The sequence below is a fragment of the Podarcis filfolensis genome, assembly GCF_964270895.1.
Source record: "Podarcis filfolensis genome assembly, chromosome: 9".
Lineage (NCBI taxonomy): Eukaryota > Metazoa > Chordata > Lepidosauria > Squamata > Lacertidae > Podarcis > Podarcis filfolensis.
The window spans coordinates 72725892-73014249 of record NC_139610.1 but is presented as its reverse complement, the minus strand read 5'-3'; the positions used below and the strand labels follow the sequence as shown (position 1 = coordinate 73014249).

At 46.2% G+C, this 288358-nt stretch overlaps 2 protein-coding genes across 6 annotated transcripts in view; one reads left to right on the top strand and one right to left on the bottom strand.

Moving 5' to 3' along the window:
* The window catches only part of GFRA4 (GDNF family receptor alpha 4), a 138474-nt gene extending 34204 nt beyond the window's left edge, over positions 1-104270 (top strand). The window contains exons 2-8 of one of the 2 annotated variants that reach the window (XM_083571564.1): positions 50820-51095; positions 72065-72145; positions 73252-73597; positions 75235-75344; positions 77313-77447; positions 82491-82648; positions 100470-104270. In XM_083571564.1, coding sequence (XP_083427690.1) covers positions 50820-51095; positions 72065-72145; positions 73252-73597; positions 75235-75344; positions 77313-77447; positions 82491-82648; positions 100470-100613 — 1250 coding nt within the window. In that variant the 3' untranslated portion in view covers positions 100614-104270. Of the gene's footprint in view, positions 1-50816; positions 51096-72064; positions 72146-73251; positions 73598-75234; positions 75345-77312; positions 77448-82490; positions 82649-100469 lie in introns of both variants that reach the window. The other variant, XM_083571563.1, reaches the window with a different exon arrangement.
* Positions 104271-118206: 13936 nt separating this feature from the next.
* Positions 118207-286153, bottom strand: ATRN (attractin). Of its 4 annotated transcripts, none has more exons than XM_083631612.1 (29): positions 285502-286153; positions 237886-237969; positions 235819-235932; positions 231739-231867; positions 229117-229322; positions 228234-228402; positions 225710-225800; positions 222220-222463; positions 220961-221144; positions 217975-218129; positions 213933-214017; positions 209870-210090; positions 208849-208970; positions 205461-205599; positions 204840-205021; positions 203847-204063; positions 202097-202282; positions 200847-201086; positions 199118-199255; positions 198012-198105; positions 193658-193710; positions 190801-190895; positions 188888-188966; positions 187819-187976; positions 168532-168593; positions 162722-162800; positions 138087-138194; positions 126895-127009; positions 118207-125111 (listed from the first exon to the last, which is right to left on the bottom strand). In XM_083631612.1, the coding sequence occupies exons 1-29, from the start codon at positions 285753-285755 to the stop codon at positions 124987-124989; spliced, it is 4128 nt and encodes a 1375-aa protein (XP_083487738.1). In that variant the 5' UTR covers positions 285756-286153; the 3' UTR covers positions 118207-124986. The 4 variants fall into 4 exon arrangements, with proteins under 4 accessions (XP_083487738.1, XP_083487739.1, XP_083487740.1 ...); XM_083631613.1 differs by lacking the exon at positions 285502-286153 and adding an exon at positions 281685-281832; XM_083631614.1 differs by lacking the exons at positions 118207-125111; positions 126895-127009; positions 138087-138194 and adding an exon at positions 153522-154722 and having other exon boundaries at positions 285502-286149.
* Positions 286154-288358: the final 2205 nt, after the last annotated feature.

The following is a 288358-nucleotide window of genomic DNA, read 5'->3' as shown; positions in this document are numbered from 1 at the left end:
TATATTTATAAATTTTCCTTTATCCTTCCCTCGGCTATTCTTCACAGCACACATTTATATCAATCCTGCTGTTTTAATTTGTTTACAATGTGTCCTCAAGTAATCCATAAATTTCCCCCATTCTATTTTAAAAAGTCTCTCTTCTTGAATTCTTATTCTTCCGGTGGGTTTCGCCATTTCTGCGTATTCCTTCCATGGAAGTTTTTAAGCCACCTGCCATGGGTGGTTTAGTTGAGGTTCCTGCATTGCAGGGGCTTGGATTAGAGGACCCCTGGGTAATTATGAAATAACAGGACAGCGACAGGAGAGATATGGACTTGAGCCACCATCGTGTAGACACCCCTTCCCAAATTAGTGATGGGAACTTTCTGGGGGTGCGCACACAGCTGCCTTCTCCAAGAAACAGTGTTCAGTTGTGGAAGGAGGCGTCAGTAAGAGCCAAAGGACAAAATACTTAAATGGAGGGAGTGCACCACAGAACCAGTACAGTGGTACCTCTGGTTAAGAACTCAATTCGTTCCGGAGGTCCGTTCTGAACCTGAAACTGTTCTTAACCTGAAGCACCACTTTAGCTAATGGGGCCTCCTGCAGCTGCCACGCCGCTGGAGCACGATTTCTGTTCTCATCCTGAAGCAAAGTTCTTAACCCGAGGTACTATTTCTGGGTTAGCGGAGTCTGTAACCTGAAGCGTATGTAACCTGAAGCATCTGTAACCTGAGGTACCACTGTATTATTATTATTATTATTATTATTATTATTATTATTATTATTATTCTATACCCATACCCCGCACATTTGGCTGGGTTTCCCCAGCCACTCTGGGCAGCTCCCAACAAATTATTATTATTATTATTATTATTATTATTATTATTATTAATGTGATAAAACATCAAACATTAAAAACTTCCCTAAACAGGGCTGCCTTCAGATGTCTTCTAAAAGTCTGGTAGTTGTTGTTCTCTTTGACATCTGGTGGGAGGGCGTTCCACAGGGAGGGTGCCACCACATAGAAGGCCCTCTGTCTGGTTCCCTGTAACTTGGCTTCTTGCAGGGAGGGAACCACCAGAAGGCCCTCGAAGCTGGATCTCAGTGTCCAGGAAGAATGATGGGGGTGGAGACGCTCCTTCAGGTATACTGGACGGAAGCCAAGAAGAACATTAGCACCCAAAAGCGGAATGCAATCTGCCCTTTTCACCTTCAGGTCGCTAAGTCCTTCTCCAGACCTGAGCGAACCCAGATCATCTTCTCTTTTTTTTTAAATAAATGTTTATTAGAGTTTTACAAAACATAAAAATCAAACACTACATATACCAACACAAAATAAAACAAAAAACAAAAAATTCACACATAATACAGAAAAAGAAAAAAGAAAAATATCCACTTTTAACTTTCAAGATTTCGTATTCCTCTTTCCTGACCTCCTCACATCTCCCTTTTTTGTGTTCCTCTTTATTCCATCAGATTCAGCAAATTCTAACCCTCTTTCAAGTTTCATTTATAATTATAGGCTCCCACTTATTAAGTCTCTAGTTTCCCCTCTTTTTTGGATCCTTTTTTTCCTACCTCCTTTAACCATATCCCAAATGCCATGTTACCTTTACATCCCACATCATTTTAACATTCAAACAGTTTACAATGTTTCTGTAGATAGTCTTTGAACTTTTTCCAGTCCTCTTCCATCATTTCTTCTCCCAGGTGTCGGATTCTGCCGGTCATTTCTGCCATCTCCATATAGTCTATCACTTGCGTCTGCCATTCTTCCACGGTGGGCAAATCTTGTGTCTTCCAATATTTGGCGAGAAGTATTCTTGCTGCTGTTGTTGCGTACATAAAAAATGTTCTGTCTTTCTTTGGCACCAATTGGCCGACTATGCCCAAAAGGAAGGCCTCTGGTTTCTTGGGAAAGGTAAATTTAAATACTTTCTTCAGTTCATTGTAGATCATTTCCCAGTAAGCCTTAACCTTTGGGCACGTCCACCAAAGATGAAAGAATGTTCCCTCAGCTTCTTTGCATTTCCAACACTTATTATCAGGCAGGTGATAAATTTTTGCAAGCTTAACTGGCCATTGATGGTCAGCCGGCCAAAGGCTCTCACAGGGCAGCTGGACGTTGGCTGAAGCCATGTTGCTCTTTGACCCCTGGCATCAAAGGTCGGGTTCTGCCACCTTGGGATAAATCCCAGCGGCAGCCCATTTGCATACTGGGCGGGGGGCGGCGGGGATAAACTCTATTGAAGCAGCTCAGCTTAAAATAATTACTTCGTCCTTCTCTCGGGGCTGCATTCATCTTGCAAAACGGTGGGGCCCCCCAAAGCTACGCCACCTGTTCAGTAGATTAAGAGAATTGCTCATTCTTCTGACTTATGAGCTTAGCACTTTTTACCACCGTGAAATTAATTTAAGATGGGAATGGGGGGTGGGAGGGAGGGAGGAGAAAGCGTGCATATATATATATATATATATATATATATATATATGGCCTTTTCATTAACTATACCGTTCATGCATATCATTCACGGGCCCCACATTCCTTCTGTCTGAAAGAATGTTCCTCAAGAATCCGTGGAATATATTTTATTTTATTCTATTTTTTAGAAAGGTATTGTTGAGGAGAAAGAAAATGCCTCAGCAGAAGAGGAAATAATTCTAAGGCGACGGAAGACACTTTCAGAGTATTGGAGAGGGAATTGTGTCCTGGGAATTACACATTGGTTAATTCTGAAATCAATGGGGCGGGGGGGGGAGAGATAAGTTTTTAGTCTGCACTTATGCCTTGCCGCCCCCAGACAATGATTTGCATGACATTTACATATGTAAATCTGTCCATTTTGGGTTTTCTCACTTTCTCATTTTAAGTTCGGTTCCGCATCAGCGAATGCCCTCATGAAAATTCATTGGCGTGTTATTTGGTGTTTCCCCTAATATACACATTTTTGTATGCGATTTTCTCTAATATGCGTATTCCGCAAGCACTTTCCCTAATGAAAAGGACGTGGGTGCGTTGTGTTTCACCAACAGTTGCGTTTTCAGGCCGGCTTTTGACTAGCAGGTGGATTTCGGTGCACATTTTCAGGTTGGCAAAAGCATTCCAAATGCATGTAAATGTCAAAGGTTGATCGGTTTCCATCCTGTCCTTTCAGCCCGAAGGAGACCAGTTCAGCTAACAACGAACTAGTAAAAGAAATGCAATTAAAATGAAATGAAAACATATCAAAACATGTAGTGTAATGAGTATTGAAGTAGGACCTGGGAGAGCCGAGTTCAAATCCCCACTCAGACACAAAGCTCACTGGGTGACTTGGGCCAGTCACTGCCTCTTAGCATGACCTACCTCACAGGGTCGTTGTGAGGGTAAAATGAGGGGAGAACCATGTACATACATACATACATACATACATACATACATACATATATACATAAAAAGGTAAAGGGACCCCTGACCATTAGGTTCAGTCGAAAACAACTCTGGGGTTGCGGCGCTCATCTCGCTTTATTGGCCGAGGGAGCCGGCGTACAGCTTCAGGGTCATGTGGTCAGCATGACTAAGCCGCTTCTGGAGAACCAGACCAGCGCACAGAAACGCCGTTTACCTTCCCACTGGATTGATACCTATTTATCTACTTGCACTTTGATGTGCTTTCGAACTGCTACGTTGGCAGGAGCAGGGACCGAGCAACAGGAGCTCACCCTGTCATGGGGATTCGAACTGCCGACCTTCTAATCGGCAAGTCCTAGGATCTGTGGTTTAACCCACAGCACCACCCGCATCCCTACATACTTAAATACTTACATACATATTTTTATTTTTATGCTACCTTTCTACAGCTCAAACCATGCTCAACGTAGCTTACAACATGATAAAAACACATAACTGTAACATAGCAAAAAATTAAACCATTTAAAAATGCACAACCAAACTGAACAATTTCCAGAAGATCTAAAATAAAGATACAAAAAAATAAAATAAATCCCAACAGAAACAACAGGAAAAAAACCCTCCACAACGAAACCCTGCAAAAATAGGGTTGCCATCTTTGAAATAGTAAAAATCGGGACAGAAAAGTTGTTGAGCTATTTTTATAGGAAATTGGCAAAAATGACACTTTTTAGAGTTGCCGTTTTCCAAGACATTCTGGCCATTTCCGCCTGGACACTACTGCCGACCGCACTATTCTGGATATGTCCAGGAAATTCCGGACGTATGGCAACCCTATGCAAAAACCTCAGCCGCTTGAGCCCCTTAAAGGGGGCATATAAATGTAATAAATGAAGGATTTCACCATAATTAAGAACATTTAAAAACAATTAAGAACATCTAAAAGCATTTAATAGCACAGCCGCATCCTCTATCAGCTAATCATTTCAATGTTGCTGCGAGCTGTACCTTTCCGCCATGAAAAGCCTGAGTAAACAGGGACGTGCAGGGCTTTTTCAATTATTCCTCCTGGATGTTAATAACGAGGGTGACAGATGCAGCTTCCACAAATGGGGAACTGCCACAGAGAAGGCCCCGTCACAGCTCACAGCCCAACAGGGGGAACCACCTGCCCAGCCATCGCAAACCCTCCAAGTGTCCCTATTTTCCAGGGACAGCCCCGGATTTACAGAAGCTGTTTCTGATTTGATCCCGAAATGCCCCACTTTTCCGTAAGGTAAAGGTAAAGGGATCCCTGACCATTAGGTCCATTCATGGCCGACTCTGAGGCTGCGGCGCACATCTCGCTTTACTGGCTGAGGGAGCCAGTACCTACCGTATTTTTTGCTCTATAAGACACATTTTCCCCCTCCTAAAAAGTAAGGGGAAATGTGTGTGCCTCTTATGGAGTGAATGCAGGCTGTGCAGCTATCGCTGAAGCCAGGAGAGGGAGAGGGATCAGTGCGCACCAATCCCTCTTGCTCTCCTGACTTCAGGGATAGCCGCGCGAAACCTCTTCAGGGCAACAGTAGGAACACACACCCCCTGCCCTTAAGAGGCCTGGCACGGCTATCCCAGAAGCCAGAAGAGCAAGAGGGATCGCTGCTTTCGCTGCGCAGCGATCCCTCTTGCTGTTCTGACTTCACTTCACTGAAGGGGCGCTGCGCAGAGAGGGAGAGCTGCGCAGCGCCCATTCAGCGAAGTGGGAGGAGAAACGGAGTCCCTTCCGTTTCTTCTCCTGCTTTGCTAGAGAGGCGCTGCACAGAGGGGGAGAGGATTTTTTTTTTCTTGTTCTCCTCCTCTAAAACTAGGTGCATCTTATGGTCAGGTGTGTCTTATAGAGTGAAGAATACGGTATTTATCTACTTGCACTTTGACGTGCTTTTGAACTGCTAGGTTGGCAGGAGCAGGGACCGAGCAACGGGAGCTCACCCCGTCGCAGGGATTCGAACCGCCGACCTTCTGATCGGCAAGTCCTAGGCTCTGTGGTTTAACCCACAGCGCCACCCACGTCCCAGTCAGTGCTTTTTTTCTTTAAAAAAATGTTTAGGGGCACTCTCATTTTCCTACTCATATTGAGGCCAAACTTAGATTCACAAAATGTTTAGGGGTCTGCGTACCCCTGCGTCCCCCCAGAAAAAGGGCACTGCTCCTAGTTAAATGGCTTTTAAATCCATACCTGTTCTTCTCTCTCTCCAGCACTCTATAATCATGGTGTGGGTGGGTGGATGAGAGAGAAGAACTATTCTTGAATATGGAGGTTCTATTCCTGGCTAGCGTGGCTCAGAAGGGAAGGTGACCCTCTGACTGTACAAGGTCCCCGACCCTTGATCTAAAGAAATATAATAATAATAATAATAATAATAATAATAATAATAATAATAATAATTGCAAGAGAGATAACCCATTCAGGATGAGGACCCCATTCAGGACCAGGGAGTCCTCCACACCAGCCCGCCCCCTGTCCCTCAAGAACAGTACTTCTGTCTTGTTAAGGCTGTGTTCATGGAAGACAATCGTACTCATCTACAAGTGATCGCCAAAGAAGAAGAAGACGATAGGCACCAGTTCCTGGGAGCTGAGGCACTTTGGAAGCCCTCCCCCCCCCCCCCGTTGTTGTTTTTTGAGGTGGCCGGACACTCTCGATGTTCAGTGGGTGTTCGGCTTGGCCCCCTGGATCCTTGTGACATTGCACGTGCGGCTTTAGGAAGCTCCATTGGGCCCTCTCAGTTATCCTGAGAAGCTGGTGCCTCTGGTCACTACTTTTAAAGTCATTTATTATTAAGATTTCTTTCTGCCACTTAATATGCATGATCCCTAAGAGGTTTGCTTAAGAGAGACGGATGTATTAGAAAAGCAAACTGTAAAGCACTTAATACGCATATCGAAAAGAAAACCAAACAGAACGGTGCGGTAAAGGCTTATAATTCAGGGGAAAGCCTGAATAAAAAGGTGTTTAAAAGTAACCACTAGTTACACCTCCCAAACGATGCACAGGAAGGTGTGGAGGCCATGTGCGAATCGCTTTGGGGATTGCTTAGTGCAACTGGCTGTTCTTTATCATCACCACAGAGGAGAGGGCTGTGGATGGCTCCTAGCCTTAAAGGCTTTGTGCTCTGCCTCCGCAGAAGACACTTATTCACACAGTGCTGAGTTAAACTCTGGAACTCCCTGCCACATGAGGCAATAATGGCCACCAAGCTGGATGACTTTAAAAGAGGATGGGACTGATTTATGGAGGAGGAGAGGGGTGTCGATGGCTACTAGCCATGGTTGCTATGCTCTGCCTCCACAGCTGGTACCACAGGAGGGGAGAGGGCTCTTGTGTGCGAATCCTGCTTTCTGGTTTCCCACAGCCATCTGGTTGGCCACTGTGAGAGCAGGAGGCTGGACTAGGTTGTCCATTGACCTCATCCAGCAGATCTCTTCTTAGACTCTTGTTGTCATCCATTTCCTGGTGTGGTTTAGCAGGCAGGAGGAAGGCTGGGATCTGGACGACTTGGAATATTTGTTGCCATTTCTTTAACGTGATAAATAAATAAACAACAGCTATTATTTCAAGGAGCCTGAGAACTTCTTTCGGGGGTCTCCATAGGGATCTCTCCAGTGTGGCCTGAGGCCAGGATGCACTTCTTTGCCAAGTTGATTTATGCATATTTCCTTTTGCGACAGAGAGGGAAATTCAGCCAAACTCTTGATCAAAGTGTCTGCAAGCCTTTTGACCCCGCTGCCTACAAAGGCCCTTTCTTAAGCCTGATTCCCCTACTCGGCAGCCCCTCAAATCTCATAGACACAATAGCATCTCTGCAAAACTGGGGTCACTCTGTTTGCTGGATTCCATGGGAGAAACATTTAGCTGCTGACACTAGTGTGTGTGAGAGAGAAAGACAGGGGGATGGACGGACGGACAACTATACGATATTTGAGGCAATGGTACAGTTAGGTAACTTTAGACTCTCCTGCAGTCCTTGGTCCTAAATGGGGTCACTGTGCCCCTGAAGGACCAGGTGCGCAGCCTGGGAGTCATTCTGGACTCACTGTCCATGGAGGTGCAGATCAATTCTGTGTCCAGGGCAGCTGTCTACCAGCTCCATCTGGTACACAGGATGAGACCCTCCCTGCCCACAGACTGTCCCACCAGAGTGGTGCATGCTCTAGTTATCTCTCGCTTGGACTACTGCAATGCGCTCTACGTGGGGCTACCTTTGAAGGTGACTTGGAAACTACAACTAATCCAGAATGCAGGAGCTAGACTGGTGACTGGGAGCGGCCGCCAAGACCACATAACACCATATAACACTGTGCTGGAACCACAGGAGGGGAGAGCTGCTCTTGTGTTTGAATCCTAATTGCTTCCAAGGGCACTCTCTACCAAATGAATCCACATGGCAGATATTTAACTCTGGCACTTGTAGTCATTTCTAGGGCTCCAAGTACCCATATACACCAGACTCACATGTTCCCAGGCCTGCACTCGATGGAGCAGTTGCAGCAACAGGGGGCCACTCGCCCTTCCCAGTTTACGTACCACCCCCTGATGGGCTGCTTGAATGCAGCCGGAGACAACGCCTGTGTTGAAGCTGGCTCTGCTCATCCCACTTCAGCCCCCTCACGGTTCTGGGAGTAAAGGTAAAGGTAAAGGGACCCCTCACCATTAGGTCCAGTCGTGGCTGACTCTGGGGTTGCGGCGCTCATCTCGCTTTAGTGGCCGAGGGAGCCGGTGTACAGCTTCTGGGTCATGTGGCCAGCATGACTAAGCCTCTTCTGGCAAACCAGAGCATCGCACGGAAACGCCGTTTACCTTCTCGCCGGAGTGGTACCTATTTATCTACTTACGCTTTGACGTGCTTTCGAACTGCTAGGTTGGCAGGAGCAGGGACCGAGGAACGGGAGCTCACCCCGTCGCGGGAGACAGAGGTGCAATAGAGGGTGGGGAAGCACCCAACCCTTCACTTGCTTGATCTGATTCTTCCTCCCCTTCCTGTGCTCCACCCCGTAGGAAGGGAAGGTTCCCCCCTCCTTTCAGTATACAAGTGCCCATACACAAACAATTTTCTGTTTGAAGAGACTGAAGCCTCTCTTGAACAACAAACATTAGCACAGCCCTCAGTTCCACTTTTTCTCAATATTTGTCATGTCAGGTTGACCAGACCCAACATGGCTTCTGTAAACAGAATTTTGAAGCAAGCTTGCTTTTAAAGCTCTGTGCATGTAAGATAAGAGCCATGTTACAGTGGTACCTCTGGTTAAGAACTTAATTCGTTCCAGAGGTCCGTTCTTAACCTGAAACTGTTCTTAACCTGAGGTACCACTTTAGCTAATGGGGCCTCCCGCTGCTGCCGCGCCACCGGAGCACGATTTCTGTTCTCATCCAGAAGCAAAGTTCTTAACCCGAGGTACTACTTCCAGGTTAGCAGAGTCTGTATCCTGAAGCGTTTGTAACCCGCAGTGTTTGTAACCTGAGGTACCACTGTATTTTTAAAGCCAGTTTAGAGTCAAAGTTAGGCAATTGCGTGGCGAGTTCCCGCCCCACCCCCAGTGGGAATAATGACACATGACACAATTATTAAGGTTAATGGACTAAATAAGGCCACAACTTTATTGGTTACAGGTGATGAACGGTATTGGCTTAGGCATTGGTCCTAACCGACTGCGTATATCCGACTTCAGCCAGTCCGCTTGAAGTCCAGGAAGGGTTAACCACCATTGGGTGAGTCCTGCTGATGCACATCAACTAGGAACTCCCCCGGGATAACCGATAGGGGGCGTGCCTTAGGCCCTCACCTCCCCAGGCTTCGGACAGGACCACACACCCCAGAATCCTTTATCGGACTACCCTTCAATATGCAGGGCAGGTGATGGCACTACCTCCCCTCTTCCATCTACAGAACCATACAAATGCCTAACTGCCAATACAGGGATGTGGGTGGCGCTGTGGGTTAAACCACAGAGCCTAGGACTTGCCGATCAGAAGGTCGACAGTTTGAATCCCTGAGACGGGGTGAGCCTCCTGTTGCTCGGTCCCTGCTCCTGCCAACCTAGCAGTTTGAAAGCACGAAGTGCAAGTAGATGAATAGGTACTGCTCCGGCGGGAAGGTAAAAGGCGTTTCAGTGCGCTGCTCTGGTTCGCCAGAAGCGGCTTAGTCACGCTGGCCACATGACAGCTATATGCTGGCTCCCTCGGCCAATAAAGCGAGATGAGCGCCGCAACCCCAGAGTCGGCCACAACTGGACCTAATGGTCAGGGGTCCCTTTACCTTTAACTGCCAATACCCAGAAAGTTGTGACGATTTGCTATGAGGTAGGCAAAAACCAAGTGGCTGGTGCCAATTTGCCAAGTGGAAAAATTCCTACCAGGCCCCTTGACGGCGACCAACCGAGGTCCATAGCAAGGTCAAGGAACAAAAACCTTATAGGGCGGGAGGGTGGGAAAAGCAGGAACAACTGGCGGGCGGCAAAGAGGGAGATCCCCAGCCGCGCCTGCGTTAAATAGGGCAGGCCACGCCCCCAGAGCCAGCCGATTGGCCAGCCAGGGAGTGGTGCGGCTGGGAATCCCCCCCAATTGTGCGTGGTGGAGCCGTGAAGCCTGCAACTCCACCTCCTCCGAAGCGCGGAAGTGGCTTTGTGAGGCGCTCCAATAACTCCCTGTAAGCCCCTGTCTCTGACTCTTGCCTCCTAACTGGTACGCTTCCCCCCAAATCACTGGCCCCCGCTCCCGAGTCAGACTCCAGCTCCCTAGTGCACATTTGCCAGTGTCCCTGAAATCTGCTGGCATCTTGCAGGCATCTGGTAGGCCACTGTGAGAACAGGATACTGGACTAGACAGGCCATTGGCCTGATCCAGCCCGCTCTCCTTAGGCTCTTTTGAAGGAAAACCTCAGTCGGAACCACTGCGAGATGGATGGAGGGCTAAAGAAATTAGAGAAATCAGCCAAAAGCCTCATTAAAAGATATGCAGATCTATCAACGTCATGCCAAAGCTATGCTCCATCCCACTTCAAATATGATCTCATCGTGGAGCATGAGTCTTCTGATATCCAAGCCATTCTTCTTTCTATCTCTCCCAACATTTCAAAGCGTCCTCTTTGAAAACATCTCCAACTTGAGAGAAAGTTTCTCATCCACCCCCTTCTTCTTCTTACCTGACACCTGCTTCTTCCACCCCCTCCTCCTTTTCCCACTGGGATAAAAGACTCTCCTACATAATAATTTACTGAAAATGGATTTTGTGCACATTTCCCCCTTAGGGTGTGCATGGATGAGCATCTGCAAGCTCAGCTGGTGACTTTGATTTTATTAGCCATTCAGTCTTGGCGCTCAATGGAAAATGCAGGAGGGACAAGAAATCAAAAGGCCCCAGGGCAGAGCGGTTTGTGGGGGGGAGCAGAGAGAGAGAGAAAGGGAGAAAGCCCAATATCTCTGCCAGCAAAAGATCGGCTTTAATCAGGGCTCCATCCACCTGCTTTGGGTAAGAAAGAGGACCCATCTTATTAAGAGCAGATGAGGGAGAGATGGAACAGAAGTGGAGGCTGCCTGGCAATGGTCTGCAGAGATAAGATTGAAGCACTTAGAACGGGGAGTTGGGGAGGGGAGAGGGGTGTCATTAGAATAAAGGAAGAAGTGGCAAAGAGAAGAGGAAATTAAACTTTCGCAGGGCACTGACAACAAGTGGAGGTGAGGAAAAGCAACTGGCAATCCGCTCCGGGAAAGAAAGAGTGAGAGAGCATTTGAATAGCAAAAGAGACATAATTGGTTCTCTCAGGTCTTCCTTTCCTTGAAATTATCCTTTGCTATATGTTTACTTCTTTGGCACAGACCCAGATACTCCTGATTCCCCCATGTAAATGCTGTGATTTCCCAGGAGAGCACAGTAAAGCTACACAGAGCCATGGAATTCAGTGTCCTAGAAATCAAAGCTTCCCTCTTTTTTTTTAAAAAAGCAACTTTCTAGACCTTATTGGGGCAGAGGTGAACTCGGGCAATGCCTAGTGCAGAGAAAGCAAGCCTTGTTGTTGTTGTTGTTTGGTCATTTAGTCGTGTCTGACTCTTCGTGACCCCCTGGACCAGAGCACGCCAGGCACTCCTGTCTTCCACTGTCTCCCGCCGTTTGGTCAAACTCATGCTGGTAGCTTTGAGAACACTGTCCAACCATCTTGTCCTCTGTCGTCCCCTTCTCCTTGTGCCCTCCATCTTTCCCAACATCAGGGTCTTTTCCAGGGCGTCTTCTCTTCTCATGAGGTGGCCAAAGTATTGGAGCCTCAGCTTCACGAAAGCAAGCATGGTTCTCTCCAAATGCAGGCTTCCCGTGAGCAATTAGTTGGCCATTGTGGGAACAGGATCCAACAACCAGTTCTCCTTATGTTCATGTGTTCTGAAACATCTTGGACTCCACCTCCCATCATCCCGAGCCAGCATGGCCAAGGATGATTGGAGTTGGAGTCAACGACATCTGTTTGTCCAAGCCTTCCTCAAGATGGTGTCATCCAGATGATGTCAGACTACAACTCCCATCGTGCATGGCAGTTGCCCATGCCGGTTGAGGTTGATGGAAGTTGGAGCCCAACAACGTCTTGGGGAAGAGCTGCTCTAAGTCAACTCCTTTGGTGGTACCATCTACGGGTGTCAATCAGCCAGAGAAATCAAGGTCAGACATCATGGAAAGATAATCCCAGGAATCAATGCCCTATTTTGGTTGCGACTTCTCCATTCTGTTTTACAGCTCTTGCCTTAATTCCAATGGGTTTCAGGGGGGAACACACCTAACTTGACCTGTCTGTTGAAACAGGAGAATATAAAGTCATCACCAGAGCTCTGGAAGTGTAATCAAAACTGATGCTTAGGAGAGTTTCATGTGGAAGTGAGCCTTTGAAAATAGGTGAAAATTGTTTTAATATAAGCAGCAATTAATACTGCTTCACCTGAAGCTCTGTATGCAGGCACTAATTAATTTCCCCGTAATTGTCTCTAATTGCTACTAGTTTGTGTAGCCTGCATCTAAGAACTGATTTGGGGTTGGCTGCCAAAAACTGGTCCCTCACAGAAAGGTTTTGACCTTATAAATCCCTCTGCTATTTTTTATGTTTTTGAGATTCTGCTGTAACAAAGTCCAGATTTACTCCAAATCAAAATTCCCCGTTCTAATCCAAAAATGAGGCCTGCCCCATTTAAGATGTGCAATTCTTTTTTACAAATAATAATAATAATAATAATAATAATAATAATAATCACATACCCTTAGCAGTTTTGATGGCAGTAATAGGAATAGCAGAGGATACTTCTTGTGACCACTCTCTGCATCTGCAGTGGAGGTGACACTTGCAAGAGGGCTTCTGAGGGCCAGCTTAGGGTCCAGGTAGGCCCACAATGGGCGTTCCATGAAGTATTGAGACCCAGCCATGAAAGGCTTTATAGGTCAAAACCAGAATTTTGCCCAGGAGTGAAAGTTCTTTGCCCAGAAACCCCACCTAGCTGCTGCCAGTCAAAATAGATGCCATTGGGCAAGAAGGAGCAGTGGTCTGACTTGTTCTGTTCATGTGGCCCACTAAAATTCTGGAATGGTGGCATTGTGTGTATATAAATACATGCAGGGCGCAGGACTGGCCACATGTATTTTTTCACCGATTATTGAGCAGCAGTTGGCATAAATAATTGAAGGAGGCACAGAAAGCGTAATACTTTTTAGTCTTTGCTATACATAGCACAGGGACGCGGGTGGCGCTGTGGGTTAAACCACAGAGTCTAGGGCTTGACGATCAGAAGGTTAGCGGTTCGAATCCCCATGACGGGGTGAGTTCGCATTGCTCAGTCCCTGCTCCTGCCAACCTAGCAGTTCGAAAGCACGTCAAAGTGCAAGTAGATAAATAGGTACCGCACTGGCGGGAAGGTAAACGGCGCTTCTGTGCGCTGCTCTGGTTCGCCAGAAGCGTCTTAGTCATGCTGGCAGCATCACCTGGAAGCTGTACGCCAGCTCCCTCGGCCAGTAAAGCGAGATGAGCGCTGCAACCCCAGAGTTGGCCACGACTGGACCTAATGGTCGGGGGTCCCTTTACCTTTTTACAACTGCAAGAAGTACAACTGAGCCAGGATTGATGCAGCATGATACAATCTTTGCTTGCTATATTGTACACAGCTTAGAGCTTTCGGAATGTTTTTTAGATACATATGCATGTTTTTTAGACAAATATGTCCAAACCATCAAAATTCTGGCTGTGTAACTCTGCATCAGCTGCGGTTTCTGGACCAACTTCAAAGGCAGCCCCACAGGCAATGCATTGCAGTAATCTAATCTTGAGGTTACTAGAGCATAGACAACTTAAGATAAACTCTATCTCTAACCAAGTGTAGCTGGAATACCAGCTAGAGCTGGTAGAAGCTATTCTGCTCCACAGATTCCACTTGTGCCTCCAACGTTGGAGATGGACCCAGAAGTACCCTCAAGGTCCGAACCTGGACAGGACCTCTCCAAAATGAATCATCACCCACCAACAGCATCTCCATCTTGCATCAGTCAATTTTCACTTTATTGGCCCTCATCCAGTCCATTAAGGTGCTCAGGCGCCAGCTAAATGCATCCATGACCATTGTTGTTGTTGTTTAGTCGTGTCCGACTCTTTGTGACCCCCTGGACCAGAGCACGCCAGGCACTTCTGTCTTCCACTGTCTCCCGCAGTTTAGTCAAACTCATACTGGTAGCTTCGAGAACACTGTCCAACCATCTCGTCCTCTGTCGTCCCCTTCTCCTTGTGCCCTCCATCTTTCCCAGCATCAGGGTCTTTTCCAGGGAGTCTTCACTTCTCATGAGGTAGCCAAAGTATTGGAGTCTCAGCTTCAGGATCTGTCGTTCCAGTGAGCACTCAGGACTGATTTCCTTCAGAATGGAGAGGTTTGATCTTCCTGCAGTCCATGGGACTCTCAAGAGTCTCCTCCAGCACCATAATTCAAAAGCATCAATTCTTCGGCGATCAGCCTTCTTTATGGTCCAGCTCTCACTTCCATACATCACTACTGGGAAAACCATAGCTTTAACTATACGAACCTTTGTTGGCAAGGTGATGTCTCTGCTTTTTAAGATGCTGCCTAGGTTTGTCTTTGCCTTTCTCCCAAGAAGCAGGCGTCTTTTAATTTTGTGACTGCTGTCACCATCTGCAGTGATCATGGAGCCCAAGAAAGTAAAATCTCTCACTGCCTCCATTTCTCTCCCTCCTATTTGCCAGGAGGTGATGGGACCAGTGGCCATGATCTTCGTTTTTTTGATGTTGAGCTTCAAACCATATTTTGCGCTCTCCAAGACCATATCTACTCCCAATGAAAAGGAGAAACAGAGGCAACTGTCACCAGCATATTGGCAACAATGCCCTCCCAAAAACCCTGGTTGACCCCATGCAGTGATTTCATGTAGATGTTAGATTTTAAAGTGTTGGCTTTGGCTAGATAGTAATATCAGGATTGGCTTGAGGCATTTTGCAGCCTGAGGAGAAGGACAGGAAAGGAAAGGATCTGTCCATTTCGCTTGTGTCAGTTTCTCCTTTTTCCAAACTTCAATTCGGCTCTCTACGTTTCTGCAGCAATTTGCAGATTTCTTTCAAAAAGTCCTCATGAAGATTCTTCAGCATTTTAGTGTGGATTTCACATAGTAAACACATTTTGTATGCAGTTTTGACTAATGTAACCAATTTCCAACGCAAATTATCCTCTCAGAATGCATTTTGCATGTCATTTTCACTAATGTATTGATTTTTATACATGTGTTCCCCTAATGTGTTCTTGTAAACGTCGTTTGGTTGGAGAACCGCACTGCAAATTTGGGATCTGTTCAAATTTTGAAAGAGGGCTGTGTTTCAGTTCTTGCATTGCTTTGAAAATTGCACATGTGATAAATTCGGTTTTAAATGTGGACATGAGTCAAATTTGTTCTCCATCCCTGACTTTAGATTGCATTTTTGTCTGGGTGCATTAGGTTGATGCATTTTTTGCAGTTAGTCATACTGCACGATAAGTCAAGTCTGTCTTTCTGCTGCTTTTGTGGTGCGGTCATTACATACCCTCCAAGTATCCCTATTTTCCAGGTACCATCCCGGAATTAGGCCTAGGACCCATGTATCTACGGGACCGCCTCTCCTGGTATGCCCCGCAGAGGACCTTAAGGTCCACAAATGACAACACTTTAGAAGTCCCGAGCCCCAAGGAGGTTAGATTGGCCTCTACTAGGGCCAGGGCCTTTTCAGTACTGGCCCCGACTTGGTGGAACGCTCTGTCACAAGAGACTAGGGTCCTGCGGGACTTGACATCTTTCCACAGGGCCTGCAAGACGGAGCTGTTCCACCTGGCCTTTGGTTTGTACTCAGTCTGACCCTTATGTTTCCCTCCCCTTATGGTTTTGATCTATGGGCTACTTTTAAAATGAGGCTGCATTTTAAATTACATTTTAAATTGCAATTTAAATTTTAAATTGCGCCACCCATGTCCCACAAACTCACCTAAAAGCAGGTATTAAAGGAGCCAGGGATCTCTCTCTCGAGTTATGGTATGGTGGTGATGTGGTCTAAACCACTGAGCCTCTTGTGCTTGCCGATCAGAAGGTCGGCGGTTCGAATGCCCGTAACGGGGTAAGCTCCCATTGCTCTGTCCCAGCTCCTGCCAACCTAGCAGTTTGAAACCACACCAGTGCGAGTAGATAAATAGGAATCACTGTGGCAGGAAGGTAAATGGCATTTCCATGTGCTCTGGTTTCCATCACAGTATCCTATTGTGCCAGAAGTGGTTTAGTCATGCCGGCCACATGACCTGGAAAGCTGTCTATGGGCAAACACCGGCTCCCTTGGCCTGAAAGCAAGATGAGTGCCACGACACCATAATCACCTTTGACTGGACTTAACCGTCCAGGGGGCATTTACGTTTTTCACCTAATACAGTGGTACCTTGGGTTACAGACGCTTCAGGTTACAGACGGCGGCAGCAGTGGGAGGCCCCATTAGCTAAAGTGGTACTTCAGGTTAAGGACAGTTTCAGGTGAAGAATGGACCTCCAGAACGAATTAAGTTCTTACTTAATTTTTTTATGTACTTTTTTTTATAAATCTATGGCATGTCTGCATTTGGAATAACAATGGGTATCTCAAAGATGGAGCCAAAAACGGAGAAAGCAATCCAAAATATAAGAACCCCGTTTAATTTCCACTGGGGTAAATCATGTAAGTGTAACTTATCCTTATCTGTCCATTCCAAACTCCATTCCGAAGCTGAGCCAGCCCAAGCCTGGCAGAGGGAAAGCAAGCCTTTAAAACAGTTTGCTTTATGCCACTGGGTTGCTATGTCATGTGACCTTGCCCTGACCCACCTTTGCCGCTCTCCCCAAATGATGCTACTCATTACATTAGATGACTTTAAAAATGAAGAAGACCATGAAGGGAGAGGTAAAGTCCACCCTGGGCTAAAATCCATGCTAGCTAAACAAAATACAGTGGTACCTTAATTCGTTCCAGAGGTCCGTTCTTAACCTGAAACTGTTCTTAACCTGAAGCACCACTTTAGCTAATGGGGCCTCCCGCTGCTGCCACGCGATTTCTGTTCTCATCCTGAAGCAAAGTTCTTAACCCAAGGTACTATTTCTGGATTAGCAGAGTCTGTAACCTGAAGTGTCTGTAACCTGAAGCGTCTGTAACTCGAGGTACCACTGTATACGCATTCAGAAGCAGTCTATCTTGGGAAACTTGTTTTTGCAGAGGCAACAGCAGCAGGGGTGCCTCAAAAAGTATGTTTTAGAGTTGGAAAAGGTTCAGAAAAGGGCAATCAGGGGTTGGAGGGACTACCCTCTGAGGAAAGGATGCAGTATTTGGGGACTTCTCAGTTTACAGAATAAGCGAATAATATTATTCTGGCTGGCCACTTTGAGAGCAGGATGCTGGAATAGATAATGCATTGGCCTGATCCAGCAGGATCATCTTATGTTCTGAGGAATGCGGCTCTGTGTTGGTAAGCTTCTGGGAAGTACCGTATTTTTCCATGTACAAGTGAAACTCGAAAAATTAGAATATCATGGAAAAGTTCATTTATTTCAGTAATTCAACTTAAAAGGTGAAACTAATATATGAGACAGACTCATAACATGCCAAGCGAGATATGTCAAGCCTTGATTTGTTATCATTGCGATGATCATGGCGTACAGCTGATGAAAACCCCAAATTAACCATCTCAGAAAATTAGAATATTAAATGAAATCAGCAAAACAAGGATTGCAAATAGAGCAATATTGGACCTCTGAGAAGTAGAAGCATGCATATGTACTCAGTGCTTGGTTTGGGCCCTTTTGCATCAATTACTGCCTCAATGTGGCGTGGCATGGATGCCATCAGCCTGTGGCACTGCTGAGGTGTTATGGAAGACCAGGATGCTTCAATAGCAGCCTTCAGCTCTTCTGCATTGCTCAGTCTCATGTGTCTCATCTTTCTCTTGGCAATGTCCCATAGATGGGGTTCAGGTCATGAGTCTATCTCATATATTTCACCTTTTAAGTTGAATTACTGAAATAAATGAACTTTTCCACAATATTCTAATTTTTCGACGACCTTTTTTCTGAATTTTTTGTGATAAACTGAGGGTCGTCTTATACACAGGTTAATACACTAAGTAATTGAGGGCTGGTTCTGTGGCAGGAGCAGGGAAATGTTGGTGAGCAGGCTGCTTACCCGCTCTTCCCGGTTCAGGAACAGTATTTGGTGAATGCCAGTATACGATGTATTACAGCACCAGTTGCATCAGCCAGAGCGGGGGATCTTCGAAAAGCTGCTCAACAGCTTGGCGAACTAACAAAAGAAGCTCAACAACTGTTGAGGGCTCCCAAAAATAGGAGTCATCTTATATACGGGGTCATGTTATACACGGAAAAATGCAGTATCTGGACAGCCATCGTGGGAAACAGGATGGACCTACTACTGAACAGATGGACCTTTGGTCCGACCCAACAGGTCCCTCCTCTTATTCAACATCTTTATCAACGACTTGGATGATGGACTCAAGGGCATCCTGATCAAATTTGCAGATGACACCAAACTGGGAGGGGTGGCTAACACCCCAGAGGACAGGATCACACTTCAAAACGACCTCGACAGATTAGAGAACTGGGCCAAAACAAACAAGATGAATTTTAACAGGGAGAAATGTAGAGCATTGCACTTGGGCAAAAAAAATGAGAGGAACAATTACAAGATGGGTGACACCTGGCTTGAGAGCAGTACATGTGAAAAGGATCTAGGAGTCTTGGTTGACCACAAACTTGACATGAGCCAACAGTGTGACGCAGCAGCTAAAAAAGCCAATGCAATTCTGGGCTGCATCAATAGGAGTATAGCATCTAGATCAAGGGAAGTAATAGTGCCACTGTATTCTGCTCTGGTCAGACCTCACCTGGAGTACTGTGTCCAGTTCTGGGCACCACAGTTCAAGAAGCACACTGACAAACTGGAACGTGTCCAGAGGAGGGCAACCAAAATGGTCAAAGGCCTGGAAACAATACCTTATGAGGAACGGCTAAGGGAGCTGGGCATGTTTAGCCTGGAGAAGAGGAGGTTAAGGGGTGATATGATAGCCATGTTCAAATATATAAAAGGATGTCACATAGAGGAGGGAGAAAGGTTGTTTTCTGCTGCTCCGGAGAAGCGGACACGGAGCAATGGTTCCAAACTACAAGAAAGAAGATTCCACCTAAACATTAGGAAGAACTTCCTGACAGTAAGAGCTGTTCGACAGTGAAATTTGCTGCCAAGGAGTGTGGTGGAGTCTCCTTCTTTGGAGGTCTTTAAGCAGAGGCTTGACAACCATATGTCAGGAGTGCTCTGATGGTGTTTCCTGCTTGGCAGGGGGTTGGACTCGATGGCCCTTGTGGTCTCTTCCAACTCTATGATTCTATGATTCTATGATTCTATGATTCTATGATTCTATGATTCTATGATTCTATGATTCTATGATTCGTGTTCTCTTGTTCTTCACCAAAGCTTGGGCAGAACCGCCTTCATCTGTGCACAAGCCAAACCATCGTGAAGTCTTGGCGTTCTGATCACTCCTTATTCCAAACAGCTGTTTCCTACAGACAAGCTGCAAAAAGCGATTGCGCTCCTTTGGGCACGTGGCACTGGAGGAGCGTGTGGTATTAATAGAAATCAATGGAATTAATGGGTTAATTCCCTGCTAATAAAATGCTAAAGCATCGCAATAGAAGTTAGCCTAATGAAAACGTCTCTCTCCCATTTGCATCTGGTGATTCATCTACCGCTCCCCGCAAACAGACATTAATGAGATTGGAAGTGTAATTTTCGGTATTTACATGACGGAGGGGAGTCCAATAGAATGGGGCCAGAATTAGCTCCTGATAATCCTCAGGTTGCCAATTTCTCATGCCACTTCATTGAACCCCTCTTTCCCCCACGTTCTTCCCATCCTGGTGGAATATCTCAATAAGTGAAGAGAGAGAGAGAGAGAGACTCGCTGTGTCTCTCGGCTGTGTGACCCTTTGGTTCAGGGTTATGTGAAGGGGGGAAAAGCAGCGTGTTTTCATCATTATTATTTATTCTCCCAGGGAGAAAGGGGTTTGTCCACCTAAGGATGAGGGCTGGGAATCCAGAATTCTAGGAGCAATTAGATGATGTCGGTTGGGGGAAGTTTTCCGAGGGTAGAATGTCACTCTCTTCTGGTAGGTCATAAAAAGCCTTTAGGGATTCAGTCAATCACAAATTCTTGTTATCTGAAAAATGCTTTCTTCCTGGCATGAGGCCACATCAACCCAACCGGGGAGCTCTGGCGCCTATTAGAATGGCATTCATTTTTTAAAGCATGCCAGGCACATTGCAGAACAAAGAACAGGGCAAGAGGGGGTGTTGGAACAAGACGGCATTGATCTCAGATGCTTGGCCTGGAATCGAGACTGCAGCCCGGATACTTAGGCAAGGTCATCCCACCCGAAATGCGGGACTTCGGGTGATGTAAGAGGGGGACATCCCAGTGATGATGTGAAGGCAGAGAGAGAGAGAGAGAGAGAGAGAGAGAGAGAGAGAGAGAGAGAGGAGATGTCGTCATGCAACTGCACCAAAGATTGTTATGAGGAAGGAGGGTCACAGCATCAAGTCTGTCCCTGACCCCACCCATTCATAGGAATTTCTGTGGCTGGGAATCGCAAGTGTGGACAGTGCTGTTGCACTGAGGTCATGCTCTGGGGATTCCCACAGGCATCTGGTTGACCACTGGAAGAACAAGATGGTAGGCCAGATGAACCATTGGTCTTGTGTTCTTCTCAACTAGGTAGCCAGTCAGGCATTAGACACCAGAGGGCAAGCCTGGTCCTACAGAGATAGCTGCCTCGAGCAGCAGGTGTTGATGGATGTGAAGTACATGCCTAGTTACCGTATTTTTCACTCTATAAGACACACTTTTTCCCTCCTAAAAAGTATGGGGAAATGTGTGTGCGTCTTATGGAGCGAATGCAGGCTTCATGCGGCTATCCCAGAAGCCAGAACAGCAAGAGGGATCGCTGCACAGCGATCCCTCTTGCTGTTCTGGCTTCTGGGATTCAGAATATTTTTTTTCTTGTTTTCCTCCTCCCAAAACTAGGTGTGTCTTATGGTCTGGTGCTTCTTACAGAGCGAAAAATACGGTACATCCCATGTCAGGGACTGTGCTGAGGAGGGCTGCACTGAGGAAGAATGGTGGGAGCCACCCCCTCCTCCTGGTCCTGATCCTGATTCTGAATCTTCCCAGTAGCAGGAGGACAGTATAGATTTGGAACAGTGGTTTGCAGAGGGGCACAGTTCGGAAGGCAGAAGCTGGGAAATACTGGATGGGGAACAGCTAGCAGAAGAAACACTAGAAGAAAGGGAGAGTTAACAGATCCACAGTCTTTGGATAGTATCCACTCCCCTTCCCGAAAGTCTCAGAGAGCTCAGAAAGTGTCAGAACAGAAAGCACAGAGACTACAAACTCAGATTACAAGATGCAGGAGTGATGTGGCTTAATAGGGATGGAAGGGAAGGAGCGAGCCTAAATTGGGAGCACCGCCATTCTGGTTCGATGCTTTCTTTGTCCTTCGCTGTTTTTATTAAAGAAACTAACTGGTAAGAATTCCCTTTTGTTTGATCGACTCATTTATGGCCACGGGGGAGGAAACTGATTCCCCGAATCCTGACATCCTGTTTGGATTACTGCAACATGCTCCACGTGGGGCTGCCTTTGAAAGGTGCTCAGAGAAACCTCAACTGGCTCAGAGAGCTGCAGCCAGATGGCGGACTGGGGCTGGTTATAGGGAGCAGACATCCCCCTTGTTACAACAGCTTCACTGGCTAAAGTGGGGGACCCAAACCAATGGATTCAAACTGAAACTAAATTCCGGCTAAGCATTGGGAAGAACTTTCTGTCCAACAGTGGGATGGCCTCCCTTGCAAGGTAGTGGACTCTGTTTCATTAGAGGTTTTTCAGCAGAGGTCGGGTGACTATTTGTCATGGATTCTTTAGCTATGGTTCCTGCATTGCAGGGGGTTGGACTAGATGACCCTCTGGGTCCCTTCTACAATTCTATGATTCTGCCACTCCACTAAGCCCCACCGTGCAGAAGCCACAAGGTTCAGGTGGCTCCCTTTAGTCAGCTGGAAACAGCAATGACTTAATACAAGTAGCCCAATGTGTTTACCTTCGCATCATCAAATATATTAAATACGCGTAATAAAATTATATTAAATTCTTGAACACGAGAGTAGATTTACTTCCTGCTAAGCAATTGGTTAGAAATAAAGCCTCCGCTACTTTTCCCCCACTATAATATTTTATTCTATTTATTACTTACATCTATACCCCACTTCCTGGACAAAATAAAAAAGGTCCCTGAAGAGGTGTATACTAAACTAGAATGAAAAACATACAAAATAATAAAAGAGAGTAATAAAATAAGAACAAATAAAATGAAGAAAAAGGGGGAAGGGGAAGCAATAAGAAAAAAGTATTTCTGGTAAAACAAGGACATAAAAGCCTTTTTCTAAAAAAAATTTGAAGGTGTTGATCAGTCACCACAGAAGAGTTAGATCGGACTTTGCCAACCTCGTGCCCTCCAGATGTTTTCGACTCCAAGTCCCATCAGTTCTGGGCATTTGGTGGGCACCAGGTTGGCAAAGGCTGAGTTCAACCATCTCCACCTGTAATCTGAAGGCACGTAAGAAGTACTTTTGAAAATGTGTCCTGAATCTTCCAACCTTCAGCTTCTCTGGCTGTTTATGTGTTCAGCCCCCCCCCCCCCATTTTGCTAAAGCTACGGAGGTTTGTGTTCAAATGGGTGACTGCCAGGGAACCACGTGGACCACACCCTGAGCCCCACGATGGGGCAAAAGGGAGGATATAAATGAAAGAAGATACATGCAAATAAAGATATTGCTAAGAGCAAGTGCCACAGATGAGAAGGCCCTCAGACTGGTTGCTGCTAGTGTCGTCCCAAAAGTTTCCTCTCTCTTTTTCTAAATGAATTAATCAATAAGAATTGATACATGCATTCAAAAATTATTAAAGAGTTGAGAATTTTTTAATGAAATTCTTATGGGTGGGATGCAGGAATTTCACAGCACTTCCCTTTTTCTTGATCTGGGCTGTGTGTTTCACGACTATCATTTCTTTTATTCTTCAAGTCGTGTTTCTGATGTTCTGCATTCTGCAGCCTCCCCAGGTGCCCATAACTTCCAAAAAAAGCCCATGATATCCTCAGCTGCAAGCTGGAGGTGATGCCTACAACGCTCCTGTTTTGTTTAGTCGTGTCTGATTCTTCATGACCCCATGGACCAGAGCACGCCAGGCACTCCTGTCTTCCACTGCCTCCCGCAGTTTGGTCAAACTCATACTGGTAGCTTCGAGAACACTGTCCAACCATCTTGTCCTCTGTTGTCCCCTTCTCCTTGTGCCCTCCATCTTTCCCAATATGAGGGTCTTTTCCAGGGAGTCTTCTCTTCACATGAGGTGGCCAAAGTCTTGGAGCTTCAGCTACAGGATCTGTCGTTCCAGTGAGCAATCAGGGCTGATTTCCTTCAGAATGGAGAGGTTTGATCTCCTTGCAGTCCATGGGACTCTCAAGAGTCTCCTCCAGCACCAGAATTCAAAAGCATCAATTCTTTGGCGATCAATCTTCTTTATGGTCCAGCTCTCACTTCCGTACATCACTACTGGGAAAACCATAGCTTCTCCTGTTAGCGCTTCCTAATCGTTATTTCTGAGCATTATTTATTTGCTGTTAAGGAAATCAACACGGAAAGGCATGTTTGAAATGTCAGAAGGGAGCTCTTACCTTAAGAACAAACTCAGCAAGTGTGCTGACCTTTGGGGATTGAGTTTCCCTGGTTCCTTGCCCTTCAAGTCCAGTGATGGCCACTAATTCGGATGGCTTTAAAAGAGGATTATAAGGGACGCGGGGGGCACTGTGGGTTAAACCACAGAGCCTAGGACTTGCTGATCAGAAGGTCGCCAGTTCGAATCCCCGCGAGGGGGTGAGCTTCTGTTGCTCGGTCCCTGCTCCTGCCAACCTAGCAGTTCGAAAGCACGTCAAAGTGCAAGTAGATAAATAGGTACTGCTCCGGCGGGAAGGTAAACGGCGTTTCCGTGCGCTGCTCTGGTTCGCCAGAAGCGGCTTAGTCCTGCTGGCCACATGACCTGGAAGCTGTACGCCGGCTCCCTCGGCCAGTAAAGCGAGATGAGCACCACAACCCCAGAGTCGGCCACGACTGGACTTAATGGTCAGGGGTCCCCTTTACCTTTAAAAGAGGATTAGACAATTTCATGGAGGACAAGGCTACTAGACAACAAGGCTATGTTCTCCCTCAGCAGTGGGAAAGCCAGACAGATGGGCGGGGTATAAATAATCAATTATTATTATAAGTTATTATTCTGAATATCAGTTGCTGGAATCACAGGTGGGCTGTTGCTCTCGCATCTTGCTCGCGGGTTCCCCACGGGCATCTGTTTGGCCCCTGGGTGGGCCATTGGCCTCGTCTTATTGTCTTATTATTCAAAGTAAGGCATTGGGAGGCAAAACCACCATTTTTTCGTTTTGCCTCTCTAGCCGTGGGCCTGTAATAGCACCTGAATGCTGACGGAGAAGGAAAAGAAAGGGTTTTTAGTTTACAGATTTTATGACTTAAAATATTTATAAGCCCCCTTTTAGGGAAACTACTTTCACAAGGCACACCACACAGCAATAAAATGCAAACAAAGGAACAATTTAAGGGCAAGAGATATACCAGTCGCCCGGAGCAAACCCTGTTCAACATAATCACCCCTGCGATGTCTGCTAAATGGGACTCGCTTCTGTAGGATTCAGCAAATGGAGCAAAACACCTGGGGTGTGGGATCTAATGTAGTGCTAAGGCAAAGTTACGTAGCAATATACTTGTTTCAGTGGTGGCACGTTGCCATCCAGGGGTTGCCAAAGCAAGGATGTTACCAAAGATGGCTGTGTAACAGATTGCACAGGGGGAAAACATCAGCTGTCGACGAAGTCCAATTTGTGATTTCGGCTGTGGCAAACTTAACTAGATTGATCCCTCCTGGAGGTGGGAGCGGGGAAAGTTGGGATTTATTTATTTTTTGTATTCTCACCTCTCCTTATTTGTAATTCATATATATTGGATATTAATAAAACTGTATTAAAAAAGAAAAAAGAAAAAACAGCTGTTGCACAGCAAGACTCAGCTGTTTCGCAACAAGCATAAAATGTTATGCAGCAAGTTTCTGCCCGCACAACTATTGCAATGGATTTCTCTGTGGCACAACCATTAAACTCTGTCACTGCTAGTGCAAGAGCTATTGCGTGTGCAAGGGTTCGTGCACCAACAGACAGAGAATGTTGCATGTGACGCTTTACCCTGAAGTAAGGATGAAGTCTCTTCTGTTCTGACGGGAAATGTGTGCATCACTTTTAGTTATTACTGTTTTCAATATGTATTTTACTAGGTGAGTCACCTTGCGATAGGCAGGCAGTGCCGGATTTACGTATAAGCTAAACAAGCTATAGCTTAGGGCCCCACTCTCTTGGGCACCCCCCAAAAATGTAAAGGGAAAAAAACTGGATGTACATTTCCAAAATATAAGATAAAAAACAAATAAAATAAAACCTACATACAGCAACAGTGTTTTGTATTGTGTAGGCTCCTATTTGTTATGTGCAAATGGCTTTAGATACCTATTAGGTCCATAAATTACCATATAGCATATATTCAACACTGCAACAGTGTTTTGTTTTGTGTAGGCTCCTATGATGTAAGCAATGGGCCCCGTCTGCTAGCCTGCTCCCTAAAATATCACTGGTTTGCTCATTTCTATATATAGGGTGCCTACATTCTGCATATAGCGTGTATTCAACACAAAAAAATAGCGACAATTTGTTGTTGACAAAGGACAGCTGGACATATAAAGGGCCTCGTTACCTTCAGTAGCTTAGGGCCTCATCAAACCTAAATCTGGCCCTGACTGCGAGTATGGAGACACCTAAATAAAGTAGCAACAGTTCTGCTAAGCTGATGGATGCTTTGCTATTGGGGACAGGGAACTAGGTGTGAGTCTAAGGCAGGTAGAGGTGACTCAGGTAACGACACTTGCCTCCTCAATGGTCCCATTTTTGGACTTTCCACCCAAGAAGGGTCTTCTTATCCCTCTGCCAAATTTCACACACACACACACGTTTTTTCAGTTATTCCTCACCAATCAATGAGAAAGAAAACTGAAAATTACCAAAGGGAACAGAAAACCATTGTGGAAATCCTCATGGGTGGGCTATGTGGTTATTGTATTTTCAAGCCGAGAGGTTTGGGAGTGTCCTTTCTTTCATTTCGCAGGACTTCTCTCCAATGATCTTCCTACTGCAGCCTCCCCGGGTGTCCACACTTCCTGAAATCCCTGTGTCACCCCCCACCTGATTTTCCTGAGATTGTGGGGAAGCAGGAAGACTGCAAACTGGACACCTAGTCATTGTTTTGGGAGGGTTAGGTGGAACCTTTTTCATTTTAAATATAAAAGTATACATCCAGCATGGTGTAGGGGTTAGAGTGTCATGGTATGAGCTGGAAGACCAGGGTTCAAATCCCCACTCGAGCATGAAGCCTACTGGGTGGGACTTTGGGCCAGTCATTGCCTCTCCACCTAACTTACTTCACAAGGCTGTTATGGGGATAACATGATATCACCTTGAGCTCCTGGGAGAAACAGGTGAGATATAAATGCGACAAATAAACAATAAAAGGAAGGTGATCCCTTCAGAATAAAACCAGTGAGTATTCTAGTCTCAGCTGCTCAGTAGCCAGCCTCTTGAGCTTCCCAGACTTTGATTAAAGCCCAAGGGTAGGTGTCTTAACTCCTCCCATGGGGCTTTATCTGATTATGAGCTGTTGGCACCTGGGGAGGCTGCAGAGAAATATTTAATGGAAAGAAAAGCACAGCCTCCTCAGCCATTTTACAGCGATAAAAGGAGCTCAGCCCCACATCAATAGACATTTTAAAGAGCTCTAGCAAAACAGGCAGAAAAACTGGAGACCCTTTCACAGGACAAAAAAAATCTCGGAAATTGGAGAAGATTTTAAACACAGCAGTTGTTTTTCTGACACCAAACTGGCTTTCTTTTCTTTTTGTTTGCTGGGGCTTTTTGTGTGTGTGTGTGTGTTTTATTTGGTTTGAATTGGATTGTGTTTGTTTAATCACTGAATCTGCTCCACTTTTAATTGTCTTATTGACTTGTTTATTGTTTGTATTGATTTTATGAATGCCTCCCTGAGATCCTTGTTGGCAGAAGCATGAGGTCTGGCCTGTAAAAAGAAAAAAAGCAATGAAGTGTCATGGAGAAACAAGGTGTTTGAAAACACCAGTGGGAATACAATAAATATATATATATGGATGCGTCACAGGAGGGGCAGCATACATTTCCGAGAGGGCAGAGGAAGCTTTTCTTCATCTCTGATATTTCTGAAAGAGAAATCTCTCCCTCTAATTGCAAACACAGGTGATAAGTGCCAAAAGGATTGCATGGACGAATCAGTCTCTTTCCAGCCCACAAGTCCATCCCATCCAATTAAAGCATTTTCAAGACAAAAAAAAAACCACCCAAAAATATATTATAGCGTATCTTTTCTCACAAAATAAAATTTAAATATAAATTTGTCTCTCAAATTCATTCAGTATCCTACCCCACAAAAAGAATGCATTTTAAAAAAAAAAGCAAAGATCTGTATTGCAAAAACCAGAAGTACAAAACCCCAAATCCTGTGAATCAGACCAGTTTAAAAGAGGATTAGACAAATTCATGGCAGAAAGGGCTATTGATGGCTACTAGCCATAGTGGCTATGCTCTGCCTGCACGTTTGTTTGCAAGCAATCCTTCTGAATACCAGCAGCTGAAAACCGCAGGAGGGGAGAGGGCTCTTGTGTTCGAATCCTGCTTGCAGATGCTGAGATAGATGGGCCATTGGCTCTTTTTATGCTCTTACGCTCTTCGCTTGCTTAAAAACGCATCACGCTAGGATCCATCAGGACCAAAGGGCGATATAAAAATGTCCTACAGTAAACAACCATTTCACGCCTGTCCTATATGCATGCAATCACATGCATGCAAATCGCCATGACCCGGAAGTGGCTGGAAAAGTGGGGGAGGGACATAACAAAGCATAACGGGGCACAGTGATGTGAGCTCTGCAGGGTTCAGGAACATCGTCTCTCTGCAAGATGGCCGTCGCCTGTATTTAAGGTTGTTTCTTCCATCTTCAACTGGAGTTCAAGACAGGGCAAACATTCCATGTTCTGAGGGAACTCGGGGTTTTGTAGCAATACAGATCTATCTCTTTTTTTTAATAAAAAAAAGGAGTTGTTGTACAACAGCTTACAATACAATGATACTGAAATGCAAAAGCCTGTCAAGTACAGGCACTTTACTTTGAAAGCAAATGAAGTTTCATTGCAATTTTTTCTCTGGGAACATCCCTCATATTTGTGCTACACAGAGGCAGCGGTAAAATGGCAAATGTGCATCAATGGAAGGAAGTATAAAGTGATGCACACCAGGGCAAAATAAATAAATAAATAGGGGTAAAGGGGACCCCTGATCATTAGGTCCACTCGTGACCGACTCTGGGGTTGCGGCGCTCATCTCGCTTTACTGGCCGAGGGAGCCGGCATACAGCTCATGTGGCCAGGTCATGTGGCCAGCCTGACTAAACCGCTTCTGGCGAACCAGAGCAGCGCACGGAAATGCCGTTTACCTTCCCGCCGGAGCGGTACCTATTTATCTACTTGCACTTTTGACGTGCTTTCGAACTGCTAGGTTGGCAGGAGCAGGGACTGAGCAACGGGAGCTCACCCCGTCATGGGGATTCGAACCGCTGACCTTCTGATTGGCAATTCCTAGGCTCTGTGGTTTAACCCACAGTGCCACCTGTGTCCCTTAAATAAATAAATAAATAAATAAATAAAACCTAATTTCAAATGCCGCCTTCTTCTTCTTCTTCTTCTTTTTCTTCTTCTTCTTCTTCTTCTTCTTCTTCTTCTTCTTCTTCTTCTTCTTCTTCTTCTTCTTCTTCTTCTTCTTCTCTGGCAATCACTCGTAGCCAAGTAAGATTGTCTTCCATGAACACTGTTTTAGCAGTGAGTCCATAAGTGACTGTGGAGGCCAATTCTGGATCCACACGTCCTTCCACAATGGGGATATAGGTTTCCAGGCGGGAGTTGATCACACTGAGGGTTTGCCAAATGTGCCTTCCTCTTAGCGCATTTCTCCCTTTCGTCCTGAGTTTGAGCATCTTCAAAGCCCATGACACCTGTTCTCCAACTGGAGCGCTTCCAGTCCAGCGCTTCCCAGTTTGTCAGTGTTTATACTACATTATGTTAGATTTGCCTTGAGAGAGTCTTTAAACCTCTTTTGTTGCATCACACTTTCCATTCTTAAGTTCGGAATAGAATAGTTGCTTTGGAAGACGATACTCAGGCATCTGCACAACATGACCAGTCCAACAAACGATGTTGAAGAATCATTGCTTTAACACTGGTGATCTTTGTTTCTTCCAATACACTGGCATTAGTTCGCCTGTCTTCCCAAGTAATTTGTAAAAAAATCCAGAGACACCGTTGATGGAATCTTTCAAGGAGTTGGAGATGGTGATTATAAGTTGTTATGTACTGAGCTGAATAGGATTCAGAATGCAGCAGTGTGATTGGTCCTAGAACAATAGAATTCAGACTGCAGCAGTCTGATTGGTCCTAGAACAATAGGATTCAGACTGCAGCAGTCTGATTGGTCCTAGAACAATAGGATCCAGAATGCAGCCATCTGACTGGTACGCAGGAGCCACCCAATCCAAATCCAGGTGGAAGTGAATCCGCAACCTGATTGGCCTACAGGAGAATCCCGGAAGTAGCCAATCACGTGGGGCCCATTGTGTAAATAATGTATATAAAGCAGACGTTTCAGGCGAACTTCCATTCCTCACTACTATGAGCTGAATAAAGAGCATGAAATCCACACTCGACTCCGAGTATATTCCATAAGTGTACACTAATGGGGTCTGAACTGGAGGTGTCTGGCCACTGTGAGAACAGGACACCTTATAGAGAGCCAGATCCTTGGCTCAATCTAGGTCAATACTGTCTGCACTGTCTGGCTGTGGTTCTACATGATTTCGGGCAGGGTCCTCTCATAGTTCTACCTGGAGTTGTCAGGGGTTGAACCTGGGAGCTTCTACATGTGAAGGAGATGCTCTGCCACTGTGCAAAGGCTCTTCCTTTAAAAGTCCGTGCAACTCAGGACATGGCAAGGAATCACGACTCCCAAAAACATGAGAAGAGGCCTGCAACTGGGTCAGACTGCAAGCCCCTCTGGTCCAGTATTCTGCTGTCAGAATTGCCAGCCACATGCACCAATGGGTAACCACAAGCAGGTCAGGACATTCGCACAACCAGTTGACTTTGTTGCAAACAAAATGTGTTGTCTGAACATCTCTGTGCCAAATCTCCATCTTGGACACCCGTGTCACATCAGAGAACAAGTTATTTCCTTCCCTGCCCCCACCTAGAAGCCGGAAGGGTAGTGACAAATATTCCCATCTTAGGCCCAATAAGCTACTACGGAGGTCTACTGAGGCATCAAATTAAAACACATTATCTAAGACCCCCCTCATAAATCAGTCTGGTGGATTTTTTGAATTAATGAGGTAATTTGCTTCCATGACTATTCTTTAAAGCAAAAAAAAAAAAATCAAAAAATCCCCAACTTCCAAATTCCCATCGTCTGATGTTCAGGCAGCAGCATCTTCAGCCCCTGTTTCTCCATGGAGTCCATGAGGTCAGGAGAACCATCCTAGGCCACAGCAAAGAAGGATGAGCTCACAGTCCCCATTTCAAATTTCTTCTCAGCTAGGAAATCAAGAGACCACCATCTTTTTGTTCCTTTCTGCTCAGTCCCACCACCGTAATTATTTTTTTTTCAGTTTTGGGAACGGGCAGGTGTATCCTTCCCAGGATACTCCATTCCACTTCCCCCTCCCCTGAGTTTTCTGTTCTAACACCAACTGGCAATCATGATTTCATGGCCACTGGAAGTGGTTCTCCAGGTGGGGCAGAGCCACCATGCAGATGTTCTAGCAGGTGGAGTCATTATGGGTTACCAGGAGAAGGAGAGGGCAGAGAGGGCAGGGCAGGTGACCACTAAGTATGTTCAACTCTCATTGGGCGGGGTTTGCTGTGAAGGGAGGCTGAGCTGAGCTAGGAGTTAATATTTGGCGAGAAAGTGAAGGAGGCAGAGTTCAAGTTGAGTGTGAAAAGGCTGATCTCTAAGGAGCTGGGAAGAATGGATCTGCCCATTCCAGTTTTTTCGATTGCAAGTTCAGTTTTCTGCATCCCTGCAAAGTCTTTTAAAATCCTGTGAATATACATCAGCATTTTATAGCAAATTTCTCCCAATATGCACAATTTTATATGTTATTTTGCCTAATATCCACATTTTTGCAAGCGACCTTCCCTAACATAATGCAAATTTGCACATTAATTTCACTACTTTATATGCCTTCCTTCTGAAAGATGCCTCTTTGTACACCTTTTTAAAAATCTGAGTACTGGGTGACAAAATTCGGAGTTGATCAAATTCCAAAGCATCGCTATGTTTCAATTTACATATTGTTTCAGAAAGTACAATCAGGTGGTTTCCCGTTAAAATGTGAACAGAATTGAATTTTCTCCCTTTTTCCTACTTAAAAGCGAGCTTCCGGTTCTGATGCCTTTCCATAATATACATCAACCTTGTCTTTTTGGGTATACCTGGGATCCCTTTTGAATTCAATTTTTTAATTTAATATTGGACCGCTTTGATCCCTTGAGGGGGTCCCTGCTCAGGGGGTTCCCTGCTGACAAGCCAACTTTCAGTAGCAAAATGCAGAAAGAGCCAGCCGACCCCATTCCCACCACACCTGGGTTGCTGCGAGTCTGTTTGATTTACTCAGAATAATAATCACCGCCCGTCTCCTCAGAAGAGAAGTAGGCTAAAAGGAGAAGGGAAGGAATGGTTTCTTGGGGAAAACTTGCCTGCGACTGAACTTTAGAAGCCCTCGCATCTCCACCCACTAGGGTCTCACCCAAGTCCTTGCAGCACTTAGCGTCTGATTAAATGCTAAACTTTCAGGGAAATGGCCAATTGGTGTAACAAGAAAGTCAGGCGAGGGCCCCCGAGAGGCTCCATTAACCCCAATTGATTATGTGATAGAAAATGTAATTTTCCTTTAAGGCTCAGTCGATCGAAAGGGCCGAGAGAACACATTGATGTGCTATGGTGTGGGTAGTGTGGTTTTTTTGAATAGTACACATGTTCTCGGCAAAACTCCATAATCAATTTTCCTTCTCGTCTATTGTCTCTTGCAAAACATGTATCCACCCACCGTCTTTTCATTTTTTGCAAACGCATTTCTTGTCCCCAATCGCCGCCCCCGCCCCCCCCCCCGGCGACCTTTTGAGATATTCACCCAGTGAATTATCATCGAGTGTGGTTTATTAATAACTGTGCATGTTCCCAATCAAAGCTGAGGACTGTAATTAAATATCAGGATTCTCAAGCGCCACTCGGTGATTTGTTTGCATAGCAAGCTGCCTGTGATTGAATGACGGGTCTGTGAATGGATCAGATTAACCTACATTCTGTTTTTGTTTTACGAGGTTGTTCCCCGAGGGCGTAACTACATTGTGGGCTTAAAGCGGCTGAATAATCATTCCCTCTCTCTGCCCCCCCCCAGCCCCACCACCACCACCGGTGACCCTGGCAACTAGATGAGGATGGGTCTTGTAGTTTCTCAGAAAAGAATGCCCGGCAAACTACACTTCCCAAGATTCTCTGAGTCACAAAAGTATCACCCTTTTTCCCCAGTATAATTTTTCACAATAATCTTCATACCAAATAACTGTGTTGTTTCATAAATTGACTTCCCACTCCCAAACCTTTTCTACTGCGTTATATCTTTGATATTTTTGTTCAGTCGTTTAGTCGTGTCCGACTCTTCGTGACCCCATGGACCAGAGCATGCCAGGCACTCCTGTCTTCCACTGCCTCCCGCAGTTTGGTCAAACTCATGCTGGTAGCTTTGAGAACACTATCCAACCATCTCGTCCTCTGTCGTCCCCTACTCCTTGTGCCCTCCATCTTTCCCAGCATCAGGGTCTTTTCCAGGGAGTCTTCTCTTCTCATGGGCTGGCCAAAGTATTGAAGCCTCAGCTTCAGGATCTGTCCTTCCAGTGAGCACTCAGGGCTGATTTCCTTCAGAATGGATCGGTTTGATCTTCTTGCAGTCCATGGGACTCTCAAGAGTCTACTCCAGCACCATAGTTCAAAACCATCGATTCTTCGGCAATCAGCCTTCTTTGTGGTCCAGCTCTTCAAGAAAAGCAATGAAGTTAACTGAGCCTTCCTTTTCCCCCTTGTTGAAGATGGGGGCAACATTTGCTCTCCTCCAGTTTTCAGGGACTTCACCTGTTCTCCAAGAATTCTCAAAGATTATAGACAGAAGCTCTGAGGTTGCATCCACAAGCTTTCTTAGTACCCTTGGACGCAGCTCATCAGGCCCTGGAGATCTGAATTTGTTTGAAGTAGCTAGTAACTTTGAAGTAACTTTCCCCTTCTGAAAGTTTGGGAACCAGCCACAGAACTGGCTCAAGTGCCTCTACCACCCACCTCTCCCACCCACTTCCCAGTCCTGGAGGAGGAGGAGTTGGGGGTATCTGCTGAGATTTGTGGGAGTTGGTTTACAGCGAGCCTCACGCAAAACTCACAGGGAAAACAATTTGGTATGTTAATCACATCCTTTGCAATGCTTGATAGTGGAAAGAGGTCAAGACTGTCAAATTTGAGGATATATATATATATTCTAGATGGTGAGAACTGTTCCTCTGCTCTCTTCACAAGGAGCGGCTACTCAAGAGAACCAGCCTCCATCTCATCAAGTTGCACAAACTATAGGCAAAAGCTGCAGGGTACGTCACTATTGATTTAGCTCATGTATATTCCATTGGGAAGTACAGCATATAAGTGGGGGGGGGAGAGAAAGAGAAAGGGAGAGAGAGAGAACTTTTATAATGTGAGTCGCCTCAAGACTATTCTTAGTAGTAGGCATCTAGATAGAGTTGATAGATAGATGATAGATGATAGATGATAGATAGATAGATAGATAGATAGATAGATAGATAGATGATAGATAGATAGATAGATAGATAGATAGATATAGATAGATAGATGATAGATATAGATAGATAGATAGATGATAGATAGATAGATGATAGATAGATAGATAGATAGATAGATCGATGATTGATTGAGATAGATAGATATAGATTTGAAAGCATAAAAGAGAACTTCAGGCAAGTTTGTTCTGGATCCTGGTAGAATGCAGTTAATCACTAAAACCTGAAAAAGCAGCAGCATGGATAGAGAACATTGGATTAGGACATCACCTGCAGCTCCTGCAGTATAATTTGTATCATCAAATGCCAATAACCACAATGCCATATTGAGTATGTAGGTAAAAATGCAACTGACCAACACACACATTTTAGAAACCACAACTGGAATTTTGACACATACCCCAAAAAAGTGGGGCAAGCTGTTCCTAAATGGTTTGAGAACCACACCCTGCTGGACTTATTAGCAATCACACTATCAGGAAGCCAGTTTCTACACCTGATTATCTTATTCTGCATTTATTCATTATTGAATTTTATTTTATTTCATAAAATTTATACACAGCTTGATTGTAAAAAGAAGAAGAAGAAGAAGAAGAGTTTGGATTTGATATCCCGCCTTTCACTCCCTTTAAGGAGTCTCAAAGCGGCTAATATTCTCCTTTCCCTTCCTCCCCCACGACAAACACTCTGTGAGGTGAGTGGGGCTGAGAGACTTCAAAGAAGTGTGACTAGCCCAAGGTCACCCAGCAGCTGCATGTGGAGGAGCGGAGATGCGAACCCGGTTCCCCAGATTACGAGACTACCACTCTTAACCACTACACCACACTGGCTCTCAAAAGCAAAAAACCCCAAAGCAGTTTACCAAAAAAAAAAAATACAACTATAAAATTATCAATAAGAAAAATCAACTTTCGAAAGGTTAAAAACAACACTAGTCTAAAAACAGATTAAAACTCGCAGCAACTTTCTAACTGTCTAACTGGGAATGTTTTTAGCTGGTGCCGAAAAGAGTTCACTATATATCATTTGGCAGGCTGTTCCAAAGTGCAGGTCTATTGAATGGTTCTCCTTCAGAATGGCAACATATGGACTGCTCTATCTCCGATGGTATCTCCAACTGTCATGGCTACTTCTTGCCACTCATGTGAGAAACTTCCACTCTGAGATTGATGGGTGAGGGAAGAGAGTTCCCCCCCAAAAAACTATCTCTGTAACCCTGGGTGAAAATGGTAGAACATGGCAGAGGAGATCAAGATTTGACTGTCTCCTGGTGTTCCACTCGCTGAGAGTTCCACAGTGAGGAAGTTGCAGAGAATCATGTCATTTTTAAAAAAAAATCTGTTTTAAAAAATAATTTTATTTAACATAATTATTACAAAACATAAGCAAAATATTGCAAATACATACATTTGATGTTGAGTCGTTTAGTCGTGTCCGACTCTTCGTGACCCCATGGACCAGAGCACGCCAGCACTCCTGTCTTCCACTGCCTCCCACAGTTTGGTCAAACTCATGCTGGTAGTCTTGAGAACACTGTCCCACCATCTCGTCCTCTGTCGCCCCCTTCTCCTTGCGCCCTCCATCTTTCCCAACATCAGGGTCTTTCCCAGGGAGTCTTGTCTTCTCATGAGGTGGCCAAAGTCTTGGAGCCTCAGCTTCACGATCTGTCCTTAATACATACATACATACATACATACATACATACATACATGCATACATACATACATACATACATACATACATATCTATATTTAAGATAAGCATACATATATAAAAAAGAACAACAATGAAAAAAGAAAAAAGAAAAAATAAGGCGAAAAAAGAAGAAAAGTTGGAAGAATTTCTTCCAAATTTATTCTACAAATATCTCAATAATAAAATTTCAATTATTGACTTCCATCACTTACACTGCACTTCCTATATACATTTTAAGCAAGATTGTATCTGTTATTCCGTATTTTTCCCATACAATCTCATGCAAATATTCTAATCAATAAGTTTTCTAAATCTTTCATAAATCTATTTGAAACACAACCAATACCTTGCATTTAATCTTTATATACATAAATAATCATTTAAATCATTTAAACTATAAGAAAAAAATCACTGCCGCCTTTTCCACTGTCAAATAACAGAAGGTCACCCCTACAAAAAATAAATTTATCGGAGGCCTGATATGGCCAAGGGGTGAGCCACCTCTGACATAAGCCCATTAGCAGAACTGGGCGAACTGGGCCACTGGCCTGACTCAGTTGAAAGCCTCTCCTCCCTTGGTGACCTTCCTCTTCTTTCTGCGCTGATCGCGGACCAAAAACTGCCAGAGGGACAAGCCGTGAACTCAGCGAGCAGGAGCCGAAATGTTTAGGACCCTGCTGGAACGAGTCCCTGGGGACTGGCTGCCGGGAGCTCTTAATGAGGGACTTTCACACTAGAGTGGGAACAAGGAGATAGCATTGATGCCAAAAGCAAATGTACTCAGCGTGTCATCGCCTTAATGTTCTTCTCAGCTCCCCTTTTGGAGAAATGCTCTCGCTGAGAGTCAGGGACACTGGCTGGCTTGCAAGTTTTAAAAACCAACCAAACTTCCACAGGCTTTGGAAGGAGCTGGCAATCGCAACCCTGTATGTTACAAAAGGGGACGCGGGTGGCGCTGTGGGTTAAACCACAGAGCCTAGGACTTGCTCATCAGAAGGTTGGCGGTTCAAATACCCGCAACAGGGTGAGCTCCCATTGCTCAGTCCCTGCTCCTGCCAACCTAGCAGTTCGAAAGCACGTCAAAATGCAAGTAGATAAATAGGTACCGCTCCGGTGGGAAGGTAAACGGCGTTTCTGTGCGCTGCTCTGTTTCGCCAGAAGCGGCTTAGTCCTGCTGGCCACATGACCCGGAAGCTGTACGTCGGCTCCCTCAGCCAATAAAGCAAGATGAGCGCCGCAACCCCAGAGTCGGTCACGACTGGACCTAATGGTCAGGGGTCCCTTTACCTTTTATGTTACAAAAGAGACAGTGCTCTGAAAAATAATAATTGCCCAGCACAGACTTGGAGGAGAAAAGGTTTGGATGTAGGTGGGCATAGAATCGTAGAATCATAGAGTTGAAAGGGACACGAAGGGTCATTTAGTCCAACCCTTTGCAATGCAGGAATCTCAACTAAAGCATCCATGACAGGTGGCCGTCCAACCTCTGCTTAAAAACCTCCAAGGAAGGAGAGTCCATCTTCCGAGGGAGACCGTTCTACTTTCAAACAGCTCTTACTGTCAGAAAGATCTCCTTTCTTGTAACTTGAAGCCACTGGTTTGAGGGCTACCCTCTAGAGCCTTCTCTCCTTTAATGGCCCATCACCCAGGTGATCGCCTCATCAGGAAGTTAGCCTGGCCTATATTTTGACACTGGCTGGATTTGGGGTTAGAAGGGTCTCTGCACACAGCCTGCTTCCCCCCACCCCAAACTCATCACTATATATCATCCCCCCAAAACTCTTATCGTCCCAAGATATGCCAGCCAAGCAGACCTTGTTTAATTCTTGTTGAAAGTTGCTTTAAAGTGTTCTTAGTTTTAATGTTGTAATGTGCCCTGGGACCTTAGAGTAAAGGTCAGGTAATGAATAAAGACGTAATAAAAACAGCAGTAATAGAACTTTTACAACATGGCGGAGGGGCCCTTTTAGCTGGGTGGGAATGTTACCACATTCATGGGCTTAGCCAAAGGGGGGCTGGGGGGCAAAAAGTATTACAAAGCAAGAGAAACACTTAACAAAAATGAGATTCTCCCCCCCCAGCAAAAGCCTACCCCCAAGGTGTATTTTTCCCCCATATTAAAGGAAATTTCCAGGATCTTCCAAAAAGAAGCTTAACAACTTTTTGTTCGAACTCCCCCCAAATAAACTCAACAACTTTGAGTCATCCAATCTCTGCTTAAAAACTTACAAGGAGGGAGAGTCTGTCACCTTCCAAAGGGAGTCTGTTCCACTGCCAAACAGCTCTTACTGTCAGAAAGTTCATCCTGATGTTTAGTCAGAATCTCCTTCCTTGCAACTTGAAGCCACTGGTTCGTGTGCTACCCTCCAGAACAGGAGAAAAGAAGCTTGTTTCTTCTTCCATGCGACAGCCCTTGAGATATTTGAATATGGCTCTCATATCTCCTCTCAGACTTGGTTTCCAGACCCTTGATCATCTTGGTTGCCCTCCTCAGCACACGTTCCAGCTTGCAACATCCTTCTTAAATTGTGGTGCCCAGAACTGGACACAGTATTCCTGGTCAGGTCTGACCAAGGCAGAATAGAGTGGTACTATTATTTCCCCTGATCTGGACACTGTGCTTCTAGTGTTCTTCTCATAGCATAATATACTCCTTTATGCTTCTCCTAGCCTAAAGTTAGAAGTTCTTCCAAAGGCTCCTTTGTCAAATTTCTCCTCTGAACCTGGAGTTCTGAATTAACCTCTCATCTTTTTTTCTAAAATGGATCTGAGATATCAGTGATTCTCCATTGGTCCATGTTCAGGGCTTTGTAAAACAAAAAAAGGAGCTTGAGTCTGTTTTGTTTCACTTGTGCCTTTCCTCCCCATCTCCTTCCCCAGTGCACACAGGAACGTGGATAAAACCTTGCGAAGAAGCAATCTTCTTCTCCTCACAAAAACCCTGTGAGGCAGGTTATGCTGAGAGTGTGAGACCAGGCCAGGGTCATCCACTAAGCTCACCAGATGAGAGAGAAGCTGAACCCTGGCCTCCCCGGAGGACCTAGTCTAACACTCCAGTCACTGAATAAGACTGTCTCTCAGATTCTCCATACCACTATTGCAATCCTCTAGTAACCGAGCTCATTAGAAAGTAGGCTGCTCATTTCTCCATCGCAGGAAGCTGGGAAACCATTATCAAAGGCAGGAGCTTTCTAATTAAAAACGGAAGGGGAAAATGACGAGTCAGTGCAAAGGACAACATTCAAAGAAAGAAAGAAAGAAAGAAAGAAAGAAAGAAAGAAAGAAAGAAAGAAAGAAAGAGGGAGGGAGGGAGGGAGGGAGGGAGGGAGGGAGGGAGGAAGGAAGGAAGGAAGGAAGGAAGGAAGGAAGGAAGGAAGGAAGGAAGGAAGGAAGGAAGGAAGGCTGTTCTCCTCCACCATCCCAGTCCAGGGGTGCCAACTTGAATAAAATATGAGGGGTAGGTAACACTGATCTAGGTCTTTCGATGGAACCCCTCATATGGGATTTTGTATATAAATTTTCCTTCGGCTCTTTTTGCTGGCGCATGTAGGACCAGAATGGATAGTTGGCCCCGGTGAAAATTTGACGTTTTCTCCCCTTATGGCTTTGATCTATGGGCTACCAATAAAACGAGGCGGCATTTTAAGCTGCATTCTAACTTATATTTTAATCAACTGTTTGTTTGGTTTTGGTTGTTTTTTTCTTTTGTTTTTAATGTTTTTGAAAGTGGGATGAGTGCCGCAACCCCATAGTCGCCTTTGACTGGACTTAACTGTCCAGGGGTCCTTTGCCTTACCTATAGGCACAGTCCAAGTTTATTGTCAACAGCTCACAGGGTTCGTCAGAGAGGAGTCTTCCTTGGCCCTACCTAGAAGCTCCAGGAATTGAACCCGGGCAGCTGGACCATAAAGAAGGCTGATCGCCGAAGAATTGACGCTTTTGAATTATGGTGCTGGAGGAGACTCTTGAGAGTCCCATGGACTGCAAGAAGATCAAACCTCTCCATTCTGAAGGAAATCAGCCCTGAGTGCTCACTGGAAGGACAGATCCTGAAGCTGAGGCTCCAAGACTTTGGCCCCCTCATGAGAAGAGAAGACTTCCTGGAAAAGACCCTGATGTTGGGAAAGATGGAGGGCACAAGGAGAAGGGGACGACAGAGGATGAGATGGTGGGACAGTGTTCTCGAAGCTACCAGCATGAGTTTGACCAAACTGTGGGAGGCAGTGGAAGACAGGAGTGCCTGGCGTGCTCTGGTCCAGGGGGTCACAAAGAGTCGGACACGACTAAATGACTAAAAAACATCTTTCAGTCCTTCCTTTAAAATAAAGGCTTCCCCACTCAGAGGCGCCTTGATGGAGAAACTTCACCTGTTCTGTTTCTACCTGCCATACCACTTTGGTCTTCTAGGTGTGAACCTAGAGGCACAACCATACCAGGGATGGTTCCAACCAGTAAAAATCCTATCAATTGCTTTTATTTGAGGGGAGATATCCCCCCCCCATCCAAATAAAAGGAAGGGCATTTGGAACACTGCAGTTCGTGTTGCCTGAAGCATTTAATTCCAACATAAATATAAAACATCAGCATGCAGGGTGGTAAATATCAGCCCTGCTGCTCTCCCTGCCAAAGCAAAGCTCTTGGCTGGAGGGCACCATTAGTGGGTTTCATTTGTCAATACATCTCCAACCTCAGACTCTCAGCCTTTCATGCTTTCTTTATATCTGCAGCCCGGTGCCTACAAACATATCCACTGAGCTCCCTTTCCAAAGATCAGAGGCAGCATCTTAGTTAAGCCTGACCCCTGCCACACACAAGGGTGGTCTTTGAGCCTCAGCCCACCTGTAGGGCAAGTGGAGGGACCCCAGCAGAAATCTGAGATCGACTGCAGCCGTTTCCAAATGTTCTTCCTCTGGGCAACCCTTTCAGAGGCTGGATGCTCTGTCTGAGAAATGCTTCAGGATTGTGGAGGGTTCTCGAGCATGATCTGGGGTGCCTGGTTGGTTCACCTGGAGAACCTGGTTTGCAGGAACATAGGAATGCAATAAGAGCATGCTGGATCAAGCCAGTGGCCCATCAAGCCCAGCATACTGTTCTCACAGTGGCCTGTCATCTAGAATCATAGAGTTGCAAGGGACGCCAAGGGCCATCTAGTCCAACCCCCTGCAATGCAGGAATCTCGGCTAAAGCATCCATGACAGATGGCCATCCAACTTCTGCTTAAAAACCACCAAGGAAGGAAAGTCCACCACGTTTCATGGGAGATGGTTCCACTGTCAAACGGCTCTCATTATCAGAAAGTTCTTCCTGATGTTTAGTTGGAATCTCATTTCTTGCAACTTGAAGCCATTGGTTTGAGTCCTACCTTCCAGAGCAGGAGAAAGCAAGCTTGTTCCCTCTCCCTTGTGACAGCCTTTGAGATATTTGAAGATGGTTCTCATATCTCCTCTAAATATCCTCTTTTCCAGGCTAAACATACCCAACTTCCTCAACCCTTCCTCATTAAGCTTAGCTTCCAGACCCTTGATCTGTAGAGTTGGAAGGGACCCCAAGGATCATCAAGTCCAGCCCCCTGCAATGCAGGAATATCAGCTCAAGCATCCAGGACAGATGACCATTCAACCTCTGCTCAAAAACCTCCAAGGAAGGAGAGGCCACCACCTTCCGATGTTGAACAGTTCTTACCGTCAGAAAGTTATTCCTGGTGTTTAGCTGGAATCTCCTTTCTTGTAACTTGAATTGGTCCAGATCCGACCCTCCAGAGCAGGAGAAAATAAGTTTGCTCCATCTTCCATGCAACAGCCCTTGAGATATTTGAAGATGGCTCTCATATCTCCTCTCAGTGCCCTCTTTTCCACACTAAACATACCCAACTCCCTCAACCGTTCCTCATAAGGCTTTGTTTCCAGACCCTTGATCATCTCAGTCACCCTCCTCTGCACACATTCCAGCTTGTCAGCATCCTTCATAAATTGTGGTGCCCAGAATTGGACACAGTATTCCAAGTGTGGTCTAACCAAGGCAGAATAGAGTGGAACTATGACTTCCCTTGATCTGGACACTAGACTTCTGTTGATGCAGAATAGAATGGCATTTTTTGCTGCCACATCACCCTGTTGACTCATGTTGAGCTTGTGGTCCACTAAGACCCCTAGATCCTTTTCACACGTACTGCTGGCAAGGCGGGTGTCTCCTATCTGATGTTTGTGCATCTGGTTCTTCCTGCCTAAGTTCAAAACCTGACATTTGTCCCTACTGAAATTCATTTTGTTAGTTTGGGCCCAGCTCTCCAATCCATCTTGAATCCTGATTCTGTCTTCTGCAGCACACCTGTGAAAAGCCCCCAAGCAGGGTCTGTGCACAGGAGCTCTCTCCCCACCTGTAGTTTCCCAACTTCTGAGAGTCACATGCCAATGGTGGGTGGGGTCAGAGGCAAATGTGGGTGGAGCATGAAATGCAAATTGTAGTCCTATGCCCACTCATGCAACCCTCTCTGTCCTCCATCTGGAGAAGCAAGAGTTGTTCTCTGAGTTCACCACCACATTTCCAGCAGGGCAGAAACACTCAAGGAGGGTGTAAAGAAGGGTCTGTGGCCTGGGGAGAGTTTTGAGGGCCAACTAGAATGATTTGGAGGGCCACATTCAGTGGCTGAGCCTGGGATTCCTTACCCCTGGGGTATCTGAATGACTTTGGCAATTGTACATGTGTGTGTTTTTTTGTAATATTTATGCGATTCTGCAGATCCTATAATTATCCTGCACTTTGGCTTTGTATCTCGATGTGAGCTGCTTTTGTGTTCCTTATTTATTTTACTTAGGAACACTGTTTAAAAATATTTATCGTTGCCTAATAATTACGTCGCTTAAAATGTGGAATTATGATCATTAGACGTTGCAATGTGCAATTTGTATTGTATTTCGTATACCTACCTAGAGAGCTATTATTATTTTTTTGTTGGGATAGGTAAACTGCTTAGAGCAGGTGTGGGGAGCTGGTGGCACCCCAGATGTTGCTGCACTACAACTCCCATCATTCCTGACTATTCGTCATGCTGGTTGGGGCTGGTAGGAGTTGGAGTGCAATTTCCCCTGGAGGATCTAAGGCTCTCCTTCCGCTGGCTAAGAAGTTTCTGTTGAAATATGAAGCAGTATATAAATGACATTCATGGAAATCATAGGACTGTAGAGTTGGAAGGGACCCTGAGGGTCATCTAGCCCAACCCCCTACAATGCAGGAATCTCAACAAAAACATGCATGACAGATGGCCATCCAACCTCTTCTTAAAACCCTCCAAGGAAAGAGAGTCCACCAACTCTTGTGGGAGTTTGTTCCATTGTCAGACACCTCTTACAGTCACAAAGTTTTTCCTGATGTTTAGTCGGCATCTCCTTTCTTGAAACTTGAAGCCATGGGTTTGAGTCCTGCCCACCAGAGCAGGAGAAAACAAGCTTGCTCCATATTTGGTGAAATTGTTTTTTAAAAAGAAGTGTTGGGTCCTACCCTCTGGAACAGGAGAAACTTCATCTTCCATGTGACAGCCGTTAAGATATTTGAAGACAGCTACAGTAGCAGGCCTTGACGCTTCAAATTTCAGTTGAGGCCCATGTGATGCCAAAATTCAGTTCTTGTCCCTGCCTCTCACCTTCCATTCTACAGCATAGTTGCAGCACCCTCTGTGGAACCCCAGAGGCACTGTGTCATGCGACCCGCCCTGTGGAACGGCCTCCCACCAGATGTCAAAGAGAAAGACAACTACCAGACTTTTAGACGACGTCTGAAGGCAGCCCTGTTTAGGGAAGCTTTTAATGTTTGACAGACTACTGTGGAACCTCAGGTTGCAGACGCTTCAGGTTACAGACTCCGCTAACCCAGAAATAGTACCTGGGGTTAAGAACTTTGCCCCAGGATGAGAACAGAAATCGCGTGGCAGCGGTGTGGAGGCAGTGGGAAACCCCATTAGCTAAAGTGGTACTTCAGGTTAAGAACAGTTTCAGGTTAAGAACGGACCTCCAGGACGAATTAAGTTCTTAACCTGAGGTACCACTGTATTGTATTTTAATAGTTTGTTGGAAGCCGCCTGGAGTGGCTGGGGAAACCCAGCCAGATGGGTGGGGTATAAATAATAAATTATTATTATTATAACCAGTCACCAGCATCCGCCTCTAGAAGCTATCATATCTCTTCTCAGTCTACTCTTTTCCAGATTAAACATACCCAGCTCCTTCAATCTTTCCTCATAAGGCTTGGTTTCCAGACCCTTGTTCATCTCAGTCATTCTCCTCTGTTCACGCTCCAGCTTGTCAACACCTTCCTTAAATTGTGGTGCCCAGAACTTAACACAGTATTCCGGATGTGCTCTGACCATGGCAGAATAGAGTGGTATTATTACTTCCCTTGATCTGGACACTAGACATCTGTAGATGCAGCCTAGGTTTTCCCAGTAGTGATGTATGGAAGTGAGAGCTGGACCATAAAGAAGGCTGATCACTGATGCTTTTGAATTATGGTGCTGGAGGAGACTCTTGAGAGTCCCATGGACTGCAAGAAGATCACACCTCTCCATTTTTAAGGAAATGAGCCCTAAGTGCTCACTGGAAGGACAGATCCTGAAGCTGAGGCTTCAATACTTTGGCCACCTCACAAGAAGAGAATACTCCCTGGAAAAGATCCTGATGTTAGGAAAGATGGAGGGCACAAGGAGAAGGGAATGACAGAGAACAAGATCGTTGGTCAGTGTTCTCGAAGCTACGAACATGAGTTTGACCAAACTGCGGGAGGCAGTGGGAGACAGGAGTGCCTGGCATGCTCTGGTTCATGGGGTCACGAAGAGTCGGACACAACTAAACGACTAAACAACAACAGAATAGTATTGGGGAGGGGGTTGGGGTTTTTTTGCTACTGCATCAACGTGTTGACTCATGTTCAGCTTGTGGCCTACAAAGACCCCTAGATCCTTTCCGCGTGTACTGCTAGTAAGCCATATTGGTGCAGCTGGTTCTTCCCGCCTAAGTGCAGAACCTGACATTTGCCCTTCTTGAAATTCATTTTGTTAGCTTGTGCCCAGCTCTCCAATCTGCTAAGGTCTTATTGAATCCTGATTCTGTCTTCTGCGGCATTAGCTACCCCTCCCAGTTTGGTGTCATCTGCAAATTGGATGAGCATCCCCTCAAATCCTTCATCCAAGTCATTAATAAAGATGTTGGACAACAACGGGCCCAGGACAGAACCCTATGGCACTCCGCTTGTCAGTCTTTTTTCCAGGATGATGAGGAACCATTAATGGATACTCTTTGAGCATTCCCTCAATTTCTCAATCCAAGTCATAAAGCCAATATATCAATGAATCAAATAAATAAATAGCGCTTCTGTATCAAGCTGATTGTCTCAGACCATCTGGTCCATATAGCCTATCAGGCTGGCTTTGGCTGGCAGTGGTTCTGCCAAGCGGTGACTGTGGTGAGTTTGTTTCCTGAGCTCTTAAATCCAAGATCAGGGAAAGAAAGCTCTGTCCATTTCAAGTCTCTTAGGTTTTCATCCGTCCAATCTTAAATTCAGTTCTTTACCTTTCTACAGCGACCTGCAAATTATTCAGCATTCAAGCACAAATTTCTCCTAATGAACACATTTTTGCACGCAGCTTTTTGGCGACACGCACATTTTCCCTGGCAACTTCTCCTAATACGATGCATTTCCGTGTGTCATTTTCACAAACATCTATTCAGTTTTATGTGCACTTTTACCCAACGCATGCATTTTTGAAAACGTTGGTTGGCTTCAGAACTGCATTACAAAAACTGGATAAGTGTGAATTTCAAAGGAGGGCTGTGTTTCATTTCTGAAAGTGCAAATTTGATCTGTTTGGCTTCAAATGCCAGCTGAGTTGAATTTCTCTTCTTTCCCTTTCCAAGATCCTTTGCCCATTGCAGGAGAAGACTGGAAGCTGAAAGCAAGCCGTCTTGCAGTGCGGTTTGCTCACAGCACCTGATCACAACAGACCCAGCCTCGCAAGCTCCCCCAGGCCACAGTTTAAAAGCCACCGCTCTGCTACATTGCAAACAAATAAGACGCCACTCGGTTTAATTTAAAGTCAGTTATTTATTAAACATGAAACAGAAATGTGCACTCCTGGGAGGATATATGTCAACTGAATGGTCACTTCTTTCCCTCTGAACACAGCTGGAAGAAGTGGAGTTGCTCAGAACAATATTTAGTGCATAAATAAAGCAGATTTTATTTTATCATTCATGCTGCTTCCCCATCACCGCACCTGCAAAGGTGCTGTTTTTATTCCAGATTTTCAGGAAAATAATAATAATGTTTTGCATTTGTATGGTTTGGATGTATTGTTATTGTTATTATTAATGTGGTCTAAACCACTGAGCCTCTTGTGCTTGCTGATCAGAAGGTCAGCGGTTCAAATCCCCACAATGGGGTGAGCTCCCGTTGCTCTGTCCCAGCTCCTGCCAACCTAGCAGTTCGAAAGCACACCGGTACAAGTAGATAAATAGGTAACACTGTGGCAGGAAGGTAAATGGTGTTTCCGTGTGCTCTGGTTTCCGTCACAGTGTTCCGTTGTGCCAGAAGCAGTTAAGTCATGCTGGGCACATTACCTGGAAAGCTGTCTGTGGACAAATGGCGGTTCCCTCGGCCTGAAAGCGATAAGAGAGCTGGGACAGAGCAATGGGAGCTCACCCTGTCACAGGGATTCGAACTGCCAACTTTCTGATTGGTAAGCCCAAGAGGCTCAGTGGTTTAGACCACAGCGCCACCCGCGTCCCTAGGACCTCCATACACCCTGCCCAGGCTTGCACCCCAGGGAGGTCACTTTGGTGGTGGTAAGGCAGTGGTTTGACTTCACCCCCAGACGTGCATTCCATTGCGTCTTGAGACAGATGGATGCCCAGTTCCCAGCAGCTGTGGAGGAGTCAAGGAACTGCAGATTCCACAAACAAGCACACACAAACCCACACCAAAATTATGCTGCCATTTTTAGGGAACTAATCTGAGTCTAATCCCTGCAGCCCAAGGCAGGGAACCCAATACCTAAAACATGCAGCACACACAATCCCACTTTGTAGCCTCCACTGATGAGGGTATCATTACTTCCTTGGGGCAACCTGGTTTAGCATCCAGCTGTCCCAATATTTAAGAGGATTTCCCCCCCTAATCTTTGTAACCGTCATGTGCTGGTGGTGGAGAGGAACAGTTGATGTGCACTGCCTTTCTGAAAGCCTTCAGAGATTTTGAAATCTCTGGTGGAGAAGGTGCGACTGAGCAGTAGGACATCTTCTTTGCATGCAGAAGATCCCAGGTTCATTCCCTGCACCCAGGACACCCCTGTTCTGCCTTCTTCCAGGTCCAAAAGGACCTGCACGTTGGCAGAGGCACAGCTAGCTGCTCTGACACCTGGAGCGGCGCACATTCTGTGCACCCAGGGGTGGGGTTAGCCACCCACAGGCTAGCTGCATAGCTTCGTTCATCTCACAATGGACTCAACCATACCTCAAGGAGCGTCTCCACCCCCATCGTTCTGCCCGGACGCTGAGATCCAGCGCCAAGGGCCTTCAGGCAGTTCCCTCATTGCGAGAAGCAAAGCTACAGGGAACCAGGCAGAGGGCCTTCTCGGTGGTGACGCCCGCCCTGTGGAACGCCCTCCCACCAGATTTCAAAGAGATAAACAACTACCTGACATTCAGAAGACATCTGAAGGCAGCCCTGTTCAGGGAAGTTTTTAATGTGTGACATTTTAGTGTATTTTTGGTCTTTGTTGGAAGCCGCCCAGAGTGGCTGTGGAAACCCAGCCAGATGGGCGGGGTACAAATAAATTATTATTATTATTATTATTATTATTATTATTATTATTATTATTATTATTCAGAAAGGCCTCAGGAGGACCAATGGAGGAATCCTACACAACCACACACTCCTGCTTCTCTGCAAAGGTGGCAGAACCCCAGCAAAAGCACTGGGCAGTGGGAAGGTCATGGAATGGCTCAAGCAGACTGACCAGAGACATCCCTAAAGAGCAGGAAATAGAAGCAAGAGCAGCCCAAGAGCAGCCCTGCACAGAATGAGGGCCTTTGATTGCCTCCCTCTGCGCTCCTCCAAGCTGCAGAACCATTTCCCCAACTAGACCTTCTTTCCTTTCGGATCACACCCTCCCTCTCCCTGTGTGTGAAGCGTAAACTCTTCCCAGGCATTCCTCCCCTCTTCCTGAGCTTGGATATCTCCTCTCCTTCCACACAGCCCAAGCTCAGAACTTTGCAGATGCTAGATGATTTTAATAGGAGATTTTAATGGAGTTGCAGGGCGAGCGTCCCAGGGGGGTGGGGAGGCGATGTCACCCCCCCCCTCAGGGATGACATCTGGGGCAAGCTGCACCCACCACATCCCCTTCCTCCACCAGTGCACATTGGTGATCGCACATCAATTGGACGTGCCTAAAATGACACTTGCTTTTCGACCACGCTTCATTTTCCTTGAGAGCTGCATTGCAAAATCCATCGGTGTGCAACTTTCAAAGGACAAGTGTCTCCCAATTTGCGTCTTGTTTCAGCAAGGGTGAGCTAAGCAGGCCAGCATGGAAATGTGAGCCGAATGGGTGTCTCTTAGTGGGCAGCCGGTAGGTTCTACTTTGCAGAATGATGATTCGTATTCTGCTCGTACCTGCAGGACAGTTTGACAAGTGCACATTCTGCAATGATTGCCTTCTTGGATCAGATCAAGGTCCATCTAGGTCAGCGTTCTGTATTCAGCTTTGAAATATTTCCCGAATACACTATCACTTATCCCCGGCTTCTAACTGCTTGTCAATCTCAGGAACATCTTTTACCATCTTTGTTAGCTTCACCTGTGTTGCTGTGCCAGGCATTTATCGGCTGGGTCCTGAGCAAACCCTGGAGCTTCTTCACGTCCAAACGTCAACCATGCTCACAATTTTTAAATTAATTTGTGGGATTTACACATTAAGAATCCCCACTTGTTGCGGGAGGTTATTGGACAATTACCTTTAAAAAAATTGGTTTTTCAAATTAAAAGTTTACAGCAATATATCAAACATAAATCATAAAAACAAGATTCCAAGGAATCTCCTGGACTTCCATCCTCCCCTTTGTGGGTCCTATTATTAATCATTTCCTCCCGCATCTTTTATGATTAGCCAAATCTTTTACATCTCCATTGTGTCCAGAATTCACCCTTAAACTACAAGTGATATTCCAATCCTACTAACGATTTCAACTGTTTACAATGGTTATAAATTTCCCCCATTCCTTATTAAAATTTTGGTCTTCCTGATTTCTGTTTCTTCCGGTCATTTTAACCATTTCAGCATAGTCCATCAACTTCACCTGCCATTCTTCTCTGGTAGGAACAATTACCTTAATATACCTGAAGGAGCATCTCCACCCCCAGTATTCAGCTCAGAGGGCCTTTTGGCAGTTCCCTCATTGCGAGAGGTGAAGTTACAGGGAACCAGGGAGAGGGTTTTCTCAGCAGGCATGCCCGCCCTGTGGAACGCCTTCCCAGCAGATGTCAAGCAGCTATGTGATGTTTAAAAGAAATCTGAAGTCATCCCTGTTCAGGGAAGTTCTTAGTGTCTGAGGTTATATTGTGTTTTTACTATTTTGTGTTGGGAGTCCCTCAGAGTGCCTTGGGCAACCCAGTCAGTTGGGCAGCATACAGATAAGTTGTTGTTGATAATGTTGTTGTTGAAAGTTCTTCTTCATGAAACACATGAACTATGAAACTCCCTGCCACAGGAGGAAGTGATGACCACGAAACTAGATGGCTCTAAAGGAGGATTAGGCAAATTCATGGAGGAGAGAGTTATTGGTGACCACTAGCCCAGCTGACTACGCTCTGCCTCCACAGCTGGAAGCACCAATGCTTCTGAATAGAATAGAATAGAATAGAATAGAATAGAATAGAATAGAATAGAATAGAATTTATTATTTATACCCCGCCCATCTGGCTGGGTTTCTCCAGCCACTCTGGGCAGCTTCCAACAGAGTATTAAAATACAGTGGTCTGTTAAACATTAAAAACTACCCTAAAGAGGGCTGCCTTCAGATGTCTTCTAAAAGTCTGGTAGTTGTTTATCTCTTTGACATCTGGTGGGAGGGCGTTCCACAGGGCAGGTGCCACCACCGAGAAGGCCCTCTGCCTGGTTCCCTGTAACCTCACATCTCGCAGGGAGGGAACCGCCAGAAGGCCCTCGGCGCTGGACCTCAGTGTCCAGGCTGAACGATGGGGGTGGAGACGCTCCTTCAGGTATACTGGACCGAGGCCGTATAGGACTTTAAAGGTCAGCACCAACACTTTGAATTGTGCTCAGAAACGTACTGGGATAACACTTGTTGGAAACTGGGGGGTGGGGGTGGTGTTAGAATTCCTGCTCCATGATTGCAGTCATGGGATTGTTGTCTTTCACATGATGGTGTATGTTTTGACTCCACAGAGTGGGAAGTGACGAAGGCAGGATGTTTGTGTTACTGTGTTCCGTGAAGTGGGACTATTGTCCTTTGTTCCTTTTCTCTTTTGCTGTCTGATGCTAGAGAGAGAGGGAGCCATGTTGCAGTGCTCCGTGTGTGTTTATATGTAAATAAAGTAGATTAGCCAAAATGCTGAGTTGCTGAGGTCTGTCATGCAAGCTGCGAAGACTCTGCGGATCCCTAAGTGTGCCGATGTCTGTTGGCATCAGTCGCTGTGATGTTCGGGCTGAAGAAAGCTTTTGAAGCTCCCAAAGGATCTACCAGGATGGAGAGAACATGTGTCTCTACCCGGGTCCTACTCGAGTGTAGGACGAGCTTCTGACAGGGGGTTGCTCCTGGGGTCACATCCTGCTTGTGGGTTTCCCCACAGGCCTCTGGTTGGCCTCCGTGAGAACTGGATGCTGGGATCGATGGGCCATTGCAGGCCTGACCCTGCAATCTATTCTTATGTTCTTACCTCTCTAAGACAGGTCCAGTTTGGGAACGTTCTCATCCTGCTCTCTTGTTCTCCTCCAGAAGGGATGACCGATGTGGTCAGCTCGGCCCGGGACTGCCTGCAGGCTGGCGAATCCTGCACCAATGACCCCAGCTGCAGCTCCAAATTCCGGACCCTCCGGCAATGCATCGCTGGCAACGGCGCCAACAAGCTGGGTCCGGACGCTAAGAGCCAGTGTCAGAACACAGTGACAGCCCTTCTGTCCAGCCAGCTCTACGGCTGCAAGTGCAAACGGGGCATGAAGAAGGAGAAGCACTGTCTCAGCGTCTACTGGAGCATCCACCACACCTTGATGGAAGGTGAGTCGGCGGGGCTCCACAATGTAGCAGGGAGCTAGAGGAAGGAGCAGGCCGTTTGGGGGCAAAGGAGGGTGGGGAGAACTCCCATCTGGGGGGAAAACAGTAAAGACCTGATGACGAGAACACAGCAGAGGTTATCTTTTCTGAGAATCCTCTGGAAAAATAATCTCTCAAAGGACCTGTTGATGGCATTTTACCATTGTACTATTGAGAGTGTATTAACTTATGGACTGTGTGTGTGGTATGGGAACTGCACGGTCAGGGGAAAAACAATGCTGTCCAGGGTTGTAAAGACTGCGGAGAGAATAATTGGGTGCACTCTTCCCACCTTGGATCAAATCTATGCTTCCAGGTGCCATAAGAAAGCTGCAGAGATAGCGCAGGATAGTGCGCACCCCGGAAATGATCTCTTTCAGCTTCTGCCTTCTGGAAGAAGGTACAGGGTTATAAAGACTAGGACTAGCCGCCTGAGAAACAGTTTCTATCCAAATGCGATTTTGGTTTTAAACGGTGTAAAATAGTCTCTAGGGATGCAGGTGGCGCTTTGGGTTAAACCACAGAGCCTCGGACTTGCTGATCAGAAGGTCGGTGGTTCAAATCCCTGCCACAGGGTGAGCTCCCATTGCTCGGTCCCTGCTCCTGCCAACCTAGCAGTTCAAAAGCACATTGAAGTGCAAGTAGATAAATAGGTACCGCTCCAGCGGGAAGGTAAACGGCGTTTCCGTGCGCTGCTCTGGTTCGCCAGAAGTGGCTTAGTCATGCTGGCCACATGACCCAGAAGCTGTACGCCGGCTCCCTCGGACAATAAAGCGAGATGAGCGCCGCAACCCCAGAGTCGGCCACGACTGGACTTAATGGTCAGGGGTCCCTTTACCTTTAAAGTAGTCTCTATGGGAGTATACTGTATTTAATTATGGGGTATAAGAGTTTTTAGGGGGTCAACCAGGCTGGGCTAGCTGGGATAGCAGGCTTGTTGGTTTCTGAATGTCTGATGTAGATTTTTCAATTTCATTGTTCTGTATGGGACAATGACAATAAAGATTATCGTATCGTATCATAAGTGCTGGAGGCAAATGGCGGCCTTTCTTTCTGGCTTCCTCGGAGGAGCAGACATCAGCAAGGAAACCTCACCCAGAATTAATGGGGCTGAGGCAACCAAGACACCTTCCAGGCCAATGGTTTTCAACCAGTGCTGGGGCACCCTGGGGTGCCTTGAGAATGATGGTCAGTGGTGCCATGGCCAACATTGGCCTCTGTCCCTCTTTCCTTCCCTCCTTTCCTCTGATGCCCTCTCACCTCTCTGCCTCCCAAATGCTTGCAAAGCTATTTGTTGCAGTAGCCCTGGCTACAAGCTCCACAGGTGAATGGTGCCTGTGGGAGGCACCTCGGAGACCAGGGGCGGCAGCAGCTGCTGCCCGGAGGACTCCCAAGGAGAGGAGAGAGGAGAGGAGGCTGAGGTTACACTCCACAAGGGAGCATGTTTGAAAAAGCGTGCTGCCAGTTCCGCAGGCAAGGGGTGATCTAACCAGGCTCTTGCAGGGGTGCTGCAGAAAGAATGTAGTTGGTTGAGGGAGCAGTGGACTCAAAAAGGTTGAAAACCTCTATCCTAGGTACATAAGAGGGCATCAATTTCTGTACTGCCCTGTTTGCGTGCAGCTGCGGTTCATCTTCTGCCAAAAATGACATCATTCATATCACTGTCTGCCGTGGCAACATTACATGACTAAGAATAGTTATACAGTGGTACCTCTGGTTGCAAATGGGATCCGTTCCGGAGCCCCGTTCGCAACATGAGCAGAACGCAACCCGCGTCTCCGCATGTGCGGGTCACGATTCACCGCTTCTGCACATGCGCATGACATCATTTTGAGCGTCTGCGCATGCGCGAGCGGCGAAACCCGGAAGTAACCCTTTCCGGTACTTCCGGGTCGCCGGGGGACACAACCTGAAAAGATGTAACCTGAACCGAATGTAAAAAGAGGTATGACTGTATGCTTTAATTCTGCAAGAGTTTAATTGCTTTTCAATGATTGTTATATGTTTTCAGCTTTCTGTATTCTATCTGTGTTGCTTTAATTTGTGTACACTACCTTGAATCGGCCCAATCTGGGGAAAAGGCAGGGTGTAAATAAATACAATAGCAATTGTCATTATGCATCCATCCCAAGGAAGACAAATGGCCCGTAGCTTAATTCTTTATTGAGAAAGCACAAACTTATGGTAGTTCCTGATGCCCAATAAACATGCTTCGGGTGGGCAAGCAGTTGGCTCCACGCTCCGGGTTTGCGCTCAGAGCTGGACTATTGTAGCAATGCACACTCCTGCATGGGAGCTGATTCTGTGCTTGCCTTTTCAAATACCTCCTGGTCCTGGGAGACATTTGGGGCTGGGGCAGAGTGGATGCTGCCACCCCCTTCCCTTCGGGCACTGCCCCTCCCTGCAGCTCCTGGTCCTCCCCACATCCTGCACCTCCTCCTCCACCCCCAACTGCTCATACTGCTCCCCATCTTCCAGCTCTGACACCAGCCTCGTGGGAGGTGCAAAACTCCATAAATTGTAAAACCCCCCTTCCCCTGGATCACTCTCCAGCCCTGATAACTTCTCCAACCACTTGTCTGAGCCCTGCCAGTCCCGGGCATTACGTAATTTAAATACTGCACATTACGTACATGGCATAATTTCGTCACCGTTTTCCTTATTCCGCCCCGCTCACTTCAGCGCAAAGGAAACGCAGTGCAAATGGATGGGGGGCAATTTGATCAATTGCACAATGTTTGCAGACTGAAAGCAACAGCCAGCGGAGAATACCGATTGTGTTCCCTGGATTGATTTCCGTTGTGGACATGGGACAAGTAAGCAAACATTGGCCTTTTCCACTCTCGTTTCCATACAAACACTCTGACATCCTTAACCCCTCCATTGGCTTGAAGCAGACCAAACACCATTTTTGAAATCTGTTTATTAACTAGATTCTTATCCTGCTTTTCAGGCAGTTAAGCATTTTTCAGAAAGAGGGAGAGGAAAGGGTCATAGCTCAGTTGTAGAGCACCCACATTGCATCTGCGGAGTTCAAAATTAAATCCCCAATGGAATTTCCAGCTAGGGTTCAAAGTGAACTCAGCAAGAAACTCTGGAAAGGCACCAACAGTGATTGCAGGTTATATTCTGCTAGATGGGCCAAGCAACTAAAAAACAACCTATTTTAATAATAATAATAATAATAATAATAATAATAATAATAATAATAAATTATTTATACCCTAAAAATTTTACAACCGTAATTTAAAACACAGGAAGTTGAAACCACAGTAGAATAGCATGAAACAAATTAAAGCTCATGTAAACTTTCTAAATATCTGGGTAGGCTTGCCTGTATGCTGTCAGATTGCAGCCCCTGATAAAACCTACTTCCTCGTAGTTAGCTCCTCATTGCCTTGGCGACACAGGAAAGCACCAATTACATGCAGGGCCCAGATCATGTGGCCGTACCCCGTCACGGCAACAGCAGCCCCAGCGGAGGTGCTACTTTGGTGTGAGAAGTGGGCTGCGCAATTGATGTTCCATCCATTACCGAGGCGCTTTGGATCCTGACCAAAGGGAGCCGTTTCCCCCTGATCTCACTTCCGTCCCGACTCTGCTGCCCTCAACAGAGAGTTTGTCACCATTGATCTCCTCTGCGTTTGAAGTGTCAAATAACAAATTAAACAAGCACACAGGCTAATTAAACGCATGCTATTAAACAAGAGGCTGCTCTTGGCATTTATTCAGACATTTATTCCCCTTCTGGCTCCCTCCCAGCTCTCCATGATATCTCCCTTCCGTGTCACTTTGCCACTGAGCAAAGAGGCCCTCGCGGATGTCCTTCTCTACGAGTGGAGGGGTGGAAGGTCGCGATCCTGGCAGCAGGGCCCTGTCACCTACACGCCTCCCAGAGTCCAGAAGAGGAGATCTGCCCAGTGTGTGGACTCTAGGGACAGACGGATCTGCTCCTCTCTATTCCTTGTTTTTCCTATCTTCAGTTCAGTTTGCAAATTCCTTTTCAAGCTCCCCGTGAAAATCCATCAGCAATTTTTAATGCTATTTTGCCTAGTGTACTTGGAGTCCTTTTTGCGAGTAGTTTCCCCCCTATATAATAAGAACATAAGAAGAGCCTGCTGCATCAAGCCAATGGCCCACCAGGCCCAGTATCCTGTTCTCAGGTGCCTGTAGGAAACCCACAAGCAGGATTCGAACGCAAGATCGCTCTCCCCTCCTGTGGCTTCCAGCAACTGCTGTTCAGAAGCATTGCTGCCTTCAACTGTGGAGGCAGATCATAGACATCAAGGCTAGCAGCCGTCAATACCCCTCTCCTCCATGCATCTGTGTGTATTACTTTCACTAAAATATTTGTGTTTGTGCACACACACACCCCTAAGATATGCTTTTCTGCACATATTATGTGGCAGCGGAGAACTGCATTGCAAAATTCAGAGAAGTGAGGATTTCAAAGAACAGGGCATTTTGGTTTTCCATATTGTTTTAGAAAGTACGGATAAAAGGGGAGGGGGAGGGAAGGGAAGGGAAATAAAAGATCAGGCTGAATTCAAATTAAAGGCCAGGCAGAATAGCTCTGTATTATAGGTCCGACGGAAGGAGGTTAAATCCTGAAGGGCCCTAGTCTCCTGGGACAGAGCATTCCACCAGGTCAGAGCCATCACTGAGAAGGCCCTGGCCCTGGTGGAGGATAGTTTGACCTCCTTAGGGCCCAGGACCTCTAAACTATGGTTGTTCATGGACCTTAAGGTCCTCTGTGGGGCAGACCAGGAGAGGCGGTCCCCTAATACAAGGGCCCTAAGCCACAAAGGGTACATTTAGAAGGTACATTGAGCAGAGGGTGGAATAGATGACTTCACAAGTCCCTTCCAGCTCCAAAATCCTATGATTCTATGGCTGTGTCCAGGCCTGGCTGGATGCAGAGGTGTGTTAGGAGGTAGCAGCTTAGGAACCCCATTTATTGCCCAAACTATACCTCAGGGCAAATTTGTATCTATGCATATAAATTAGCATATGCAGTCGACAGTACTGTCCCAGCCCTGCCTGAAGATGACAAGGATTGAAACTGGGAACATTTCCATGCAAGGCTCTGTGGTCCTTCGCAGTCTGGAGTTTTCCAGAAAGCCCTCCTCAAAACTGGGCTCCCATCTCCCCTGATAGGATTTCAGCAGGTTGGATTCTTGAACTTTACAATTCTACGATTACAATGTCCTGGTTTTCGACAGAATGTTCATGCACAATTTTGCAAAAGCGTGCAGAAGCACGTCTGCGGCAAGCATCCTTTCCCATGCAAAATAGCAAAATAGCAAAATCATGCAAAATAGCATTTCCTTTTCCATTTTGGTTTCCTTGCTGGACAAGAGTCTATTGAAGCCCACTGCTGTATGCCTAACCCTCCTGCCATCTTTGGTTTATTATGTACCTTGGTGAAGAAGGAAAAAAACATTAGCAGAGCCAAGGATTTTAAATAAATCAACACACTGGCTGTGCGGTGCTTGCTGTCATAGCTGTGACGGAGATGAAAGCCTGTGTGTTGAAATAATCAGTCTTTTATTCTCATAAAGACTTTCTCCCCCGCAACTTTGGGGCAAATGGGAAACGTCAGCAGAGCACCCCACAAATATGCAGACAAACCGAAGGATTCCATAGAGGACGGTGGCCCCATCATTCATCACTCTGACACCCCCTTAGACCACAGCAGAGTTTTTCTCTTGAAAGGGGAGGTGGCGGAGAAACCATTGTTGCGAGTCTCCAAACGGAACGCATCCCTCCTGGCTTTTCAGATGTTGTCTGATGTTGTTCTCAGTGACCTTCGCCGGTAGTTCTGGGCCACACATCTTGTGGTGGCTGGTTGGCATGACAACACTTCAAAGCCCTTTTCGAGCTCAGTGTGGGCCTTTCAAAACCGGAGGAGGAGGCAGGAAATGGGGAGGGCAGGAGGAGGAAGGAGGAGGACGGGAAGGCAAAACCTCCTGCAGTTTCTGACTGGGCAAACCCGAGGGCACCGGCGGTGGTCAGGAGCCGTCAGATGAATGGAGGAAACTCAGAGTCCGTCCACCCACATTTAGGAACGGAGAAACTATTCTCATAGTGGCCGGCTGGATGCCTTTGGGGAAACCTGCAAGCAGGATCCGAGCATAAGAATCCTCTCTGCTCTTGTGGGCTTCCAGCAGCTGAAACTCAGAAGAAGAAGAAGAGTTTGGATTTGATATCCTGCTTTATCACTACCCGAAGGAGTCTCAAAGCGGCTCACAATCTCCTTTCCCTTCCTCCCCCACAACAAACACTCTGTGAGGTGAGTGGGGCTGAGAGACTTCAGAGAAGTGTGACTAGCCCAAGGTCACCCAGCAGCTGCATGTGGAGGAGCGGGGAAGCGAACCCAGTTCACCAGATTAGGAGTCTACCGCTCTTAGCCACTACACCACACTGGCATCGCTGCTTCTGACTGTGGAGGCAAAACAGAGACATTGTGGCTAGTATAAGGTTACCAGATGTCCCCATTTCCTGGGGACAGTCCCCAGATGTACAAATCAGTCCCCATACAAAATCCTGTCATTCCTACTGAAGTTGGAAAGTGTCCCCGGATTCATTGAAAAAAAATCTAGTAACCTTAGGCTAGTAGCCATCGATAGCCCTCTCCTCCATGAGATGGATTGACACACCATTTCCAGCGGTGACTGTGTATAATTTTGTATCTGTTCCCCTTCCTCTGCTTTATCTGATGGCCATGATTCCAGTTCACCTAGCGGATCCGGTGGACTTCCTTGGCAAATGATCAAGTCATTGAGATCTGATTGGAAGGACTTCTGCGTTCCTTTGGGATGTGTCTTGACTTTGGCTCATAGGTGAGCCCGTCTAATAGCTGGAAAGAGGGAGGAGAACTTCCTCGTTAATAATAATAATAAATTTTATTTATACCCCACCATCCCCAGCCAAGACCGGGCTCAGGGTGGCAGACACCAGGTATAAAAACAATTGATTAAAAACAAGATTAAAATACAACATTAAAATGCAGCCTCATTTCAGTAGAAACTCAAATCAAAAACTTTTTGGGGATGAAAACGTCCAATCTTCACCAAGGCCAACTCTCCAGACTGGTCCTACGTAGACCAGAAAAAAGCCAGGGAAGTCCCCAAATAGGAGTTCCATCACAGAAGGAGAAAGGAGGGTATATACCTTCTCTATGCAAGAGGCATCAGTTTGTTAATACAGTGGTACCTCGGGTTACATACGCTTCAGGTTACATATGCTTCAGGTTACAGACTCCGCTAACCCAGAAATAGTACCTCGGGTTAAGAACATTGCTGCAGGATGAGAACAGAAATTGTGCTCCTGCGGTGCAGCGGCAGCAGGAGGCCCCATTAGCTAAAGTGGTGCTTCAGGTTAAGAACAGTTTCAGGTTAAGAACGGACCTCCGGAACGAATTAAGTACTTAACCCGAGGTCCCACTGTATCTAGCATGCCCCCCCCCTAAAAAACTCACATTACACGCTGTTTGCGGGGGACACTAGTTTCTCAACAGGGGGTGTCCTACTAGGGACACAGAAACTGGTGAAGAAACTCCCCGGGGATTATGCAATGCTCAAGACCCCAGGATTGAGAATGCCACTGACCTGTATACCTAAAGTGAAACTTCACAGTGAATTTGGACATTCCTGGTGAACAGAAACACCCAGGAACGTTGAGATGAGCAGACACAATGTCAACAGAACTAGCAAGGTTTCTGAGAGTGGGTCATACAACCCTGGGTTGTGGGGACACATAAATTCGCAATCTCCCATGGCCCAAGTTTGACTGGTGGGTGGGATCATCCATCTGTCAATCGCCTGACATGGTCAGGTGACCAGTTTGTACCTGCATGGGCTATCAGCCGATAGTTGGGGCTTGCAAAGCACCATGCATGGATCTCGGCAAGGCTTGGTTTTCTGATCAGGAATACGAGGGCACAGAATCAGAGCACCCAAATATTCTGTTTCTACCCACATATTCAGTTTCCTCGTCCATCTAGCAGGACTCGCAGAAGATTGACTCTACCTTCCCAATGTTATGATTTCCGCTCCTGGTGTGACCAGCGAGGGCGCACCCATGTACAAAAATTGTTATAATGGGCTCTTAAGTGTGATAATTAGAGCATTACAGCCTTGGACTGTTTTTTATTCCTCCAAGCCACTAATTTTTGGCAAGTATTGAGTTTTTAAAGGGACCTCATAAAAGCGTTAACTCTGGGAGTCATAACTCTTGCCTTGTCAAGGCTCTGAGTGTTTTATGCTCCGTGGAAATTAAACCGGGAGTAAAACAAGGGCACCCAAGCGTAGGCTGGGAAATAGATGGATTAATAAAACACCACTGGGGGCTGGAAGAAAAGGTAGGGAGGCCGCGAAAGAAAAAAGTGGGGATGAATTACGATGTGAGGGAGGCGGAGAGAGAAAGAGAGAGAGAGAGGAAGATTGCTTAGGTGGTAGAAAGACCCGTCTTTGGCACCCAAACATCGCCCAACATGTGAAAAGAGTTGGATTGCCAGACTCTGAGCAGGTACTGCATCAAAAATGTGCTCTGTGGTGCGTTTCCCCCTCTAACTATTCTTCATCAATTAAGGAGAAAAGAAATTGCGTTTAAAAATCAGCAAAAGAGAGAGAAAATGTTAGTGGGACTCTCATAGATGGAGGGCGGCAGGTTGTGTTGACATTGTTGCGCTTTTGTGGGGGCTGATGGGTTTTGTGGCTGCCCTTCTAGAAATCAGTTCTCTGGTGGACTGAATCCTGCAGCTCATTCAGGTGCCCCATGATGTAAAAGGAAAAACTGCCCTCAAAAACAACAGTGAGCATGCCAGTCTCAGGTGCTTAGAGGTCAGCCTTCCCAACTTCTCTTGGTTCATAGAATCCTAGAATTGTGGCATTGGAAGGAATCCCAAGGTTCATCTAGTCCAACCCTCTGCAATGAAGGAATCTGCGCTGAAGAATCCCTGACAAATGGCCCTCCAACATCTGCTTAAAACCCTCCAACGAAGGAGAGTTCACCGTGTTTCAAGGGAGTCCGTTCCACTGTCGAACAGCCCTTACAGTCAGAAAGTTCATCCCAACGTTTAGACGGAATCTGCTTCCTTGTAACTTGAATCCATTGCTTTGTGTCCTAAGCTATGGAGCAGGAGGAAACAAGCTTGCTTCATCTTCCATGTGAAAGCCCTTCAGATATTTGAAGATGGCTATCACCTCTCTGTCTTCTCTTCTCCAGACTAAGCAGCCCCATTTCCCTCAACCGTTCCTCATAAGGCTTGGCTTCCAGACTCCCTCTTCTGCGCATGTTCCAACTTGTCAATATCATCCTTAAATCGTGGTGCCCATAACTGAACACAGGACTCCAGGTGGCGTCTGGACAGGGCAAACTAGAGGGTACTATTCAGCAGCGGAGCAAGCCAGTCGGGCGGCTCTGTGGGGCCTCCAAGGAGTCTGCCTTCCTCCTCCCACTCAGCCGCCCTACAGCTGAGGGGGAGGCAGTGGGCAGACCGTTTGGGGCAGTGCGGAGCCTGCGGGCGCCCAAGCCACTACGTCACTCCCAGGAGAGAGGCATGGCTCGGGGGCGCTGCAGGCCCTGCGGTGAGCGCCGGCCAGCATTTTGTCACCCCACTCAGTGGTGACACCGGGGGCAGACCACCCCCAACGCACCCTCCTTCCTCCGCCCTGGTACTATTACTTCCATACATGTTGTTGTTTGGTCGTTTAGTCGTGTCCAACTCTTCGTGACCCCCTGGACCAGAGCACACCAGGCACTCCTGTCTTCCACTGCCTCCCACAGTTTGGTCAAACTCATGCTGGTAGCTTCGAGAACACTGTCCAACCATCTCGTCCCCTGTCGTCCCCTTCTCCTTGTGCCCTCCATCTTTCCCAACATCAGGGTCTTTTACAGGGAGTCTTCTCTTCTCATGAGGTGGCCAAAGTATTGGAGTCTCAGCTTCAGGATCTGTCTTTCCAGTGAGCACTCAGGGCTGATTTCCTTCAGAATGGATAGGTTTGATCTTCTTGCAGTCCGTGGGACTCTCAAGAGTCTCCTCCAGCACTATAATTCAAAAATTATCGCCTTGCCATGGGGAAGGGGCTTGAATAACTCAGAGAAGCTATGAGCTATGTCATGCAGGGCCACCCAAGATGGACAGGTCATAGTGGAGTGTTTTGACCAAACGTGATCCACCTGGAGCAGGAACCGGCAAGCCACTCCAGTATCCCTGCCAAGAAAATTCCATGGACAAAGACAACAGGCATATTACTTCCATACATACACACACCAAACACACACACACACACACACACACAGCTGCCTGCATTTGGGGACTCTCCTTGGCTATTTATTGACATCTGTCTGTCTCAAGAGACAATGGAGTGCACCTCCGAGGGTGCAGTCAAACCGCTAGAGAATCACAGCACATGCTGTGGCTGCAGAGACCTTGCCTATGGGGGGCTGTCATAATGAGTTAGGAATACATAGGAAGCAGCCTTATACAGTCAGACCAACAGTCCATCTTCTCTAGCATTGCCTACTCTGGCTGGCAGCAGCTCTCCAAGGTTTCAGGCGGAGAGCTTTTCCCAGTCCTACCCGGAGGTCAGATGCAGGAGGTGACTTTGTGTACAGAGCGCTTGACCAACCACTGAGCTCCTTGCCCCCATCGTGTTCACTGCAACGGCACCAACACGACCCCATCGCAACGCCTTGAAGCTTGAAAGGCAATTGGTGGGCAGACACACGGCAGGACGCTGCAGCCAATCTGGTCTCCCTGGACTGGGAAAACAGCGGCACAGCTCAGCAAACGTGATTCATGGTGATCGAATGAAGCCGAGAGCAGTTCCAAGAGACTGATGCCAGATTCCTGCCCCCAACGTGGACCCGCAACCTGATGGCAACAAAAAATAATATCCGCCAAGATGCCCTTTCTTCTGGCATCCTAGCGCATCCCCCTTTTGACGGCTTCTCTTATTAAAAACGATTCTGCAGCTGGCTCCTCTTTGGCCTCCTGCGATTCCTCCCAATCTTTCTCCGGCATGAGAACTGGGTCTCCAGGAGTTGTTTCTCTTAGAAATTGCCCTCCGCCTTGTCCCCCAAACGTAGGATTGATGGATGAGTATCAGAGGAAGGGAGCCGAGACAATGCCGGCTTGTTTGCAAAGCCTCGTCTTTCACAGGCGCGAACCCTCCAGAGGCCGTAAAGGCTTCCAAGAAGCCATTTATACAATCAATTATCAAAGCCCTTGTCCTGGGAATTTGTGGAGCGTATTATTTACTCAACGCCGAATAAAAGCAAAGATTGCATTTCGGGAACCTGCACATTTGCAAGCGCCAGTGAAATTGTCTGAGGACAAAAAGTGGCCGCCGTCGTTACATAGGCAATTGTCCTCATCCAAGCAATAGGATGCATATTGGGGGGAGGGGTCTTCCCCTTTGGACTGAGGCTGTGCGCACCCTCCCACTCCCTTTGCATCCAGCATGATCCCAAAGCTCTTTTGGGAAGTGGTGGATAGACAACATTAGGCGTAAGCCACGTCCATCCTGCAGTTTCCTATGAAATGTTATGTTGCGGTGCTATTTCACCTTGCTTAAAAAAGGGTTGGTTTACATTTTTAAAACAACAACCCCCTCAGGGTCTCCCCATCCCTGCTTTGCTCAAACGTCTGCTGTTGTTTAAAACTGCTGTTTTCCTCTAATTATGCCTCCATCCCTGTTGTTGTTGTTGTTAAGGGTTGCCATACACCCTGAATCTCCCGCACATAGCAAGAATCAGGCATTGGAAGCAGGGCTCAGATGAAAATGGCTGAAATGTCCGGGGAAATCTGGGTGTAAGGCAACCCTTGTCAGAAGTCTATATTTTGGCAAATTCCCCCCCAAAAAATAGCTCAAAAACTGTGTGTGTGTGTGTGTGTGTGTGTGTGTGTGTGTGTGTGTGTGATTTTGCAAACTTCCATGTCCATATTTTCACGTTTTGAAATATGGCAACCCTATTACTATTACTAATTTAAATTTATTTATACCGCACCTTTTTCTCTGATGGCATTCAAGGTGGCTTACAGATAAAAACAAGAATCACTAAAAACATAGACAAAACATAGACATGGAGAGACCTGGTCTGAACAAAGACATTGGATTCTTATCTCATTATACATGACAAAGCCATTTTTCACCTTCTCACCCCTTGCTTTTTCCTGTAAGACCTATTGCAGTCGTTAAGAGTCGTCAACAGGCTCATCACAGCTATCTGCCAATCACCCATTCCCACCACCCACCTGAGTAATACCCCTCCCCACCTTCTCACTATATAGAAGGATCTGGCAACTTCTGTTTCAGGGTATCTGAAGAAGTGTGCATGCACATGAAAGCTCATACCAAGAACTAACTTGGTTGGTCTTTAAGGTGCTACTGGAAAGAAAAAAAAAATTGTATAGACAAAACAGTAATTTAAAAAGTAATCATTGATCATATGAAAACAGTATGTGTGTATATATGTGTGTGTGTGTGTGTGTGTGTGTGTGAATGCAAGTGATGCTGTGGTCTAAACCACAGAGCCTAGAGCTTGCCGATCAGAAGGTCGGCGGTTCGAATCCCCGCGACGGGGTGAGCTCGCATTGCTTTGTCCCTGCTCCTGCCCACCTAGCAGTTCGAAAGCATGTCAAAGTGCAAGTAGATAAATAGGTACCACTCCGGCGGGAAGGTAAACAGCGTTTCTGTGCGCTGCTCTGGTTTGCCAGAAGCGGCTTAGTCATGCTGGCCACATGACCCAGAAGCTGTCTGCGGACAAATGCCGGCTCCCTCGGCCTATAAAGCGAGATGAGTGCCGCAACCCGAGTCGTCTGTGACTGGACCTAACAGTCAGGAGTACCTTTACCTTTACTCTGTGTGTGTGTGCGCGCGCGCGCACGCGTGCGCGCGTTTAAAACATACAAATAATTACCACCCCTTCCATTAATAGCAGTCAGTTCCCAGAAGCCTGCTGGAACAAGAAGGCCTTCAGCTGCTGGTGGAAAGGCAACAAGGAGGGAGCCAGTCTGGCTTCTCTAAGGAGGAAGAACCAAACTTGTCTGGGAGCCACCACCAAGAAGGTCCTCTCCTGAGTCCCCACCGACCATGCCTGTGGGGGTGGTGGGACCAAAAGAAGGGCTTCCCCTGAAGATCTCAAAACCCAGGCAGGTTCATATGAGGGAATACAGCCTTTCAGATAGCCTGGGCCCTCACAAGCCAGAGGGACAGGGGGTCTTTGTTGAGGCTGCTCAACCTCCCCGCCTAACAGCTGGTGTGTGAGGTAGCTCAGCAGTCACTTCCCCGTGTATCAACTGGGCAGCCTCTACCAAGCCCCACTGCGCCTTCAGCTCATGAGGAGACCTTCCCCATACATCCTCTTGGGCTCTGGGGAGGGTCTCCTCATGAGTAACAAGGATTCTCCAGGGTGCTTCCCACTCCTGGGTTCCACTTACAGGTTCCCAGAGCTGTCTACATGTGCGTTTGCACGCAAGTGGGGAATTGCCAGTACTGTGCCCATTTTGGTTTCTGTCTCCAGCCGCCCCTGGCACATGGTTGCCAGGGACTTTGTCCAGGAGCGAATGCATCATGCGGGTATAGGGAAAGGGTTTCCTATCCCTGTTTCGAAAGGTGAACTGTCTGTGCGGATCTTGTTGCTAACAGCTGCAGATAAAGGTAAAAGGTAAAGGGACCCCTGACCATTAGGTCCAGTTGTGGCCGACTCTGGGGTTGCGGCACTCATCTCGTACTGGCTGAGGGAGCCGGTGTACAGCTTCCGGGTCATGTGGCCAGCATGACTAAGCCGCTTCTGGCAAACCAGAGCAGCACACGGAAACGCCGTTTACCTTCCTGCCAGAGCGGTACCTATTTATCTACTTGCACTTTGAAATGCTTTCGAACTGCTAGGTGGGCAGGAGCAGGGACCGAGCAACGGGAGCTCACCCCACTGCAGGGATTTGAACCGCAGACCTTCTGATCAGCAAGTCCTAGGCTCTGTGGTTTAACCCACAGCGCCACCCATGTCCCTAACAGCTGCAGACAAGACTTCACCAAAAGTCTGACGGCCACTTTTGGGAAGCCTTCGAATCCAGAAGCCATTGCTGAATCTTACAGCAGATAATTCAATCCGAGAATTACGGGTGTAAATAAAAGACTATCTTTTGTCAGGCCCCAGCCTGCCGCCAATCATTTTCAGCGAGTGGCCCTCCCCCACGGCTAGCAACAGAGGTAAATAATTATAGGAGGACAAATGCATGCAAATCTGCGGGGATTTTTTGGTTCCCTCCCTGCAGAGTAGACCCCTCCTGGCTCTCAGGATCGCCGCGGCTTATGTAAACTGCCTCTGCAGACCATATAAATGTCAAAACGCACACACCAGGCTATTTTGTTTTTCATATATTAAAAACTTGCTGAAAAAACTATTTACCTCCATAACACCCAGTGAGATGAGTGGCTACACTGGCACATTTTACGGTCCTTGGAGCAGATGAAAGGGGGAGCGACTGATTGAATATAATTAGCTTGATGTCTTCTGCGGGGAGTTATCTGCCAGGCTTGTGTGTCATTATCGCAGAGCTCCACTACAAAGGGCAGCCCACAAGGAGAAGATGTTGTGGTGTGTGTGCGTGGATTGCAAAGGCGCAAATGGATGTGAACACATATGCCGTCCAATGAAGTAAACGGAAGGAGATGGAAGGGGGTGAAGTCAGGGTGGAGAGACTTTAAGGCTGCGAGTTGAGCAACCAGCCGAGCGAGCGAACCCGCAGCAAGGTCAGCAAAGCAGTGAAGGACAGATCCATACTAGACGTTGAAAGCACATTCAACACACATTTAAAGCACGACTTATCCTTCCATCAATGTATCCTGGGAACTGTAGCTTCCCGCCCCCTCACAGAGCTACGGTTCCCAGGATTCTTTTGGGGAAACCACATGCTTCGCAAGGGGTTAGTCTAGAGGACCTTTGCAGGTCCCTTCCAAATCTACAGTTCTATGAAATGTGAGGTCATGGACTGGTTGGACACAGAGGAATTGTGGGATGGAACCAGCTAGGGAACCACCAAGGGGAAAGGCTCAGAGCCAAGGGTGGTGGTGGGACAATGATGAATGGTCAGAGGGAGAAGACTGAGAAGAGGAGGTGTCAGAAGCTGAAAGGGCAACAGGGCTTGGTGAGCTGGGAGAGTCTGTGGCAGAGAGCAGTCCCAAATCAGAGGCAGAGGCTGAAGCAGGAGAGGAGAGAGGAGAGAGGCAGAGATGAGTCTGACTGGTGCAGAGTCCCCCTCCTGCTGCGACAGGCTCCCCCCACTGGTCTCCCAGAACCAGAAGAGGCATGAAAAGCGCAGAGGAGAGGTTGGTTGGCTGCAGGCAAGCACAGTCTCCGATTGCTTGGGGAAAACCCTGGAGAGGAGCAAACTTAGATGGCTGTGGGGAGGCAGCGACTTTCCATCTCAGCAACTGATCCATAGGGCAAGACCTACTGGGCAAGACCTACTGTGCTCATTAGGCCTGACACTCAGCCAAGTCAGCGAAGTTCTTGCTAATAAAGAGTTAACTCCAGCTCTGAACAGTGTGATTTACTACCGGCTCACTTCTGACATGTGCGATGGATGTACTTTAAATATATGGTGTGGATCTGAGGGTAAAGGAAGGGAGCCATCTTCAGATCGGGAGCCACATTCCCTCCTGGGCAACCTTTTAGGGTCTGCATGCCCACAATGCACAGGGTGAGAGGTAAGAGTGGGTTACAGGTTACATTTCGTACCTTTGTACAGTAGGCTATGTTTGTCCAGAGGGTTCTATGTACCACCCTCTTCATCCAAGCAAGCTGAAATGGGGGCGGGGGGGAGGCCAAGAGGAAGAGCTGAACCTGGCTGGTGAAGAGTCACAGGTGTCTCCCCCTCCTGCTGCAACAAGCTCCCCTCCCCACTGGTCTCCCAGGACCAGAAGAGGCATGAAAAGAGCAGAGGAGAGCTTGGCTGCACACAGGCGCAGTCTCCGATTGCTTAGAAGAAGCAAGCTCAAGCTCAATCATTTGGTGAGGGTTTGGGGCAGGGCCAAAGAGGGGTGTGGCCTATGGAAGGGGTGTGGCTTCTGCAGGTATCCAAGGGCCAGTCAATGAAAGACCGGGGGAGGCCCACATTTGGTGTCTGGGGCAGAGGTTCCCCACCCCTTGCACTACAATTGCCACCATCCCTGACCATTAGCTCTGCTGGCCTGGGGTTGATGAGTGCCGGAAGTCCCACAACACCCAGTGAACCATATGCTCCCTGTCCCTGGACTACAAGAGGGACAGTGTTACCTAATGGTTAGAGTGCTGGACTAGGGGCTGGGACACCAGGGTTCAAATCCCCACTCAGCCATGAAGATTGCTGGGCGACCTTGGGCCAGTCACTCACTCTCAGCCCAACCTTCCTGAGGATAGAAAGGAGAGGGGACAGAACCGTCTGCACCATTTTGAGCTCCGTGGAGAAATGGTGGGAGGGAACTGAGTTTCGGAGGAAACTGAGCAGCGCTGAGGCTGTCCCAGTGGCAAGAGGCGAATGGGAGTACCAAGGAAGTGTATCAACAATCGGCTGCTGGGCAGGGAGAATTGATTGAAACCAACCCCAGCCATCATTATTTAGATCACCAAGCAGAAAGCCTTCATTTGCAATCATTGATTTTAATCCGTTTTTCCCCACGGGTGCCTCAGTTTCCCAACCACCCGGCTCCCACCCCCAAGGAAATGTGCATAGTGATTTGTTGATATAACCATTAAAAGCATGTTGATTTACAACCATGCTGAGTTTCTCCCTGCTTTCCGCATATCTTTTCTCCTCACTATGGCAGTAGCATACTCCAGCAATATGCATTTATTTGAGCAATTATAGATTCCCCCCCCCCTCCTTCTTTCCCCCAGTTTTTTTTATATATTTTTTAAGGAACTGCACAATTTTTACTGCTTCGGAAAACAGAGGATGGTAAATTGCTTATTGTTCAAAATAGCTCTGCCCCTGGTTTTGTGAGAGGGGAGAGATAAAATAGAAGGCTGAAGAAGCACTCTCATGGAAAATTATCAAAGAGAAAGCTGTGAAATCAATCCAACAATAAGGCTTTAAAAAAAAAAAAGACACATGCAGATTCCCCACTGAGAAGCCTCTCAGACCTCATTTCCCTGGCAAGCCTGGTGCGCAGGCTGTAACCCCTACTTGGTGGAGGTAACCTAGACCCATGTTCAGATGACCTTCAGGTTAGACTACTGCAATGTAGGTTACGTGGGGCTGCCTTTGAAGACTGTTCAGAAAGCTCCGTTCGTCTAACATCAGTTGGGTGCCTTAAGGATTGCCTGGACACTGGTGGCTGTTATGTATTCAGGGGTCTCTGTTTGCCTGAGCTTCAGTCTGGACTAAGGATTCTCAGCCTCTATGTCCCGATTCGATACATGATATCCAATCACAGAACATTTCAGGATTTGGGTCTCTGCCACTGGCCCTTAAACTCTTGAGTTATGATTCACAGCTTGGAAGTTTAGACAGCCAATCATGTTTGGAGTGGGAGTGGCCCAGGCCTTCAGAAATGTATATAAGCAGTTGCTTTGCCCCTGTTGTCTAGTTCTGCTAGTTCAATAAAGTTATTGCTGTGTCTTGCCTCGTGGGAACCCAACTGCACTTCCGTGGCCATCACTGCCTACTGTGGCAGGGAGTTCCACAGTTTAACTCAGTGCTGCGTGAAGAAGGACTTTCTCTTTTTTCTTTTTTTTTTAATTTTTATTTCAAAACCAAAAAAAGTTGCAAACATCAAATTCAAAACCCATATTCATTTTCTAACATAAGCCTATTACATAGATTACCTAAATTAAAATATATCTAATTGCTCTAGGCTTCCCTTTGCTATATGTAAATACAACACAATTAACAATATATATTATAAATGATATTATAGGTTCCCATATACCCCCCACTCCCCTTCACCCATGTGTGATCTCAATATTTTACTTCTTCCATCTTGTTGTGTTGTTATAATTTAATAATTATTCAATTGATTCTATTATTATTTTATTGCTTACCGCTGCACGTTTTACCCATTCTCTATTAATATTTCAATTCCAGAACCATATTTTTTTCATGTATTCCTTCACTCCATCCCACTCTGAAGGACTTTCGTTTTAGCTGCCTTAAATCTTCCAGGATTCAGGTTCATTGGAGGTCAACAAGTTCTAGCGTTAAGAGTTGCATTAATTTGTAGTAATACTGTTGTTGTTGTTGTTTAGTCGTTTAGTCGTGTCTAGTAGGAGATGGGTGATTGACTCAATGGGTATGGTAAACCTGTTGACAACTGTTAACGACTACAGAAAAAAGCAAGGGATAGTATGCAGATGACCAAAAATAGCTTTAGCATATGCAATAAGACAAGAATCCAATATCTCTATTCAGACCAGGTCTCTCCATAGTTTTCAGCCTAGTGTTGTTGTTGTTTAGTCGTGTCCAACGCTTCGTGACCCCACAGACCAGAGCATGCCAGGCACTCCTGTCTTCCACTTCCTCCCGCAGTTTGGTCAAACTTATGCTGGTAGCTTCGAGAACATTGTCCAACCATCTCTTCCTCTGTCGTTCCCTTCTCCTTGTGCCCTCCATCTTTCCCAACATCAGGGTCTTTTCCAGGGAGTCTTCTCTTCTCATGAGGTGGCCAAAGTCTTGGAGCCTCAGCTTCAGGATCTGTCCTTCCAGTGAGCACTCAGGGCTGATTTCCTTCAGAATGGATCGGTTGTATCTTCTTGCAGTCCATGGGACTCTCAAGAGTTTCCTCCAGCACCATAATTCAAAAGCATCAATTCTTCAGTGATCAGCCTTCTTTATGGTCCAGCTCTCACTTCCATACATCACTACTGGGAAAACCATAGCTTTAACTAAACGGACCTTTGTTGGCAAGGTGATGTCCTACATTGATCAATTCCACCCAAACCTGCACAGTGCTTCTATAAAGGAAAGTTCAGTGGGGAGACTGTCAAATAACTGAATAACTGAAGACATCGTCAAGGTTTCAATTTTCCCTGATATAAGGAAGCATCGGGGAGGCTGCAGATCTCATGTTAAAGATGCCTCTCATTCGCCTTGATCTCTCCGTGGCTTTCAGTACTATTGACCACAGTTTCCTTCTGGGGCATCTCAGTGAAGATCGCAGAATCTTAGAGTTGGAAGGGACCCAATGGTCATCTAGTCCAACCCCCTGCAATGCAGGAATCTCAGCTAAAGCGTCCATGGCTGATCCACCCTCTGCAAGGAAGGCGAACCCACCACCTCTTGTGAGAGTCTGTTCCACTGCTGAACAGCTCTTACTGTCAAAAAGTTTCCCCAGCTATTTAGTCAGAATCTCCTTTCTTGAAGCTAATGGTTCGAGTTCTACCCTCCAGAGCAGGAGAAAACAAGCATGCTCCTTCTTCTATGTGACAGCCCTTAAGATATGTCACATGGAAGGAGTGGGTTGGTGGCTCTCCACCTCGATGGTTCCACTCCTACTTCCAGGTCCATTTCCAGAAAGGAGTCATGGGAGGTGACTGTTCGGCACCATGGGAGATGTCCTGCAGTGTCTACAGGGTTCCACCTTGTCCCCCATGCTGTTTAGCATTTATGTGAAGCCTCTGAGATCTGCCATCAGATCTGGAGTGATGTGCCACCAATCTGCAGTTGACTCCCAATTCGGTCGCTCTGCTCCATCTGAATCAGGAGAGGAGGTTGAGTGCATGGATGCTCTGATGATTTCAGTGTGCGCCAATGAACTAAGCCCTATTCCTCCAAAGGCAGAGGTGTTATGCGTCCCAGGTTTTCACACCTGGGCGGTTGCATTCACATAGAAGGAGCAGGGGGTGCTGCTGGATTCAACACTGTCTCAGGGGGTTCAAGTGGCCTCAGTGATGAGGAGTTGCCTTTTTCTTTTCTTTTTTTTAAATAATTCTTATTGAATGATTTTATGTTACAAAAAACAATACAACCATACTACCACTAAATATAATTAAGAAATAAAAATTACATACATCAATATTTACTTTGTTATTTGTTATTTACCATCTGATTTCCTCCCAAACGTTCCATACAAAAACACACATATGTGCAGACACCCACACACCCACACACAAAATGATAATAATGAAAGTAAATATTTTCCCCTTTTATCTTCCAAAATCTTTTCTTCAACTTTGACTTCCTGTCAAGTCCCTTTGCATATATTTTATCTTACAATCAAATGTACACAAAACAATTAACCTTTCTATATAAATTTTCCAGTACATTCTGAAAACATAATAAATTCTTAATTGTTGTCCACCTCCTTTTAGTTCCTTTATCACTCGAATGCTAGCACGGAGTCAAAACTATTATTGTATTTTTGAACATATCTTCTATAACCATTCCATTTTTCTGCCGCCTTTTTCACTAGTTACGGCTCCTTTTGGACAGAGATGACTTGGGGGCTGTCCTTGAAGATGACTTCAACTGGTCCAAAAGGCAGCAGCCAGATTGCTGGTTGGGGTTCTATAGACATCTCATATAACCTGCTTTAAAACAGCTGCACTGTTCATTCCTAGGTCCTCACAAAGCCCTAAACAACTCAGGACCCAAATATCTGAAAGACCACCTCCTTCCCATCAGACCACCTTGGGTGCTGAGATTGGTAGGGGGCCCTCTTGGTAGCTCCTCCACCCTCAGAGGTTCAGGGTGGGGTGGGTTGGGACAGGGTCTTCCATGTGGTGGCTCCTAAACTGTGAAACTCCCTCCCCACAGAGGTGCATCTGGTGCCCTCACCATACAGCTTTCGGAGAACGCCAAAGACACGCCTCTTTCTCCCCTGGCTTTTGACACTTGAGGTGTATATTTTCAGATGTGCCTTGTTTTTGTGATTATAAATTGTTCTGAGCTGTTTCTTTCTGCAGTGGTATTTTCCTCCTGTGACATCGATTTCTGTCTTCCTTAGGCATGAACGTCATGGAGAGTTCCCCTTACGAACCCTTTGTGAGGGGCTTTGACTACGTCCGATTGGCTTCCATCACTGCAGGTATGTCTTCGCAGGGATGTTCCCCTTGTCGCAAGCACCAGGCAGTCTCTTAGAAGTGGCAGGGAAATGGACTTCAGCTCCCTTGTGATTCCAGGAAGTCTCTCTCCAAACTCCAAGCAAAGCCTTTTCACTTCCCTGAACTGTTTTGATTTCTGCCCATGCTGACATAAGCAGGAGAATCAAACATTTTCTGCTCCTTCCTTCTTTCTCAGAGTTCCTCCAGAGGCCACCTTGTTTTTCCACCAGTGGCCAGTTCTGTGGGAATGTTCAGGGAGACAGGAGAAGATATATTGTTTATTCATATCCTTCCTAACTTGCGCTGGCAAGTTCCTTAGCAGAGTTTCACATTCCCCTTTTAAACGCACAGCAGATAGCTGGTTGTAGGCTCATGTAAGCCTCTCACTATTATATACAATTCAGTATTGAATTGTATATTCCTGGTAAGTTCCCTTTTTCCCCTCTTAAAAAAATAAAAAAAATCTTGTGTAAAGTATATAAATATAAATATATGAACACCGGTGTCCCAGGTTCTAGTCTGACTCTCTAACCATGACACCATACTATTGGGATACTCAAGTTTGAATCTTGAAGGTGGTAAAGGTAAAGGGACCCCTGACCGTTAGGTCCAGTTGCAGACAACTCTGGGGTTGCGGCGCTCATCTCGCTTTACTGGCCGAGGGAGCCGGCGTACAGCTTCTGGGTCATGTGGCCAGCATGACTAAGCCGCTTCTGGTGAACCAGAGCAGCGCACGGAGATGCTGTTTACCTTCCCGCCGGTGCGGTACCTATTTACTTGCACTGGTGTGCTTTCGAACTGCTAGGTTGGCAGGAGCAGGGACCGAACAACAGGCGCTCACCCCATCACGGGGATTCGAACTACCGACCTTCTGATCAGCAAGACCTAGGCTTTGTGGTTTAGACCACAGCGCCACCTGCGTCCCTTATAGGGTGGTATATCAAATTATTATTATTATTATTATTATTATTATTATTATTATTAGTTAAGCCATAGAAGTATAGTATCATAGAGTTGAAAGGGTCTTCCAGCCCACCCCCACCCCAATGCAAGGATGGGCATTTCGGACTGGCGTCTCTCTGCCTCGCAGGCTCCGAGAACGAGGTCACCCAGGTGAATCGCTGCTTGGATGCCGCCAAGGCCTGCAACGTGGACGAGGTTTGCCAGCGCCTTCGGACCGAGTACGTCTCCTCCTGCATCCGCCGCACGGCCCGGGCGGACACTTGCAACCGCTCCAAGTGCCACAAGGCCTTGCGGAAGTTCTTTGACCGCGTCCCTCCCGAGTACACGCACGAGCTGCTCTTCTGCCCCTGCGACGACACGGCCTGCGCGGAGAGGCGCAGGCAGACCATCGTGCCCACCTGCTCCTACGAGGCCAAGGAGAGACCCAACTGCTTGGCGCCCCTCGACTCCTGCCGGGTGAACTACGTCTGTAGGTACGTTGCGTTTCGCGCCCGGTTGCCACTGCAAAGTGGAACTCTGTTTCTGTGGTTCGTTTTGCATACCGTACACCCCTGCATATCTTACATGAACTAAACCATCCAGTAATCCATTCTTACATCCATCAAATCTTATTCACACTGTTGAATTTATCTCAATGCTTCTGGCATTTTTGAATGAACACAATTTTCACCCATATATTCAGTAAACATTTTCCAGTCTTCTTTAAACGTGCATTCTTCTCGTTCTGTTAGTCTATATGTTAAATCTGCAAGCTGCACGTATTCCATCAGTTTAAGTTGCCATTCTTCTTTCTTGCTCGTTTTCCATTTTGGGGCTAATGAAACACAGGCCACAGTAGTAGCATACATAAATAGTCTTTTTTGATGTCTGGGAATTTCCCTCTGAATTATCCCCAACAAAAAGCGCTCTGGTTTTTTTGGAAAGATAAACATTTTTTTCAATTCATTTTATATCATTTCCCAATATTCTTTTACCCTTTTACACTTCCATCACATATGATAAAATGTACCCTCAACCTCTTCACATCTCCAGCACTTAACTGATTCGGACTTATATATTTGAGTAAGTTTACTCGGAGTTAAATACCATCTGTAAATCATTTTCAGGTAGTTTCATGGTATGCAAAATGAACCACGGAAAGAGAAGAGGGGAAGTTGTTGATTTAAGGTTGTTTAAATGAATATTTTGAAATGCAATTTAGAAAATTTAATAAAATTATATTTATATAGGAAAGTGGAACTCTGGAGCCTGAGGTTAAAAAAGAAAGCCCGTCTCTTTTCCCCTTATAGAGGTGATGGAAAAGAGGCCACAGCCTGGGGTTTCTTTTTCATGCACCCAGCCCCTTGGTGCAGAGCAAGCGTCCAGTTTGATGTGCTTAAGAACCATGGTGCTGGCAATCAGGTCCAGCTCACTGTTAGTCCCAGGCATCAGCAGAGAAAGTAAAAAATAAAAATGTTCTTTTGTCCTTTGTTTTGCACAGAGAGAGCGAGAGAAGCTCTTGATTGGGATGCCCTTGGTCCTGAGCAGGCTTGAGTTACCTGTACGTGGAAATAGACCAATGGGACCCCTTGTCTTTGCTGGAGCTGCAACGTGGTGTCAGAAAAGTACGACACCCTTGTGTTTGTGCGTGTGGAAACTCTGCTTGAGTTTGGGGCAAAAGCTGCACAGCATCTTTCTCCCTTGACATTGGTGCTTAGCAGTGCCACTGGAGCTCACAGGAAATAGAGAGATAGAGAGATAGATCAGTTACCTTCTGAACGCATGCATTAAAAAAAAATTGTGTCCATAGTGAAGAATGAGAAGCAGGAGCAGGAACCAGGACGTATCCAAGGTGACATGATTCTGAACGCCAGCAGCTGGGGATCACAAGTGGGGAATCATAGAACTGTTGGAAGGGATCCCAAGGATCATAGAACTGTTGGAAGGGATCCCAAGGATCTTCTCGTCCAACCCCCTGCAGGGCAAGAATCTTATAGCCCTTGCTGAAAGGCATGGCAGTGAAAAACATCTGGAGGGCATCAGGCTGGGAAAGGCTGCCATGTCGAGGGTCTGCTTTTGATATGAGCATGTCAGATTGCAAATAACTTCTCCCCTTTTGCCTCTCTCCCAGATCCCGTTATGCTGAGTTCCAGTTCAACTGCCAATCCTCAGCGCAGTCTGCGACAGGGTGCCAGAGGGAAAATTACGCTGCCTGTCTGCTGGCCTATACTGGGATCATAGGTACATAGCGGGGGTTTGCTTAAATTTTGCTTGTTTTCAGCCGCCCAGAAAAATCGCTGCCATGTTAATTCAAACACTGCTCCATTGGCGATTCCTCCATGCTGAAGATTACAGCCCTAACTGGCACAGAATGTGAACGGAAACCCGGGGTCCTTTGAAACATTGAAAAGCATCAGATCATGTGTAGCTTAATGCCAGTGTGGTGTAGTGGTTAAGAGCGGTGGACTCGTAATCTGGTGAACCGGGTTCGCTTCCCCGCTCCTCCACACGCAGCTGCTGGGTGACCTTGGGCTAGTCACACTTCTCTGAAGTCTCTCAGCCTCACTCACCTCACAGAGTGTTTTTTGTGGGGGAGGAAGGGAAAGGAGAATGTTAGCCGCTTTGAGACTCCTTCGGGTAGTGATAAAGCAGGATATCAAATCCAAACTCTTCTTGATGCTTAAAATAAAAGATAGCAGCAGCAGCATTTTACTTAAAACCCACAGTTGTAGAAGAAGAAGAAGAGTTTGGATTTGATATCCCGCTTTATCACTACCCGAAGGAGTCTCAAAGCTGCTAACATTCTCCTTTCCCTTCCTCCCCCACAACAAACACTCTGTGAGGTGAGTGGGGCTGAGAGACTTCAGAGAAGTGTGACTGGACCAAGGTCACCCAGCAGCTGCATGTGGAGGAGCAGGGAAGCGAATCTGGTTCCCCAGATTACGAGTCCACTGCTCTTAACCACTACACCACACTGGCTCTTTTTATTCTGTTGTTGACTGCAACAATATACCCATCTCAACCTTTTAAGAGGTTTATCCACACTTTTGCTTGACCCATATTTTGATCATATTATTTACCAATTAATTACCCCAAGTCCAAGAGTTTCCTCTTTGTTCTGTGATTGTGCCTTGTGAAAATCCTGTCTTACCCGCTGAACTGAACCTCATTTAAACAAAAGCTCTTGGATTTTCCACGCATCTGGTGCTTCTAAGAAAATGGCCAAATCCCTTTGGCCACATAGACACCCCAGGCATTGACAGCAGCATGATGGCATTTTAAAAATTCATGGTTTTCCTCAAAGAATTCTGGGAGCTGTAGTCTGTTGAGGGTGCTGGGGGTTGCTGAGATACCCCCCCCCCCCGTTCCCTGTCCAGAACTACAATTCCCAGAGCTCCCTGGGAAGTGGGATGGATTGTGAAACCACTCTGGGAATTGTAGCTCTGGAAGGGGAATGACAACTCCCAGCGCCCTTAAACTACAGCTCCCAGAATTCTTTGGACTGTTCCAAGTGGAATCACGGTGCTTTCAATGCGTGGTATGAATATGGGTGTTTTTATCTGGAGCAGCTATTCCTTTTTTTAAAAAAAAAAAAGATATTTATTGAAGTTTCACAAAAACATAAGTTTACAAAATGAAAAAAGGTCATATAATAAGAAAAAGATACAAAAAAAAGAAGATAGAGAAATACATGAAAAAGAAAAAAGATTAATAAAAAAAATTTAAAGAAATTAAAAACAAATCCGATTTTTGTTACTTTGAACTCATTAGCTTATTTCCTTGGCCTCCTCACACCTCCCCTTTTTATATTCCCATTTAAATAATCAAATCAGCAAATCCTTACCCTCTTTCATTTATCTTAACTCAGTATCTTAACATATTATAACTTTATATTTTCATCCATTATCAATTCATTTTTGCATATTCTTATTAACTTTGTTGCTAATGCCACTTATTTTCAATCCAACATCATTTTAACATTCATTAATTTTGCAGTATTTCTGAAGATAGTCTTTAAATTTCTTCCAGTCTTCTTCCACCAACTCTTCTCCCAGGTCTCGGATTCTGCCAGTCATTTCCGCCAATTGGAGCAGCTATTCCTGACCTGTTGCCAGAGTTTGACATAGGATTGGGTTTTGTCCTCCACTCATCTACAAATATTCTCTCTCTCTCTCCCTATTTCCCACTCCCCATTCCACCTCCTGGCAGGTAGTCCCATCACCCCAAACTACATTGACAACTCGACTTCAAACATTGCACCCTGGTGTACGTGCAACGCTAGCGGGAACAGGCAGGAAGAATGCGAGAACTTCCTACACCTCTTCACAAAGAATCTCTGCCTCCGTAAGTATAGGCTTGCCATACGTCAGGAAAATTCCTGACGTATACTGGTTTTTTGGGTGTAAAAATGGCATCAGGGTAGGGGGCATTTTGCTGAAGCGTCAAAATGTCAGGGGAAACCTGACATTTCAGGGAGTTCCCTCCCAAAAAAACTGAACAATTTTGTTTTTGGTTTTTTAAAATTGTTTCCATTTGATTTTTACAAATTCATTCACGCAGGTAATATTATAACAAATAATAAACATTGCACAAAATTATTCCAAAACTCCAGACTTCCCCCCTCCCCTCTGTGGGTTCGTTAAGTAGCTTTTTTAACTGCACATCTGTCTAATTCATGGGTAGGCAAGCTAAGGCCTGGGGGCCGGATCCGGCCCAATCGCCTTCTCAATCCAGCCCACGGACAGTCCGGGAATCAGTCCGGGAATTTTACATGAGTAGAATGTGTGCTTTTATTTAAAATGAAAATGCATCTCTGGATTATTTGTGGGGCATAGGAATTCATTCATACAGTATATATTTTTCAAAATATAGTCTGGCCCCCCACAAGGTCTGATGGACAGTGGACTGGCCCCCCGGCTGAAAAAGTTTGCTGACCCCTGGTCTAATTCACCACCCTGCATTGTATCCAAAATCTATGTATTATTGCAAGAGTTATTTAAACCATGCCCAAGAGTTCAAGTGTTTACAGTGGTCTTTTAAGTCCCATATATATTTGTCTCATTCCTTGTTTTGATCCTACTGATTTCTGACTTTCCCAGTTAATCTTGCCATCTCTGCATGGTCCAATAATTTCACCTGCTGGTCTGCCCTGGTGGGTATCTTGTCATCCTTTCAGCTCTGGGCAAGAAAAGCTAAACTATTGTGGTGGTTTCCTAAAATAAATAAATCGCTTTTTGAAATATGGGAACCCGACGGTTCACCCAAGCACCAGAGCTGGGGGACGGGGTGCCCCCTTCCTTCTCTCTCAAGCCCAAAACCAGGGTCACCTCTGAGTAAGGAGAATCCTTCTCCTCCAAAACGGATGTCTCAGTCCTTGAGAGTGGAGTGAGGAGGAGGAGGAGGAGGTGAAGCGGGCAGCCAAGCCTTTCAAATGTCAGAAGGAGGGAAGAAAAATCTCTGGCAGGTTGAGCACGTCAAGACTCATCAGCGTCCTGAAAAGTACGCGAGGCTGTCGAGACTCAAGGAGATCTGACAAGAGCGGACCTTGCAACAGATTGGATCTCGGCGGCTGCTAAGGACGGAGCGTCCCCTCTTTACGAGAACTCTCTGACAAGGGCAGGCCTCGTGGCCTCGAGGGTGCTAACTTCGCCAGCACAGCGGCCAGACATTCAGTGCCTGGCTTCTCTAAGCCTCTTTAGATGGTGGGAAGAGGGCAGCAATAGGTCAGGAAAAGCTTTGCCTTCCTTTAGCATCTCCTGCACACCTGAGTTAAACAACCGCATTGTTACAATGGGATTCCTTTATAGTGGTACCTCAGGTTACATACGCTTCAGGTTACAGACGCTTCAGGTTACAGACTCCGCTAACCCAGAAATAGTGCTTCAGGTTAAGAGGTTTGCTTCAGGATGAGAACAGAAATCGTGCTCTGGTGACGCGGCAGCAGCAGGAGGCCCCATTAGCTAAACTGGTGCTTCAGGTTAAGAACAGTTTCAGGTTAAGTACGGACCTCCGGAACGAATTAAGTACTTAACCCGAGGTACCACTGTATTATATATCTCAGCCACAGATGCTTACATTTTAACGTTTCAATGGGATGGTATTATTGCATTTCTTCATTGCAGCTTTTAACTATGCGTGTGTATATTTTACTCATTCTTATTTGTTGCTGTTATTTATTAAAGTTGTATACCCAACTTTATGGGACGCGGGTGGCACTGTGGGTTAAACCACAGATCCTAGGGCTTGCCGATCAGAAAGTTGGAGGTTCGAATCCCCGCGATGGGGTGAGCTCCTGTTGCTCGGTCCCTGCTCCTGCCAACCTAACAGTTCAAAAGCACGTCAAAGTGCAAGTAGATAAATAGGTACCGCTCCGGTGGGAAGGTAAATGGCGTTTCCATGCGCTGCTCTGGTTCGCCAGAAGCGGCTTAGTCACACATGACCTGGAAGCTGTACGCTGGCTCCCTCGGCCAATAAAGCGAGATGAGCGCCACAACATCAGAGTCGGTCACAACTGGACCTAATGGTCAGGGGTCCCTTTACCTTTACCTTTACCTTTACCCACATGCATGCCCATAGATCTCAGGAGATGAAGCTGAGGACACATAGTAGAAGAAGGAATTGCCCTCAGGGCCTGTCAGGGACTGGGCTGAGGAGGGCTGCACTGAGGAGAAATGGTGGGAACCACCCTCTCCCCCTGCTCCTGATCTGGACCCTGAATCTTCCCAGGAGCAGGAGGGCAGTATAGATTTGGAACAGTGGTTTGCAGAGGGACATAGTTCAGAAGGCAGAAGCTGGGAAATACTGGATGGGGAACAGCTAGAAGAAGAAACACTGGGAGAGAGGAGGTAACAGATTCACCCCACCCCACCCCCTTCTCCAAGGACATGGAGAGCTCAGAAAGTGTCAGAACAGGAAGCACAGAGACTACAAGCTCAGATTACAAGACATAGATTAATAGGGATGGAGGGAGTGACCCTTAATTGGGAGCACCGCCATTCCTAGTAGACGTGTTCTTTGTTCTCGCACTGTGACTATTAAAGATTCTAGGTGATAAGACATTCCTTTCATTTGATCTTTTGTTTACTGCCATGGGGGAGGAAGTCGATTCCCCGAAACCTGACAGGGCCATCCCCAGTTGTGCATACCTACACCAGAAGTAGTTTCACAAGAAGACTCTGTTTGTGCCAGGACCTCCCTTGCTCAGAGGCCAGATTCCCCTCCTTTGACGTAGGGGACTCAGGCTTACAAACCGTAGAGCAGGCATAGGCAAACTCGGCCCTCCAGATGTTTTGGGACTACAATCCCCATCATCCCTGACCACTGGTCCTGTTAGCTAGGGATGATGGGAATTGTAGTCTCCAAACATCTGGAGGGCCGAGTTTGCCTATGCCTGCCATAGAGGAACCACAGTCTGCCCTGCTCTGCCTGAGTCAATGACAGCTAAAGCAGGCTGGGCCCTATAAATTAAGAGGCCCCTCTTGCTGAAGTTGGGGCTACCAACCAAGGCTGAGTAGCAGCTCCTATTTAAGGCTCAGTCAGAGGCTGGCTGGTGCTGAAACAACATTTAAGTGCTGCTCTTGTGGAATCTATAGCCTGAGCTGTCCAGTGTCCTTGCCTTGCCTGCTGCTCAAAACTCTCCAAAGTCTCAACAAGTTAGACCCCCGGACTAAGGAGCGGCTGCATCATGTCTATGGTGCAAATGCATGCAAATTTATGTGCATGAACACTCAGGCACCATGCCGGGCACAGCCTGCCGTTTCACACTGCTGCGGTGTATTTCAAAACATCGATAAGTGATCCTGGGACAATTAGGCTGTTTTCTAGCATACCTTTCACCAAAAGAACACAAACACCCTTTTTGGCTTTTTAATCACAGGAAGACAGGCTGTTGCAGAGTAAATTGCAGTGTGAAATCAGGTGAAAATGGGGATGGGAAAATGAGTTCCTGACCACGAGAAGTCCTGTCTTACGAGCATATCCCACGACATCGCCTGTAAATGAGGAGAGGGTTTGCTGCAGAAGCATTTCTGAAACTGGAGCCTGGAAACCACACATATCAGATTAATATCTCTGGCCCTCAACACGCAGCAAGGGGGCAGAGGGAGTGGAGATCTTTAAATGAAAAAGGGACCGGGATACATAAATCATCTCCCTCCGTCTCCACAAGGCAGTTAAATTATTCACATTACACAGGAGTGCACTTGGAGAGTTTTAGGACTTTAGAGAAGAACGCATATTACAGGGAGACCACATCTAGTGGGTGAGGATATAAGAGAGAATCCCCAAATGTTCCCAGAGCCCAAACACAGAGTGGGCCTTGCTCAGCCAGCAAGGTGGCGACCTTAAAAGGTCTTTACTTCTGGGGTTGCCCCAATCAGACCTGTTTCCAAAGGAGATTTTAAGCTCTTCACTGTGCTTCGTTGGAGACCCACAGGTTTTAGAGTTTGGAGAGAGGAAGGAAAAACCTCATTCTCTCTCCACTTACCCTGTGCCATGCATAATTTTATAAACTCCTATAATAATAATTTATTATTTATGCCCCGCCCATCTGGCTGGGTTTCCCCAGCCACTCTGGGCTGCTCCCAACAGAATAATAAAAACATGATAAAACATCAAAGATTAAAAACATCCCTAAACAGGGCTGCCTTCAGATGTTTTCTAAAAGTCAGATAGTTGTTTATTTCCTTGACATCTGGTGGGAGGGCATTCTACAGGGCGGGTGCCACTACCGAGAAGGCCCTCTGCCTGGTTCCCTGTAACCTTGCTTCTCACAGTGAGGGAACCAGCAGAAGGCTCTCAGAAGAGGACCTCAGTGTCCAGGTTGAACAATGGGGGTGGAGATGCTCCTTCAGGTATACTGGGCTTTAAAGGTCAGCACCAACACTTTAAATTGTGCTCAGAAATGTACTGGGAGCCAATGTAGGTCTTTCAGGACCAGTGATACATGGTCTCGGCGGCCACTCCCAGTCACCAGTCTGGCTGCCGCATTCTGGATTAGTTGCAGTTTCCGCATCACCTTCAAATGCAGCCCCACCTAGAGCGCATGGCAGTACAGTGGTACCTCGGGTTAAGAACTTAATTCGTTCTGGATGTCCGTTCTTAACCTGAAACTGTTCTTAACCTGAAGACCACTTTAGCTAATGGGGCCTCCTGCTGCTGCCGCGCTGCCGCCATGCGATTTCTGTTCTCATCCTGAAGCAAAGTTCTTAACCCGAGGTACTATTTCTGGGTTAGCGGAGTCTGTAACCTGAAGCGTCTATAACCTGAACCATCTGTAACCTGAGGTACCAGTGTAGTCCAAGCAGGAGATAACCTATCATTACATTCAAAGTATAAGGCAGCTTCCTGTGTCGAAACGAGGGGAAAGATCCTGCTTTCCTCTTTCAGAGAATGCCATCCAGGCCTTTGGCAACGGGACGTACCTGAGCGCCGCCCTGGGCTCCTCCACCCCTCCCACGACGCAGATGCGCAAGCAGGAGAGGAACGCCAACAAGGCAGCAGCCACCCTCAGAGAGAACATCTTCGAACAGCTACAGCCCACCAAGGTAGGCAGAGGGTACAGCCCAGTGAACAAGCAGGGTAGCCATGAAAGACGTTTTCAACACCATCCTACCTTGTTTTTGTTGTTGTTGTTTAGTCGTTTAGTTGTGTCCGACTCTTTGTGACCCCCTGGACCAGAGCACGCCAGGCACTCCTGTCTTCCACTGCCTCCCTCAGTTTGGTCAAACTCATGCTGGTAGCTTCGAGAACACTGTCCAACTATCTTGTCCTCTGTCATCCCCTTCTCCTTGTGCCCTCCATCTTTCCCAACATCAGGGTCTTTTCCAGGGAGTCTTCTCTTCTCATGAGGTGGCCAAAGTCTTGGAGCCTCAACTTCACGATCTGTCCTTCCAGTGAGCACTCAGGGCTGATTTCCTACCTTACACAGAGGAAATCTGAGCAGACACAGACCAAGGGACACCCTCCTTGGACCATCAACCAGCATCGCTCCCACCCGCAGGCTCCTTGCAGCTTTTGTACTGCCTTTCCAGATGTTCCTATAAGTCTCTGAAAGTCTTTGTAGACTATGCAAGTCTCTGAAAGAAGCAATAGGTCAGATTCTTATCTGGTGAAAACAAGCCGTAATTATTCTTCAGCACATGTTATGCAACTCTATGACCACTGCTCCATAGCAATTGTTGTTACACAATTCCATTCACCATATAGATGGGTTTATGAAGCATTTCTTTATCCTTCTGCTGTGCTGAAGAAGAATTCCACGAAACAGTGGGTATATCGGGAATCACTGTTCACTACGTCTGTTTGCAGACCACTTCAGCAGCTTTGGACGTCATATAACAAAGCTTTACGGCTTGTTTTCACCAGATAAGAATCTGACCTATTGCTTCTTTCAGAGACTTGCATAGTCTACAAAGACTCTCAGAGGCTTATAAGACTTATGTTTATTTGGTTCTATGTTTTCAAGAGAATCCATCAAGAGTGCACATTTTGTGACTTTGAGAGATTTATAAGATTTGTTTGTTTGGTTTTGCGGAGAGTGCATATTTCATATATTTCATATTGTTCAATGTTCTGTATGGATTATATAAAGAGTTTATATTGATGTTGCATTGTTGTGCTTGGTCATCGTGTTGCCTTGGATATTACTGATAATTGGTTGCAACACAGGGGTTTAATTGGTTGGTTGCTTTCCAGAAGTTCTGACAACCAGTTGTTTCATTCAGAAAGAGACCTAGGTGGTATCTGATGCAGGAGAACCCCTAGCACAATGACTGCCAGCTCCTCAAAGGAACTTGCCCTCTCTCTCACCATGAATGGGTGAGGGCACTCCTCTAAATGCATTCTGGAGATTCCCTCAATCTTCCAGACCAGATTTGGGGAGGGCTCACCTGTTCTAGAAGCAAGCACACAAACATTGCAATATGTATAGAATCACAGAATTGTGGAGTTGGAAGAGACCACGAGAGTCACCTAGCTCAACTCCCTGCAATGAGTCTTTTGCTCAACGTGGGGCTTGAACCCCGAGATTAAGAGTCTCATGTTCTACCAACTGAGCTAATCCAGGACAAGCAAGGGGCATGAGGTTCCCTAACTTTCACCATTGATTCTTGATTCAGGTAGGTTGCCATGTTGGTCTGACGCAGTCGAAATAAATAAATAAAGATAAGAAAATTGTCCAGTAGCACCTTAGAGAACAACTAAGTTTTTTCTGGGTATAAGCTTTCATGTGCATTCACACTTCTTCAGATACACTGAAGGAGAAATCACCAGACCCTTATATATAGTGGGAGGGTGGGGTAGGGTTTTTCTCAGAAGGGTAGTAGGAGATGGGTGATTGACTCAATGGGTATGGTAAACCTGTTGACGACTGTTAATGACTGCACTTAGTCCTACAGGAAAAAGCAAGGGATAGTATGCAGATGACCAAAAATAGCTTGAGCATATGCAATGAGACAAGAATCCAATATCTCTATTCAGACCAGGTCTCTCCATAGTTTTCAGTCTAGTGTTGTTGTTGTTTAGTCATTTAGCCGTGTCCGACTCTTCGTGACCCCATGGACCAGAGCACGCCAGGCACTCCTGTCTTTCACTGCCTCCCACAGTTTGGTCAAACTCATGCTGGTACCTTCGACAACACTGTCCAACCATCTCGTCCTCCGTCGTCCCCTTCTCCTTGTGCCCTCCATCTTTCCCAACATCAGGGTCTTTTCCAGGGCGTCTTCTCTTCTCATGAGGTGGCCAAAGTCTTGGAGCCTCAGCTTCACGATCTGTCCTTCCAGTGAGCACTCAGGGCTGATTTCCTTCAGAATGGATAGGTTGGATCTTCTTGCAGTCCATGGGACTCTCAAGAGTCTCCTCCAGCACCATAATTCAAAAGCATCAATTCTTCGGCGATCAGCCTTCTTTATGGTCCAGCTCTCACTTCCATACATCACTACTGGGAAAACCATAGCTTTAACTATACAGACCTTTGTCGGCAAAGGTGATGTCTCTGCTTTTTAAGATGCTGTCTAGTAATAAGTTGTAATTCAGCAACTTCTCTTGCTTTTTCCTGTAGCACTACTTGCAGTCGTTTACCATACCCATTGAGTCAATCACCCATCTCCTACTACCCTTCTGAGAAAAACCCCACCCCACCCTCCCACAATATATAAGGGTCTGGTGACTTCTGTTTCAGTGTATCCAAAGAAGTGTGCATGCACATGAAAGCTTATACCCAGAACAAACTTAGTTGGTCTCTAAGGTGCTACTGGACAATTTTCTTAAATTATTTTCACCAGTGATATTTCATTGTGTACATGGACCATAAAAGGGTCACGCTTGATATTCTGAGATGCGTATTTGAGGAGGGGAGGAGCATTTGGGGAGCAGAAGTGGGGTGGGTGGGGTGGGTGTTCAACCCTACCTCATCCCCCAGTTGTCCTCAGTGACTCTCCTTACCTCAACCATTTCCCCCTTCTTCTGAAGTCAGGTTCCCAGTCAAGTGCTGTGAAACCCAGTGGAGGGAGAGGATTCAGCGGAAGGGCATAGGGAAGGGAGAGGGTTAAGCACACCGACACACACCTGCTGCTTCTATAGCAGAAATGCTGCCCCTACTTTGCACTCAAGAAGCAAGTGAGCTCAGAGTCTGTTGCCAAGAGACTGCTTCCAGCTTTGATTCATTTTTATTCCATGAAGTTGTAACCAGGAGTGAGGGAGGAATTCGAACCAGTTCTCATTTAAAGGCGAACCTCACTCATTTGCACTAAGAGCAGAAGCACAATTCCTTTGAAATCTGCATATCCCTGAATTTTGCCGGGCTGCTTCTCCAGCCAAGTAACATTGTCAAACCTGCATATATTGGAGGAAGTGCATTTAATGTATGCATTAGTGAAAATTGCTTGCATTGTAGTTGGGGGAAATCCCTTTGCAAAATTGTGCGTCCAAGGAAAAAATGCATATAGAAATGAGAGCATTAGCAGAAATTTGCAATGAAATGCCGATCAGTTTTGACAAGGACCTTCTATTTTTTCTTAAACAATCAGAAGCTGGTGTGGAAATGGGGAGAGCTGAACCTACAACTGGAAACGGGGAGGAACTGAAATTGATAGATCCACCTGCTTCTAAGAAGTTGTTTGTTTTCCCCCTTTGATTTGAAAGTCATGTGTGCACCAGCAACAGCAGCAGCACCAGATCCAATAAGATTGCCTTGCTGGCAATTCTTCCTTTGGCTGCTGCCGCTGTTTCTTCCATGCTCGGAGCTGAACTTCCTTTGCCATCTTTAACTCCTCCTGGCGCCCAGCAGCTGTGGGATAAGAGAAGAGCTAAGCCGATTAGACAGCAGGAGCAGGAGGTTTCAAAGAAACGGCATCTAACATCCCTACTCCCAGCTTACGGAGAAGGGCTTGTGAAGCTGCATCTCTGTCCGAGGAGCTGTCTCTCCTGAAACCGGGGAGGGAAGGAGGGAGATTTTCCCCATTGAATCAAACTCATTTCTGTGTGCCTCCCCAAATTCGTGCCACAAAGCAGTAAAATCAACAGATTTCCAGGAACAGGACTGTTTGCGTCCCAGTATTTGGCTCTGCCCAATGTGGAAGGCAACGGTTCTTCATGCCACCCAGAGAGACGAAATAATAATAATAATAATAATAATAATAATAATAATAATAATAATAATTTATTTATATTTTTATAATATGTTTATTAAGATTTTTTAAAGTTTTACAATAAAGTGAAAAGGAAGAAAAAAACAGATAAATAACAAAAATACAGAATAAAGAAAATTAAAAACACATAAATTTTCAGTTTCTTATTTTCCTTTAACTTGTTTCCCGGACCTCCTCATACCTCCCTTTTTTGTATTCCACCACAAATTGTTGATTCAGCAAATCCTTACCATTATATTATTACCTATTTATAATCCTTTTTTTTTTCATATTCTCTTAAAGCATTACAGCTGGTAACCACTTAATTTCAATCCAACATCATTCTAACATTCATTAATTTTACAATATTTCTGTAGATAGTCTTTAAATTTCTTCCAATCTTCTTCCACCGACTCTTCTCCCTGGTCTCGGGAGGGCGGGGTATAAATAAATCAAGTCAATAATAATTTATTTATACCCCGCCCTCCCCAGTCAAGATCGGGCTCAGGGCGGCTAACACCAAATATAAAAACAATTGATTAGAATACAGCTTAAAAAACAAAATTAAAATACAACATTAAAACATTAAAATGCAGCCTCATTTCAGTGGAACTCAATCAAAAACTTTGTTGGGGATAATAACGTCAAGTCTTCACCCAGGCCAACTATCCAGACTGGTCCTACATGGGCCAGAAAAAAAGCCAGGGAAGTCCCCAAATAGGAGTTCCAATACAGAAGGAGAAAGGAAAAAGGAAAGAGGGGGAGGGGATCAAGTTGATTCCAAGCCAAAGGCCAGGAGGAACAACTCTGTCTTACAGGCCCTGCAGAAAGAAATCAGATCCTGCAGGGCCCTGGTCTCATGAGACAGAGCGTTCCACCAGGCTGGAGCCAGTGTTGAAAAGGCCCTGCCTCTGGTTCAGGCTAATCTAACTTCCTTAGGGCCCGGGACCACTAGGGTGTTGCTATTTATGGACCTTAAGGTCCTCCGTGGGGAATATTGGGAGAGGCGGACCTGTAGGTATGAGGGTCCTAGGCCATGGAGGGCTCTAAAGGTCAAAATCAGCACCTTAAATCTGACCCTGTACTCCACCGGGAGCCAGTGCAGCTGGAAAAGCACTGGGTGAATGTGCTCCTATGGCAGAGAAGTAGGGACAGCCCCAGTGGCCGGGGAGTGGGGGGGGGCTACCTTAACTGTGTCACTGTCTTGGGGGGTGAGAGGTGTCAGGTGACGGCTTCAAAAAGGCTTACTGTCAGCACCAAACAGTGGGTTGGCACAGACACTGAACCTCACATGGTGTATTTGCAGGCGCGGTTTGGATCAAAGCCATGTTGGGATACTGCCAGGTTGATAATGTCCATCTGAGCCCCCAAGCTCGGTGCCAGACGATCCATCGACCTCCCGTAGTCACGCAGTATCAGCAATTTAGCGACACTAAGCCTCTGGCTTAGTGCACACTCTTAACAGCAGAATTCACACAGCAAAAGTTGCACAAGCACGAGAGCATATTTACAGTTTATTTTGCGTAGGTCAGAACAAAAGAAAACATGACCGTCTGCTCCGACTGCTCAGGCAAAACAGCAGAAAACGAAAGGAACAGACAAACATAAACATCCTGTGAACAGGAAATACGCAGGCTGTGACACAAACATCCTGCTCCCTTTTAAGGTGGAACGGAAATATCCTAACATCCTCCCCCTTTCCGTGTAACCTGTAGTACCTGTGGTTCAACCCAATTGCAACCTCTGTACGTAAACCTTAAGTTGTTCTCTGTTAACAACCTTAGACAACAGATCAGCAGGAATTTCATTTCCTGGCATGTAGGACACCTGAATGAGTCCTTTCTGAATACACTCTCTTGCACGATGTAGCTTAATCTGCAAGTACTTGGTCCTTTGCTTGCAACTCTCCGAGTTCTCCAGAAGATCAAAAGAGATTACGAGGTTCTGGGCAGGAAATTGAAGCAATTAAATGCACAAATTGTCATCTCATCTGTCCTCCCAGTTGAACGACGTGGCCCAGGGAGAGAGGGAAAAATAGTGGAAGTGAACAACTGGCTTCGCAAATGGTGTAAACAGGAACGGTTTGGATTCTTAGATCACGGAATGCAGTTTCTTGAAGATGGACTTCTGGCAAGCGATGGGCTGCACCTCACAACGGTTGGGAGGAATGTTTTTGCAAAAAATCTCAGAAACCTCATCAGGAGGGCTTTAAACTGACTAATGTGGGGGAGGGAGACAGTGGTCCTGAAGGTAGGAGTCTATCAATTGATGAAGATGATCATCCAAATGTCATAGACCGAATGGAGCAAACAGCACGCAGACCTAGTGGTGGGAGGAAAAAATCCTTAAATAAGAGACACGGGGGAATGATTAATGGACTTCAATGTCTGTACACTAATGCGCAAAGCATGGGAAATAAACAAGATGAGCTTGAGCTCTTGGTGCAGCAAACTAAATATGACATAATAGGAATCACTGAAACCTGGTGGGATAAGTCCCACGATTGGAATGTAATAATGGAGGGATACAATCTATTTCAGAGAAACAGACCAGACAAGAAAGGAGGAGGAGTGGCGTTATATGTCAGGGATGTGTATACCTGTGAAGAGATCCAAGATTTAGAACCTCAAAGCCAAAGTGAGAGCATTTGGGTCAAAATTAAGGGAGAGAAGAATAACAGAGACCTCATTGTGGGAGTTTACTATAGATCCCCAAGCCAAACGGAGGACATAGATGATGCCTTCCTGGAACAGATGGCCAAGCATGCAAAAGGAAGGGAGATAGTAGTAATGGGGGACTTCAATTACCCGGATATTTGTTGGATGTCAAACTCAGCCAAGAGCATAAGGTCAAACAGATTCCTCACTGGCCTTGCAGACAACTTCATTGTCCAGAAAGTGGGAGAAGCAACAAGAGGAACAGCCATTTTAGATCTGGTCCTAACCAATGTTGATGACCTGGTTAGTGGGGTAGAAGTGGAAGGATCATTAGGCGCGAGTGATCATGCTCTTCTGAAGTTTACTATACAGCGGAAAGGAGCAGCCAAGCATACTAGGACTCAATTTCTCGACTTTAAGAAAGCCGACTTCATAAAACTTAGGGAAGTGCTGGGTGAGATCCCATGGACAGTAATACTAAAAGGAAAGGGAGTTCATGATGGCTGGGAGTTTGTTAAGAGGGAGATAGTAAAAGCACAACTTCAGGCAATACCAATGAGACGGAAACATGGAAGGTGCCTAAAGAAGCCAGGGTGGCTATCTAAAGAACTTTTAACTGAGTTAAGATTAAAAAAGGATGTGTACAAAAAATGGAAAAGGGGGGAAACCACCAAAGAGGAATTCAAACAAATAGCCAGCACGTGTAGACACAAAGTCAGAAAAGCTAAAGCACAGAATGAACTCAGGCTTGCTAGAGAGGTTAAAAGCAACAAAAAAGGCTTTTATGGGTATGTTCGTAGCAAAAGGAAGAACAAAGAAACAGTGGGGTCACTCAGAGGAGAAGATGGTGAAATGCAAACAGGGGACACAGAAAGGGCTGAACTCCTCAATGCCTTCTTTGCCTCAGTCTTCTCCGATAAAGAAAACAATGCCCGACCTGAAGAATTTGGAGCAAATGATTCAGCAGAGGAAACACAGCCCAGAATAACTAAGGAGATAGTACAAGAATACTTGGCTAGTCTAGATGTATTCAAGTCTCCAGGGCCAGATGAACTGCATCCAAGAGTATTAAAAGAACTGGCAGATGTGATTTCAGAACCACTGGCAGTCATCTTTGAGAATTCCTGGAGAACAGGCGAAGTCCCGGCAGACTGGAGGAGGGCAAATGTTGTCCCTATTTTCAAAAAGGGGAAAAGAGAGGACCCAAATAATTACCGCCCAGTCAGTCTGACATCAATACCAGGGAAGATTCTGGAGCAGATCATTAAGCAAACAGTCTGTGAGCACCTAGAAAGGAATGCTGTGATCACCAATAGTCAGCATGGATTTCTGAAAAATAAGTCATGTCAGACGAACCTGATCTCGTTTTTTGACAGAATTACAAGCCTGGTAGATGAAGGGAACGCAGTGGATGTAGCCTACCTTGATTTCAGCAAGGCATTTGACAAGGTGCCCCATGATATTCTTGTAAAGAAGCTGGTAAAATGCGGTCTTGACTATGCTACCACTCAGTGGATTTGTAACTGGCTGACTGACCGAACCCAAAGGGTGCTCATCAATGGTTCCTCTTCATCCTGGAGAAGAGTGACTAGTGGGGTGCCACAGGGTTCTGTCTTGGGCCCGGTCTTATTCAACATCTTTATCAACGACTTGGATGATGGACTCAAGGGCATCCTGATCAAATTTGCAGATGACACCAAACTGGGAGGGGTGGCTAACACCCCAGAGGACAGGATCACACTTCAAAACGACCTTGACAGATTAGAGAACTGGGCCAAAACAAACAAGATGAATTTTAACAGGGAGAAATGTAAAGTATTGCACCTGGGCAAAAAAAATGAGAGGCACAAATACAAGATGGGTGACACCTGGCTTGAGAGCAGTACATGTGAAAAGGATCTAGGAGTCTTGGTTGACCACAAACTTGACATGAGCCAACAGTGTGACGCGGCAGCTAAAAAAGCCAATGCAATTCTGGGCTGCATCAATAGGAGTATAGCATCTAGATCAAGGGAAGTAATAGTGCCACTGTATTCTGCTCTGGTCAGACCTCACCTGGAGTACTGTGTCCAGTTCTGGGCACCACAGTTCAAGAAGGACACTGACAAACTGGAACGTGTCCAGAGGAGGGCAACCAAAATGGTCAAAGGCCTGGAAACGATGCCTTATGAGGAACGGCTAAGGGAGCTGGGCATGTTTAGCCTGGAAAAGAGGAGGTTAAGGGGTGATATGATAGCCATGTTCAAATATATAAAAGGATGTCACATAGAGGAGGGAGAAAGGTTGTTTTCTGCTGCTCCAGAGAAGCGGACACGGAGCAATGGATCCAAACTACAAGAAAGAAGATTCCACCTAAACATTAGGAAGAACTTCCTGACAGTAAGAGCTGTTCGACAGTGGAATTTGCTGCCAAGGAGTGTGGTGGAGTCTCCTTCTTTGGAGGTCTTTAAGCAGAGGCTTGACAACCATATGTCAGGAGTGCTCTGATGGTGTTTCCTGCTTGGCAGGGGGTTGGACTCGATGGCCCTTGTGGTCTCTTCCAACTCTATGATTCTATGATTCTATGATTCTATGATTCTAAGCCAAACAAGATCTATTGTCTTGATACACTTGTATAGGACATTTCACAGAAACCCCAATGTCCTTAAACAGTTGCATCAACCATTCACAATCCATGAGTGAAAATGACAGAGCATTGAGTTCTGCTTCACAGGAACTTAGGCTAACTGTCGCCTGCTTTTTGCACAACCAGTCAAACAGGCAGTGGTTGTACATGTAGCATACTCCAGAAGTGCTTGTACCATCCGTGGTGTGACTTCCAAAACTTGCATCTGCAAAGATTTCAAGACCTCCAGTCTTCTGACTGGTGAACCTCAGCCTGTAGTTCATAGTCCCTTTCAAATACCGGGCTATGCGCTTCAGAGCTTTCCAATCCTGAACAGTAGGATTGTTAGCATGTCTGCTAAGCAGGTTAGTGCTTACAGCAATGTCAGGTCTTGAACATCTAGCAATGAAATTCAACTTGCCTAGAATGCATCTGTACAGCGTTGTGTCAGAAAACGCTTCAGCAGTACTGTCTACCTGGTAACCTGTCGCCATCGGTGTGTCTGCTGGGTTTGCATCAACCAAATTCAACCTGGTTAATACGTCAGCAATTTTCTGTGTTTGGTGTACCAGAAAATTACCTGCTTGGTCCCTCTCCACCTGCAGAGAAAGATAGTTGGATACCTCACCAAGATCCTTCATGTCAAAGTGCTCTTTCAGCTGAGCTAGGGTGCTTTGGTAGAAAGCCTGATTCTTCCAAAACATCAGAAGATCATCAACAAAACATAAACAATACAGTTTGTTTTGCCCCTCCTCCTTGACAAACACACACGGATCAGCTTTGCCCTGGTGAAAACCTAGAGAAAGCAACGTTTCAGTGAGTTTTGTGTTCCAACACCTGGCACTCTGCTTGAGACCATATAAGGATTTCCGCAGTTTACAGACCATTCCCTTCTGTATCTGCATCCCGTCAGGTGGAAGCATGTACAGCTCCTCCCCCAAAATCCCGTACAAAAAAGCTGTATTTATGTCATGATGGGAAACATGCAGTTTCTCCTCCGCAGCGATCTTGAGCATCAGCCGAATGCTCTCATATTTGACCGTGGGTGAGTAGGTCTCGTGGTAATCCTGCCCTGGTACCTGTGAAAAACCTCTGGCAACCAATCTGGCTTTGTGTCTGACAACCTTGCCATTCTGGTCTGTCTTGGCCTTGAAGACCCATTTGCTGCCAACCAGTCTCATCCCTGGGACTACCGGTACCAGCTCCCAAGTCTGGTTCCTGTTCAAGGAATCAACTTCAGCCTTCATGGCATTAAGCCAAGGCTCAGCATCCTTAGAGGTTAACTCCTGGACCTCTTTGAAGCTTGAAGGTTCCCACACCTTCTCTGAGCTACCAAGAACAGCAGTTGCTGTCTTAGCAAACTCATCAGCAAATCTCTTTGGAGGTCTGCCTTTGGTCGCCCTTTCAGACCTGCGAACTAGACACAAGTCTTCTGGACTCATCTCCTCCTTCTTAGGAGAAAAGTGACCAATGGTGAACAGTGGTTCTTCCAGTTCATTGTCAGACGCATCAGATGGTCTGACTGAGGCCTTTGCGCTCTTGTAGTCTGCTGTGTCATCACTGTCGCTGACAGCCGCAGCAGCGCCGCCCACTGAACTGGAATCCGAACTCTGATCATCATCATCATCCTCAGTTTCCTCAGCTTTCTCAGCATGATCTGCTTTCTTCACATCACCTTCATCCTCCTCTGGGTAACTCTGGAAAATTCCCACATTTTCCCCCCACTTAGGATTGTACTCAACACTCCTTGTGAACTTTATGGATTTTGAGTTAGTCATCCATACTCTGTATGCACCTTTATCGTACCCCATGAACAAACCATGTGCCCCACGCTTCCCAAGCTTGTTGCTTTGTGGGGTGTGTACCCACATGTCAGAACCAAAGATTCTCAAGTGCTTGGTGTTAGGTTTCTTACCAAACATTTTCTCATAGGGAGTGCAGCCAATAGGTGATGACAGTCTGCGATTAAAAGTGTAAACAAAATTCGAGAGAGCCTCCCCCCAAAACTTCTCAGGGAGGTTGGCATCATGCAACAAGGTTTTTATTCCTTGCAGCAACGTTTGATTTGCTCTCTCCGCAAGCCCATTCATCCATGGCGATCTAGGCGTTGACAAGTCATGCTGGATTCCCTTCTCAGTCAGGAAAGCTTCAAACTGCTGAGAAGTGAACTCCCCGCCCCGATCAGTAAACAGACAGCCAATACGTTTACCATGAGCATTCTCCAACCAAGCACAGAATGCCTTGAACCTAGGAAATGCTTGCGATTTCTGCTCGAGCATAAACACATGAATGTACCTGGAAAAAGAATCAATTAGAACAATGAAGTACCTTGCTCCTCCCAAAGAGGGCGCTAGAGGCCCAACCAGGTCTGCGTGAACTAGCTGGTAGGGTTTGGAAGCCTGCCTGCTAGACTCCTTGCCTTTTGGAGCAACCTTCACCTTGTTCTCTGCACAAGATACACATTTCATGTGAAATTTACAAGGTTTGATGTCCAAACCTTCAACCAACTCAGGCATCTTGGCTAGCGCTTGCCAAGAGAGGTGACAAAATCTTCTATGTGCATCGTGAATGCATCCTGCATGAAGAACCTTGTTAGTTTGTGCAACACAACAAGAATCAGCATTAGGCATAACAGCATTGTCATCATAAGTTAGACAGAACAAACCATCCAACAACTTTGCATGCAAAAAGTCCTCTTTGCCTTTTCTGATGACACAGACAGTCCTCTTGAATGTAATTTCAAAACCACGCCTATTCAGCTGTGGGACACTAAGCAAATTGTCCGCAGCTCCTGGAACAAAAAGTACATCTCTGATGGTAGTATGCAGACTTGCAAGTTTCACAGTCCCAACTCCTGCAGCTTTCAAAGTCCTTCCATCAGCCAGGTGGATCTCTCCATCTTGAGGTGTGAAGGAGATGAATAGATGGCGGTCTTTGGCGATATGGCGCGTGCACCCTGAATCCACTATAAACCTCGCCTTGGCCTTCGGTGAAGCAGTGCCAGCAAACAAAACCTTGTTTTCCACTGGCGTGGGCTTCTGCAGCTTGCCCCCCTGCTCCTGGCCATCAGACGTGCCTTTAGCCTTTGGTGGAGCTGTGCCAGCAAACATAACCTTGTTTTCCACTGGCGTGGGCTTTTGCAACTTGCCCCCCTGCTCCTGGCCATCAGACGTGCCTTTAGCCTTTGGTGAAGCTGTGCCAGCAAACAAAGCCTTGTTTTCCACTGGCGTGGGCCTTTCACCCCCCTTCTGCTTCGGGCCATCTGCAGGCTTTTTCCTTTGTTTACTTCTGGCCTTCCGGCCTCTGCAAAGTTGACCTTGGCTCCCATGGGAAACAGAGCTCTCAGCTGCCGACTCCTTGGCTCCCCCTGGAGGCTGGAATGCTGCCTGGGATGACATCACAGTCAGCTCCCCCTGCAGCTTGCAACCGGTGCCCTCGGCATCCCTGCATTCACTCGCATTCTGGGAAACAGCCAGGACCTCCGATGCAGTCAAACTCTGGGCTGGGATGACTGGCAGATGGGCTATCTTCAAAGCATTCCACATCTGACGTGCAGTCGTGTTGCCAGCTAGCGTAGCAATTTCCTCCAGAGAGACGGACAAGACTATTACGTCTATGGCTCTCGAATTCTGAGCCTCCCATCTCCCTGTCAGAGGAACTGGAGGGGCTTCACTCACAGTATGCCACAACCCAAACTGACGCAGTAAACTCTCACACCATTTTGCCCAGGTCTCATAATTGTTCCGATTTAACTTTGGGCACTCAGCAGCTTCAGAGGCTTGGAAAAACTCCATTCCAGCTCTTAACGTCAGCCGTGAGTCTTCTTCACTTCAGAGACTCCTTATCTTGGCTCTCATAAATCACGAAGCCTGCTTGGCTCGGCTCCCAGGCCAATTAGGCCAGCCGGACATCAAAAGCTCTTGCCGCGGCAAACAGAAAAGCCTCTGCTTTCGCTTTTCCCACACATACCTCAGCAGTCTGTCGCAGTCTTACTCTCCTGCAAGTACCGTGAATCTGGGCCCGAAACCTGTAGTTGGGATACTGCCAGGTTGATAATGTCCATCTGAGCCCCCAAGCTCAGTGCCGGACGATCCATCGACCTCCCGTAGTCACGCAGTATCAGCAATTTAGCGACACTAAGCCTCTGGCTTAGTGCACACTCTTAACAGCAGAATTCACACAGCAAAAGTTGCACAAGCACGAGAGCATATTTACAGTTTATTTTGCGTAGGTCAGAACAAAAGAAAACATGACCGTCTGCTCTGACTGCTCAGGCAAAACAGCAGAAAACGAAAGGAACAGACAAACATAAACATCCTGTGAACAGGAAATACGCAGGCTGTGACACAAACATCCTGCTCCTTTTTAAGGTGGAACGGAAATATCCTAACAAGCCACACCCGCAAATGGACTTTCATCTACAGGTGAAATATGTCTATTGATAGGTGTGGTTTGAATCCAGATGTCATGCACTGGCAGGATACAGAAGAGTGGCGGGAGGCACAAGCTGGGGAACCCCCAGGGGAAGAAAGCTCATAGCCCAGGGCTTGGTGGTAGGACGACAGTGAGTGGCCAGAAGGAGCAGACTGTTAGAATTCCTGCTCCGTGATTGCAGTCATGGGATTGTTGTCTATCACATTACGGTATATGTTTTGACTCCACAGAGTGGGAAGTGACGGAGACAGGATGTTTATGTTACCGTGTTCCGTGAAGTGGGACTGTTGTCCTTTGTTCTTTTTCTCTTTGCTGTCTGATGCTAGATAGTGAGGGAGCCATGTTGCAGTGCTCCGTGTGTGTTTATATGTAAATAAAGTAGATTAGCCAAAATGCTGGGTTGCTGAGGTCTGTTAGGCAAACTGTGAAGACTCTGCGGATCCCTAAGTGAGCCGATGTCTGTTGGCCTCGGTCGCTGTGATGTTCGGGCTGAAGAAAGCTTATGAAGCTCCCGAACAATCGACCAGGAGGGAGAGAACATGCCAGTCGGGCATGTGTCTCTGCCAGGGTCCTACTCGAGTGTAGGATGAGCTCCTGACACAGACTTGGGAGGAGGCGGCAGAAGAGGTAATGATTTAGTGAGCAGGAAGAGGCTTTGGCAGAGAGCAGTTCTGATTCCAGGAGACAGAGATGAGGCCGGCCGCTGAAGAGTTCAGGTAGTCTCCCCTTCCTGCTGCAACCAGAATCCCTCCTCACTGGTCTCCCAGAACACGCAGAGAAATGAAAAGAGCAGAGGAGAGATTGCTTGTGTGCAGATGTAGTCTCTGATTGCTTGGGGGGGAAACCTTGGAGAAGAGGGGATTTAGGCAGCTGTGGGAAGGCGAGGACACTCAGTCCTTGCAACTGCCTCACAAGGACAAGAACACTGGGAAGAGTTTCTGGGAGCACTAGACCTGTGCAGTTTTGGTTTCTTTAAACAAAGAGTTTAAAGAGTTTAAAGATGTGCAGCCTGAGAGTCATTTTGGACTCATAGCTGTCCATGGAGACGCAGGTCAATTCTGCATCCAGGGCAGCTGTCTCCCAGCTCCATCTGGTACGCAGGCTGAGACCCTCCCTGCCCGCAGACTGTCTCGCCAGAGTGGTGCATGCTCTAGTTATCTCTCGCTTGGACTACTGCAATGTGCTCTACGTGGGGCTACCTTTGAAGGTGACCTAGAAACTACAACTAATCCAGAATGCGGCAGCTAGACTGGTGACTGGGAGTGGCCGCCGAGACCACATAACACTGGTCTTGAAAGACCTACGTTGGCTCCCAGTACGTTTCCAAGCACAATTCAAAGTGTTGGTGCTGACCTTTAAAGCCCTAAACGGCCTCAGCCCAGTATACCTGAAGGAGCATCTCCACCCCCATCATTCTGCCCGGACGCTGAGGTCCAGCGCCAAGGGCCTTCTGGCGGTTCCCTCATTGCGAGAAGCAAAGCTAAAGGGAACCAGGCAGAGGGCCTTCTCGGTAGTGGCGCCTGCCCTGTGGAAAGCCCTCCCAGCAGATGTCAAAGTGATAAACAACTACCTGACATTCAGAAGACATCTGAAGGCAGCCCTGTTCAGGGAAGCTTTTAATGTGTGACGTTTTAGTGTATTTTTGGTTTCTGTGGAAGCCGCCCAGAGTGGCTTGGGAAACCCAGCCAGATGGGCTGGGTACAAATAATAAATTATATTATTATTATTATTATTATTATTATTATTATTATTATTATTATAGTTACCTTCATGGACACTGGTTTTTTAATTGCTGACTCCAGCTCCTGACACCAAACCACACCTGCAAAAAGGCCACTCCAAAGGAGCTCTGCTAGCCAAAGGGCTATTTTAAACTACTGGATGTTCCTTTGCAGCCGCATTTTCATGTGCCCATTTACCTGACGATGCAGATCAAATGTGGGGCAGCAGGGCATGCTTGGGGGCACATGGCCCCCTGGGCCAGATTCGAACCTGTGCCAGATCTAAGTTGGCTGGAGATCCCCCCCATGCCTTGTCTACACTGACTGGCAGCAGCCAGCTTGGAGGCGTGCCTCTCCCAGGCCTCCCTGAAGATGCTGTCGGGGCTGAACCGGAGACCTTCTGCATTCAGAGCAGATATTCTACCCCTGACCTATGGCATTTCCCTCCAGGAGAGAAGCGCAGGTGAGAGGGCAGACATGCAGCTAAATCCATAGCTGCTGCAGTTTTCCGTTGTTTCTGACAATTCTTTGGATAACCAGAACTAGGATGTAAGCCTGGTACCCTCCAGCGTAAGGGGTGTATGTGTGTGTGTCATATGCTTAGCACAAAGTATTTGTGTAACTCAGATCTAAGAACTCGCTAGCTGCAAAGTGTTCAGATCTGAACATGAGCTATCGAGAGTCGAGACTCACCTATTCATCATGGCCTTAGCTGCGAGCCGCGGCTTAATATAGCAAGCGGCTGTTTGATCACCTTGCCTCAGACGGATCCTGGTACCTATTTTGGGGCTCTGACAGCAGCCACAAAGAGGCTGCAGGTGAACCGTCAGGTACATGCTCACTTTGGCTTATCTCTGCCATCTCCAGTTAAAGGGGTCTTTTGGTTGCAGGGGTGCCAACTTGAATCAAATATCAGGGGGCCCAGGTAAGCCATGCCCCACATAATGGATCACAAGACGTGCCATGCACACACCATTTGAATGGCAGTGCCTATTAACTTGGGGGTGTCCCCTTCAAGTATTTTCTTGGGGGGCTGAAGGCACCTTGACCCTGCGAGTTGGCTCCTATGTTTGGTTGTAAGACTGGGAGGAAGGAAATACCCATCTTTCGTGCTGCTCACGTTATTGCTTTGTTGTTCTTTAGAAATACTTCAGATGCTTTCTTTTTGTTGATATATATATATATATATATATATATATATATATATATATATATATATATAAATTGTCCAGTAGCACCTTAAAGGTAGAGATAAAGGTACCCCTGAGGGACGCTGGTGGCACTGGGGTTAAACCACAGAGCCTAGGACTTGCCGATCAAAAGGTTGGCGGTTCGAATCCCCGCGACGGGGTGAGCTCCCGTTGCTCGGCCCCAGCTCCTGCCAACCTAGCAGTTCAAAAGCACATCAGAGTGCAAGTAGATAAATAGGTACCGCTCCGGGAGGAAGGTAAACAGCGTTTCCGTTCTCTGCTCTGGTTCACCAGAAGCGGCTTAGTCATGCTGACCACATGACCCGGAAGCTGTCTGCGGACAAACGGCGGATCCCTCAGCCTATAGAGCAAGATGAGCGCGCAACCCCAGAATCGTCTGCAACTGGACCTAATGGTCAGGGGTCCCTTTAAAGGTAAAGGGACCCCTGACCATTAGGTCCAGTCACGGAGAACTCTGGGGCTGCAGCACTCATCTCGCTTTACTGGCCAAGGGAGCCGGCGTACAGCTTCCGGGTCATGTGGCCAGCATGACCAAGCGGCTTCTGGCGAACCAGAGCAGCGCACGGAAACACCGTTTACCTTCCCACTGATACCAGCTGATACCCTCAGAGGGGAGGTCATTCCGGAGATGGGGCACCACCACAGAGAAGGCCTTTTCATGTGACCCCCATCCCTGAACTCTACCTGGCGCTAGAACCACAAACACGGCTTCCCTCCCACTCCTGACCTAATCCAAATCCACCCACTTCAGATCCACACTATACAATTAATGCACTGCACATTTATTCCTGCATTTCAGGGGCTGGACTAGATGGCCTTTGGAGTCCCTTCCAACTCTACAGTTCCATGATTCAGTATCAAACCACAGTCCCCTGTTCCCTTCACTTGGGTACAGTTTCTGGAGCGGTTTAGCAGTCAGTCTCTCTTCCCAGGGAATTGTGGGAACTGTAGCTCTGTTATGGGGATAGAGGCCTCCTAACAAGCCCATTGCCCTTAACAAACTACAGTTCCCATGATTCTTTGGGGGAGGCCTTGCTATAGCGCAGATGGAGCCGCAGACTAACAACTCATCCAGGTGTTAACTCCCTGCCTTTGCTGGTTTTCTCTTTCCAGGTATCTGCAGAGGAGAAGCTTCTACAAGATGCTACCCACCTAGCTTCTGACGGCTCCAGCTCAGCGCTGTCACTGGCCATGAACGGCTGGTTGGTGATGTGGTGTTCCACTTCTACCAGTACTTTCCTCCTGGCGTCCATGTGAATTGGAGCGCGCCCACACTCAAGCACCCTGACCGGACTGCTCTCCGTTTGTTTGTTTTCGAATCGGGGAGCTGGGGCAAAAGGCCTCGCCAGCTCCTGGCTCCCTCCCTCTTCAAGGTTATCGGGAGGAAAGGAAAGACACTCATCTCATCAGCTTGTTTGTCGACACCTTTCTGGTGAGCCACAATGTGTTCATCTGTGGAAGGACCCAGAAATCAGTCCCTGCAAGGAAGCGTGTGATCCATCATGGGTTACAGCAAGGAATAATTCACAGCAGCTTCTTTTGCCCCCCATATTTAGCAGGTCAGTAAAAGTTGCCTGCTTTGGTAGGCTGAAACAGTCTTAGGAACATCTCCAGCACACTAGGATTTTGCTGCCATCTTGGAATACCTTCCAAGAATGGGTTGAAGTAGGCTATCGCCCCAACTTCTCCATGTGTTGAGTCAAAGAACTGGACTGCTTCATCATGCCAATACTCCCATCTTGCGGTAGTGACACCACCCAATCTCCTTTTTTTTTTTTTAAGAAGGGGAGGGGGAGGGATGAACTGAGCGCTTTGTCCTTGAGACCTGGGTCTCCAGACTCAGAATGAGACAGACATGTCTGGGTATCTTGACTCTCTCCTTGGCCACAATTTTTGGGTGGGAAATGGGGTCTATATCTGTTGAGCAGAGGGCTTTGGTTTGAAAATCCATGCTTGTTTGGAGCTTCACGAGGAGAGTTTAGACAGGACCAGCAGGACTGAACTTCTGAACCACCCATTCTTACCAGCAAGGCATTGACTCGGTTCCAGCACAGCACCTCGAAGGATAAAACCACACCTCACCTGATACTCTACAAGACAGCAATTGTAGATGTACCTGGAATCTTCTCATGCAACTGGTGTGTGTTTCTTCAGCCTGGATGGCCCTTCTAGACACTTGTATTGAAGGCTGATTCATGCTGCTGATTCACTGAAATCCCCAACGCAATCCACTGAGTTATATTTGAGAGACTCCCTTACTCTCCTCGGTGATTTTCAAAGGACAGTTTGGTACTTACCGCAGAAAACCCATCCCTGTAATTTGGTCCAGGAAAGAGACTGCAGGACAGAAGTCTTAAAAATGTTAATCTCAAACATTTCAACCATCTGGCATTTTGAGATCCCCAAACAACACATCTTGCACATCCAAACATTTGCTTCTGGAAAACAGAAACCACTGGGATCGGAGGCAGAATGTCACCTTCAGGACTGATGTCCAGATGCACAAATTGACCACTCAGCCAAACGTTTGAATTATATCTTCTCAGAGAAGGACTGTTTTGGGTTGTGAGTGGATGTAATGGATATTCCATCTGCGGCGGGTTCTGATCAGCAATGGCTGATCCACAGGTTCAAGGGAACATTTATAGCAAGCGATGGTCCTGAGAGTGTCAACTGGGTCTATGGGGGTGGGAATTACTCCTTCCACCATCCCAACTTGCCTAGCAATGCGTTACATCTCCCATTCATGGCCACGGCTCATGTGGGTCAAACACAGTTAGATTCCGACACAATACTTTGACCCCAATTCAAGAAGGAGGTCAGCCCCCATGGAGAGCATTCTGATCAAGGGACTGCAAGGCCCTGAACCTTGTATTGAAATGTGCCCTCCCTCTTCTTGTGCACAGGATTATATTTTAAGAAAACACACACAGAAATTGACCTACCTACATTCCAGAGCTCTCCAGGGCTCAACATGCAGGCGTTTGTTCTTACGGAAGGGAATGCGTTCCTCTTCAGGCGTGCATCAGAATTCTGGCATGCCCAGCAAACTTGTTGGGTGGTGCACATGAGCACACAAATTTGGCAAAGCGAGAAAATGCAGGGATGATCAAGCTTGGGGGAAGTGAAAGGGGGAACTATTCCAGTACATTACCATCCCATCCACCTACAAAGCAACTTAGAGGTATCTTCATCTATATTGGCCACTAGCTGGTTCCTTGATTCCCGGCCCAGAGATGGATTTAGGGGCAGTGCAGCTGGTTATGCCACACTGGGCACCAAGCCTAGGGGCACCGCAGACCGGCACAACTATAATGTAGTGAGTTGAGCAGGGCAAAAGGCAAAGAGGCAGGGGGCACCCAATTTTGGCCTCGCAAAGGGCACCACTGAAGTTTGAAAAGCCAAAGTCTGCCCTGCCTGGTTCTCTGAACTAGAACTGCATTTCTATAGACTGGTTCTGCCCGAAGTATCGTTCTGCCCCTTGCAGTCTGAGACACGCATCCTAAAGATATTCTGCAGCTGAGATGAGGAACCCCAGGTCCAGAAGCCAGCCTATTGCACAAACAAAAAAATTGCAATTGTCACTCATTCTTGCCCCTCTGGTCCCACCTGCCACTGGTATGTGGCCCTCCAGAATGCCATGTGGCCCTCTGTGGAAAGAAATCCCCCAGCCATGTTCTGCAGCATTGCAGGGCAGTGTTTGCAACCCCTCCTTTGCAACATCGGTAAGCGATTCTTTGCTGCACCAGTGGCTTTTATCTCGTGTTTTTATCCCATGAACCACCCTGAGATCTTTTGACAAAGGGTCGTATATAAATCCGATAAATAAATAAAATAAGTAAATAATAAAGGTTGGCGTTTGCTCAGTTCACGCACCCCAGAAACAGCCTAGATCAGGCATCCCCAACCTTCAGCCCTCCAGATGTTTTAGACTACAATTCCCATCATCCCTGACCACTGGCCCTGTTAGCTAGGGATCATGGGAGTTGTAGGCCAAAACATCTGGAGGGCCGCAAGTTGGGGATGCCTGGCCTAGATGTTTTAGGTGGCCATTTGGTCACTTGGTTCAGCTTGCCCTTCTGAGGACACTGCAAACATTTCAAGTCCTTTGCGGTGATGGATGCTTTTCACATTAAGGCAGAAGGTAACTGATGGAGCCCACTGACTCAGAGCTCCTGGTTTTGTTTGTTCAGACACATCAAATATTCACCTGACATGCTGCACATTTTCCTGGCTGCAAACCAGAGGTGGAGGGCTCGGCATTTTCTTAGCACTTGGTCGCCAAAGTGGTGGAAAGAAAATCTGAGGAGGGCACTGAAATCCCAAAAGAGGAACTCAGACTTCTGAGTCTGCTATCAAATTTTGGAAAATCACTAAAATGTTATTTTAGAAAGGGGGGCAAAGTATTACAAAAGAATCTGACGGTTATCATCACCAGCGTGAAGTAGTATCTTCTGGCTGGAGAAATATGTGGAAAGGGGAGAAGGTTTAAAAAGCTGATGGCCGCAACCGATATAAACTCATATTTCCATTGGCAGTCGTTGAGTTGATTTGCAGATTTTTTTTCTGGAATGTGATGGGTGCCTAGCTGTTATTTATCCTAAGAGATAAAACTTAGCTGTGTCCCTTCCAACTCTACAATGCTATGATTTTATTATTCTCCTCCCTGCCCTGCCCCCAGTTTTCATGATGGAAAAACCTATGGCAGAGCCTGAGAAATCCCAGAATGAACCTAAAGAGGTTTGGCAGAGGAGAATTCAGGCATCTTTAAACTTTGCACATTCCCTTGCCACTTGAGGGTTTAGAACATCTTTGCCACCCTGTTTCGAAATCTAGCTTTGCCCGCCAGGCGTAAACTGAGTTGAATCGCTACTCTCCAAGTTCAAACCAACGTAGCTCCATTGACTGGAACGGGAGAAAAGCAATCCATAATTCCACCCATCCTATTTGTCTTCTGGATGACGCCTCATGAGAGCTAGAAACCTGCAATCTAAAACAAATAGCAAAGCCAATGATTTGGGAGCGAGGGGAGGCGTTGCCAGCTGCGGCTGCAGGTCAAAACATCTGGAGGGCAGCAGGTTGGCAAAGGCTTTTGTAGGCTCATAAGAAGGCCCTATGGGACGCGGGTGGCACTGTGGGTTAAACCACAGAGCCTAGGATTTGCTGATCAGAAGGTCGGCGGTTCGAATCCCCGTGATGGGGTGAGCTCCCGTTTCAAGTAGATAAATAGGTACCACTCCAGTGGGAAGGTAAACGGTGTTTCCGTGCGCTGCTCTGGTTCGCCAGAAGCGGCTTAATCATGCCGGCCACATGTCCCGGAAGCTGTACGCCGGCTCCCTCGGCCAATAAAGCAAGATGAGCGCCGCAACCCCAGAGTCGGCCACCCCTAATGGTCAGGGGTCCCTTTACCTTTACCTTTTTAAGAGGGCCCAGGCAGGACCAGGACAAAGGTCCATGCTAGTTCACATCCTGTTTCCAGCAGAGGTCAGTCAGGTGCTGCTGAGGCCATTCTGTGTTGCTCATCCTCTGCTTTTCTTTTTCTTTTCAGCACAGCTGAAATTAGTCTCTGGTATTACTAAAAACAGAGATGCCCAATAGGGTTTCTTCCAGGTGTTTCTGGAGAGCAGCATCCATCACCCTGACCCATGCTGGCCAGAATGAGGGTGCCATCTCGCTTCAAACCCTCTTCTCATTTTTTATCTGTTAGGACCACCCACTCTTTTGTTATCCTACTGTTTTCTTATCGCCACCTCCTTAACCCTGCCGATGGTTCTCCAAATTACTGCTCCTGTTTTATCTATGCAGCACTTTGAATTTTGCAAAGTGCGCTGCGATCCTTCATGTATTTCTTCTTCACCCTGAACAGCAAATTGCTTTCATGCCCATTCTACAGACAGGAAACTGAGGCTGAGAAATAACATATGGTCCAAAGCCAAAGACCATGTCTACTGAAGGGATGAGCCTCACATTACCAATCACTTTCTCTCTGCTTTTCAAGGAAGCTTGGCTAAAAGGTCCCTAATTTCCGAAAATGCTGTATTTGCCCAGACAGGAAAGGATAGTAACATTCTGCCAATGTCTACATAGACTTGCCTTCTGTTTCTTGTGACTTGAGATGGGTATTAGGAAAAGACACCCTACGTTTACACCCAGAGCATGGGCGCTGCTCTGGCAATGGCCAGGTGAAAAAATATATAATATAAGGTCAGTTCTGATTCTTATGTTTCAGGGGGTTGGGCTAGATGGCCTTTGAGGTCCCTCCCGGCTCTGTGGTTCTATGATTCTAAGATGTTCTCATCTCTGCAATAAGACAAAACACGAAAACCTTGATGCTGGAGAGGGGAGGTGCTCCCAAGATCACACATGGGTTTATAGGGGGGGTTGGTTATACTTTTGGGATCTAATCTGTACTTTCTGTATGTATCAGTATTAAAAAAAAATGTACCCTGAAATAAAGCAGATGTGGATTCTTTTCCTGAATAGGTTGGTCACCTTTATGTTGTCTCTTTAAGAATTTAGGAACATGAGGATTATCGGGGTGGGTGAGACCGTACAAGGGTGTACATGGGCATGAAGGTTTTCCCCCAATGAAGTGGCCAAAAGCTAAAATTACAGGTTGAGGAAAGAAGGCATTTGATTTTACGAGAAGATACGATACAATAATCTTTATTGTCATTGTCCCACATTCAAAACCAACAAGCCTGCTATCCCTGCTATCCCAGCCTGGTTAGCCCCTAAAAACTCTGATACCCCATTTTTAAGATACAATATACTCCCACAGAGACTCCTTACACTGCGTTTAAAACCAAAATCGCATTTGGATAGAAACTGTTTCTCAGGTGGCTAGTCCTAGTCTTTATAACCCTGTACCTTCTTCCAGAAGGCAGAAGCTGAAAGAGATCATTTCCAGGGTGCACACTATCCTGCGCTATCTCTGCAACTTTCTTATGGCACCTGGAAGCGTAGATTTGATCCAAGGTGGGAAGAGTGCACCCAATTATTCTCTCTGCAGTCTTTGCAACCTGTGATGGGATGATGAGCTGCTTGTGCGCGAAATTCTTAGTCCCTCAGAGTTTGGCTAAGTCCACAAACCTCTGTCTGTAACGGAGCTCCTTAAGCATGGCTCCGTCAGTCGCTGGTAGAATCCGACAGTGGGCGTTTACGGAATTTCCTCCAGCATAAAAGCTCCTTAACGGAAACGCGCCTTCTGGACTCTCGGCGCGACAGTTTCCGGCGAGGAGTGGGTGTCCCTATAGGAGGTCCTGAAACCTCCCCACTGTTTTCGCTGGAAGTGTCTCTGAGCCATCCCTCCGACTCACTTTCCCTTGGAGCTCCTTCTCTCCCCCTGCTGGTTCCCTCCTCAGCTGATAAGTCTCTCCCAACCTCTGTGAGCCCTTTCGCCTCCTGTTCTTCCGATGGCAGTTCCCTGACACAACCCTGGACAGCATTGTTTTTTCCCTGGCCGTGCAGCTCCCAAACCGCACACAGAGACCATAAATTAGTACACTCTCCACAGTACAATGGTAAAATGCGACCAACAGGTCCTTTGAGAGATTTTTTTTTCCAGAGGATTCTCAGAAAATATATCCTCTGCTGTGCTCTCTTCATCAGGTCTTTGCTGTTTGTTTGTTTGTTTGTTTGCTCCCTGCCCTTCACCCTAAGGTTGACGAATGGAGTCAAAAAGAGAGAGTGCTGCGCTCCTTGTCCTTCTGTGTTACCTGGACAGGTAAGGTCACACCCACATGCATAGGAAGTATGTCCCAGCCAGGAGGAAACAGGAAGTTTTCGACTGGCTGGACCAAACATTCCCCCCGCGTGTCCACTCTAGGAAAACAAGGAATGTTGTATTTGACTGCTACTTATGCATCACATCCCACAGTTCCTTCATTGCAGGGGGTTGGGCGACTCTCGAGGTCCTTTCCAACTCTACAACCCTGCGCTTCTTTTTAAAGCTCATTCTCAAAAGATGAGATGTTTTTCTTCTTGGAAATTAAAACCCGAACAGGAGTCACAGCTCAGACCGATGAAATCGGACGAAGAAGACACAGAGGTGTGTTGGCATGCCTGTCGTGCCCCAGAAACAACAAGGGGAGCGGCGACAGATGCAAGAGGGCAGAGGTGACTCCCTGACGAGATCTGTAGCTGCAAGGCAACCTCTCCCTGAAGAAGAAGCAAAAGGACGACAAAAGGTTTGCTTCAGGAGAGAGTGTGTATGCTGCTCTTTCGCCTTGAGATTGATGAGGAAAAGCCTGACTTGCGGAGGGCTTTAGTCAAAGGAGGCCTTCCGGATGGTTCCACCTTGACCCACTTTCTTATTTGAACAGCAGATTGTCCTTCTGAAATCTGCACCAAACCAATGCTGATATATCGCATACCCTCCCTCAGGTGAGAACAGAGACTCCTCATTCCCCCACAACTGACCCTCCTAGACCCCTCATTTCTTGTGTCTCCCACCCACCCACAGAGCATTTAAAATATCTCAAAGGCTGGTCACACAGAAGAGGAAACAAGCTTGTTTTCTCCTGCTCTGGAGGGTAGGACACAAACCCACGGCTTCAGGTTACAAGGAAGGAGATTCCGACTCAACATCAGCTTTCTGACAGTAAGAGCTGTTTGACAGTGGAACGGTCTCCCTCAGGAGGTGGTGGACTCTCCTTTCCTTGGAGGTTTTTCAGAAGAGGTCTTGGGTGCTTTAGTTGGGATTCCTGCCTTGCAGGGGGTTGAACTAGATGAGGAGGAGGAGGAGTTTGGATTTGATATCCCACTTTATCACTACCCGAAGGAGTCTCAAAGCAGCTAACAATCTCGTTTCCCTTCCTTCCCCACAACAAACACTCTGTGAGGTGAGACTGAGAGACTTCAGAGAAGTGTGACTGGCCCAAGGTCACCCAGCAGCTGCATGTGGAGGAGTGGGGACGCGAACCTGGTTCACCAGATTACAAGTCCACCATTCTTAACCACTACACCTCACTGGCTCTCATCTACACCACAGATGACCCTCAGGGTCCCTTCCAACTCTACAAATCTCTGATCCTATGGTCCATAGCTCAATGACAGAGGCCCTGCCTTGCTTTCAGGCAAGATGGCCATCTGCCAGGGGTCCCCTCCTATCCTACAGCTCTGTGACTCTACGCAGAAGGTCACGGTTTCAGTCCAAAACAGCATTTTCCAGCTTAAAAGAATCCAGTAACACACGATGGAGAGGAATCACACCCACACCATACTTTCAGAGTACGTGGCTGTCCCCCAAAATCCTGGGAGCTACCCATTTTTACAGGTGCTGGGAGTGATAGTTCTGTGGGGTAAACTAGAGTTCCCAGGAGAACCTTTGGGGAAGCCATGTGCTTTAAATGGAATGGAAAGCTGATGTTAGATGGGCTAGATGGCTGGGTGCTTCAATGTCTTCCAAGTGAGCCTGAAAGCACTAAGGCAGGCTTCGCTCTTGCAAAAGTCCCAATTAATTTCCACAGTTGAGGCTGGTGCCATCAAAGCTTGCAAGGCGCCTTTGTTTTACTTTATTTTTTTCTGAGGGAGGGGGGGGGACGTGTCCCTCGCCAGCAGCAGGCGCCAACTTTATTGGCAGCTGTCTCAATGGCCGGTTCTGGCTGTTAAGAAGAGCCAGGTAAGAGGGGCGAAAATTAATGGCTCCTCATTATTCCGAGTCGCTGGTACATTTACAGTCTATCACTCGTTTGGAGTGCCTCTTGAATGCGCAATAAAAGGGAAGCGGCAGTAAGATGTTGGCCGCTTGTCTGATGAGCTCCTGTTAGCGGCTCCTCGGCCGTGAGATCCGAACGCCTCCACCCCCAGCAAGACAAATCCTGTTCCATACCCTCCAACATTCCTCCGATGAAAATAGGGACGTTCCATTCCACAATGATAATTTTACTATTTATACCCCACCCATCTGATATGGTTGCCCCAGCCACTCTGGGCAGCTTCCAACATATATAAAAACATAATGAAACATTAAACATTTTTTTAAAAAAACATTCCCTATGCAGGATTGCCTTCAGAAGGCTCATACCATCCATAACATCCAAGGCAACACGATGACCAAATACAATGATACAATATCAATATACACTCTTTATATAATATGGAATATATGAAATCACATAAACAGAAAACTTATGAATCTCTGAAGATCACAAAATATGTACTCTTAAAGGATTCTCTTGAAAACATAAAACCAAATAAACATAAGTGTTATAAGTCTCTAAAAATCTTTGAAGACTACGCAAGTCTCTGAAAGAAGCAATGGGTCAGATTCTTATCTAGTGAAAACAGGCTGTAAAGCTTTGTTTATGGTGTCCAACGCTGCCGAAGTCGTTCGCAAACAGACGTAGTGAACAATGATTCCGGATATACCCACTGTTTCATGGAATTCTTCTTCAGCACAGCAGAAGGATACAAAAATGCTTCATAAACCCATCTATGTGGTGAATGGAATTGTATAACAACAATTGCTATGGAGCAGTGGTCATAAAGTTATGTAGTCGCAGTGGCTCTCTAGAGTTTCAGGTCAGGGACATCTAGGCACACCTAGAGATGCCAGGAACTGAACCCAGGACTTTCTGAACCCAGATTATGTGCTCTCTTCCTGGGCTATGGCTCTGCCCAGTTGCTGTTTCTCTGCCCAGAAGAAGCACTGATAATTGTACCCTTTCAGGGCATTGCACTAGGGGCAAGTTTTTTCTGAATGGTAGATCATCCACTTTTAATACACACTAGCAGGGAGTGCCTGGTGCTGCCTGGGATTTTTAAGAAACCAAACCAAAAACAAAAACACCCTTTGTTTTGTTTTTTTAATGGATAGTATGATTTATGGGTTTTGACCCATCACACTAAAAACTGGTCGAGGTCATACCAAAGTCATGTTTCAGCCCGCCATCTTGATTCAAAATGGCACCTGGCACCTAAACATCAGCCTAGACACACACACCCCATCCTATCATGCAAGGCGGCCGAAACTATGTCAAAAAACAGGCAAAGACATGCCCAAGCGATGATTTGTTCTGCCATCTTGATTCAAAATGGTGTCCAGTGTCCAAATGGCGATGGAGTCTGTCACCCCTCCTTGAGAACCCTCATGCTGAGTTTGGTGGCAATATCTCAAGAGCGGTCTGAACTTGTGCCTATGATAACCTGCAACAACAACAAATGCCCTCATACAGGCAAAGTCACTCCAAAGGGATGTTTTGGTCCACCATCTCAATTCAAAATGGCAGCCAACGTCCCGATGTCAACAAAGAGTATCATCCCCACCTTGGAAATCCTCTCACCAAGTTCGCCAACACTATCTTTTTTTTAAAAAAAAATGTTTATTGAATTTTTACAGAAACATAAATTTACAAAATGAAAAAAGTTCATATAAAAAGAAACAGATACAGAAAAAAACATAGAAAAATACATGAAAAAGAAAAAAGAAGAATAAAAATACAAAACACAGAAGACAAATAGCAAAAAAAAAATTAAAAACAAATCCATTTTTTTTAACTTTAAACTCATTATCTTATTTCCTTGGCCTCCTCACGCCTCCCCTTTTTGTATCCCCATTTAAATAATCAAATCAGCAAATCCTTACCCTCTTTCGTTTATCTTAACTCTGTATCTTAACATATTATAACTCTATATTTTCATCCATTATCAATTCAATTTTGCATATTCTTGTTAACTTTGTTGCTAATGCCACTTATTTTCAATCCAACATCATTTTAACATTCATTAATTTTACAGTATTTTACAGTATTTTACAGTATTTCTGAAGATAGTCTTTAAATTTCTTCCAGTCTTCTTCCACCAACTCTTCTCCCAGGTCTCGGACACTATCTTGAGGGGGGTCTTAAGGTGTAGAGAACAAGCAAGAGGACACACCAACCGATTTCCTCAAAATGTTGGATTTGTCCTGTGCCTGCCTCTACCATCTCATCAATCTTCACTTCTTGTCAGGTCTGGGGCCTAACCGACCTGTGATCCTCAGATGAAGGGCTGTATATAAATCTTATTTTTTAAAAAATGGGCAGAGACGAGGAACCTTGGACTCCAACTCCTTTCAGCCCCAGTCTGGATGGCCAGTGACCATGGATGATGGGAGTTGTAGTCTAGCCACAACTGAAAGGTCATTATTTTTCCCATCCTTAGCTAAGATGTATCTGGCCATCTTTCACCCGGTAGGGCCCCTAAAATCGGCATCCTTCCGAAAACCCTTCAAGGAAAAGCATCGCCTGGCTTTTCCATGGGTGTCGCCCATTTCCTCTAACACAAACCGCCACGGCGGAGGCAGCAGCATCTTTGAGCAGCCGGGTGTGCCTCTTGTTGATGGTTATTAAAATGTTGTCCATGCTTCTTCAGAGCCGAGACGGATGGCGGGAGGCCAGAGACAAAGAAGCAGGGACAGAATTAGCAGTTGCACGATGGCGACAGTTCATCGCTCCTCTCGCCAAAGAAGAAAGCGAGTTCAGAGAGTGATTTGAGGAGAGGCTCAGGAATATTTCTTCGCTCAGATTTGAGGGTGGGGGGTCAGGGAGGAAGGCAGGAGCGGAGAACGCTGTCAGGGCTTCAGTAACATCTGGACTTTCATCCTGACCTAACAAGGTCTGTGTGTCACTGGCCGGCAGAGCCTCATTGTGGCAAAAATAATCAGACGGCTTCATTTCGGCACAGCGCTGCCTTCTCAGAAGCCTCAGGGAAAGAGGATAGCTTGTGAGTCCAGAAACATTTATCAGTCCTCAAGCAAGTGTTTAACTTGGCCTCAGGCAAAGGATGCTGCAAAGAGCTCGAGAAAGGCAGGGCAGATTACAGGCCTGGCCAGGGTCCCTTTTCTCTGTGTGTATGCATGCTTTTAAAACGAAATATTGGTACACACCACCCCAACCTCAAGGCAGCGAGAGACTCCAGGAGTTAAAGGTAAAGGGACCCCTGACCGTTAGGTCCAGTCGCGGACAACTCTGGGGTTGTGGCGCTCATCTCGCTTTATTGGCCGAGGGAGCCAGTGTACAGCCATGTGGCCAGCATGACTAAGCCACTTCTGTGAACCAGAGCAGCGCACGGAAACGCCGTTCACCTTGTCGCCGGAGTGGTACCTATTTATCTACTTGCACTTTGACGTGCTTTCGAACTGCTAGGTTGGCAGGAGCAGGGACCGAGCCACGGGAGCTCACCCCATCGCGGGGATTTGAACTGCCGACCCTCTGATCAGCAAGTCCTAGGCTCTGTGGTTTAACCCACAGCGCCACCCGCATCCCTTACTCCAGGAGTTACCCATGGTTGTTTTCTTGAAGTGAAGGTCAGCAGAGACTGTGGTGTCGTTAGGATACCCGGTTTTGTTTATGGAAGCTGAGCATAAGATAGAGGGGCTCACAGCATCGACACCCCAACAAATCTTCTTCCTCACCACCGCCCCTGAAAGTGGGGGCTCAGAACTGCAAACCCAAGCTTCGCCAGTTCTAACTTTTGCCAAATAACAAGTGCCGATTTGCTATTATTGGGCAATATATTTGTACTTTACGTGCCTTGTACTTTGAAGGTTTGATGAGAGCCACCCTCCTCTCAGGAACTGTTGGGTGATGGATTTGGAGCCGCAAAGGTCACTGAGGAACTCAAAGATGAGAGAAATGTTGGGGGGGGGGGCTGGGAAGAGCGATAAGAAGCTCAAAGGCAGGTGAGCTGCAAAGCCCAGTGAGAACTGAGAAATAAAGGAAATTTGGGCTAAAGTAATATTTGAGACAATGGGCTATTATCTCTTTTCCCCAGCCACTCATTTCCCTCTCTCCTCATTAACAAGCTAAATCGAATATGCATAAGTATGCCAGGAGTTGGGGGGGGGGAGCCCGTTTTATGTGCTGTCCATTGAAGTGGGACCCATCAAAGGCAGATCCCAACTCGGACAGAAATAAAAGTAATACTTTACTTTCCAATTTGGGTCTCTTTCTCCTTTCTGGAGCACTTCAGTCAAGACAACCATTTGTTACCACGAGACCCGGTTCAGCTCCCTTCTTAGGAGTTAACGTATGCTCAGGTGCCACGAGGCAGAAAGGTTAATGGTCAGAAACTAACCTCCCGGCCGCATTTGGCAAATTATCTGGAGAAATCAGCCGGTGGAAACTGTGATGGACTCCAAAATCAATCAATTAAAGGGGGAACTTGCTGCTTTTTCCCTTCTGGAGGTGGGAAACCAGACCTCCCCACCCCCCAGCTCCTATTCCCAGACTGACTTCAAGTATCTCCTTTGCTTCGGCATAGATTTTATGATGTAACCAGTTACAAATGGTTCACCTCACAGGGGAGGGTAGCCTGAGGCCAGACTGCCAAGCAGAAAAGCACTTGACTCATCCAAGGAGGAGATGCAAAGAGCCAGGGGAACCCGTTGTCTTCCAGAACTGCCCTTATCACATCAGATTGTGCATAGGAAGAGGCTGCCTGCTGCATCAGACCAGAGGCTCATGTGGTCCAACATGCTGCTTGCACAGCCAATGAGATGATCATTGCAGGAATCCCACAAACGGGACTTGAGCGCAACATTATGCGCCCCAGCTTCAATTCCCAACAACTGATCCACAAATGCAGAATGGTGCCCACAATGGAATAAATTTTATTAGTTTCCAATTACTGTCCAATAATGGCCTCATTATAACAATACCAATTTATAATACAATTATAATACCAATCATCCAAATACCGAATTATATAATTTAAAGTGGCCCTCCGTGTGCTAGATTTGATTATTTTCTTTATTTCTGCATTCCAAAATCTTATTAGTTTCAATTACATTCTGGTCATAATAATAATCCCTTATACAACAACTGCAATATTAATAACTTCTATTTGTGTTGACCCATTAAATGATTTATAAAACTTCAAGTGAGGAACTCAAACTATATCCTTGTTCTTCCGGTGTGTGGCAATTATTCTGTCTGTGGTGTTTCTTCCTGTCCTTGTAAGATGTTACACACACACACACACACACACACACACACAGAGCGATTGTTGCTATTATCTGTCATGCTTTGGGCAGAGCTGATATCTCATTGTTGTTCCAGAAATTTCTCCGTTGCTCTGTCCCATGCTTCATTGTTTTGCACTGAGAACTTTAACAACAGCTGCAAAAGTTACTCTGTCCCAGTAATATACTGTTGTCACAATTTTTCCTCTCAGCCTGGGAAGAAGAGTGGTTTGTCAAACTGCAGATGACTCAATAAAGAACCTTATCAGTTCCTTGGCAGCTCACAGACTTCTTTCATCCTTCCTTCCAGCTGAAGATATATGGCCAGTTATCCTTCCAACTAAATTAAATTCCAAGTCCTCTTAGCGTTATTCAGTTCATTTCATAGATAGTAAAGGATAGGGAAGAGTCAGCTCTAAGTTTCCATCATAAACCTTTTGCAAAATAGAGCTTCCCTCCCTTTTTCCTTTTACACCCACAGTTCCATTTGATATTATATTTAACATTTATAATCCATTTTTTTTCATCCTCACTTGTACAAATATAGTTTGAACTAACATTCAGAGGAGGGTTGGCGAATCATAAATGTAGAGAATACAACTTTAAATAAAGAAACTGTAGCCCCCCCGTCTTTTGCACCAAATGAAGTCTTATCTCAAATTCAAACTTTAAAGTCCTTCCAATTGGTTTGTTCCAGTTTGTGATCTCATCTCTTTCCAGCATATGCCTATACTATCGTCCAATTAAACTCTAATTAACAGGAGAACTTCTGCTTCATAATGGTGGCAGTGGAGGGTTTTCGGCAGGCGAAGAGCTTTCGCACTCAGCGCCTCCCTGCCCCTCGCATTCCATGTTGGAGCAAGAGCCAGGTACTGAGACAAATTGCAAGTGAAGCCCGTTCCCCCCATCCCTGGGGAGAATTTGCAAGAATGATTTACTCCCAACCATTCTTCTTTTTCCTTCGCCAACGATCTCTTGCAGTGATGGGGGCTGCCTCCATTAAGGAAGAGCAGAACCGGAAGCCAACTTACTTGGCAGGGGAGACACCTTGATCATGAACAGTAGAGGTAAAGGCAGATCTAATAATAATAATACCTTTATTGTCAATGTACAACCTGTGTACAAACACTCAATCTCATTGCACTCTGTGTGCTTGTCGCACAACACACCAACCCTGAAAGTCAGTTGCACTATATTATTTTCCGTTCAGCAGCCTAACAGCCCACAGATAGAAACTGTTTTTTAGCCTGTTGGTATGACTGATTATACTTCTGTATCTCCTGCCCAAGGGTAGAAGATTAAAGAGGTGGTGGCCGGGGTGTGAATCATCCCTGAGAATTTTTCTCGCTCTTCTAAGGCAACGATCCCTTGCGATGTCATCTAGTGGGCTCAGGGGACAGCCCATGATATCATGGGCTGTGTTCACCACCCTCTGTAAAGACTGCCTGTCCGTGGCTGTCAAGAGGAGCAGGACCACGGTGTTTGGTCGCACCAGGCGTGGAGCTTCTGGAGCACCTCAGCAGGCACACAACTATGAATCATAGAGTTGGAAGGGAACCCAAAGGTCATCTAGTCCAACCCCCTGCAATGCAGGAATCTCAGCTAAAGCATCCCTGACAGATGGCCAGCCAACCTCTACTTAAAAACCTCCAAGGAAGGAGAGTCCACCACTTCTTGTGGGAGACTGTTTCACTGTTGAACACCTCTTACTGTCACAAAGTTCTTTCTTTCTTTCTTTCTTTCTTTCTTTCTTAATGAGAAGCAAAGAGGCTAGTAAGCCTGATCTTTATTAAATTGTTGCAACAGGGTCCCCCACTCACCCCATGCAGGAGAGGAGGAATCCAGAACATTGGTGTGCAAGCTCTTATATAGTCTTTTGAAACTGCCCACCCTGTAGCCCAAGACCACCCCACAATACATCATACATACATCACTGAAGGAGGCAGTCTGTAGCACAAATCCTGTCTGCCAGGATACCTGATAATGGTCACTGATTGCATTACCTGGGCAGCCTGGCCATTCTTTTGTGATGGTTAATACTTTAGTTCCTGAGTCTGGGTCACAGGCTCACCCTATTCACACACAAATACACCCTTAAGACAGGATTTGCAAGCAAAAAGATGACGACCCGTCCCCCACAAACATTCTTTCTGTTGTTCAGCTGGAATCTCCTTCCTTGTAACTTGAAGCCATTGGTTTAGGTACTACCCTCCAGAGTAGGAGAAAACCAGCTTGCTCCACCTTCCGTGTGAGCTCCTTGAAGATGGCTTTCGTATCTTCTCTGAGTCTACTCTTTTCCAGACGAAACATACCCAGCTCCTTCAACTGTTCCTCATAAGGCTTGGTTTCCAGACCCTTGGTCATCTTGGATGCCCTCCTCTGCACACCTTCCAGCTTGTCAACATCCTTCTTAAATTGTGGTGCCCAGAACTGGGCATAAGACACAGGACTCCAGGCAGAAGACTAATGGAAGGTGAGCGGTTGGGGGTGGCACTGGATTTTGGTGGCACAAAGGGCATCACTGAAATTCGAGATGCCAAGGTCTTCTGCTGGTGGAGGTACAAAGCTGCCATTGTGGTTAGAAGCTCTAGATAGCCCCCCAGAGCAGCACACAGGGGAAGGAGAGGGAAGATTTTTTTCATCTGGCAAGAAGTGGTTGTGGTGATGGACCGATAATAATTGTGTGACACTGAATTCCTCCCATGCTTAAATTCGGATGGATTATTCTTATTGCTAATGTGAGCTGGCTTTCCTTCTCTCTTTGTTACACTTGACACACATATAGAATATTTAAAGCTATTTGGGCAACTCTAATCACAGTTTCCTCTCCAAGATGAGAAATTAACAGAGGATTTGATCTCCCCCGAAAGCCCCATCTCCAATAAGCTAAGGAATATTTTCGGAGGATTATGGAGGGAGATGCTCTAACCGGCTCATGAGCAACCCAGCTGGCTCCAAAGCCTGTTTGCAGACTCTGAGCGCAAGAAAGGTGAGCTCTTCGAAGGCTGGATTACCTGGCTGGGCTGAAGGAACAGCCAGGGTCACCCACTGTGTTAATGGAGGACAAAAAAAAAAAAAATGAAACAAAAGGGGAAGAGCTTCTGTGTTACTCTTCATCCCTTCTCTCGTGCTACAAAGTCTTGATGCAGGTTTTAAAACCCACTAACTCCTTAAACTGCAAGGTGAAAACAGGAACTTTCTAATAACAAGTGAGGTTACAGGGAACCAGGCAGAGGGCCTTCTTGGTGGTGGAGCCTGCCCTGTGGAATGCCCTCCCAGCAGATGTCAAGGCAATAAACAACTATTTTACTTTTAAAAGACAACTGAAGGGAAGTTTTTTATGTCTGCTGCTGTATTGTTTTTAATATTCAGTTGGAAGCCGCCCAGAGTGGCTGGGGGAACCCAGCCAGATGGGCAGGGTATAAATAATAAGTTGTTGTTTTTATTTTTATTTTTTATTTTTTTATTATTGCTCAGATCTCGGCAGATGGAAATACAGGGTGAAAGAAATGCACTAGCGTAAGAACATAAGGGCCCTGCTGGATCACACCAATGACCCATCTAGTCCAGCACTCTGTTTTCAGACGTCTGTGGGGAAACCCACAAACAGGATTCGAGCACAAGAAACCTCTCGTCTCCTGTGGCCATCACTGCCTCCTGTGGCAGGGAGTTCCATAGTTCCACAGCCCAGCAGCTCGTGAGGCATGTTTAGGTCAGGCAGACCTGGATTCAAATGCCTGCTTCCATGAAACACGCCATGAGTGACGCATACAGCCTAGACTACCCCGCAGGGCTGCTGCAACGATGAAATGGGGAGAAGACCCAGGAATTTTGCCCCACACTCCTGGGAGGGAAAGGTGAGGCGTGAATGCGAGAAATACACAGTAACCAAAAATGAGGCAGCCATTCTTAACCAGATCGTCTTCTTTTTATTCCAGAAGGGAAAAAAGTTTTTGTTCATTATTTACTTTTATTTACATACATATACTTCACATTGGTGTTTTAAAATGCACGTATTCATCACCTTGTTCCTGCTTTTAAATTAGCTGTTATTTTGTTGTTTTTTTACAATACAAAAAAATACCAAAAAACCAGCAGCCCTAAAATGCGTATTTTTATACCATCCCCACCCCAGCAATGAAATACTTTACAATACTTACTCGTTATTTACATATGAATGCAATAAAGGCTAAATTATACATATGAACAAAACTAAGCTCAGGTCCAAATACAGAAGAATAGTGTTTTTTCCCCCACACCAGAAAAAGAAAGAACTGTAGGGGGAGGAGAAACAGAAAGAAATTCCTAAGAGGAAATTAGTTCAAGAACTCTACAGAAAAGACCTCTTTGTGCACAAATTTCAGAGTAATAGAAATGTAAGGGCTTTTTTCTTTTGCTTTTTCAAGGGCCCGCATTATTTGACACACCATGACAAATTTCACTTAATTTCCCCCATCCCGGTTTAAGTGCTGGAGCAGATTCCTGATGCGAAGAGACCAGGCTCAAAAGTGTCAAAAGCATTCTGAATCTGGAAGACGCAAAAAAAAAAAAAAAAAAAAAGAGCAGCCTTTTTTTCTAAGAAAACAAAGAAAGTTTGTTGGAAGAGTTTTGCAGAGAGGCGGGAGAGTCGAGAGGTTGGTTTTGGGTGTGTGTGGGGGGGGGGGGAACGTGAAGCAGCACAGCTAACCACATCCTGAATTTTTAAATTTGAAGCTGCTAGGAAAAGGTAGCGACTGGTGCCGCGATTTATAAGAACAGAAAGACAAAAGCGCCATCGGCCTCTTGGCCGAAGACGCTACCTACAGAGCAGCTGCACAAAGGAGGAACCAACCTGCATCTATAAGACACAACCCAGCAAAAGTTATTTCAAGTAGCAGCTGAAAGGGAAGAGGAAGCTGCCAAGACAACTGACCTGAATCCCAACTTCTTCAATAGGTGTTAGAAGCAGGGGGAAGTGAAAGAGAAACTCGCAAGCGGTGGTTTTGGCAATTAAATAAACCACGTTGGTGGTGCCCATTGGGCTTAGATGGCTGTAGGTGGAACTGGTCTGCGGAAAGGCAGTCTCTTTCTCTCTCTGGATATGTTGCTGTTGCCATCGTGCCCCGCTTTTGCCAGCTTCCCAGATGCATTTGGTCGGCCCCCTTGGGTGGAAACCAGGCTCCTGGACTGGGTGGCTCCTCAAGTCCGATCTCAAAGGGCTCTGTTCATAAGCCCTTGCCTGGATGAGGCCTGGAGGGACTTGTCTTCTCAAGGAACAGCAGGCAAGGCCAACGTGGTGCTCTCCAAAGGTTGCTAGGGGTACAAACCCCACAATTCCTGCCCATTGGCCATGCTGGCTTGAGATGATGGGAGTTGCAATCTCACCTCTGGGGAGCACTACATTGGCGACTGCTGTCCCAGGGGATATTTCAATACCCACAGCGTCTTTCAGGGCCTCATGCACAGCCAAGTTTTTCACTAAACAGCTGCACCGCAACAAGTCGTTTCTGCTCCTGTTTCACGCTGGGGAAGCCTGCCTTGTGGGGGGAAGCAGTTATTTCCCATGCGGCTACGCTAGACAGACTTGTTTGGGTCTCCATCCTTCCCAGGCCTGAACTACAAAAGCTCTTCCTCCCCAAATTTGGGGTCTCCTTCTCTTTTTCCATTAGGAAAGCTGAGCTGAGTCACACACAGGCTTGAGTCCCCAGGAACTTGGGAGGGAGACAAGCGAGTCACTGGTTTGAAAAACCAGCACAACTGGGTACTTTTTACCAGGTCGCCTCGGAGCAGCTGTCAAACGATACCGGACAAGGTCCACGTGCTTCTAGCAAGATGCGGCGCTGCAGCATGCCGGCTGTGGACCTGGGGCTCCAATCCTCACCCAGAGATCTGCGCATAATACAAGGGTTCCCCAATACCAGGGGCTTAGCCTGCAGGCTATTTTTGCTGCGTGCGTGAATATGATATCACCCTAAGAGTAACAAGGAGTTGCTGCTACTAGGATGGTTTGCAGCGGGCTTTGGTTTACAGCTATTACGAGTGAGGAAATCAATTCTGTGCGGGTGCCCTCTTAATGTAGTCGCTGCTACTAGGACAGCTGGCAGCGGGTCAGGCAAGCCGGACCTATGACAATGGGAAAGTGTCCAGAAATTTGGGGAGGGGGTTTGAGATAGAGATTGGAGGTGCAGCCAGTTAGGGTCTGAGCTGCTCCTCCTTTCTGAAACACATTCTCAACAACCCTGTAAGGTAGCACTGAAATGCAGGTTGGGGGGGTATATATATGTCTAAGACCACTTATTGAGTTCCTGGAAAGGGTTAGATTCCTGGTTCACAGCTCAGCTTCTTTGCTCCAACGCTACACTCATAGCCAAGATCTCAGACTTCATTTTATAGATATACAGATACTGTGTATATATAAAGCCCACTTCCGACAGTAATTCTAAAAGCGCACTGGAAACCAAGTGAATATATTCTCACACATCGGCGGTCTCCGTGGGGGAATTTCTTTCCTCCTTAATACAGTGTGCATGGTAACTAGAAGGCAGCAGATACCTGTCAAGGGGTGTTTTCACAGCCTGTCATTCTTCAAGCATTTGCAATTCGCCACAGTTAGGTTACATTATTCATGGATAAGATCCAGGAGGGGAGGGAAGAGAATCTCAGGCACCAGGCAGTCAAGAGACAGCCGGGGCTTTGGCATCTGTGACACAGAACATTTGTGGCCTGACAGCTCCGAAGGACACGCAAGACGCATCGCCAGAGATACTCGTCTGCCTTTGTGTACAAATCACAGGTCCAAAAGGAACACCTTAGAAGTTTCTTGGATGGCAGCAGGCTCCCAGGTGCTCAACAGAGGGGATGAATGACCGAGGAACTGTTTGAGAACAGAAACAATTATATATATATCCCAGGTATTAAAGAGTGCCCCCCTACAGAGATCTCAATTCCAGCTGCCTCCAGAACTTCAAAAGCTGCAGAATTCAGATTCTGAAATAATGGCTTGAAAGGCGAATCTCTGTAAAGATCCCTAGCTCCTCCGCTTCCCAGGGGAAACAACCCTCCATTGAAAAGCAGAATATAGCTAGCACAAAACACCAGAATCAGCTGGGGGAGTTGCACAAAGCCTGTTCATTTCAAGGTGCTCCCGCACAACTTCCATCAATTTCAGGTTGGTCTGCTGGTGCAGGTGGGTAGTCCATGGAAAATGGATGTCGCGAAGGCCTTCTCTGACACAAGAGGTTATTCCTTAAATCAACTTGTATGCCGTTTATGGGCTCTGCAGAACTAAGACCTGAAGTTCTTCAAACAGATCTCCTCCCCAAAACATGCACACCCTTTTTTTTGGGGGGGGCAAATAATTTTACTTTCGTATTTGGGGAGTACTGCAGTCCACAGTGGTTGGATTAACTCTGCAAGCTTTCCGTGATTTTCGGGGTGCAGTTCTTTTTGGAGATTGGGATTCCCAGTTCTGCTAGAGTGATGGTGGTGGGAGAGAACTTTGTTAGTGCCACTCCCCTAACTCCTCAGTGTCTCAACGGAAGCGACACTGGTAGTATAATACTGGAGCAAACTGAATGGGAACAGCTCCTCCACTCCCAGATCTTCAGATCTGTGATCCTAACTGGAAGGTCCAGGAGACGGGTGCTTAGCAGGAAGTGGGCAAGGGATCTTGGTTCATCCCGGACTCTTGTCAACCCCTTTGCCATGGCAGATTCAGGCTCTTTTCTACTGCACACAAAATCCACACAGTCTCCCCCAAGCTGGCACGCTCCTTAACGCCGCAAAAATGGACTTCGAGAGGTAATTTGCTGCCTTCCACTTCTCCCTAAGGACAAGTCAATTCAAGAGCAGCTTCAACAAAGCAAATTGGGGAGGGGCGGGGAGAGAGATGCTATTTTAATTGTACGTTTGTTCCAGTTCTGTAGGGTTCAAGAAGTACAGGTTCATTAATATGCACAACGACAGGTAGTCCAGAACAAGAAAGCTTTGGTCGCTCACCGTTCATTCATTGTGAGATGCAAATGAGCGGCTAATTCCAGTCGCGCAATGCACATGCATGCACCTCCAAGGAGTCTAGATCGTTGCCTCTCTCATCTCCACTCCCTCCCCGTCCCCATGAGTCCACTCAAAATACAGCTGTAATACATTACTGCATTCAAGAGAGGAAAAGGGGGTAGAGGGCAGAAGGGATGGAGTTACTCCAGGTGTAACTACAGGAGCTGCAACATGCGACACTGCTAAAAAAATATCGCATTTATGTTTCAAGCTACTGTCCTCCACCTGGATGCTGGGAGCACAAGCCCCAGATCTGTGCAGGGAAAGAACTTGCCAGAAAAATGGTATTGGGGGCAGCAGCCGCACTTAAGGGCCAAACATAGCCGCCACCTCCTAGGCTACAGCAGCCTTGATCCAGCAGTGTGTTGTGCCCAGATGAGAGGGTGGCACAGGGGTTTCTCCAGTCAGTGTGGCATCAGGGGCAGCTCCTGGCTGCTGGAGTGGAAGCAATGCTACAGTGACGGGAGCCTTTACTGCTGCTTTCTGCATGCATATAGGCAACGGGAACGCTCTCCATCGGCGGCAAAAGTGCACTTGCATCGCGACTCTTGCTATGGCTAATGGACTGGCTCCCACGACCCCCTTGCGTGGGCTGGGATGGCATGCACCGCCAAGCAGCCGCCAGCGGTTCCATTGTAAGTGGGACATAGTTTGGGCAAAATGGGATGGTGCGCTGACTTTCCCCGCCCTGTTTTGGAAGCCTGGTTGCTCCCTTCTGAACACACATGCGAGTGATTTTCAGAGGGAACACAATAGGTGTTAAGAGCAAGTGAAAACCTGAGTTATAGCAACTTCAAACACATGCCGACTCTGCAATGCCCACTCAATTTGGAGAGAGTGCCAAAGCCAACACTTCTTGCTTCTCAAGGCTCCTGCTTCTCTGGCCAAGCTAATAAAACCCCAGGTTTCTGCTGGTTTCTGCCTGGAACGTACAACGGGCAACCCGGTTAACTGCCCAGGATTTATCAAGGCCAGAGCAATGTAAGTGGCTCTCAATCTGCAACGGCAGTCCAGCCCCTGGGCCAACCGAGAGGCAGTGGCCACCAAGAAGCTGCACCTCGACTTCTTGAGAAGGCACTCAAAGGGTGCCACCAAGTGCCACGCTCAGGTCTCCCAGCCTCTCCTTGGGGCACCTTACGTCAACCTGGCACCCTCCAGATCAGTGGTTCTCAACCTTGGGTCCCCAGATGTTTTTGGCCTACAACTCCCATGATCCCTAGCTCGCAGAACCAGTGGTCAGGGATGATGGGAGTTGCAGGCCAAAAGCATCTGTGGACCCAAGGTTAAGAAAGGCTGCTCCAGATGCTTACTACAACTCCCATCAGCCCCAGCCAGCACAGCGTGATGGGAGTTGTAGTCCCAAACATCTGGAGGTCACCAGGTTGGCTAAGGGATGCTTCAGAGCTAATTCAGACCCTACCCTTGCACCAAGCAGGAGTACACTTGCCCGGGGTGCAGGATTATTGATAGGTATTGGGGAGGAGTGAGCAATGCAAGCCGTTCAAACAGAAGGGACCACTCTTCAGAGCACATCCACTGTAATGCAGAAAGTGGTTTTCCCCACATTCGTTCTCAAGTGAGGTAAAATAAAAAGGGGCGTGGGAAAGGGGTGGCCCCCAAAAGAGGGAACATCTGCCTTGAATGGAAGCAGATGCACGATGCGAAATGACAATAAATAGGAAGCATTCCAGCCCCCCCACAACCACCACGGCTCCATCAGCCTGAAACAGGTTAGCGTCTTTATGCTCTATGCCCGTTAACTGGGCACAGTGCGGAAAAGGCCACGGATTGCCCAGGGTAACTGAGGAATGTAGTTACGCAAGAGGCCAGCTATGCTAATTCCCCTCTGCTGCCTTGGTTCTATTTAAAACCTTGGGAACACTTGCACACAGATCTGCCACATAGATCCACGTGAAAAACATGAATCTTCCCAGAAAAGGGAGGTGTATTTTTTTTCCTGGCAATGTGCTGCAGTGCGTAGCACCCAGCCATATTCAACAGCATCCCTCGATTTAATACAGTCAGGTGGATGAAAATAAAGCGGCAAACATAACCCCAGCCCCAATGAAGGTATTGTATTTGGAACAGAGCTCTAAATAAGAGAGAAATAAATAGAATTTTTTACAACACTGGGTTCCTGGAGGAAATTGAGTTAGCTTCTCCTTAAATCCTGGGGGTTTAACTGCCGAGGGCAGAAAATTATCTGTAAGTGCTGCAGCTTTTCTTGTACGACCAGGGAAGGGGTGTGGGGAAGAAAATCAAATACCACAAAGCGCTTTCCACATACAAAAAGCTGAGTGTTCTTTGTCTTCCCGTGGCTTTTCCCTACTGCCAACCTTCAGTGGTAGAGGCGGACGGATAATGGATTCGCAACCAACGGCCTTTAGCTGGATAGGGGAGGGAGATGCAAAAACGTGGGAGCCAGGCGGGCACGACGGGATTGGCAAATCTAAGACGGAGTGGATGTCAAAACAAGGCCAACTAAGACACTGCCAACAGGAAGGGCTAGATGCTCCCCAGAAACATTGCGCCCGGTGCTTCGAGGTGTCCTTTGCGACACAAACCTTGCAAAAAAACCACACCTCTGTCCTCCTCCTCCCAGGTAATCCCTTGTGTTTAAAACCCTAAAGAGGCAGTTCAGATGTCCATGCATCAAATACAGGTCCCGGGCTGGGCTGGAGGCTGCTGTTTGCGACTTCGTACCGCTCCCGACTTCTCTTTGTAGGCAATAGGCATTTGTTGTGAAATGTCCACCAACGCACTAGCTACTGCGAGACCTGGAAGGAGAAGGGGGAGAGCAGGGAGTCACAGGCAGAACGGAGAACAGGGGAGCCCAGCCAGCATCACCACACCCATCCAACTTAGACTGGCCAGAGACCCAGGGAGGGTTCTGCCTCTTGGTGTTGCCTGGCCAGATTCCTTGCACCCACCTCTGACGCAACTGGTCTCCACACTCAGTGGAAGGTGGACCAACCCTTGGCCAGGATTCAGAAGATGGGGTGGAAGATGGCAACGCGAGCTTCCAGAGAGAACCCAAAGCTTACAGACACCTCTTAAGGCAGGGTGACTCTGCCCTTGCGAAGTTAGTTAATTAATTAATTAATTAATAATTTATTATTTATACCCCGCCCATCTGGCAGAGTTTCCCCAGCAACTCTGAGCAGCTCCCAATCGAGTGTTAAAAACAATACAGCATTAAATATTAAAAACTTCCCTAAACAGGGCTGCCTTCAAATGTCTTTTAAAAATAGGATAGCCGCTTATTTCCTTGACATCTGGTGGGAGGGCGTTCCACAGGGCAGGCGCCACTACCGAGAAGGCCCTCTTTCTGGTTCCCTGTAACCTCACTTCTCGCAATGAGGGAACCGCCAGAAGGCCCTCGGCGCTGGACCTCAGTGTCTGGGCTGAACAATGGGGGTGGAGACGCTCCTTCAGGTATACTGGACCGAGGCCGTTTAGGGCTTTAAAGGTCAGTACCAACACCTTGAATTGTGCTCGGAAACGTACTGGGAGCCAATGCAGATCTCTCAGGACTGGTGTTATATGGTCCTGGCAGCCGCTCCCAGTCACCAATCTAGCTGCGGCATTCTGGATTAATTGCAGTTTCTGGGTCACCTTCAAAGGTCGCCCCATGTAGATCGCATTGCAGTAGTCCAAGCGGGAGATAACTAGAGCATGCACCGCTCTGGCCAGACAGTCCACGGGCAGTTAAGACTTCCCCTGCATGCATAGACAGGCTTCGGTGAAGAGACCAGACTAATTGCGTTTCCAACGGTTTCTGCGTATGCTGTTGAGGGAAGCGAGGGGCAGATGGGGCTCGTCAACCTGGGAAGATAGCCCATCTAGGAGAAGGAAAACTCTTATCCTAAATCTCCCATTTCCTTGCAGGATATCTTTGGGAGATGAAAAGGCTAACAGGTAAAGCCTACACAAATCCAGAGTGGATCCCCTAAGATGGTTGGATGGTGCCTTGTAAACCTCCTTTCAACAACTCCTGCAGCCAAGTTGGCGCAAAATACATTGCACTGCTTTCGTTTGGACCAAGGCTGAGAGGAGAGTCTTGTGGTCTGGGCAGCCCCAAGCCTCCACAAACACTGCCCAGGCTTGCGCCCTAGGGAGGTCTCTTTGGTTACTTCTAATGATGCAGTTTGACTTCTACGGAAGTGAACTCCATTGTCTTTCGAGACAGACGGGTGCCAACAGGAAGCACATGCAGAAAATGAGTGCCTCGATACCGACGGCAGCACTTGCTTCCATGCGCCAGGCTGTACAACATGCCAGTTATATGCCTTTAGCGGATGCAGTTCTACCAGCCCATTGCAATTCCCGCACACGAGCATGCAAACCGGCACAAGCAGCCGTCCACGTGGAGGTGCTCTGAAAGGAATGAGTTGCATTTAAAGTGGCCCCAAGGAAAGAAAAGCGAAAAAGGGCCGGGTGGTCTTAGACACTGAATGGCTGTAGGACGGGGTTACTGGACGACAATGTTACTGGACAACTTCCAGCATACTGCAAAAAAACAGAAGGGCACCATGCTGTGGAAGGACGGAGGTTGCTTACCTGATTGCCCTGGTGGGGGGATACCTCCCTGGCCTCGTGGCAACCTCACAAACACCGAAAGAACAGCAGCTTTGTTGCCAAAACAGGGCTCCAACGCTATGGGTTTGGGGACAGTCTGCGGGGGAGAAAAGAGAGCATAATTTACTTCATGCCAGTTTCACCTGATTTTGCCAGCTTAGGAGCTGACCTCTAATCTTCAACCAAACCGCAATCCAATCTGCAGCCACAAACTCCATGATGCGCTATACCTGGACAGAACCAACGCAAGGGGCCATAAGAAGCGCTCACAGAATAGAACAGAGGCAGCATCCATTTTTTATTTTTAAAGTCAAGGGAAAGCAATCAGCAGCTGTGTTTTCTTGCATCTGATTTATTTATCTTTGCTCAGCTTTCTTTAAGCGATCTCTCCGTGGTTAAATACAGGTTTGTGTGCACACATTCCCAGAATCAATTCAGCCAATACATTTTAGCAGGCACAGCAGAAGCCAAGGTTCATCCGTGCCTTTGCATAACCGGGGAGGAGGGCGACGGCAGGGTGCAGAAGGAAGAGGAATACTGAAAAAGAGCATCTGAATTACAGGCTCTGGGAGTTGGAGCGGAATGAACGCTTAGAGGGTGACAAGTTCCCCCTCCTCAGGTACAAGGCAACTCCTGGGAGCACAGGAGGCTGCCTCATACAGAGTCAGACCATTGGGTCTGCCTAGCTCAGTATTACCTACACTGGCTGGCAGCAGCTCCCTAGGGTTTCCCAAAAATCACAGACACAGGTGGCATTCCTGAGTATGAAATTCATTTTTCTCTCTCAAGCTCATGCCGCAAATCTCTAGCCCTCTGCAATGCCCCGCTGGTTTCTTCTGTACGGATCCTGAAACATGTCTAACATGCACTTAGCAGGGCTCCAAGACCCTGTGGTCGAAAATAAACTGGAAAGTGTTTCCATCTATATTTCACTTTGATAGATCAGCAGCTCATTTTAATGGGGCATGTAATTAAATCGAAAAGGTACTAAGGAGCTGTATTTCAACATCTATTAAAAGTAGCAGAGTGTTCTCAACAGCAAAGTAGCTGGGAACAAGGCACGGAAACTTGGGTCTTTGTGCGAGCAAACTATCAGAGAAGCAATCACAAAAGGAAAGGAAAGGAAAACACTGTTCTGCTTAGCGGCTGGTACGTTTTGTTGCTTATAAAGTTTCAGCTTCAAGCAAATTCTTTTTATGACGTCCTAAACGGAGCAATTATTGCCTTTTTCGTTAGGTGAGGCATTATAATGCAGTACTTCTGAGCCAAACAGAAACTAAAGATGTTAAAAGAAAGGGAGAAGGAACCAAAGTCACCATTAAGTTAACAAATGCCTAACAAGGCAGTGACAGAGAGAGAAACCAAAATTAGTGCCTTTACGCATCTCTAGTATTAAACGGATAACAAACACACTGATGGATTAGTCCCTGCAAAGCATTTCGCTGTCTACCACAGGGAGGCTGATATTTACAGCAGCCTGTGCCCTGGAATCTCCACTCCCTATAGAGTTGCTAAAGTTCAAAATAATTCTTTTCTTACAAAAGCAGTGGAGAACAAACTTGCACCATATATTCTGCCGGAACTCAATTACTAGAACTAATGGGCATGCAGTGCCAGGCAACTCCAAGTAATACATTGCCCATGGTGGCATCCAGCATGGAGAGAGAAATAGACAGAAAGAAGAGGAAAGAGAAAGAGGAGACAAGTATATATAAATAGTGTAGAAGAGGAAGGGTGGGGAATTGGAATCCGGCAAGCAGACTGGATCTTTGCCTCCTCTACGGGCCAACTTTAACAGGTGGGCAGGCCCCCTAGCTGCCAATCACCCAACCAAGTAACCAGTTTTCCTTTGAAATCAAACCAAGCAGTCAAAGGCCCGCCAGCTGATTGGCAGAGCCTGCTAGCTCCACTTTCAGTAGAGCACCACATGTTTACCTGCCCTGCCTGTAGGGCAGGTGGGCATGGCTTGCCTGAAAGGGTGTCACAGACCAAATGGGAGCAGAGTAGACATTCCACACCACGGTTTAGATTAGTGTTCTTCCACCTTGGTTCTTCCGATGATGACGGACTACAACTCCCATCATCCCCAGCCAACTTAGCCAATGGTCATGGACGATGGAAGTTGTAGTCCAACAGCATCTGAGGAGCTAAGGCTGAAGGACACTGGTTTCAGGAAAAGGAGAGAGAGCCAATGGTCCAGCTGTTCAAGCAAGCAACTTGCAAGATGTGCAGGTCCATGATCTTCATTAACATTTTGATTGATATTAAGCCAGGACAGAGTTACGATAGGGTGTTTATTTTTTAGGCTACTTTGGTTTAGGTGCATTCCTTGTAAGAGAGAATGAAGACGAAAATACTTAAGGACAAGCCTTCCGTACTAAAAGAACATGCAACCCCCACCATATCCCTAATCCCCAGGTAATGTATGAACCCCTGTTTCTGCAATGGAAATGAGAAATGCACTACATTCACTCAGAGGGTTTGGGACCTGTTTGCAGGTTTCCCACAGGCATCTGGTTGGCCACTGTGGGAACAGGATGCTGGACCAGGTGGGCCGTTGGCCTGATCCACCAATCTCTCCTTAGGCTCTTGTTTTCTTAATGTGCATCTCATCAGGTGAGTCACAACTGAAGGGGAACTCCATGGAGTTCATCTTCCCTTACCCAACCTGCAGGTACCTACTCTTCTCAACGGAATGGCTAATGCCGCAGAGCTGAAGAAGGCCTCCCGCTTCCGCACCCAAGAGGCTGTTAGTGTGGTCCAAGAGCCTTTGCTTTGACTCCCTCTCCCAGGAACAGGAAGCCTAACCAGATAGCCCAGCTCCCACAGTGACAGAACAGGTTTCTTGGATCTCTGCCCAGACCAAGCTTCCTACTAAATATGGTGGCCTGTCTGACACTCCCCCGCCCCTTTCTTAGGGGTGTCATTTCGCAAGATGCCGTGGAAGTGTGCTGAGATACCTTGGGGGGAACTTTCCGTTCTGCCCCATTACTTTTCTTCGCATAAATTCACCAAGTCGCAAGGTCTAGGGATTGATAAACACATTCTTTATAAAAATAGACATCAACAAGAAAAAACAGATTCCCCATACTCGTTCTGAGAGCGATAATCAGTCCTAATTAAGTATTGCGAAACACCAGATGAATCAGTGAATTGGGTTATCCTTTTTCAAATCCAATTAATGGTGATAGGCAGGGCCAAACACTTAAAAAAATAAAAATGCAGAATGACCACTGAACATGAACCCAGGGGGGAAAATCCTCCACACACTTCTTCTCCAACCATATCCATTAAATCCCCCCATGCAGTAGTAGTAGTAGTAGTAGTAGTAGTAATAATAATAATAATAATAATAATAATAATAATAATAATAATATATTATTTATACCCCATCCATCTGGCTGAGTTTTCCCAGCCACTCTGGGAGGCTTCCAACAAAATTTTAAAATACAATAGTCCGTCAAACATTAAAAGCTTCTCTAAACAGGGATGCCTTCAGATGTTTTCTTAAAGTCTGGCAGTTGTTTGTCTCTTTGACACCTAGTGGGAGGGCGTTCCACAGGGCGGGTGCCACTACAGAGAAGGCCCTCTGCCTTGTTCCCTGTAACTTGGCTTCTTGCAGTGAGGGAACCTCCAGGAGGCCCTCAGTGCTGGACCTCAGTGTCCAGGCAGAACAATGTTGCATAATAAACTTAAGGGCACAAGAGGATCCCTGCTGGATAGGACCAAAGGTCCACCTAGTCCAGAATCCTGCTTTCTACCATGATGGCCATCCAGATGCCTCCAAGAAGCCCACAAGTATGTTTTGAAGGCAATGGCCCTTTCCTGCTTTTGCCTCCTCTAGCACCTGCTATTCAGGTACAGGGATTCCCTTCAGCCACCATGGCCCATAGCAATGGATAGTCCTCTCTTCTTCCATGAATCAGTCAAGGCCCCTTTGAAAGCCATCCAGCCTAGTGGCTTGGAATGAGGTGGGTCAAGGGGCTCCCATTCCCTCCTCTTCCTCTTCCTCTTCCTCCTCCTCCTCCCATGGAAGGTGTGCAGAGGAGGGCAACCAAGATGATTAAGGGTTTGGAAACCAAGCATTATTAGGAACGGTTGAGGGAGTTGGGAATGTTTAGCGTGGAAAAGAAGAGACTGAGAGGAGATAGGATGGCCATCTTCAAATATCTGTAGAGCTGTCACATGGAAGAGTGAGCAAGATTGCTTTCTTCTGCTCCAGAGGATGGGACTCGAACAAATGGCTTCAAGTTACAAGGAAGGAGAATCCGACTAAACGTCAGGAAGAACCTTCTGGTAGTAAGTGTCAGGAGTTCAGCCTACACTTGAGTAGGACCCTGGCAGAGACACATGCCCAACTGGCATGTTCTCTCCCTCCTGGTTGATCGTTCGGGAGCTTCAAAAGCTTTCTTCAGCCCGAACATCACAGCGACCGATGCCAACCGACACCGGCACACTTAGGGATCCCCAGAGTTTGTGCAGCTTGCGTAACAGACCTCAGCAACTCAGCACTGTGGCTAATCTACTTTATTTACATATAAACACACACGGAGCACTGCAACATGGCTCCCTCTCTCTCTAGCATCAGACAGCAAAGAGAGAAAGAACAAAGGACAATAGCCCCACTTCACGGAACACAGGAACACAAACATCCTGTCTCCGTCACTTCCCACTCTGTGGGATATACCGTCATGTGAAACACAACAATCTTATGACTGCAATCATGGATGTTACATGGATGTAACATTGCAGCTGTTTGACTGTGGAGTGGTTTTTAAGCAGAGGTTGGATGGCCATTTGTCATGGATGCTTTAGTTGAGATTCCTGTATTGCAGGGGGTTGGACTAGATGATCTTTGCGGGTACCTTCCAACTCTACAATTCTATGATTCTATGATAATCACTGTTACACATTTTCTACTTGCATTTTTGTGGTAGCTGTTTCGCCACGAGGCAGCTACAAACGTGTCAGGAGGAGGAGTGGGATCATTTCAGCAAAGCACTCATAGTGCTTTGTGCCTCCAAAGGCCATCACAGCCCTGCCCCACTTGTGAGGGCAGAAAATGCATGAGCTGAAGTCCCAGCCCCACCCTTTGAAACCCTACGAGCAGAGTCACCCAGAGGTCATCACAGCCACTGCTCTGCCGCACCTACCAGGAAAAGTTGTCCCAGGTTTGCAAAAACTAACTCCATGCCTTGCTAAGCTAGCTAGAAATAATTCATTAAACAACAAAGGTTTGTTTCCTCCTGCCGCTCCTGTATCTAAGGAGCCTTTTTAGAATAAAGTGAAATTTTAGCGGAGCTAATCCGTTTTGCACACCTCAGCTGCCCGCATAATCTCCAGCTCTTTGTGGTGGGCAACAGCGTCCCCCTGCCAGGTGTTCAAAGGGCAGCGTGTTCCTTTCCATGAATTAAAAAGCAAGGTGATGTCAGCAGAGGCACCAAGTGGAACACAGAAGCCAAGAACAGTTTGCCTCCTTTTGCTCTGATGTCCCTGCACATTAGAATCTGCTCAAAACCTGCCCACCGACACGGCTTGCATCGAGTGAACTGGTAGCCTAAAAGCATGTTTTTAAAACGCTGCAGAGGAAGGGGTGCTTTTGTTTATTAAAGGGGAGGACTCATAAGTTCAGAAGGCTATTCTCCCCCCAGTCTGAAGTGCTTCATCAGAGGTGAGCCCCAGACACATCCAAATTTGAGCCTGGGCTCATACTGCCTTGAAGCAGGATCCGGTCACCGCCATCCCTTCTGTCTACCAGCTAGATCTCCCCCCCCCTCGAAATTTGCAGCTTAGCAGCAAGGTTTCCAGTCCCCTCTGTCCCCCCCCCCCCTCCTCAGGATGCAGGAACCCTGGAGAAGTAGATTTACCAGAGCTTCCATTACCAGGGATGCGACCATTGCAGCATGCTAGGCACTGGAAAGATGGAGAGAAGGAGGGAGAGGAAGGGAAGAAGAGGAGAAACTGTAGAGAGACACCCTGCTGCCACAAGTTTGGGGAAGGCGACGGTGTCCAGGGGATCTCCAGAGATGGGGAGATTGCATCATCAACTCATCTTTTAAAAACCCTTGCAAAATCCTCAAGACAGCACTCCCCTCCTCCCGAAGCATTCATAAAGGAAGATTACAAAAAGCAGAAATCAAGGCGAATCTAATTCACCCAACACAATTCATAATGCTGCCCCAAACCAAACACTGAAAACTCAGAGGTGGTGTGATTCCGTGAACGACACACTGGACGTGATGCATGTGCAAAAAACACAGGAATCTGAATGTTAGCCGTTTAGGGAGAAAAACCACAACCCCCAGATAGTCAGTACCTTTATTAAGGGTGAACTGACCAATGGATATTACACTCCCAGCCTCCCTCTTCGGGGGGCAACAACACAAGCACTGCTGTATCTTCCTTTATGGGGTGGGGGGTTGAGAAGAACTGCTTGAGGGAAAGTAGAATTTTTAATAGAATGAAGACAAAAGGGGGAAAGGTTTAATAAGCCAAAAACCATCCATCTGGTATGGTATGTTCTCTTGTGTGTGTTTGGGGTTTTTTAACAGTCACGTCTAGTTTTGGTCCATCGAGATCAACACAGGAGAAGGAGCAAAAGTGAGACAAGGATCATCAGCCGCTGAGGCTGCTCCCAGCAAAATTAATGAGAAGAAGAGGAGAGCTGATGAAGACAGAGACCAGCTGAAAGAAAGGACCTGAACTGGCTGGTGGGCAGGGACAGAAAGCCAGTACAGGACAGAGAAGAGGTGGGATTTGGTGGGGTGGGGGGGAGAGTTTGGCAGGGACCCACAACGGTGTGTTCATAGGGGGAAATCAAGCTCTTCTGACTCCGCTTGGATTACTTGGAGCGATCTGCTACCCACACGCCCTGAGGCCGTGGACCTCATTGGCTTTGCTAAAAGTGCATGGTGCTCAGATACAGACATTGGGAGGATCTTGTTTTGCACCAGTGGGTCATACTGCCAGGGGACCTCCTGGTTATACCCAGCTCCAAGATTACATGAGGACCTACGCGCTACTAGATAGATTGCGCCGGAAATCTGGTTTTATTTCCTCAGTACAGAATGTTAAATTGCCAAGCAGCTTACAAGCTTTGCTAATCTTAGATCATTCACACCTGCCGATTATAAAAGCTACTTCAAAGCAATATTCTTCTCGGGATAAGTGGATGAAGAAAGCTCAGCTCTAAATCTGATTCGGAGCAACTCTGCCAAAAAGAGAGAGCTGTATTTCACAGGTATCTAATGACAAAACAAGCCGATAAGCCTTAGAGGGTCAACTTGCCACACTGGCCCTTGTGAAGCAAAGGGGTACCAGATGCAAAACCAAAATGGCTGCCCACCGGCTAGCTGGAATATAAAAGAGGGGGGGTAGTTGGGAAGGGGGGGAACCACTCCTTTAGGCTGCTAGTCACGCGTTGGCTTAGAAAGACGTCATTCCTACTGGGTAAATCGCTCTCTCTTTTCCTTCTTATGCACTGCAGGAAATATACTAATTGAGACTACTGTTCCAAAATGAGTCCAGCTGCAAGACGTTCGCCTAGGATGCAATTAGCTTAATCTGACCTGCCAGTTGGCCAGGCACGAAAGGAAAGTGAGAGACCCTTGCTGACTAAAATGACCCATTTCCTACTATTTGGCGGGCCGCTAGTAAGTTAAGCAGTCGAGGGCCAATTCGCACGTGGCGTTTGCCTGCACAGCCACCATATCCATGCAGAAAAAGCTCTGGGGTGCTCCAAACTCCGGTTCCCCACAGGATCTAGCCCTGCCAGAACAACTGGGTGGCAAGGAAGCAAGGAACAGTCTGGGGTGGGAGGCCTACTGAGAAGAACTGGCAACACTGGGGAGGAACCAAGCTCCTTCCCCCTCCCCAAAGCAATCTGTTACTCCAGAGGCAGTGGGGGATGCTGCCCCAAAATATCTGAGGGCCACATTTCCCATCAACCGCAGCAATAGGCCACAAAGCTGCTAAAGGAGCAGGTGGGGAGTGGATGGCTCCCTTAGCCACTTGTCCAGAAGGGATTCTTCCCATTGGCCTGAAGGTGGCGGAGCAGGTCCTCTTCCTTGACTGCTCTTCTTGCAATGCAGCAAATAAGGCTCTGGTCTCCCTGTGCCTCAATGTGCCCATTGGGGCACACCTTTGCACACTGGCATAAAAGGACCGTGTAAAAATTAGCCAGGAACGTGCTTGTGGAAGCTGCTCCTCTCCTTGCAATTCCCAAGAGCGTGAAATTGGGGTAGGATACAAATCTGCCTAATTTTCGAACAAAGTGGTGCCCGTGACCATTTGTACAATATTCACATAATGCAGCCCATGTGGGTGTGTCCATCCCTACACAGATAACTGGGAATTAAAACCGTTGTGCGGGGACAGCCCAAGAGTTTCTGCCACATGAGCCAGACCACCCAAATGGCCAGTCCTCCTCCCCACCACCCTGGAATACGGTCAGGGTCCCAACTAAACCACATTGGCAATTTACACCTGACCTACACCATCCAGGGATTATACTCAGAGGTGTTACATGAGCACTTGCACACCTGAGTGTCTTCTGCTTACAAAATAAGCAGAGCAAGGAAAAGGAAGCGGGGGGGGGGCAGCTTGCAGAGAGACAAATTAGGTCCTTTTTTGTTTCCCGTGCTGAGAAGCGACGGGCAAACCATCCCCGCGCCCCCTGCAGTCATGCCACTTCCGTTTAAGTCACAGATTCTACACTCTCACACATGCATACACAAAAGTTAAGAGGGTTTCGATAGCTTGTACATCCATGAACTCCCTAACCCTGCTCCGCATTCAGAACAAGGGCTGTCTGTTCCCATATTGATGGCGAACATATGCCAAGTTCTCACGGCTCCCCAGCTCGGGGAGAAAAGGGCGCAGACGAAAAAGTGGCAGCTTGTCAAATCGTCTCCCAGGAGGAGCAAGGCGGCAGAAGCAGTAGGGGCCAGAGGAAGCAAAGAGGGAGGGTGGAGGACGGCTGCGGAAGCAGATCCCTGGCCCAACTAGCTGCCGGAGAACCTGGAGAGCCACTGCCAGAGAATATTCCCAGCCCGACCGGGAGCTGCCAGGGACTGAACCTGGAGTGCTTGCATTGATATGTGGTCCAGGCCTGGTTTGAGGGCCAGAGCACAATGGCGCCTTCACCTGGCAGTACATTGCAGGTGGGGCTTGCCTGACACCCGGCGTCTTGCCTTACCTTCTCTGGCTGCCTCCTTCCTCCCTGCGCCAGGCACTGGCAGCAGTGATTTGGCTTCACCACAGTGACTTGCGGGGGATCAGGGCCAATGCCCCTCCCTCTGTGCTGTGTGCTGGTTGTGGGGAGAGCTGACTGAGGCAATTTGGCTTCACGCCGGTGCCACACAGGGCCAAAGCCAAATGATGCTCCTTCCCTTTCAACATTGCAATGTGTCACTATATCACAATGTTTATCTCGTGATGCATCAGGATGTTAAAAAGCTGGCATCGCCCAGCCCTAGAAGGCAGAGCATTCGCTCTACCAACTGAGCCAAAGCCCTTCCCCACGCTTAACTGGCTGCACCTCAGAAAGCCCACTCTCCTTGCCTCTGTTACGATGCCCCCCTACAAATCAGGCAGGGAAGTCACTGGTTCACAACCCAAGGGGCAGTGGATACTATCCCACAGCAGAGACACTGGAACTGGAAACAAGACTATGTTAGAATTCCTGCTCCATGGTTGCAGTCATGGGATTGTTGTCTTTCACATGAAGGTGTATGTTTTGACTCCACAGAGTGGGAAGTGACAGAGACAGGATGTTTGTGTTCCTGTGTTCTGTGAAGTGGGACTATTGTCCTTTGTTTTGCTGAGGTCTGTCACACGCAAGCTGTGCAAAATCTGCGGATCCCTAAGTGTGCCGATGTCTGTTGGCATCGGTCGCTGTGATGTTCAGGCAGAAGAAGGCTTTTGAAGCTCCCGAACGATCGACCGGGAGGGAGAGAACATGCCAGTCGGGCATGTGTCTCTGCCAGAGTCCTACTCGAGTGTAGGCCTAACTCCTGACAGACTATGCTTCCCTCAAAGCGGGGGGGGGGGGGGAGTGTCAGTTGGAACAACCAGCTCACCACCACTCATTCCTAAGGTTGTATTTCTCCTTTCTCCACCTATCCCTTTGCCTTTTCAGTGAGGTGGGGAGTGGCCGCCCAGCCGCTCGGACTGGTTGCAGCACTGTGAACCCATCCATGAAGAGTATGTGCATGAGCAGAATTATGTTCCAAATCATAGAATTGTAGAGTCGGAAGGGACCACTCGGGTCATCTAGTCCAACCCTCTGCAATGCAGGAATCTTTTGCCCAACGTGGGACTCAAACCCATGACCCTGAGATTAAGAGTCTTATGCTCTACCAGGTGAGCTATACTAAGTGCATACAGGTGATCTCGGTGTCGGTCCCACTCACATTCATTTCATTTCACTCTTAATTATACCACCTTTTCTCTCTCTGTTATTTACTTTTACTTTGTATTCTTCCCGCATGGATCACGTTCGCAACCCAAGTGTCCACTGTACACACATTTCCTCCTCCCCCTTGTTGCAGAGGCAGCAATGTTGTAACGTGCAACAGATTCCTTGGTTTCTGGGCAGTTATCCAAGTTATTCCCCCAACTCTCAGCCACAGGGCAGCATGCTGGGGCTAGAAGCAGTTTGTCTGGCGGTGGCACTCCCTCTGCCCATTGCACCTGTTGCCAGGCCAGCTTTCCAGATCACCTGCTGCCGAGTGTAGACCCCCCCCCCCCGTTGTAACCAGTTGTACCCGAAAGACTTTCTTAATACTTAGCCAATTAGCCTCCCCCCATCCTTTGAAAGGCCGTGCAAAGAAGGCTTTTTCAGCAGCACCTACAGCTATTTCCAACCAACTGTTCTGGCATATTAAACTGTATCCTTCTTGATTACAAGGCATAAAAAATCTTTTTAAAAAGAGCTGCAACTTTTATTTAAACCAACGTAACCTGAAAGATGCAAACGAGCAGCCTGGAGAAAGAAAATTAGATCAAAAACAAGGCCTGCTGGGTTTTGAATGTTTACGGCTTCTTTGTGGCTAGACTTCTAATATTGCCTTCCTCTCCTCTCCTCCGCCTCCCTCTCGCAAAAGCCGGTCAAGCAGCACAGCATCTGTGAATATTAACTACAGGAACCGTGCTCCTACAGGGTGGTTCCTCACCTTTACGCTGCCCCCAATGAGGTCAGGTGGCTCCTCGTCCGTTTCTAAGGCAACGTTGATGGACGCAAAAGGGCGACTGGCCATCTGCTGCATCTCTCGGAGCAGTTGCTGTTGAATAAATGGAGAGATGTTAATACGGCAGCCCGACATATTCAAGGGTCACGGGCGTTCATGGGATTTTCACACAGTTGCAAGGAAACAAGAGCAGCGGCTGGCACTCTGTGCCCAGAAAGAGAATAATTCAAGACTAGCAGCCAAAGAAAGTTCAAGCAATACTGCTATATATATATTTTTTAACAGGATGTGACAAAACATGGGGTGCAGGATCAGACCTGCTGACACCACGACTCTGGTCCTGAGTTAGGGCAGGTAGACTCATGGGAGTTGTAGTGAATTCAAAACAAGTTCACACCATGGTCCATTTGTGTTATAGATTTACAACCTGAGCTGGACAGGCTGCTCAAGAGGCATCGCCTATTAGGACCGATGCACAAGGCACAGTGAGATAAGCATCCCTTTGTGGCCTTCATGTGGAGATTTGTCTAGACACTAACAGCCACATACCTGGCACTGCCCAGAAATCCTTAGAAACCAAAGTATCAGTTCCGTTTTGAAACCAGGGGTTAGAATAAGGGAAGTTTTGGAAGGTCCGTTCTTCTGCCATCTTGATTCAAAATGGCATCTGATTACAGTGGTACCTCGGGTTAAGTACTTAATTCGTTCCGGAGATCCATTCTTAACCTGAAGCTGTTCTTAACCTGAAGCACCACTTTAGCTAATGGGGCCTCCTGCTGCCGCCGTGCCGCCGGAGCACGATTTCTGTTCTCATCCTGAAGCAAAGTTCCTAACCCGAGGTACTATTTCTGGGTTAGCAGAGTCTGTAACCTGAAGCGTATGTAACCTGAAGCTTATGTAACCCGAGGTACCACTGTACATCCAAGCAGATGAAAACCTGTTCCTTTCCAAAATATATACTAGATGCGAGGGCTGAGTTGGAGGTGATGGATAGTTCAGCAAGGGTTGCAAACCTCTGCTGCGACCAGGGCTCTCACCACACACCTTCCTGCCATATTGAGACTCACAATCGTGTGAACAGGAAACAAAGTGGTCCTTTCACAAAGAAAAAACTCAATGTTTCATTGAGAGAAAACAGGCTTGGTTAAGTGACCTACAACTCAGAAAGGAGACGAGGGCTGAGTCAACCTTGAATCCCTTGATTGTATAGAAAGAAGTTCTCTCTAGGCAACTCATAAGTAACAATACACCCAGAAGAACTAAATGAGCAAATATATGTACTAAAGCATCACAAATTTGTCCAATGTAAGGTAGGTCTCAAAACTCTTCTGCTTTGGGATGATGGTGGAGAAGGTGTTCATTGCATGCTTGTTTCCACAGCAACTTCACTGATCCATCACACACACCCTCCAAAAACCTCCTATTATGAGCATGTAAGAAACTAGCTGGCGTAAGGAAATCTGCAGAGCCAGATAGCCAAGTGCCTTCCCCCATCACATGGTTGGTTCCTGCTTTGTTTTTGTTCAGTTCAGCATTTTCAAATTGTTTTCCAACCTGTTCCCTACTTCTCTGGCCTGCTTCCACCTATATTCTCCACCCGGCTCCATGAGTTTTGTGGTTTTAATTTTAATTGCACGGTTTTATAATTAAACGGTTGCATTTTGTGAATTTGGGGGACGCTTTAGAAATAATTTAAAAAGCAGGCCACAAAATTTAAGTGTTAAGTTGCACGAATGTTTTACCCTGTGACTGAGTGGGAGGTTAACGTATCTCCACTTCCCCCGCCAGCTGCAGGGCTGATACTGCACACCGACAAATTATAATGAAACAACAGCAGAACAGAGCGAAACCCACAGCATCAGCCATGTAAGGTCAGCAGGTCTCCCAAATCCATCAGATTCATGTACCCCACAGTACGGAGGACTATATGTCTGCTTGAGATTAACAGCAGCTGTAAATAACTCAAGGCCCTCCCAACTCCTCCAAGGTCCAGAAAAAGAATTGAACCAAAAGAGCAAAGGATATAGAAATTATGCTGAGTGGATTGATCTGCAGTCTGTATTGCTTAGGGGTGTCTATTTCCCAACTTCCCACCAGTTGCTGGGGTATTTGAGGGTTTTGTCTGGGAGGTAGGGGTTGCCGTTATTGTCGTTTTTGTGTCTTTACTGTGAGTTGTGTGGAAATTGTTCAGTTTGGTTGTTTTTGATGTTTTATTTACTGTTTAGGACTACTAAACAGTAAAAGCTAAAAAAGCCAATGCAGTTCTGGGCTGCATCAATAGGAGTATAGCATCTAGATCGAGGGAAGTAATAGTGCCACTGTATTCTGCTCTGGTCAGACCTCACCTGGAGTACTGTGTCCAGTTCTGGGCACCACAGTTCAAGAAGGACACTGACAAACTGGAACGTGTCCAGAGGAGGGCAACCAAAATGGTCAAAGGCCTGGAAACGATGCCTTATGAGGAACGGCTAAGGGAGCTGGGCATGTTTAGCCTGGAGAAGAGGAGGTTAAGGGGTGATATGATAGCCATGTTCAAATATATAAAAGGATGTCACATAGAGGAGGGAGAAAGGTTGTTTTCTGCTGCTCCAGAGAAGCGGACACGGAGCAATGGATCCAAACTACAAGAAAGAAGATTCCACCTAAACATTAGGAAGAACTTCCTGACAGTAAGAGCTGTTCGACAGTGGAATTTGCTGCCAAGGAGTGTGGTGGAGTCTCCTTCTTTGGAGGTCTTTAAGCAGAGGCTTGACAACCATATGTCAGGAGTGCTCTGATGGTGTTTCCTGCTTGGCAGGGGGTTGGACTCGATGGCCCTTGTGGTCTCTTCCAACTCTATGATTCTATGATTCTATGATTCTATGATTCTACTTTTGTAGTGTGGGGGGTGTTAGGGGACAGTAGTTCCTCTGGTGGGAGATATGTCATCCTCCTTCTGGGGTAGTTTGTCCACCCTGAATCCCTACCCTGCACTCAGCTCTCACCTGTGGCTCCTAGAAGCTGTGACAGCAGCCACACCCTGGGAATGGGTCCAATGGTCAAGAAAGTAGTTTCTGCAAAACACGCTGCAGAGGGAGGTGAAGAGCAGATGGCTCTTGTCAACCCACCTAGGAGAAAGGAAAACTCTAATCCTAAACTTCCACTGCCTTGCAGGTTATCTTTGGGAGAAGCGAAGGCTAAGGAGTAGACCCTACACAAATCTGGAGTCCCTTAGTCAGTTGTACGCAACTTCTGCACCCAAGCTGGTGCCAAGTGTATTGCTCTGTTTTCTTTCAAACCACATCAGTGAGGCCAGAGTGGGGTCTTGCCGTCTGGGCAGCTCAGGACCTCCATCCACACTGCCCAGGCCTGTGCCCCATGGAGGACACTTGAGTGCTGCTAATGCAGTGGTTTGACTTCACCTCCGGAGGAGCACTCCATTGTCTCTTGAGACAGACAGATGCCAACAGTGTAGTTTTTTCATGTTGAATTGTGAGAGCCTGCCATCATGTGCAATTGCCCTGGGTGAAACAAGACTGGTAGGGGTGGTTCAGTACTTCCCCTACTGCTAGTTCTGTGAGGTCAGACTCAAGAGGTACTAGCGAAGCCTGGGCAGGGCTTGTGCTGTTGGGTAGCCATGCCGAATTAGCTAGCTGTATTGAAAAGAGGTCAGGCTCTCAGCTGGAAACGCCCAGCTGCAAAAGGCCACAGAGCTCTTCCCACTATTTTAAGCATCGTTTTGAAATCCCCCTTCATTACTTGGGCCCATGGTGTGGATGAACTATGTAAAATTACTGAAATGAAAAGCATCCTAAAAATACACTGAAAGGCAGCTGTAATGGCTTTAGGGGTTGCTTGTGCGTAAATAGCTGCCGCTCTGGGCTAGGTTGGCTGGTTAAACCATTTCTCGCTGGACAGCCATCCACTCCGTGGCTGTTCAGTCGCTGGCAGAATCCGTCAGTGGGCGTTTCTTAAACCTTTTCCAACATAAAAGTTGTTTGACGCCCAGTCTCCTCCTACTCTCCCTGCGTGGAAGTCTTCTGCGCAGGGAGGGCGTGGGTAGCGGAGGACCTGTGCTCTCCCCGCTGGTGTCCAGTGAAGAGTCCCGGAGCCTGCTCTCTGCTTCCCCCACTGGCCCCCCTCTATCCCTGGTGTAGCGCTGATTTTCTTCCCCAACAGGAGACCTGCCTCTCTCCCTGCTTGGCCCCTCTCCAGCATAGTTGTGGGGCCTCGCCTCCTCCTCTAGTTCCGATGGCAGTTCCCTGACATCCATCTCCCCCCCAGAACCCCCTCCACCCCCGGCCCGACCTTTGGATCCAACTTCGTCCCTGTCCTCGGCCGACGATGCGGGAAATCCTCAGAAGGAGCTGTCGCCATCCTCAGAGGATTCAAAACCTGCTTCCCACCCGCTCTGATCTCTCCCCGCGGGGTGGGCCTCCCAGTCTGAATCCTCCCTCTCCGACGTTTCTCCTCCCTCCTCTTCGGAGTCAGGAAAACCCTCAAACTCCTCCTCGTCGTCGGTGGTGCCAAATTGCTCCTCCCAGAATCTCACTGGTGGTTTTGGTTTGCGTGGGAACCGACTGTGGAACTCTCCCACTAGATACCTATCATTGATTGCCTCCGCGGGAACCCACGTGTCTTCGGACCGGGGTTCTCCCTCCCAAGTGACCAAGTACTCTACCTTGCGCCCTCGCCACCTGGAATCGAGTATTTTCGTGGCTTGGTTGTGGTGTTCCCTCTCCTCTACTTGCGGGTGTGTGGTGACTTCTCCCTCCCGTCCCGGGAATTCCCGCCCCTCCCTGTACGGAGAGAGTAGGGACCTATGGAACACCGGGTGTAACTTCATGCTGTCAGGCAGCTTGAGCCTAAATGCCATGGGGTTCACCTGCTGTGTTACCTCAAAAGGTCCCAATCACCTCGGCTGCAACTTCTTGCACCCTCCCTTAAAGGGTAACCCTCGGGTTGACAACCACACCCGGTCCCCCACCCGTATGGTCTCCCCTTCCCGACGGTGCTTGTCTGCCTGCCTCTTGTAAATTTCTTTGGCCCTCTCCAAATTCATCTGGAGTTGCTGGTGCAAGGCCTCCATTTCTTCCACAAACTGCTCTGCTGCAGGTACGCCCCACCCTTCCTCCCCCCTCCCCGGGAAGGCCCTGGGGTGACACCCATAATTGGCCATGAACGGGCTCATTCCCGTGGACACGTGTTCAGCGTTATTGTACGCAAATTCAGCCAGCGCTAGTTTCTCTACCCAATCGTTCTGTCTCTCGCTGACGTAGCAGCGTAGGTATTGCTGGAGTATACTGTTCGCTCGTTCCGCTTGTCCGTTGGTTTCCGGGTGTCTCGCCGTCGAGAACCCCACCTCGACCTGCAGCAAGCTCATGAGCTTCCTCCAGAACCTTGAAGTAAATTGTTTCCCGCGATCTGAGATGACCCTCGACGGAGCCCCATGCAACCTGAAGATGTGATCCACAAACAATCTGGCCGTTTCCTCTGCCGTCACCGCATGTGAGCAAGCTATGAAATGGCACATTTTTGTCAGTAGATCGACTACTACCATGACTGCTGTCTTCCCTCTTGATTTGGGCAAATCAGTCATAAAATCTATGGACACCACCTCCCAGGGTCTTCCCGGCGTGGGTAAGGGTTCCAGTAACCCTGCAGGGGCCGCCCTCTCCCCCTTTGCCCTCTGGCAGCGGTCGCACCCCCGTACATACTCCCGTACATCTTCCCTTACCCTTGGCCACCAGAACTGCCTGGTGACAAGCAGCATGGTCTTGTGCTGACCAAAGTGCCCCGCTGTTGGGTTGTCGTGGAGTTGTTTGAGTACCCTTCCCCTCAAGGTCTCCCCCGGTACATACAGCGCTCCCTTATAGTACAGTACCCCTTCCTTTTCTTCAAACTCTCCATGGTTTTCCCTTCCTTCCCGTAGTTCCCTGATTTTAGTTTGGGCGAACTCGTCCCTGGTGAGACCGGCTAGTTCTCGTTTCCCAACCAACACTCCCCCACACACCCATTTGTCCTCGGGGAACACGTGTCGGGCTTCCGGCGGTCCCTCTCCTTCCATGTACTCCGGCTTCCGGGAGAGAGCATCGGCTCTAACATTCTCCTCTCCCGGCACATACCGGATCTCGAAGGAAAACTTGGAGAACTCTTGTGCCCATCGAATCTGTCTCTGGTTGAGTACTCGCGCAGTCCTCCAGTACTCCAAGTTCTTGTGATCCGTGCAAACCCGGATCTTGTGCCGCGCCCCTATTAACAGATGTCTCCATCGGCGAAACGCTGCATAGATAGCTAGCAGTTCGCGGTCATACACCGTGTAGTTCTGCTCTGACTTGTTCAGCTTCCTCGAGAAAAAGGTGCACGGCCTCCAGTCTTGCTGGGTTCCTGGCTGCAAAAGTACGGCTCCTATGGCCCGGTCTGACGCATCGGTCTCTAGCCTCATGGGCTTCTCCAGATCCACGTGCAGGAGCTGCTCTTCCGACGCGAACGCTTTCTTCAGGCTTTCAAAGGATTGCTGGGCCCCTTCCGTCCAGACGAACTTCCTTTTGCTACTGAGACAGTTTGTGATGGGTGCTGTTAAATGGGCGAAGTTCTTGATGAACTTCCTGTAGAAGTTGCTGAACCCTAGGAACCTCTGCACGTCCTTCCGGGTCTTGGGGGCCTTCCATTCCAGTACCGCCTGCACCTTGCTGGGGTCCATAGCTAGGCCCTTGTCTGACAACTTGTACCCCAGAAACTCAACCTCCCTTGTGTGAAATTGGCATTTTTCCAGCTTGACCCACAACTGGTGCTTCTGCAGTCTCTTTAGCACTTCCCTGACGTCTTTGACATGTTGCTTCTCATTGTCAGAATAGATTAAGACGTCGTCCAAGAAGGCTATGCAGTTTTTGTACAGCAGGGACCCCAACACGTGGTGCATGAAAGCTTGAAAGCAGGCGGAGCCCGACTGTAATCCGAAGGGCATAACTAAGTACTCGAAGGCTCCTAGGGGGGTGAACATGGTGGTTTTCCATTCGTCCCCCTCCCTCATCCTGATCAAATTGTATGCCCCCCTGAGGTCCAGCTTGGTAAAAAATTTCCCCTGCCTCACCCGTGTTAAAATGTCATCAATCCTGGGCATTGGGAAGGTCACTGGTTCTGACACCAGGTTGACGCCCCGGTAGTCCACAACGAGCCTGGGCTTATTAGTATCCTTTTTGTCCAAAAAAGAACACCGGACTGCCCCCCACCCCCTTTGATTCTCTTATGAAACCTCTTTTCAGGTTCTTGTCAATAAATTCCCGCAACTCCTGCATCTCCCTGTCCGACATGGCATACAGTTTACCCACTGGCAGCTGAGCCCCTGGGAGTAGGTTGATTTGGCAGTCAAAGGGCCTATGGGGGGGTAGTCTATCCGCCTCCTTCTCGCTGAAGACCCCCTGCAGGTCAGCATATTGGGGTGGCACCTTCCCTTTTGGCTCCACCGCCATTCCCGCCACCCTGGCCACTGTCATCCTTGGGGTTCCCCCCCCCATGCAGTGTTCCAAGCAGTAAACTGACCCAAAGGTGACTGTCCACTGATGCGATGCCACTACTGGATCATGCAGTGACAGCCAGCTCATTCCCAGTATTATTGGGGGTCCTGACAGTGTGGCTACGTGAAAGGCAATGGTCTCTGTGTGCCTGGAAACCCTCATTCTCATTGGTGGGGTCTGGTGCATCACCTCCCCTCCCAGAAGTTCCCGGCCGTCGATGGTGGTCACTTGCAAGGGAAAATCCAGAGGCAGCAGGTGGAGTTGGTGTTCTAGAGCGAAGCTCTTGCTGAAGAAATTGCAGGAACTGCCTGAATCCAGCAGCCCCTTCACCTTGACTGGGTGCCCATTTGGGAGTTCTAGCACCACTTCTATGGCTATCGCTGCCCTGGGAGGGTCTGGTTGGGGCACTTCTACTGGTTGTTGGCTTGGCTGCCGCCCCCACTGATTGGCAGCCAAGCTTGGCCGTTTCCCTGGTCCTGATCCGTTTCCTCCTTCCCCTCACAGCCCACAGCTCCCACCATCCCTTGCCAGGCCTTTCTTTGAGGGCAGACCCTGGCAAAATGTCCTGGCCGTTGGCAGAGGAAACACTTCTTGTGGGTTTTCCACTCCTTTCCCTCCCTCTTGCGCCCTTCAGTGGTGTTTGAAACCTCTCTCTTGCCGCGCCATCTATTTCCATTGGCTCAGCCGGCTGGGGAGGCTGCCTCGGTATTTCAGGAATGCGGTAGTCATGGTAACGTTCCCCTCTCCCTTCGCTCTTCTCCTGCACCCGCGCTTCCTGTCTCGCTCCAATCGCAAGCACAGTCTTGGTCAGCTGGTCCATCAACTGCGGGCAGGGCGCGCGGGAAAGCTCATCCTTGACCGTTGGGGACAACCCCTCCTCAAATAACATCTGAATGGGTTCCGCGTCCAGATTCCACCCAAGCCGGTGGATTAACATCGCAAAGCGCGACCAGTACTCTCTAACAGATTGGCTCCCCTGCTTGCACCCCATCAATTGCCGCCGAACCACATTTTGCTCCACTTCGCTTGAAAACATTGCATTCATCGCCTGAAAAAATTTCCTGACGTCTTTCAAGGCAGCATTTTGCGTTGCCATTAGGGGCCTGATCCATTCCCGCGCCCCATCCTCCAGATGCCCCACAATGTAGGCCACCCTCTCCCCATCATCCGCAAAGTCATCATGCTGCAGTTCCAAAGCGTACTCTATTTCCGTTCGGAACGCGTTGTAGTCCTGGGGCTTTCCCCCAAACTTGTGCACCAGCCCCGGTACCTTCCTTGCGATGGGGGTGGGTCTGACCTTGGCATCCTGAGCCCTCCGTTCTTCCAGCCTCGCCGTCAGCAGAGCCACATGCTGTTCTAAATCTCGGTTCCTCTCCACCAGATTCTGCACTCCAGCTGCTCGCTCCGTGGCGCCGGCTTCTCCTGTTTGACTCATTATGCTCCCCTGCCTGTCGCTGTGCACAAGCAACTTTCAGGAACTGACGGGTTGCTGTAATGGCTTTAGGGGTTGCTTGTGCGTAAATAGCCGCCGCTCTGGGCTAGGTTGGCTGGTTAAACCATTTCTCGCTGGACAGCCATCCACTCCGTGGCTGTTCAGTCGCTGGCAGAATCCGTCAGTGGGCGTTTCTTAAACCTTTTCCAACATAAAAGTTGTTTGACGCCCAGTCTCCTCCTACTCTCCCTGCGCGGAAGTCTTCTGCGCAGGGAGGGCGTGGGTAGCGGAGGACCTGTGCTCTCCCCGCTGGTGTCCAGTGAAGAGTCCCGGAGCCTGCTCTCTGCTTCCCCCATTGGCCCCCCTCTATCCCTGGTGTAGCGCTGATTTTCTTCCCCAACAGGAGACTTGCCTCTCTCCCTGCTTGGCCCCTCTCCAGCATCGTTGTGGGGCCTCGCCTCCTCCTCTAGTTCTGATGGCAGTTCCCTGACAGCAGCCATTATATGTGGAACCTCAGTTTTAGAACGTAATCCGTTCCGGAAGGCCGTTCAACTTCAGAAATGTTCGAAACCCGAGGATCAAAGGACGGTTGGCAAAATCCATTGAAAACATGGAGAAACGCACCTCGGAAAGCCGTTCAAGATCCTAGGTGCGTTCAAAAATGGAAGCAAATACTTCTGGGTTTTCGGCGTTCGGATTACAAATTGTTCGTCAACAGAGATGTTCGAGAACCGAGGTTCCACTGTACTTTGCTTCCAGAAAAGGCTTGGAGGATGAAGGGAGTTTTGGAGGTGGAGAACAGTCTCTGAGAACACCTCTCTTTAAGCCCCTTGCTACACTTAGCATTTTATAAGAACAGGGGGAATCTTATCAAAGTCCAGGTTACAAGACTAGGAACTAGCCCAGAACAGCAACTGGAAAGCTCCAAGGCTTCAGGCAGAGGTCTTTCCTAGCCTGAAATCCTTCCCAGAAGCAGAATCCAGAGTGTACCAGTGGTTCCCCAATTTTTTCCCCACGGACCACTTAGAAATTGCTGAGGGTCTTGGTGGACCACTTAATATTCCCCGCCGCCGCCTGTTTGTAGCAATTGTGAATCCTGGATGCTGAATTATTTTGACAGTACAGTCATACCTTGGTTCTCGAACAGAATGCGTTTCAGGAGTCTATTCAACTTCCAGAACTGTTCGAAAACCAAGACGTGGCTTCCGATTGGCTACAGGAGCGCCCTGCAGCCAATCGGAAGCTGCGGAAACCACACTGGAACTTCAGCTTCCGAAAATTGTTCGAAAACAGGAACACTCACTCTCGGTTTTTTATTGTCTGGGAGCCAAAATGTACAAGTTCCAGGGCATTCGACAACCAAGGTACGACTGTATCTTTTTGCTTCTTTTGATTCTTATATTGTATGTTATTGTATTACAAGCTGAACTTAACAGGACTGTACAGAAGTCAAAGTGTTCTTCACAGACATGCCCCAAACCACCTGAATTAAGCTCAGGGACCACAGTTTGGGAACCACCAGTCCGGCCCTGGCCCAGAGTTAGCGAACAACATCCAGGTGTGAGACCTGGGACCTATTCTGGAGACTGCCTTGAACGATGCAACGATCATGCCAACAGAGCTTTACATAGTATAAAGGGAGGCAGTTTGCCCACAGGGATTTTCGACCTATACTCTACTGACAACCTGCCGTACAAGTGCCACTCAAGTGAACCCAAACTCATGTGCCAGACCTCCTGTTCCAGACTACTACTTAAAAAGATGCTCGGCAGATTGCAAAGTGAAGAAAGTGCGAAACAGATTGCAGGGTTGCTGCTGCAGTAATTGTGCCCTTCAGCTACCATAAAACGCTTTGTCTAATGGCTGTAAAATAAAACCAGAGCAAGCTGTCCTGATAAATATGTCCAAAATAAGAATCAAGCAGAACTCATTAACTCGGCAAGGAGTTGAATATTCACACAATCACTGAGCCCACCCAGGAGGTTATGTGGGTACAGCTACATGAATCTTGCACTTGCAATAGCTCTCGAAGCCTTCAAAATCATGAGACAATACATGTTTGGCAAATGTGTTGGTTGTTTTTTTTTAAAAAAATGCTCAATTCATGCTGGAGGCCCTTGATCAGAATGGACAATGATGAACCATTCACAAGCCCAGACACTGATTGTTCACCTCAATGGAGCACAAGAACAAGATTCAAGGATAATAACAGTGGGGCAATGGAATCTCACAGCAGTAAAATGCTAGGTGCAAGAGTTCCCTGTACTGCAGCACAGATGAAATAAAACAAGTGTGGACCTTATCCAGCCATCGATGGGAGACCAGAGACAGCCTCATGAAAGCCACGCTGAGCTTTCCAAGAGCAAGATCTAATCGTCTTTTGAAACCAATATTCAGGCATTTAAAGGTCTCTAGGGAAAGACTGCATAACTTATGTGTTCTCTGTAGGTCCTACTGAAATGACCCATTAATCTAGAGTTACTCCTGAGTAGGTTAATAAATAACAGCGTTTTCCAGCTCAGAGTTTGTGATCAGCATCAGAACCATATTCACAAGTTCTTTCACACACAAATCAATTCCTGGTCTCCCCACACCCCCAAGGTGTTCTTTATCAGCAATCCAATTTAGAGGGAAATGCATTTTGCTTGTCACTGCACAACTGGAAGTCAGAAATCCTTCCGATCTACTTTACCCAGTGCTCTACTAGCAGACCCTGCTTCTCCTTCTACCCACACCTGCTGTTGGCGCAGAGGTGGGGATCACAGAAGTCATAGGACTAATCTATACTGTAAGTTATAACGTTATAAATGTGTTATAAAAATGTGACACTAGCAGGTGCTGTACAGGATTCAATGGGAAATTGTATTGAGAGCTATATAGCTTTTCTTCTTAGCTTTTTTTTAAAAAAGATCATTATAGATCTACCCCTAGTTAAACAACACTTGGGAAGGGTGAAAGTTGGTCACTCGTGCTATAGGAAATCAAAATTAAAAGGTCATCCAGCTATGAGAATGATATGCAAAAGGAACACAACTAGTACACGTACACACACACACACACACACACACACACCATTATCAAGAAGTAAGTTATAGATTTGTCCCATTATTGTGTACTTCTTGACAATTCTGTGATTCTATGCTACCATCAATCCGTAACACCACCCCTTCTGGAAACTGTTTTACAAAGAAATAGCTTTGGCACGTGTCAGCCTTGGGACTTGCTTAACTTCAAGAGGAACATCTATTTTTAAAGGAAGCAACACTCCTCCACCCAAAACACACACACACCCTGGTAACATTGCCGATCTCAATTGCTGCCAGTGGACCTTGGTTTAAGAAAACCCGACTGAGCAATACATCATCTTTACTGAAGAAATATAACAAGAATGAAATATTATGCAATCAAGGATAAATCAATTTTAATGTTTTATCTTTACATTCATGAAATGGCGGCCTGCCAAAATGGAATTCTGAAACAAGCGAAGTTTTCAGTCATTAATGTTATTCTCCCTCGAAAAGATACTACGCTACTCCTCAGACCGAAATGCAGGATCTTCCATTCAACCTCCAGGCACAACACACAATTGTTATGGAATTCTTTTGTTCATGACAATAGAAACCTTTGATGAGGTATGACAGTAACAAGCAACAGTAATCTAAGACAGACAGGATGGTGGTGATATCAAAACCATTGAAATGTTGGAAGAGGGAGCAGACATTTTTGAATTTTTATTTTAAACCTTCACTAGTATTCTTTATAGCTATGAGAATGAGAGTAATGAAATCTGGGGCTTAAGGGCACGAGAACTGGAATAAAGAACACAGACAATTGGCTTTGTTCAGACATCGAACCAAACCCTAGTTAGAGAAATTTAACTTTGGTTTGTTTTGAAGTCTGAAATCATAAGCCGTGGTTTGTGACCAGCCAACAAACTAGAATCAGAAGCCACACATGAACTGGGTTTGCAAACCATGGATTGAAGTGATGTCTAAATTGACAAACCATAATTATGGCCACTCCTGCATCTCTGGAGAAAAAAGTGCTTAGCTGATGTTGTATTAAAACCACACATGGTGCAATAAATCATGATTTACCTGTATAGTCATACAAACCATGGCTTAAACTATGGTTGGACTACAGTTCTAAACTATGATTAGTGAAAGCTATGGTTCGTTGTGATGTCTGGATTGAACCAACTTCTGTCTTTGTTGAAGCCTTAAGGAGAGCTATTATAAAATACATTATCAGTGGTAACTGACACCCTCCCCCCAAAAAAAACTAATCGGGGGGAGGGGGAAAGGGGGAAGGAACGGGCTGGGGAAAGGGCGAAATGGGTCCATGCGAGGTTATGCACACTGAACCAATGCACGCAGGAGTCAGGAACATAACCCCCGCACAAATCAGTTGTTGCCTGAACAAACAAGACCAGGGGGGAGCCCTCATCCGTCCAACTACCACCTGCATCACTAAGACCACTAGAAGAAAAGGCGCATCAGCCTTCCATACTGCTTAGACCCAGCTCTGCATGGCCTGCAGAATGACTATCTGACTACAAGCCATGATAGGGACGCGGGTGGTGCTGTGGGTTAAACCACAAACCTAGGACTTGCCGATCAGAAGGTCGGCGGTTCGAATCCCCGCGATGGGATGAGCTCCCGTTGCTCGGTCCCTTCTCCTGCCAACCTAGCAGTTCGAAAGCACGTCGAAGTGCAAGTAGATACATAGGTACCACTCCGGTGGGAAGGTAAATGGCGTTTCCGAGCGCTGCTCTGGTTCGCCAGAAGTGGCTTAGTCATGCTGGTCACATGACCTGGAAGCTGTACGCCAGCTCCTTCGGCCAATAAAGTGAGATGAGCGCCGCAACCCCAGAGTCGGCCACAACTGGACCTAATGGTCAGAGGTCCCTTTACCTTACAAGCCATGATCCGGAAGCCAAGATCAAGCCTTTGCCTCTTCATCATGGGTCCTTTGGGGAAAACCAACCACAGGCACTGGTTACCTAACACAAATCCATTCTCTGTGTTGTTTTGCCCCATTCATGGCAAAGGGTTTTCAACAGGAGATGTGAAGCAGCCACTTCTGGGCAGCATGCAGCCCAATCACATAAAATAAGCTATCGTTTAACATAGGTGGGAAAACGTTTTCATTGCTGTAATCGCCACGAACCCAAGTTCTCTTTACTGGTCAGTTACTGCCATGTCAGGTTGCATTAGTATCCATAGGAGGGGTTCTTTTTTGGGGGGGGTATATCTGCCTCAATGTTCAACACTTTGTGCTAGCTTACACTGCGCTAGCTTACACTGAACTCCATTTGTATTGCCCATTCTCCCAATTTGGGAGATGTGCTTTTGAAGCTCGTCAAAATCCTTTTTTGCTTCTACGACCCTGAAAAACTCTGGAATGGACATGTACCCCCTTAGTTCATGGACCACACCTGCTAGGTTTCATGAAGCCCCGTCAAGACTGCCTGGGAGATAAACACTAGGGAGCAGAACAGTTATTCACCAAGGCAACATAAATGCTTAAACTATCACGAGAGAGGAGAGGCATGTTCTTTTGAAAATAAATTGGGCAGTAACACTTAGCCACAATTGCAAGCCACCATGTAAGACAACGAATAAATAATTATCTGGCAGTATTTTCATCATAGCCGAAAATTAAGTTTCCAGTTCCCTGGGGCAGCGATTGCATTAATGTTAGCTAATTAGGTTTGTAACCAACTTTGCAAGCCTCTCTCTCTCTGTGTGTGTGTGTGTGTTTGTGTGTGTGTGTTTAAGGGGGGGGGGAGAGAAATAGAACTCAAATGCTGTTCAACAGGCATTTTCACACTTCAAATTATTACAAACACAGGACAAAGCTACTGGGAATTGATGTCATGTGAAAAGACAAGACAAATGTATCTTCATCAGCCATGGATTAAATACATATTTTATCAGAACCAGGCCCCCAAACAAGGAGACACAATGGATGACCTTTAGTATGCAGAATAAGCTGAAGGTTTGAGGCTTTAAAAAACGTAAGCGAGGTCTGCTGTAAATGCAAATTAAAAGCAGGGAAGAATATGATAACAAGGGGCACCCATCAGCTGAAAAGCTGGGAAATGTTCAATGTAATTACAAAAAGGCTATTATAACTCTCCAAGAGAATGAATTCCACCGCACCCATTACGGACCATTTTTTCCAGGAACAAACTGTTCCTTGATAGGGCAAGTCAAAAGCCCAAGCTTGTGGTTCTTCTGGGCAAGGATGGCCAAGCAAGCGCTTCTTAGTCTGGATGTGACCCCTGAATCAATCTCATCAGCCACCATGTCATCTTTGACTGGTGGGCTAGGGGGACCTCAACAGTCCTGGCCCAGGAACCCAAATTACCAAAACTGAAGTTCAGTTTTGTTAAAAGCAAGACTCATTTTCCCTTCAAAAGCCAAAGACAGAACTAGATATTGAAATTGAGGACCTCATGGGAAAGAGAGTTGTGATCAGAGGCTGAAATCAATATAGAAAATTTATTTAAAATACCCAAGCAGAAAACCATTTTGCATGATGAAAAATGCAAGGATAATCCACAAAGAATATCAAAGTGGAAAAAGGCTTATTATACACAACTGTAAGGAACAGTGTATGCAGGTAAAAATAGAATGTAATGATTACATGGGTAACAAAACAGAATATTCTGCCTTGTGGCTTAATGCTATTCAATCTAAAGATTTCACTCTTAAAACTTTACTTTGTCATTTTATCTGATACTTCCAATATTTCTGTTCTATTGCAGTCAACAATTACGGCAAGCAAAACTTAGAAGTAATTTTTATTTACTTAATCTCTGCTTTGATTTACCTTCCAGATCGCCCACTAGTCAATAGCAGTTAAAAGCTTTGCTTATATAGCAAATTAATCCTAAAAGTTAAGCAGAAGAAGAGGAGATGCTAAATCTGTGTTTCCAGGTAGGGGTTCAAAGGAACAAGTTTCTGCGGATTCCAGGAGGGGTAGAGAGATTAATCCAGGACCCAATGCATGGAAGAGAAAAAGATCAAAAAATAAAATAGTGTGGTTCAAACCTCACCGGGGAGTAAGCAAAAATAAAACAAGAATTATTTATGTATAAAACTACAGAAGCCAAATCTGTTCAGAATTGTTCATGAACCAAAGCTTGTGCCCCAAAAGGCAGATTCACAGAAAAAATTGCCACAAAACACTTCAAAAGTGGAAGGAGGGAGAAGCTCAAAGCAGGAAACCCCTTCTTCTCGCAAAGAGAAAAGCAAAGGGCAAACTGGGCCACAAGAGGCCTAGAACAAGCAAAAATATATGATAGCAAAACGGGAGCTAAGCAATAAAATTAAGCGAGAAGAAAAAGTGAGCTCCAGCATGGAGCTGCAGTCTTTTTCCATCCCCAGCCCTTGGCACCCCAATTTTTATGCCTTCTTTTCTCACTGTTAATTCAGTATTGCTTTGGTAAAGGCCAGGCCAGCGGAGAGGCACCTGCAGAAACAATTCTCCACCAGTTTTAGGTGATTAATGGCACGTTCTTGAGCCTTATCAGAGTCCAGAGAGATTCACGAAGGCTGCTCAGGGCTGCTAGCCACATGGAATAACCAAACTCATATCTTCGTCAGATTGCAGCACTCTTGTCTCAGCTCGTCAGCATTTCTGCTTCCAACATCTCAGCATCCGAGTCGACAGAGACATTTTTGCCCTTAAGAAGAACATTGAGGCCTGATTAAAACATGAGCCAGAGTTTCTCGACCAAAGGTTTGCTTCCATCCTACTCCATAGGTCTCCGCCTTCCTCATGCACGCCACTATCCACTCCCCGCCCCAAAGACCAGATGTCAATGTTTTTGATGTCTCTCTGTCAGGTTGACTGATATTTATTTATTTATTAATTACTTGTATACAGCAAGCCTGCAGCTTAAGTGCATTTAACTTGTGCGCAATCAGCTTTACGTGCACGGCAAAAAACATTAAAAAGGGGGCAGGGTCCAGGAAAAATGACTTGGGCAATCCCACTCGCCACTGAACCCAATTGGGTTTTGACTATGCACAATCTCGGCTGTCAGGAACGATGCCCAGAATGTAACTCCCATCTAAGCTGTGGACCTACTGTTCCACTTTCCCTCCAAGGAGCTCCAGGTGGTTGTACATAGCTCTCCTCCTCCCAATTTTATCCTCGCAAGAACCCTGTAAGGTAGACTAGACTGAGAGAGGTCATCCCAGATGAGCTTCACGGGTAAGCGGGGACCTTCATTGGCTCCCAGTATGCACAACCCAGTAAGCACAACTCAGAGTGTTAGTGCTGACCTTTATAGCCCTAAACGGCCTCAGTCTTATATACCTGAAGGAGTGTCTCCACCCCCATCGTTCAGCCCGGACACTGAGGTGCAGCGCCGAGGGCCTTCTGGTGGTTCCATCGCTGCAAGAAGTGAGGTTACAGGGAACCAGGCAGAGGGCCTTCTCGGTAGCGGCACCTGCCCTGTGGAACGCCCTCCCAGCAGATGTTAAGGCAATAAGCAACTATTTTACTTTTAAAAGACAACTGAAGGCGGCCCTGTTTAGGGAAGTTTTTAATGTTGAATGCTGTACTGTGTTTTTAATTACAGAAAGGTAGCCGTGTTGGTCTGCCATAGTCAAAACAAAAAAAAAATTTTTCTTTCCAGTAGCACCTTAAAGACCAACTAAGTTAGTTCTTGGTATGAGCTTTCGTGTGCATGCACACTTCGTTAGATATCTTAGTTGGTCTTTAAGGTGCTACTGGAAAGAAAAATTTTTTTTTTGTTTTGTGTTTTTAATATTCTGTTGGGAGCCGCCCAGAGTGGCTGGGGAAACCCAGCCAGATGGGCACGGTATAAATAATAAGTTGTTGTTGTTACAGTCATACCTCGGGTCACAGATGCTTCAGGTTGCCTTTCAGGTTAAAAGGTAAAGGGACCCCCGACCATTAGGTCAAGACAGACTCTGGGGTTGTGGCGCTCATCTCACTTTATTGGCCACGGGAGCCGGCGTACAGCATCCGGGTCATGTGGCTAGCATGACTAAGCCGCTTCTGGCAAACCAGAGCAGCACATGGAAATGCCATTTACCTTCCCACCGGAGCGGTATCTATTTATCTACTTGCACTTTGATGTGCTTTCGAACTGCTAGGTTGGCAGGAGCAGGGACTGAGCAACGGGAGCTCACCCCGTCACGGGAATTCGAACTGCCGACTTTCTGATCGGCAAGTCCTAGGCTCTGTGGTTTAACCTACAGCGCCACCCGCGTCCCTTTTTCAGGCTACAGACCCGCCAAAACCCGGAAGTACCGGAACAGGTTACGTCCGGGTATCGTCGGTTGCGCATGCGCAGAAGCGCTAAATCACGCTTTGCACATGCGCAGAAGTGCCAAGTCGCAACCTGCGCATAAGCAGATGCGCTGCTGCGGGTTGCGAACATGCATCCAGCATGGATCACGTTCGCAACCCGAGTGTCCACTGTATTATTATATTTGAACCCTGGTCTCCCATGTCACAGTCCAAAACCTGAACCACCACCCTGACTTCACAATGTGGCATGATGACATCACCGTGCGGGTTTCTCTGCTGCACAAGCATGAGAAGCCCCTGCTCATGGGGGCAGAGGGACTGTGAGTGTTGACATTACAGGCTACAAGGAGAACAACCAGGTGCAGCGATCCTCTTTTCAGTAGTTGCCTCAAGTTCCCCATATTTAGCATATTGACTATTTGACTTCACCAAATGGTCCTGGAGAAGGGTTACAAAAATGTGACAATTGGAACCAGTGCACATTAAAATCGTAAGATAAAACCAGAGAACCCACAGCAAACAACCAAAACAGCAGCGCAGAACAGAAATGCAGGGAAAGGAAAGACATCCACTCTAGCAAAGGGTTCGGGTAAAATGGTGCATCTTGGCCAGCTGTCAAAAAGCACGCAATGGATGGTATAAAGACACATCTCACTGCATAACCTGGGGCCACCAAAGAGGAAGCTTCATTCTGAAGGGGGAAAGTAAGACAGCAGGGCTAATAATGGTTCTTAACCTTCCTTGCTACCAAAGTTTCTTTCTGACTTGGATTAAAGTCTGAACCAAGACAGAAATCATGGACCATGACACCTGCTGGTATTGAAAGTTAGCATTGTAAGTTCCTAAATGTTGCATCTGAAACCAAGCAATAATGGACATTAGTGCCATAATTAAAACAAACACTATATTTAGCCTTTTCTCTCAAACATAACCCAGAAAAAAGGGGAAGTGCCAAATCTCAGAGATATATAAATATATTTCAGTATATGTTTCAGTTGTGTCAATTTTTACTCATAAACCATTTTAGATTATTAATTGGAAGGTGGCAGATAAATATTTAAAATGAATGAAAGCAAATCACTCTCTTTTCAGACTATCTATTGAGACTTGGATAAATGCCCTCCATCGTACCCTGCCCAAGCTGATTCACAATCCGAGGTTTAAGCCTTGGATTGTGGCTCACAGCTTGATTACAGGAATCCCAAAGGCATGTAAAAAAAGGGAAAGGAGGCTGAAAGGGAGCAAAAAATACGTATTAAGACTTGGTTGTAGACAGATGTACTCTTTATGATGCCATTGCGGTTTTATTTCAAGCATTATTCTCCACCACCGCCTTCATGTTTCCTATCACTTTCCAAAAGTCATGTAATAAAAGGAGCAATTTTATCTGTCTTTCAGTATCATTCCGAGCCTCGAACAAGCATTCTTTCTTGTTTCCATTTCCTCCACCAGCAAAATACAGCGCCTGAAAGCCATTTCGTTACGGTGCTCATTGGAGGGAGAGAAAAGGGTACGAATTTACGAACCACTCACTTCCCTTTAGTAGATCAGTGTCACGCAGACTCTAATGCCGCCTTGCCAAGTTGCCCAAATGTTACTTCAGATAATATACTGATAGGTCTAAACCCCTGCCAAATGCTTTACAATATCCTACTCTCACTCAGTTATGAATAAATGCTCCTCATCACCACCGTATCCGGGCTAGGTTAAGTAGAGAGTTACATTGGATATATTAGGTTTCAGGACTGGCTTGGTTTTTAATTTGTGGAGGAAACATTGAAACAAATGTGCTTTACACTCATTGGGCAGATGCTCTTGGTTGTTCTGTTTTGAGCAATGGCCTGAGTAGTATGGAAATGGGGAATGGATTTTAATGACACCTTGGAGAGCTCCCTGCAGGACTCAGGCTGGAGACTCCATTAAGAGCAGAGCTTAGATGTTGCTTCAGCAGCAGTCATCTTCTGCTGTTGTTTAGTCGTTTAGTCATGTCCGACTCTTTGTGACCCCATGGACCAGAGCACGCCAGGCACTCCTGTCTTCCCCTGCCTCCCGCAGTTTGGTCAAACTCATGTTCGTAGCTTTGAGAACACTGTCCAACCATCTCGTCCTCTGTCGTCCCCTTCTCCTTGTGCCCTCCATCTTTCCCAACATCAGGGTCTTTTCCAGGGAGTCTTCTCTTCTCATGAGGTGGCCAAAGTATTGGAGCCTCAGCTTCACAATCTGAGTCATCTTCTGAGCGAGCCTTAAATAGGAGCTGCAGTTCTTTCTCAGTTGCTAGCTCCACCTTCCGTGTCAAGAGTGTGAGAAGCCTTTTGCAGCTGTTCTCAACCTGTGGGTCCCCAGATGTTGTAGGACTACAACTCCCATCATCCCTGAGCTCTGGCCTTGCTAGCTAGGGGTGATGGGGAGTTGTAGTTCAACAACATCTGGGGACCCACAGGTTGAGAAAGGATAGACTTTAAAGGGACCCCGGCTGCTTAAGCGCTTGCGGATTCCTGAAGAACATGGGAGACTGTGGCCCTGCTAGGACCACAGCTAGAGTCCTCTGCATCAGAGGAGGAAAGCAGGATGACATGGTCATAACACTGGTCACCACAGAGTTGGCAGGGACCACAAGCATCATCTAGTCCAACCCCCTGCAATACAGGAATCTTTTGCCCAGTGTGGGGCTCGAACCCACAACCTTCAGATTAAGAGCCCCATGATCTGCAGATGGATTTGTCCCAGCTCACCTGAGAGTGAGCAAAATCTTCTGCTTTCAGTGTTTTGCATCATGTTCTACTGGCCAGGTACAAGAAGTTATTGCAACTATAAATAATGTTTTAACAATATCCCCCCCCCCAAAAAGCATAACATTCTATATTTTTCTGCAGTATTCTTCAAGCTGTTAGAAATAGCACGAGCCTCAACAACCTTACTCAACATTCCTATCACACAGTCCTTCAACACTCCAGAGTCCTGGGCAAGCTCTGTTGCTTCCAAAACCAGCAAAAGTGAAGTTCTACTTTCCCTTCTAGGTCATAGGGACCCCAAATGGGTCACTGACCTATCTTCCATATATGTATCCCTCTCCTAGCATACCAGCAACAATATAGGGGGCTTCTTAGATTTACTTGTTATTTATTACACAAAATTTCTACTCCGCTTGATTGCAAAAAACAAACCTCAAAGCGGATTGAAAAAAGATAAAACAATAAAATTGAGAAAAATTCACAAACATGCTTTAAAACATACAAAATATAAAATATTTTCTAAGCATCTGGGTAGGCTTATCTAAATAGGAATGTTTTTGCCAGGCACCAAAAAGAGTACAGTGAAGTCTGCTTGATCTCAATAGGCAGGGAGATGGGAAAAGAATTAACTGAATTCAGCCATAGAAGCGGTTATGACCTCAGTCATCATTTTGGGGTTGAGCAGGGACAGCAGGTGACCTGATACACAACTCGGGTCAGAAAGAAGTTGCCACTGGACAGCAACTCTTCAACACTATTAAGTTATGAGGATCCCTTCAGTATAAAGTTTTAGGACAGTTTGTTAGAAATCAGACAAGTTGTCTATCACTTGAAATTAAAGCGTGCAAACCAAGTATGAGAAACCTAACTGTGAGAAAGATAAGATACCAGCTGATCCTCTCTGCAACTTTCAAAAAAAAGTATGCCCAGAGGATAACTTCACACCAGTGACATTTTCCATTTAAGCCATCATTAAATGCCTCACTTGGCTCCAGGCAGAATGCGGTATTTCTCAGACTACATCCAACATAAACCCTGATTAACATTTTATTTAGGAAAAACCCCAGGAAGCCTTCACTTTGCTTTTTATACTCTTGTCAAGATGGGAAAGAGAAAAACAATGGCCATTTATCCCCAAAGTCTGTCTCCTGCTGCTGGTGCCCTGCTGCATCAGACCAAAAACCTATCTGGCCCATCATCCCATTTCCCACAGTGGTCCATAGGATGCCTCTGAGAAACCCACAAACAGGCCTTGAATGCTATAGCACTTGTCCTCTGTTGGCCCCCTAGCAAGTGCAACTATTCAGGGGTATTCTGCCTCTGGATGTGGTATAGTAAGGGCCCGCCTCAACTTTAAATTCTGCTTTGTATGTCTGTTTATCGTCTTTAAAAATTGTATCTGTTTTGAATCACTCTGTGCTCAGCTTCCAAACAACTGTCTCTCTCTCTCTCTCTCTCTCTCTCTCTCTCTCTCTCTCTCTCTCTCTGTGTGTGTGTGTGTGTGTATATATACACACACACACACACACACCCCTCTGTGTTGCCCATTCACGATAACGGGTAATCTAAAAATGTTTGCAACCTTCCTTCCCACTGTTTGGCCAAAGTGTTTTGAATAGGAACATGTAAGGTATAGGTTGACACTGTCAAATTCAGCCAATTTATTTCACAATTAAGCCCTCCATACTATACTTAAAAATACCCAAAGAATGGGCACAAGCCTGTTGAGGTCTCTGAATTTTCAAAATTAGGTTCCTGATTAAGGATGGGCATGGTTGCATGCAAGCCTTTTGAGCAGGACAGAGCAGATGACATAAGCACACAAATGTACAACTGCTAGGAGGAAATATATGTCCATGCAAGAAGGACTTGCGCATTTTAAACACTCAAGCTCCAGAGTAAATGCCACTGCTCATGTCAATATATGTTAGATGGACTAGATAGGGAAAGGTAGTCAAGCTCAGGAAAGAATAGTTTGCTCAATAAGGTGTATGCGTGGGCCTTTTCAAACTACTTACGGAAAACAAAATGACATCTCTTGGGCCTATAACAATTGTACAGTGGTACCTCGCAAGACGAATGCCTCGCAAGACGAAGAACGCGCAAGACAAAAGAGTTTTCCGTTTTTTGAGTCGTTCCGCAAGACGAATTTCCCTATGGGCTTGCTTCGCAAGACAAAACGTCTTGCGAGTTCTTGCGAGTTTGTTTCCTTTTTCTTAAAGCTGCTAAGCCGCTAAGCCGTTAATAGCCACTAAGCTGCTAAGCCGTTAATAGCCGCTATGCCGCTAATAGCCGTGCTTCGCAAGACGAAGAAACCGCAAGACGAAGAGACTCGCGGAACGGATTAATTTCGTCTTGCGAGGCACCACTGTATTGCTTGCCTCACTGCTGAAATACCATTATTAACATTCTTTATGAGAAACCACTACTCCTCTTGCCTCTTATTTGAATCTCTTGGTGGCATTCAGCTAATTTTTACTTACAGCAGACCCACTGAAATAACTGGGCCTAACTAAGACATGTTCATCAATTTCAGTGGGTCTGCTGAATAAACTTACCCTGAAGTCTTCTGGCATGCACAGAGCCCTGGGAGGGGCAGGGCTCCGTCTTACTTTCTGAGGGGCTTCAGGGAAGGCAAAGATCTTTATTTTTAGTATTTCTAAATATTAGCACATCATAAAAGATTGGGGTGGTGAAGAATGACAAGGCGCAAAGCACCATCAAGAACAAAGCAAGAGACGGGCTGTCACATTGAGAAGAAGAAGAAAAAAAAGTGTTCAAGAGACATTTGAAAGTCAAAAGCGAGGGTGCCTACTAAATATCTATTGGACATGTATTTCACAGCAGGACCTAACCTCCAGTTGAGGCCAACGAGGGTTCTGTAACATGTGGAACATCTGTTCTCCTCCAAATGATTTCAGGGATTAATATGGGATTATAAGGTCTCAGGTAAGGGTTCAGGTGGTCCGTAAAAGTATACTGGGCCCAAATTGTTCAGGGCTATGTATATCAGTGCATTAACCTTCAGCCAGCCCATTAGCATATGAGCAGCCGGTGCAGATGTTTTAGCAAGTTGCTGGACCTCTGCTCCCATCAGTAGTCTAGCCATTGCGTTCTGCACCAGCTGGGGCTTCCAGGTGAGGCGCAAGGGCAGCTCGCCACAGAGTGTGATGCATTAATGCTGGCTTGGGGAAGCAGAGAGGGGAGCCATGCGGCTTCCTGGCTGCCCCAAAATCCTGCACACAGAATCATAGAATTGGAAGGGAATCCAAGGGTCATCTAGTCCAACCGCCTGCAATGCAGGATGAAACAAGATGAAACAATATCTGGTCTCTTCCACACACACCCCACATGGTGCCAGGGAACTAGGAGGAAGAGGAGAAGGGCCAGACCCTCTTTCTTTTTTTTACATTTGCAGCAGGGCTTTTGCAAAAGCAATGTGTGTCTCACGCCGTTTCCGCCCTCCATCAAGCTAACTCAAAAGGAGACAGTTGCCTCTCTGCTGCCTTCTCCAGAACACAGGGAATTACAAATGCCCTCGGTCAGTAAGCAAGGCTTCTGGTTCAATTGTGTGCTTGGCACCTCTTAGGAGAACACATGCAAGAAGCAGACACAAAAGCTCACAGGTCGTAGCAAGAAGGCAGTGATTCTGTCATTTTGACCCACCTCTCTCCGCCGCGACGCCCAGCAGCTCTGCTTAATCTTCCAAACCACGGCGGCCACAAGGAGCAGAGACAAGAAACAGCTGAAATGGAGGAAACAGGAAAAACAACAACAACACTTATTTCCTTTCGATTTGAGATGCAGGAGAATTCGACAGCTAGACCAACAAAAATAGCATTGCACTCTCATGAACTTCTGTCAACAGATACTAATGGCACATAAAGTGCTTGGCAACATTAAGATTCATGTCTCTATCTTGTAAGGTGGTGCGCAGCAGGCATTTGGGCGGGGGGGGGGGGGGAGAAGCAAGATGTGCCGCTGCGAAGGGTGAATGACAAAGCCAGAATGAGACCATATCACCTGCCTTCACACTTGAGAACGTCAACATAATTCAATCAAGTTATCACTCAACGGTGATGACAGAAGGCCCTGCTAATGCAGATCTCACTGTGACCCATCAAGGGAAACGGAACGGCAATGTGTGAAAACATGCAAAGGGGATTTTAAATAAGGAATGTTTGTTCTGTTTTCTTTCTAATCGCAGGTAACGTCTTATTTATAAGACCAAGTGAACTAGAAAATGAACCCTGTTCAAATTGATTTATTCACTGGCTGAGATTTATAGGCCTACTCTCTCCCTAAGGCACAGAGTAGATTCTAGCCAAATGTTATCATTAATCCTCATAAAAACAAGCAAGGGAGGTCACCGTTATCCCATTTTTCAGATGGGAAAGTGAGGCTGAATGATGTACCGAAAGCCAGCTAATGATTCCATAGCTGAGTTGGGATTTGAACCCAAGCCAAATCTAACACTCTACCCATGGGGCTCTCCAGTTTCACAATCGTTTTGTAAGAGTACTCAATTATTTTTCTACATCTGTTATGACAAAGGAAAAGGGTGATCTAATAGCTTTCATATGTCATTACTTTTATCCAGATTTTTCTGTAATTGTTTTTGATCCAATTAATTATAGCAACTTGCCAACCCAGAGCCAGCAAACATTCTTCCCCCATTATCTCAATAACCTTCAAAGCAGCATGCCCTACAGTTAGATAGGTGGCTGCTACTTGCTCCAGTTTACAACCTGGAACAAAGGCAGAAAATTACTTGCCCAAATATTATCTGATGATTTACCAAAGCAAATGCCAAGTCCATTAATAAAGTATCATTTAAAATCTTCCTATCCCAAAGACACGATCTATTCAGCAGACAGAAAATACAAAGAGAGACCTGCAGCGGTTGTATGCAAGTTATTTAATACTCCTCCCCACCTAGCCTTGATGTTTGGGGCATATTTGTCCAAAAGTAAGTTCTTTTGCAAGGTGAATTCTTGTCCAATTAAAAAGAAAATATCAAAAAATAAAATGTAGACCAAAACAAGGAAATGGAATTCTGCTAGTCAACATCCCGGCCCATCGAAGCTTCCTGAACAAAGAACCAACTTTGTTTGTCCCCCTAAAACAAAACCCTACGGCATCTCTGCTCATGTCCTCTGTCCCAATCCCTTTTCACCATTTCTAAATTCAGAGGCAGACGTAGGGAGCAGAAAGGACTTGTGCAGCCACACCAGCTGCTCTCGGAGGCTTACAGGAGCTCACACTCCTCGCTAGCCAGACCGTAACCCACATCAGATATTTGTCCAATGGCTGAGGCCGTCCCGTCTGTGTGAAAAATTCAGCAGCCCTTAACACTTCAGCCAAGCCCTGCTGAGTTTAACAAGAGCCTGTCAAAAGACTTTGCTGAAGTGTCACCCTCCTCTAACTCTTTTGCTACAACTATCTTCTTTCCCTTTAAAAAAAAATCCATTTGGGAAGGTATCAGTGGAATATACTGAGCAGCTTTCTTCTTCAACGCTTCCAAAAAGAACCCTTTACATCTTTGTCACAAGGAGGCAGCAGATCCCCGTAAGTGCTGAAAAGCTCACACAGTGGGGCTCATTTTTTATTGCAGGAGGTCAGTCGCCACCACTTCCAAAAGCATCAGAACTGCAGAGTTCACTTCAGAGTCAGAGCTCTGAACCTCAGATGATCAGGGTCATATTTAAAGGTGACATTTCTGACACATAAATGGCACTCAGAAGTTCCACCACGCTTGGGCAACCAACAACTGGAACCGGCATGGGGCTATGCAGAACATCAGGCAAGGCAAATGCAAACAAGGTCCTGTCTTAGTTCTCAGTGGCTTGTATGGGAAGAAGCGATTGGTCTGCAATCCAGGGCAACTGAAAGGAGGAAATCCTTGCCCTTCACCTTGAAAGAGTGGCAAAAAATAAAGGTTCAGTGGACACCACAATGCTGCCAAATTGTATTCCATTACTTCTGCAAATAACAGAAATAGGAAGGTGACTTTTATTATTATTATTTATTGAATTTATACACTGCCCTATTCCCGGAGGTCTCAGGGCGGTTCACAGAAAAGACCTACTTAAAAACCACAATATATATAATAAAAATAACAGCAATAACCCAATAATACCCCCCCAAAGAGCCACATTTTAAAAGGGTATGGGATCTTGATCAGGTCAACCAAAGGCCTGGTTAAAAGGGAACATTTTTGCCTGGCGCCTAAAGGTGTATAATGAAGGTGCCAGGCGAGCTTTCTTCCTGGGGAGAGCATTCCACAGACGGGGAGCCACTGCAGAGAAGGCCCTGTTCTCGTGTTGCCACCCTCCGGCCTTCTCGAGGAGGAGGCACACAAAGGAGTGCCTCAGAAGATGATCTCAGGGTCCGGGTAGGTTCATATGGAACGAGGTATTGCAGCCCTGAGCCATTTAAGGCTTTATAGGTCAAAACCAGCACTTTGAATTGGGCCCAGAAACTAATTGGTAGCCAGTGCAGTTGGGCCAGGATCAGTGTAATACACTCAAACTGTCTTTCTCCAGTGAGCAACCTGGCCATGTCAATAGCCCGAGTCATTTGGGTGTTCCAGAGGTCAGCTAGGGCTTCAACAGGGACGCCAGTCATATCAGCTAGAAAACCCCCCAGAGCCATTTGGAATCCCACTGGATCCATCAGCCTATAAGGGCGGACCTTCCTAATAGGCCCCCCACCTCGGGGGATAGGAAAAGGTGCTGACAGCCTAAATCTCAACAGGAATGATCTGACCATGGCAAGGGACTGATGTTAATGTCCCCCACTTTCAAATCACCCTATTCCTACCCAGTCGAGAAAATAAGGTCCAGAGTGTGGCCCACCATGTGCGTTGGGCAGGTGACATGTTGGGAGAGTCACATGGATGTCATGGCAGCCATGAAGTCCTGAGCCGCCCCAGAGCCAGCTGCCTCGGCATGGATGTGGAAGTCTTCCAGAACCAGCAGTCTGGGAGTCTTCGGCACCACCTCTGAGACCAGCTCTGTCCGCTCAGGCAGGGAGACTGCTGGGCAGCAAGGTGGGCAGTAAACCAGCAGAACCCCTAATCTGTCCCGATTGCCAAGATCACACACTCTAGATATGATACGATACATAATCTTTATTGTCATTGTCCCATACAGAACAACAAAATTGAAAAAATCTACATCAGACATTCAAAAACCCACAAGCCTGCTATCCCAGCTATCCCAGCTATCCCAGCCTGTTTAGCCTCCTAAAAACTCTGATACCCCATAATTAAACACAAAATACTCCCATAGCGACTACCTTACACTGCGTTTAAAACCAAAATCGTATTTGGATAGAAACTGTTTCTCAGGTGGCTAGTCCTAGTCTTTATAACCCTGTACATTCTTCCAGAAGGCAGAAGCTGAAAGAGATCATTCCCAGGGTGCGCACTATCCTGCGCTATCTCTGCAGCTTTCTTATGGCACCTGGAAGCATAGATTTGATCCAAGGTGGGAAGAGTGCACCCAATTATTCTCTCCGCAGTCTTTACAACCCTGGACAGCATTTTCCCTGACCGTGCAGCTCCCAAACCACACAAACATCCCCCCCCCCCCAACTGGACAGAGAGTCTGTAGATAGAGAGTGGATCTCTATAAACCACAACAACTCTGCCTCCCCGACCCTCAAGTCTGGCCTGATGCTGCACTGAGTACCCAGGTGGGCACAGCTTGGTGAGACCAACTCCACCTTGTTCACCCACCCAGGTTTCAGTGATACATGCCAGGTCAGCCTCCTCATCCATAATCAGGATGATTTTATTCTGGGCCGACCTGGCATTCAACTGCAGCAGTCGCAGACCCAAGGGCTAGCTGATATAACTGCCTGTGCCTTGTGCCCCTTGCCCGGCCTGCCATACCTCCCCCTATCTAGAACCACTGTAATTGAGCCTCCCCCTGCTCTGCTCTCCTCCGCTCCTCTCCTCCTGGGCACATGCCACCAAGTGCCCTCACGGCCCAGTTAAAAACAGCTGAAACACTAAACAAAAGTCCTACGTTCTGTGGTTTAACCCACAGTGCGTCCCTTCACCTAGGGCAGTGGCTCCCAATTAGCTAAGTACTGTGGAACTCCTGTTTTTCAAAAGACAAGCCATGGAACCCTACTTTTTTTTAAAAAAAATGATGTCTCTATGGTAGTTTTGGTTAAGTGAATGGTGCCCCGGAACCCCTGGGTGGGTTACGTGGAGGGGTCCACGGACCACCAGTTGGGAACCACTGACCTAGCGCAATGTACTTGGAAGTAACATTGTGGTGGGGAGGAAACTTATATAGGCCACCTGAGAATAGGTGGTGACACCTCCATCAATGGCCGCCCCACCAGAGCATGCACTATGTGCCAATGCCAGGCAGGGACAGGCACCTGTGACGCCGCCACATCAGCATTAGCAGGGTCAAGCCGAGCAGGTGGTGTCCAACCACCCTCTGAATATATTTGCAAGGCTTCCTGTCAACATCCCTTTCGTTTGCCATCTGTTGCAGTAGCAAAGCTATAAAAAGGACTGAAGTATCAGACAATAACCTTGGGAATCAACTTTACTGCCACAGGAATTCTATTTCTCCAGGAGGATACATCATCATTATCATCATCATCATCATCTCAATTTATTACTCACACTTTACCATAGGTCCCAGGGAATGTTACAACAATTTAAAATTCAGCATTAAAAATAATTGAAACAAATCACAGTGAATGAATAGGGTAGAGTCTAAAAACATATCTCAAGTCTCCTCCTCTCACATGCTCTTCTGGGGTTCCCCAAAATAGATGGGTGAATGTGTGGGAAAAGCCCCATTGCAACAGCTGGATTTCTTCCACTAGGTTCCGCTAGCACACTGGGTTAGTTGAATCTGGCCCTTAGTTTCTGTCATATGCTGAAGACACACACCTGTTCCTTGCTTCCTGAACTCCCCAAGAACTCTAATAGGTTCATAGCACAGGACTTGCTCTTTGCACAAGCCATGCTGGCTCTACTTCAGAAAGGCTTGTTCTTCTATATGCTTAACTATTTTATCTTTAACAATACTTTTCACCACTTTCCCTGCTACAGACATTAAGCTAACCAGCCTGTAATTTCCAGGATCCTACCCCAGTTCACACTACCTACCTACCACAGTGAATCCCTTTAAAAAAAACACCTCAGTTCTTACTGATAAAGGATTGTAATATGGCATAGGAACAAAAGACAAACCCTTATTCAGATAGTTCAACAGTCGGTCTTTAAGCACTTAGAAAAGGATGCTGTGATTACTAAAACCCAGCATGGGTTTCCCAAAAACACGTCATGCCAGATGAATCTCATTTATTTCTCTTTCTTTCTTTTTTATGGAGTTACAAGCTTGGTGGATCAGGGAAATGCTGTGGACATAGTGTATCTTGACTTCAGTAAGGCTTTTGATACTAACAGTAAAATATTTTAGTTATTTAGAGTAGAAGATTACCTGAAAAAGGTGACAAAGAACTGTACCAGGTCCATAAAGTTACTGTGCTGTGAAAATGCAATCTGTAGAGAAGAAAAAGCAAATGAATTATTTGTTGTTGCATTCAGAAACTCGTGTTACAAATAAGCTATTCCGTTTCCAGGGCTAACATAATAATGAAATCCTGCTCCATTTAGATAGTGTTAACACAGCAACCTGTCACTTAAAAGTGGTGCATTGTTGACATATTTGATACCCCACCATTCTACCAGGTACCCAAGGAGGCTTACAACACACGAAACAATAAAAACATGGTGCCATATTAAAAGCACAAATAGAACAGCAGGATAATAAACATGCATTGCTTAGAACTACAGGAACGTAATCAATATGCTACAACTCCTCTCTCATGCTCTATTGATGTCTGAGCATGCATTAATTTATTGCGCTAAAGCTCTGACGACCACAAAAACCTCCCTGATGCTCGGAAACCACAGTACAGAAGAGGATCGAGATGGTGTAGGGGTTAGGAAGCCATCCAAGTTAAAACAAGATGGGTTCAGGGTCTAAACCTGGGCCCTCTCAGAAGGGGGAATCCTGCAGCATAAAAGACCTCCCCATGAACCATCCTCAGCAATGACTATCAAGGCAATCCCTCTTGCAGAGAAGGGAAGAGTAGAACTGTGCTCTCTGTCCTGCTCTTGATCATGTTTCCTGGCCAAAATCCTCAGTTATTGACTCCTCCCTAGCAACTTCCTCAGTTCCAGTCTTCCCGCTTTTTTCCATTACGGAAGCCTCCCTAGAGTGAACACCTCTTAAAGTAGTGCATGGCCCTTTAACTGAGAGCAAATCCCCTGGGAGGCGAGGTCTAAAACTCTTTTCAGCAGCATAGTGAGAGCTGGACCATAAAGAAGGCTGATCGCCGAAGAATTGATGCTTTTGAATTATGGTGCTGGAGGAGACTCTTGAGAGTCCCATGGACTGCAAGAAGATCAAACCTATCCATTCGGAAGGAAATCAGCCCTGAGTGCTCACTGGAAGGACAGATCCTGAAGCTGAGATTCCAATACTTTGGCCACCTCATGAGAAGAGAAGACTCCCTGGAAAAGACCCTGATGTTGGGAAAGATGGAGGGCACAAGGAGAAGGGGACGACGGAGGATGAGATGGTTGGATAGTGTTCTCGAAGCTACCAGCATGAGTTTGACCAAACTGCAGGAGGCAGTGGAAGACAGGAGTGCCTGGCGTGCTCTGGTCCATGGGGTCACGAAGAGTCGGACATGACTAAACGACTAAACAACAACAACAATAAACCATCAGTAGACTGCCAGGCAGTGCTGCTGCAGCAACACGCTGAGATACTTGCTCTCAGGCTCCAGCCCTTAGCTTTCACCTTTCCTGGAGCGCTCACAGTGTGCTGTCCCAGGTCCTGATGCTGCCGTATCACTGAGATCCTCACCACCACCTGCTAATATTTGCAAACAATCTTCGACCAGGACTGCAGACCTTCCCACCCATTGCTTTCCTCCCTTGCCCCTGGGCAGCGACTCCTCTGAAGACTTCAGGCACAAACAGGCTTGCACAGACCTCTGTCAATTTTACTCAAAGCAGCTGCTGCGTTTCCAAGACTACATGGCGACAGCCACCCCAGCCCAAGTCTGGCACCAATATGAAAGCCGGCGAGCCAGTCCTGGTCTTTTAAGCAGGATGTCACCACTGTGTCATTCATTCCAAGTCTCCAGGGACAGGGCCAAGAGACAGCCTCCTCATGATTCTTAGATCCTCATATGAAGATTAAAATATGGCAGGAAAAACTGGAGAGAATTTAAGGGAAGCATTCTTCTTATTTATTGTTTTGAAATATGAGATTACTTTTTTTTTTTTACAATTCAGGTCACAGAAGGCTTTTGCATAGTAAAGATGTTTGTAACACTTTTAATGCAAATGATGAACCATTTTCTTGTACTTTATCATCTGAGCACATAGCTGCCTCTGAAGACAGTTCAGAAACGTCAGCTAGTGCAGAATTCAGCGGCCAGGTTGCTCACCAGAGGAAGATGTTTTGAGCATATTACACTGATCCTGGTCCAACTGCACTGACTACCAATTTTTTCCAGTCCCAATTCAAAGTGCTGGTTTTGACCTATAAAGCCTTAAACGGCTCAGGACCGCAATACCTCAAGGACTGCCTCTTTCCATCTGAACCTACCCAGACCCTGAGATCATCTTCTGAGGCCCTTCTTCATGTGTCTCCTCCTTGAGAGGTCCAGAGGGTGGCAACACGAGAACAGGGCCTTTTCTGCAGTGGCTTTTCTGGAATGTTCTCCCCAGGGAAGTTTGCATGGCGCCTTCATTATAAACCTTTAGGCGCCATGCAAAAATGTTCCTTTTTAACCACACCTTTGGCTGATTTGATTGACATCCTATGCCCTTTTAAAATGTGGGTGGTTTTTTTCGGGGGGGGGGTATTGGATTGATGTTTTTATTTTGATTATGTATTTTGTGGTTTTATAGTTTGATTTTATTCTGGGAACCACTCTGAGACCTCCGGGTATAGGGCAGTATATTAATGATGATGATGATGATGATTTTTTATAAACATTATCTACTTGGCCTCCTTTTCTATCTCTCAGAGTGTCCGTTATTTTTACCATACACACCCAATCACAAACCCTGAAGAGCCCTGCTATGGATGGCAGAACTCCCTCCCCATTTATAAAACTTACTGCTATCGTAGCAATTGTTAAAAGATACATTAATATTCCAAGATAAGATAGCTGTCTTTTTCTAAACAACAAAAACAGAACAATGGATGTAGTATGGATGCACAACTGCACACACAAGTCAAAATTGATTTCCAATGTTTTCGCGTGCGCTCTCTCTCTCTCTCTCTCGGGACATCATCCATAAATGTGGAACTGAACTGCTTCAATGTCACCACATCTCCAACAGATGTTATTCGCTGTAGTACAAATTCTGCCCGGCCTAGACAGCATGTATTACTGCTTCAGATCAAATGGGCATGTTCTGACAGATATCCATTTTCAAGAACTCACATCTGCCTGAACTTGGGGTCCCGCAAGCAGCTTGAAACGATGGAATCAAGTGCGAGTTAATATACTACCAAGCAGAACTTAGAAGACCGACACACTTAGCAGTAAAAGAGGAACTGCACTCATTCCTTCTGCAACAGTCTTGTTTTGAGTAGACCAGAAGTTGATTTACAGTTAGAGAAAGCAGCAACCTAACCCACCAACATCATGGAAGCTAATTTTGCAATTTATTAGGCCAGTAAGCACGGTGTATTTCATTTCAACAAATTAGAGACCAAATCAGCTATTTGGATCCAGCAGTACAAAAAGGGAAAGAAAAGAAAAAAAGCTTCCAGGATTTTCTGGTTCCTATTTCAGAAAAAAAAAATATGGAATGCCAAAACAAATTAAAATACCACACAAAAGCACACAGAGACCCACAAGGTTGAAAAGTACCCAGACTTTCCAGACAGATAAAACAAACAGAAAAATACACCATGCATGCTTTGTATGAAATCCATCTGTTTTCTTTCCTGCCACCTGTATTTCCTGAGTTCTAATGTTCAGAAGAATGAAGCCAAACAAACCTCAGAGCTGTGTTTGAATACAAAGCTGCTGCTCAACTTTCTATTGAAAAACAAATTGCCTAGGTATTTCCCAAGCCATGCCAAAAGTTGTCAAGATCATTCATTTTGGTTTTTGACAGTGCATTGTAAAAGGGAAAATTTTAATACTGCCCTTCACCTCAGGGCGGTTCAGCAGCAGCTGGAGACTTAGATTTCCACTTATATTATTTTTTTAAAGAAATCAGGTCTTCTTGGTTGAATTTTTGAGGCTGAGAAAAGGCAAGGGTGAACCATTAACCTGTAAGAAGAAACAAATCAAGAACCATTCTGCCTGCTGAATATCTCTTCCCAAATCAATAAATGTAAATTCTTTGATACTTTTTTTTGGGGGGGGGTTAGCCAAAAAAGGTTATTACACTTTTATTAAATTATGGGGGATTGAATTGCTCCACAAAAGTCCTCCAAACAATGATTACACTGGGGACAAACTTTGAAGAACTTTGACTAAGTCCAGGAACAAACCTTACTGTATCTTTTGAGAGCCTTGTAGTGCTATATTTTCTTGATTCTGGACAAGAGGATAGATCACAATTCCTCAGAGACCAGGGCCCAAGAATGACCTCCATAACAGCTATTGGCTTTCACCATGAGATTCTAAGTGTGCACAAACCACAGATGAGGGTCTGAACAGGAGCTGAAGGTTAGAACTAGGGGATGATGAACTCCGGGACAAAATGAGTTTCCACATGAGAAAAATCTATCATATGCAAGATTATCCAAATGCTAGGATTCTACAGGAGGAGAACAGGATACGGTAAACAGGGCATAGTTCAGCTTCCTGAGAAGATCAGCTTCCTTTGAAGAAAAAAGCAAACCAACAAGTTTATATCCCTTTTCATGATGTAGCGCTGACTGAATGAGTGTGGGCAAATTTCAGACATCGGTGGTGAGGTATGGCTGAATGCGAACTTCAGTGCTCAGAGGTGGGGTTGACCCTCCCTTTGCTACGAAACCAGAATTTGGGGTGGAGTAAGAAAATTGTGTCCTTTTTTTGCAATCTTTATTTTTTACAGTTCACAGAATTTGGATTCCCTGTGTACATAGAATCCTGGATATGCATTGAGGGATGAAAGGCAGAGATGGGGCAAAGAACATGAGAATAAATACTGGTTTTACACTGTCCATATTGTTACAAGCCGCCCCAATCTCTGCTGAGTGGTGGCAAGAGATTCCAGGGTCTTGGCACTTAACCAGGGTTGCATTTCCACTGACCAAGACACAGCACAAAATGACACCTTCAGGAAATACGGTTTATTCACACATATTTACACCTGAGTTTTATGGGGAGAGAGTGCACAGCACGTATATCGTCCTTCCCAGCATTACAGCTTGGGATTCAGGGGCACTCTAAATGCCATCCCCATGTCTCTTTGCAACTGCACGCTCCAGACAATCATCATGGCTGCTTCCCATCAGTCCCAGCATGGAGTTCCTCCCCCTTCTTGCTTCTTCCCAGAAAGCCCTGCTCCCTAAACTTCTGTCATAAAAGGGCACCCTCTTTTTCTGCGGTGACATCACGCCCCTGCCTTTACCCTGGCAACCTCCCTCTGTGCCTGGCAAGGTCTTGTTCCTGGTTGATGACTTCCATTGAGGGGTAATGGATAGCCATCACAACCACTGTTTCTTCAATGACCCGCCATCGCCAGGCTGGCCTCATGAAGAAGTTGTTGTTGTTGTTGTTTAGTCGTTTAGTCGTGTCTGACTCTTCGTGACCCCATGGACCAGAGCATACCAGCCACTCCTGTCTTCCACTGCCTCCCGCAGCTTGGTCAAACTCATGTTGGTAGCTTCGAGAACACTGTCCAACTATCTCGTCCTCTGTTGTCCCCTTCTCCTTGTGCCCTCCATCTTTCCCAACATCAGGGTCTTTTCCAGCGAGTCTTCTCCTCTCATGAGGTAGCCAAAATATTGGAGCCTCAGCTTCAGGATCTGTCCTTCCAGTGAGCACTCAGGGCTGATTTCCTTCAGAATGGATAGGTTTGATCTTCTTGCAGTCCATGGGACTCTCAAGAGTCTCCTCCAGAACCATAATTCAAAAGCGTCAATTCTTCAGCGATCAGAAGTTAGGTGATGTTATTTCCCAGTCCTTGAGAAATTCAGGAATTTATGAGTCTGCTCAAATTCTGACCCTTCACTGAATGTAGAGATCTGCCCCACCCCACCCCCTCATAACAAGGGGCACCACCTGCCCCTTAAAGCAGAAAGAATATCCCATGGTGCAATATGCACTGGAATTTTCTTGCACTTCATTTGCAAGAGCCTTTGCTATACAATGAAATGACCTGAAAGAGATTTCACACATGCATACACACACCTACAGCCACAGGCTGCTGCCAGGGGGGAGATAATGGCCTCTGGAATGGCCCCCTTAGCTGCATTCAAAGGAAACCCAGGAAAAGTCTGATTGGTCCTTGTTGCTGGTGCAGAAGAGACGTTTTTGAAAAGGAGCCATTCCCTCTTTACTTAGCCATTTCATTTCTCCTTTAGTGGAAGCAGAATGTGTTCTGGATTACTTAAACCACAACAGCTATTAGGAAAAGCTCTTCACAGCTTAAGTAGTCAGACTCGCTGCAGTAGGTAGGTAGAATTCACATGGAACAAAATTGGTGGCGGGGTGGGGGGGGGAGTCTTAATTTTAAAAGTATATATGACTCACTGTTTCCACAGGCAGGGTTTAAGGATTGGAGTTCAAGCAAGGAGACTTCCTGACAAACCTTTAAAACAACAACCCTCCTCTTGGATCTCATGCGTGTTTGTTCAACGAAGCTGGTTTGAATTATCTGCCGTTTGGCAGCAGAGATGTTAGAATCGGGCTAGGATGCTTGCCTGCATGGTTTCTGTTACCTTTTTTTTTGCAAAAGTAATAGGATAATTTATTTCATTTAACACATGTCTGCGCATTTAACACACTCGGGAACATCCAGTGAAGCTGAACACTGGGAGATTCAGAAGAGACAGAAGAAACTACTTTTTCACATGGTGCAGCCATGGAATTTGCTCCCCCAAGAGGCAGTATTGGGTGGCTTGGATGGCTTTAAAATAGGATTGGACATATTCCTGGAGAAGAACTATCAATGACCACCTCCACTATCAGACTCTTAATCTTAGTGTCACGGGTTCGAGTCCCATGCTGGGCCAAACAATTTCTGCATTGCAGGGGGTTAGACTAGATGACCCTTGGGTCCCTTCCAGCTCTATGATTCTATGACTAGATGGGCCTCTGGCCTGATCCAGCAGGGCTCTTGTGATGTCCTTACGCATCGTTTTTGTTCTTTCTCTCTGCCCCCCTCCTCCCTCAAGAAAAGCAGCTCATGATAAATTGTGTATCAACATAGCTTACCGTTTCAATACAATCTCATGCACTACTTGGATGACAAGACTGAAACCTTGTGGTTGGAAATAGGCCAATGTCCCTAGACAAAGCATTCCATGGGGCCATCATGGAAAGCGGACACGGAGCAATGGATCCAAACTACAAGAAAGAAGATTCCACCTAAACATTAGGAAGAACTTCCTGACAGTAAGAGCTGTTCGACAGTGGAATTTGCTGCCAAGGAGTGTGGTGGAGTCTCCTTCTTTGGAGGTCTTTAAGCAGAGGCTTGACAACCATATGTCATGAGTGCTCTGATGGTGTTTCCTGCTTGGCAGGGGGTTGGACTCGATGGCCCTTGTGGTCTCTTCCAACTCTATGATTCTATGATTCTATGAAAAAGCCCTGCTCTCCATCCCATGGAACAAAGCTTTCTCTGAAGGCTTTTAAAGCTATGGAGGCTCAGTTGGCGAGAGGCAATACCCAAGGCGGGCCAGAGGCAGCACCCTGTATATTGGTTTAGAGATGCTTGAGCAGTTTGATTTCTCCAAATTCTGATGCAAACGGACGTGATCAGCATCTCCCAAACTAATGCACAGATCGTAGTGTAATTATCCTTTTGGGTTTTCCACTTCTCAAAATCTTGTGGCACCCTCAGCGGCTCAAATAAGTTAGCAAATGTGTATTTTAAAATGAAATGCATTTGGAAATGCATACACTGAGATAAAATATGCATATTATCACCTCACCCCTTATATACCCAAACTGATCACTGTACTCAGCTTGGCAGAAACCATCTTAGCAGGAGGACCACCTGCCATTTAGAATTCTCTCCTGTAGTGGTTCTAGAGGTTGCTCGTGCGTAAATCGACACCACACCTGGCTAGGTTACCTGGGTGAACCCTTTCTGTCTGGACAGCCTCTCACCCGTGGCTGTCTCAATCGCTGGCAGAATCCGTCAGTGGGCGTTTCTTGAACTTCTTCTAGCAAAGAAGCTCTTTGACGCCTAGTCACGCTTACTCTCCCTGCGCGAAAGCCTTCTGCGCAAGGAGGGCGTAGGCAGCGGAGGACCCCTACTCTCCCCGCTGGTCTCCGGCGAGGAGTCATGGAGCCACCTCGCCAATTCCCCCATCTGCCCCCCTTCTCCACTGGTGCGACGCTGATTTCCTTCCCCAGCAGATGGGCTGCTTCTCTCCCTCCCGGGACGCTCTCCTGAACCCCTCTGGAGCCCTCCCTCTCCTTCTGGCTCCGATGGCAGTTCCCTGACATCTCCCATTAAATATCAGCCAGGAGCCACCTCTGTTATCTTTTCGGCACCCATTCCAAGAAGCTTTTTAAGTCTCTGCACTGGGATTGTTTTTAAGAGGCTGTTGTTGTTTGTTGTTTACCGCCCTGGGCTCCTTTGGGAAGAACAGTGGGATACAAACTAAATTACTGTAAAAAAATATGAATAATAATATCTAGATGCATATTTTGAGATAAAATACATATTTAAATACAGAGTGTGACATTTGGTGCAGTTTCCACCCCCCACCCTTTTTACCGAAACACTGCAGATTAATGCAGAAATGGGACAAAAGACTTATGAGTGAGAGACTGATCCATCCATCCCTAGCATTAGCCCCAGAAGCTAATTGGCAAGAAGCATTAATACAAGTCAAACTACAGGAGATAAAGTTCAACAGAAAAACCAGCAGCATACAATTTGCCTTTTCTGGCACAGCGCAGATGAAATCCATGCCACGGGAGGAAAGAGAGTATTTATTTCTGAAGCAGCATGAAGTACAGTACTGTTTCCTGGATGCTGCAGGATCTGCTCCAGTTAGCAACTAGAAATTATTCTGCCTTTTAAAAAGGGGGCTCCCATTAGCAGCAAAATTAATTGCATTTCTTTGTTTTAGACTCATTTTGCTTTAACAATACTATTGACGATTATTCAGCTGGCACAGGAGCTCTATTAGCTGAAGCACAAGTAAAACTCAAGACTCAGATCTCCTAGGATCTTGCAGCCTAACCATTCCAAGGTCTGCTCCCAGCGGCAGTTTATTAGGGTAGCATTTGCATGTGCCCAGAAGTAGCCTGGTGTTCGACTTTCCACAAAGAAAGATGCAACATCAATTTCCCTGGCTTGCTGGGGGTGGGGTGGATGACAAAGGGACAGCTGATGGCTCTGCAGAATTGTACAAACACCATTTGGACAAAAGAAGTTGGCAAAAGAGACTTTCTTCCCAGTGGGGCAGTATTCCCCCATTACCCCATATGAAGAAGGGGTGGGTTGAGCCATGACTTTTCATTTTAGCATGATAGCAAAACGAAGAGCAACAGAAGGAAACATATCCTCACAGAGGTGACCGTGCAAATAGCACTCATCACACGGTAAAACTACTGCCATGTGAACTACTATTGGCTTGGGTTTACATGGTTCTCAAAGTTAGAAGAAGATACTTCCTATTTGGAATGACGCACCCAGTGAGGACACAGGTGGTGCTGTGGTCTAAATCACTGAGCCTAGGGCTTGCCAATCGAAAGGTTGGCAGTTCAAATCCCCGCAACAGGGTAAGTTCCTGTTGTTCAGTCCCAGCTCCTGCCAACCTAGCAGTTCGAAAGCACGTCAAAGTGCAAGTAGATAAATAGGTACCACTCTGGAAGGTAAATGGCGTTTCCGTGTGCTGCTCTGGTTTTGCCAGAAGCGGCTTAGTCATGCTGGCCATATGACCCAGAAAAACTGTCTGTGGACAAAGGCCGGCTCCCTTGGCCGGTAAAGCAAAATGAGCGCTGCAACCCGAGTCGTCCGCAACTGGACTTAACTGTCATGGGTCCCCTCTACCGTTTACCCAGTGAGGCATAAGGTATATCCCAATGGTTAAATGGGGACAGATGGACGGGCGTTTCACCTTGAAACAGCCCAAATTCAAAGACAGCCTTCACAAATATAAAGGAAGTGCATGGCCTGTTTCTCCAGAAAGATTATTTCATGGTCTGATAATGCATTGGAGGACCCTCAAAAGCAGATTTTCGAAGGTCTGCATGGAAAGGACAGGAAGGGAACCTCCAGCGCATGATCTCTACAGGTGCTGCGCTGGGCAAGACCCGTACTCTCATCCAGCAGAACTCTTTTTACACGCGTATTTGAGTCTCTGAAAGATGCATGTTCAAGACTTTTGTTCTTTTCCTTCCCTGGCTGCTTCTCGTTTTCGCTGCATTGGCAGTGTTGTCGGTGACCAAGCTGTGCACTTGACATCTGAATTTTGGTCCAGTGCATTGCAGCTTTACCTTTACCGCTTCTTTTAAGTATTCTGCCGCGAGCAGATTCCCCAACGCTTCAGTTGTTTCTGAACGAGAGAGACAGCTCTTTTCTTGGGCTGTCACACAAGCACATATTATTGGATCACTATGGATGCCGTTTCACATATCAAGGTACAGGCTAACAACTTTTTCGCCTTCTCTCCCCTCCCCAGCCTGCATCCCATTGTTCCGTTTCATCCTCATTTACTGCATCCAGCAATTTGCTACCTAACTCTACTCCTAAAAATAGATTGCGGTAGATTTTCCATCATTGCAATCAGGCTACAAAATGTTTGTGCTGAACTTCTTGAGAGTTTGTCGCATAGATGTAACGAATGCTTCAATTGATGCTGTGAGGGAACGAGCTGGGGCGAGAACGGCGGCGGTAGGAAACTTGCTTTGAAGGGCAGAAAGACACCAAGTTCCACTCAGTGGAGACCAACGGTAGGGAACCTCCAGCTCATGGGCCAAACGTGGCCAGCCAGGCCATTTTGGGGTAGCCACAACCACCAGCCCTACATCTGATTTCATACATGACATCAGGAATGAGGCAGATAAGGCCGAGTGTCAGGGGACTGCCATCGGAACAAGGAAGGGAGGCAGAGGGGCAGTTGGGATACAGGGAACCTACGAAAATCTAGAGAAGCAGTTCCTCTTCCTGCGGTGGGGAAAGCCACACCTTCAGTGGAAGAGGGGAAGGGACCAGAGGATGCTGCTGGGAGCCCCAGCGCCGCACCTCGTCAGTCTGAGGGTGGAGAAAGCCACACCTCCCGGGTAAAGGAGATGAAAGGGCTAGAGGATGCTGCTGGGAGCCTCAGCACTGCTTCTGGCCAAGCCGGCCAGGAGGGAAGCACGCCTCTTCCGTCGCCCACCTTGCGCAGAGGTGTAAAACGCAAAGAAGGAAGGAAAAGGCTGGGGGTGACTAAGCTCTTATGCTGGGGAAGGACCTGGAAACGACCACTCCCGGATTCTGCTAGTGACTGAGGCAGACATGAACTGATGGTTCTGCACTGTAAATAGTTTTGCACCCAAATAAAACCAGGTAAAGACAGGTCAGAGTCCTGCCTGGTTACTCACGAGCAACCACCACTGACACCTGACACCGAGGTTTTGCAAGATCCACCAGGAGCTTCAAGCATGCTCCCACCCTTGCCTTCCCTTGGCTCAAGGAGGGGAAGAAGTTTCCATTCAATGAAGGAAGCTGCTCCTCCCTCCCAGCACTGCTTCATTCAAGCTATTAGCTTATATTCATCTGGGAGGATTTTCTCTGTACAGAAGGAACCAGCCTATTCACTGTTTTCCTTATCCTAAAGGGCAGGAGAACAAGTTGTACATGGAGGCGTCCCAGGGCTGTTATGCGGCACCGATCCAGCTGCTGCAGGGTCACGTATTATTCTCAGTCTATAAAGGAGCTGCTAAGGTCTTGTTCTAGCCTGGATATTGCCTGGGGGGCCGAAATGCGTGGAGCACGTGCAGAGGGCCTTTTTCCACGGTGGCTACTGCAACTCCAGAATTCCCAACCGAGGTCCCTGCTCATCTGGGTCACTTTCTAGCTGTCAGTAGTAAGTGAAGACATTTATATTCTGACAGGTTCCTTGATTGATTTCCACTGTCTTTTTGATCGATGGTTCTTCGCTGCTTGCTCGGATGAGCACTTTGTTACAGGGAGACTCCTGGTCTATAGTTGCATCATCTAACTATTGGAATACTTCGGATCTGCTGCTGCTGTTTCACAGCCAAATCTGAGATTTTGCACTTTTGGTACAGGGGATTTTGCGGGGAAAGTTACAGGCCACATTAGGCAATTTTCAGGAAGGAGAGGAGAGTGTTTTAGAAACATATAAAGTGCATCAGGGATATGAACCGCCCTGAGACCTCCGGGTATAGGGCGGTATATAAATTCATTAAATAATAATAAAATAACAGAATCGTAGAATTGGAAGGGACCCTGAGGGTCATCTAGTTCAACCCCCTGGAATGCAAGAATCTCAATTAAAGCATCCATGACAGATGGCCAAACAACCTCTGCTTAAAAACCCCCAAGGAAGGAGAGTCTGCCGCCTTCTGAGTGAGTCTTTTCCACTGTCAAACAGTTTTTACCTTCAGAAAGCTCTTCCTGCGGTTTCAAGAATCTCCTTTCAAGTAACTTGAAGACATTCGTTCAAGGCCTACTCTCCAGAGCAAGAGAAAACAAGCTTGCTCTGTCTTCCATGTGACAGCCCTTAAGATGGCTATCCTGCCTTCTCTCAGTCTCCTCTTTTCCAGGCTAAACGTACTCAGCTCCTGCAACTGTTCCTCATAAGGCCTGGTTTCCAGACCCTTGATCATTGCACCTTACCATTTCCAGAAGATATCTAACCCCTGCTCCCCCCCCCCTCTCTCACACACAGTGTTGGCAGCTATCACAGGACAGAGAAAACAGATCAATACAAAAGAAACGTTTTCCCAAATAACAATTTATAAGGAAGATTAAACAATTAAATGAACCATTATTTATCAGACAGACAAAGCCAATCATAAAAGCTTATATAGTGTTTATTGATCACTCACATTCTTATAATAATTTTTGGTTCTGAACAGGCTAGATGCAGCTCTTCTGAGATTTATTTCCATATTAAAATTCACATTTCCTAATTTGTATCTCTGAACTCTTTATGTCCTCTTCTCTTAAAAATAATTCACTGATTCACATCCAGGAAAGTCTTTTAACAAAATGAACTTCAGGTGTGCATTGAATGTGTACTCCCCAAATTGTGGGGTGGACCAGGAGAGGTTTTCACATGTTTGAATTTGGTATGCCCTAAATTTCAAGTTGTTTTTTTGGACTTGCCTGCCCTTGGTCCAAAAAAAAACAGTGTGGTTGGGATTTAACACCAGGCCTACTCAGAGTAGACCCACTGAAATTAATGAACATGACTAAGTTGGGGCAATTAAATTCAACAGGATTACTCTGAATAAAAATTTGCTTAATTTCACCCTGCATTTTTAAAGTGACACTGCATTATTATTATTTTCTAAAAAGCAAAACCAATATGACAAGCTCAGTGCGAGTAGGGAGGGGTGGAGAAGTGGAGAAATCATTTGCTCTGATTCTGTTTCTGAACCCAAATGTTTGACACCACTTACAACACACACCAAGTCCTGGGTGCAACTCAAGTACAGTCGTACCTTGGTTGTCGACCGCCCTGGAACTCAGACGTTTTGGCTCCCAAACGCCCAGAATCCGGAAGTGATTGTTCCGGTTTGTGAACATTCTTTTGGAACACGAACGTCCGACAGTGCTTCCACAGCTTCTGATTGGCTCTAGGAGCTTCCTGCAGCCAATCAGAAGTCGCGATTTGGTTTTCAAACGTTTTGGAAGTCGAACGGACTTCTGGAACGGATTCCATTCGGCTTCCACGGCATGACTGTATAAGTCCAGGGTCACTGTCTCTCTGACTGGCTCCAGGACATCTAGAAATTTCACCTCATTGTTGTGACTGGAAGACATATGTAGCCATTCTATGTAAGGGTAGTTGAAGTCATTAATCACTATAACAGCTCCTCTTTCGGATGCTTCCTTCATTTAATTCTGCATCTCAATGCCTCCCTGAACATTTTGATTGCAGGGACAATAGCACACACCCCCAGTACGAAATTACTCAATTCCCACTACCAACTGAAGCCAGGAAGTGGCACAGGAGATTTGCATTTCACGATGGAGCTTGTACTTTAAAAAAAAAGTTTTTGTCACTGTGCTGTACACATGCTACTGCTCTGGTTCCACTTCTATTGTCCAACTGGTGCTTTGAGCAGGGTAAATAGGCGTGGGTATTGAATACCCTCCAACATTTCTCCAACAAAAATAGGGACGTCCCATTCCATAATGGTAATTTTACTGTTTATACCTGGGTTGCCGCAGTCACACTGGACAGCTTCCAACATATATAAAAATATAATTAAACATTAAGAAAAAAAAAACTTGCCTATACAGGATTCACTTCAGACGGCTCAGGGGTTGGATAACTCCATACCCTCCAACATTTTTCCAGTGAAAATAGAGACATCCTAAAGCAGGCGTGTTCAAAGTCCGTTACAGGGGCCTAGTCTGGCCTGCCGGTCAATTTAATCCGGCCCCCGTGGCAGTATATGTCCTGGGGTAAAATCCTAAAAAAGCCTCAGCAACTTTGGGGTAAAATCGTGGGAAAAGCTCAACAACTTTGGTCGGCCCTCACGCATGTTCACTTCATCAAATCCGGCTCTCTTTGAAAAAAGTTTGGGCACCCCTGTCCTAAGGAAAAGTGGGACATTCTGGGATCAAATCAGAAACCAGTACAGCTTCTCTAAATCAGGGATGTCCCTGGAAAATAGGAACACTTGGAGGGTCTGGCATTGTGCAAAACCCTGCAGGCTCTCCAGAAGGAACCTCAAGGGCACCAGCAACCCAAATGAGTCCAACAAAATGCACCTTCAAACAATGATTATTGGGCACGAGACTCAGCTTGTAGCACTGCCAAGGAAAGGGAAGCACCACTGACCTTACAATCCGCACTGCGGGTGTAAGGTCAGAACATACCACCGTCAAGTATGAGTGCCCATCCCACTTATAAGGCTTTCTCATTCAGTCACCAATTGACAGAGCTTTCAAATGAGCTCCGATGTTTGTGCCACTACGTCAAACCAAACTACAGAACCGCTAGCACACACGGGGAGGAGAACTTTAACACTGGCGCGTAAAACTGCTGACACAACACAATCAAAGGAGATTTGAAGTGTTTCCCATTACTAACTTGTCAGATATAGCGAAAAAATGAGCCAAGGTAGAAAGAGGGGGGCGGCTTTACTTTGTTTGTTTGAACTGAGAGCCATCTGTAAAATTCCACGGCTGGTTTCTACAACTCAACTTCTTTGCTTCTCAGTTCGGAGGCTTCTAAAACCACCAAGGTTAACCCTCTGAGATCACAACACCCTGTAGCAACTCTCACCACTGTGCAAACCGACGGGGGGGGGGGGGAGAAGGATGGGGATCTGAAACATAAAACTGCCATTCTCATATATTACTTTGCCGATGATCGACACCTTCAGTGGTTATACAGCATGCAGAAGACGAATTTGCCAATTCTATTTCTAGAAAGGCTCATTCCGCACGGCACGTGCCAAACAAACTAAATTAAAACTGAAACCATAAATAGGACAAACCAATTGCCGACTTGATTCATTTTCTAAATCAGAAATGAACCCTTTTTTATATAACAAACACCAACCATTTGCAGCGCAGATGGCAAACTGTATTCAACAAGAACTTACCCGTCTTCCCCAAAGCAAGCTGACAAACTAACTTAAGCAGACTTGACAATGTGGCTGTCACAAGGCAGAGTGGCTTAAACCGAACCGACTCAGTAGACAAACACCAACTTCAAGTTTTTAAAGAACGGTGATCTACATTTTGCTAACTGTGAATTCTAGAGAGCTTTTGATAGAAGAGATTGGTTAAATGAAGGAAGCTGGGAGGGAGGGAGGGACATTCTACACCAATATACTTTTAAAACCAACTGGTGGTTTTGAAGAGAGGTGGAGCAATATTTTAAGGGTGGGAGCTCAGCACTGGCAAATGCACAACTATCAGTCATACAAAAGAGCATTTATATGCTTGCAGCTTCCTAAAGAAAACCAGGCAGAGGGGAAAGGAGAGCCAGGAGGACAAGGAAGTCTTGAAACAGGAACTCCAGGACAAACAAGGGCGAGCGATCAAAGGACCAACATCTACGATGGATTCTTGCAATGGGCGGCTGTTCCCAGAGATTTAAAAAGCCTTATATCTGGCACACACCACAACAGGACAAAAACTTAAACGTCAGTTAACAAAGGGGGGGAAATGCGCCAGCACATTAATTAAGCTGCCCAAATTAAGAATACAAATACTGGCTTCAGGTTAAAATCAGAGAAAAGGAAAGTGACTAAGAATGGGTAAACAGCAAAACAAAAGGAATTACACTGAACATGTAATTTCATCCTATTTCAGTTCTCCACTGTGGGCCAAACTACATGCAGCACTAAATGCGCCACTTGGAAGCATATCAGGGGTTTTTCGTTTGTTTTTTAAGTTTAATAATGGGTGTGAGGGTCCCTAATTTCCATTGGGACCCTTTTCTCCCCAGTCTGAACGCTAGTATAAAATAAAATCTCCTGCCTCGGCTATTAGCTTTAGAGGGAAAGGCTATCATTACTGCCAATGAGTCCTTGAGGGAGGGGAATGCACATTTTTCACTCTCTCCAAGTCGATGCATACGCACACCTTCCTTTATGTACAACAGGGTCTGGCATTGCCCACCTGGCATTTCTGCCACTCGTTGAACTGCGAACCCCCTCCTTCCCCTCAATAATACAAGTTGGCTTGGTTTTTTTACATTCCACTCCACTTCTAAACTTGGGGCAGGGGGAGACAGACCAAGACCAGACATGCAGAGTTGGCTGTACAGTTCCTCCGGCCGTGTTCGGATTCAAACACGTGGCAGGCCAAGTTCCTAAAGGGTTGATGGGCGGGGATTTGACCCATCTTTCAACACCCAGCTCTTGCCAAAGGAGGGCACTGGCAGGGAGACTGGCAATACCAACAAGGAAGGCTGCACAAAAAAGGCTAGTGGGAAGTGTGATATCACTCACAATAAATACCGTATTTTTCGCCCTATAGGACGCACTTTTTCCCCTCCAAAAATGAAGGGGAAATGTGTGTGCGTCCTATGGGGCGAATGCAGGCTTTCGCTGAAGACTGGAGAGCGAGAGGCGTCGGTGCGCACCGACACCTCTCGCTCTCCAGGCTCTAGGAAGCTATCCGCAAGCCTAGCACACCCGGGGGGAGTTCCCCCGGGCGTGCACGGCTTGCGGGCGGCAGCCTGCAGCGCGGACCACAGGGCACCCTCCGGAGGACGCCCCGTGCTTCGCACAGGGGTCCGCAAGCCTTGCGCGCCCGGGAGGAGATCCCGCCGGGTGCGCACGGCTTGCGGGCGGCAGCCTGCAGCGCGGAGCACGGGACGCCCTCCGGAAGACGCCCCGTGCTTCGCGCAGGTGTCTGCAAGCCTTGCACGCCCAGGGGAACTCCCCCCCTGGCGCCCACGGCTTGCGGGCGGCAGCCTGCAGCGCGGAGCGCGGGGCGCCCTTCGGAGGATGCCCCGTGCTTCGCACAGGTGTCGGCAAGCCTTGCGCGCACGGCTTGCGGGCGGCAGCCTGCAGCGCGGAGCACGGGGCGCCCTTCGGAGGACGCCCCGTGCTTCGTGCAGGTGTCGGCAAGCCTTGTGCACGAGGGGAACTCCCCCCGGGCGCGCAAGGCTTGCGAGCGGCAGCCTGCAGCGCGGAGCATGGGGCGCCCTCCGGAGGACGCCCCGTGCTTCGCGCAGGTGTCCGCAGCCTGCTGCCCGGTGCCTGGGGCGCCCTGAAGCAGAGCGCCCCTCACGCCGGGCAGACATCGGCCAGCCCCACAAGCTCGGGGGACAGCGGGGAGGCGCAGCGCCGCCATCCCACTGTTCCCTGACCTGGTTTGGGGGGGGAATAAAGGGGAAAAAAATTTCCTTTATTTCCCCCCCAAAAAGTAGGTGCGTCCTATGGGGCGGAGCGTCCTATGGGACGAAAAATACGGTAACTCTTGGCCAGGCTTGCTTACTGATTTAATTAGCAAGGATAGCGATACACAGTTCCTGCTCGCCTGCTGCCAACTGGTTAAGGTCACAGAGCCACCGTCCATGTCACTGCTTAAGTCCTTCGTGTACCTTTCAACTTGGAGCTTATCACATTCACATCCAATTCATTTGCATCCATTTGTTGCTGTTTATAATATATCTTACTCTGTTTGCCGCATTTACAGACTGCTTTTCGCCATGCATGGTCTCAAAACGGCACTCCGAACTTAACAAGGGAAAGCGTAATGCTGGTGGTCAACGAAAGAAGTTTAAAGACTCTCTCAAGGCGAATCTAAAAAAATGTGGTGTAAACCCTGACAACTGGGAAGCATGGGCCTCCAAGCACTCCAATTGGACACTAAAGGTGTCGTGGGCTTTGAAGATGCTCGAACTCAGGACAAAAGGGAGAAATGCGCTAAGAGGAAGGCACACTTGGCAAACCCTCACCGTGATCAACTCCTGCCTGGAAACCTATGTCCCCACTGTGGAAGGACGTGTGGATCCAGAATTGACCTCCACAGTCACTTAAAGACCTACTGTTAAGACGGTGTTCATGGAAGACAATCTTACTCAGCTACGAGTGATCACCAAAGGAGAAGAAGATAGAGAGAGAAGCCCACCAGCGGGCATGAAGTTCTGCAGAAGTCCCCCACAGGTGAGGAAACCCAGGTAGGGAAGGGAGATGAAAGCACACACAGCAGGAGGGAGGGTTCATTCCATTATACAAGTACTCCGGTCCAAGTTTTTAAAAATGGGGTTTGCACTAACAGACTGCTTCTCAAGATGGAGACATTCCACAAGCACCGTCTGAATGGTCTCAAGTTGAAAGACAATAAAAATGTTGTGGCCCCATAAAACCTACTGCATTTAGCCGCCCAGGAGATCTCATAAGCAACAACCGACACAATCTGAATTGCACTGAGGCTGCAGAGTAAGTTAGATCACAGCAAAATAGTGATAATCTGGTGGAACACTCTGTCACAAGAGACTAGGGCCCTGCGGGACTTGACATCTTTCCGCAGGGCCTGTTCCACCAGGCCTTTGGCCAGGGCACAGCCTGACTCCCTCCCTCGGCAATCTTTGCAGAGCTCTGGCCCAATGATTGCCAGTGGCTTGATTTGAATTAATTTTATAATGAATGATTTTAGAGTGTTGTTGTGTTGTACTTTTGTACTGTTTTATTGTTGTTAGCCGCCCTGAGCCCGGCTTCGGCTGGGGAGGGCGGGATATAAATAAAAATTTTTATTATTATTAATGGCAATAGGAGAAGGCTTCTAGCATACAAATATATACAGTACAGGACCTGAGCATTTGTTGGAGTATCAGACATCAGCACAAACAAACAGAACAGAGTATACAGAACAGCTCCCATATATTCCAGTCATGAACGGAAGGGTCTCTTACCTGTATCTTTATTGGCCAGGTGAAGTTGCTCACGTAAACAAAGAAAGTGATGTTGGGATTGTTGCGGAAGTCAAATTTCTCATTGGAGAAGCTGTCCTTGTATTCCTTGATTTGGCTCTTTGAAACCACCGGAATCTCCTCCCCTGCCTGGGTGCCAGCTGTTGGGAGTATTTTAAAAGAAACATTCTCATCTGTCGGGAGTGAAGATTTTCAGGCTCAGGTTCAAATCCTCACTTGGCCACAAGGCTTACTTGGTGGCCTTGAGCCCTCTCAAACTAATCTACCTCAAAGGGTTGTTGGAAGGGCAAAATGGGTTGGGGTGAGAGGAGCCCTTGGGGCAAAGCCAAAATATAACTGAAATGAAATAAAGATAGACGTTTTTGTGCAAATCCTTGGTAACATTACAAGGGGTGCTCTTAAATTATACAGCAGCGCTAGTTGATAAAACAATAAAAATTATTCTGTTTCAACAAGACAGTACTGAGCTCAGTTTCATTACTGCGATTAAGAAACACACAAACGACTGTTGCATACAAAATTAACATTTCGGCTGCCAACGCAAGCATTCAAGATCTGGAAATCGGATAAACTGTTCTACTTCGTTTCTCAGATTATCTTTGGAGTGAAGTTATGCCTCAATATACAGACTATTACACGGCACAGCAGCCTTCTAAATCCCTAAGTCACCCATAGGGTATCTGCATATAAAGAGGCTATAAGCCAGAACTGGCTGCCTGATCTGAGAGCTGCCTCCTCCCCCCCGGCTGAGTTGCTGTGCACCAACTGTGTGAGAAAGACGATCTGTCTAGCTAAGGAGGAAATAGGAAGACTGGAAGCAGAACAACGAGGAGCAGGAAGTTGAGGGATGGAGGGCGCCAAGAGGCAATGGAAGGAGTTTGGGCTGTTCAAGGCCAATGAAAGAGCCAGGTCAGAGGGGGACTGGCCTCTGGTTCAGCAGAACTGGCCAAATATCTGGCCACTGGTCTCTGATTTAAATATGCCACCACTGCTTTCCAGACATTTCTAGTTCAGACACTGGGCATTTGGAAACAGGAAGAATTGTCCTCACCTGCAAAACTTGTTGACCAAGTGATGTTGAGGTTGAAGTTTTTAGAAGCATTGATAAACATGTCCAGGTCTCTGTTTTGCTGATTTCAGGGGACAAAGAAAGCAGCACAGATTAATGGTTTACACACAGAGAGAGCAGCTTCCATCAAGTTTTGTCAGCACTGCTTGGGCAAGAACAAAAGCATGCCAAAATCCCCCTAAAACAGCCCAACAGGATTCAAGCATACCTGTGCCACATTAAAACACAGCACTGGTAAGTTTCTGTTTGCCAAATATTTTTGCATTTTTTTGTATTTCAGGAAATGGGAACATGGAATCCAAAATCCTACAATTTTACCCTGTGTTCACGAGACAGGAAGGTTCTGAGTTGCACAGAATACCACTTTATTCGGGATTAAGAACAAGAAATGAAAAAGAGGCTTTTAAAAAAAGCAAACAGAAAACCCCACATTGGGTTATGCGTACACTTGTTCTCTGGAATTCCCAAAGTCATTTCCATAATAATGTCCCAAGGAGCCACAGCAAGCACTACTAAGTAAATTAACCTTCCTTCAGCATGGTCTGCAAAGAAAAATGCCCAATATGAAGTCAAGCAGCAGCAGGCCAGAGACTAAACCTGTGACTTCCTAGAAAGGCAAGATAAGATTAAGGGATTCCAGTCACACTATGGTCAGACTAGACCTCCCTATAATAACTGAGCTTGGCCACTCTGAGTGGTCAACACAGAATGACAAAGAACAGCAGGCACAGAGGGTTGGAACTACAAAGACGCAAGGGTACAGCCATAGCACAAATGTACCAGGGCTTTGCCCTCAAAATGCATTATTTCAGTGTGATTCCTGAAACCAGGGCTGTGTCGCCTTTTCTTAAGAGAATACCTATTTTCAGGAAAAAGTAAGAGGCATTTCCTAGACCAGCTCTCAATTAGCCCTTTTTAAAAAAACAAAACAAAAAAGGCACCTGCCTCCAACTGGTTAGAGCAGGAACCACAGATATTATCTGGATCACAGCAGATCCAGCAGATACAAATACCCATTTGTAACTAAAAGTGTATATTGCTCCTATGGATCCTCTGCAGTAATGCTGTGATATCAGTATGGTTGTGTGGCTTCCTAATAATTATTGGATTCTGCCATGATTAAAACAAAATTAAATTCAAAAACCTATTTTGTTTTTAAAATTACCAACTGTTCTCACGTGCACCCCCCCCCCCGTGATACTGTGGTGTCAAAAGGTTTTAGTAAAAACTGGAGGACCCTTCCCAAATTTGTCCATTGAAAAAAAAATATTGGTTTTGGTGGGGGGGGGGGGTTAAAAACAAAAACAAAAAAAAACTGACTTGCTTATGCCAAAATGTTTTTTCTGATCCCCCTATTCCTCAAGTAGTGTATGTGTGTTTTTATTTAAATAAGAACCATGCCCACATTTACACATCTGTGACACATACTCTTATATTACTGTCCCCTCAAGGACTGGCCATACAGCCCTTGGCCTAGAAATGTCAGCCCCAAGGCCACAGGACTTCAAACGCAGGAGTATAAATTATCAATTACAACGGTCGCTGTAAGTTGACTCTCAGTGTAACTGCAAGTTTTAAAAATAATTTAAATTTTAAAAAATTCAAAACCAGTCATTTATTACAGCAACGAACTCCACGGCTAATTACACGTACGCCTTGGGGTCATCAATATATCTCAACTTGAGTTCCCCATCGCTAGGACCAGAACTGCAGGAGCCTCTCACACAGTGCAAAATGAGCACAAAACAGGCACTGAAAGGAGCATGCATGCAGTCTTGTTGTGGGCGGGGGGGAGAGAAGAGTCGATCTCTGCATGCAGCCTACTGACCGTCGGCCAGAGAGAACCAGGGCATTTTAATAAACAACGTGAAATGCAATTGGGATAATTTACTAACCTCTTCAGGCGTCGCTACGAAATTGATTGCTGTGTAATAACGATCATCTTCTTGCGAAAGGCTGAAGGTGAACTGATAGTCGATAAGGAGAGTGTCTATATAAAAGTACACAAATTGGAGTTAGGTGCCGCCGTGGCATAAAGCCAGAGTCAGCCCGAGGCAGGAAGTTTGCTAAGGGACATAGGATATAAGGGATGCAGGTGGTGCTGTGGGTTAAACCACAGAGCCTAGAGCTTGCCGATCAGAAGGTCAGCAGTTCAAATCCCCACAACGGAGTGAGCTCCCGTTGCTCGGTCCCTGCTCCTGCCAACCTAGCAGTTCGAAAGCACGTCAAAGTGCAAGTAGATAAATAGGTACCGCTCCAGCGGGAAGGTAAACGGCGTTTCCGTGCGCTGCTCTGGTTCGCCAGAAGCGGCTTAGTCATGCTGGCCACGTGACCCGGAAGCTGTACGCCGGCTCCCTTGGCCAATAAAGTGAGATGAGCGCCACAACCCCAGAAGTCAGCCACGACTGGACCTAATGGTCAGGGGTCCCTTTACCTTTACAATAGAAATACGAGCCTGTTGCACAGCTGGCCCTTGCATGTGAGCAGGAAGGCAGAGAGGGGCGAGTGCAAGCAGATGCAGGGCAGCAGCCAAGAGTACAGACCACAGAGCCCCCAGGATAGCCTGGCCCAACCCAGTGCAGGCCCACCTAGCCACCTGCTCTCTACGTCTCAGCTCAGCAAATGAAGCAAGGATGACAATAGTAATGGGCTCCTGAAGCATGACTCAAATAATACAAGGAAAGCCTCTGAAAAACCTCGCACTACACACATGTGGAATGTTGTTTTTGCAGTATGTTGCATGCGCCGCCATTACGCTCTGTCTGGTGGGAATGCACAAGGAGGCTGGGTTCAGGTCACGGTACAACACCTGGCGTCTTCTCTGCTGGCTTTTCTCCACTTCCTTAAGTCTTGTTTGTTCTTGTAGGCATTTAATTTATCTGGTTAATCCTTCATTTAGTTTTTATCTGCCGCTCTGTTTGCATTTTAGTTTTTAATTGGTTTTTAATGCCTTGTTTGATCGTTTTAAATTGTTTATGATTGCATTGTTAGCATCTATTAGAGGAAAAGGTGGGGTGAAAATAGGCTCAGGCAAACAAACTGTTTGCATTCGCAGAGCTATCTTTCTTTTCTTTTCGCTCTTTTGCTTTCAAGTGCCTCCTTAACACGTATCTGCTCGCTCCAACCGGCCCTCTTCTTTTTTTACAGCCTTTCCATTAATGTGACTTGACTTTAATATTAGATTGCAAGCCCACATGCAGGATCGGAACTTTTAACTTCTTTTCAAGCACCTACAAATGCGAGGTGGGTGGAGATGTGTGTGCCTGCGTGCGTGCGCACTGAATAAAAAACACATCATTAATTCCACTGGAGGGTTTTGATCCTTATCTTTTAGCCAATGGCAAAAATAATGACCAGGGTGCTTCAGAAGAAATCAGCAACCCCTTACACATATCTCTAAGTATCTTTATTTAAATGTATTTTTATGGACAGAATATGGCACAGCTTTTCCGAATGTCATGGGCCACGAAAACAGGCCTCTGCATCACCAAACTGTCTAGACCAGCTTCTTACAGATATCCATTACGAGAAGCTTGTCGTCAACTATTAAAGCTTGCTATTTCAATCTTAGTATCCATCACCTCTGCAGCTCCCCCAGACATGCACCTTCCTTCTCCTTCCCTTCACCCTTCTCCTGTGGACGCACCTTTCTCCTTCCTAGGACCCTTCTGCTTCTTGCCTCTATAGGTTCCTAACCACCTCTTGAGAAGGCAAGAGCAAACTGGATATAATAGCAGTTGCACCTACAGCTGAAACAGCAGCCCCTCAAGCCAAGACTGAAGCCCGTTTTGTCAACTGCAGTCTAAAACGCTGAACTACAGCTCACCTAGGAATGGCAGCTCAGGGTGCGTCCATTTAGGGAAATAGAAAGAGAGATAGACCCTCGTTCCAAGGGTGTCTGTCAGAAACGATCAGGCCAGAAGTTGCCAACCGTTTCAGACCCGTGGGCACATCTGCTAACCCAAGGAAGTGTCGCAGGAGCCACACTCGCACGCTACGACTAAGCACACACCGCAACCTATTCTGTTGGCTACAACAGAATGCTGCTTTCAGATCTAATTTCTGCATGGAGAGGACTTGTGGGTGCCCGGGACAGGTGCACAGGTACCCCATGGTACCCCCTGGATTAGAGAACCAACACACGTTATTTATATAGCACAGTTTGTGTGTTTGGCATGAGGAAATGGCAATAGAAATTAGTGGAGGGCAGGGGGGACACAGACTGAGGAGTGCAGGAAGAACTGGAGGCAGAAAAGGAAGTCACTAAGGGGAGGGAATGAACAGACTCAGAGAGAATGGGGTTGCCCCTACAAATATACACACAGTTGTACCTTGGAAGTCCGTTCAACTTCCAAAATGTTCAGAAACCAAAGCGCAACTTCTGATTGGCTGCAGGAAGCTCCTGCAGACAATCGGAAGCCATGGGTGCCCCATCGGACAGTCGGCTTCCCAAAATAGTTCACAAATCGGAACAGTCACTTCTGGGTTTGCGGCGTTCGGGAGCCAAAACGTTCGAGAACTAAGCTGTTCAAAAACCAAGGTACGACTGTGTGTGTGTGTGTGTGTGTGAGAGAGAGAGAGAGAGAGAGAGAGAGAGAGAGAGCGCAGCTCCAGAATAAGCAGCAGCCAACAGAGAAAGCAGCATATTGTTCTCTCCTTTTTATATGCCTTTGAGCTCATTTGCAGCAAGCTGATGATGTACAAGTACCAAGTTTACGTACAGGCAAAAAAAAAAAAAACATTTTCACTCACAGTAGCACGTTCCTTTGAGAGGATTGCCTTGGTATCGGTTTTCGACCTCACACCTAGAAGAAAGAGCATGAGCAATGTTGACCTTCTGCCTTAATTTTCCCTTGAGCTTGAAATTGTAATGTTTGTTTGTTTGCTTTTCTTTTAAGTCACATCCAGCATGAACCAGGAAGAAAACCACTTCTTATTAAAAATAAAACAGCAGCATGCAAAGAGACGAAAGAACAAACAACTCGGGACCAACAGAGGCGACGCAAACCCGGTGGAGGAGTAATGAAACTGAAATTTGGAACACATTTGAGAACCTTGCCACTAACTTTAAAAGTTGCCTAAAATAATCTAAGAAGCTAGCTGGGAATAAGCAATACAAGAAACCACAGGCGGTGGAGAGCTAGGGAAATGATGGTTTGTTTCACTACATGTTTTGTAGAGCATGGAAACTGTTTGAAGCAGAAACAGTTTATTTTTCCTGGGCATCAAAAAGAGAAACCAGGAGGGGGGGATATATTGTTCCTGGACCCTTCAGGACCTGCAGTTGTACGATGGAGGGGTCCAGCCTCCTGAAAGACACATCTATCTTTCAACTGGCATCTGGAGAGGGGTCATCTCTTCCCTCCGTCTGCCAGGTAGCTGGACTAAAGGTTTTTGTCTGTCTGGAGTCCCTACTGGACCATATGTTTAAAAGGTACTAATAAACTGGGGGTTATCCACATCTAGCATATTATCATCATCATCATCATCATTATCCTCAATACAGTCATACCTCGGGATAAATACGCTTCAGGTTGAGCGCTTTCGGGTTGTGCTCTACGGCGACCTGGATGTAACGGAGCACGTTACTTCCAGGTTTCACCGCTCGCGCATGCGCAGTCAAAATGACGTCATGCGCATGCGCAGCAGCGGCGAAACGTGACCCGCGCACGCACAGACGTGCTGTCATGTCTTACATTCTGTTCTTGATGCGAACAGGGCTCCAGAACGGATCCTGTTCACATCCCGAGGTACCACTGTACTCCACCCATCCACTCTGCAAAAGGAGGTAGCATTTATGGCTGTGCTAAATGTTTCCTGTTTTTAATAATACTGCAGAGTCAAAACTACTGCTTTCCAAGCAGAACAGAAACTCCTACCTACCCCATATAGTTTTCTGTACTTTTGATAATAAAAAAACCCCAAATCCCTGTTCGCACAGCATTGAACTAGATGACCCTTGTGGTCCCTTCCAGATCTACAGGTCTGCTATTCTACAACACCATCTTAATGTAGGCATTTATTTTATTTATTTCTAGCACCTATTTCCTGCTATTATTTCCCAAGCACTGCTGCTGAGATGACACCGGTTTTCATTTCCTGCTTACAGCTTCTTTCTAGAGTGACCTCCAGGCAACTGGGCAGCAAAACGCAAATGTGCTAATGTCATAATGCTACATAATCAATCAGATTTGGCTATATGCCGATATCTCTCAGAGCAAACAAAGCCAATTAAAGAGTGTGAGCAATGCTTCATAGACTGGTCACCCTGGTTATCACAGCCAATAATACATTATGTATTGAACGTGATGTCTTTGAGGACAGATGGGCTATTCGTGACCCTGCTTCTTGAGTAGGGGAACATTTTTACCCCTTCCCAGAGTCTCTCAACTGGTGGGTGGACTTTCAGTGCTGACAAAACAGTGTTCAAGCAAACACACCCACTCCTCAAACCTAATAATTTTCCATCACATAACCCTGTAGCTCACTAAATCTTGAAAGCAGTGGTGGGAATAGATTCTTCAAATGTATATTGTGTTGCGCAAGTAACTTCATAGGACTCCTGAAGAGCAAGATCTTAGTTCTGCATCTCCACGGATCAACTTTTTAAAAACAGGATTCAGGGTTTATAAAGTAGGATTGCTTTCTTCTTCTGAGCTGCAGAAGCCTGGGCAGGTTTAATCTCAATAGTGGGCTAAACGTTCAATGTAAGAATCAGCTCCATCTGGTACGCAGGCTGAGACCCTACCTGCCCACAGACTGTCTCGCCAGAGTGGTGCATGCTCTGGTTATCTCTCTCTTGGACTACTGCAATGCGCTCTATGTGGGGCTACCTTTGAAGGTGACCCGGAAACTGCAACTAATCCAGAATGCAGCAGCTAGACTGGTGACTGGGAGCGGCCACCGAGACCACATAACACTGGTCCTGAAAGACCTACATTGGCTCCCAGTACGTTTCCAAGCACAATTCAAAGTGTTGGTGCTGACCTTGAAAGCCCTAAACAGCCTCGGTCCAGTATACCTGAAGGAGCATCTCCACCTCCATCGTTCTGCCCAGACACTGAGGTCCAGCGCCAAGGGCCTTCTGGCGGTTCCCTCTCTGCGAGAAACCAAATTACAGGGAACCAGGCAGAGGGCCTTCTCGATGGTGGCACCCGCCCTGTGGAACGCCCTCCCATCAGATGTCAAAGAGAACAACAACTACCTGACTTTTAGAAGACATCTGAAGGCAGCCCTGTTTAGGGAAGCTTTTGATGTTTGATGCATTACTGTATTTTAATATTTTGTTGAAAGCCGCCCAGAGTGGCTGGGGAAGCCCAGTCAGATGGGCGGGGTATAAATAAGAAATTGTTGTTGTTGTTGTTGTTGTTGTTGTTGTTTAGTCGTTTAGTCGTGTCCGACTCTTCGTGACCCCATTATTATTAGTAGTAGTAGTAGTAGCAGTACTACTACTACTACTACCTGAGAACTGACTACTGCATCAGGCCAATGGCCCCCCTAGTCCAGCACCCTGTTCTCACAGTGGCCAACCAGATGTCCGTGGAAAACCCGCAAGCAGGATATGGGCACAGCAGAAATGCTCTCCCCTCTTGTGGCTTCCAGAACCTGGCATTCAGAAGCATTGCTGCCTCCGTCAGTGCACCACACCAAATAAAACAGCACCATGACACATTCTGCTTCAACCATGTTACCCAAACCTGTCACCGCACCCCATCCAGTCCTCTATTTTATTGCAGGCGTATGCAGCAAGATGCCACTGATGCATTAATAGTGCATTTGAAGTGGTTATCTATATATAATGCTCCCTCATTATTGAACGCACAATTTAACTCCACCAGTCCCATTGGTGGGTGTTCATGCCCCCCCCCCAATTCCACCTGCCCTTTTTCCCCTGAGGGCAGGTTGGTTGCCCTATAATAATAATAAAAATTTATTTATACCCCGCCATTCCCAGTGCAAAAACCGGGCTCAGGGCAGCTAACAACAAATTTAAAACACTTAATTATAAAAGCAGCATAAAATACAGTATAAAAACATGAATAACAATAAAATTCAAAAATCAAAAATCAATTTAGGGGAAATAAGCATTAGATAATCCCCAGGGCTAGTTGGCTGAATTGGTCCTACTTGGGCCAGCGAGGAGGCCAGGGGAGAATTAGCTATGGGGTCTCAGAGTGGGTAATCTTCATAAAAGGGAAAGGGGGAGGGAAGGGAAATAAAAGATCAGGCTAAATTGAAATTAAAGGCCAGGCAGAATAGCTCTGTCTTAGAGGCCCGGTGGAAGGAGGTTAAATCCTGAAGGGCCCTAGTCTCCTGGGACAGAGCATTCCACCAGGTCGGAGCCATCACTGAAAAGGCCCTGGGCCCTGGTGGAGGATAGTCTGACTTCCTTAGAGCCCGGGACCTCTAAACTATGGTTATTCATGGACCTTAAGGTCCTCTGCGGGGCAGACCAGGAGAGGCAGTCCCATAGATACGAGGACCCTATGGAGCCACCATGATTTCATTTGTACATTTTTTGTGTTGTTGCAATCTGGCTGCAGTGGCTGTGCTAAAATGTTCATCCTTGCAGAAAAAGAAACAGGAATGTCACCACATGGCATCAAGGAGAAGTCGGGGGAGGGGGGTACAGCTACATGAGCTTCGCTTCTGGCCCCAAATGAAAGTCAGTTGTGCTCTGGTGCCAAGCCACCAGACTTTGATTTTTAAGCTTTTCTCTTTTTTTATGCTCAGGCTGTGATTACGCGCGAAACCTTTGCTCGTTCACACACACAAAAGCCACCCCATAGGAACGACTTTATCCAGCATCAACAGGAGCGGCTACAACACAAATAAGTGGAGTTTATTTGGTGCCTTGAGAGGGCACCCCAGCACTCTGGTGCATCAAAAGCTGGATCCCACACCCCAAGTTGGAACATTTGTGGCGTGAAAAGGTTTCCGTAGGGAGCTATGGGCCATGGACTGATTGCTCACAAAGCAGTCTGACTGCCCTGAAACATTTGTGGGCACAAACAGTATTGAATGCAGGAGTGTGTAGAACCACCCCAATGCCATCAAGAGCACAACGAATGGACAATAAAAAGGACATATGGAAAGGCTGACTCACAGCTGACACTCCTCTCCTTTGATTCCTTTTGTGGTGCAAAAACACTTCCCTGTGTTTGCGTTGCAGATAGAAGCATGGCCATTGCACTTGCAAGCTGAAAGATAAATAGATTTTTTCCCCTGTAAAATAAATACTGATGGATCAATTAACAAGCAATTAAGCTGTTCACATTGTGAGTGGCTTCCCACTCGCTTAAATGCCTTGAATGCGCATTTATGTCATTTATGACAGGACACAAAACACTGCTTGTTGCACAAATTTGCAAGACCGCACTTGATTGAGTAGTACCCTGAATTTCATCTCTCTGCCTATACAGACAGACAGACAACCCCTGTGTGAGAGCTAAAACCAAAGGTAGTTCAGCAGCCTTAGCAAAAGGCGAGGAGGAAAGCAAGATCTTATCAAATTTCAGGCATGAATGAATGGCAAAGGGATCATCTCTACAGACTCAATGTCTTTGTTAAATGAGTCAATGATTGGGAAACGTGTTGCTCAGACTTTTGGTTCATATTTGAAGTAGACATGCCACAACGAATATTATGATCCATACCCCTGTGAAATGCTTCTTTAAGTTCAGTTATATGACAGATGTAATAAAATATCACTGATGTTACGCAGTTCTATCACTGGTAATTATCAATTATTCTGTAAGAGCACAGGACACAGAATATGTACCAAGTGTAGAATTCAGCTTTCTGGTAATCTTAACTTCGCTTTTAAATGGTTCCCACCCCTCGAGGCTGGGAAGGTATCCTTGAAAGTGTGTAAGTGAAACCTGCTGAATTCTCTCCAAAAAGACTAGATGAAAAAAATTCTCAGTGTTTGGATGGCTTCAGTGCCCTGGCAAAACACGAATAGATTATGCAAAGAAGCAAAACCATAGCGTTCAGTGAAATCGTGTAAATTTGCTCATTTTGCGCAATTTACAAATTGCAGAAAATAGGTTTTCTTGGCACAGAATTTTGCACAGTCCACACATAGCCTCGATCATTATGGCCTGCATACTAGCTGTTAAAAAAAAAAAGGTCAGGCAAAAATAAATGGGGACCAAGGGAGGAAATGCAATTGTTCAGCAGTGGGGAAGATGGATGGAGGACCCAACTTACGCTGACAGGTGCCTCCATTTGTGGGGTCTCCATAGTAACCGGAGATGCAGGTTTCACAGTGCTTGCCAGTCGTCAGGTTCTCACACCTCTCGCAGATGCTCTCGTTGACACATCTACTGTGCCCGTTACACTGGCAGGCTGGAAAACAAAAAGGGACGCTCAGCACATCTTTCACTCTCTCCCATCCATCTCGTTATTTGTCACCACAATTTTGATTGCTTGGTGTTTTAGGCTAAGTAACAGCAAGTTCACACCAGACCAGGTGGTCTTGCTTTCCAGCATCCAGGATAAGCTCCAGAGCATCTCAGCAGGGCTTCCCTTCCCAGGGTGGACTGGAGTGAACATTCAGCAGCCACAACATTCAGCACTTAACTGTGCTGGAGAAACTCTCTGGCGTCGCAGGTGATTGTGCATCGCCTGTATCTGTACTCAAATAATTCTAATGGACATTAGAATTAATGGAGGGAGCACATGCAGAAATTTGCTCTTTTTATGTTGACTCATCTGCCCATAGACAAAGGCATTTATACGTGTTGTTTTGTCTAACTGCACAGCATGAAATTCAAAGGATCATATCATCATAATCTGGAAGCGAAACTCAAAATTATTTTTGAGTTTAAAACAGTTGTGCCCCCTTTCATATCTTGCCGGTGCTGAACTGCTTGATATCTGCAGCCACTGTTTCCTTTGATGGCCTCTGCTTTGGGAGACCATGAAATCACAGCACAATCTAGCAAATCAGATTTAGCTATGTGCTGACATCTGTATACGAAAACTATCGATAAGGGCACTAGCTTCTTTCTGGTCACAGTAAGCCTAGCCAATCATGAATCACTGGAAGAAGCGGGACATTTCTCTGCTCTTTCACAACACCAACTCTTCTCCCCCACAAAAAAGGAAAAGGAAAAGGAAAACCAGCCAAGGAAGAAAAGCTTTGCATTCCAATAAACTGTTTTTTTCCCCTGCCCCCATTTCAGGTGACATTAACCCTTATATCTATTCCTATTTTATTTTAACTATTTCCCATAAGGCTGCAGCAGGGGAAGATATGGGACTGCAGGGCTGCTGCACCTGCTTTGGTGAGCTACTAGGTCCATTTGGCTCCTCTTCTCCCACCAACTGTTGAACTTCGACACAGTGGCGTAGCGTGGGGGGTGCAGGGGGGGCCGGGCGCACCGGGCGCAACATCGGGGGGGGGGGCGCGCTCGAGACTCGAGTGCTAAAATCCACGGGTTAGGGGGCGCAAATTACTTGCCTTGCCCCGGGTGCTGACAACCCACGCTACGCCACTGCTTCGACGTGGTCCTTTTAAGAACTTCATACTGTTAGGAACTGTTGTCTGAATTTGCTTTCCCCTCTGCCTTTCCTACTGCAACATGTCTTTTAGGCTGGAAAACTGTGGGCAAGGACTGCCTCATTTATTATGGAGTCTTTTAACTAAAGAGAGGACTAAAAACACTATAAACAAGCAAATGGAGTGGCAGACTTCTACGCTATAAACGTAATATTGCATTCTCTGAAGTTCTCCCTTAACACGGCTAACAACTCTGCACTACTCAGAAATAAGGCACCATTATCTGGTTCCATTTTCAAGAAACTGCACACATTCACTGAAAGATTAAACAAATCCACCCTCTTGCCCCTGCCTACTGGGCATACAAGAGGATCACTTAAGGGTTTTAAGAGATAACTGATCTCCACATCAAATGTGCACTCCTAAATAAGTTACCTGGACAGTGAATAAAGGACCAGTTGTATTTGTTCTCAGCCAGGCACATGCTGACATCGAGGATAGGCTCTTGGTAGGACTTTCCTGTTGCTGGTGGAGGTGAAGGCGGCATCTTCACTGGACCTCTGGAAGAGCCTTCAATGCACTTCCCCTTGCCTGTATTACTGGGATCTGTACACCAGCCACAGCCAGGCTGCTCCAGACAGTGCCCACAAGTGAAGTAGCCAGAACAGTTTTCAGCTGCGGAGATAAAGAGAACTTCCAGGTTAAGGAAAGAAGCCACCAGGGCTTTAAGGCTTCACATCCTGGGCTGGTTCACATGCAACAACAGCACACCAGGGTCTGAACATCCTCCCGCTTGCACACTGCCTTTTTCGCATTCTGTTTCGATCCTGGCTGGCTCCAAGAAGTCAGAGTTTGCCATTAAAGCTGAATGAGCAAACTACAGCCTGCAACCTGCCTTCCAAGCAGCAACTGGGAAGCGTAATGTGAAGAGGGCTGTTTTTTTTTTCCTTGTAGGTTAGGACTTTCCAAATATCAATAATGCAATCATAAATAAAGATGAATGGAATTTTAAAACAGGGCCTGGGTTGCATCTGGGTAGCCCGGTAAATACTGTGCAGGAAAACTGGTGTTGGAGGCTTCACCTGGAACTCTACCGGCTGGAGGCAGTAGCCTGGCAGGATGCAGACAAATGAGAGCCTCAAAAGTCCTACTCAGTATGGGGGATCCTAACATATTCCTCTGGATTTAAACCACTGCAACTTGCCCACAGCCACCCTGTTAATCTGGGGAGCAGCTTTGGGATCCTGTCCTCTGCCCTACAACGAGCACACATACGAGTAAAATTCCTTCTCCAGTCCAACAGAAGAATATAATAAAATCTGTATACCCCTTCCTCCATAGATCTCAGGGCAGTTCGCAACATAAAAATGTAAGATAAAAGCGCAAAATACAGGCAGCAACTATTTCACACAGGGGTTCCAATCCCAGGCCCTGTGTGTGCAGCAGAGCACATATAAACGCACCCCACCCCGTTATACCCCCCTTCTGCCATCTTCCAGGTCCAAAAGGACCCTGCATCGGTGAGTGCACATCAATTGGATGCCCCCCAAAAATAGTCGCTTCCTGTGCATAAATATACTAGGTGCAGGGACCATTGGACAATGCCTGCCAAAGCAACCACCCCCTTTATGGAACTGCCCCACACAACAACTGTTGAGATCCCCATCAGCCAAGGGATTGCTTACGTGGACAGCTGCTCACGGTATGCCACTCCATGCACTGGCCATAAGGGAAAGAGGCCACATAAGCACTGGAGTCCACGCACTGTTTCTTGTTGCTGCACCACATACACTCAGAGTTGCTGCTGGTGCATTCGCTGCACACCGTTCTCAAGCCACAGGGGGTACGGCACTGCTTGGCACTGTGGTTGGCTTCGCATTCAACAAAAAAAAGGGGGGATTAGCGCAAGCATATTTTACCATAAGAGACATTTACAAGCCTTTTTCTTTTCTTCCACCTTGAAGCCAAAGGTTAACACTATATTGCTGGTGAAAAGAATCCAACTTTCTCCTCTTGACCCCCCAAAGACTGCTGAATCCTGACACCACTTCTTGTCAGCATCACTGTGGTCCTTCCCATTCTTTACTAATAAAGCTCTTATCCATTAAGGAAGCTACTGTAGCCTTCTTGCTGACAGACCTCTTTCCGCAACCCGGACAATTCAAAACGGCTCTCGAGTTCAGCTCCGTGCCTGATTATCCATTTAATTTCCCCTTGAGGCTTTAGCCCTTGAGGTCACACTCTGCAGGAACGCCAAGGTTCTTCAAGATAAACCACAGCTCCCTAGACTTTAAAAGCTGGAGCTCACATTTTGATCAGCAGTGGGATGGTGTCAAAGGACTCCACAAAAGCAAGTTATCACCACTCTGACAGTGGAACAGACTCCCTCAGGAAGTGGTGGACTCTCCTTCATTGGAAGTTTCTAAGCAGAGGTTGGATGGCCACCAGTCATGGATGCTTCAGCTGAGATTCCTGCATTGCTTCCTATGTTCCTGAGTCAGACAACTGATCCATCTAGCTCAGTGTTTTCAAACGCAGCAGCTCCCCAGAGTTTCATACGGGGGACATTCCCAGCTGTAGCTGGAGATGCCGGGGACTGAACCTCCAGATGAACCTGCAGACGGGACCTTCTGCAGATGAAGCAGATGCTCTACCACTGACCTACCATATTTTCACTCTATAAGACGCACCTTTTTCCTCCTCTAAAAAATAAGGGGAAATGTGTGTGTGTCTTATGGAGCGAATGCAGGCTGCGCAGCTATCCCAGAAGCCAGAACAGCAAGGGGGAGATCTGCGCAGAGCCTCTTGTTGTGATAACTTCACAGTGATGCACGATGAGGGACAGAAGGGAGCCCTTACGGAGCCCCTTCCGTCCTTCATCCTGCCTCTCTGGGAAGCCAGCAGACCAAGAGGCGCTGCACAGCTCTCCCTCTTGCTCTGCTGGGTTAAGCAGAGCAGCGCAGCACCTCTTCAGAAAAGTGGGAGGAGGAAAGGAAGGGGCTCTGTAAGGGCTCCCTTCCTTTCCTCCTCCCGCTTCACCGAAGAGTGCCGCTTCGTCTCGTCCGCCTCTTCCGATCCGCCCAGCAGGGACAACACTGCTAGGTGGCCAGCAGATCCAGTTTCCCCAAAGGGGCAGATGGACCAGCGGCTCCTTAGCCTGATCCTCCCTCCTCCTTCCTCTTCAACAACATTTGATTCAGAATTTTTTTTCCTTGTTTTCCTCCTCTAAAAACTAGGTGCGTCTTATGGTCGGGTGCGTCTTATGGAGTGAGAAATACGGTGAGTCCCTTTCCCTTGAACTGATAGTCCAGTGTGTCGATACAAATCAACTCTAATATTGTGGAAGGAAGAGCCTACACCAATGCATCATTTTGTATTTGCATGCCACCAATAGCAATGGTCTCCACACATGTTCGTCACCAAGAAATATTTTACCAGGCCTTTCGCAGACGCTGCCATTGACTTGGTTGATGCATGTTGCTGCTTTCAGCCCTTGGTTGTTTGGCACCGCCAAGTAGCTGCAGAACCCAATGTCGCTCGGCTCCCCAGGCAGCCACTGGAGTGAGGTGTTCGTGAAGGGAGACATGTCTTCCCAGCACCAGTACGATATGTTGATCTTCCGCAGCCCAACCCAGGGCGTCAGGGCTTTCGGCTAAGAGGAAGGAGGGCGGTATGAGAGTTAAGGAGGAGCACACAGCCACCGTGTGACACACGGGCATTTTCAATGAGCAAAAATATGCTTTCTATTAAGGGATAGGTCTTGCTTAACACATAACGGTCTCTGGGCTGTCAAGATTCGAACAGGGTGCAAGTGAGAGGCAGCAAGCTGCTGAGTTTGCAAGCGAGAAGGTCATTTGTGTCTCTCCACAACCCCCTCATGCTATCGCTGACTTCTTTCTCTAGCTCTCTGCCCCTTCAACGAACACGCATGCTAATTGCGGCAAGTCTCATAGCTATAAGCATACTAGACAGTCAAACCCAGTTGCTAAAATGGAGCCCTAAAACCAGACAACAGCTTGTCAGAGACATAATGGCAAGCCTAGGTGGAAGGCAGGGAGTGGCATCATGAGTGCCCCAAGGGGGATAGAGAGCACAGTGTCACAACTGCCCCACACTAATAAGATTATGGGTAGTTGGGTCTTACAAGATAGCTAGGTGTGGGTTCTCTGCATATGGAACCAAGCCAGGTAAGCCCCAACTTTCAACTGCTAAAGTAGTCAAAAACCAAAAGCAGTTGCTTTTGGGGGATTAACATCAAAAACATAACATTGTACTGAGATGCCAACATTAGCCTTGGTTACAACCTCACAGAGGAATATGAATTTCAACAGCTCCCTTTGAAACGGAGCAACTCAACCTGAGCATTAATGCGCAAGGGCCTCCCTGACCACCCAGACGCAACTTCAAAGGGCATGACGGATCACTCACCGATGACTGTGTTTTCTGGAGTTCTTTAAGAAGGAAATCCACCTTCTTCTGGGTGGTGAGCGACGCCAGAGCGGCATTGTGGCTCCGGCAGTTCAACTTTGCATTGTCATAGCTATCTTTCGTTTGCGTGAGTCTCAGGCAAGAGTTGCCCACCAAGTGCCAGGTGGCCCCACAGATGTTCTCTGTAAAAAAAGAGGGGCGGAAGTTTCACTCTTGCCTCGCTTGTGGCGATCACCCACAGGGACTCAGGTGCCTACAAGGATCTCCAATTCACAAAAATATATATTTAACTCATCAATATACTATCATTTATTTAACTCACTAATAATAATAATAAATAATAATAAAATTTTATTTATATCCTGCCCTCCCCAGCCGAAGCCAGGCTCAGAGTGGCTAACAACAGTAAAAGTAACACAGTTTACCTAAAATCACAATCAATTAATTGAAATACATTCTAAAATCAATTCAGAATCAAATTAATGGCATTAGTTAAAAATAATGTCAGTGCAATAAAGCAATGTAAAAATATAGGCAGGCAGATAGATATTCTTCTCCATTTGGGAGCAAAAGGAAAGGGTAGAAGGATATGTGAATGCTACATTCAAAGAGAAAACATACCAGGCAAAGCAATGCACTCTTGATTCCGACCTTCCCACTGACAGTTCTGATCCAGGCTGCAGCTCTTACAGCTCGTCTTCTTGTTACAGTAAAATGCAGGGTTATCCTTGGGGCAATTTTCAAACGCAGCAATGGGAGTCTAACAGAGACAGCAAAAAGGTACACTTTTTCCTTCACAACATACACAAGATGATTCAACAATTCTGCTAAAGAGACAACTGGGTAGATCTAGCCATGAACACACTCCTTGTGGGGCACCAAAGCCAGCAGAGTTATCTAAACAACTTCAGAAATCCCATTCATCCACCCAGCTTTGAGACCATTCCAGGCTTGGGTTTCATTAGAAGTTCCAGGTCAGTTCCATCAGTTTTGTCACTGATCGTCCCACTGAATAAGAGTTGTTGGCAATGCATTCAAAGTGTGCCTCCCAGGTAGTGACAGCCAAAGGTTTTGAAAATGTTCAGGAAGCAACAGGGCTTTTTAAAGGTGGCTAACTGTAAGGATGCATTCCCAAAACACTTTGGGGCCCATATACTTTTTTAAGTGACTAAAAAGCAAGTTCTTCAGCTGTTGGGACCAAAAAAAGGAAAGAGGGAAAAGGGGGTCCTGAGAGTCAGGGTGTATGAAGAAAGCTTTCCAAATGCAGCTAAATCAAACAACCTGGCAAAGTAGCAGCAATGTGACCTTATCCCTCATTGCTTAGCTCAGCTTTTGCTAACCTACTGCCTCCAGGTGTTTTTGACACTGGGTCCAGCCAGCACAGCTGTCCAAAGACCCATTTCCACCCACTCCAGGACCTTCCAGGCCAAAAGATATGATGTGATCCAACAACATGAGCTAACAGTGTGATGCAGCAGCAAAAAAAACCTAATGCTATTCTAGGTTGCATCAAAAGAAGTATAGTGTCCAGATCAAGGGAAGTCATAAAGGTAAAGGTAAAGGGACCCCTGACCATTAGGTCCAGTCGCGGACTCATCTCATCTCAGTTGCAGCGCTCATATCGCTTTACTGGCCAAGGGAGCCGGCGTACAGCTTCCAGGTCACGTGGCCAGCATGACTAAGCCGGTTCTGGCGAATCAGAGCAGCGCACAAAAACGCCGTTTACCTTCCCGCCAGAGCAGTACCGATTTATCTACTTACAGATTGACGTGCTTTCGAACTGCTAGGTTGGCAGGAGCTGGGACCGAGCAATGGAAGCTCACCCCGTAGCGTGGATCCGAACTGCCGACCTTCCGATCAGCAAGCCCTAGGCTCTGTGGTTTAACCCACAGCGCCACCTGTGTCCCCTAAGGCAAGTAATAATCCCACTCTATTCTGCCTTGGTGAGACCACACCTGGAGTACCGTGGCCCCAATTTTGGCAAGCTGGCACATGTGCAAAGGGTGGCAACAAAGATGATCAAAGGTCTTGAAACCAAGCCTTATGAGGAACGGTTGAAGGAGCTGGGTATGTTAAGCCTGGATAAGAGGAGACTGAGAGGAGATACGATGGCCATCTTCAAATATCTAAAGGGATCCCGCATGGAAGATGGAACAAGCTTGTTTTTTTCCTGCTCTGGAGGGTAGGACTCAAACCCATGGCTTCAGGTTACAAAAAAGGAGATTCCGATTAAAGAGCAGGAAGAAGTTTCTGACAGTAAGAGCTGTTTGATGGACTCCCTTGGGAGGTGGTGGACTCTCCTTCCTTGGAGGTTTTTAAGCAGAGATTAGATGGCCATCTGTCATGGATGCTTTAGCCGAGATTCCTGCATTGCAGGGGGTTGGACTAGATGACTCTCAGTATCCCAGTGCTACAGTTCTATGATTCTATGGCTCAGAGGTCTTGTCCGCACCACACCCCATTGCATGTAGACCTCACTGTCCCTATGCCATAGGAGCCAGAGGCATCTCAACTGGAAAATGGCCCTTTAAAAAATACAGTGGTGCCTCGCAAGACGAAATTAATTCGTTCCGCAAGTTTTTTCTTCTTGCGAGTTTTTCGTCTTGCGAAACACGGATTCCCATAGGAATGCATTGAAAATCAATTAATGCGTTCCTATGGAGACCGCTTGCCAGGCTGGCGGTGCGGAGAAGGGCTTTTCTCCCCACAGCAAGCCTTCAGGACAGGTACGGGAACAGAGGGGAAGGCACGCAGCGCTTCTCCTCTGTTCCCGGGGCTTGCGGTGGGAGGAGGGTTTTTCCTCCCCACCGCCAACATTCAGAACAGCATTCTGAATGTTGGCGGTGGGAAGGAAAACCCTCCTCCCACCGCAAGTCTTCAGGACAGCCATCCAAAGGCTGGCGCGGGGAGAAGGTCTCTCCGCCCCACCGCCAGCCTTCGGAGGAGGTCCGAGGACAGTGGGGAAGACGCGCTGCGCTTCCCCGCTGTCCTGGAGATTTCCCTATGGGCTTTCGTCTTGCGAAGGAAGCCCATAGGGAAATTCGTTTTGCGAAGCGCCTCCAAAACGGAAAACGCTTCGTCTTGCGAGGCGTTCGTCTTGCGGGGCAACACTGTACAAACAGGTCCTCAGAGGAAGATGGGTTGACAGACGGTCTGGACGCATGGAAGCATGCCACTGAGACAACAGCCCTTTTTCTGTAAGCTCCAGCTAGCACTTGTCACACTGATCTGTCCATGGTCCTGACAATCTGTGGTTAAGCCTTCCTGCTGCAAGGGGTGCATTGATCTGGGCCCACAACACAGCACTGACATTCATTTATCCCAACCCTGACCCATGCATGTGAACCTGAACACTGTATAGAACGCCAAAGAACTGAACATCAAAAACGAAAATCCCCTAACTCAGCGGTTCTCAACCTGTGGGTCCCCAGATGTTGTTGGACTACAACTCCCATCATCCCTGAGCTCTGGCCTTGCTAGCTAGGGGTGATGGGAGTTGTAGTCCAACAACATCTGGAGACCCACAGGTTGAGAAAGGCTGCCCTAACTAAAAGGATACAAGGGCATAGGGAGGGTGAGGACGAATAAGGGACTATACTATTTTATTGTAATAACGTGAAAAACCTAATACGCTATAGATAAGAAAGACAAGCAGAGCCACTGATCTAACCCAGCCTGCCTTGGAAGCATCTAATCAAAACAGGAAAGACAAAGGTAGGTCTTCAGTGACTGAGTACGGGGAGATTGTTGTTTGCACCCTGCAACGCTTCTCAGTGTGTGTGACTTGTGTGATTAGGTATAAAAAATAGAAGCGTTTTGGCAGAGTATACACAACCCTTTTGCTTCTCCCCACTCTCTCTTCTAGGATGTTCATTAGTGAGCCACCGAGCACAATTGAAGCAGCCCACCCAGAGCTACGAATTGCAACTGCTTGGCAAAGTCAGCTGCAGTTGCTGACAAGCGCTTTCTTGGCAGCAGACATAAGGGGGGGGGGAGCAGAAACCGTTACCTGGTCTTCTGAGCAGTTGCTGTTCCTTGACACGCACTGGTCGGTGCACCAATGGCACCGGTTTGTGTTGGACGTGCAGCTGTAGCAGTCTGTTATCTGATCGCATTTGTCATGGTCCACAGCTAGTAAGGAAAAGGAAAGACCTGCATGACCAAACAGGGGCCATTCCTAGCAGTCTCAAAAGGTCTACTTGCCCACCGCAATTCGGACACAAGCAACAGGTGTTATTATTTAATTAAATTTGCATGCCGCCCTTCATCCATAAATCTCAGGGCAGTTCGCAGCATAAAAATACTAGATAAAAACACAAAATGCATGAGAAGAACAAGAGCAGAATAATGACCCACCCCTGTCACTGGGCTATTCCATGTCAGACTGTAGCGGGGGACTTTCATATGAATGAATGCTCCTTTATATACATAAAAGGATACTCCACATTGTAAGTCACCATGCACATTAATCTTTTTTTTTTTAATTTCAAAATATAGAGGAGCAACTCTAAAATTCAATGAAGGGGAGCAAGAGGGGTGAGCCATGGGAAAATATGCATTTACTTCAGTTGCACCTATGCAGCTTAGCTGAAGCAGGCAGGCAGTACAGTGGTACCTCGGGTTACAGACGCTTCAGGTTACAGACTCCACTAACCCTGAAATAGTACCTTGGGTTAAGAACTTTGCTTCAGGATGAGAACAGAAATCGCGCAGCAGCGGCGTGGCGGCAGGCCCCATTAGCTAAAGTGGTGCTTCAGGTTAAGAACAGTTTCAGGTTAAGAACGGACCTCCGGAACGAATTAAGTTCTTAACCCGAGGTACCACTGTAACTGCATCTCTGACCACTGTCAATGCTGGCTGGGCCTGACAAGCGCAGCTGTTCAGTGATATCTGAAGGACACTCCCTACATTTTTCAACCCCAAAACCATTCCCCAGCGCTACCAAACAGCCAGTGGAAACATCCCTAACCAAAGGCAGTGTCCAGCATGCCAGAGTAATAAAACCCAGTGGATCTGTCTGCAACACCTACCTGTCCAGCAAGGGCATTCCTCAGCAGCTTTTTGCTCTTGCTGCTCTGTGGCCAGTTCCCACGGGAGGCACTGGAGGGTGGAGCTGTTCCACACGCATCGCAGCCCGGGGCCTGCCCCCGAGCAAGAGGTTGCATTGCTGTAGGCTTCGCAGCTTTCCGGGGCGTATTTTACAATGTCGCTCAACAGCAGGCTGTTAAAACCTCCAAATATATACATATTGCTAACAAAGGAAGGAAAGGGGAAGGGAGAGATCAGTGGCTTGTTCTTTACTTCAAAAGGGAGACCGTGTGAGACACTTCTAACCGACTGATCCACGCACAGAAGCCGTGTTTGAAGATTCCTCTCAAACACTAGGCTTGTTTCCAATTAAAGCACTCCCATTCCATGAGAAGTTGCCTGGTTGTTCAGGAACCTTTGTAGGGCCGTTCACTGTTACTGCAGGCACTGGACCACTTGCAGCCCACTGGCCTTGTCAAGCAGGTAGCAAGCCCACAGGTGCAGTTGGGCTGCACTTAGCTTGGTGGGTTGCAAGTCGGCTTCCATAAAAGTAACATTTCTACAGAGTTCACCACTATCAGAGGGTAGCCAAGCAGCTCTTTATGGCACAAGAATCTAATATATGTGCTAGAAGCCACCCAGAGTAGCTGGGGAAACCCAGCCAGATGGATGGGCCATAAATAATAAAGTTGTTGTTGTTAATAGCTTGCATTGCAACACTAAAAGAGTAAAGAGAGAGGCATAAGGACTAATAGGAACTACTTAGTTCTACATGCTGTGTGTTTGCGCAACTCATCGCGCAAGTCAGGTGTAGGGAACTGCCATCGGCTCAGGGGGGAGAGGGGAAAACCCGGATGGATTACAGAGAGCCCCCAAAGATCGTGGGAAGCAGCTCCTCCTCAGCGGAGGAGAGTAACCATGCCTCCAGTGGAGAGGAGCTTCAGGGCTCGGAGGAGGCGAGGTGGTGCCAGGACACCTTGCCTGGGCAAAGCGGGGAGGAGAGAGGTCCTCCATTACCCATGCCCTCCTTGCGCAGTAAGCTTTCGCGCCGAGAGGGGAGGCGCAGACTGGGCGTCAAGAAACTATTTTGCTGGGGAAGGTTTAAGGACCGCCCACTCATGGATTCTGCCTGTGAATGAGGCAGCCACGGGAGAGTGGCGCTCTGGACAGATAAAGTTTATTCTGGCAGCAAAAGCAAGGCTTCACAGCCGAGCAGGGAGGTATTTGCCTGCTTGCTCTCGAGCAACCCCTTGGAACCCTAACAGGAACCTCTAGCCCTCCAGATGTTGCACTGGCAATGCTCGCTGGGGTTTATGAGAGCTGATGAGGGCAACATCTGGAAGTCCAAAGGTTCCCTGGTATAAGTACATGGTCTGGTATGCAGTTCTGCAATGGGCATGCAAAGAATCTTAGGTGTTTTTAAAAACCTACATCCAGTCTTCTTGGCTACTGAGAAGTTTGGGAAAGTTGCAGCTGGGGCTGGTGGACATCTTGGAAGCAGAAGGGCAAAGTCATGATGCTCATGGCTTCAGTACTCTAAATCATGGGTAGGCAAACTAAGGCCCGGGGGCCAGATGTGGCCCAATCGCCTTCTAAATCTGGCCTGCAGACGGTCAGGGATTCAGCGTGTTTTTACATGAGTAGAATGTGTCCTTTTATTTAAAATGCATCTCTGGGTTATTTGTGGGGCCTGCCCGGTGTTTTTACATGAGTAGAATGTGTACTTTTATTTAAAATGCATCTCTGGGTTATTTGTGGGGCATAGGAATTCTTTCTTTCTTTCTTTCAAAATATAGTCCAGCCCCCCACAAGGTCTGAGGGTCTGCTGAAAAACCTTCCTGACTCCTGCTCTAAATTATCTCAAGTATCTCTTGGTTTACCTCTTCCCCCTCTCCTGACCCTGATCTATGCAGGCCACCCACAAGCCAGTTTCCATGTGCTTCCAGTCCTCCAACCTGGGTCAAAAACTCTAAAGCCGGACTGAGCAATGTGTGGTCTTTCAGATGCTGATGGACTACAATTCCCATCATCCTTGCCAATGGCCCTGCTAGCTGGGGCTGATGGAAGTTGGGAGACCAACGCCATCTGGAGGGCCACGGGTCCCCCTGTCCCTGCCCTAAATCTCTGGCCTATGTGGATGCAAAACTTGCATAATATACTCTGACTGCAGGACTGTTTCCCCACATCCCAACACAGAAATATCATGACGTGCAAAGTGCACAGAGCTCTTAATAACTCTTCTGAGCATCACCTGCACACAAAGGAGGCCGGAGTTTCACAAAAACAGACTTTTTAAGTGAACCTAAGAAGTGTGAAAATTGTTTCTCTGGGTGTTTTAAGACAAAAGAGAAAACTGTGGCGGTACAGATTAAGTGACGGATGGCTGAAGTCAAGTGCGGTGCAGTAGATACAAAACAGAGTTCACAAAAGGGCCAGCAGTAACACAGAGGAGCAGGGAAACGGGTTTTCGCCCAGGAGAAGATTTAAGGCGGAGGCTCTCAGAAAGGCGATAAAACCATGTTGTTATGATAGGAGGTACATTAGCCAGCGAATGGGGTGGAAAAGCTGAGTTGGAAACTGTTGTTCAAAGCAAGGATGGAGGCAAAACTCAATGAGCTAAACAGTCATGTTTCAAAACTAGTAAAAGTACTTCTCCACAATTAACCCATGGAGCTCATTACCACGGGAAGGTAATAGCACGGCAGCGAGCATAAAACTGGCAATAAAGAACAAAAGGGGTGGGGGAAGTTTCAAGCCCACCACAAAAGGTAATGTGTACTCTATACACATTAACACAACTGAGTGTAAGGTTGGGAAAGCATCCATGTTGTCATTTGCATACAGTGTGTTAATCTGCTGGGAATCTGGGAGCAAAAGCCAGCAGCTAAAATATTGGCCCTATCACTTAAATTTGACAATCCACAAGCGCCATGGATGCTGTTGCAAAAGGAAAAGTGACTTGCTTTAATTAGACTTCAGACAAATGGCAGTCCCCTCTTTGTGGTAACAGGTATGGGCACCTGAACTGACGTGGACAACAGAGCAAGACAGCATCGCCCCATGTATCCAAGGTATCCAAATTTGTTTTGTGGAATGGGAAAGGGAGGGGGGTCATTTGTCCAAAAGACAAAACTAATTTTTTCTTATACGCGACGTCTGCAGCAAGAATCCTGGTGGCTAAGTACTGGAAAGGGAATCAGCTACCCACTAGGGGAGAGTGGTGATGTAAGCTTTCAGAATATTTAGAATTAGCCAAATTGACAGATATAATAAGACAAAAACCAAAAAGTGAAGTGAAAAAGGAATGGGAGTGTCTAAATGAGTACCTTAAAAGCCAAGGTTCAAGGACAGAAATCTGGCTGAGTCTGGAATAACCTTGTGAAGTGAAAGGATAAGAAAGAGGGATTTATATCTAGATGCTAGGATAGAGGTGATAAGGAAAACAGGAAGACACAAGGAGAGATAAAGGAGGTGCTGTGGGATTGGTGGAAGTCGATGTTTGTTTTTCTTTTTAGTGTTTATATTATTAACTTGTGAGATATGGATTTGGTTTTTTTTGTTTTGTTTTTGAATGTTGGTTTTTGTGTGTTGTTTTTTTTTATTTTTTTGTGTTGTGTGGAAAATACTAATAAAATTTATAAAAAAATAAAAAGGTAAAGGAGGGAGCACGCAAGTACAAAGGCTCCATCTTTGCTGCCACATGGCTCCCTCTGCCCTCGCACCTGTTGAGGACAAACACTTGAAGCAATGAGCCTGCTGCGCTCCTCTAGGCTCCCCACAGCAGACGTTTATCCTAAACAACAGGGGAAGGGCAAAAGTCAGAGCCCCACAGCCCCTCTGTGCTTGTGCTGCCCCTTCATAGGAGGAACAACAGAATAGGGCTAATGGAATGGGCACAAGTGGCAGCTCTGTGCAGCCATCACAAGCAGCTGATGCAAGTTCAGAGGTCCTGGTCGTGCAGTCAGGAACACCTTCAGCCATGACCTCATGTGGTCAGGAACAGAGTGCAGGACAAGACCCTGGCTCCCCTTCTCCCCACACCCACAAGCCATTCTGCCCTCTTACTTGTTGCTCAGCACAGCAGAGTGTCCAAATCTGTTGACGTCGTGAGGGAGGTCAAGTTGAGGCAGCACGGACCAACAATCGCAAGCTGGAATTAAGCAAGCCTCATTTCAGAGCAGTTCCTTCTGGTACATTAGCTGGCATTTTAGGCGGAACGGGTTTTTTCTTTTGCATTATTCCAAAAGCAATTCAAATGACAACACGGGACGTTCGTTAGCTATTCCAAAGAGCAGATAAGCGCTAAAGTGTTTTGGGAGACACATCCAGCCCAATCCCCGGTGCAATTTCTTAAGGAGACCCCACAAAAGATGAGGGTATACGTAGCTGCCATTATTTTCACCACTCGCCTCATTAACCGGTATGGCAGAACCAGCTTTGTGTTGTCTGCAACCAAGTACCTGCTCTGTACGGCCGGAAGAAGAAAGTCTAACCTGTGCAAAAGGTGTTTTAGGGCTAGACGGTATTATTAAATCCCCAGGGGGGTCTGATTATCTTTTGCAACTAGATAAATTACTCCCCCACCACACACACAAATGAATGTCACAAGTAGCTAAGAGGGGTCCCTGTTCTTTCACTGGTTATTGGGTGAGTGGGCTCAAATCCATTTAGAATACTTTCTGCTTGCCATGGCTTTAAGGCAAGGAGGAAAGCAGCGCAAATCGAACCATCTCTTCATTCCTCTCTCCAAGCTCTCCTAATACCCCCTTTCACATCTGCTTAGATTATTCCCACACAAATACACACTTACCTTGAACGAAACTACAAAAAGTAAAGTACTTGAACCAAAAAAAAGAAAGAAAAGGGCATCAGCCCATAAGGTTTAGCAAAGGGCTTCCTGTCTAGAGTATCATGCCTTTCCCTTCCAGTGATTCAAAATCTTTGGGGTCAAAAGCAACATTGAACCAGCAACAAATGTCCAGCCATTTAAACCCCTTGCAGAAATCAAGAAACTGTCTGTAATAATGAGGAATAATGCAGGAAAATGTGGAAGGAGGGGGAGGTTCAAACTGTTCAAAATAGAGTGGTACCTCGGGTTACATACGATTCAGGTTACAGACGCTTCCGGTTACAGACTCCGCTAACTCAGAAATAGTACCTCGGGTTAAGAACTTTGCTTCAGGATGAGAACAGAGATCGTGCTCTGGTGGTGTGGTGGCAGTGGGAGGCCCCATTAGCTAAAGTGGTACTTCAGGTTAAGAACAATTTCAGGTTAAGAACAGAGCTCCAGAACGAATTAAATTCTTAATCTGAGGTACCACTGTACTGAATCTTAAAAAAACACAAAAAAACCCAGCAAGGTCTGAGGCAGCTGCCATGAGAGGATCAGGATATGTGGTCTAATCTTAAAATGTATCTACCCAGGTCAGCTCTCAGGTAATGAGTCAGGGTGTGACCAGGAGAGATACTCACACACCCACAACTCCTCAAGAAGGCTTTTAAGTGGGTCTGGTTATTGCTCCTCTTTACTTACACACACACAAACTGTTTCACACACACTACTTCCAGGAGAGGTAGAAGCACACAAGTTTGCAATAAGGAGAATTTTTAAAAGTTCTAACCACCAGATGGTTCACAGTCTATATTACCATGCGCACTAAAGGCAAATGGCTGGGCAATGGGAGGAAAGAGGGAGGAAAGCTGGATCTCAAGAGGCAGGCATTGATGCCTTGGCTAAAACAACATACGTCCTTCGTTAATGCTTCAACTCCAACGGCACAACTGGCTTCTGTGGGTGCAACAGAGCTCCATCTTCCTCTTCCTCTTCCTCTTCCTCTCCTGTCCCATCTAGCAGGTTCAGGAGGCACACAGCAGGGAGAGAGGAAATGGAATTCCTGTTGCACCACTGGAGCTACACATGAGTAGGGGCATTGGATGCAACCCACATTTTCCAACCCAGCCAGTTGCTTCTCGTAATACAAATGAACCACAACCAGGTGCCTCGCCCCAACAGCTGATCTGTTGCCCACTTCCTGGCTGTCCTGCCCTGCTACTTCCAAGCCTCCATCCTCCTCAGCCTACGCCTACTCCTCCCATCGGGGCAGCAACCGGTCCTATTTCTTCCCCTTTACACCCCCACATTACTGGTTATTCAGACTTAAAACTTCCCTGTAGTCAGTACTGCACCAGAATGTATTGCAGTGCATGAAAAGAAGGCACCAGCAAATGAGACAACGCATGCTACATTAGCTGAAATCATTAGAGCTCTGGCAACTTTGAATAGTTCAGGATGAGGCTTTGGCATTCAGGGATGGAACCCTAATACAGTTTGGACTAATGGCCCCTCGCCCTGCGGGATGCTTTGATTGCCAGCAGAGGTTTCACTGATTTATTCTCTCTCTCTTTCCAAAAAAAAGTTCGGTGTGAGAGCATTTGATTTTTTCGCTGAACTGTTTAATGGGCACATGTGCCGTTCCAGTTTTTCAAGGCAGATCTAAGGGAAAGCGAGCCAGAAAGTTCAATGGTATTTTTGATCCAGGAGGCTGAGAGCTGCGAGGCCAAGGAACATATTTTTGTAGATTAGGAGGAGCACTTGAAGTGCTTCGACTCTGCTGCCTTCTCCCTCTTTCGCTGGGAACCAAGTAGAGAAAAAGCTAATGGTTTTGAGATTACCAAGAATTATTGCCCTGCTGACTTTGAACTAAGCCAACTTTTGAATTCCACCTCAGATCCACAAGAATGTATCAGTTTGTGTGCGCACGAACACATGCACTGTGAAAGAGGTTTGTGTTCTCGTAAAACCCAAGCCCTGTGCCAGTATTTCAGTGCATGCCAAGAGAAGAGGGAGACACAGCAACTGCATTATCGTGAAGGGCTTTTGACAGCTTCAGAGAGCTATGTAAGATGCTGGGGGGGGGGGCGTAAAGCAAGAAGATGGATGTTAAGCTCTTGCGCAGAAAAGAAAAATATATTGCTGCGCTACAACATGTGGGCAAAAACGAATCATTCCAGAAATCCAGGAATTATGGTGAGGCTTCCATAAAAACTTAAATAGGGTATTAAGAGATGATCTAGATTTTATTCTTTGGTGTGTAAACTGATCCCCATCTTGCCTAAAGAAAAATAGCATCCAAGTTATAGTTTTGTTAAATGCTGCCCTCTCCTGGCTTTACCAAGCTCAGCTGCTTAATCAAATTGGGTCCCTGCCACATGGGAGCGTCTCCCAGCAAGGCACATTCAAGCAGCCACAGATGTGCATGGCAGGACAGCTCCACCCCGTTGAAATAAGAGCTTGGCCTGCTTCTCCACATGACCACTTTGACCCCCGTGTGTGCTGGACAATCCAGCATCACCCACAACTGTGTCGTCGCTAGCCATGCATCCTTTTCCTGGCATTATGGAACAACATTTGCAATGCATACGTTATCAGCAGAACAGATAAATAATGCGCACTCCCCTTGCAACAGACCGAGGGCTGCTCACGTTCCAAAAACCTGGGCACAGTTCATCTTAACTGTGTTGTTCACAAAATATTCTATTTCTTCCCCCACCCCCAGCTACGAGCTGCTGCAAAAGCAAAGTTTGGAGCAAAGAGAAATTTCCCCACGGAAGGAGCCCAGTGGCGACTCGACGTTGCACACACGGCTGATCACAGCAGCGCTGGCTGCCATCTGCATGGGGAACTTGAGATAATGAAAACCAGAACCGTCTGCTGCCATTTTTAGGCAGCCCCGCCTCCATTTTGCCCTGAGATATTCCGGGGACAGAGCCACGTGCAGAGCCTTGGCACAGCTGTGCCACAGGGAACTCTGCTGGAGGCATCCCTGGGGAACCTGTTTGCAGTATAAATACCTAAGTAAGTATAAATACCTAACTCAAGCTTTGTGAGTCAAAGCTCAGAAGCTGAGCACCACTGCCCCCCCTACAGTGAGTGAGCCAGGGGGGGCAGGCAATGACCCTTCCATTAACTGCAATCGTGTAACCCAAAAGGATCTAATGGTTTCAATTGTTTTTTTAAAAAAGCATGCTATCTTGAATGTTGACAGATCAGCTTTCACGAATAACAGGGGTTTTTGTCTGCTGACTTGAACTTCTAAATGAGACTTACCTAGATCATAGGCCATGAAATCTGAAGAAAAGCACTTGGCGCCATGGCTCATGGAAGTGTCATTGTGGGTGTTTCCTCCAAACACCAGCATGGTCCCACTAATGATCACAGCAGAATGCAGGTATCGGGAGAACTTGCTGTCTCTGAGAATTGTCCTGTGGACATATAACAAGAAATGGGATTTCAAAGGCTGCCCACGCCCTGAATGCTCCAAGCGTCTTCTAAAGGAAGAGCGGAGGCAACTATGCCTGAAAACAAGCCATGGGAATAGAGTTCAATTATTTCAGAGGTAGCACAGAAAAGATCCAGGATCCAAGGCATCAAGGCCAAACACAGAGGTTGCAAACCCTTTCAGTGCCATAGCACCTATAAATGTTTTTACCAATGCCTCTGGGCAGACACCCAAGACTCTGAGCTTTCATTTCTGATTTTGGTTGTACCACACACCACATGGCAGTCTTTCTGTGTTACGCCATGCCCCCCCTTCAAAACAGTAGCTATTTTATTGCTGGTACTCCCCAGCACTCTCTCACAATTCAAAATGTCCCCACTGATCCATAAAGGTTGGCAGCCCCAGCTTGTGAAGAAAATTCAAACAGCAACCCCAAAAGGTACGTGGGGAACAAACCACATTTTCAAATACTGATAACAAATGCATAAATGCAGCACAATGTAGAGAAAACAAAATCAGGAATAAAAATACAAGCAATAAAATGAGTAAAATCGCCATCACATGGAGCCAGCATACAGCCCCCCACTGACCCACTGCTTGCCCAGGCCCTAATAAAAGATGCTCTTTTTTGCCATAGGGAGAGAAAGCATCTGTGAGCTCATCAACTATGTGCTTCCTTCAGAGCTCTTCTCTTGAATAGGAAAGAGAATGTGTTGGTCCAAGACTCCCGGCATTAATAAGTTATAGACAACCTTGGGTGGGAGGGGAGGCATGGAATGACAGAGTGAGAAACTTGCCCTGTACTGTTGGCTTTCTGGCCAAATCTACTTCCAAGTGTAGAATTTGCACAGAGACTGGTGTCAGAGCAAAATTAGTCATCATGATGGCAGATCCACTTGTCATAATCAGATCCTCACCAAGTCCCTGTGTGAGTAAGGTGGGGGCTGCTAAACAGTTCCCCCCCCCTCATGATTTCCCCACTGAAACGGCATCCCTGCGGTTTTTCCCTCCAGCTAGGGCTCTGAAAATAAGAGCAGCTCCCATCAGGAGTAGGTCAGCTGGGGAGAATGTTTTGGGGAAAGTGGGCAGACAAGCAGGGGCAGAATTCAGCCTTCTCTCACTCCCATCCCCTTGAGGAATCTGCTTTTCAAGGGTCTGTGCCTAGTTGGACCCTGAGATGCTATTTTACCTTTTTCCTACAAATGAGCAGGGAGCGGGCATCTGTCTAAATAAAAATATGCCTATGTCCCTTGGTGTTGCCAGTTTAACTGCACAACCCTTGCATAATTTAAAGAGAACCTATCGACTCACTTAAACGTGGTCTGCTAGTTAAAACAAAGACTATAAAATATGCATTTCCCATAGTCCTCCCTTTTCCTTCAGCCAAATACCTTAATTAACTCAATCAATCTCCAAAGCCCTTCCTAGCCACTGTGTGCAGTGGTCCTCCAAGTATGTGACATTTATTCAAGATATGGTTGACATATTCATCACCATTTCCACGTAGGAAGCTGCCATGTACAGAGTCAAAGCGTGGGTCCGTCTAGCTCAGGACTGTTTACACTGACTGTTTACAGCAGGGGTCGGCAAACTAAGGCCCGTGGGCTGGATCAGGCCCAATTGCCTTCAGGATCCGGCCTGCAGACTTTTCTGTGGATCGGCGTGGGGATTCTGTTCATTCGGGCTGCGCCATTTTTTCCCCTGCGCCATTCCATCCCCCCCCCACACACACACACCGTGGCGGCGCCTCCTCCCTCCCTCCTCCTGCCTTCTCCCCGCCCTGCCTAGAGGAGGAAGGGGGCTGGGCTGAACCGGATGAGCGCCATTTTAAGCAGCCCCTCTCCGGAGCCAGCCCTTTCACGCCGCTCATCTTCCCTCCGCCATTGCTGCCCCCGCCCTGGTACTCTTGTGGGCCAGAGAGCAGAGTGGACAAGCTCGCTCTGCCTACCCACTAGAAGCAACGGCGGCGGCGGCGGTGGCAGCCCCTGGGAAGGTAAGCGCAGCGGCTGGGGAGGAGGACTACTTGCCCCCCTCGCCTCTTCTTCCAGCTCCTCCCCCTGGTGCCTCTTCTCCAGCCCACCACAAGGTCTGAGGGACAGCGGACCAGCCCGCAGCTAAAAAAATTTGCCGACCCCTGGTTTACAGGCTTACAGACAGGGAATCTCTATCAGCTCTACCAGGGATTGAACCTGGGAGCTTCTGCATGCAAGGCAAGATGCTCTACCACTGAGCTATGGCTCTCTCCCTATGGTCATACGGGGGGGTAGAGCAAGGGCTCTTTCAAACATCCAAAAAGACTGATAAACGGTCAAAATGGATTCAGTTTTTTTGCTGGGAGCCAGTGTGGTGTAATGGTTAAGAGCGGTGGACTCGTAATCTGGTGAACCAGGTTCACTTCCCCGCTCCTCCACATGCAGCTGCTGGGTGACCTTGGGCTAGTCACACTTCTTTGAAGTCTCTCAGCCCCGCTTTGAAACTCCTTCAGGTAGTGATAAAGCGGAATATCAAATCCAAACTCTTATTATTATTATTATTTCAGCAGAGGTAGGCAACACGGTGTCCTCCAGGTTCTTTGCAACTACCATTCCCATCAGCACCAGTTGCAATGGCCAGTGGACAGAAATGATGGGAGTTGTAGCTCTGGAGGACAACCTGTGTTGGCTGACCCTGTATTACAGAAACATTTCCCCAACATTTAAAGTTTTTAAGACCGACTTACAGTAGATTCCAGCATTAACTAGAGTGTCGGGACTCGTTAGGTGGCTGCAGAAGGTTGCAAATTTCAAAGTGAAAATAGATTTAAAATATACCTACCACCTGCCCTTATTGACTTCATACTGGTATAAATCGTCTGTTAGTCTGTATTTGTTGGCACTGAACGCCTTGTAGCCTCCGTGAGCGTAGATGGACTTGGTGTTTGGATCATACACGCTGCTGTGGCCATAGCCTCCTTGAACTAAGGCTCCCGTTGTTTGCAAAATATTCCATGTATTTGTGGCTGAGACAGAATGAAAGGCAGATATGAATGTGCCCTGCTTAATCGGCAGGTGTCATATGTTCCAGCTCAATCGCTACTAACAGCAGGGATCATCCTCTTTACAGAAATCCTCCCTATTATCAAATAAGAAAGCCCCTCTGGTTCACAGCTACTTTCAGCAGACATTCACTGGCTGTGGAATCCTTCAGGGTCTGGGCATCGATGTTTCCCAGAAACAAATAAGAAAAGCAATTCAAGCTGGCTTACATACTGGCAAGCTGAAACTGAACTTTAATTTATACATTACAAAGATATATGCTGCGTACATAATTTAAAATTGCTACCGAACCCAACGCCAGGGGATATGAATTGTCAGGAATTTGTTTTAAAAATGAGAGCAGGACCACTACCCCATCACAAGCGACAAATACCCAACTCAGAAGGATTTACAATCTACATCAGATCAACAAAGCTGAGATTGCCCAGGGGGTGGCTGGCGGGTGGGGAGAAGGGAACAGAACTTGAAAAGGCACATGAGCATCGAGGATCTGGGAAGGAAGAGGCAAGTGATGGAGGAAATGAACACAAGGTAAGGCCGCAACAGAAACCGTGAAAATTTGTGGGTATTTGAAAAAGACAAAATAGTGTTACCTAGTCCTCTGCAGGAGGGGATGACAACAAACACGTACAGAATGATGACCAAGCAAATGCAATATGATAAAAAAATAAACATGGCAAACATGGAGCATTGAATGGAGCTTCCCTTTTCTTCCCACTGCAACCCCCTTATTCTACCCCCACCCCACCCCCCAAAAAATCTGCTCTAGAGAGCTCCCCATGGAGATGTTGGGGGGCAAGCAGAAGTCACAGGGGAAATGGAAAGGAAGGGAACACCCCATGGCACAAGTAAAATGCTTTTCTGCTCACGCACAGATGTCATTTGATACAACCCAGTGTTGAAACTGACGGCATAATTGGAATTATTAAAAGGGGACAGGTGGAAGAAGGAAATTTGTCCATTAGTCTTATGTAAGATGTTCCTCTTTAGTTCTTTATGAATGATAAGTTAAAGAGTCACTGTCAAAGCAATACCTACCCAGGTTGTATTCCTGCACGTTGCTGATGTATCCATAAAGAGGGCAGTGCCCAAAAATGACCAGCATCACAACAGAGCCGTCATCCCGCGTGACAATGTGGGCTGAGTGGCCAACGACAGCGTACTGCTCCTTGGTCTTCGGGGTCACGTGAACCCATGACTGGTTTGCAATATGGAACACCCAGAGCTCACTGGTCACGTTTCCAGATTCATCTATCTTGCCTCCATACATGTAGATTTTATTCTGGGGGGGTAAAGGTTTATTTCACATTAGAATTCATTGCTAAACAAAAAATTACCCAACAAGAAGACAAACTCATAAGCACGTCAAACAGCTCTCCTTGGAAAGAAAGAACTTGAATTTGCACACACCTGCATATCACAGAATGAATGTTCTAATACAATCATTTCCACCGTTCACCAGCACACGTGAAAAGCTACCAACAATCTGATCAGAGGCCCCCTGAACTTGAAGCATGGGAAGTCCCAATAAAAAAATTCTAATTCGGCAGAATATTTGGATTATTTGATATGTATATGTATAATTTGGAATATTTAATGTGATTTGATTGGATTGTTAAAATGGAAAACTTAATAAAAGTGATTTTTTTAAAAAAAGAAAAGGTACCAACAATCTAATAAATGACCCAGCATCCACCCAGCTTTAGCCTCACACCCATCTTTCGCCAGTTAATATCAGCATTTAACAGAAAATGTTCCAAATTGTGAAGAAACGAAATAATCTCAGACATTCTTCTGCATATCACAATTTCACCTAATGGCATGGGAAACAATCCCGCTCCTCCCATATTCTGTTCCTAAGTGTGGAATTCTCAAATGCCATGGTGGTGGGGGGGTGAAGGAGATGTGTGGAAAGCAGGCAAGAGAAAACAAAACCATATGGGGGAATAACATCCCTCCCTGGCCCCAATGGGCTAACAACTGAGGCACCGCAAATCACATGGCAAGCTTACACCGCTCTATGACACACCTAGGGAATCTGTTCCTCAACCCCACAGCTTTAGCATACAAGGCCACTATGCAAGATCAGGAGGCCTGGAGGGAGGTGTCATTCGAATGTGGACGACACTCAGCTCAGTTCTCCTGTCCTCTGAGTTAGGTGAGGCTGTGCAAGAGCTGAACTGGTGCCTGGATTCAGAAATGGGCTGGATGCAGGCCAAGAAACTGAGGCTCAGTTACGACAAGGCAGGCACGGCAGATAAGTAGCTCCGGTGTCCAAGAATTAGCTGCACAATCTGTTCTATATGAGATTGCACTCCCCCTGGTATGCCGTCTGGGGGCAACTCCTGGCTCCAGCATTGTCACAGAAGGCCTTAGTAGCGCAGAGTGCTGCCCATTACTTTCAGCTGTTTTGCCAGCTGTGGCTGTTCCTGGACAGCAATCATCTTGCCACCGTGACCTGTTGTCTGGTAACCTCCCAACTGGATCACTGCAATGCGTTCTACATGGGGTTGCCCTCCAAGACAACGCAGACACTTCCAATTCATACAGGATGTGGCTGCCAGAATTTTAATTGGCACGGCCAGATGGACTCACATTACACTGACTCTAAAGGACTTACACGGCGGCCGGATCGCTTCCAAGGCAATTTGTCTTTAAAACCCTCCAATACCTGAAGGGCTGCCCATATCCTAAGATCTTCAGATGAGCTTCTGTGCACCTCTGCCAGGTGAGATTTGTTGTATATCAACAAGGAAGAGAGAGCCCTTTAGAATGCCCTCCCTACAAGCGCACGGCTGGCGCAAGCATTCTAATCATTTCAGCACGAGGTAAAAACTTATTTGCACAGGTGTTTCAAAGGAGCTTAGTCTAGTTGGCTGTGTTTTGTTTCTAGTTGCCTTTTAAGTATCGTATGATGAATACTCAATTTTTTGGCACGTTTAGTTATGCTTAATGTGCATCACCCTGATTTCCTTAAGGAGGAAGGACAGTGTGAAGATTAATAATCACTGTTTGTTTAAGTCCTTCTCTCAATTTCCAGTCCAAGCTCAGTAACTGCAGCATCATCCTTCCACCGATGGATCACCCCCATTTTTATATAGTGTGCCACATGAATTGCCTTCCATGCCAAGCTGTCTTGACCGGGCTCCTAAGGAAATTCTTCCATTCTGTGAATGGCTCCCATTGCACTCCTTGAAGCAGAATTAAATTCGAGGCTCGTTTTCCTTCTTTTGCTGAATATACTGCATTTATCCCATTTCATACTGGAATTAATCCATGAATCGTCATGGATAGAGCACTGGATTTGGGGTGGAGATGCCTGGACTCAAATCACTGCTTCACTACGAAACCCACAAGAACTTAAGAGCAAGGGGTTCTGCATCAGACCAAAGGCGCCTCTAGTCCAGCATCTCGCTTCTCACGCTAGTCGCCATCCAGGTGCCTTTGTGCCCTGCTTCAGAGGACACAGCCTCTTCTCATGGTTGCTCCCCATGAAAGCTTACACACTGGTGCAAGGCCTCTGAACATCGGGGCTGAATGTAGACAACAGAGCTCATGCCCGCTCATAGGCCTCTCCTCCATGTGGATTTTTAAAATACCCTATTAGAACCATCCACTCTAGTGGCAGTTATCACATCTTATCTTTTGGCAGGAAGTCACTTTCGTGGCATTGCTCAAGCCTCTCCTCCTCAGCCTAACCTGAACAGAGGAAGGAGCAGCTGCATCATCTGGTTGGAGGAAAGGTGGGATGCAAATGCAATAAATAAAGACACTATATCAAAGCTCTTTAGTCTGCTCTCATCTCGCTGTTTCTTAAAGGTAAAGGTAAAGGGACCCCTGACCATTAGGTCCAGTCGTGGCCGACTCTGGGGTTGCGGCGCTCATCTCGCTGTATTAGCCGAGGGAGCCGGCATACAGCTTCCAGGTAATGTGGCCAGCATGACTAAGCCGCTTCTGGCCAACCAGAGCAGCACACAGAAACGCCATTTACCTTCCCACCGGAGTGGTACCTATTTATCTACTTGCACTGGCATGCTTTCGAACTGCTAGGTTGGCAGGGGCAGGGACCGAGCAACAGGAGCTCACCCCATCGCAGGGATTCGAACCGCTGACCTTCTGATCGGCAAGCCCTAGGCTCTGTGGTTTAACCCACAGCGCCACCTGCATCCCTTCACTGTTTTTTAAGAGTCACAAAAGAGCTGCTTCAGCATACTTGATCCCCAGAGAACAGACTACGCCCAAAGATGAGCCCTTCGCTGATCTGCGTCATGTCCCACCAACACTATCAAGAGAACGTACAACTTGGGCGGTTGCCAAAACAGACATGGAATACTGAATGCTTCTCCTCCATGTTTCTACTGGGAGAAGAGTTCACCCAAAGCAGGCCCAGAATTTCAAACCAGATTGGAAACACAGCCTCAATAGTTCTAATAATAGTCCAATCGATTTTATTGTTTGCAGCCAATGGCCATTACAATACAATGTGAACACAAATCGCAGCCTCAATAACTCTAACAAAGTCACCTACTTCGTGTATGTCCAGGGAATGTCCGTATCTGATCACAACTGCATTCACGCTGCTGTTCAGGGGCAGCCATTCTCCGGAAAGAAGATTATACCTGCATAATGAAAAAGGCAAAATACACTGATGTATCCCTTTTGCACTCCCGAGCACAAAGCTGCTACTTATACTTCTCATAATGCACATGGGACAAGAATAGGGCAAACACAGTAAAAATGCTAAAAGGGGTGTTTAATGATCAAACTAGCACACGGATAAAACAAAAACCGATTTGACTCCAGTGCTTCTGCTGGCAATATAAGGGGCTGCATTTGTTGTGGTTCTTTGATAGAGAAAACAGACCCTCAAAATGAATTCAAGCAAGACAGGAAAGAAGCAGCAGAAACAAGAGGAATGCTTGTATTCATTTTTGTTCAGCGCCATCTCCAAATATTCTCTCTTAAGATGAGTAAGGACCTTTTTCATAAAACTTTTTTACCCTGGAGTGCCGTGGCTATAAGCCAGCTCCAGACACAATCCTGTGAATTGCCACCTATTTGGGTTGTCTTTATTGACCTCAGCTGTATTAGTTTAATGAAGTACAGTGGTACCTCGGGTTAAATACTTAATTCGTTCTGGAGATCCGTTCTTAACCTGAAGCACCACTTTAGCTAATGGGGCCTCCTGCTGCTGCCGCACCGCTGGAGCCTGATTTCTGTTCTTATCCTGAAGCAAAGTTCTTAACCCGAGGTACTATTTCTGGGTTAACAGAGTCTGTAACCTGAAGCGGATGTAACCTGAAGCGTATGTAACCCGAGGTACCACCGTATAGCCAATACAGAGAGACAGTGAAAGGCATATACACAATTAAGAGGCTCCCATGGCACCCTTTACCCGTAGCTTGGGAAACACTTCTTCTGCAAGCAGGTGCCAGGCTTCAAAGGTTGCACCAAAACGTCTCAACAATTACATGCAAGGCTGGCCATGCAAGTCTCCCCCATGGAACTGGCATCCTATCAGGGAGAAGAATTGGGACCACAGAAGACATCTATGCAACTAGCAACACTCACATGGCTGCATCATTCGAGCACAGCTTTGTCTCAGCTTTGTCTTAGTCCTCGTTACTGATGGCTGAGTCTTCACCCATGGTCCCTTCCTAAGCAGTTACAGGTGCCAGGCAGTCCCCTGTTAACTGCTTAGGAAGGGTCCATGGGGAAGGACTCAGCCATCAATAACAAGGGTGAGAGGACAAAGCTGAGCTGCTTGGCCAATGAAGCTCTGGGAGCTCTGGCTGTGGCATCTGCTGCGAAGGTGACCTCCTTACACAAGGTAACCTGAAAACCAGAGGACCTGTCTACAACATCCAACTGAAAACAAGAGGACCTGTCCACCTTCACTGAAGCAAAAAAAGAGGCAGCAATCATAGCCACCACAAACTCACTGCCACACATGGTGTTCAGCTGCGACTGAAGCAGCACCAGACATCACATAAATCACAGGGGAAACAGATATGAAACAAATACACAGGAAATGACAGAGAATAAGGTAGACAGGGGGCAGAAAGCCTAGCTTTGCATATTGCAGAGAGAGCCCATAAAGAAAGTTCCTAATGACACATCATCTTCTGCCACCAAGAAGGAGCTTTGCTGAGAGAGATGGCAAGGAGGAGCCAGGCCCTTTGAGCATCTGCCCTTTCCACAAAAACCTTTCCACCTAGCTCTAGAAGGTTTCGAGCCTTGCTCTGCACAGCCACAGAGCCCACGTGCAAGACTGCAGAGAGATCACCAGGTACCACCATCTTTTAAGGAAAGGGAGAGCACAAGGCAAGAAACAGCTTAGCGATACGTCCCAGTACGTTACCGAGCACAATTCAAAGTGTTGGTGCTGACCTTTAAAGCCCTAAATGGCCTCAGTCCTGTATACCTGAAGGAGCATCTCCACCCCCATTGTTCAGCCCGGACACTGAGGTCCAGCACCGAGGGCCTTCTGGCGGTTCCCTCATTGCGAAAAGTGAGGTTACAGGGAACCAGACAAAGGGCCTTCTCGGTAGTGGCGCCCACCCTGTGGAGCGTCCTCCCATCAGATGTCAAGGAAATAAGCAGCTGTCCTATTTTTAAAAGACATCTGAAGGCAGCCCTGTTTAGGGAAGTTTTTAATATTTAATGCTGTATTGTTTTTAACACTTGATTGGGAGCCGCCCAGAGTGGCTGGGGAAACTCAGCCAGATGGGCGGGGTATAAATAATAAATTATTATTATTATTATTATTATTATTATTATTATTACTATTATTATTATTATTATTACTATTATTATTATTATTATTATTATTACTATTATTATTATTATTATTATTATTATTATTATTATTATACTTCAAAAGAGCAGAAAGAGAGCAGGGCCAGCACTGTACTGCAGTCACACGGTTGGCTGTTACTCATCCCAACATCTTGGTTCCCTCTAAATTTAGAACAGGTCAACACACAAGAGCACAGTGAAACCCCTCACTACCATTTCTCATTAAAACGTTTTGAAGTTTTGTTTGTACTCACGCCAAAACCATTTGAGCATCCGTGTGGTTGAACATGTAACCACCAACTACCCACATGACATCATCTTGGACTACGGCTTTATGAGATGCTCTAGGAAGTTTGGGGATGTAGAATTCCTCCTGAGTCCAGAACGACTGGTTTGCTGGGACAGGTACTGAGCAGTCTGTACCTAGGAGAAGCAAAACCAAATGTGTCTAGAACAGTATTACATACTTTCCAGCACTCAAGAACTACATTTATATTGACAGACATTTATAAGTAATAAGCTCTAATAAGGAGGGGGAGGAAGAGGGGACCTGAATAAAGAAAAGGATAAGAAGGGACTAGGGGGCGGAAGTACAGGAGCAGCAGAAGAATGGAAGAAATAATAGAAATTTCCACCCTAGGAGCAGAACAAGAGCTGCCAAGAAGCTTGGGGAAGCAGGATGAGTGAATCCAAATAGATAGCTGACGGGATAGGTGTTGGCGGCTATCCGAGTATGTAGGTAAAGGTAAAAAGGTAAAGGATGCCTGGACAGTTAAGTCCAGTCAAAGGCGACTATGGGGTTGTGGTGCTCATCTCGCTTTCAGGCCAAGGGAGCCGGCGTTTGTCCACAGACAGCTTCCCGGGTCATGTGGCCAGCACGAGTAAAATGCTTCTGGTGCAACAGAACACCGTGACGGAAACCAGAGTGCACCGAAATGCTGTTTACCTTCCTGCCACAGTGGTACCTATTTATTTATGTGCACTGGTATGCTTTCGAACCGCTAGGTTGGCAGGAGCTGGGACAGAGCAACGGGAGCTCACATCAAACTGGAAACAAAAAATGCCAGCACCATTCAAATCCTTGCTAAGCATTTCAAACTCTAATACTTGTATCACAAAAGGGCATTTGCCACCTACCTTGCCAGCCCGAGTTGCAAACACATCCTTGGGTACCATTCACGTTGCACAGCCCTCTCTCTGGGGAGCCACAGTCGTCTGGGCAGAATGGAATGTCACAGGCTTCTCCTTTCCAATGTTCTGAACACTCACATTCAACCACTTTGCTGCTGTTGGTGACCCTGCACTCCCCTCTGCCAGAGCAGTTATGAGGGCAGACATCAAAGCTGCAGGCAGAGAATCAGGAAAAGGTCATATCAAAGATGGGTTGTCATAGAACCGGGAAATGGAGACTGGCAACAGCAAACGACCAAGACTCATGCCAAATATGCTCAGGTAGCTAGCAGTTTTACTCCTCCCTTGGGAGGAACGTCCGGATCGAAACCCAGTATGTCATAGTAATTTGGGGGGGGGAGAAAAAGAAAAGAATGCAATACAATTTTGCCCTTTAATCAACCAAATTATGCTCAGCGAAAGGACAGAACTCTTCCAGACTTTCGAAACATGTTTCTGGAGACTTAGTGCACAGAATCAGAAAGTTTTCAGCCTTTGAAGTTAATGATCTGAGTGTAAGGGTTTGATAGGCAGAACCTAGAAAAAAGTAGCCAGACAAGGAGCAGCTGCAGAGCTACAAAATAGGTAACATGGCTGTGCCCAGGTGAGGGAAGGTGAAATATTCAAAAGAGATAATGGTATGATTGTGGATTACACTGGGGAACAAAAATTTTGTTGCACTGACACCTGCAGCCACATACATAACAAAAGGAATCAGGCTTGTTTACACATTTTTGTCTACTTGAAGAAGCCATGGACTGATCTGATTTAGGTTACAAAACTGTAAGAATAAAGAAAAATTAAGTTTGCAAAACAATAATTACCATGTGGTTAGGGTAGATCAATGTGTCAGTGTTCACTTATGCCCAGTGTAAATACGAAATATCAGCAAAAGTTGGAAATTGAAAGATAACTATAGCATGTACAGTGGTACCTCGGGTTAAGTACTTAATTCGTTCTGGAGGTCCATTCTTAACCTGAAACTGTTCTTAACCTGAAGAACCACTTTAGCTAATGGGGCCTCCCACTGCCGCCGCACCGCCGGAGCACGATTTCTATTCTCATCCTGAAGCAAAATTCTTAACCTGAAGCACTATTTCTGGTTTAGTGGAGTCTGTAACCTGAAGCGTATGTAACCTAAGGTACCACTGTACATGAAAATCGATTTCAGATTTGAAATCAGCATTGAAAGAACATATAAGAACACTTGAAAAATCTCATGCAACAGAAAATGGAAAAAAAAATTGTTCTCCAGTGATCATTACTCATTAAATTTACTAGTCTCTTTTTTGCCACTTTTTGATGTGTTTTATTTATTGTTTATGACTACTTCTGTAGTTATGGAAACCTTGAACATGGTTTTAATTATGGAAAGACGGCATACAAATAAATGATGGTGAGATCATGTGGGTCTCATCTGTTAGGAGGCTGGCTTAAGTTCTCCAGTCTAGGAGATCTGGATCAGTAACAACTTGTACATCAAATCACTTTCTTCAGCTCTGCTGAGTCAGGGCAGCTGGGGTATGCATGGGGTATTTTTTTAAACAAGGAACTACAAAAGGGTCATTTAGTTCACTGCAGGGCACATGCCTTATTCGTAGAATTTCCAAGGTTGAGTCCCCAGTAAATCCAGTTAAGAACCATCAGGTTCCAAGTAATGGGTAAGGGGAAGTCTGCCAAGAGCCTGGAAAGCCACTCCAGTTAGAGAAGACGCTACTGGCCTCGACTGGCAAATCATCTGACCTGGTATAAATCAGCTTCTTCTGTTCTTCAAGGTTTCGTACAGTGAAATACCAACTGATGCCACAAGATGGTGCTACAGTTTCTAGAATTTCAAGTTCTGGAAATGTTTGTTGCTACATCCCAGATGGCCATTCCTTCCATTGGTGTGTTTCAGATCCCAGTTCAGTGTAAAGAATTAGAGATCACAAATTGGGAATTTGAAAGATCCAAGTGTAAGTAATAAAATTAACCTTTTTTTTTTAAGAGCAGGGCATGATACATTCTGCATTTGCCAGTAGAATAGGGGAGGAAACTGCTATCAATATACCAGACACACAGGATAAAACATAGGTATGGTTAGCTATTTATGCTCCCAGCAAGTCCAAAATAATCACCTGCCCAAACCTAACAGGGCAGAAACCACGTTATCGGTGTGTTTTCTTCAAATACCGTATTTTTTGCTCTATAAGACTCACTTTTGCCTCCTAAAAAGTAAGGGGAAATGTGTGTGCGTCTTATGGAGCGAATGCAGGCTGTGTGGCTATCCCAGAATCCAGAACAGCAAGAGGGATTGCTGCTTTCACTGCGCAGCAATCCCTCTTGCTGTTCTGGCTTCTGAGATTCAGAATTTTTTTTTCTTGTTTTCCTCCTCCAAAAACTAGGTGCGCCTTGTGGTCTAGTGCATCTTACAGAGCGAAAAATACGGTAAATGAAGTGCTGATTCAAGATGCAAGCTAAATCCACAAGGAGATATTGCTTCAAAACCAACTGTAAATGCAAGCAGGGAGAAACTGACAAGTGAATTTAAAGCAGTACTTCAAAGCCTTTCATTCTGGCACTCCTCGCATACCCGTAGCTGCAACTTACTTGTAGGTGATGTTAAATCCTGTCAAGTTATATGCGGCATCACTGAAGAAATGGAGGAGAGCATAACCAGAGGTGGCTACAACTTCTGGGACCGTCTCGTTGCTCTCCCTCTCGGGAACGATCAGGCCACTGTACAGGGAGAGACAAGATAAGAGGCAGCTGCATTAGGAAAGGGTTTCAGGAGCTAGAATAGGCAAAGATGCAACATCGAAGACTAGATGGAAGACCCCACACAGTCCTATCAGTAGAAAAGTTGGCCAACAAAGTAATATATGGAGACAAAAGCATAACATCTGACTGTCGAACAGTTTACAAATACCATCAATATCACTGAGTAGCGCAATTTATACAACCTGCAGCACAAGCCAAACTGTGACTACTCCGAGTTAAGTCCTACTGGATTCAATGGGGCTCACTTCCTGGTAAGTGGGGTTAGGACTGCAGCCTTAGTCACTAAAATGAAACTCTCATTCACCTGAGTCAGTATCCAAATCATTTAATCTGGATAATGCATCTGGTTTTAATTATGAAGGCATGCATTAAAAAAACCCTCCCATCATCATCTTTAGATGGGCAAATATGCAACCATACACATTTAAAATCAAATCAAATGGATGGGAGCAAGACCTATGGGGGCACTTGCAGGAGCAACTAACAGGGATCAGTTATCTATCTTGTCCATTTAAACTCTGTCTCTCTCAAAAATCAGGAAGAGGCTAAAGCGATCAAAATCAAACATATTTTCAAACACCATCTATCTTCCTTTTGTACTTTTCGAGAAGGGAAAGGTTTCAACTACATATACAATGCTCCAAATTACAGGAGGCAAAACACTCAAGAATTCAACACACACGTATATGGGAAGGAGGGAGGGAGTTTTCATGTTGCATGTGCTCATCAGATGAAAGGCAGTATATAAATTTAATAAATAATATAAAATAAAAATATTTCTCTCGGAGATAGCATGCCACCTAAGAATTGCCACGAAGTCAGAATGAATCAACCCCAAAAGGGAATGAAAGAGGACACGTATTTGTATGTGATAATTTGTATGTGTAGAAATAATTTCTGTAATTTGAATGGAAATCCATCTCTCCAGGTGCTGGCTGTGGGTGGACACCTCGCTGTGCCTTCCAATGGTTCTTCACTTTTCAACCAGCCTTGGACCAGACAGTCCTTCAGATAAAGAGCTCTCGGCCTTGTGCTTCTCAAACAATGCAAAAGGGTACTCATCTAATTAAGGTAGGGGATGCTAGCTGAGAACTACAAACACACAAAATGAGAAATCAGAGCCCTTTTTAGTTATTTCATTTTTAGCCCACTCTCCATCAAGCAGGTGATGCCAGGGTGGGGTACCTCAAACATAGAAACTAAGAACACAACAATTCCAGTGAAAACAGTAAAGTAATATAAAAACCAGCCAATTATATGTCTCGCTCACATTCGATACAGCACCGGATTCTGGAATTACATTGGTCCAAGTGCAACCTCTTGTTTGCTTGTGACTGCCACGCACCTCCAGCTTACATCTGCACTGATTCACACAACTGTGCTGATCACAATGATGTTCTCACTGATCAAAGCAAAGCCTGATCACACCCATAGTTCTGGGGCATGTGCAGACTTCCAGAAGAACTGACCTTCTCAGTGAACGGAGGTCCTTTCAGGCACAGAAAAGGTGCATGTCCCACAATATGCAAATGGTGCATGTCTCATAATATGCAAATGGTATAGCTATGGTGCTGGAGGAGACTCTTGAGAGTCCCATGGACTGCAAGAAGATCAAACGCATCCATTCTGAAGGAAATCAGCCCTGAGTGCTCACTGGAAGGACAGATCCTGAAGCTGAGGCTCCAATACTTTGGCCACCTCATGAGAAGAGAAGACTCCCTGGAAAAGACCCTGATGTTGGGAAAGATGGAGGGCACAAGGAGAAGGGGACGACAGAGAACAGGACGAGATGGTTGGATAGTGTTCTCGAAGCTACCAGCATGAGTCTGACCAAACTGCGGGAGGCAGTGGAAGACAGGAGTGCCTGGCATGCTCTGGTCCATGAGGTCACGAAGAGTCAGACACAACTAAACGACTAAACAACAACAATAGCTAAGGTGGGCCGCGCACGGGGTGCAAGAGTCAGCACCCCACATCAAGCATCTGAGACAGCCTGTCCAATCTCGTCTACCACTTTCATGCAATTTGAATGCTTTTTTTTTTCCTGGTTAGAAATCCTTTGGCTAGACACCTTGGTATATGCAAGGTTCCAACAAACAAGACTTTCTCTAGAGGAAAATTACTGCCACTCAACTTTTGCACATTAAAGCATTAAGAGAAATCATTTCACACTTGGCGCACCCTCGTAGGGCTCAGGTGCCTAAAGATTAATTATATATTTGCAGCCCTCTTATGCCTGTCACTCTAAAGTCAATGTTTCATCATAGCTTAATGTCAAGTGAACCCAATTGTTCAACCAAGGGGCAGCTAGGAACAACAAGAGCTTTGTTTTCCCATCACAGTGGAGAACTAGTAAAACATCTCCAGGCCGTTGAAGTAGTTGTTCATAGACAAACCCATTGTAATAGCAGAGTTAACCAGTAGAATGCCAGGACTTTATTTTCTGGAAGGAACCTGTTTGCCTGCCAGCCAAGATTCCAGAATGGGGAAATTACTTGACTACCCAGGACTGGCTATTTAAGGCACCAGAAGATGCAGGTATCTACGGAGCAAAAGTCTAATGAGGTTGCTTTAGGCAGCTGTCAGGTTCCAGCTGCCATTTGAAGGTGTAAGCAACACTGGCAGTCAAGGGAGAGAAAAGGAGACTTAGACCGAGCTAAGCATGTTAGTCTTGATTCTTGCTCCAATGATGGTTTCGTGTGATGCAACTGAATGACAGTAGATCCATCAGGCAGGGTGGGACTTTTAATGAAGTTGGGGCTTACAAGATGTCAAGGCAGTCACTTGCCCAACTGTGTTTGTCATCAGTATCTACAACAGCACCTGGAAGCTTTAGGCCATATGAAGACATCATTGAAAGAGTCAAGCTGTAGTCAGCATTATATTACCTAGGGATCAAAATCCACTTTGTAGAAGCCAGCAGCAAATCAGATAGACAAGTGATGGGGAAGTTCATTATTCTTAGGCACCTGGGGGAATATCAGAGCTTGCCTACTTGCAAGAAGAAACGCTTATAAGTTTGCCAACAGCATGAGCTGAAGACGGCAAACACAGAAACATCTGCTTAACCTTGCTCTAAATTAAGTTCACTTAAGCCAATTCTGGATTGCCAAACTGGCAAGTGTCAAAATCAACAAGCTCATCTCAAGATGAAACAGAAGGTGAAAGACTATTTCTATGTATAAAACTGTGTTTATCCCCAGGCAGTGATTTCTCGTTTTATGCCATTTCGAAACACACCGATTTAAAGCTTCCTGGAACCCCATTAATAGGAACAGCCAACTTGTATCTATCTCACTTCAGCTTTACAGATGAAAATGCAATTCAAAGCAAGTATCTGCAAGATCTTTGCTAATGACTGGGGTGGGAGAGATCTATATTACTTTCCCAGATGAACCACGGCCTCACTATATGACATCTGGGCAATGAAGAAGAAACAGAACTACTGTCAAGTTCTCAGTCTTGACCACTTCCTAAAGCACCCGAATAAAAGCAACATGGAACCCAAGTGCATCTCCTGTTGCAATACAGAAGTGTCAAGGCACCTGATGGGCAAGGGAAAAGGTTTTCAAGGCGGCCAGATCATGCATAGCCATCACATTTGGCTGAAATCAGTCAAAGCTTCAATGTGAGTCGAAATGAAAACTAGTGGAGCGGCAGCACAGCACAGTGAGGACTGCTGTGCAAAGGCTTTTCCTGTGTTCACCACATGCACAGATATGCAAAGGCGTAGAAACTCAAGTAATGTGGGAACTACAAACAAAAAATATACCACATAATACTTTCCCTGCGTTTCCTGATCCTAGGACAGAAAAAAAAAGAACCGCAGACTTTCAAGACAAAACATGAAGAATCGCATCAAACAAATACGACAAACCAATTAGTTTCACACTGTTCTCTGGGGCTTACCTAAAAGCAGCCAGTAATGGAGCATAAATCGAATCCCCATCATATACGTACAAGTGGTCCCAGCTGCATTCCGTCGCAAAATGATTAAAACGGAGCCTAAGGATCGAGTTCGGCCTGTGGGAAGAAAACAAGCGGCATTATTTCCACAGACCCTCAACATATTGCTCTCTTTTGCAAGCAAAGCCACAGCTCGCCTCTAATATTGTATCATCATCTGTTCTTTCAAGTTATTTTATTGTGATGCAATGACTGTTGCCTCATAACTTCCATCAACCCTTTTTTTGTAGTGAGCATTTCTTCCAAGTTGGTCCCCATACAATAGGTTTTACTAAATCCTGAAGAATTAGCCAAAGCTGAAATTCTGCAGGCTATTATAATCTCAACACAATGAGGAAATATTCCTATGTAAAAGCTAGGTCCTGCTGACCAGCTTCATGCTACAGTGGTACCTCAGGTCAAGTACTTAATTTGTTCCAGAGGTCTGTTCTTAACCTGAAACTGTTCTTAATCTGAAGCACCACTTTAGCTAATGGGGCCTCCTGCTGCCGTCGGAGCACGATTTCTGTTCTCATCCTGAAGCAAAGTTCTTAACCTGAAGCACTATTTCTGGGTTAGTGGAGTCTGTAACCTGAAGTGTATGTAACCTGAAGCGTATGTAACCTGAGGTACCACTGTATTGACAATAATTTGGCAGTTCGGACTCACAAAGGAAGGAAATATTATCAGAGCAGTCACACAGTGCCACTGTTGTGGGGCTGAATCTTTATAGACTGCAACTGGGGGGTGCCACACATTTTAACCCCCCACCTCCACCCCAATATATTTTGCCTGAAAATGTCCAGTCCAACAATCGATGTATCTCAAAAATTTAGCATAGTCTCCTCACTTATATTCAGTTTTGCTCTCTTCTTTCACATCAAGGACTGCAATGACATCTCCTAGCTAACTCACATATCACAGACACAGGAATAAGGTTAACAACGCAGGGGGTGCCTCTTCAATACAGGCAACTGCTTCTATGTAGAAATTTCATTTGTGTAGATATATATATTCTGTCACATCTGACCCAACAAATGTGCGCAAACGTAAACGCATCAAGTGCTCCAGAATCTCAAAATAGGTTGGGCTTGCCAGCATCCAGCCTAAAAATACCACAAAACATTATGAATGAACAAAAACATAAGCACCCTTCAAAAGAAATGGAACGATAAAAGCGCCATTCTTAATTAAAAAAAAAAAATCCTGCTAAGAAACCACTAAAATCTGCTGGGGGAAAAACAAATATCATTGTAGTTAAAGCAAGGACCTTGACTGAAAGGTTGACAGACCCTCTGAAGGTCTGACTGAATAAATGTGAATTTGGGACAGGATCAGAGAAGTCCCAGCTTTCATTTGGGAAATGCCGGGTTTTGTATCCTTGCACAAGAGGAAAAGTCATGAAATATGCTGCCTCTTGCCTTTGGCACAATATCTGGGCAGCTAGGCTGTGACCCACAAGTTTAAGCTTGAGGGAGAACAATAATTGTTTTTCCTCTCTTTTGCCAACCCAAGGAGAATAGTAGCTATGATCAGAAAGCCGAACCACCAAATTATTGGTATTTTTTAATTATGTCACCCGATACAACTCAGATCTTTCCCTATCTCTGCTGATGGTGAACCACAGCCTGAAGAAATGGGTGGTGAGAGATTCTCTGGGGCTTAATCCTCATAGCTCTATTCCAAATGACAGGCTGTAGTCTTTGCTATAGGCCAGGAAGAAGTCTTATTCCCCAAACTAAAGAGAGATGGATGCCGTTTTTGTACGGACTGGACCAGACCGTGGTCTATGAACTGTTCTTAAATTTGGTAAGAATTCTCATCCAAAAAAAACAACAGCATAAAACTGCTGGAATGCAAAATTAGGGCCAGTTTCAATAATTGTTCAAGAGCAATTCTTTCCTGTTTAGCAACTGGACAGCAAAATATAAGCCAACTGGGAGAGCAGTTAAAAACATCATGATGTAGCTACATACAGGCAAGAATACTGCCCAATTCCATCCTGTGAATATAAAGGTGTTTGCTTCTTACCTTCCCACAATAAGCCATGTGCATTTCGTTTTGTATTTATAGTTTCCAGGTCCATCTGTTACATACCCCGAACTTCCAGTAAGCCTGTGAAGAGAAACTAAAAATGTAGCATCCCGTCATGATTTAGTACTTCTTTTTTACTTTTAAAAAAACTTCAATATGAATACAGCCAATAAATTATCCTTATACTCTCGTAATTATCCTTCCCCTCCTTTCAGCAAAGTGTTGTCATTTCTTCTTGCCAAAGTGTTTTAAAAGTATCTCCTCACACCCTTTGTGGAAATGCTAAAATATTGCTAGAGATATTTGTTTTTCATTCTGTGATACTAGAGATCCTAATGTGGATTTTGCTGACAAACTATTTAAATGGGACCTCAAGTATCCGGCATACAGTTACAGTTTTTAGAAAATCCATTCTATCTGTCCCTGGATTCACTAGCAATAAAGTCTCTCCAAAGTTAGTATTCTGAGATTTTCTGGAGGAGTACAAATTCAGAATTTCTACTATGAGGTAGAAATTCAGAGGTCAAGGAGTACAGGTTTTTCCTCATCATTATCACCATGAAGCAAACCAAGGGTGCAAACCTGCATCACCCAACACAGAATGATATTCAATTAAGTCATACTAGAATAGATCCATTGATTCCAACAAGACTGCTGTGAGTATTACTTAGCTGGACGTCACCTGCTACTAAGAATTATATCTGTTTAACAGGGGCAAACAACTATTAGAAGTCTGGCGTGACTGGCACTATTGTGATTGACCAGCTTTCTAGGAAACTACCACATCACAGCCTCAGTCCAAATTAAAGGTAAAAAAGGTAAAGGACCCCTGACAGTTAAGTCCAGTCGCAGACGACTCTGGGGTTGCGGCGCTCATCTCGCTTTACAGGCCAAGGGAGCCGTCGTTTGTCCGCAGACAGTTCTTCCAGGTCATGTGGCCAGCATGACTAAGATGCTTCTGGCACAATGGAACACCGAAACCAGAGCAGTGCATGGAAACGCCATTTACCTTCCCGCCGGAGCAGTACCTATTAATCTACTTGCACTTTTTGGCATGCTTTTGAACTGCTAGGTTGGCAGGAGCTGGGACCAAGCAACAGGAGTTCACCCTGCTGCAAGGATTCGAACCGCCAACCTTCCAATCGGCAAGCCCTAGGCTCAGTGGTTTAGATCACAGCGCCACCCGCGTCCCTGTACCAGTCCAAATTAGCTAGCTGCAAAGAGGTTAAACGAAACACACCCTTTGTTGCAGAATTTGACACATAGCATTGGGCCACTGCTCTCATTTTTGCCTTAGTATACTGCATTCAGATAACGCCAGATAACTATGCCTGGCCCCATACTTCCCATACAGGGCACTTCCAACTGAGCATGTCCATAGCAAATATGGCATCAGCATACATTTGCACACTCCAAAGACAGCTTCCAACAGTTTGCCATGGGGAAAACCGAGACCTGTCTTTTCCAGGGACATTAATCGCTGGTATGCAGAATCAGAAGTACAATGAATTAGACTTGCAGGCAGACGCTGTGAGAGTCTACCTGCAGTCTCTCTTTTTTCTTTTGAAGGTCAGCATACCCATAACCCTTCCCAATTGCTCAAAACCAAGCAAAGTTTCCTGCCATCAGTCCCTCATGCCGCAGGAACTGAATAATCACTGTTCTTTTTACAGTCCCTGCTGCTTTTCAAAGTGGAGGATCTTGTGCTAATTTTAAAAGCCCATAGCAAGAAACATTAAAAGGTAAAGGTAAAGGTACCCCTGCCCGTACGGGCCAGTCATGACCGACTCTGGGGTTGCGTGCTCATCTCGCTTAAGAGGCCGGGAACCAGCGCTGTCCGGAGACACTTCCGGGTCACGTGGCCAGCGTGACGAAGCTGCTCTGGCAAGCCAGCACCAGCACAGCACACGGAAACGCCGTTACCTTCCCGCTGTAAAGCGGTACCTATTTATCTACTTGCACTTTGACCTGCTTTCGAACTGCTAGGTGGGCAGGAGCTGGGACCGAACGACGGGAGCTCACCCCGCCGCGGGGATTCGAACCGCCAACCATGCGATCGGCAAGTCCTAGGCACTGAGGTTTTACCCACAGCGCCACCCGCGTCCCCAAGAAACATTAAGGGCTGCCCAATTCTTTAAGGACTGCCCAATCGCCAAAGTATCTGAGTGAGTTGCTACTGGTGGCCCCACAGGGAGAGCCCAATTATGTGGAAATTCCTCCCAGCTGAGATCAGGCAAACTGCAGCAGCTCGGTGATGATATTATTATTATTATTATTATTATTATTATTATTATTATTATTATTATTATTATTTTCTTCAGTAGGCATCTTAAGTAAGCTTTTCTGATGTTGTGGTTATTTTTAATTGATTTTATCCTCTGTATCTCTTTTGTAACCTAACTTAAAACTACTGTTTTATGTGGTGTATGACTTGTGACAGCAAACAGATGCATAAAACCATTCATTGCTCAGAGCTAGATGAAGGTGCACCTCTTCTGCTATGAATGCACAGAGAGAAAAATGATTGGCAGCTGACATTGGAATGAAAGTGACAAATTCCACAGCTAAATTATAGCAATCATTTCTTAAAAGGAAGCTAACCCAGAGTCCACACAGGTGTAATTGAACACAGTTGGACATCTCTTGTCAAATACTTGTGTTTGCCCACTAGACCTCATTGCCTTTGCATTTTGTGAACTGGACAGAGCGGCACAAGGTGACAGCAGTGGAGTTCAAAGCATGATTCTGGGATGTTGGGAGCCAGGCAGACACCCCCAACAAGACTCCTATATATGTGTGGTGAAGGTGCATGAGAACCACCATACAGTGGTACCTTGGTTCTCAAACGCCTTGGTTCTCAAACGCCGAAAACCCAGAAGTGTTCCGGTTTTCGAAAGCCGAATGTCCGATGTGGCTGTTGGCTATTGTTTCCGGGGCGCCTGCACCAATCAGAAGCTGTGCCTTGGTTTTCGAATATTTCAGAAGTCAAACGGACTTCCAGAATGGATTAAGTTTGGCTCTTTTGTTTTTGCTATTTATTTTGCATTTTCGTTTTTGAGGCTTTTTCGGTTAATTTGTTTTTGTGACTGTGTGGAACCCAGTTCAGCTACTGAGTGATTGACTGATTGTGTGACTGCGGAAATGGATAAAAGCTCCCCATCCAAACAATGACTGTCATTAGTGCAGGTAAGGAAAAAAATAAATTTTAATTTATATCATCTACAATACTGTCTTATTTATTTTATAATACAGTACATTGATTATTGCTTTCATTTTATGGATAAATTGTCTCGTTAGATAGTAAAATTCATGTTAAATTGCTGTTTTAAGGGTTGCTTTTAAAAGTCTGGAATGAATTAATCCATTTTGCATTACTTTCTATGGGAAAGCGCGCCTTGGCTTTGGAACGCTTTGGTTTTGGAATGGACTTCTGGAACGGATTAAGGCCTCATCTGCTGCTAGCAGCTGTGCAAGGCAAAGGAACAACCCCAGCTTTTCCAAATCCTTGCAAGCTTACAGAGTTGAAGGAATTTCACACATCTGATAATGTGCCATCACCAGGGATTGAGATGCAAGGTCCAGAAAAGGCCAATTTCAGATTCTGACTAGTCCCCCACAAGCAGCTAGAGAATGATAGGAAGGACCGTTCGTTTTAGTGACTTTATATTCATTAAAGGTTGCTACTGAAATTTCCCTGCACCTGAACCTTGTAGCATGGCTGTTTCTTTTAGCCGGAACAGAAGAGGTTGAATGTTTAACAGCCCTGAGAAATTCGGCGTACAGCGCAGGTGCCTAATTTGATCTTGTTTTCTCCAAAGCATGACCTTTAGAGAGCAGCGCAACCCTCCGAATCTAAATGTGCAAAGAGCACCCGTGTATCAATTGAGTCGGCGCCCTGCCGGTAATTGATAGCAAACAAACAGACTTTGGTAGCTCAAACAAACCTTGTCGAAACGGCAAAAGATCTTGTGCAATCTGCCCTTCTCCCAAACAACTTCACTACGCAGAAATCGTTACAACTGACCTACTCTGAAAGCAATTACTGCAGCTTTCACAGTACAAATAGCACCACAAATGTCTCCAGCATTGCTGGCGAGACCCAAGGGGGAAAGTGAAAAGTTTGGTTAGAAAACAAATCTGCCCAGATCTCAACTGCTCCACCTAAAAAGGGACACCAGGATACCTCTAAGAGGTCAAGGACAGGAGAATTTCCAATAACAGCCTATAAATGATTTACTTGCTGTTATGTGTTTGTGGGTGCCCTGAACCACTGCAGACTCCTGGGTGCTGGGATTAAATCAGTACCTTGAGAATTAAGGTGAGCTGACAGATGTTGGATTTAGTAAGGGAAAAAATGTAGACTGAGCTAGTCCTTCCAGGCTGGGGCATCGCCTGGGCGTAAGTTGTTAAGAAATGCAAGGATGTTGATGGACAGTCATCAGCGCATCAAGGGAAGACCCTAGAATCTGTGAGACAGGGGTTGCCAGGGTTACAACGGGCAGAGAAATGTTTAGTATTCCAGTTTAGCCTGAAGGTAAAACAGTGTGGCCATGCTGCATGTGGCTTGGGTTGCGTTTTGCAAGGGTTTGGGAGAAGAAGGGAGGTGCCAGAACTGCATGCAGGGCTGCCTGGGAGAGGTTGCACCAAAAGACCAGGCAGCCTGACTGGTCTTTGCTCTGGGCCTAAGCTTGCTGAAGCTATGGGAGAAGCAGCAAGAGACACTCTTGGGGTGTAATGTTCTGCACCCCCTCCACTGAAGGCTTCAAGTGTGAATACGTGTAAATAAACCATATTTCTCAAATACACTACAGTCTCATAAAAAGATAAAGCTAAAGGGACCCCTGACCATTAGATCCAGTCGCAGACGACTCTGGAGTTACGGCACTCATCTCGCCTTACTGGCCAAGGGAGCCGGCATACAGCTTCCGGGTCATGTGGCCAGCATGACTAAACCGCTTCTGGCGAACCAGAGCAGCGCACGGAAATGCCGTTTACCTTCCCACCGGAGCAGTACCTATTTATCTACTTGCACTTTGATGTGCTTTCAAACTGCTAGGTTGGCAGGAGAAGGACCAAGAAACGGGAGCTCACCATGCTGTGGGGATTCAAACCTCCGACCTTCTGATCGGCAAGTCCTAGGCTCTGTGGTTTAGCCCACAGCGCCACCCGCGTCCCCTACAGTCTCATGCCTAGTCCTTAAAAGCTTAGTGGGTAGTGTGCAACCTGTTGGGACATCTTCACTGCAGCTCTGAATGTCTCTTGAATGGTTGCTGAACTCCTTATTTGTGACCCCTGAATTCTGCGTCTGCTACCATGCCTGTACTGTTGCTTGCCTGGATAAAGAGCTCTTTCTTACTTGCACCTAAAGCCTCTGTCCACATGTGTTGGGGAGGAAGGAGAGCAGCAAGAGCCCGAGGCTCAGCACCGCTTATGCAGACAAGAAGCCATGAGGTTGCCATTATACCTGAAAGAGGACAAAGTTATTAACTAACGCCAATGTTTGAGTTTCCCACTGCAATAGTTCACTAAGGATAAGCTATGCTAAAGTCACATTTGCAGCAGATGGGGATCATTCATCGCTGTCTCATCTTCAGCATTTATATAAGCACACTTGGCTATACAGAACTTTAGTGAAAACAGATTTCAGGTATGCAATGAAAATCGAGGGAGATGATCCATTCATTGCTTTGTAATAACCTTCAACAGACAAAGATAAGCCCAAAACAATGTCTGGTTAAAAACCCATTTTAATTATGTTTTCTCTGCAGCAGACCAGCTGACATTTAACTGCTTATTTTGTTTGGCAAAAAAAAATATCAATTGACTGACGGAGTTAATTTGGCAGAGAAAATTACTGCAACTTTTTCCATGCCAGCCTTTGGGATAAAGGACTAGGCATGTTAAAATGAGAACAAAGTAAGTTATTGTCTACTAGATGTCGGGTAAAGATAGGAGTCAAGACTAAACTGTGTCAGTTACACCTATAATCAGAAGAACTTAACAGACTTAATTGGGTTTGAACCTTTTCACATCCATTGCTTTCTGTACTGAGGATAATTTATATGTCAATGTGGTACCCTCCAGGTTCCTGATTATGTTTATCATCATTAATCATTGTGACCTTATAAAACAGTCAACAATCCATCAACATCTTTACTGCAATCACCTCAAAAAGGCACAGATTTATAAAATCGGAGTTGAATCACCAAAAATCAACCAATTCACACCCTAGCCAAAAACTGAAGCCTAAACTCATCGTTTCACAGGCACAAACACTTTAGGGATTCATAATAGGGCATTTTTAGTAACAGCACCCTGGCTCTGGATTATGGTGGAATCAACATTACCTAATTTTCAGCACCAGATGAAAAACTCCACTTATCCAGGGCTTTTGACTAGATTAGCCTAGTTATAAAATGGGACAGACTGTCTGAATTGAACAGTAATTTTATTGACTGGCTTTATATAATTTGTATACCACCCTGTGATCATTTTGCAATGAAGGGGGTGGTTTTTTATATATAAATAAGTAAGTAACACTTTAAATTCCAGTCATCAGGTTGCCTAGATGCCCAGAAAATTTATGCAGGCAGATAAAGATTTGAACAGATTTCTCCAAGGCACGGTATCAACCCCAATCTGGGTTTTATAGTGAATATCAGTAATAACTGCAGCATAACTTGAAGCACAGCGATGGGTTTCTGTGACCGGCAGGTCTCAAGTTGTCTAGCTGCCCAGAAATTTCATGCCGGCGGATAAAGATTCGAACAGATTTTTCCAAGCTACGGTATTAGCTCCAGTCTAGAGTTTACCAGTAATTGTAACAAGACTTGCAGCAAGGTTTCCATGGCCAACAGATCTCAATTGCCACCACTATATGCTATAAAGTACTACCAGTGGAATTGTTACGTACTCCCCACTTCCTCATTCAGTGAGAAGAGACAAGACTATTTGGGGAAGGGAAACTGGATGACAATGTGCACTGGAGAATTCGGGGCAGCGTTCGTTCCCAGTTTATGAAGCTGTGCACAAGCACCACAGCACTGGGTTCCTCCCTCTACTCACATTCACATCCCACCATGAAGGCACAATGACACTTTACAGCATATGCAAAAGTATGAGGCCTTGCCCGAAGGAGCAGCCAGGCCAATCAGAATTTCAAGTGTGGAAGACAAAGAACAGAGGGAAGGGTAATGAGCAATACATCTGGAGCCTAGCAGATTCTGTTAGCAATCATGCCTTTCCATTTATGTAATCTCTGTTCCATTTAAAGAGTTCGTTGCAATCACCACGCAGTTATAAGAAGAAAGTATAGATTGCCTACTGACACAACAGTCATATCCCAAAATTAGAAACATACAATATGCCAAAAATGAAGGATCTTGAAATACACAAGCTGGTATCTAACCTACATTTTCTGCACCTGTGCGCTTCTCAAACATTGGCTGGGATCCAAACTGCTCTGCACGCTGTTTGCCACATGCAGGAGACTTTAAGCTCTCCAGCTTTTCATAGAAACCCAATAGTCCACCCATGCCCACCTCTAAAGGTCAGGACACCTGCCAAAGGAACACCCCATGAGGGAAAGGAACTACCATGGCAAGGGGGGAGGAACTGGCAAACACCCCCCCCCCAGAAAAGAGCTTTGAATGCATGCAGCGTATGTTGGGAGATTTGGAACAGACAAAAGGAAGCATTTCTTTGCACAGTGCAGTTGAACAATGAGATTTGCTAACAAAAGATTACCAACCTGGATGTCTCTAAAAGGTGATTAGACAAATTCATAGAGAATACAGCTGTCAATGGCTACTCATCACAATGGATGTGTAATACCCTCCAGCGGTCATCATGCCTCTGAACACGAAATGCTGAGGAGTCCAACTGGGAAGAGTGCTCTTGCACTCGTGTCATGCTTTGGGGCTTCCCTTGGGCATCTGGCGAGCATGCAAGAACGGAATGCTGCTCCAAATAGTCTTAGGTCTGATCCAGCATTCTTCCACACCCAGGCTTCTCTGGGTCCTGGGCAATTCATCATGACCACAAGCCTTTGGACCACAAGAGTTACTGTAAACAGGAGCATTCCAACAACTAAAGAAAGTCACCATGTACAAGTCTTCCCATCAATACACATGAAAAGACAAGTGACAGGGAGGCTGCGTTTTTACTCTGCTCACCGATCAATCTCTCAGTAAATGATGTGTCCTCAGTCACAAAGGGTCAACTCCTTCATGCAACATCAAAATGTAAGAAGAGCCTCTTGGATCAGAACAAAGGCCCATCTAGTCCAGCATCCTGGAAGCCCCAATGGAAGCCCACCAGCAAGACCTGAGGGCAACAGCAGTTGCCCACCTGTGATTCCCTGGAACTCATAGGCATACTGCCTCTGACAGGGGTGTGGAACGTACCCATTGGGGTTAGTACTCATTGAAAGTCTTTTCCTCATTAGTCTTTCCAATCTTCTTTTGAAGCCATTCAAGTCAAGGGAATTCACTGCCTTCAAACTAGCCAAACAAACAAAAAACTCCAAACGCTGCAGCGTGTCCTCATACGGGAGTCACACACCATCCCCTTGATCATTTTTGTCACCCTTCTCTGAAGCTTTTCCAACCCTGTAGTATCTTTCTTGAGAAGAAGCAACCAGAACTGTACCCAGTATTTCAAATATAGTCCCGCCATAGATTTGTACGGTGGTTGCATTTTTATCAATTCCTTTCCTAGTGGTCCCTAGCCTGGAATCTTCCCTTTTCGCAACCACTGCACCCTGGGACAACAATCAGTAGAAAGGGACAACCAAGGCACATTTTGAAAACTGTCTGTCACCAAACAGAATCTATAGCATGTTGGCATGTCAGTAGCCATATGTCAATACAGTTTTGGATTTTTTGTTCCTATCATATGCAAAAATTCCGTAACCCTGCAAGGCTTGTGTGCTTGTGTGCGTGTGTGTGTGTGTGTGTGTGTAGAGAGAGAGAAACTCTTGAGCTGCCACGAATTTTTAATTTTTTAAAAACCAGACACACACCAGGGCTAAGATTTTCACTATCATTGTGCTTTTAAAAATATTGGGAAACAAAGGAAGAACATCAATCACATAAGTACTATAGTGCAGTGGGATCAGGATCATAGTGTGAACATAACAAATTTGGGCTTGCTTTACAAAAGTGGTAATACTTTAGCCTAGATTCATGAAGAGTTACCAATTATGAATTCACTCAACTATGTCTCTAATGGCAAAAGCGGATGATAAGATTGTGGATCCACATCAACTGGACAGTATGCCAAGCTCCAGGGGGTTTCCAGAACCTCCTTGGACTACAGCCCCACTCAATCCGGATTTAGGAGGAATCACCTATGTAGCACAAAGAGGTATAATTGCAGGGAGGCTGCAAATAAGTCTCCAATATACACAAAACTCAATGCTTTCTCTAGAAAATGGCTGTCAACCCAGAATCTCCTAAAAGCACAGCTGGCCTCCAGAACAAAGGAGAGAAGTAAAAAACTAGGTATTATTTTAGGGCAAGCATAGATGCATATGGCGATTATGAACATCTTTAACGTTAAATGCGTTTCAAGTCATTCCAAAGTTTATGCATGTTGAAGAGGATGTCAATAAAAGCATTCCGTGCAACTTGACATAAAAAGCCCTTGTCCTTGTCCTAATGGGGTTCTGTTTGCATCCGGTCTTTGCCAACTAACCAAACAACTAACCAAACAAGTATCTGGCAGTTCATCAGTGCTGAAAAATCAACAAGGAGAAATGGAAAAATTGGAAGCCCGTTTCTAGATGCCATGGGAAGGAACCCAGGGAGTCAAGAGTCCATGAAAATGTAACAGCATCATCTCCCCAATAAGGACAGACACTGCAAAGAAAGACCAGGGCACATATCCAACAGACTGGGTGTGAATAGGAACCTTAGCTTTATCACTCCCTTGGTACCTTTTCAGCACATTAATTCTCATTCTCATAACTATCCCACAAATCAATTTGAACTTGAGTTTCGGGGTAAGACAGCATCTCCAACATCCAAATCTGATGTTTCTGACCTGCATTTATAATCCATTCTCTCAGAAAAACAACCCTACATAGGTTTGCACATTTTGATTATTCACTCAATCAGAGGTTAAAGTTCGCTGAAAATCGCAGCCTAGCAAATTTAGAAACTGCACACTTGCTCCTTCAGCCAGAGATCATGAAAACAAGAGCAGAGTTGCTCTCTTGAGTTCACAGTATGCATGTGCGGTACCTAAGCTACTCTGTAAGGGAGTGTCGCAATGTAAGAAGCTACACCCAGAGTAATATTGGGCAAAAATTACAAGATTTAAGATGACAACACTCTATACGCAGCATGGCACCAAAAATTGAACTTGTCATGAACTTTGCATTCTGCTCAGCTGAACATATAAAGTTGCCTAACACCAGGTGAGATTGTTGGCCTATCTAGTTCAATGCTGTCTACACTGACTGGCAGTGGCTCTCCAGGGAACGTTCCCACCCCTACCTAGAGATGTCAGTATGCAACAACAGCAGCAAGAATACTTATTGCGAAGTATTGGAAGACACAAGATCTACCCACCCTGGAAGAGTGGCAGATGAAGATGATGGACTATATGGAATTGGCGGAAATGACTGGCAGAATCCGAGACTTGGGAGAAGAGGTGGTGGAGGAAGACTGGAAGAAATTTAAAGACTATCTTCAGAAATATTGTAAAATTAATGAATGTTAAAATTATGTTCGGATTGGCAATAAGTGGTATTCAGCAACAAAAGTTAATAAGAATATGCAAAAATGATAAATTTTGATTGATAAATGGATGAAAAGATAGAGTCATAATATGTTAGGATATAGAGTTAAGATAAATGAAAGAGGGTAAGGATTTGCTGAATTGATTATGTAAATGGGAATACAAAAAGGGGAGGTGTGAGGTCAAGGAAACAAGCAAATGAGCTTAAAAATATCAAAAAATGGATTTGTTTTTTGTATTGCCCTTTTTTTCTTCTTTATGTATTTTTGAATTCTTCTTTTTCTTGGTTTTTCTTTTATTCTGTAAATCTTTCTTTTTTGTAAAACTCTAATAAATATCTTTTTTAAAAAAAAATAGAGATGTCAGGGATTGTACCTGGGATGGCCGCATTCGCTTCACCACTGAGCCAAAGTGCTTCCATAAACCTGCAAAGTGGCTGTCTTTCCGTTCTTCCTCTTGAAGAGTTCGGTACAATTTGAAAACTTGCCCAAGAGCTCAGTTCTAAAAGAAAAGCATTTTTCTCTAGCTGAAGAGCACACAAGCAGAAGCCCCATCAAGCACCATTGCCACTTACAGAAGTGTGTTTTGAGTTCTTCCCTCCAGCAGTAGACCAGCACTCTCAGAGCTACGGCGACGGGTGTTGAATTTTGGGCCGCTTGTGACTCGCGAATGACAGACACACAATTCAAGTATTTTAATCACTGGAATACTGTCTGCCTGAAGCACTCACCGGGGAGGTGATCCCAACAAAAAGGCTTCACAATTTGGTATGAGCCACAAGACTTATCAAGTGACTTACTTGTGGTCAGAATTGTTGACTGATATGTCGAAAACAACACAGATGTTAAAGAAGAGCTACAGAGTGCTTAAATCACAAGATCACCAAATAATTGGGAGGGTTACAAATATTCACAGAACCATGCCTTCAAAATGACCTCAGCAAACAGGATGTAAAATTCCTTAGTGTGCATTCTGAAGCTGCCTTGAGTTACCATACTTTAAAAGTCATTCAGTTCAGAAACATTTGTTCCACTAGTAGTTATGGCTACATGGTCCCAGACAGCAGAAACCCCCAAAGGTGTGGAATCTAGCAAAGGAAAGAAGAGTCCATGGCGTGCCAGAAACAGCCTTGCATTAACCTACACTGAACCCAAGTCACTTGGGCACACAAGCAATTCGCACTGCCAATAGCTTGCTGCTTATTTTTTTAATTAGAGTACAAAAATTTATATACAACCTATCATTTCAAGAACTACCAAGGCAGCTGGCAAACAAATAAATACAATTAAGGACACCCAGCGCAGTGAAGGAGGACCCCTTCAGGATTAGGATTACTCCAGCATTCTGTGACCAACAGAAGACAGACAGATGCTTCTAAACTTTCAAGTCAAACATAGCTTTGTCCTGCTTGCCCCCACAATTAATAGAGATATACTGACTCTGTATACAGAGGCTCCACTTGACTATGAGGGCCAACAGCTGTTGATAGACCAATGTCCATGCATTTCTTTAATTATTTAAAACAATAATTTTAAAGCACCCTTCCCTGCTGCCTCCCAGCCCAGCCGTTACCACATATATCAGGGGTGGCTAACCTTTTTTCATACTTGGCCAACCAGCCCAGGACCCAGCAGTGGGTATGGTCAAAAATTGGTGAGGCTGCTGCACATTCACACATCCACTGACACATAGCAGAGCAAGAGATTCTAAACCTCAAGGTTGTGGGGTTCAAGCCCCACATTGGACAAAAGGTTCCTGCATGGCAAGGCCCCTTCCAACTCTACAATTCTATGATTCCAGATCAGCAAGGAAGATTAACTAGACACACACACACACATACGGAAGATGATTTAAAGCAAGGCAGAATAGCGTAAAAACAAAAAACCATTTTGCAAAGTGAACAAAAGGCAAGATGGTTCTGTCTAGAACAGAGGACCCAACCGGCCCGACCAGAGGCAGGGAAGATCTAGAGCAGGGGTCAGCAAACTTTTTCAGCAGGGGGCCAGTCCACTGTCCCTCAGACCTTGTGGGAGGCCGGACTACATTTTGGAGAGAGAAAACAAACGAATTCCTATGCCCCACAAATAACCCAGAGATGCATTTTAGACAAAAGCACACATTCTACTCATGTGAAAACACACTGATTCCCAGACCGTCCACATGCCGAATTTAGAAGGTGATTGGGTCGGATCCGGCCCCTGGGCCTTAGTTTGCCTACCCATGATCTAGAGGGCAGGATGGCTGCTCCCCTGGAAGTGGAGGCAAAAGACTTTTCCAGTCCAGCAGAAGGATCCTATTAACTGAACGTCCTTCAGTCCTTCCTGGGAAAGTCATTTTTACTAATCTACAACATGTGTAATGGTGCTTTGCCCAGTGGGAAAGCATGTAAACAGCTAATCTCAAAGTAATTTCTTCAAAAAAGCAGATAGTGGTACTTTAGCATCTCAAACGCCTTTCCAACACAGTTCCCTTCAATGCAGAGGCGGCTATTCTATGATTTGCACCAACACAGCTGGGAGCTATACATAAGCGATGCAATGGTGACAAGCAGGGCTGATTGCCCGTGCCAGGTGCACACCAAGGGAAAGTGCCTGCCATGTGGCTGGGGATCTAAGCAAGAAGTGCGAAGGAAAGCAGACTGCATGGGCCAATCTCTGTAAAACAACAACATCCCCATCCAAAGCAGAGGTGTTTCCTCAGAGAACAATTATAGCCAAACAACACTACTGCACAGTAGAAGTATATTACGTTAAGGCATGAAAAAGTCCTGGCTGAATCAGAGATGTAAAAATGCCAAAATAATTTGAGGTCATTTTGTTCCCTTTCTTTTTTTTTCCAGGGGGGAATGGAAATTTGTAGGTTAAAATGAAAATTGTGCAATACCTTTCTTTAAGTACCATTTACAGTTCAAGAGTCGCTTTGATACTTTAGTAAAATAACAGGTATTATGTATAACTTGGTTTGCCATAAAATCATCGTGTCTGGTATATGTACTAAAAGTAGTTTATTCAGGCATTAATTAGAAACTGAATTCACGTCTTAAAATTTTGCTACAAAATGGAGCTAGAAGCTGCTAAATGGTAAGGGCCCAAGCATTCCTTTGGTTACACAAGAAGAAACCATCAAGATTATAGTAAAACGAAGACAATTATTATGTGTTCTGAAAACTATCATTACAGTGGAACCTCGGGTTACGTACTGGCCTCCTTACGAATGCTTCGGGTAACGAGCTCCGCTAACCCGGAAATAGATGTCCCTAGTTAGGAACTTTGCCCCAGGATGCAAGCGGAAGTTGTGTGCCGGCGGCGCAGCAGCAGCAGGAGGCCCCATTAGCGAAAGCTCACCTCATGTCAAGAATGGTTTTGGCTTAAGAACGGACCTCCAGAACAAATTAAGTTCGTAACCGGAGGTACCACTGTATCTCCTAAGAATATAAGAAGAGCCTGTTGGATCAGGCCAGTGGCCCACGTAGCTCCAACGTCCTGTTCTCACAGTAGCTAACCAGATACCTATGCGTTAGTTGTCACCGGCAACGTTATCATCCATGAATTCCATCCAAGTTGATGTCATCACTGCCTCTTAAAGAAGAACTTCCTTTTGTCTGTCTTGTCACTGGGAGTCCCCGAGTCTTATTATTTTCCTGGGGCAAAGGGGTGGCCTTCTCCATCCACTGCCTGTATGCTATGCTCCATACCATATTTCTGCAGTACCTCCAGTGTCAAGCAGACGAAAAGCTCTCATTTCCATAAAAAGAGCTGAGAAAAGGGAAGTGAGGGACCAAGACTCAGTGCATACCACAAATTTGGTGGTAGGACAGGGCAGGTATCTGAAAATGTTGCATTTCTCAGTTTTCCCCAGAATGTTGGGAAGACACTTCATGAACATCCATTTTTTAGTGGCAAGAGTATTTAAAAAGGAAAGGCCTGGCCATTATCACATCAACAGACTGGGTGCAGGCATCAGCTTTACCGATCAGAGCAACAAACCAGAGCAGAAATCAGATAAAAGAGAGAGAGAGAGTCATTATTGCTTTGGAAAGAAATTGCTTACGTGATCATTTTTACAAAACCTTTTTACACTCAGAGTAAAAGACCAAATATCCCCACACAGCAGCAAATACTGCTCAGACCTGGCGTAACTCTCTTTCACCTTCCTAGTCATAAAGCCAGAACATTTATTTTACTGTCTTACCACACCATAGCTTAGAAGTCTGCAGTTTATAGGAGTTAACATCTCTTGCAAGCACCAGTAAGTCAAATGATGTGCTGACTCCGCAAATCACTAGTATTTACCAGCACACCAGAACCATTATTTCCACAGCTGACTATTACTTAGACATGTAGCCCCTGGGTACAGTCCTGGAAGGAGTCAAGCCCACCTGTGACCAATATCGTCACAAGGCCGAGCAAAGCATATCCAATCCTCACTTATCTCTCGCTTCTGCTTCCAGCAAGGACACACAATTCCTTAGAACTATTTCTACACAATTCACAACAGAAATCAGTGGAGGTTATCAAACAACCATTTTGTAAGAGGGAAACAGAAACCTTGCTGAACCAGATTGAAGGATCAAGTCCAGCTTCCTGCTCTTCGTAATAGACAACAGATGCCACCAGGAAGTTCACAGACTTGTTCCTCTAAGGGAAGACAGCCACCAAAACATTATAAATTGTAGGTCATGAGCTGAAACAGAAGATATGCAAAAACTAACAGCATGCCCTCTATCTCAAAACATGGAACAATAATGTATGCATTACTAATTTTTAAAAAATCTGCCCAGTTTGCTGCACTTTGCAAAGCAGGAACCTGAAATAGTTCGTCTAACTCCAGCAGCTCTCATTGGTGGGTTGGTGACTTTTTAAAATAATATCCCCTCTGCCACTCAAGGGCGTTTCTCAATTGGTCCAGCAGGCTGGATCCTCAATCCTTTGCACAACAACAACATGAATTCCAGGCTATGCTTGGGGAGAATGAGGTGAGCAGAGCAGCATTAGTATAATCCAGCCATCGCCCCTGTGAAGGCTTCCCCAACCTCATCCACAAGATGGCCATACTCAAACCCATCAATTCTCCATTGCATTATCCAACTTAATATGGCTCTGAACTTTTGATTAGACACATATATTTCCCCCCACCGCTCCAAAAGAAGAGCGGTGTCACCCTTCTCTCTCCCCCCCCCCGCCCCACTCTCTCCAAAACCCACCACGTCACTGAAACTTCTGAAACACCTTCAGTATTCATCCTTAGCAAACCAAGCATATATGTTGATTTTGCTGGCATTCATCTCTTGTTAGCTTTGCATTCCTGTCCTACTGCAGAGAACCTTGATTCAGCTAGAAACCTGGACATGCCCAGAGAATACGTCTACCTTTTCTGGCTTCTAATCTGAACGAGGAACCTCTGCTCCATGAGGAGCATAATTTCATTTGGGAGAAGCCCCAGTGGTTTGTACCAGAATAAACTTCCCACAATAGTTACTAAACACAGTAATTTCCCTGCGGTGAGAAATAACTGGACCGCCACATAGATTACAACATTTAGTGCGTGGCTAATTAGTCTCCAGAACTCCTACCATATCTACTGTAAATAAACACCCTTATTTAACATTAATTAATTCAGTATCACAAATAATGGGTGCCCTCCAGCAAGTACCTTCCCCAGGAGATCAGATTCAGCAATCTCATTTCAGCCCACACTATTCACTAGCCAGTTAATTTCCAAAAAAAGTTTGAATTTCCTGGAAAACATAGCCACCTTTTCCCATAAGGGACATACTAGTTACCTGGTCATAAGTCTGGTTAGCCAGAGGCCTTGATTATTTAGGTCCCTGTGAAAACCCCAGAAGATCCAACTGCTAAGCCTCTGTCCTCTGTCCGGGGAACAGGTGTTCCTTGCACTTCAACTCTCCTACTTCCACAAATCCAGCTCACTTACAACTCTAAAGCTGCTAAGGTGGTGGATTTTTATTTTCACCGGAAATAAGGCAACTGCAGAGCACAAGACAGTTACACTATTTCCAGCAGCTAGGCGACAAGCTAGGCGATGTCCTGCTACCTCCTTTCCATTATCAGTAGAAATTTACTTAAGTTAAACGTCCATAATTTTTAAAAAAGGGCAATACATTTTATTGACCCAGAATTTGGACTATTTCAGCAGATGGTTTTGCTTTTTTGCCTTTTTCTAAGTGCCGTAGAAGAGAGCACTCCTTGGTGTTCTTAATCAGCAAAGATACTTTAAAAGATTATAAGCAAAATGCATTGGCCCAAACCTTTTGCGCGCACACTCTCTCTCTCTCTTTTAAGTATTAGACACATCTGCGGGCAGGTATTTTCATACGGATTATCTCTAGTGTCTCACTTCCATCCTGAAAACAACACAAGATGGGAGGTTTCCATTTTGCAGGTGTCCAGTGATGGAGCTTCATGCTCTGGCACCGGGGGGGGGGGGGACGAAGAGCAGGCGGGGGCGGGGCTGGTGCGCATCCTGCGGGCATGGCACACCACCGGGATCGTGCTGCCAGGGGCAGTTCGCTCCTCCCACACTCCTCTTCCTCCACCAGTGCAGGTGTCACCCCATGGTTCTTAACTCCAAACTCTATGCAAACTCCGCTATACATTTGAGAGCATAAGAAGAGCTTGCTGGATCAGGCCAATGGCCCATTTGTCCATCATCGTGTTCTCATAGTGACCAACTAGATGCCTGTGAGAAACAAGCCTGCTTCTCCATGAGCAAACTTCTTCGTTCACTTCACTGGGGCGGTGATGCTGTTTAACAGACCATCCTCTCCTCCCAAATATCAAGCTCCTCCGTTTTTGAAAGCTGTATTCCAGCAAGGTGTCACGCATACACCCCTCATTCCCCAAGGCAGGGGAAGTCAGAAATCTAGAAGCCACCGCTGAATGTACATGCAACACTGTGGGTTGCAGCCACACCAAGGAAGCCAAGTGACTTTCATTTTCAGTCTTTATTAGCAAAGCACTCCGTTACATCAGCTCCTAAAGTGCACCACTCCTCACTAACTAGCTGTCTAGGCAATCTGCAGACCTGTGCTTTCTCAGACAGTTGGGACAACAGCGCTGCTACACACGTCCTGCTCTCTTAAACCTCCTTGGCCTGGTGTGGTGCATGAAAGAACCCATCACTGCTGCCTCAATGGCAGCTCCAGCTGCTCTCCTCGCTTCAAAGCCCCTCCTTGAGCATGCAGACTGGGGGGGAAACAGTGGAGGGGAGGGAGGGGAGGGAATTCCAAAGGCATGACTCTCCCTGGACCCACCACTGGCTTTTCAGCTTCCAAGACTCCCTCCAGCACTTTCCCCTGGTCTCTGGCTGCCCAATCTCTTCCTCTTGACTCCTCTCTGCCTCCACCCACCAGCAGCTGCTTCATGGGGGGCACAGAACCCCACAAAGCACTGGCCCTTTCTCTTGGATCATCATCTTCCCCACCTGCTTCCACTGCTCACACATCCCCCCCCCCCCCGACCCTCAGGCTCTGCCAGTCCCTGACAGTAGGGCTACCCAGTACTTGGGTTTAAAGGCCCTCTTCATCTTGGGAGTTTCCTTCCTTATAGGAGCTTCAGCAGGTGCCCTGAAAAGAACACCATCCAAAACATACAGCTCCTTTACGTTCAGCCTTGACACCTATTCTTTAGTAGAGAAGGAATAGCAGACAGCCTACATAACTGGTGGGAGGCAAGAGGCATGTTCAGTTGTGATGAGTCCTTTGGAGAGAGAAATGCCATAAATGGCAGAAAAAATCCCAGCACCTGACTACCTAAAACTGTAGTGCTGGCACCTGGGAGTTTTCAACTAATTTTCTTGTCCTACTAGAGAAGTTATAAAATTGATATAGTTGTCCCAAGGTGGCATCTTCTTGCAAACACGGGAACTTCAAGACATGCACAATATTCCACCACACCGGTGACTTTCCACTACAAAGATTTCCCCAGTCACTTCAGTCTCAAAGCAGTTTACTTACTTAAACTGAATTAGCTTTGCAATGTTTCAAAGGTTTCACCCCCAGGTTGCTGAATATTTTATTCTCAGCATTCTGCCCCCAAAGTGATATGTAATATAAAAAATACTAGGGGGAAGGATTAAAACAAAACAAATCCTGTTATCTGTGTGCTGTTTTAACATGCTTTTATACTGCATTTTATAGCTTTTGTGTTTTGTGCATCACACTGAGATATAAATGTGGAAGGTGACAAATAACCACCACCACCAGAGTGGAATTTAAAAGCCATCAAAAACCCAGCAGAAGAAAACAGGTTTGTTTTTTCCAGCCGACCTAAATCTAGGCAAAGATGGGACCAGCATAACCTCCCTAACGAGTGAGATCCATTTTCAGGGCAGGGCTACAAGCAACACTGTGAGTTACACAAATATTTCCAATCAGCATACAGTGGTACCTCAGTTTAACAACAGCCCTGTTTACGAATGATTCGGTTTATGAACTCCGCAAAACCAGAAGTAGTGTCCCGGTTTGCAAACTTTACCTCAGTCTAAGAAAGGAATCAGAACAGTGGAAGGGCACCAGTGGCTGGAGGCCTCTTTCGGGAAAGCGCACCTCAGTTTAAGAACTGACTTCCAGAACAGATTAGGATTCTAAAATGAGGTACCACTGTAATGTGAATAAAAGTATCCCCAGTAAAAACACTAAAGGGTTTCCAAAATACAGTGGTACCTCTGGTTGTGAATGGGATCCATTCCGGAGGCCTGTTCACAACATGAAAAGCCCGCAACCTGAAGCGCTGTATCTGTGCAGGTGCGCGGCGCAATTTAGCGCTTCTGCACATGCATGAGTGGCGAAACCTGGAAGTAACCCTTTCCGGTACTTCCGGGTCGCCGTGGGATGCAACCTGAAAAAATGTAACATGAAGCAAACGTAACATGAGGTATGACTGTACACAGTATACAATTTCTTTCTTTTTTCAGATTTGGTGTCTTAAACCACCAGGATCCACCCATCAAGTGACTTAAGACAGAACGAACTTTTCCAGAATAAAAATCCTCACATGCCTGGAGCTCTATGTGCTGCCCCTGTCTGGAGATCAGGCAAAAGGACAGAAGGAAAAGTGATATTTTCTGTGTCCTCAGGTCACAGACCTTTGTCCACAGCAAGGTCTTGTCCGGCTCCATCCCTTCCAGGGTAAAACCACTCTATTTAGGACAGACTTTGAGAGGGGGACTGTTAGGCTACTGTGTCTTGTATTCTCGCCAGACTGCTATATAAAGCTGTTGTTTTACCTTGGTTAATTCTACTGTTTTGTTTAAGCCTCGTTTTGCACTTGATTGCTACCGCTGTTTAATGCTGTTGGATGCCTTATGGGGGTGGAAGCATGGAATATAAATAATTTAAACAAATAAATATTTATAAACCCACAAAACTTGTTTAAAGGTCATTCTCAAAAAACAATTTCCCGCCCCTGAAATGAGGGGAGGTCTGTGCATACTGAACGAGCACAGAAATGTTTTAATGGAGCAAAAGTCAGATCTAAGAGAGAAGAAGGACATGTACAACATGCTCAATTCCAAATTTAGTTATTCATAAATTATAGAATAACAGTTTCAAGGGACCCCGAGGGTCATCTAGTCCAACCCCCTGTAATGCAGGAATCTCAAATAAACCTCCATGACAGAGGGCCATCCAACCTCTGCTGAAAAACCTCCAAGGAAGAAGAGTCCACAACCCCCACAGGGAGCCTATCCCACTGTGGAACAGTTCTTACTGTCAGAAAGTTCTTCCTGATGTTTAGTCGGAATCTCCTTTCTTGTAACTTGAAGCCATTGATTTGGGTCCCACCCTCCGGAGCAGGAGAAAACAAGCTTGCTCCATCTTCCATGTGACAACCCTTCAGATATTAGAAGATGGCTATCATATCTCCTCTCAGTCTCCTATTTTCTAGGCAAAACATACCTAATGCCCTCAACCGTTCCTCATAAGACTTGGTTTCCAGATGCCCTCCTCTGCATATGTTGCAGCTTGTCGATAACCTTCTTCAATTGTGGTGTCCAGAACTGGACACAGCATTCCAGGTGTGCTCTGACCAAGGCAGAATAGAGTAGGACTATTACCTCCCTGGATCTGGACAATAGACGTCTGCTGATGCAGTCTAGAATAGGTGATGTTGCTGTATCACACTCTTGACTCATATTAAGCTTGTGGTTTACTAAGATCCTTAGATCCTTTTCACGTTACAAACCACTGACTAAAACCTTCCATTTAATTCAAAAATAATCTGCAGCATGGCTTTCAGCAGCAAATGACCTCAAGAACAATTGCTTGTTGACATGGTTAGCATTCTATCTTTATCTTTCTGTGGTGGATCACACCTCTAATTATGAATTTCTTAAAAACCTAAAGCCTGAGCAGGAACTCATTGGCAATGGTTGGCATTTTTGTTAAGCATCCCTCTGCCATTTGGGATTGGAGCGGTGCAGTGTTAACTCTGAGCATGGTAAGAGCAAAAGGAAGACCAAAGAGCCATCAAACCCAGCCTACTTGGAAGTAGAAACATCCAGTCACCACAGAACAACGTATGCAAACCAAACTTTGATGCACTAAGAAGGAAAAGGTGCACTGCAATGTTTCTCAGCGACCCATAAATGCAAGGCAAATAAAGGTCAGAGAGGTGGACTTATTAGAATCGAAACTACCACTAAGAGCTGTATCCAACTTAATCACTGTAAGCTTGCAATGTGCAACTTCAACAAAACCTCCCTTTCCTCTCCTTCCTCAGTATACCTCACAAATCTGCTAATGGGACTCCTGCAATCCTCCAGAGTAGATTTCGAAGGGTTGAAGGGAGGCACAAAGGGGAGGGGAAGTTCCCTTACTCATAAGCAATGATTTAGTTGGATATCACCTTAGCAAATTGGTGGTGCTTATATTTTCTTGGGAGTTAAATATGTGACCTAACAAATGTAAATGGAGGTGGTTTCTGTCACACATTCCTAGTTTTGTTGTCTCGGTTTTGTCCACTGCAAAAGCAGCTACCCAAAAATCAATCACCACTCAAAGTGCCCTAACATTTGCACTAATAGGCCAATTTAGAAAATTTGTTCAAAGCATACTTAAACAAGATAAACTGGATTCCCTATCATAAATCTATCCAAGTATCTCTAAAGTTCTGAAAATTCAGAAGTTATTTAGTTCAACATTAAAAAAAAATCAAGCTAACCTTCATAAATATTTGTAAAGCACAGGTGGAATAACCTTCACTTCACAAAAAAAACTGATTGGGTTCATTCTCTTTCAACTTCATTAAAAAGATAATAGATTTGGAGGCTTGCAGAGTTGATCATTAGTACAACAACCTGTCAAATATGTTATTATGATCCCCATATTGAAACCAAAGGCTAAAATAGTGACTTGGCATAGTTAGTGGGCACTTTCTGTTCAGAGCTCAGTCTTAGCCACTATGCTAGACTGGCTCTCAAAAGAGCACCAATGAACCAGAGAGACACATAACACATTAAGTCCAACTTAGCTCTGCGGGCCATTGACAATGCAGTCAAATCAGCAATGAAAGCTCCGCAGGGTCATCAGATCCCACAATCTAGCCTCTTCCTCCAACTCTGAAGAACTTGCTGTCAGCATTCGCAACACGACGTCTCTGGATACAGGAGCAACTACTTGCACCCCAGTTCTACAGCACTGAAAGCTGATCATGCAAACCCCGTCTTAATAGAAGAAGAACTAAAGCTGTTGCAAAGTGTTTTAACCTCAAAACATGGAATTAACAGCCAAGAAGAGGAGGCGGTGGAATGAGCAACCCATAAAGGCATGATTAATCATATGCTTCACATAGCCAAAATGTGTTCCCAAACTGAAGGTAACAAGAGCATTATTGAAATAAACCAACTAAATTACATGCTGCAAAACTTCATCAAGCATCACTTTTTGAGGGAGGGAGGGAGGGAGGGCACAGACACAAATAAACACAACAAAAATAAAAGTTATTAACTTGCTATTAAAATGAAAGGTCATATTAAACTGACTTCTTTGTTTATCCCTTTTGGGAGTATATAATATTTCCTACTGAGAGTGACAGAGCCAAAATCATGTTTTACATATGGATGCTAGTTTAAGGGGTGTTTTTTTTTCTTAAGCAAGCTTGTCATCATGGCTTCATAAAAATAAAGGAAGTGTGCCAAGTTTGATGCCTGAAGAAGCAAACAGAGTGACTCATTCATCCTCTCTATTCCAGCCTTCCCCAACCTGGTGCCTGCCAGATGTTTCGGATTACAATTCCCACAGTCCCAGCTACCATGCCCAAGTACAGTGGTACCTCGGTTTACAAATGTCTCGGAAGTCGAACGTTTCAGATTCCAAAGGCCGAAAACCCAGAACTTCCTGCTTCGGTTTTCAAATGCTTTTCGGAAGCCGAACATGCCAAAGAAGCTTCTGTATTGAGTTTTCCGGATGGAAATGCTTCCGGAAATGCAGGCTTCGGCTTTCGAACGTTTCAGAAGTCAAACAGTCTTCCGGAACAGATTGCACTCAAAAACTGAGGTACGACTGTATATATATATATTTGCTCCCTTGACCTGAAACGAGATGAGCGCCGCACCACACAGTCGCCTTTGACTGGACTTAACTGTCCAGGGATCATTTCCCTTTACCTTTATCTATGTATTTGTGGCTTTATTTTGGTCCAGATCTCCTGCTTACAAATCAATAAGACATGTATGTACTCTCTCACATACTTCCTAAGTGGCCAGGGGGCATAGAAATCACCTGAAAAACATTGCGTAACTTTCCAGCTTGGCTAATATTGTATACTGGCATGCATTCATTGCTACCAGTATGTTTTATAAAGCAATGAATGCTTAGAAACAGTTCCATTTTCCAGCAGATTTTCTGCCCCATGTTACTGCATGCAATACCCCCAAACCAGGAGGCATGGTGTGTGATGCCTTATTCCATCCATCACCACGGCAGCATTTGTTAAGACGAGATATCATAGCCTTCCATAGCAAAAGGCAAACTATCTTCTGGCCCTGTACGCAAATGGGACATAAAGCCAATTTGGCACACAGGAGGAGAAGTTAGCACATATTTGCAGTCTGGATAAGAAGCAAGCCTTCAGGAGACCCAGTTATGTGTGCGCCCTCAGTGCCACCAATTAATCAGAAGCACATTAAAGCCTTAGCCAATTAATTGCGCCAATTGAAAGAGGAGCGAGGCATAAGCAGAAAGACGACTCCGTAAGGTACAAGGCATCAATGTTATCTGAAGGTTAAGTCCACCAGCACAGGGCAGGAGGGTGACTCAGCCATGAAAGCAGCATGAAACCTTCGTGAGAATGCATTCACAGATGCTGGCAGCAAACCGGGAATGACTATAACCTCCCTGCCCTGCTTAGGAGCTTCCCCAGCACATTTAAGCTGGTCGCTGCTGGAGGCTGGTCTAATCCAGGAAAGCAATTTTTATGTTCTTCTGTGAAAACAATGATAAGCCAATTACAAGACACAGGGGCTCTCAAGTATTTTCTGCATTGCCATCAAGCAGACGGTTTATAACACAGTGAAATTTGCTTGGGAGGTCAGATATTACCGCCTGCAAGTATAAGGAACATTATGAGGAGTTTCTACACAGTTTGAATACTAACCGTAAGTGCCTTGCCTCATTTTCATTTCTGTCGTGCTGCCGTATCAAAAAGTGAACAATGGCCACTTATGAATGCCATTTCACTAGTGTTTCAGTGCGCTCATCTAAATATTTGCAAATTAATGTGGAAAAAGTGGGCGGGAGAGACCAATTCAAGCCATCCGACAAGAACTGTGAGTGCACTTGTTTCTCCAGACAATTTATTTACTAACAATTCAGCAGCTGAGGGAGCAAGATAAAGATCAGAGCAAGGAGGGCTCAAAAAAAAAACCTGACAGGGGAGAAGAAGCAGGGAAATACATGGTACAAATCTGCAAGGCAGACTCATATCTGATGGAGATTACAAACCCAGTTTGTGAATATTGCAAATACTAAGCTTACTGCGGTGATGGGTGCAAAAGAGGACAGATAAGCAAGCAATTCTAAAGGAGGACATTTCATTAAAGGAAGGCTAGTGGCCTTCTTAAATGGGATTGTAAAGCAATTTCATGTGCAACAGGAAGCACAAAAAATAGATGCAAAAGCAGAAAGTGAAATGAAACACCATCAACACTCATATGGGCCCAAAGACTTATGACTGCCCTTTAATGGCAAGAGCCCACAGGAAACAGCATATTGTAACGATTGCTCTTGCATTTCAAGACCATTAGTTAAACTCACCTTCATAGCTTGCAAGACACTGCAGGTTGTACACTGAAAATGGATAGCTCTCGTAGGGAATTTTAAAGTATGTTTCCACAAGAAACTTCCACTGTTCAGCATTTCCCACATCTACCAGTGAAGTCACAGCAGCTGATGTTAGGCATGCTCAAGCATTAACATTTTATACTTTTGGAAGCACCACAGCCTCCTAGAGGAAATTGTGTGTCTCTATGGTGATAATGAGCATCCATGACTGATAGTGCACATGATAAACAAAAAGCTATGCCAATGATGCAAAGTGGAATGTTTTCCACTGCTGTATTTTTCTGCAGAAAATGTTCCACTTTTAGAAATGCGCTGTTTCATAAAAACATAACAAAGACAATACAAGTCGAGGCGGGCTATGCTAGTAAAGTCTGAACTCAAGAGTTGCAACTGTTTGCAGATTACTGTCCCTACTCAGAAGAGCACATGCACAACTCTTCAGATATAGAAAAATAAAAATTTTAAATACTAAAATTGGTATGTTAACAGTTTTTGGTGCCTTAATTTTCCCCCTTCAAAAATTAATTGCAAGTTGTCGAATCTTAAAGCGTTTACAAATATTCCTACTAAAAATCCAAGTAAATCTGTCCAAATATGACATTTATATTACACTTAGTACACCTTATAGGGCGTTTTTCCTATTAAAATGTGCATTGAATAATGCTGATTTAGATCCATTCCAATCCAGCTTCAGGCCTGACTTTGGGACAAAAACAGCCTTGGTCACACTTGGAAATGACTTATGCTGCACAACAGGTGTAAAAGTGCAATCCTGCTCATTCCCCTTGGCCTTCTTTCAGAGACTTTCTACGCCATGTCTCTCTGGGTGGAGCTGGAGAAGCACTGTATTCCTGTGGTCCTTCCTGGAGGAGCAATCTCAGAAGGTGGTTCTGGGGAACTCTTGTTTCATCTCATAGCCTATGGGAATCCTCAAACTTCAAATCCCCCCCCCCCATGAGTTTTAATTTCTACATGAAACTATCCAGAAGTCTGGGGTTTACAGCTGGTTTTCAGTGGTGCTGTGCTGCTTCCCAAGGCAAAGTCTGCATTTTTGGAATGTTCATGGAGTCAACCCGAACTGGAGGCCTCCTTTTAAAGGCCCTTAGAAACATCAGCTGGTACAGAATCCTGCCACCAGAGTCCTGGTGGGAGTCAGGCAGGCAGTTCACGTAACACCTACCTGCACTGGTTGCCAGTGCATTTCCAAGCCCAACTGAAACAGTACAGTACTGGATATTAAAGAAGCAGTAGGCAACATGGTACCCTGTTGAAGTTGCTGGACCACAGCTCCCATCAGCCATCACCACTAAATTATGCTGGTTGGTGAGAGTTCTGGCAGTCCCCTCTCCCTCTCTCCCTTAAAGTCTTAAATGATTTTGGTCTGATTTACCCAAAATATCACCTTAACCCGCTAACAGCCTGCCCATATGTTACGATCAGCAATGGAGTTCCTTTTCCCACAGCCAAGTCCAAAAATAGTTGGCAAGCACAAGGAAGTGGGGCTGCTCTGCAGAGGCCCCCCCACCTCTAGAATACACTGCCAGCTGCAGACTGTCAATCCCCATAGTTGCAGGCATTTAAGGAAGCCCTAAAGTCCAGCAAGTTTGGAAAACTCAGCAGTGGCCAGAGGATTGGAGAAGATCAGTCTACATCCCAATCCCAAAGAAAGGCAGTGCCAAAGAATGCTCCAGCTGAAGGAATGGGTTTCCCAAAACCCAAAACTGACTGTGCAGGCAGTTTTAAACTGCACCAAAATCCCTATTTTTCCTTAGCTAAAATGCATAAACTTGAGCCGTTGAGCAAATGCATAACAAGAACAAAGCTCTCTCCCTTATCAGTCCGTGGCGGCAATGAGTGACCTTGCCAAGTTCCAGTAGAGCAGGGATGATGCGTCTGTACCTTATCTTATGTGGTGACCACAAAAGACGCACAGACCCAATCTGGGAACAGCGCCAGAGCGTGTTCTCGGAGATGACAACCTCTTCCTCCAAGATAAGAGTAGGAAGAGGAAGATCCTTTTATGGTCAGGAGTGCAGCAAGGAAATCCCTTTGATGGTTAAGAGTGCCGGAGCAGGAACATCTGTGAAGCCAACCTGCGTGTACAAGCTGACGTGGCTGGGGAAGGGGAAGAGGGTGCCTGGAGGATATATATACTGCATGAAACTTCTCATTTCTTTGGACTTGCTGTGGACTTGATCACGCAAGTGCCTTCTGCTATCCGGAGAGCAGAATAAACTCTTTCTTTGAATCAACCTCGGTGTCATTTGACTTCCTTCCTCCTGTCCCGGAGCAACGCAGACCCAATCGGTGAACTCAAATAAGGCTATACAACTACCGCACAATTGCACTCATTTCACACACTAGCAAGGTTATGCTTAAAATTCTATAAGGAAGGCTCAAGCAGTATGTGGACCGAGAACTCCCAGAAGTGCAAGCTGGATTTAGAAGAGACAGAGGAACCAGAGACCAAATTGCAAACATGCGCTGGATTATGGAGAAAGCTAGAGAGTTCCAGAAAGACATCTACTTTTGCTTCATTGACTATGCAAAAGCCTTTGACTGTGTCGACCACAGCAAACTATGGCAAGTTCTTAAAGAAATGGGAGTGCCTGATCACCTCATCTGTCTCCTGAGAAATCTCTATATGGGACAAGAAGCTACAGTTAGAACTGGATATGGAACAACTGATTGGTTCAAAATTGGGAAAGGAGTACAACAAGGCTGTATATTGTCTCCCTGCTTATTTAACTTATATGCAGAATTCATCATGCGAAAGGCTGGGCTGGATGAATCCCTGGATGCGGGGCAGACATTCGCAGCTTGGGGAGCTCTGCAGGAGTTCCCTGCAGGGCTCTCCAAGCTGCGGATAGCAGCCTGCTGCCCCGCGCGAGGGGCGTTCTGCTTCAGAGCGCCCCTCGCGCGGGGCAGACATTCGCAGCTTGGGGAGCTCTGCAGGAGTTCCCTGCAGGGCTCTCCAAGCTGCGGATAGCAGCCTGCTGCCCCGCGCGAGGGGCGCTCTGCTTCAGAGCGCCCCTCGCGCGGGGCAGACATTCGCAGCTTGGGGAGCTCTGCAGGAGTTCCCTGCAGGGCTCTCCAAGCTGCGGATAGCAGCCTGCTGCCCCGCGCGAGGGGCGCTCTGCTTCAGAGCACCCCTCGCGTGGGGCAGACATTCGCGCCCCTCGCGCGGGGCAGCAGGCTGCTATCCGCAGCTTGGAGAGCCCTGCGGGGAAGTCCTGCAGGGCTCCCCAAGCTGCGAATGTCTGCCCCGCGCGAGGGGCGCTCTGAAGCAGAGCGCCCCTCGCGCGGGGCAGCAGGCTGCTATCCGCAGCCTAGGCAGCCCTGGGGGAACTCTTCTGAAGGCTGGCGGCGGGAGAAGGGCTTTTCTTCCCACCGCCAGCCTTCAGAACAGCCTTCTGAATGTTGGCGGTGGGGAGGAAAACCTTCCTCCCACCGCAAGTCTTCAGGACAGGTCCGAGAACAGAGGAGAAGCGCTGCGCGCCTTCTCCTCTGTTCCCAGACCTGTCCTGAAGGCTTGCGGTGGGAGGAGGGCTTTCCTCCCCACCACCAACATTCAGAATGCTGTTCTGAAGGCTGGCGGTGGGAAGAAAAGCCCTTCTCCCGCCGCCAGCCCCGGGAACAGAGGAGAAGCGCTGCGCGCCTTCTCCTCTGTTCCCGGACCTCCCACCGCAAGCCTTTAGGACAGGTCCGGGAACAGAGGAGAAGGCGCGCTGCGCTTCCCCGCTGTCCCCGGAGATTTCCCTGTGGGCTTTCGTCTTGCGAAGCAAGCCCATAGGGAAATTCGTCTTGCGAAGCCGCTAAAAAATCGGAAAACCCTTTCGTCTTGCGGGTTTTTCGTTTAGCGAGGCATTCGTCTTGCGGGGCACCACTGTAACCTTTTATTGAGGGTGAAAGAGGAGAGCGCAAAATATGGTTTGAAGCTCAACATCAAAAAAACGAAGATCATGGCCACTGGTCCCATCAGCTCCTGGCAAATAGAATGGGAAGAAATTGAGGCAGTGAGAGATTTTACTTTCTTGGGCTCCATGATCACTGCAGATGGTGACAGCAGTCACAAAATTAAAAGACACCTGCTTCTTGGGAGAAAAGCAATGACAAACCTAGACAGCATCCTAAAAAGTAGAGACATCACCTTGCCAACAAAGGTCCATATGGTAAAAGCTATGGTTTTCCCAGTAGTGATGTATGGAAGTGAGAGCTGGACCATAAAGAAGGCTGATCGCCGAAGAATTGATGCTTTTGAATTATGGTGCTGGAGGAGACTCTTGAGAGTCCCATGGACTGCAAGAAGATCCAACCTATCCATTCTGAAGGAAATCAGCCCTGAGTGCTCACTGGAAGGACAGATCCTGAAGCTGAGGCTCCAAATACTTTGGCCACCTCATGAGAAGAGAAGACTCCCTGGAAAAGACCCTGATGTTGGGAAAGATGGAGGGCACAAGGAGAAGGGGACGACAGAGGATGAGATGATTGGATAGTGTTCTCGAAGCTACCAGCATGAGTTTGACCAAACTGCGGGAGGCAGTAGAAGACAGAAGTGCCTGGCGTGCTCTGTCCATGGGGTCACGAAGAGTCGGACACGACTAAACAACAACAACAAAGTCCTATCTGGTAGGTGTTTTATTATTACTGATTACTTTTATTATTTATTTGAAGTTTGTGATTGCATTACGCTGTGTTTTATTCTGCAGCTAATCCTGGGAGGTTCTTTTTGTCCTAATAGGAGGAAAGTATAAATAGAATTTCAGTTCAACTACCTCTGACTATTACAAACAGATTCTGATGTTTATACAGAATGTGAAATTATCAGTATAACTGAGTAAACAAACTTGGAAGTTGAAAGATATGATAATTCAGGACTCCACTGATTCACTCAAAAATACATCCCGCTGAATTCAACTGAGCCCTTTATAGCTTAGCGCATATAGGATTATAGTCACAATGTTAACTATAAATTATTCAGATTCAGAGTTAAGATTTGGTTTAGATTCTATCTACTGTCATAGATCTTCAAGGCTTTTAAAAGATCTCAATGCAGATTAATTAATGATTAACACTACATTGTGGAACTAAATATCTGGTTAGGTAGGAAAACATTCTAAAGGCAGGAATAATTAGCAATGATGGAAACACGGATGCTTCTAATCTGGATTTTTTAAAAAACAAATCAAAAACAGGATTAACAAAGGATTTTCTCGGCTTTTTCAAAGCCCACAAAACCCTCTCTTTTTACCAAGGGCATCTTCCCTCACCATTCATATCAGAAGGTAAAATACAAAGGTAAAGGACGGTTAATTCCAGTCAAAGGCGACTATGGGGTACGGCGTTCATCTCGTTTCAGACTAAGGGAGCTGGCACTTGTCCTCAGACAGCTTTCCGGGTCATGTGGCCAGCATGACTAAACTCCTTCTGGTGCAACGGAAACACCATGACAGAAACCAGAGCATACAGAAATGCCGTTTACCTTCCCACCGCAGCAGTACCTATTTATCTACTGGCACTGGTGTGCTTTCAAAGTGCTAGGTTGGCAGGAGCTGGGACAAAACAACGGGAGCTCTCCCCGTTGCACAGATTAGAACCGCCGACCTTCTGATCAGCAAGCCCAAGAGGCTCAGTGGTTTAAACCACAGCGCCACCTGCATCCTTTCATATCAGAAGGAGGATTCAAGTGTGTTAGGAATTCCCCCTGATCTGCACTAAGAGATGTTATGAAAATCCCCTCAGCCAAATGGAGGCAGCTCCAAACTGTATTTGTAACTATTGAAACAAAAGTGAATCTCACAAAAAGGTGACGAATTGGAGAACACAACCTTGTGCTGTAAGATTGATCAACTAAGCTTTCAAGGTGGATTTTGCCCTCCTGGAAACTGTTCCACAATAAACATGGACTTTTTACCTGTTTGACCTTAACTGGGACAGAGGGATGCTTTCACTTGTGATCTGACTGCAAGAGAGAACTCCTGAACTGGGCCTATTTTGCAATATGTATGCCCTTTGAGATTAAAATTAGACAGAAGCCAGGGCTCAAACCAAAGGTTAGATGACTCCAGCTAATGAGCTGGGTCAGGGTGTTCCATATTAGTGGTTACACAAGCCTCTAGTGGCTTAGGTAACGGCAACAGGGTCCATTTTGACTACCCTTCTAGCAGGGGTCCATAAATTCTGGCTGACCAACCAACAAAGCAGGCAATTGGACTTAATGGTTCTGATCTTGTGCTACTGCTTGCAGTTCCCTATTAGTGCTCCTGCCTTCAATCTCCAGCTCCTTCCCCTCCTCTAGCTAACTTACAGCTCATCATTAACCACTGCTATTGCTTGCTACCCGGTGGGGCGACAGCACCGGCCAGTCATACTTGTACCTTACTCATCTTGTTATGCAAGGGACTCTTGTCCTGTCTCACTTTCTCATGGAAACCACTCACTTCCCAAGCAGATGAAACAAAACAGAACTCTTCTACATAAATGAAGCATACTTAGAGAAGACAGAAAATGGGCATATCAGCTATCCCACTCCTCTATGAACACCCGCCTCATTACCTTTGAGATCAGCATACATCCTCATGGATTCTTCAACATCTTTTCCAAGCACAAGAGCATAAGGAAGTCATTTCTTCCCAAAAACAGGACAGACTGGCCAGCTGATGTGCAGCAACACCTGCATTTCTCAGGACAGCACGCTCAATTACTGCAACTCACCCTATGGCTAAGATGCTCCTTGTGCAACAGCCCATCTGTTGAAACACAGAAGGTAACAAAACAGACAACAGACAAGCCTAAAAAATATTGAAGGACCACAATTTTTAAAAGCCCTTTTCCCCAGTACCCATCCACATCACTTCAGATGCCAGAGGCACCCAAGAACAGTGTCAACTGGTGACCTCAATGCACAGGAAGGATGCAAGAAGCTAAGTGTTGCATTCAGAGTCCTGGTTAGTCATGTAGAGTTCCCTTTTTCAACATAGTGCCATTAATTTATTTTGGACTACAACTTTTTATCCTTCCTGATGGTTGGTCAAGATGTGCGGGGCTGATAACCTGAAAACCTGTGTAGCCTCAAAACCTCAAGGGCATGAGCAGTGGGTGGAGGTTGATGTTAGAGCCTTAAAGGCTGACATCAACACTCTGAACTGAGCTCAGAAATGGACTGACAGGAATAATAGGTTATTATCCCACAAGATTTATATAAACGCACACGCATCTGGATAATCGTAGCCGACATATTTCACTAAGAGAACAAAACATTGTAGGTTAACCAGCAACTACATCGATTAAAGGGCCTGATCCAAACTCTCTACATATTGTCTGGCTAATACATACCACACAGGCCAACTGTGGTCCACTAATAGTTTAAGGACCAGTATACAAAACACCAGTATCTAGGTTAAAAAAATCTAATGATGCAAAGAAGCTCAATACAACCCTTCAAGTGGTTTCACAGAACCTGTGTTCATCAGTGGCATGCGAAGGAGGAAAGCAAGCTACCTTGAGCGCCAGCAGGAGATGGGTGAAAGGCAGGTTCTCCCTGGGCATGCACCACTGGACTTCATGTCTATGCACAGGAAACATGCAAGAAGTGTTGTAGCAGTCTACCCAAGAGCCTCCTTGCACAGCTGGTCTACTCAGACTTGCAAGACAGGAGAAAACCCTTTCCTTTACGTTTTCCACAAAAGTTCCTCTTTTCCTCCTCATTTGGCACAGCTCATTCAAAAGCCAAATAAAAATTCAAAAGACATTTGCGGATTTTGCTTGGAAGTGCAGGGAAGAGTATGCCTTCACCAAGTACAGAAAGCATCAATGCCTAAAAGCCCTGAATCTTTCAAGCGGGTATTTGCACAGCACATCAGGATTTCTCCCTATGGAAGTCATTACTGAAAACTATGTTGGGGAAGCATTTATGGATGGATCACTTCTGCCCTAACACATTACTGTATAAGTTGTTTAGACTGCAGCCTTTGATCAAAGGAAGAAGAAAAAGACTACAGGACTATGACTACGCTACATACAGCCAACAATACACATTGTGCTAGAGATATACATAGCAGATGTGAAGCAGCTCCATGCCCAAAGTTATCTGTGCAATATGTTCAAAGATGCATCATGGGCTTAACAAAAGGTTAAAAGCCTACAAAAAATTACTAGCTATGTGTGGGCAGACAATCTGCGTTAGTCATTTATTGCACATTGATGGCTGAAAAACAGACACAAATCAGTTATATTTTACCATTTACAAGCACTTCCCAGCCTAGGCGGCTATTCTTATCCAACACAGACAGCAGGCAAGTTTACAAAAATGAATTATTACCTCCAAGGGGACTGTTGTAAGGGAAAGAAGCATAATTGTTTCTCACAACCAAGAGGGTTCACATACATTACAAGCAGTAAAAGCAAAATTATGGAATACAGAAGTCTGGTTCAAAAGCAACATGCTGCTTCAACAAACCATGGTTTGCTGGTATGCAAAGAACTCTCAAGTGCAAACAGGTCCTTTATCTAGCTGCAGAGGAGATATCCTAGATTTTAAAAGGACAGTTACCGCAACATCTGAACTAGAAAATTTTGGTTTAAAGACTCCTTATGAATCCTGGTTTGCACTCAGCACTTAAATCTATCTCCTGATTTTGACATATTATTATTATTATTAGAGTTTGGATTTGATATCCCGCTTTATCACTACCCTAAGGAGTCTCAAAGCAGCTAATATTCTCCTTTCCCTTCCTCCCCCACAACACTCTGTGAGGTGAGTGGGGCTGAGAGACTTCAGAGAAGTGTGACTGGCCCAGCAGCTGCATGTGGAGGAGCGGGGAAGTGAACCTGGTTCACCAGACTACGAGTCCACTGCTCTTAACCACTGCACCACTGGCTCTCCAGTGTTTTTTATTACTATTACTATTATTATTACGGTGGGGGAAACTGGTTTTAGAAGCTGGAAGTTTCCTCTGTTGCTGGGCAAGCTAGGAGCTGGGTGCACTTGAGCTCATCACTTGTTCATATGTCAACAAAGCATAGTATAATGGAACAGCCCATATTGGCTGAAACCGATCAAAGAGTACTAGCCACATGTACGCATGTCTTCACCCAAAAGAAAAGCAGTGCCCAAGGAGGGAACCCAAGATAGGAAAAGAGGTGGTAAGGGAACAATTCGCCAGGGCCTGATAAACTGCAGCTAAGGATACTAAAAGATCTTGAAGGTATAATCTCAGAGCCTGTCTATAACCTTCAAGAAATCTTGGAAAACAGGTGAGGTCTCTACAGACAATGGCAATGCTTGTCCCCATCCTCAGAAAGGTGGGGAAAGAGGACCCAAGTAACTAAAGACCAGTCAGCTTGACGCAGATACCAGAAAAGGTCCCAGAACAAATAATTCAACAGTCAGTTGTGAGGGCTTAGAAAAGGATGCTGGGACTGCTAAAATACAACATAGGTTTCTCAAAAACAAGTATTACAAGCTTGGTGGATCAGGGGAATGCAGTGGACGTAGTATATCTTGGTTTTGGCAAAAAATATCCCATGATATTCTTGGAAAGAAGCTGGTAAAATGTGGGCTATATGAGGTAACCGTTAGGTGGACTTGTAGTTGGTTGACTGACCAAACCCAAACAGGGCTCATTAAGTTTTCTCATGATCCTGGGGAAAAGTGAGAAGAAGGATGCCGCAAGCTGGAAGGTGTACAGAGAAGGGTGACCAGGATGATCAAGGGTCTGGAAACCAAGCCTTATGAGGAAGAGTTGAGGGAGTTAGGCATGGTTGATGTGGGAGAGGGGAGACTGAGAAGAGATATGAAAGCCATCTTCAACTATCTGAAGGGATGTCACATGGAAGATGGCGCAAGCTTGTTTTCTCCTGCTCTGGAGGGTAGGGCCCAAAACAATAGAACCAAATGACAAGAAAGGAAATTCCAACTAAACACCAGGAAGAACCTTCTGACAGTTTTTAAGCAGAGCTTGGATGGCCATCTCCCAGAGATACTTCAGGTGTGATTCCTGCATTGCAGGGGGTTTGATTAGATCCCTCAGGATGTTAACTACTTGTATAAATGAATAGGTCCATACTGTTTTTGAAATGTGAATAAACAGATGTCTTTGAAGTTCATTGAGGAGGGATGGGGAAGGATGTTGTTCTGGGGGTTTTCTAGTGGATGAACAGAAAATAGGCACAGGAAAGGCAGATGGGATCAAGATTGGTTTCAGGCATGCAATACATGAAATCACATGCAGCTGGGAGCAGCTAGTGACAAGAGAAGCTTGTTATGAGTGCAGGAACTACTAAAAAAAAAAGCAGTCTGCGCAGTAGTCTGGCACAGGGTGGCAGTGACTTTTAATACACAAAGGCTGTTAGGACACTACTTCACCTACCGTATTAGGACTTTGCAGGAGCTTAGACTAAGGAGACAAGAGTAGTAAGCACCACACACATGACCCCAAAGAAGTATCACTGGTTTTATTATGGTTCACCTAAAGTTAAGTTTCCCAGAAATTAAGCAGCAGCCAGGAAGCCCAAGAGCAAACAATCCACTGGGATATAACTCTGCTGAGAACCCAAGAATGTCTTCACTGCAACAAACTAGGGTAAACATCTCTGTGGCGGCAGAGAGCCTGCGCAGGGAGAAAGGGTATTTAAGGGGACAGGGTAGACGAAGGAAAAAGCAAGAAGCTTTGAGCTAGCAGTCACAATACATTTCTTTCAAGCAGTGGTGCATTCCTAGACTTGGCAAACACATACAAGGGATCCACCAGCTGTGTCCTGGTCAGGACAAAGGCCTTCGGTCTCAAAGATTCAACTGGTGGAGTCTGTGGAAAGCGCCCCTCCCTAACATTATAGACAAGAGCTGAGCACATGCAGTAACTTGAAGCAAAAATCTGCCAAAGAAGCACAAACTATGATGGTAAATGTGCACTGTTGTGTCTGAAGTGCACTCCTTAGAACGTCTTGTACCCTTTGGCCAACTATTTTAGCCACTGAAAGTTAACATGAAGTTACCTAACAGAGAGGGAGAAATGTGCATTGGATGAAAACTGAATGGTCTGGCTAAAGCTCATGCTGGATGGTGAGGAAGTCCATGCAGCCAAGGCTCACACACTCAAAAGTCTCCTGCTTCTGTCACCTCGGCCTTGTCAAGCCTGACTTAAGAGCTGGAGTGGAGATAATCCTGAAGCAGTATAAACTGCATTTATCATATGGAACAAGGTTTTCTGCCTCAAAGAAGAGTTAATTTGTAAAAGGTCACAATTCTGCTGAGCCATTTGCTACCTACAAGAATTAGAAGCAGCAAAGTTGATTTTGTTATTTTTTGCATATCTGATCAGACACAAAGGAAGTTACTGTGTGCAATTAATATCTTTTTTAAGAAAAGAAAAAATAACTATTCTCTTCAATCTATTTTGCGTAGCAGAAGTACACAAAATAAAAAGCAGACGATCAGACGCATGTGACAAAGTGAAAACATAGCATGCATAAATATGATCCTATGTAAAAGGTATTACTATAAAATCTGAGATTATGGGCCAAACCAGATGCAGTGGGAAAGTGTTTCTTTGTTGAATTAGAAGCCACATGCTGCCGCTTTGAAGATTAGATAAGCAGCCCGCTGTAAAAAGGTGTTTGACCCTCTTCTTCTTTAAAAGGTAAAGGACCCCTGACAGTTAAGTTCAGTCACAAACAACTCTGGGGTTACAGCACTCATCTCGCTTTACAGGCCAAGGGAGCCGGCGTTTGTCCACAGACAGTTTTTCCGGGTCATGTGGCCAGCATGACTAAGCCACTTCTGGCGAAACCAGAGCAGTGCACAGAAATGCCATTTACCTTCCCGCCAGAGCGGTACCTATTTATCTATTTGCACTTCGACGTGCAGTTTTGGCAGGAGCAGGGACCGGGCAATGGGAGCTCACCCCATAGCGGGGATTCGAACCACCGACCTTCTGATCAGCAAGCCCAAAAGGCTCAGTGGTTTAGACCACAACGCCACCCGCGTCCCTACCCTCCTTTACCCTTGTCCTAATCTAAATTCCCATAAAAGGCACAGCATCAGTACTTATGTTCTCCCCTCCCAGGAGCTAAAAGTGCAGCTTGCAGGGGGGCAAGGGGATTCAGGGATTCCCACTTACTTTTTTGGAGGGGCTGTTTTGGAAGTCTTTTTTCTTTTTCTTCTTTTCGGAATGAGACTAACCATCTCCTCATCACAACTAGCTTGGCCATTCAAGAACCTACGCAGAGTTGCCAAGTACCTTTTAGCACTTTTTTTCCTTGCTGCAAAACAAGTTCTAAAGATACTTCCAATGTTTTTACACTTTTGGTGCTCTAAAGTAAATTTAACGGCAGAGTATGTTTTGCTTATTTGGGCAAGGTGTTCCAATTTATTGCAGTAGATGCTAGATTTTATTCCGAATGAAAACGATCCAACACCATACTCTGAGGCCAAGATTAATTATTTTTAATGTACCACTCAGCACATTTCGGCTACAGAAGCTGTGTAATATTCATCTATAACTCCTTCCATTAACTTAATGAAAGACATTTTCCTTTCTTATAAAATACCTTGTAATTGCACCCCACTAAATCATTTTCACTCTTCTCCCCACATCTGATTTGCAGGTTTCTTTGCATGTTCGGACGCCTTCACAAAATTTTGGGGGACTGTTTGTGTTTTGAGTCATATTCACTCAAAAAAAAAAAAAGAACTGTTGAGTTTCGTGGGACTTATTCATGTAAGGGTACATCAGACTGCAGCCTTAGGCATGCAATGGCATACAAAAGACATGTATTTTGCAAGCATAAATACAGAGGCAATCATCCAACATAAACATGTGACTTGCATTCAACTTCCTCCAAGTCCCAAGCTGCTGCGAGACAGCCAAACTCTGCTCAACACTTCAGTACTGCAGAATAAAAATAGAGTAGACACTAGGGAGACTGTGTAGTCACCTAAAAGACCTGTATTCAGGTAAAGGAAATCATGCTGCAATTGACAGCGCACTCCTTTCTCAGAAGCACCACTCAACTACCTGAGCCCATACAAATGGATCTTATGCTCCTGTTTCATTCTCTCCAACATCCTGAGCTCTGCAATGCTTTCAGTCCTGAACTTATAAATACATATGGAAAGTAAACATCCACGCAGAATTCCATTTCACAGAGAAACACCCCTTTACTCATTAGCTACCATCCCTTGTCGTCGGAAAGCTTTAAGTACTAACTGTGAATCCTACAACCCTATTTCTTCTGCACAAGTGCTCAGAAATTAGTCCCACTTTGTTCAACAGTGCTTACTGTCAATAAGTTTTCCAACGACTGGCGCTTCCACATTCCACTTGCTCGGCATTCTTGCACATATACAGGAGAACTGGCTTCCACTTTTAACACAGGCGGAGAGAGCCAAACAAGTCTCTGTCTCGTCTCTAAGCAGCCATAATTCTGTCATGAAAAAGGCACCTGGCCCAAAAACATTGATTATGCTCCTAGGTTGTATCTGGCTGTACTCCAAGATGTTTTAATTGTTACAAAACCCATCTAGTATTCATGCTTGTTCACGAAATGTATGAATATCAAATTGGGAAGCTTGATTTAAAACTATTCCCATTTTTCTTCCCTTTGAGATGGTTTAAATCAACCTGACCTTCATAGATCCAATGCATACTTTATGTCCGCAGGTGTGTCTGCTCTGTGTACACTCAGGTTTCTTACAGAGAGCACCTTCAGCATGAAAGAGAGAGGTACACCTCCACGGATTCACTGGACTGCTGTGGTTTATTTATTTTGAATATTTATAGCCCTAAGAGGCTTTCAAAGCAACTTTCCATCATTGTTTATTTGTACACCGTCTTTGCAAAGTAAACCCTGCTCAAGCAGCTGACAACACTGAAAAGTTTATGTAATTCACTGACAGGACTTCACGTTTAAACAAACTTATGAAAACATCTCCAGTGATGCAACAAAATTAAAACAATCCACTAATGGCTCATACTAAGGCCTAAGAATAAAAATACAAGAGCATAGCGCAGGCAGCAAAAATAAAAAAATTCAGCTCCAGAACTAAACCTTGACCCTGGCAATAACACTTCAGGAAAACCCCTCCCTAATGGTATTTAGGCATCCTAAGCAGCAGAAGCTCCCACTGTAGCTGAAATCAGTGAGGTCCACCCTCCAGGCCAGAAAAAGCAGGGAGCAGGTCTGGCAGGAGTCACAGCAAGATGGCTTCTTGTACCTTCAGCAGCCACCTTTGCAGTTGGGATTTGTATAGGACCCTGTCCTCCAAGGTCAGAAGGAAATGTCAGGAGCATGTGCAGGAGCCAGGCCCTGTCACCAGTAGGACTTTGCAGCAGTGGGGCCTTCTTAAGTTTGTTCTGAAGAGGCAAGGTACGGCTGCACAGGTGAGGTGGCTTGGTAACTCACTGCACCTGGTGGCAAGAGCCGGGAAGGGATATTAGGTCAGCATTTCCCTTCGGCTCTTTGCCACAACAACACGTTCCCTGCCTTGCTGCGTTTGGTTCCTTGACTCCTTACTTCTTGATCCTCGGACCCTTGACCTCCGTTCCTGCTCCCACCCCCCATCTTGCCCCCAGTCCCGACGTCCCCAGCCGGGACTTTGATTGCCTGCGAACCGGACCATGACAGGAAATAGGTCAGGCAAAAGAAGGTCTTGCAGGACTCAGAACTTACAAAATATTTGCACAATACAGCCACATTTTTAAAACTCAGTACATAAAACTAGAGATAACATTATCAGGTTTGCTCAGGCAGCTTTTTTCTGCCCCCTTTTTGGTCACAGCTCCCCCAGACATGATGCACTTTACTGCATGTCTGGAAAGGTCTACCTCTCCTTCACACTCATAGGAGACGACATAAGCACAATGAATACACACCTGCCTCCATAAAGTGTAAATTGCCGAGTTCTAAATAGCTAGCTCGGAAGCACTTTACTATTCATAAGAAGATGGGAAAATAATTTAACTCATCTGCCCAGGAGAACCCACACAGTGCTGCATATAACCTTCAAGGCTGTTGCTGTAATGCAAAGCCAGACAAATAGCAACCCAAATGCATCATTGCAAGGCTATCAATATTCAAGCTAGTTCTGGCAACAGAGTTGTATCCTAAAGCAAAATGCAGGCCTCTAAAATAAGAACAAGCTACGTGGTGGATGCTTTCGTTACTCAACAGTATTTGTCACAATCTAGAGACACCTGCCATTAAAGCCTGATTTTGTATGGTTACCTGCAAATAAAGGAATTACTTCCAGGAGCAAAGTATAATTCAGTAACAGACAACACCACTGGCTAATGAATAATGGTATTTGTTGTATAGGACCAAGTGAGTCAGAGACCTACCATGGCCTCTTCCCTTCTTATCTGAGCACTAGAGGGCTGGGAATCTACCTCCATCCACAGTAATAAAGTCTGCATCTCCAATTCCCCTCCCCATCCTACACTTCGCAGAAAAGGAGTATATTGGCACACACTTCACAGAAGGTCAGATCACAACAAGCTGAAATGGGCACAGAAGCAAGTGAGGAATGCATGTGGTTCACTCACAGGCCCATGCTGGGAGATTTCTGCCCTCTTTGGTTTTCCAGCATGCAGACACCTTCTTCTTGTGCATGGGTACCACCATTTTGGCTACATAAGAATCATCACTCACGAACCAGTGAACAACGCTAATTGAGGGAAGGACAGCACAACATACCTGTCTCGTTCTCACTTGAGGATTAAGTAATCAAGTCACACTATGACCTTAAAGGCATCACAGCATATATTACTAAAGTAAGCTTTTCTGCACCAACATTCTGTCACCTAGTTATGTAGAGAAAGGATTTGTGGGGAGCAGGGGACAAAGCATTTTAAAAGCTATTTTTTTGTCTCACAAATTAACACCGACCGAAATACACATATGCCACCCCTTTTCCGGCACCAATGTTGCATGAAACCTTTACTGACTGGGATAAACTTCTGAGCAACTTTTCTAATGACCCGCACACACAATTCATCACCTTTGCAACAATAACTCCATCCACTTAAGGCAAGCCTACTATCCCATGATCACAGGTACAATGCTGATCAAAGAACCCACTCCATAATTCTTCACACAGGCAACTCACGGGGAAACGTAGCTTCCCAATTAAGGAGGACTCTGTGCCCTGTCCTTACACTGGTCCTTAGGGCTTGGTAACAGCATCTTCCCCTACAGCGCAATCACCCTTGAATAAATGCATGTATTGTGATGCAAGGAGGCCAGCATCTATTTTAACAGATCATCTGATGTAAGAGGAGAGAAGACTCATCCTGAATACAACCACATAAACACATATGTTTACTGTGCCATCACCCCAAATCAAGATTCCCTTAAGAGAGGGTGTCCCAGATAACACAAAAAGATCCTTTCACTAGTGTCCTAGTTCTGCAATACAGACCCACTTGGAACAGCATAAATACATTCTGAACCACAATACATGCAAAAGCATCCAGCCTTTAAATAACATCTGGAAGTCCGCTCTCTCTTCAGCTGGTCCATCCACTACATATTTTGGAAAGTTGCTTCTCTCTTCTTTATGCATTTGGAAACTTTGTAAGATATTATAACCAAATGTTGCACAATGGTTCCTCAGATCAAGGAGTGGAGGGTTGTTTTTTTCTGTGTTTGAATACATTTGTACATCATTTTGAATAAGGAAGGTTCACTAAACCTTTCAAAGCTGCAGTGATTTCTTTTCTCTCTTAGAATTCCCAAGCAACAATTGTCACTTACTGCTAGGCCATTATAAACCAAGGCGATCTAACATACTGTCACTATAACCCAAAGTGAGTAGCACCCTAGTACTCTAATATACTGCCTTGCTTCATTCCACCCACCTATGGAAAGGTTCAGTCACACAAGCCCCTTTCTCCAGGGACTACCAGTAAATGGACCTCACCTTAGCATCACACTCTCACAGTATGAGACATATTGAATTAAGATTTCATGCTGAACTCTTCTCTTTTTCTTAGACTGGTAAACCACAGACATACCTTCTTTTTTAAAAAGGCAACCCTATTAATCATTGGGTTTGTCTGACAAAGTAAGTAATTCCTTTCAAATCCTTTAGGAAACATAATCTTCACTATCAGCGTAGCCCAGGCATGTAATTCACATCCTGGCAACACAGCCATTGGACTGCAGCCACAGCTTCACATGCCTACTTTCAATGGTGCATCTTGACTTCAACTTCCTCTCCTCTCCCCTCTGCACATACCCACAAAATATGCTCTGGAGGGTCCCTCAACCCTCCAGAGATGATTTTGAGGGTGCAAGGAGGGCTGAAGGGAACAGGAGAGGAGGGAAAGTTCCACTGCATGCACAGAAGTCTGCTTTGTGAGTTCCCATTGAGTTCTAATTCTTTACTTTGTCCTATTTGTACCAGATATATTTTTTAATGCCTGACTATATCCCCAGCTATATATGGGGATATATATCTGCCCACCTAGATATATATCTGCCCACCTAGCAGTTCGAAAGCACCCTTAAGTGCAAGTAGATAAATAGGTACCGCTTTATAGCGGGAAGGTAAACGGCGTTTCCGTGTGCTGCGCTGGTGTAGGCTCGCCAGAGCAGCTTCGTCACGCTGGCCACGTGACCCGGAAGTGTCTTCGGACGGCGCCGGCTCCCGGCCTATAGAGTGAGATAAGCGCACAAGCCTAGAGTCGGTCACGACTGGCCCGTACGGGCAGGGGTACCTTTACCTTTACCTTATATCCCCAGAGCTGGGACGCAGGTGGTGCTGTGGTCTAAACCACTGAGCCTAGGACTTGACGATCACAAGGTCGGCGGTTCGAATCCCCGCAATGGGGTGAGCTCCCATTGCTCAGTCCCTGCTCCTGCCAACCTAACAGTTTGAAAGCACGTCAAGTGCAAGTAGATAAATAGGTACCACTCCAGCGGGAAGGTAAATGGAATTTCTGTGCACTGCTCTGGTTCGGCAGAAGCAGCTTTGTCATGCTGGCCACATGACCCGGAAGCTGTCTGCAGACAAACACCAGCTCCCTCGGCCAGTAAAGCAAGATGAGTACCGCAACCCCAGAGTTATCCGCGACTGGACCTAACGGTCAGGGGTCCCTTTACCTTTACCTATATCCCCAGACGAACCATACCAACAGCACTTCATTCCAGTCCCTGCCCTAAACACAAAAACAACAGCACTTCTGAGAAGAGCACTCAGAATGACTCTTTCCCACAATGATGCTATGACAAGAAACCCACAGCTGCCCACTCTGCTTCATTGCATCTAGGCCAGCCTTTCTCAACCTGTGGGTCCCCAGATGTTGTTGAACTACAACTCCCATCACCCCTAGCTAGAAAGGCCAGAGCTCAGGAATGATGGGAGTTGTAGTCCAACAACATCTGGGGACCCACTGGTTGAGAACTGCTGCTAGGCAAAGGAAGCTAACTAAATGCCATACACATGCTGATTTATCTTCATTTAACCCAGGCCAAAAAAAGCATCAATGCCTTTTTGGCTCATTTTACCAAATTTTCAAACCAACCTACTTTCCCACTCACCTGCTTCACAGGTTCTGAACCCATACACAATAATGAGAAACACTGGTTCATAGAATCTTGCCCAGCCACTGCCAAGTGAAATCTTTAACCCATCCTCTTACCTCACAACTCACACTCAGCTGTGCCCATCAGTGCAGAAAAACTCTAGAAAACTCCCTGCCAGATGAGATCAGGTAAAAGAACTCTCTCATCAATAAGAAACTCATTGTCTCGCCTCTGGTAGGTCAGAATCCCCACCAGGCAAGAAAGCCTTCGGAAACTAGAAGATATGCGGTCCTCTCTTCTTTCGGGCCAAAAAGGTGCCATAACATTTTCTGGGCAGGTAGGCATTTCTAATGTATTAGTAATTTGGGGCTTAATTTTCAAGGCTGTTGTAAGCAGCAAAACACAGAGCACTTAGTTCTTCACCAATGATCACTGCACACACTTCTAGTCAACCAATTTACAGGCCGCTTATTTTTCTTATTCATTTAGCGCATTCATATATCACACCTGATCCTATTTAGGGTTCTAGCAGTGAATAATGGTGCCCCTAATAAAGCACTAAATTCCTAAAACCCAGCTCCCCAGGGTGGATAAAAATCAATTATATATATATATATATATATATATATATATATATATATATATAAAATCAGATTTTTTTAAAATTTAAATCAGATTTTTAAAATGAAATCCTTTTGGAGGAAAGATCCTTCTAAAAATAGTTTTCTATTTAAGTTACATTATAGTCCAAAGGCTATTCATCAGGAAATAAGGATTTGTTTTAAGCTTTTCATGTGTGCTAAAACTCAGTCTAAGTTTTTTGTTGTTTTTTTAAGAATTGTTTAACCACATCAGTTAACAAACGTGGATATATATGCTCAGTCCTTTTTTCTGGGAGGATGCAGGGGTACGCATACCCCTAAACATTTTCTGAATCTTTGTACTTTTGCCCATTTACTGTATTTCCCCCCTGATTTGAACTATAAAATGGTAATTTTCTTGAGTCAAAATGAGAGTACCCCTAAACATTTTTTTAGAATAAAAGCACTGCATATGCTATAATGTTATTGTTTTAGTTAAATAAATTGTTTAAATTGTTATTAAGGAAATGATTATTTTTCTCCTTCCAAAAAAGTACAGCAGAAAAGTTGTCCAAATATAAACAGTTAACTTATTAAACCTCACAGTAATTCCATAATTATGCATATCCAATAGTATAACCAAATCAATAATTTTTGATATAACTGTAAAAACTACTCTGAAACTTTATTATTCCAAAAATGAAACCTTCATCTGGCTGTAAATATTAAGATTATACCAGCAAGAATGATTCTTTCTGTAAAAAAAATGATTTAAATCAAGTCTTACTGACTAGTGATTTAAATCGTGATTTAAATTGTGATTTAAATAGATTTGATTTAAATCAAATGCATTCTGCAGGTCCCAACTATGCATCTGAATGTGCATGCATACAAATGCACATACTTCTATTAGCAAGAAACAAGAGCAAACCTATGCAGCAATGCTAACAAAATTATTGTGGCACAGCTTCTGTAGTCTATGAAAGCTTATGTGCCACAATAAATATGTCCATCTTTAAGATGGCACATTTAGTCTGCAGCAGCACACACAGTTAATTCTGTAGAACTTGTCTTTGCAAAATTGTTACCTTCTGCCCTCACCAGCAAGACCAAATGCCATGGTTTCACACAGCGACAACACAAATACACAGAGACCAACCACTGCTTGCCTCTTTTTCACACTTCCCTTTTAAAAATGTGTAGGAACTGGCAGACCTTTCAGTGGTAATGCTGCACCCTCAGAGAGACTTCCCCCAGCTTAGTAACTCAGGCCCACCGATCTGGCTTCCATCCTTGTCTCCTTTGTACACTCATCCACATGATCTTACAAAGCCAACTGGGAGAGGAGAGCTCCTGCGAGACCACACATCCCTGCCTCTGTTCATCAAGCTGCTCAGGGAACCCAGGCAGGATTTCCTTTGTGACAGTTCAATCCTATGCACATTCGGTGGGACTTAGTGCCCAGTAAGTGGGCACAGGACTGAAATCTTAGTGTTACAGCAAAACTTCACATTCAAATATTTGTTGTTGCTATTATCACAATCCTCACTGGTCTATGTGGAAAAAGCTCAGCCCTAGTTTTCTCCTGATATCTCCCCTGTGACATCGCTTCCCACACCACCATGAAAATCACCAAGCCATAACTGTCACCAACTTAAGGACTAGAGCAGTATGTTGGCTAAACATCTCAGCCACTGGAAAGTCCACAAACCAAGTCTCACCACAGCAAAGGAATGCCTGCGTGCATGAAAACATCTTTTCTCTCTCTGCCACTATCATTCATCTGCAATGTGACAGTAATAATACTGGCCTACTCAGGGTTGCTATAAGAATTACTGAGATAACATACATGAGGCACTTTGAGCAGTCCAGATGGGTTATGTTATTAAAGTAATTCCTTAATATATACTTTAAATCAACTCTCTTCTCACAGTTTCCACACCTTTTAACCATTACTCTGGAATGCTTTCTATAAATGCTTAGTGTCATCTACGAGCAGAAAAACTCTGGTTCAGTTTTTCTGGTCATAGATGACACTAAGCATTTATAGAAAGCATTCGAAGCACCTCCTTGACGTTGCCTTGCAATCTTTGTAATTACCCTGCCAGATGAGGTGAGTATTAGCCCCATGTTATTTAAGAGAGGGAGGATGAGAGCTAAGGTCACCAGACGAGTTCATAGGAGGGGCGAGATCTGAACCAGGACATTTCCTGGTCTTCTGCACAAAGAGCCAAGGCATCAGCACTTACTTGCATCATGTATTTTGAATGCAAATTTCACATGAGCTCATTCCCAAGTCATTTTAAAATCATACTAGAAACCCCAAAGATGCATTCTCCTACTTTCTCTTTTCTTTTTATCTCTGGCAACCTACAGCAGGGGTGGCTTTTCTGGGCCTAAGGGCCACAATCACCCTTGGCCAACCTTCCGGGGGCCGAATGCCAGTGTTGGGTGTAACCACCCACTCTCCTCCAGGTACACCTGCAAAACATACACACCTACAAGCACAAAGCAGCACCACACCCCTCCCTCAGCTGTTCTGAAGGAAGGAGGTTATCAGACTTACTCCTCACTCATAAAATGATCGGTCCAGTGACTAAGGGGGAGGACATCTGTGTCCCTATCAGGGCACAGGGCTGAGCACAGAGAGTTCAAACCACCCAGTGCCATCATTATTTCTTAAATTTATTTTTGCACCCACTGCTGAAATCAGTGGTGTCTAGGGGGAAGTCAAGGGGGAAAAAATGTGGTTAGGGGACCACATCAGCCCCTGCCCAGGACAGGGGTTAGTCAGTCCTGGCCTAAATTTCTCACATTTAGACATCAGATAGCAGAACTTTGGACACTCTTCCCTTACCGCCCCCCCCTATATTGCACGGCCCCTTGCCCCCTAGCAATTTGCAACATGGGGGGATATAAATAATTATACAACAACAACAACAACCCCCAACACATGCCTAATGCTTTTTTTGTCATTATGCATTTCCCCAGATATGAGCTCACTAGCACTTACACAAGATTTCGCTGTTTAGCCAACAAAAAATGTGCATATTTGGAGGAGGGGGCACCTATATGCCCGAGGCTCATTACTTCAGCCAGTCGAATAAAAGTATTATTTGCTTCTATACTAGACGAGTCACTGGGTGACTTGACCAAGCACGTAGATCAGAGGCACGTTCACCCAGAAACAACTCCAACCTGCAGATGCTCCCAGGTGTGTGCAGGACTGCGGGTGAAATCTTATGCAGAATTGAACAGGATTTGTGGAAGGGAATGTCAAGGCGGGTTGGCGCCAGCAGGCCATGAGAGGCGCAGCATTTGCACACAGCTCCCTGCCCCTCCCTCCCTCCCTCCGACCCTCACACACCAACCCTGTGAGGTAGGTCGGGCCGAGGCTGCCCCCGGGGTCGCGCGAAGAGACCCCGACCCCCCCCCCCCGCTTCCCCCTGGCGCCCCCTCACCCACCGGAAGCGGCCCCCGCAGTGCTGGCACTGGTCGCCGACCCATCCCGGCGGGCACTCGCACTGGCCGGTGCTGGGCTGGCAGCGCCCTCCGTTGGCGCACGGCTTGTCGCACTCCTTCGCCTCGGCGGCCGCTCCGGCTCCGGCTCCCACCCCGGCTCCGGCCGCCGGACCCAGCAGGAGGAGCAGGACGGCGGCCAGCCAGGCTGGGGCGAGAGCGAGGAGGCCGCCGCGCCGCCTGCGGCCGCGCCGCTCCATCGCCTGAGGGGAAAAGGGACGGCAGTGAGGAGAAGGGAGCTCGGGGAGGGGGCGGGCGGCGGCGGAGAGAGGCTCCGCCGAGAAGCTTCGCGCGGGCGGACGGTGGCCGGCGAGGGCTGCGGCGGCGGCTGCTGCTGCTGCGGAGCGGCCTCCTCCTCCCTGGAGCGACGGAAGCCCGCGAGGCTCAACCTTAGCGCGGCGGCGGCCGGCCTGGCGCTCGCTCTCCTCCTCACACAACCGTTCTGAGGGGGAAGGGGGAGGGGGAGGAGGAAGCGACGGAGCGTCGCCCCCTCCCGCCGGTGTCCGCTCCCGATGACGTCGGCGCCGAGCGGAGCCCCTGACGAGGGGGGAGAGCGAGGATAGAGAAGGACCATAGAGTTCTTCTCTGTCGTAGAGAGGCGGGCGGATGGTATCCAGGCAACCGCCTAAGCGGGAAGAGAGGTGGGGCTTCGGGCTGGACGCAGGTGGGCGGTGCCGAATTTGATAGAGAGCAGGCTCGCCCAATCAGGTCGCCGGCAGGTACTTTTCGGACTACATCTCCCATCAGCCCCTTCAAAACGGGGAGGAGGCTGCTCTCCGTCAGGTTTGGCACCGCCCATCTGTCAAGTCCGAGGCCCCGCCCTCTTGCCCTCTCTCCGCTGTCGTTCAAGTGGCCGTCGCGGGAGGCAGAAGTTCAACAGGTGAAGCCACCCTCGCCCACCTGCAGCAGGTCTGCAAGTGCAAGGAACCTGTGCTATTACTTTAATTTCCAGAGGCACAGGTGTGTTAGTCTGTTGCAAGGGGAGGGGGAGAAATGAAGAAGACTCTTCCAGCACCTAAAAAGGCTCAACGAATGTTATGATGGCATCAGTGCTGTTGCACTTCTGGGCTTTGCATCAGCATCGGATTGGCCTCTGCAAGAACAGAGTGCAGGATGAGAGCGGCTCCCTTGGGCCTGATGGGCTCTCTTTAAATAATAATAATAATATTTTATGTTGGGTTTTTTAAGAACAAGTAAATACATAGCAGGGAAAGCTATCTGCTCAATAAAGTAGGTTCAATGTGACTTCATTGCACCATTATATTTCCCTCACTTAGCAAACAAGTAGGGGTGAGGGCTAAATTAAACTCCAACAACAGCAACAAGTGTTTTGGCCTGACTGGAATATGTCCTTGAACTCTGATAATGCCTCTTGGAGTGGGGTGTGCAAGGGGGTGTTGGTGTACAAAGGTAATATTTACATTTGTCGCGCCACCCATTTTGCCTCTGGTACCACTCGCCTCTGGCCTGTGCCCGCTCCAAGGTTGCCCTGAAGCGACGGCAGACTGAAAAAGGTTTCCCGTGCAGGTTCTGTACCAAACAAACATCGATGATACTAATACCCACATTTGGGGTGCATGGTTGGCATGTTCATAATGCAGGATTTTAATCTTCCTGGTGTGCGGTGTGGTTCTGGTCCACGTTGGCCATCGCTGCTCTTTTATTTTATTTTTATTTTTTTAAGTCACTTCGCCTACCTGCCGCCTCCCATTCTGGAAGCGCTGTCATGATCTGGCCAACTCCATCTGTGTGCTGGCATCTTCCTTCCTGGCCTGTGTGCTATTTCAGCTCCCTGGGCCTGGATTTGCCAGCAATTCTCACAGATAATTGTTTTCTCTCAACACCACCTGCTCCCTTCCTACCCCCGGCATAGGTGATGGCTGAGCGAAAGGATCAAGTAAAACCTGACACGCTGTCGGGATAATTCCAACCAAAGCATTTCACCTATAGGGGTGCTTTCGGAATTATTCCAGTATAAAAAGACAAGATTCAACCAGGGCAACTTTCGCTTGCTTAACCCGTTGCCAAGGCATCTGTTCAAATTCCCAGCAGCCCAGATTAAGCCGAATAAAACCTGGCATGCTGGACGGAATTCTGTTTCGGATTGCATAGGCGATGGATACACCTGTGTCTGTCCTAGAACTGTTCTTACAGAACCCAAATAAATCACAGCTATACATAACGGAGGAGGAGGCAGATTAAAGTTTGATTAGGCCTGGATATTGCAAAGAATTAGGCTGCGATCAGATGGGGCAGTGGGGTGTTCTTTCCAGATTTCGGATGCATTCAGTCGGTGCATCCCACCACCAGCAAAGGACAGTTCTGATGTATTTTTTTTGTGTTAATCAATTTTTTTGGGGGGGAGGGCTGCCTTTGAAATATGAAAGCACAGTAGCTGCATTCTGATATTAAACTGGGAGGTTGCAGTCCCTGTATTCCAAGGACAGTCCCAGATTTACAGAAGCCTTCCCAGTTTCTGGTTTCATCCTAGAATGTCCTACTTTTCCTTAGGTAAAGGTAAAGGGACCCCTGACCATTAGGTTCAGTCGCGAACGACTCTGGGGTTGCAGCGCTCATCTCGCTTTATTGGTCGAGGGACCCGGCGTACAGCTTCCGGGTCATGTGGCCAGCATGACTAAGCCTCTTTTGGCGAACCAGAGCAGCGCACGGAAACACTGTTTACCTTCCTGCCAGAGCGGTACCTATTTATCTACTTGCACTTTGACGTGCTTTCGAACTACTAGGTTGGCAGGAGCAGGGACCAAGCAACGGGAGCTCACCCCATCGCGGGGATTCGAACCGC

Bases quoted from the DNA above. Each gene is read 5' to 3' on its own strand.
- ATRN (XM_083631612.1), bottom strand. From the start codon at position 285,755: ATGGAGCGGCGCGGCCGCAGGCGGCGCGGCGGCCTCCTCGCTCTCGCC. The intron at 229,323-231,738 runs GTAAGTTGCAGC...CTCTGCCTGCAG, and splicing joins GGATTTAACATCACCTACAA to CTTTGATGTCTGCCCTCATA. The intron at 208,971-209,869 runs GTAGGTGTTGCA...TTTCCTTACTAG, and splicing joins GGAATGCCCTTGCTGGACAG to CTGTGGACCATGACAAATGC.